The sequence below is a fragment of the Schistocerca nitens genome, chromosome 8, assembly GCF_023898315.1.
Source record: "Schistocerca nitens isolate TAMUIC-IGC-003100 chromosome 8, iqSchNite1.1, whole genome shotgun sequence".
Lineage (NCBI taxonomy): Eukaryota > Metazoa > Arthropoda > Insecta > Orthoptera > Acrididae > Schistocerca > Schistocerca nitens.
The window spans coordinates 620,727,303-621,015,660 of NC_064621.1; the positions used below are offsets into that span (position 1 = coordinate 620,727,303).

The following is a 288,358-nucleotide window of genomic DNA, read 5'->3' on the forward strand; positions in this document are numbered from 1 at the left end:
TACGCAAACATCGCAGTACCCACATCCTGCGACACCTCACTTTAGTGAATAGTAACCCTTATGCAGATATGGCAGTAGAACTATTGAGTAAAAAAAAAAAAAAAAAAAAAAAAGGGCGCAGTTGTTAAATCGCTTCGTGCTGCTGCAATGGCAGGTTATCAAGATTTAAGTTTCAATGTGGTGTTATGGTCAGCGTACGAACGGTAGGGCACAGTACCTCCGAGGCAGCGATGGTGAATTTCCTGTACGACCATTTCACGAGTGTACCGTGGATATCAGGAATCCGGTAAAACACATAATCTCCGACATCGCTGCTGCTAGAAAAAAATCCTCCAAGAACGAGGCCAGCGACATCTGAAAATAATCGTTCAACGTGACAGATGAGCAACCGTTCCTGAAATTGCTGCAGATTTCAGTGCTGGGCCACCAACAAGTGTCAGCGTGCGAACCATTCAACGAAACGTCATCGATATGGGCTTTAGGAGCCAAAGGCGCACTTGTGTACCCTTAATGACTAAACGACACAAAGCATTACGCCTAGTGTGGACCAGCCAACACCGAGAATGGACTGTTGACGACTGGAAACAAGTTGCCAGATCGGACGAGTCTCGTTTCAGATTGTATCGAGCGGATGGGCATGTACGGGTATGGAGACAGCTTAATGAATCTACGGACCTGCAAGTTAGCAGGGGACTGTTCAAGCTGATGGAGGCTCTGTAAAGCTGTGGGACATGTGCACTTGGGGTGATATATATATCCCCTGATACGTCTAGATAAGAATGTGACTGGTGAAACTTCCATAAGCATCCTGTCTGATCACCTGCATCCATTCATACCCATTGTGCATTCCGACGGACTTTGGCAATTCCAGCAGGACAATGCAACACCAGACATGTCTGAGTTCAAACACTTCCGCTGGCCACCATACATCCCAGACATGCACATTATTGAGCATATTTGGGAAGTCTTGCAACGTGTTGTTGAGAAGAGATCTCCACCTCCTTACGGATTTATGGACAGTGCTGCAGGATTTATAGTGTCAATTCCTCCATCACTACTTGGGACATTAGTCGAGTCCATGCCAAGTCGTGCTGCGGCACTTATGCATGCTCGCGGTAGCCCTACACGATATTAGGCATTTGCACCATTTTCTTTGGCTATTCAGTGTAGGAAAGTTGGCAGCCCTGAATTTCTTTCATACCTCTGGTATGATATAAAATAAGACTTGTCGGATATGGCTGTAATTCATGAAATGGTTCTAGACTCTGCGAAACAATACCAATTGGTCTAAGAGCACTACAGGATTAAGATTGGAACATTGCAATTGATAAAATTACGAAACATATGAAAGAGGCACTGTTTTTGGACTGTAGAATGTCTATTAACCCCCTAGTGATCGAGTTACTTTTTGTTATTTTTGTTTGCATTTGTTACTTTTCGTTGCAACAAAAGAAAATTAGATGTTCAAACTGAAAAAAGTAAGATTTACCTTGCTAGTTTTAATATCCACACATCAAAAAAAGTTTTGCATCCCCCCAGTTCCCATAACTCCTGAAGTTCGACGTTGACTGTGGATATTGTATCACAGACACAGTTCCTTCGACTGTTCAGAGATGTCATTAAACCCGCCCAAAGATATAAAAAACCATGCATGAGCAGCGCCTGTTAGACGGACAGGATCTGACAGCCGATCACTTCCAGCCATTCCACCACGAAGAAGGTACACGGCTCGTGTTATCTGTAGTTCAACCATGCCCGGACGGTGAATACCGTGGTTCGATAGTGCCCGCATTGATACTTGCCAGCAAGGGCTCTCAACAAGCGAAGTATCCAGGCGTCTAGGAATAAACCAAAGCAATGTTGTTTGTACATGGAGGAGATACAAAGAGACAGGAACTGTCGATGATATGCCTCGCTCAGGCCGCCCAAGGGTGGATGATCGCTTCCTACGGATTATGGCTCGGAGGAACCCTGACAGCAACGCCACCATGTTGACTAATGCTTTTCGTGCAGATACGAGCCGTCGTATTACGACTCAAACTGTGCGCAGTCGGCTGCATGATGTGCAACTTCACTCCAGATGTCCATGGCGATGTCCATCTTTGCAACCACGACACCATGCAGCGCGGGACAGATTGATCCAACAACATGCCGAATGGCATCATGTTCTCTTCACCGATGAGTGTCGCATATGGCTTCAACCAGACAATTGGAGGCCACTCTGTCAGGCTGAACGCCTTAGAGGCACTGTCCAGCGAGTGCAGCAAGGTGGAGGTTCCCTGTTGCTTTGGGGTGGCATTATGTGGGGCCGACGTACGCTGGTGGTCATGGAAGGCGCCGTAACGGCTGTACGATATGTGAATGCCATCCTCCGACCGACAGTGCAACCATATTGGCAGCATACTGGCGAGGCATTCGTCTTCATGGACGACAATTCGTGCCTCCATCGTGCATATCTTGTGAATGACTTCCTCCAGGATAACGACATCGCCAGACTAGAGTGGCCAGCATGTTCTCCAGACAATGAACCCTATCGAACATACCTGGGATAGAATGAAAAGATCTGTTTATGAACGACGTGTCCCACCAACCACTCTGAGGGATCTACGCCGAATCGCCGTTGAGGAGTGGGACAATCTGGAGCAACAGTGCCTTGATGAACTTGTGGATAGTACGCCACGACGAACACAGGCATGCATCAAAGCAAGAGGACGTGCTGCTGGGAATTAGAGGTACAAGTGTGGACAGCAATCAGGACCACTACCTCTGAAGATCTCGCTGTATGGTGGGAGAACATTCAATGTGTGGTTCTCTTGAGCAATAAATGATGTTTATGTTGATCTCTATTTAAATTTTCTGTACAGGTTGCGGAACTCTCGGGACCGAGGTGACGCAAAACTTTTTTTGATGTGTGTATTTCTTTCCCTTTATAGCTCATATGACCTTTCTCTATTACAGATCATAAAGCGCTGATTGTACTTCCGTCTTGGTACAAATATCAGAATCTTAAATTTTATTTGTAAAAAATGGTTCAAATGGCTCTGAGCACTATGGGACTCAACATCTATGGTCATAAGTCCCCTAGAACTTAGAACTACTTAAACCTAACTAACCTAAGGACAGCACGCAACACCCAGTCATCACGAGGCAGAGAAAATCCCCGACCCTGCCGGGAATCGAACCCGGGAACCCGGGCGCGGGAAGCGAGAAGGCTACCGCACGACCACGAGCTGCGGACTTTTATTTGTAACGAAGGAGGTTTATTCATAGAGGTTTTAAGGTACATAGCCGCTGTGAATGAGTGCCCGTGAACCCGACCTACGAACCAAATGTGTCCTACTACAAAGACAACTGTTGCCACCGCTACTTTTAGTCTACCAGTTAAATATGTGAACAAAAATCTTCCACTTCAGGCATTGGCGATTAACTAACTCTTTATGCCCAGAACGTGTTACAGTATATGTTGGACACTAGCAGTTGTTTTCCTTTAAGTGTGTAGTAGCACTGAAAGATGTACAAATTAATATTTGGTTTTGACAAATAAATAACCTGCAATTCGGATAAACGGTCTTGTCACGTTAAGGCAAACAACGCTCTATCACAAATCTCAAATTCCGGAATTCTGGTACCACAATATCCCGCAGTTAAGTTGTATCCACCAGCTCAATATAGTTCAACACCAGTTCCACAGAAAGTCGGCTACAACTCTTCTCCACGTGATGACTGTCAACTGGCGCAGTAGTACAATAAATCAGAACAAAATAGAAGTCTAAGTCTGGATTCCGTAGAAATATTGGAACGCGTGAGGCAATACTGACCCTACGACTTATCTTAGAAGCTAGATTAAGGGAAGGCAAACCTACGCTTCTAGCATTTGTAGACAGAGAAAGCTCGTGACAATGTTGACTACAGACTTAGAGAAAGCTCTTGATAATGTTGACCGGAATACTCTATTTCAAATTCTAAAAGTGGCGGGGGTAAAATACAGGGAGCGAAAGGCTATTTACAATTTGTACAGAAACCAGATGGCAGTTATACGAGTAGAGGGGCATGAAAGGGAAGCAGTGGTTGGGAAGGGAGTGAGACAGGGTTGTAGCCTCTCCCTGATGTTGTTCAATCTGTATATTGAGCAAGCAGTGAAGGAAACAAATGAAAAATTCGGAGTAGATATTAAAATCCGTGGAGAAGAAATAAAAACTTTGAGGTTCGCCGATGACATTGTAATTCTGTCAGAGACAGCAAAAGACTTGGAAGAGCAGTTGAATGGAATGGATAGGGTCTTGAAAGGAGGATATAAGATGAATATCAACAAAAGCAAAACGAGGATAATGTCATGCAGTCGAATTAAGTCGGGTGATGATGAGGGTATTAGATTAGGAAATGAGACACTTAAAGTAGTAAATGAGTTTTGCTATTTGGTGAGCAAAATAACTGATGATGGTCGAAGTAGAGAGGATATAAAATGTAGACTGGCAATGGGAAGGAAACCGTTTCTGAAGATGAGAAATTTGTTAACATCGAGTATTGATTTAAGTGTCAGGAAGTCGTTTCTGAAAGTATTTGTATGAAGTGTAGCCATGTATGGAAGTGAAACATGGACGATAAATAGTTTAGACAAGAAGAGAATAGAAGCTTTCGAGATGTGGTGCTACAGAAGAATGCTGAAGATTAGATGGGTAGATCACATAACTAATGAGGAGGTGTTGAATAGGATTGGGAAGAAGAGAAGTTTGTGGCACAACTTGACTAGAAGAAGGGATCGGTTGGTAGGACATGTTCTGAGGCATCAAGGGATCACCAATTTAGTATTGGAGGGCAGTGTGGAGGGGAAAAATCGTAAAGGGACACCAAGAGATGAATACACCATGCAGAATCAGAAGGATGTAGGTTGCAGTAGGTACTGGGAGATGAAGAAGCTTGCATAGGGTAGAGTAGCATGAAGAACTGCATCAAACCAGTCTCAGGACTGAAGACCACAACAACAACAACAACAAGTCTGTTCTAAATAATTGTGAAACTAAAGTGTTATACAATCAAAAGTGGTTTGTTTACACACAGCCATCAGCTTATATCTCTCAACTATTTAAGCCAAAGAATTAGTGATGCAGACCTCGAATCGTAGGGGAAAAGAATCTCAAATAAGCGTAGGAAGCCGTATGAATCTCTTGATTAGTCCAAACCATCCTTTGAAGCACAATATTCAAGGTACCACAACTCCCGTGACTTAAACGACCCCGTAACGTCAAACCGACTGTGCCAAATCGACACACCCCTGCAGACTCACATCTTTCTTACGCTCTGACAGAGGCCATACTACATATCAGCAACATGATAAAATTTTTGTGAGCCATCAAAATGAACAAACGATCAACGCTACTACCAGTTATAATTTTAATTTTGATTTTGCTCTTTGGCCGTCGTTATTCACTCAGCAGCCAGCTGTGACATGGTGGATTCTCTTTCTCACTCATGTGGCTTGGCTTCTTTTCTTTGGATTCTGCTTCTAACTACAACATGAAACAATTTATAAAACAAAACCACAAGTACAAAACATATCAGGGACATATCCTAATGAACAGATATCACTCATGACGATTGCAGGTGATGTCGGAATTTCTCTTTTGGCACGTATAAGGGATAGGGGATCCATGTGTTAGAATCAGAATTTAAAAGAGCCTTGGATGAATTAAGATCAAATAAGGCTGAAGGGATAGATAACACTCCATCTAAACTAACTCCGTCTACAGGCCGCAAGCGACCCATCGGGACCATCCGACCGCCGTATCATCCTCAGGTGAGGATGCGGATAGGAGGGGCATGGGGTCAGCACACCGCTCTCCCGGTCGTTATGACGGTTTTCGTTGACCGGAGCCGCTACTATTCGGTCGAGTAGCTCCTCAATTGGCATCACGAGGCTGAGTGCACCCCGAAAAATGGCAACAGCACGTGGCGGCGGGATGGTGACCCATCCAAGCGCCGGCCACGCCCGACAGCGCTTAACTTCGGTGATCTCACGGGAACCGGTGTATCCACTGTGGCAAGGCCGTTGCCCAACACTCCATCACAATCTCTAAATTAATCGATCAAGATGGAAACAAAACGACTGTTCACTTTGACGTGTAGAAAGTATGAGACCGGCGATACACCATCTGACTTCCGGAAAAATATCATCCACACAATTCCAAAGATTGCAAGAGCTGACAAGGGCGAGAAATATAGCACAACCAGCTTAACGTATCATGCATCCGAGTTGCTAACAAGAATAATACACATAAGAACGTAAAAGAACGTTATGGATGTGTTAGATGACGATCAGTTTGGCTTTAGGAAATAATAAAGTCATCAGAGGACAATTCTGACGTTTCAATTTATAACGGAAGCGAGACTAAAGAAAAATCAAGACACGTTCGTAAGATTTGTCGATCTCGAAAAATCTTTCTACGATGTAAACAGGAACTAGATGTCCAACATTCTGAGGAAAATATGGGTAAGCTGTAGGGAGAGACGGGTAATATACAATATGTACAAATTCTAAAATGGAACAATAAGAGTGTAAGCCCAAGAACGAAGTGCTCGTATTAAAAAGGATGTAAGACTAGGATGTAGTATTTCACCCTTCTGTTGAATCAGTACATCGAAGCAATGACGGAAATAACTGGAAGGTTCAAGATTCCAATTACCATTCAAGATGAAATCATATCAATGATGAGATTCGCTGATGACATTGCTATCCTCAGTGAAAGCGCAGAAGAATGTACAGTCTAATGAGTACCGAATATGGAGTGTAAATCGAAGAAAGGCGAAAGTAATGAAAGATAGCAGAAATGAGAATAAAAAGATACTTAAGATCACGAAGTAGACGAAGTTAAGGAATTCTGCTACTTAGGCAGTAAAATAACCCATAACGAATGGAGCAAGGAGGACATAAAAAGCAGATTAGCAGTGGCAAATAGAACCTCCTGGCCAAGTGAAGTCTACTAGTATCAAACATAGGACATAATTTGAGAAAGAAATTTCTTACAATGTAAGTTTGGAGCACAGCCTTGTATGGTAGCGAAACATGGATTATTTGAAATCCGGAACAGAAAAGTATCGATGCATTTGAGATTTGGTGCTACAGAAGAATGCTGAAAATTAGGTGGAATGATAGCGTAAGGAATTAGGAGATTCCCCGAAGAATAGGCGAGGAAAGGAATACATGGAAAACGTTGATAAGAAGAAAGGACACGGTGGTGCGACATCTGTTAAGACGTCACGGGCTAAGTTCCATGGTATCAGAGGGAGACTGTAGTGGAAAAGAATGTAGAGGAAGACAGAGAAATAATTGAGAATGTAGGCTGTAAATGCTACTCTGTATGTGGAATGAAGTTGGCACGGGAGATGATTTCATGGCGAGCCGCACCAGACCAGACAAAGGATTAAATAAATAAAATAAAAACTGAAATCTGTGGAAACCAGGTGGGACATTCTACAAGGCTTCCATCTTTCCATTTCCCATCTCTCTAATTCCTCTTCTTTCCCCAAACTGGCGTGAAATGCTACAGCTGCTCTCCTCTTTATACTAATATACTAATTCATACGATATTGACACTTCGAGAAATGTATTGTGGCATAAAACATATCCTTCCAGATGAAATAATTAAATGATACTTGCTTATTATTTCGAATACCAAACATTAATCGGCCAGCTGTAGATCATAACAGTAAACTTCCTCAACAGCTAGTCACCTCAGTAAATTCCCTCCCATGTCTTCTCTCTCTCCATTAAATGTTTCGTTTCATTTAGTCCGATATCGAAAGGGATACTGATGTGAATCAATGCTGATATTGCAAATATGTGCGGGAAACCTGCTCCGAGAGTCTCTTTATGTCCGTCTTTTCAGAGATGCTTGTGAAACCTCAGCTGTTCAGTACAGATTGTCAAATCAAACACCTTTCAGTCGTCTAAATTTGCAGACTTATCTTATTGGAGTACGACTTCCATTGTTATATTTCACCATCTTCGGGCCCAACTTCAGCTCAGCATTTAAAGACTGGTGTCTGTAATCAGTTATAAATATACAGATAACAGTCTTCGAATGCTGGCCTCTATTTTGACCAGAATCGAGGTTGGAGTCTTCCTACACATTGGTCAGGGGGCAGAAGATAGCGTATTATAATGCCGAAAGTACTAGCCCAATAAAATAACAGTTTCGAAATTTAGATGGCTGGAAGGTATAGCTGCCTCCTAAAGAAGTGACGCTCTCAGAAGGCGAGGGGGAAACAAAATGAAACTTCACTGGTTGAGAGTGAGATGTTATTTCAGTGAATCAATCCACATTTACAAATAACTTGTCACTTTCTTTTGGGTCATCAGTTTTCTGACTGGTCTGATGCGGCCTGACACGATTTCCTCTCCTGTGCTAACTTGTTCCTCTCAGAGTAGCACTTTGAACCTACGTCCTCTATGCTGGATGTATTCCAATCTCTGTATTCATCTACAGTTCTTGCCTTCTACAGCTCCCTCTAGTACCATGGAAGCCATTCCCTCATCTCTTAACAGATGTGCTATCACGCTGACCCTTCTCTTTATCAGTGTTTTCCACATATTCCTTTCCTCTCCGATTCGGCACAGAACCTCCTCATTCCTTACCTTTTCAGACCACCTAGTTTTCAACATTCGTCCGTAGCATCATATCTCAAATGCTTCGATTCTCTTCTGTTCCGGTTTTCCCACAGTCCACGTTTCACTACCATACAATTCTCTATACTCAAGATGTCCATTCTCAGAAGTTTCTTCCTCAAAATAAGGCCGATGTTTGATATTAGTAGACTTCTCTTGGCCAGGAATGCCCTTTTTCCCATTGTTAGTCTGCTTTTGATGTCCTCCTAGCTCCGTCCGTCACTCGTTATTTTACTGCCTAATAGCAGAATTACTTAACTTCATCTTCTTCGTGACCATCGATCTTGATATTAAGTTTTTCGCTGTTCCCATTTCTACTACTTTTCATTACCTTCGTCTTTCTTCGATTTACTCTCACTCCATACTCTGCACTCATTACACTGTTCATTCCGTTCAGCAGATCGTGTAATTCTTCTTCACTTTCACTCAGGATAGCGATGCCATCATTCGAGTCTCTGCCAGGGACACGGTTTTAATCTACCAGGAAGGTTCTGTCAGGTGTTGATAATGTAGTCCCGCACGAAGGCATGGTATCTCCGTGTGCTTCACAGTGATCACTCAACGTCTGACGCTGTTCACGCCGCTTGTACATCCTACCAGGCCTGGTAACAATACCTGACACGCACAGTACTAATCCACTCTGGTGGACGTGCTACTTGTTGTAGAGAAAGACAGCTCTTATAATTCACACACCCACCTATGGTGTGTATAGGTAGGAAGTTACACTGACATACAACCATGTCTGCTGGGTGCTCCATTTTTTTGGCAAGCAGTGCGTAAAGCCACAAGTGTCTCATTGTCGGCGTCTCAGTTGCCCAGTCGCTCTCCGTCTGTCTCGATCGTTGTCGCTGACGAAATTCGGGAACAGCATCCCCAGCATGTTGGCAGCTCCTGCACGCGGGGTGAGCACCGCACCTCATTGTTTTCCCAGCTCTGTACTCCATCCTCTCAACTCTTGCTAGGCCCTTGATAGATTACTCTTTGGGGTGAGTACCCATCAAAAATCGATGTTACGTCTCTGTCTATTATTTAACATGTATGCATGTGAGCTCGAATTATTTTACTTCAATTAGTAGGTACCTCTCCGACAGATAAGTCCTATATCTAACATAGGAAATACGATTCTCGAAGTCCACTTTACTCGTCTCCTGGCTTCCACAAACGCTAATAAATTCCTTTACTTTTTTTCTCCAACACATATGAATCTTTATTAAGTTGAGTACCTGTACAAGGTAGAAGATACAGTATGTCTTTTACATCACGGTAAATAACAAGTAATTATAAGAAAGTAATTATAAAAATAGTACGGGACCCGAGCCTCTGTTGCAAGTGGGCTTGTGCAGGCGACAAATAACATTCACCTTTACTTAGATTTCTTAATACAGTGTGGTCATAAAGACTCGATCTAACAAATAATGACTGCATTTAGATAATATGTAATTATAACTCATTTCTGTGATAACGAGGGCCTATTGCTTTTATCCAGGATAATCAAGACGGATGCTTACGATAGAGGAACGTGTCACTGTTGTTAACGCGTGGTTTATCTTATCTGGATGGCCTACAGGAGTTCTCTTGGAGATTTCAAAAGCCAGCTGCAATAAAAGCAAACATGTGGTTGTTTGTCAGAAAGTTCGAAAGAACTGGAAAATCCGACGATGAATCACGCTCATGGAGACATTCTGTACCACAAGGAAATGTTCGACGGATCAGAGAAGCAGTCGATTCAAGTCCGAATGAGTCAACTCGTCGTTTAAGCAACGAAGCAGACGCGCCACAATCAATAATTTAGAAAGTCTGACACTGTACGTTAAAGAGAAGAGCGTATCTGATTATGGCACTTCACAAATTGGGTCACGGACAGCTCGTGGAGCTCCTCCTTACGATCTGACAGACAAGCAGCAACCTTATGCATTACATTTTATTTCCTGGTGAGACGGCTTTCCACAACTGCCGCACTGGGTAACTGGTTACCTCAGACTACGACGGAATTGCAGAGACACATAAAGAAAGTATGTGCGACTCGGATTCACAAAGACAGTTTATGGACCCTTCGTGTTTCCAGAAGAGACGATTGGGGAAACTTTTAACTTGATATGCTGCAGCGTGTAAATACATTGCTTTCCCCGAAGGTCGATAATATTTTTTTTTTCTTTTGTGCATTACCTTGTGATAGTACGTATGTTTCATTTGTTTCAACTATTCTTTATTTGTTAATACGTCACAGTGTTTCTTCATTCATTTTGCTACTGTTTTATATTTTATATTGTATTAATATGAATGTTCTGGTTTTATATGGTTTGTAAATCTTTGGTTAGGCTAGGAGAAGTACTGTGTCGGAGAGAGAGCGAACGACTATCGATAGAGAGCGTGCGAGTTGTTGCGGTATGGTGGCCGGTTCGCGGGTGGAGAAACGTTACAAAGTTCGGCTTAAAAGTCGGTGATTCGCGGAGGAACAATTAATTACAGCACGTCCGCTGTGTTAATAGGAGATCGTGCATTGTTAAGTGAACAGTAAAACCTGAAAAGTATATCGTGTGTTCGCGGTGGCGATTGTACATACTGTGTGAACTTGTGACAATTAGCCGTGAACCATACACCATTGTCGTGTGGAGACACTAACTGTTAGAATTGCGTGAAAGTGGAACAAACCAAAATGTTAAGTAAAAGAACAGTGCTGTGATTTGATCAAGAAACATTTATTATATCATCCAAACTGTCTTAAAGATGACGACGTAAATTGAACTGACGTTTAACTGACTGTTATAGTGATAAAACACATGTGACTGTTTTCCTGTGGCAACACGGACAAAAGAACTGTGCGAAGTATTGGCATTAACCGGCTATATATCGTAAAATACTAAAGACACTGTATAATTCCGAACTACCCGCACAGCGTGTTTGATAAAGTTTTATTAATAAAACGTGGCGCGCGTAACGACAACGCACACACTGGAACTATTATTATCGCGCCAGTGCTGCCAGCTGATTCGACTACAACGAAGACGTGGACCACCGCCGCAACTGGAATATTAATGAAACAGGAGGACCGGAATATTAATGAAACAGGAGGATCCATCATTATCTTCACGCCACGAACCAGGATTAACTTCACACATCGTCCGCGCGGACCACCGCTGACGTCATCGCACTGCCTGCAGTAACAGTTAAGACATTAAAAGAAAATTATTACGCTCTCTCTCATTTCAAAATTAAAGACAATTGCAGTTATCTATTTTAAAAGTACTGTCACGATATCAAGGTTCAATTTTGTTTAGTTCCAATAAATATTCTTTCCATTATTTCGTCTTGTTGACAATGTTGAAAACCCGCCAAATTAAAGTTCAGTTAATAATTTTCTTTCAAAATTCTTCTAAGACATTTTGCTGCTCATCATAATTTTATTTTAATGTTTATGTGTAACATCTTTTGGAGGGAGTACACATTTTATTTTTTTGTGAAGTAAAATTAGCTATCATAAAATTACGTATATTACCAGCTGATGTTGTCCGCCATTACTGCTTGAAAACTAACCAATAGTATTTTTGCACCTATTTTCTCGTTTGCTGTCAGCTTCAAAACAAAATTACGTATTTCCTGGGCATCTAGCAGATGCGCGATCTCTATGTAGGCCCCTACATTTTATTTTATTTTTGCTGTTTCAGGTTTACTGGGATTATATTGACTTTAATTGTTCATTTGGCATCTACAGGGTGTTTCAAAAATGAACGGTATATTTGAAACGGCAATACAAACTAAACGAGCAGCGATAGAAATATACCGTTTGTTGCAATATGCTTGGGACAACAATACATTTTCAGGCAGACAAACTTTCGAAATTACAGTAGTTACAATTTTCAACAACAGATGGCGCTGCGGTCTGGGAAACTCTATAGTACGATATTTTCCACATATCCACCATGCGTAGCAATAATATGGCGTAGTCTCTGAATGAAATTACCCGAAACCTTTGACAACGTGTCTGGCAGAATGGCTTCACATGCAGATGAGATGTACTGCTTCAGCTGTTCAATTGTTTCTGGATTCTGGCGGTTCATGTCTGGCGAATAGGGAGGCCAATCCACGCCGCCTCCTGTATGTTTCGGATAGCCCAAAGCAATCACACGATCATCGAAATATTCATTCAGGAAATTAAAGACGTCGGCCGTGCGATGTGGCCGGGCACCATCTTGCATAAACCACGAAGTGTTCGCAGTGTCGTCTAAGGCAGTTTGTAACGCCACAAATTCACGAAGAATGTCCAGATAGCGTTTCGGATCTGAAAAATGGGCCAATGAATCCTTTGGAAGACATGGCGGCCCAGACCAGTACTTTTTGAGGATGCAGGGACGATGGGACTGCAACATGGGGCTTTTCGGTTCCCCATATGTGCCAGTTCTGTTTATTGACGAAGCCATCCAGGTAAAAATAAGCTTCGTCAGTAAACCAAATGCTGCCCACATGCATATCGCCGTCATCAATCCTGTGCACTATATCGTTAGCGAATGTCTCTCGTGCAGCAATGGTAGCGGCGCTGAGGGGTTGCCGCCTTTGAATTTTGTATGGATAGAGGTGTATACTCTGGCGCATGAGACGATACGTGGACGTTGGCGTCATTTGGACCGCAGCTGCAACACGGCGAACGGAAACCCGAGGCCGCTGTTGGATCACCTGCTGCACTAGCTGCGCGTTGCCCTCTGTGGTTGCCGTACGCGGTCGCCCTACCTTTCCAGCACGTTCATCCGTCACGTTCCCAGTCCTTTGAAATTTTTCAAACAGATCCTTTATTGTATCGCTTTTCGGTCCTTTGGTTACATTAAACCTCCGTTGAAAACTTCGTCTTGTTGCAACAACACTGTGTTCTAGGCGGTGGAATTCCAACACCAGAAAAATCATCTGTTCTAAGGAATAAACCAAGTTGTCTACAGCACACTTGCACGTTGTGAACAGCACACGCTTACAGCAGAAAGACGACGTACAGAATGGCGCACCCACAGACTGCGTTGTCTTCTATATCTTTCACATCACTTGCAGCGCCATCTGTTGTTGAAAATTGTAACTACTGTAATTTCGAAAGTTTGTCCGCCTGAAAATGTACTGTTGTCCCAAGCATATTGCAACAAACGGTGTATTTCTATCGCTGCTCGTTTAGTTTTTATTTCCGTTTCAAATATACCGGTCATTTTTTAAACACCCTGTATGTAATAATTGTACTGAATTACCTAATTTATTTTTTTATCACATAAACATTGACATACCATATTTAGATTAAAATTGACGTCTTATTGGCCCCACATAAGATTCTGCACGTTCTGACAAAGACTATGCCAAATTTTTTTTTTCCGTCCATGACTAACAGGGGTAGTCAGATTCCTTGTATAGGTCATGATTTATTATTTAAAAGGTTTTTTTTTCAGAAGTAGAGAACCAGTTTCTTTACAAGCGGTTCCTGCAACCACAGTTTCAGTAGTCGGTATTGCGGCAATGCTGACGGTGTAGTGTTCCGTTGTATTCCAACAGGGTGGAGCACCCCTTCATTTTGCTGTCACAGTGCGGAGTACGTAAATCGAAGATTCACCACCAGATAGATAAGCGGAGGTCCAGCTGGACTGTGGCCTTCGATTTCTTCGTCTTCGGGGTACATAAAGTCAAAGGTGGACATAACGAAATCTCCAGGAACTAAGATGTTAAATCTGGGTCACAGCGTCGGCTATTTCACCACGTATGCCTCAGAGTGTATTCAGGTTTCCCTTCAACGTTCGGGCAATGCTTTTAAATGGACGGAGGCAATGATGTAGTGCGATGAAACTGAATACGTAAACTAGCAGTAAATATACATACGCTTTATATAAATTTATCTATTATTTCTTAATAACAGATTATTACCACCTTCCATATTTCTTTACTTATGTCTTGATCACATCAAAACATTCAGTGTGAACACCGGGAAGCCTTATGCCTCAGTAGGGCGATAAGTTGACACCCCGCTAAGGCATAGGTTTTATTGCTACTCATACCGAATTTTGTTTCATAAAATCTAAGTTTTGTCGCGATGATGCCAGTAGCCGAAACGACTTTCTGAGTAAATAAATATACCAAGTGATCTAGACGGCTTTATTCATAATTTAAAAAAAATGGTTCAAATGGCTCTGAGCACTATGGGACTCAACACCTGAGGTCATCAGTCCCCTAGAACTTAGAACTACTTAAACCTAACTAACCTAGGGTCATCACACACATCCATGCCCGAGGCAGGATTCGAACCTGCGACCGTAGCAGTCACGCGATTCCGGACTGAAGCGCTTAGAACCGCATGGCCACCGCGGCCGGCTATTCATAATCATAGCCAACTCATTTAGGACATTTATTTCCCTCATTAATACGTTCATTCTCATTACTTATGAATTAATTTCGCCAGCACAGCTTCTTCTAGAAACTTAGTTCAAAAGCATTACCATGGCCTGTGTAAACAGATAACAGTGACAGTATGATTCTAATTTGGCGTTGGTCAAAAGGTTGGGTTATTTGAAAAGCTACGACTCTTCATCCATTATTGTGCTTTTAATCTAATGGCACTGTATTTAATGAAGCCAAAAAGCACATGGGAAAGCCCTATTATGAAAGTAACTTCAGTACCAGGTATTTCGTGTTTAGTCCACTAATAAGTTACATACAGTATTGAATTAAGACGTTGGAATGTAAATTATCCGTGGGAAAATAGGTCCCATGCGAGTTGATGTGCACAGCGATTAATAAGTTAGAAGTAGAGTGATAGACGCATAGAATTAGGCCTCCTTCTGAAAAACACCTCCCTGTTGCTATGCGCGACTCTGCAAAAAGCGCAGATGGACAATGTTTGTGTAAATGTTAAATCTGTTGTGAATCGGTTGCCGCTTTTCCATACGAACAAAGCTGCTGAGGACTTTTGGATTTAAACGGTCTGAATGATTCACATTACTTGAACAGGACACTGTGTTCCAAATGGTTCAAATGGCTCTGAGCACTATGGGACTCAACTGCTGAGGTCATTAGTCCCCTAGAACTTAGAACTAGTTAAACCTAACTAACCTAAGGACATCACAAACATCCATGCCCGAGGCAGGATTCGAACCTGCGACCGTAGCGGTCTTGCGGTTCCAGACTGCAGCGCCTTTAACCGCACACTGTGTTCCGTGAATGATGACTAACACTGATTCACACATTTCAAAAAGAGCTCAGTAATAACCCAAGTGGCGTTCTCACTGTTTAATCTCATTTCACAATTATCAGTGCCAATAAGACAGATAGTAGGACCTGTAACGCTGAATAACTCTATACGTCCGAGGCTGTACAGCAATATCCCCCGCACACACAAGAATCAAAAATCTTGACAACATAACATCTTTGGAATACACTAATGATTCCAGTTCCACCATAGTACACCAAGAATACGTACAAAAAATATGAAAGGAACTGCTTTGTCTTTTTCCGGTTTCTGCAAACTTGATGAAATATGCCGTGCAGCGTTATTCACAATCACACTTCACTGAACAGGAACTACATAATTATCAGTATCGCAGTTCTTTGCACATAGCACGTTTGTGAGATGGATTACTATTGATAGAGTGATGTCATCTGTGGTATTAATTGCGTGCGCAATTGCAAGAGAAGGACAGCAGCGATTCCTGCTCCCCCTCCCCCCCTTTTATCCACAGAGAAAATATTATGAGGCAGATGGAGACTGGAGACTACCCCAAACACCATCACTTTTCTCTGAAATAAAGTTTATATTTTCCGTTGTTTACGATCACGAATCGAATGTCATCTTTAGTATTTCCTACGTTAAATTTACTAGCTTACAACTGTATTTCTGTTGTTCAGTTCATTACAGAATTGCATGGGATAGCATTTTTGTATCTTGAAATTTCCTGGCAGATTAAAACTGTGTGACGGACCGAGACTCGAACTCGGACCTTTGCCTCCGCGGGCAAGTGCTCTACCATCCTTTTTTTTTTTTTTAATCTCATTTTGTTCGAGATTGTTCGTTGCATTTTTTCGTGGTGGACGTCAATTCATCAAGTTCATCGATGATTTACCCACTCAACTTTTTATTGCAGAGAGCTACTAACCCTCTGACCGAACACGCTGAGCTATCTTTGCCACTACCTCGTCTCCTACCTTCCAGACTTCACAGAAATTCTCGTGCGGACCTTGCAGAACTATCACTCCTCAAAGAAAGGGTATTACGGAGACATAGCTTAGCCACAGCTTTTCGCTCTGCAGCGGAGTGAAAATTTCATTCATATTCGTATCTTCAAAATATATTCCATGCAGTCTTCGAAAACGGTGCTAATTATCAAAAAAATGGACAACGTTCTCAAAAACTACTGCAGATACACGTCTGAGACATGTTTTATTAGAATCACCAGACCAATAAAAAAAATCGATATCGTGTTTTACTTCGCACAGTTTTTCGATGGCTTCATATTAGTGAAATTGCTAAATTTCAGGCGAAATCTTTTATTAGCCGTAACTCCGTAACTAAACATTTCAAGAAACTTATTTCTTTGGTTTTACTTGTAGAATAACATATTAAAATATTTTCATATCTTCGTGAACCATCCTGTATATGACATTGTAATAGGCGACCCTTACGTTAAGCTCCCAGCAGTAATACCTACGTACATTCCACTGTTCATTGCAATCCTTACATCGTGTTTGTTGCAGTCGCTTTTACCTGTGTGTCTGTTTATATGTTTATACGTAGTTCAGCATTACCCCTAAGGTCCATATGTGTTTGTCAACTGCCATTCTGACGTTGGCTTTAAGTTTTCTGCCAGCATGGGCATCATGTTACGTCGGTTCTCATCATAATTACGCTACGTTTCCAGCAGTCAAATGCCTGTGGGTCACTGCTCATGAGATCCGACTATTTACTATCGTCCGTCACTTACGCGTCGTTCTTCACGTCACATGCTTCAGATTTCCTGCAGTGAAACATATGCAGCGTGAACTTCAAATTCACTAATAAAATGTTCAGGGATATTTTCTGAGCATTAGATGTAAGTATCCTGAGGTCTCCGATCGATCGTTACAGCCTCATAATGTAATTATGATTATTCGGTAAGTTACTGCTATTACTTTTATTTCTTTGAAAATTTACAACATTAAAAAAGTCTGGAACAAGTAATCACTAAAACGTGCAACACAAAAAACACAGAACATTGCAATAACACTCAGATAAAACAGAATGGTTACGTCGTCGCCGTCGCCGTCGCCGTGGGAACAGTGACTTGATTTCGGTGAGCCCACACACACAACGCGTATCGGTCAAGTACACCCACTGATACTGCTGTGAGTCATGCTAACGTAGAAGTAACACGGCCGGAAAAATAAAACCGAGGAAGTACTGAGCGGTATTGAGAGCAAGCTTGAGGATGAAGGATAAAGTGGTCATAAATGTTGTCAACTGTATGTATAGTAAGTGAATGGAATATTCGGTATCCAAATAAGGCGCACAGCGCAAACCGTCGATATGTTGTGCAGATAGTTTCAGTGCAGTACGATGCAATCGTATAATGAGGCATGATATCAAATGCCGTTACTTTGGAATGAGGCACCGGAAACCACGAACCCCTGTACCAAAACGGGAAATATGGCTGAGCATACTCCGGATCTTTGACAGTGGAGCTTTGTTATCCCTGTGTTTATGTGTCAGTGCACCTTACGATGGTTCCTCCAAGTTTCCAGCAGTCACGCGCAACGATGTATCAGTGTTCTAGCCGATGTTTATTTCCTGTCTTTTGCGTTCATACAAGTATGTAAGCGGCAATTGCTGTGATTCTGACACATCTATTTATCTACGAGTCTTAAAGATGATATGCTGTGTTTCGTAAGGCACTCTTAATCATGTGACTGTGTTAGTGACGATGCGCACGCAAAAAAACAGGACAATGAAATGAAATGTCGCGTAGCTAGGGCCTCCCGTCGGGTAGACCAGTTGCCTGGTGCAAGTCTTTTTAAGTGACGCCACTGTGGCGATTTGCGTATCGATGGGGATGACATGATGATGAAGGCAACACAATACCCGGTTCCTGAGCGGAGAAACCCTCCAACCTAGGCGGGAATCAAACCCGAGCGCCATTGCATGGCTTTCTGCCGCGCTGACAACTCAGCTACCGAGGCGGACAATCTGACAATCAAGCATATGTGGTTGGTTTGCTAAATGTGGTAAATTTCCATGGAAGAATGGAACATCTTTGTTGCCCTTTCATAGTGGGTAAGCTTTATTATTCCAAGGATCGTATAAAGAATTTTTACAATGTACAGCGTGACGTTTACTGATGAGAACCGTCTGAATCGGTTAGTGTGTCGACTGCGATTCAAAACGGAGAAAATCGAGCTTCGTGCTGCCATTAAACATAATTAGATGAAGTTCACGCGGACTCTGCACAATAATTGGAGCCCATTTACTTTTCGATTAACGACTTTAAACGTGGTCAGGTAAGGACCAAAGAAGAAGCGCGCTCCTGCCGTCCAGTATTTTTTTTTTTTTTTTTCGGTGACAATCCGCCTCAGGCAGGGTGGAGACAAGGTAGGCAGAGGTCGAATCCCGAGGCCTTGCCGCGGTGGCTGTTATTGTGTTGGTCACTACATCTACTGACGTGCTTTTTTAAATATTTTTTGAACCCTTAGAACTTGCTACTCCAAAAAAGAATGAAACAAAGTCCGAGTGAAACCAAGATGGCTACCACCACTAAAAAGAAGAAGGAAGTTTCATTTCCAGTCGTAGCCTGCAACAACTGTTCGTTAATTTTTTTTATTAATGGGAAGGAAGGACAAAAAAACAGGCCACAACAGTGAAATGAACTGCGTAACAGTACACCTGAAAAGGGGCTACGACAAGAATACAGACGACAGACGAGGGCCTGTTTAATTCATGCGATATCTCAACGACGAAATACAAGCTTCAACATATTGGCAAATAATTCGCAACACTGTGGTGGACGCAAACAGTTCCATTTGCAATGCCCATGTATTGGTGGAAGGTGCGTGGGTCCATCCCGCCTCTTCATTTGCAATGTAGTGAACATAGTGGCCTAACAAGGCTAAAAACCATGCGATGGTATTTGACTTTGCCCTGCGAAAATACACTCCTGGAAATTGAAATAAGAACACCGTGAATTCATTGTCCCAGGAAGGGGAAACTTTATTGACACATTCCTGGGGTCAGATACATCACATGATCACACTGACAGAACCACAGGCACATAGACACAGGCAACAGAGCATGCACAATGTCGGCACTAGTACAGTGTATATCCACCTTTCGCAGCAATGCAGGCTGCTATTCTCCCATGGAGACGATCGTAGAGATGCTGGATGTAGTCCTGTGGAACGGCTTGCCATGCCATTTCCACCTGGCGCCTCAGTTGGACCAGCGTTCGTGCTGGACGTGCAGACCGCGTGAGACGACGCTTCATCCAGTCCCAAACATGCTCAATGGGGGACAGATCCGGAGATCTTGCTGGCCAGGGTAGTTGACTTACACCTTCTAGAGCACGTTGGGTGGCACGGGATACATGCGGACGTGCATTGTCCTGTTGGAACAGCAAGTTCCCTTGCCGGTCTAGGAATGGTAGAACGATGGGTTCGATGACGGTTTGGATGTACCGTGCACTATTCAGTGTCCCCTCGACGATCACCAGTGGTGTACGGCCAGTGTAGGAGATCGCTCCCCACACCATGATGCCGGGTGTTGGCCCTGTGTGCCTCGGTCGTATGCAGTCCTGATTGTGGCGCTCACCTGCACGGCGCCAAACACGCATACGACCATCATTGGCACCAAGGCAGAAGCGACTCTCATCGATGAAGACGACACGTCTCCATTCGTCCCTCCATTCACGCCTGTCGCGACACCACTGGAGGCGGGCTGCACGATGTTGGGGCGTGAGCGTAAGACGGCCTAACGGTGTGCGGGACCGTAGCCCAGCTTCATGGAGACGGTTGCGAATGGTCCTCGCCGATACCCCAGGAGCAACAGTGTCCCTAATTTGCTGGGAAGTGGCGGTGCGGTCCCCTACGGCACTGCGTAGGATCCTACGGTCTTGGCGTGCATCCGTGCGTCGCTGCGGTCCGGTCCCAGGTCGACGGGCACGTGCACCTTCCGCCGACCACTGGCGACAACATCGATGTACTGTGGAGACCATTCGCCCCACGTGTTGAGCAATTCGGCGGTACGTCCACCCGGCCTCCCGCATGCCCACTATACGCCCTCGCTCAAAGTCCGTCAACTGCACATACGGTTCACGTCCACGCTGTCACGGCATGCTACCAGTGTTAAAGACTGCGATGGAGCTCCGTATGCCACGGCAAACTGGCTGACACTGACGGCGGCGGTGCACAAATGCTGCGCAGCTAGCGCCATTCGACGGCCAACACCGCAGTTCCTGGTGTGTCCGCTGTGCCGTGCGTGTGATCATTGCTTGTACAGCCCTCTCGCAGTGTCCGGAGCAAGTATGGTGGGTCTGACACACCGGTGTCAATGTGTTCTTTTTTCCATTTCCAGGAGTGTACAAGGAGTGTTGACGCTACGATATCAGCCTGAAAGGCAGTTAGAAAAGCTAGTAGTTGTCGTTTCCATCGTTCGTAAGCTTGATTACTAGATCACAACATCAACAATGTACAGCGGAAAGTTCATTCATGACAGCCGTCTGAATTGGTAAGTGTGTCAACTGCGACTGAAAATGGAGAATACAGAGTTTCATGCTGTAATTACACATTTTGAAGTGAGGGGCTGGACTACCGCACAAATGAAAACAGAATTCGATGAAATTCATGCCGACTCCGTACCATAATTGGAGCCCATTTACTTTTTGATTAATGAATTTAAATTTGTTCGGACGAGCACAGAAGACGAAGCGGGCTGCGGCCTTGTGATTGGCGTTGCTGCAGAGGACACTCTTGACAAAGTACACGATATGGTAATGCAAGACCGCCAAGTAGAAATTGGTGATGTTTCTGAGACCGTAGACACCTCAGCTGAGCGAGTGCACGATCTCCTGCAGGGAAAACTGGCTACGAAGAAGCTGTGAACGAAGTGGGTGCCGCCATTGCTCACAGCCGACGAAAACCGCACACGACACCACATTTCGACGCACTGTCTGGCGATATTTAATCGCAATCTGCAAGACTTTTGGCGCCTCTTTGCGAATGTTGGCGAAACCTGGATACATTATTACACACCAGGAATAACACGGCAGGCAAAACAATGTGCAAAGCCTGGCTAAAGTGCACCAAAGAAAGCAAAGACCATTTTCTCAACTGGTAGGATGATAGCCACTGTATTTTGGGATTTTCGAGGAATAATGCTGATAGATGAAAAAAGGCAGAACCATAACTGGACCCTATTATCCTTCATTTTTTGACTATTTGAAACATGCGTTGGCTGAAAAATAAAACCAAGTTTGGAACGCAAAAACGTGCTCTTTCACCAGGGTAATGCACCATTCCACATATCAGCGATAACAATAGCGGCAGTGCATGAATTGGGCTTTAATTGCTTCCTCAATCATTCTATTCAGCAGACGTAGCCCCAATGGAGTTTTCATTGTTTCCTGCCTTAAAACTTCGGCTTGTTGGGAAGAAAGTTTCGTCAAAAGAGGAAGTGATAGTTGCAGTCAACGAGTATTTCACAGACTCTGGCAGAACCTATATTTCAGATGGGACGAAAAAGCAGGCGGATCGGAGGGTCACGTGTATACCCCTTAAAGAAAACTGTATCTAGAAGTAAGATGAACTGTTTAAGAAGTAAGCATTTTTTCTTGCTGTTTTACCTGGCTTATCAAACCACCATATGTTGTTAGAATGCGCAAAAATACTTACGTCAGCCACGCGGGATTAGCCGAGCGGTCTCAGGCGCTGCAGTCATGGACTGTGCGGTTGGTCCCGGCGGAGGTTCCAGTCCTCCCTCGGGTTTGGGTGTGTGTGTTTGTCCTTAGGATAATTTAGATTAAGAAGTGTGTAAGCTTAGGGACTGATGACCTTAGCAGTTAAGTCCAATAAGATTTCACACACTTTTTTTTTTTTTAACTTACGTTAGGGATCCTACAGTAACGGGTATTCATACTATATGATCAAATTATTCGGACGTCCCTATGTAACAAGGAATCGACCAATAGGTGCCACGAGATGAGGGAACGTTTTGTTGTCAGTGTGAAGTAGTAACAATGGAATGTGTCCGTCAGGAGAACTGACAAGGGAACCTCCCCATCGCACCCCCCTCAGATTTAGTTATAAGTTGGCAGAGTGGACAGGCCTTGAAAAACTGAACACAGATCAATCGAGAAAACAGGAAGAAGTTGTGTGGAACGATGAAAAGATAAGCAAAATATACAAACTGAGTAGTCCATATGCAATATATACAACATCAACGACAGCTTGCGCTCAGGAGCGCCGTGGTCCTGTGGTTAGCGTGAACAACTGCGGAACGAGAGGTCCTTGGTTCAAGTCTTTCCTCAGGTGAAAATTTTACTTACTTTATTTTCGCAAAGTTATGATCTGTCAGTTCGTTCATTGACGTCTCTGTTCACTGTAATAAGTTTAGTGTCTGTGTTCTGCGACCGCACCGCAAAACCGTGCGATTAGTAGACGAAAGTACGTTCCTCTCCAATGGGAACCGAAAACATTTGATCGCAAGGTCATAGGTCAACCGATTCCTCCACAGGAAAACACGTCTGATATATTCTATACGACACTGGTGACGGCATGTGCGTCACATGACAGGAATATGTTGTCGACCCACCTAACTTGTACACTTGGCGAATGGGTAAAAAGATTCTTCTACCTTGCCCGATTTAGGTTTTCTTGTGGATGTGATAATAACTCCCAAAAAAGTGATGAAAACATAAGAGTTTGTCACATAAACTGCAACAAATGAATGCAACAGTTTCACAGTCACACAGTTTTCCCTGTGCTCTGTCAAAACATATGTTTTTAACGTTTTCCAATTTTTTCCGTGTAGACCGTCAAATCCTGCATATGTCCAAGCAAATCTGAACATGTCCTGGAATTTTCGAGAGCGAAGTTGATTGTGTGAGTGCCTGAACTTTGATAATTGACACACGTCAATTGCTAGAAAGTAAAAAAGTTACAATTTTTACTGTAGGGAAGACTTGAACCGAGGTCCTCTCGTACCGCATTCGCTTACGCTAACCACGAGACCACGGCTCTCGTCATATAACATGGTCCTTGATGTGACTTATGTTACACATCGACTATTCAATTTGTATATTTTGCTTATTTTTTTCACAGTTCGACAAAACTTCTTCCTGTTTTCTCGATTGATCTGTGTTCAGTTTTTCAAGGCCTATCCACTGTGCCAACTTATAACTAAATCTGAGGGGGGTGCGATGGGGAGGTTCCCTTGTGAGTAACTCCGAGTGTGAACTAGTCTTTGGATGTCATCTGAGAATCAAATCCATAAAGAACACTTCAACACTTCGGAAGCTGTCCGTGTCACCTGATTGTGAAGTGTAAACGCGAATATATATGGTTATTCTAAAAGATAGTCCCATTTTTAAAAACTTGTATTTATTCAAATACAGATACTAAATGAAGAAGTTTTATACCAATGAAAAGAGGAAGTTTCGAAGTTTTTGTTCATAATGCTTGATATCAATGTAATAAATTAAATAATTCGTAATTAATTATTTTTAATAATTATTTGATGATGATGATGAAGTCCCATGCTTCTTTACAGAGCGTAGGGGAACGACGCGGGAGACCCGCGCCGCCTTACTGGGCAAGGTCCTATTGAAGGTGGTTTGCCATTGCCTTCCTCCGACCGTAATGGGGATGAATGATGATGTTGAAGAAGACGACACAACAACACCCAGTCATCTCGAGGCAGGAAAAATCCCTGACCCCGCCGGGAATCGAACCCGGGAACCCGTGCTCGGGAAGCGAGAACGCTACCGCGAGACCACGAGCTGCGGACAATAATTATTTAGTAATCAGAAATGTGATAAATGTTATAAATGTTCAATGTGGCCACCGTTGGCTGCACGGCAAACATCGACGCAGTAGCCAAAATCGTCCCACACCCGCGAAAGCGTATCTGCTGTTACTTACTGCATCGCAGCAGTGATCCATTTTCGCAGATCGTTTAAGAGTGATTGGTAGTGGTGGGACGTAATCGGCTTCCTTCACGTAACCCCATAAGAGAGAGTCGCAGGGTGTGAGGTCAGGCTGGCCAGAAGCGCAGAGCCACCAGGTCCTCAGGTCCCCCGAGACCGATGCACTGCTGGGGAACCGAGTCATTTAAAAGCCTCATACATCATGGCGCCAAAGGGACGGACCTCCATTCTGTTGGAAAATGAATACATGGGAATCTTCCATAACGTGAGGGAACAGCCATTGTTCCGACATATCCAGGTACGTGAGTCGCGTTACAGTTCCTGCCGCAATTAAAAATGGTCCATAAAAACCTTTGTACCGGATACGGCACAGAACACGTTGTTCTTCGGCGAGTCTCTTTCTTGTTGCAATGGTGAATGTGGATTTTCCAAACCCCATACTCGAACATTCTGTCTGTTGAGTTTTCGACCAGGGTGGAACGTCGCTTCATGGCTAAAAATGACACGCTGCAGAAATGTGTCACCCTCCATCTATGCTAGCACAAAACTACTAAATATCTTATTGGGGTTGAGAGCCTGCACAAGTTGTAATCGGTAGGGTTTGTACAACAAATGCCGACTCAGAACTTTCCATACAGTTGGTTGGGGTATTCCAAGTTCCCGACTGGCTCTATTGGTAGACTTACTGGGACTGCGCAAAAAACTTTCTTGAAACCGTCAGACACCATCCTCTGACTTGCGCGGTCGGCCTGTGCTTTTCCCTATGCGCAGTCTCCCAGTCTGTTTAAATTACTTAAACCAACGGCTAATGCTTTTACGAGTTAGTGATTGAATACCGAATTTGGTACGAAATGCCGGCTGCATTACAATTTGCAACTCACTTTTCGCGAACTCAAGAACGCTGAAAACCTTGTGCTCCACAGTGGACATCTGACTCACAACTGACAGTGAAACGGAATAACGGCCCTATCGCCGTGCAAACTCTACCGGCCGCTTCTGAAACCATCACTGCCCCCGCCCGCCGCAGGTATAAAGCTTGTTCCTTTTTAATTTGTACTTGAATACATACGAATTTTTGAAAATGGATCCATCGTTTAGAATAACCCGGTTCAGCAACCACGACCAGACCGACTTCATGTACTGATGGACGGGGACCACCGAGCATTGCAGAGGGTGATTGAACGGTTCAAGTGGCTCTGAGCACTACAGGACTCAACATCTGAGGTCATCAGTGCGCTATAACTTAGAACTACTTAAACCTAACTAACCTAAGGTTCAAATAGTTCAAATGGCTCTGAGCACTATGGGACTCAACTGCTGTGGTCATAAGTCTCCTAGAACTTAGAACTACTTAAACCTAACTAACCTAAGGACAGCACACAACACCCAGCCATCACGAGGCAGAGAAAATCCCTGACCCCGCCGGGAAACGAACCCGGGAACCCGGGCGTGGGAAGCGAGAACGCTACCGCACGACCACGAGATGCGGGCCTAACTAACCTAAGGACATGACACAGATCCACGCCCGAGGCAGGATTCTAACCTACGACCGTAGCTGTCTACATCTGCATCATATCCATACTCCGCAACCCACCTGACGGTATGTGGCGGAGGCTACTCTGAGTACCTTTATCGGTTCTCCCTTCTATTCCCGTCTCGTATTCATCGTGTGGGCTCTAATCTCTCTGATTTTATCCTCATTGTCTCTTCGCAAGAAATACGTAGGAGGGTGCAATATACTGCTTGACTCCTCGGTGAAGGTATGTTTTCGAAACTTCAACAAAAGCCCGTACCGACCTACTGTGCGTCTCTCCTGCAGAGTCTTCCACTGGAGTTTACCTATCATCTCCGTAACGCTTTCGCGATTACTAAATGATCCTGTAACGAAGCGCGCTGCTCTTCATTGGATATTCTCTATCTCTTCTATCAACCCTATCTGGTACGGATCCCACACTGCTGAGCAGTATTCAAGCAGTGTGCGTAAAAGCGTACTGTAACATACTACCTTTGTTTTCGGATTGCATTTCCTTAGGATTCTTCCAATGAATCTCAGTCTGACAACTGCTTTACCGACGATCAGCTTTATATGATCATTCCATTTTAAATCACTCCTAATGCCTACTCCGAGATAATTTATGGAATTAACTACTTCCAGTTGCTAACCTGCTATATTGTAGCTAAATTATAAGGGATCTTTTTTTCTATGTATTCGCAGCACATTACACTTGTCTACATTGAGATTCAATTGCCATTCTCTGCACCATGCGTCCGTTCGTAGCAGATCCTCCTGCATTTCAGTACAATTTTCCATTGTTACAACCTCACCATATACTACAGCATCATCCACAAAAAGCCTCAGTAAACTTCCGATGTTATCCACAAGGTCATTTATGTATATTGTGAATAGCAACGGTCCTATGACACTCCCCTGCAGCACACCTGAAATCACTCTTACTTCGGAAGACTTCTCTCCATTGAGAATGACATGCTGCGTTCTGTTATCTAGGAACTCTTCAATCCTTATGCTCTTACTTTGTTCATTAAACGACTGTGGGGAACTGTATCCAGCGCCTTGTGGAAGTCAAGAAACATGGCATCTACCTGGGAACCCGTGTCTATGGCCCTCTGCGTCTCGTGGACGAATAGCGCGAGCTGGGTTTCACACGATCGTCTTTTTCGAAACCCATGCTGATTCCTACAGAGTGGATTTCTAGTTTCCAGGAAAGTCATTATATTCGAATGTAATACGTGTTCCAAAATTCTACAACTGATCGACGTTAGAGATATAGGTCTATAGTTCTGCACATCTGTTCGACGTCCCTTCTTGAAAACTGGGATGACCTGTGCCCTTTTCCAGTAGTTTGGAACGCTACGCTTTTCTAGAGACCTACGGTACACCGCTGCAAGAAGAGGGGCAAGTTGCTTCACCTATTCTGTGTAAAATCGAACTGGTATCAGCATAACTGTCGCGCGGTTCCGGACTGTAGCGCCTAGAACCGCTCTGCCACACGGCCGGCTGGGTGACTGAAGTCGGCGGAAGGAATCATTAGTGATCCCAAAGTGCTACTAGGGGTCTGGCTTGCAACATTACTTGTGCGTAAAGAGTTAAAAAGATTGCGTACGGTGGTGGAGCCACTCTCCATAAGCCACTCACTTCAATAGTCAGTGCTGAGCGACGCTTTTAGGTGGATGTAAAAAGCGACGACCATGGGTAGCGCTTGACTGCAAACGAGTGATTTGGAGTGATGAATCACACTATACGCTGTGACCATCAGATAAAAAATCTGGCGTTGGGGAATGCTTGGAGAACATTACTTGTCATCATGTGTAGTGCCAACCGTAAAGTTCAGAGCAAGTGATGTTACGGTTTGTGGATGTTTTTCATGGTGAGGGAGTGCTTTCAATTAAACCTCATAAAACGTTAAATGTGAAGGATATGAGCACATTTTACAATATCATGTGCAGTGTACAGTAGAGAAACCTTTCAGAGATGATGATTGTATCAGTATAACTGTGCACCCAGTCATCAAGCAGCATTTGAGGCAGACATTTGTGGACAGTAACATTCCTGAAGTGGGCTAGCCTGACCAGAGCTCCGACCTGAACCCAATGGACCATCTTTATGACCAGTCAGAACGTCGACCTCGCTCCAGACTGTAATATTACTAATTTTCGCCTCACAAACATTAATATACGCTCAGTAGTAAACGCCTGATGGCCTAAAGTTATCGAACTGTAAAGCAAAAGAAATGAACCATCGCATAGCAGCGACAGAATCTATTATTCTTTATCTTTGCCGTTCTTGCGCGGTGCCTGTAAATCTCTATGTACATGTATCGATTAATGATATAAAAAAGAATTCTGTTGTTTCAAGACAAATGAGGCATTTGGCGCCTCACCTTTTACTGTTTGTATTCCATGAAAGAAGGACGCGGACTTGCTGCGTTCCGCAACGGTATTTTATATATTATGTGAAAATATTGAGTGAATGTGCTAATTATTATTTTTCCAATCAGAAAACATGTGGTTTCTTGTAATTGATTACGAACAGACAACATCAAGAGGACATTTTGACTGCTATGTATAAAGTATTTAACCACAATGGTCATCTATTGTAATTTAATTATGAAAAGGTACGTAGCATGAAAAAAACGTGTGTTGAAGGTAAGTGTGCTTATTTTGGTAAATTAACCTCGAAGATTTCCATCTCCTTATTTACATGAATGATAATTATTTTGTGTTAGTTCATCACCAGAAATTACGATCATGCTGATGGGCCGAACGCAGCATGAGGCAGAAGGAACATTATCGTTTTCCTGTTATTTCTGAATCAACTCTTTTTTAATTGTGTAGTGTTGCATTTCTTTCAAAGTCTATAAATCTTCTGGTCTCTTAGTATTGTTCCGGGTATGACTAAATCGCGACTATAAAAATGCACAGATATGGTAATGTTTTTTCTTCCGAACGATCTCAAATATATCAATATGCTGCTCTTATTCAGGTATTTAATGCTCAACGTTTGTTATTATAATAGTGTAATCAATCCCTGATTCTGTTGCCAAGTGGCCCACCAAAATATTCATTTTTTCGAAATTTTTTCAAGAAAAAACATAAAATAACAACTCTTTTTCTTTTCGCGCCCCAAGAGCAACGCTACACTTGGCGCCCGAACAGGGACTCGATGAAAAATCATTTCATGAATGTGTTATAATTTTTCAGTGCTTGTTCTAGTAACTGTTTCATTTTTTCATGCGGATGCAATTAAACAGAAAAGGAGAAGTGGGACAAACATTTAATTAATTCAGAAGACCGATTGCTGAAAATACCAAAAAACGCGAGTATCCAGCCGTATCACCATCAAGACAGCCATAGTAAGTGAAATGTTCATACGCAGTAGCCATGCTTTTGTAGTGACGCAGCATCTTTCGAGTTGGTTAGAACATGAACCTGTCTTCCCTTGCCTTGAAACAGCTTTATTTCAATTTGTCCATAGTCCACTGTTCTGTAGTTAAGTTCACTGAAAGGTGTACCATTGTTGTCAGTGCATAAAAAATGACAATATGGCGGATAATTGCGCTCAAAACTGGTAAAACGTGTGATATTTCATTTGTTTGTAATTAGTAGGAACCATCTTGTCTTCTTGGCGTACGTGAACGTCAGTTGTTACCCAGAGTTAAAATTTCGTCTTAGGTCCCAGTAAGCCATAGCACCACTTCACAGACAAACGACTGACGGCAGTGACAAACAGTATCTGTAGCATTTTGACGTTTGACAAATAATTCATGAACATGGTTGATGGTAAACAGCGGACACAAACAAAAGCAGACGACAGCGGTGATGCGAATGGACCTCACTATCCATTACGTTCACGCACGATAGGTACACGAGCGGAGGCAGAAACAGCGCCGACCGAAGTTTTAGAAGCCGGCCCTAGTGTGCAAACTATTCCCGCATTTGAAATAAATTACTTAGCAGCAAGGATTGAAACAATAGTGGAACGTAAGTTCGAAAGCCAAAAACAGGAAAGATTAGATGAAAAGGCCCGCGAAGAAGAATAGAAGGCCGAAAGACGCTGTAATTACGACCAGATCCTTGCAAATCTTAATGAAAACTTAAGTTTAGTAAAAACAGACACAAATTCAGTAAAAGCAGACATAAATTCAGTAAAAAAATATCTGCAAACGGAGATAAATGACCGAAATACACGGTTAAATTCTGTAAAGGCCGAACTAAAGGCAGACAAGCAGCTGATTGAAATACCCTGTTGGGCAATGTCCAAAACGAAATCAGTACTCAGATCACGACCATGAGGTTAGAAATTGACACACAAGTAGAGTAAAAAATAGAGGATATCTCAAAACGGTTAGATGAAAAAATCGAAGCATCCAAGAGAGAGATAAATTCAAAAGTGATGGAATATCATCAACAAGCTGCGACCTTAGAAGAAGATTATAATGCAACCTCTGATGAGGACAAGGGAGTTAAAACCGCAGTAGACATGATTGAGAATGTTGTTGATGATCTTTCCAAACAGATTGAGACTCTTAATGTAGAGGATCAAATAAAGAATACTGTTAAGGCACATGCCACTACCAAGAGTGGATTAAAAACAAAGACGGATTAATAGAAAACAAGGTCAAGAACGAACTCAGGGAAACTGTCAAAAATGTAACCTTTGAAATATTGGCAGCGCCTGGAAAAACAGGAGACACGGTCATGTCAGAATTAGGCCAGATAAGACGAACGTTAGCTCTAGATTTACCTGAATGCCGTCAACAGATAGTTGATGAAGTTCGTACACTAAAATGTCAAGTTGAAAATTCCCCACATCCCGTGTCAGGAGAGTGGAATAATTCAACACGATGTAATGAACAACAGCAGGTACATTACCGTTCACCGCTTGATAACGCTCAAACTCATAGTTCTATAGAAGCATAATTTAATCGGAACACCAGCCCACCCACTTTTGTCATTTGGTGCAGGAGGAAAGCGTGATCAAACATCGTGTTTTTCCGACCTTTCACCAACAGAAAAGAGAAATTCATCCTATAGCATTCCTCCGAAACTTTTCAGGAATTTTTCCAAATAGTAGACACTTAAAGTAGTAAAGGAGTTCTGCTATTTGGCGAGCAAAATAACTGATGATGGTCGAAGTAGAGAGGATATAAAATGTAGACTGGCAACGGCAAGGAAAGCGTTTCTGAAGAAGAGCAATTTGTTAACATCGAGTATTGATTTAAGTGTCAGGAAGTCGTTTCTGAAAGTATTTGTATGGAGTGAAGCCATGTATGGAAGTGAAACATGGACGGCAAATAGTTTAGACAGGAAGAGAATAGAAGCTTTTGAAATGTGGTGCTACAGAAGAATGCTGAAGATTAGATGGATAGATCCCATAATTAATGAGGAGGTATTGAATAGAATTGGGGAGAAGAGGAGTTTGTGGCACAACTTGACTAGAAGAAGGGATCGGTTGGTAGGACATGTTCTGAGGCATCAAGGAATCACCAATTTAGTACTGGAGGGCAGGGTGGAGGGTAAAAATCGTAGAGGGAGGCCAAGAGATGAATACACTAACAAGGGGAGGCCGCCAATTGTGAAATTCAGATTCGATTCATACTGCGCATAATAAAAGCTCATGGCCAGAGGTGTAATGTGGCAAAGCACCAAGATGCACTTCTCAGCCGTTGTCGAGAAAATCGACAGTTAAAAGAAACCGTTGCGGTGAAATACTCTCTACGATTATTAATTTTCTACAGCGTTGTGGCGCAGCGTAAGCACTCGGGTTCGTAATCCGAAAGTTGCCGGATCGAATCTCGCGCCATGCAACATTTTTTTTAGTATTTGTTTTTTGTAATTCAAATATATATATATATATATATATATATATATATATATATATATATATATATAATTCCCGCAATATATATAATTCCCGGCAATCAGTTGCAACAATTATGCATATAATAAGTTGTTGAAAGTCGTTTGTCGTGGAAAAACTGGCGACTTCGAACATCATTATGTTTTCCGCAAACAAAGTTGTATTTCACAAATGTTATTAATTGTCTTCATAATGTTAACCACGTATAGTTAACGGAAGACGTAGAAACGGTATTCCGAAACGAATATGTATAGCGTCAGTCAAACGTTCGAATTACAATAGAGACCCCACGAACACAAATTTGCTGCGGCAGGTATGAAATATAAACTCCGTTACTCGCTCGTTACACTTGAAGGACAGATGTTGAATGGGCCGAAACGAGCCGCCGCATAATAGCGTAGTTGCCTGCTAACTTCGAAAGAAGGTAGATGCGGTCCCTAGCGCAACTTATAACATCGTCGAAAATCCGTGCGGACGGAAGAGCTTTGGTACACCCTGTTGAAAAAACGGAAAAATGGAGGCGGTACAATTGGAGAGCGATCCGCCTTCACCAACATGCATAAGCAATTCATTAATAGTATATATATATATATATATATATATATATATATGAATTACAAAAAACTAATAATAAAAAAAATTGCATGACGCGGGATTCGATCCGGTGACCTTCGCATTACGGACCCGAGCGCTTAGCACTGCGCCACGACGCTGTGGAAAATCAATAATCGTAGAGAGTATTTCACCGCAACGGTTTCTTTTAACTGTCGATTTTCTCGACAACGGCTGAGAAGTGCATCTTGGTGCTTTGCCACATTACACCTCTGGTCATGAGCTTTTATTATGCGCAGTATGAATCGAATCTGAATTTCACAATTGGCGGCCTCCCCTTGTAAGCAGATTCAGAAGGATGTAGGCTGCAGAAGGTACTGGCAGATGAAGAAGCTTGCACGGGAGAGAGTAGCATGGAGAGCTGCATCAAACCAGTCTCAGGACTGAAGACAACAACAACAGTTGGAGTGACCGCCAGCGACTTCATTTCGTTACTGGATTTATCGTTGGCGATGCTGCCTTATGGGGAACCGAAATGGTCGACTCTTGTAAAAGTTACAAAGAGTTTGAACAGATGTTTTTAGCCAAATTCTGGAGTTCTGGTGTGCAGCAGCGCCTGAGAAAAGAGGTTTACAACGCTGAAATTTTTAACAGTTATCGCGGTGGTCTGAGGTGATATTTCGAAAAGTATTTAGCGAAAATCAAGTTCTAGAATTCATCGATCACCGCCGAAGACGTTATTATGATTCTAAAAACCAAGTTACCGATTGCGATCAGAGAAAAGTTAGTAAACGTGTCTGAGGACGATACGGACACCTTCGTATCTGTGATTCATTAGATCTGACTTACGAGGACGCTAGAGTTGATGTTGCCAACGCCCACTTCAGTGCAGGCGACCAGCACAATACGGAATACGCGGGCAACAATGGTGGCCGAGCGAAAGGGCGTCACAGCGGCGGCCAGTACCAACCCCACAACGGTTTCAAAAATAAACACACTACGTACTCGAACAGTAAATACAAAAATAAGTACAATAGCGGCTAGAGATACAATCCAGTACATAATTTGTCACATCAGTACGGTAATGCACATTATAATACACAGGCCCAGCAATATGGAAACACGCAACCGATCAACGGTAATTATCAAAACGATCAGTCTTACGACTCAAATCGTCAGTGGAAAGGAAATAAATGGCATAATCAAGGTGGAGACCAACGTACACCTTTCAATAACGGTTACAATCAACACAAGGCACAGCAAAATACTTTTCAGCCACAAAATATACACTTCACGCAACAAGCAAACGGACCTTCGGGAAGGCTGAAGCCTAAACGCCCGCATAATACGCAGATTTATTATGCGCAAGCGAATACGCCAGGACAACAAGATCCATTTCCATCCGAGTTCGTACCACAAAACCAACACCAGTTCGATACGGAAGAAACTTTAAGAAATATAAATCAGCAGGAAAGTAAGCGTCGAGCGGAAAATTAAAAGCAGCACCTTTGATCCTCCTAGAGGATGCTGCAGGTTTGAATGGGGGCACCCTGTCCCTTAGTCCACACGAAATTAAAGGAATTAGGCATGACAAAGAGACAAACTTACGGGATGATCTAGTAGCAGACACTGAGACGAAAGACAATGATGACGCATGGGACGAACAAGTTCAAACTTCCATAAGAGTATCAATTGCCAACATACCAGTAACAGCGATTGTAGATACAGGAGCAAGTATAAATGTCTTATCTTCATGTTTATTTAAGCAAATATCCTCTGTATGCAAAGTTTTATCACTTCCCATTCAAGGTTGCACCGTTTCGGGAGCAATTGGTCCACTAACACAACCTGTAAATCTTCAGACTCAGTTTCAAATCCAGATAGAGTCTATTTCAATAACATGCTTTTTTCTTATTGTTAAAAACCTATCAGTGCCATGTATCCTGAGTATGGAATTTTTGAGACAGACGAAAGCTAAAATTGACATCTAGTGTGGAATCTGTACTCTAGTAGCGAATCAGCAACAAGTAACAGTAAATTTGTCAAGAAGTAAGGTGAAGACAAACTTTGGTGTGCTTCAAATAGCGGTACGGTCATGGACTAAAAGACAACAGTACAGTCAGACAGAAGACATGACAGATCTTGAGAGTGTTAATCACGAAGAGTATAAAGACCTAATTCCCGGTCAGAATGAATTATACGGTAAAGCTAGTGAGTCCACTGAATTATCCAAACAACAGAAGAATGAGCTTTACAATTTGTTAACAGATTACGTTCAAATATTTTCTAAGAAACCTGGACTAATAAAAGGATTTGAATATCGAATGGATGTCCTGCCCCATTCAACCTACTGTAGAACAAGCTATTCCATTCCATATGCGAGACGCGAAGCTGAAAACTGCGAGATCAGGAAAATGTTACGCTGGAATGTGGTAGAAGTATCTCATTCACCTTATTCGAGTCCTTTATTGTCTGTACTAAAATCAGATGGCAGCGTAAGGCTAGTCTTAGATGCAAGATTAAACAATAAAATTATAGTACCCATAAGAACGAGACCTGAGGCTCTTGAAGAGCATCTGCAGAAGTTTCATGGAGTTAAGTATTTGAGCACCCTCGATTTGAAAAGCAGTTACTGGCAAGTAAAACTTGCGCAGGAGTCTAGGAAGTACACTGCGTTTATATTTGCAGGTATATCTTACCATTTCAAAGTTGTACCGTTGGGACTAAAGGAATTTTTATTTCAGCCCTTTACTATTTACTAGGTCCTGAACTTTTAGATGAGGTAACAGTCTATGTGGATGACATTCTTGTAGCATCGAAAAATTGGGAAGATCATGTGGTCCTTCTGCAAAAGGTATTCCAACGATTCAGAGAGTACGGTGTTACAGCAAATCTTAAGAAATCCAAGTTTGGAAAAAGTGAATTTTTAGGACACTTCATCACCCCTGAAGGAATTAATCCTGACCCGGAAAAATTGCCTGCTACAAAAAACTTTCCAACCCCTGTTACAAAAAGGCAACTGAGAGGATTTATCAGTCTTACGTCATTCTTCAGACGTTTTGTTCCCAATCCAGTATTGAACAATCCCGCTCTTCACAACCTTTTGAAAAGGAATTCACATTGGAATTGGGCGCCGGAATGGCAAGACGGATTTCAGAAAATTAAAGACAGTTTGGTTAACAGTAACATTCTCCATCATCCTCAGATGGACAAGGAATTTTGCATTACTTCAGATGCTTCCTTTGTGGGTATCGGCGCTTGTCTGTTCCAGATTCAATTAGTAGATGGACACGAGCAAATCCAAGTGATTAGATTTACGAGTCGAGTGTTGTCTGAGTGTGAAAAGTCTTATTCGGTTATGGTGTTGGAGGCACTCGCCATTGTATAGCCTTTTGGGCGCTTTAACTATTATATCTATGGAAGAAAAATTAAAGTCTATTCAGACCATCAAGCCTCATCATTTCTCCTTACATGCAAGTTGCAACATTCCCGTCTTACTCGATGGTGCTTATTCCTGTAGGAATATGACTTTGACATTGTATATATAATAGGTAAAGACAATGTTATAACAGACGCACTTTCTCGCTCACCTGAAGGCTTACCAGAAATCAGTGAACTGGTGGAACAAATGTCTGATTATAAAATTTTGTTAATGAAAGATCCAATTCACAGAGAGTATATTCTTCAGTTATGTAGGCAGATTCAGATTCTTCAAAATACAGATCCAAAATGGAAAAAAGGTTAGACAAATTCTTCACGAAAATCCAGCTCACAAGTTGTCAAAGTTTTATAAAGACCCAAGCGTCCAACATCTGTACCTTCTCTGGTTTAGGCTGGTCTGGGTTCGTATTCATCCACAGACATTCAGACAGTCCATTAAAGGTTTCCTCAGTAGAGTTCAAGCAGTCACCAAGCCGTAGGCTGCAGGTAGTTCTTATTAATGTCGAATAGAACATGTCCGGCACTTTTGATCTGATAGTGTATGTTGCAGTCAAGATGGCAATCCATGACAGGATTACAGCAATTGAGCGTGGCTTTTTGGCAGCTTTGGTCGCTTGTCTATGCGTCAGGTTCCATTTACGCTAAGTTTCACGAAGGAAGACATTTCCAAGTGTTAGTGATGATGATGATGATGATGATACTTACGGCTGTTCCGTGTAGAAACGTTCGTAAACATACCTGCATCAGGCAGGTTTCCTGCAGTCAAGAATATGCCTGCACCTAAGGGACCGTGGCGATACTTACATGTCGTTATTCAAATGTCACGAAACAGTATGTTGATTGTTACTACCATATTCAGAAGTGCATATGGTGGAAATATAAACCTCTCCAGATATTTCAGTTAACCAATGTCTGCCTATTCCTCCACTGGTTGTGGAAATGAAAACTTTGTTTAGGGTCAATCGTCAGAGTGTGGAGACCAGTATGGTAGAAATGCAAATTTTGGTGGTAAATGGGTTGCGTCGACGTAGCGTAGTCGGAAGTAAAATGTTATGACTATTTGAGTATCTATGTACAAAACTCACACAAACTTAAATTCTAGCTCCTCACAAATTTTGTAACTTTGTTTCCTTGTTCCGTTATGTCATCAACTTGTTTGGATAGGAGGAAATTTACGTGTTAAGTGCCGGAATCCAGTGACGGGTCCACAATATTCTGTACGACTTATTGAGAATCGCTGATGAACTTAGCGCTGCAATTTAACGTTTGACGACTTTTGACAGCAACATGTGTGTGACTGCCTCAACGGATGCGATTGACAACTTCGACAGAAAGTATTGCAATCGTAGATTAGGTCGGCGAGGGCGTACTGTGTTACAGCTTCAGCACGCTAACCACTTGCAATGGGAATCACTTCTCCGTTAGCGTCAATGACCCATGTTACGAAGGCTTAATACGGTCTTATTTTTACTGTGTTTCTTGTAGGTATCATTTAGCAATGTACAGTCTGTTGATTTGCGGATAGCCAAATATACACTCTGAGTCCTTTTTCTAAAAAAAATTGTATACATAGTGTAGTCGTTCACAATATTTAACTTAACAATCGTCTCCACGAGTTTTCTTCCAAATTGTTCTCGTATCGTACGACGTATACTCGCGGATATAGATACTGATGTTATTCCTGATTAGATCATTACAGCTTCAGATATTTAAGCCTTTTATGTCGAAACATCACGAAGCGATATTCGTTGAAAAACACTAAACTGAGGTGACAAAAGTCATTGTATAGCGACTGCGCAAACATCGATGGCGGTGGTATTGCCTACACAAAGTACAGGGTGTTTCAAAAATGACCAGTACATTTGAAACGGCAATAAAAACTAAACGAGCAGCGATAGAAATACACCGTTTGTTGCAATATGCTTGGGACAACAGTACATTTTCAGGCAGACAAACTTTCGAAATTACAGTAGTTACAATTTTCAACAACAGATGGCGCTGCAAGTGATGTGAAAGATATAGAAGACAACACATTCTGTGGGTGCGCCATTCTGTACGTCGTCTTTCAGCTGTAAGCGTGTGCTGTTCACAACGTGCACGTGTGCTGTAGACAACATGGTTTATTCCTTAAAACAGAGGATTTTTCTGGTGTTGGAATTCCAATGCCTAGAACACAGTGTTGTTGCAACAAGACGAAGTTTTCAACGGAGGTTTAATGTAACCAAAGGACCGAAAAGCGATACAATAAAGGGTCTGTTTGAAAAATTTCAATGGACTGGGAACGTGACGGATGAACGTGCTGCAAAGGTAGGGCGACCGCATACGGCAACCACAGAGGGCAACGCGCAGCTAGTGCAGCAGGTGATCCAACAGCGGCCTCGGGTTTCCGTTCGCCGTGTTGCAGCTGCGGTCCAAATGACGCCAACGTCCACGTATCGTCTCATGCGCCAGAGTTTACACCTCTATCCATACAAAATTCAAACGCGGCAACCCCTCAGCGCTGCTACCATTACTGCACGAGAGACATTCGCTAACGATATAGTGCACAGGATTGATGACGGCGATATGCATGTGGGCAGCATTTGGTTTACTGACGAAGCTTATTTTTACCTGGACGGCTTCGTCAATAAACAGAACTGGCGCATATGGGGAACCGAAAAGCACTATGTTGCAGTCCCATCGTCCCTGCATCCTCAAAAAGTACTGGTCTGAGCCGCCATTTCTTCCAAAGGAATCATTGGCCCATTTTTCAGATCCGAAACGATTACTGCATCACGCTATCTGGACATTCTTCGTGAATTTGTGGCGGTACAAACTGCCTTAGACGACACTGCGAACACCTCGTGGTTTATGCAAGATGGTGCCCGGCCACATCGCACGGCCGACGTCTTTAATTTCCTGAATGAATATTTCGATGATCGTGTGATTGCTTTGGGCTATCCGAAACATACAGGAGGCGGCGTGGATTGGCCTCCCTATTCGCCAAACATGAACCCCTGTGACTTCTTTCTGTGGGGACACTTGAAAGACCAGGTGTACCGCCAGAATCCAGAAACAATTGAACAGCTGAAGCAGTACATCTCATCTGCATGTGAAGCCATTCCGCCAGACACGTTGTCAAAGGTTTCGGGTAATTTCATTCAGAGACTACTCCATATTATTGCTACGCATGGTGGATATGTGGAAAATATCGTACTATAGAGTTTCCCAGACCGCAGCGCCATCTGTTGTTGAAAATTGTAACTACTGTAATTTCGAAAGTTTGTCTGCCTGAAAATGTACTGTTGTCCCAAGCATATTGCAACAAACGGTGTATTTCTATCGCTGCTCGTTTAGTTTTTATTGCCGTTTCAAATATACCGGTCATTTTTGAAACACCCTGTATGAAAGGGCAGTGCATTGGCGGAGCTGTTATTTGTACTCAGGCGATTGATGTGTGAAGGTGTCCGATGTGACTATGGCCGGACGACGGAAATTAGCAGAAATGGAGTAGAATTAGACACATGGGGCATTCCATTTCCGAAATTATTACGGAATTCAGTATTATGAGATTGACAGCGTCAATAGTTTGTCGGGAATACCAAATCCCGGGTACTGACGACACAATGACAGGCGGCCTTCACTTAAACGTCCGAGAGCACCGGCTTGTGAGTAGAGTTGTCAATGCTAACAGACAAGCAACGCTGCGTAAAATAACCGCCGAAATCAATGTAGAGAGTACGACGAACTTATCCGCTAGGACATAAATATTGACATTTTTATCGGTTGTAAACCGTAGTTAACGTATTTTATGAATATAATTAGTGTAAAAGATACAGTTAATGTTCTTGAAACAACTTATATGCAGCGATAATTTAAGAGTAGCATCTTTATTTAATGTCTATGAAAATAAAAAGGGATCGAAAGAGACGCGATTGTATCGCCGAGGAGGAAGGACGTACTTTAGGGTACACACACTGTTTCGCGATACGGAAGGCAGCCATTGAGCGGCTACACATATTTTATGTAAATTATTCGTATTTCTGCTAAAATAAACTTGTTATTGTTATCAAAAAATGAATTTTCTTGTAATAGTTGTCACCTCAAATGCTCGCAGTGGCTGATTATTTTTAATAAGCATTTTTTCAGTAATTTGCGCTGCGGGAAGATCATCTTCTGATGCAGTCTCTGGTCGGCCATTACGCGCCGAAGGATTAATTTATTTTTCAAAGCGTTAACAGTAACTGAAAATGCGAGAGATTTCGTTGTAAGAACCTTTTTAAATTGCAACAGATAATTAATTTACGTCGAAGTAAATTTTCTAAATTATACAGATTCCGTGAGTTCAGTAGGTTTTATCTTGGCCGCTCCACGGCAACAATCGAAATTCTCTCGAGCCTTGCTTTGCAATCAATAGATAGAAAGTAACCAAACTACATTCGTTTCAGTTAACGCCAACTACACTTTAGTCATCACGTTGAAAAACTAAAGTTGGTACATGAATAACAGCGGCCCTTCAAGAACCCGTCTCATATTTACTTATGCTCGTAAGTAAAAATGATAAGAAAAGACAATATCCCTGAGAAAAAGAATCATGCACTGACAAAAGAAAATTTCATGCTGCTAAATTAAAAATAAAAATATATAAAATATATGTGTAATTTTTTTGTATATAACGTAACAAATGGCACCGACGTAACAGACGGTGCAGCGAAATTTGGCGTTAATGGGCTATGGCAGAAGACGAAGGATGTAATTGATTTTGCTAATAGCACGACATCGCTTGCAGAGCCTCTGCTGGGCTGGTGACCATACCGGTTGGCGTCTAGACGATTTGAAAACCGTGGTCTCGGCTGATGAGTTCCGATTTCAGTTGGTAAGAGCTGATGGTGTGTTTCGAGTATGGCGCAGGTCTCACAAAGCCATTGACTCAGATTGTCAGCAAGGCACTGTGGAAGCTGGTGGTGATTCCATAATGGTGTAACCTGTATTTACATCGAATGGGCTGTGTCCTCTGGTCCAAATGAACCGACCATTACTGTAAATGGTTATGTTAAGCTATTGGGAGATAATTTTCAGCCATTCATGGATGGAATTGTTATGGACGAGAATTCACCATGTCAACGTGTAACGCCGGAAATGCATATCCTCCTATTTCCATCTACTGTACTATAATTTTTTTCCTTATTTTTGTTACCTGAATATATGACATTTCTGTGTCTTTACATATTGTAATTGTTTTACTATCTATCTATCTATATATATATATATATATATGTCGATGTATAATTGGTTTGTTTCGTAAATTTTATTTGTATTTTTACGCTGGGTCTTGCCTAGGGAAAACTGCTATCGAACGATTACATCGATAGATCGTGTGAAGAATCAAAGTGTGTAGGATCTTTGGTAGTGTTAACTCTGCCGCGTGGAGCGCGGGCAGAGCAAGAGAGAGTCTGGCTGGAGTAGCGAGTGGAGCAGGTGTGTGGTGTGAAGCTCCCGCGAGTTGCCGCGCTTTCGGGGTTTTGCAGCATGTAATTGCGCTCGACTTGCGATGATAGTTTCTGACATGGTGTCGCGGACGGGAAGCATTAGCTGGCGCACATCAAGAGCCCGTTTCGTCTGGTGACCGTGTCGAGAAGAAGGCGCGCCAACATGCAGCTTCTGCAACAGCGACGGCCGACAATGAGTGACTGTCGCCACATCCTCGATCGACGGCTTCAAACCTTCAATCAACCAACAAGGAAGACTGGAAGCACGTAAAGTTTTAGAACTGTATGGCAGACCTCAGCTTTTCAAACTTTTAAAATTGTTGCATCACAAAATTACAGCTACTTAGCATGAACCTTTGTTGCTCATTGTCCCAATTGCATTACCATCAGGGTCCCTTCCTTTTCCGAAATGAACCCGAGTGTCGTTGAAATTCAAACGCCAGCATAATTCCATTTCACTGCTTTAATTTCAAAGTTCAGTTAAAGTATTCCTAGCTGGCTACAATACTTAGATTACACAAGCACAAATTAAGAGTGCTAGTTTTGTTACCATATTTTAGCTTACCTGTGACTGCGGCTCAGCTTGGTACGTACTAAATTTTACTATTGTTAATTGTTCAGAATCATTTAATTGAAGTTCAAAGTTAAATCTCTTATTTCTAAATTGCGTAGATTCAAGTAGCTTTTGAAATGATTGTTGAGGTAGCCCAAGACTAACCGTATTTTACTGAATTTCGATGTGCTTCAGAAAGAAAGCTCACTATTAACTTCAATCACTAAATTAACTTTCGATTTTCCGGTTTTATTAATTCTTTTGCTAAATTAAGTGTAGCGAAATTTATTACTTCTGACAAACTTTCAGTTTTCACACTACACTTGTCAACCTTCAGTTGCCACGCTTCTAGTGCTAATTATATGTGTAATAATCTTTCTTTTTCAGTTACTATAGTAATTGTCCTTAGGACTGGCGACCGTAATTTCCCCCAAATCTCAAATATCTAATTACCGCTAGTTGATTGTTAACGTAACGACTGCACATTTACTTTCTTTATTAACTTTACCCCTATTTCAAAATTAATTTCCACCAGTTTCATTAGCATTTTTCCTTTCATTTAGGTGTAACCCTTTCCTCCCTCTTTACCGACAAATTAACCTCGGTGACGACTGCTTTTCCCAAATTTCCATTAGGTACACGCGGTTTAATTTTTCACTGTCATTAAGGTCGATAAGTGAGGGGGAGGTTACAAACGGTCCACAATCATTCGTGATTGGTCTGAAGAACGTTCTGGAAAGTTCCAGTGAACGACCCAGATCGCCCAACATGAATCACATCGAACATTTTATGGGAAAAAATCGAGAGGCCTGTTAGTAAACAAAATTCTGCACCGGCAACACTTTTGCAGTTATGGATGGCTAAAGAGGCAGCATCGTTCAGTACTTCTGCAGGGGTCTTTCAACGGCTTGTGGAGTCCATACAACGTCGAGTATCTGCACAATGCCGGGCAAATGGAGAGCCGACACGATATTAGGAGGTATCCCATGGCTTTTGTCATCTCAGTGTACGAGGTGTGGCTAGAAAAAAACCGGACTAGTACTGGTGAAACAATAAAACGAATGCAATAAGGCTGAAAGTCGCGTGGCCTGTCACGTGACTTTCGCTCCGCCTACTGCTCGAGTTTCATCTGCCTCCTGCACTCAGTCTGCCCGTGGCGTCTGTTTTAAGTAGTTGACGTTTTGTCTGTGCGTCGGAAAATGTTGAGTGTACAGAAAGAACAGCGTGTTAACATAAAATTTTGTTTCAAACTAGGAAAATCTGCAAGTGAAACGTTTGTAAAGTTACAACAAGTGTACGGGGATGATTGTTTATCGCGAAAACAAGTGTTTGAGTGGTTTAAACGATTTAAAGATGGCCGCGAAGACACCAGTGATGACACTCGCACTGGCAGGCCATTGTCAGCAAAAACTGATGCAAACATTGAAAAAATCGGTAAACTTGTTCGACACTTTCCTTGTCAACTCCTGTTAACTCAGACACTGCTCTGATTGTTAAACGGCGATCTTGTCGAACAAGTTTACCGATTTTTTCAATGTTTGCATCAGTTTTTGCTGACAATGGTCTGCCAGTGCGAGTGTCATCACTGGTGTCTTCGCGGCCATCTTTAAATCGTTTAAACCACTCAAACACTTGTGTTCGCGATAAACAATCATCGCCGTACACTTGTTGTAACATTACAAACGTTTCACTTGAAGATTTTCCTAGTTTGAAACAAAATTTGATGTTAACACGCTGTTCTTTCTGTACACTCAACATTTTCCGACGCACAGACAAAACGTCAACTACTTAAAACAGACGCCACGGGCAGACTGAGTGCAGGAGGCAGATGAAACTCGAGCAGTAGGCGGAGCGAGAGTCACGTGACAGGCCACGCGACTTTCAGCCTTATTGCATTCGTTTTATTGTTTCACCAGTACTAGTCTGGCTTTTTTCTAGCCACACCTCGTATATACTATTTATGCTACAAGTAAATTTGTTAACGGTAAGTTATGTAATTGTAATAGATTTCTGGACACACATCATTTCCACAATACTAAAAGCAACGAAATATAGTTGGACCTCTGAATAACTGCACATGTTGAGTACAAGCAGCGCTAAACTGAGTCGAGTTGGTATGTATGTAAATTAGATTAAAGCCCATAAGAAATTCATAAGTTATTATGAATGATTTTACTGTGTTTATGATACAATGTAGTATTGGAAAAATTCTGATAACTTGTGTCCTAATTGAGCACTCATCCCAACTTCTCATAATTACCAAACACATATCTCAGTAGATCTTGCTGCTTTACATGTACCACCTTTATTTTTCACATAAGGTCTACCCAATGACAGAGTGAAAATAATAAATATTCTGCTCGGAGCACCTTAATATGCCAGAGAATATAATGTGAAGTGCAGCTGTAGAGCATTTTATAGCACAGATGACAACAGCAAAAATAGCATTGCTACATGAGTTCATGTCTTTTGCAGTGATCACAACACATCTTGATTCTGAATCACTTTGAATTTCTGAAGAAGATGAGATACCAGCTGAAACAGGTGGGGTTCAGGACCTGCTAGTCTAAGGGCAGTCAGTTCCTGTTGAGTATCTTCAGTCGCATCTCATGCAGCTTCAGAAGGCGTTGTCTCTGCGGGTGCTGGGTAGTCGCTCCTGATTTGAGTATCGAGATCCACCAAGCGGGATACAAGTGGGAACGCCAGGTCCACTCCTGCATTGCTTAGCTTTCAGGCTGCCATTGTCTGCTGGAGAGCTTAATCCAGAGCTCGCCTGCTAGTTGCAGCATCAGCAGGTGTGGGTCTATGGGCTGGGAATCGGTATATTCACTGCTAGGAAGTGCATGTAATTGCCTATCCTTGCTAGTCACAAGGCAGCCAGTGACTATTGGAGATCCTGACCAATCCCTCACCTCTGAGGTGTACCATCGGCAGATACAGGTCTGTGGATGCCAGGTAGTCATCTCTGGGATTAGGCAACAAGGTCTACCAAGGAAACTCCAGGCAGGACTCCATCTCAGTTTCAGGGCAGCCAATGCCCAGTGGAGATGACCCACAGCCCACCTCTGGGATGCAGCACAAGAATATATGGGTTAAGGCCCACTGGGTAGTTGGGGCTGGAGAATGAGACAATCGTGAGGGATACCAGCGGCAGCTGTGTGTATATTTACACACACCTGCTTTTCACAAGGGAACCAGTGTTTGTAGGTCTTAGCCCATAACCTACTTCTGGGGTACAGCATCAGCAGACATGGGTTTATCGGCATCATAGGTCATTGTTAGGTTTCGGAAACAAAATCAACCAGGAGGTGCACGAGGAAACCAGATAGGTTCCTACATCGCTTACTCCCATGGCAGATCTGCAGATGTCACAGGAGATCGTGACCCATTTCCCATTGCTGTGTTGGAAGGTCAGCAAGTCTCAGCATGTCCGTTGGAGATCTTGACCCACAGTCCACCTCTGGGATGCAGCACAAAAATATATGGGTCAAGGCCCACTGGGTGGTTGGTGCTGCAGAATGAGATCAGCCATGAGGGATACCAGTGGCAGCTGTGTGTACATTTACAACCACCTGCTTTTCACATGGGAACCAGCGCTTGTAGGAGGTCTTAGCCCATAACCTACTTCTGGGGTACAGCATCAGCAGACATGGGTTTATCGGCATCATAGGTCATTGTTAGGTTTCGGAAACAAAATCAACCAGGAGGTGCACGAGGAAACCAGATAGGTTCCTACATCGCTTACTCCCATGGCAGATCTGCAGATGTCACAGGAGATCGTGACCCATTTCCCATTGCTGTGTTGGAAGGTCAGCAAGTCTCAGCATGTCCGTTGGAGATCTTGACCCACAGTCCACCTCTGGGATGCAGCACAAAAATATATGGGTCAAGGCCCACTGGGTGGTTGGTGCTGCAGAATGAGATCAGCCATGAGGGATACCAGTGGCAGCTGTGTGTACATTTACAACCACCTACTTTTCACATGGGAACCAGTGCTTGTAGGAGGTGTTAGCCCATAACCTACTTCTGGGGTACAGCATCAGCAGACATGGGTTTATCGGTATCAGAGGTCAATGTTAGGTTTGGGAAACAAAATCAACCAGGAGGTGTATGAGGAAACCAGATAGGCTCCTACATCGCTTACTCCCATGGCAGATCTGCAGATGTCGCTGGAGATCGTGACCCATAGCCCATTGGTGTGTTGGAGAGTCAGCAAGTATGGTTCTGAGAGCAATGAGTAGTCGGTAGCAGTGCTGTGTAAGGGGATCCAGTAGAAGAGTTACGAGTGGGAACACCAGGTAAGCTTCTGGCCCACTTAGTCTCAGGTCAGCCAGTTGGAGGTTCTGATCTGCAGGCCACCTCTGTGGTGCAGCACAGCAGACATCAGTCTGAGGGCGCTGAGTAGTTGGTCCTGCAGCTGGGACATCAGCTCCACGATGAGGGGTACAAGCAGGAGCTTCATGTTGGTTCCCACACCTGCTAGGCATATGGCAACTAGTGCCTGTCGGATTCCTTGACTCACAGCCCACCTCTGGGAAGCGGTGTCAGCAGACATGGATCTATGGTCACAGATGAATCGCTCTTCGAATTGGGAAACGAAATCCACCATGAGGAGTATAAGTCAGAGAACCAGACAGGTTCCTCTCGCTTAGTCGCATGGTAGCCAGTGCCTGTTGGAGATCTTGACCCAGAGTCCACCTTTGGGGTGCAGCAACAGCAGACGCGGGTCTATGGGCGCAGGGTACTCTGTTCTCGGGCTTTGGAACAGCTCGTAGCGGGATAGCAGCCGCGCTAAGGTCGTCTTCATCAGCAGGAGGGCCAGCCGCTCTCCTGCAACAATAAATATACACAGAATTGCTTACAGCCACGTGTAATGTAAACACGAGTATTCTGGTAGTGTGAATAACGTATTCGATGTATCAGATAAGTTTAGATATATATTCACTGACAGAAATTCAGAGCATGAAACTTAGAATACTTCAAATAAACGCAACCAAACCTAGACTCCTGCATTTAAATGCTTGTGGGATGGATTGATTAAAACTGCATACCGTGTGAGCTTATTTTTGGTACAAGAGGAAAGCTATTATTACATATGAAGAACAGTGTGATTACTTGATAACTTTTGGGTGTCTAGCGTTTGAAAGTTTTCAAGCATAGATCGCAACTGGACGGGCAACACATGCAGATTTTGAAAAGTACAAATGATTGGTACAGGTAGACAGAAGAACCATATCAACACATCACACTTGCTGCAACACGAGTGGTGACAAGACGACTGAGGACAACAATGCGGTAAGGAAAGTATACATAGGTCCTCGTAGATGGACAACACTAGAAGAAGATCGTAGAAATATTCGACTGTCTCGTAGAGAGATAGGCACAGCTTAAGGAAAGGTTAGGGTTGAAGGCATGGAGCCATTACAAATGACTGGCAGCAGGTTACTGGAAGCTGGGTTCAAGTAATGAGTTCCATGCATCCTTAACCGCTGATACCATACCACAGAAAGCAGAAGTTTTCATGCAGTAGAACCAGAGTAAAGTGGAATATTAAGAGTCATTCTGTGGTGTTCAGAGATGAGACTCGCTTCTGAGTGTGGAGGTCAGGTTAACTTCAAGGTTTCCATAGACGACCTACTGTAAGGTCACAAGACGCAGCAGTCATCGAGACCCATACATCTCCAGCTTCTGGAATCATGGCATGGGGGTCTCTGGGATACGAGGAGTGATTCTAAAGGCTGAATGCTCGCCATTTATGTCAAGAATAGTAAACTCTGTTGTCCTACCGTTCATGGCTGGGATACCATATGGCACATTCCAACAGCATTATGCAACACTCCATGCAGTTTCTCACTTCGTAACTGTACAGATACTCGAACGCCCTGAGTGATCTCCCAATATGTCTCACGTAAAGCTTGTCTGTGACGCAGTGGGAAGCTATATACTGCCATACAAGTCCGATAAACAGATGAAACGTGTGTTTCAGGCAGGGCAACAAATTTTTGAATATGACGTTTGGAAGCTGTTTATTTCCATATCACAACCAGTGCTAAGGTGTAATATTGTCTGCGGGGTGATACATCTTATTGTTGTTGACTATGAACATAAATTTTCAATGGAATAAAATACTAATTAACAATTTAATAGTCATAAGTCACAAATATCTCTATAAAATGAGACGAATATCGAAGTAGTGCTTCATGGTGTGACACTTTTCGTACCAGACACTGAATATTCATTTTTATTATAACAGGATTTCATTGACAACTTCTACCACACACGGTATAATTTGTTCCATACTACAGACTTTTAAACAAAAATTTCAATACATTTGTATTATATTTTTATGAGTTATTATAACGGGTTCTGACCAATTCCAGTCATCTAATCTGTTTCTGGAAAACATTTGAATCATTATCACACTAACATTTACTAACGAAACTATGATCATGTAGGGTCGTTTGTGGATTTCTGGGTATAGAAGACACCGGCCATTACCTCGGATGGCAAGTCGTCGACAGGTGCAGAAGTAACAACTTGCTTTAAATATCAAGAAATGAGAACTTAGAGAAAAGCAAAATCATGTAGCTGTAACATCAATGAGTCACCACGAATCAGTCAACTGATACATTGGTGCAACTTGTTCGATGTAGTATACACTCACGGACGGTAGTTGGCAGCACTGGCAATTTAGTCTTTCAATGGAAGTGTAACGACAGTTCGTCTCATACCGTATTTCTGTCAGTTACCTTCGGTACTATATTGTAGCAGTTCTTTCTATGTACAGTCAAAGTATCGTGGAGCTACACTGATAAGCCAAAATATTACGACCACCACTTAAAAGCGTACTGCTCCATCTCTGGATCGCAGTTCAACATTGTATTTGTATGCCTTGGATTCGACATGTACTTCGTATGCTTCCAGAGGTTCGTGGCCCCAGACGCCGACGTACAGGTTATACACATCCAGTAACTTGCGGGCGGTTGGTTCGTGGGCACAGAGCTGGAGTCCAAAAGCGTCCCAATTGGGTTTCATCGGATTAAGTCAAATTTGACGGCCAAGACATCAACCTGAGTTCACTATCATGCTCCTCAAAACATGACAGCACGATACTGGCCTTGTGGCACGCTCCGTTATCCTTTTGGAAGATGCCATCGCTGTTAAGAAATATATCAAGCGTAAGGGGTTACAGGTGGTCCCTAATAATGTTCACGCAGGCCACAGCTGTCATAGTGCCTTCTATTACTACCGCAGGTCCCGTGGAAACCCAGATGAATGTGCACCAGCACATAATACAGCTCCGACCAGCCTGCGTACAAAGAGTGCTCTATGTTTCGAGAAACGTTTCGCCTGGACGGCAGAGTATCTGGACACGACCATCGACCTGATATAACAATAAACAGGATTCATCCGACCAGGCGACAGGATTCCATTGATCACTGGTCCAGTCTCGATGACCCCGTGCCGACTGTAATCATTATTAACGATGATGTTGAGTGAAGACGAGAAAGCGTAGATGCCCTCTGCTGCGGAACACCACGTTCAACACCGTTCTCTGAACAGTGTGCACCAAAACACTTGAGCCTGCGCGAGCACTGTACTCCGTCGCCAGATCTGCCACATATCGCTTCTTTAGAGTGTGGGCAAGCCTCTCATCCATTTGTTCCGTGGTGAGGTATAGTCGCCCAACTTCTTGTCGCCTGCTCGTGGTTACAGCATTCTTCAATAACTTTCCTCTGATACTAACGATAGTAAAACTAGCTTCGCAGTTTCCGAAGTGTTCGCTCTCAGACGCTGGACCACAACAACTTCTCCAATATCAAGGTCGCTTAAGCCGGCGGATTTCCGCATTTTCGCCTGCTGTCATCGCTGAAATGATTTCCCACTCGCCTCTGCTCCACTCACACTACAGACCATTACAATTGCTACACCACGAAGATGACGTGCTACAGACGCGAAATTTAACCGACAGGAAGAAGATGCTCTGATATGCAAATGATTAGCGTTTCAGAGCATTAACACAAGGTTGGCGCCGGTGGCGACACCTACAACGTGCTGACATGAGGAAAGTTTCCAACCGATTTCTCATACACCAACTGCAGTTGACCGGCGCTGCGTGGTGAAAAGTTGTTGTGATGCCTCGTGTAAGGAGGAGAAATGCATACCACCACGTTTCCGACTTTGACAATGGTCGGATTGTAGCCTATCGCGAATGCGGTTTATCGTATTGCGACATTAATCCTGCCTCGGGCATGGATGTTTGTGATGTCCTTAGGTTAGTTAGGTTTAACTAGTTCTAAGTTCTAGGGGACTAATGACCTCAGCAGTTGAGTCCCATAGTGCTCAGAGCCATTTCGTATTGCGACATTGCTGCTCACGTTGGTCGAGATCCAATGCCTGAATTGGTGGGTTCAGCAGGGTAATACGGAACGCCGTGCTGGATCCCAACGGCCTCGTATCACTAGCAGTCGAGATGACAGGCATCTTATCCGCATGGCTGTAACGGATCGTGCAGCCACGTCTCGATCCATGAGTCAACAGATGGGGACGTTTGCAAAACAACAACCACCTGCACGAACAGTTCGACGACGTTTGCAGAAGCATGGACTACCAGCTCGGAGACCATGGCTGCGATTACCCTTGACGCTGCATCACAGACAGGAGCGCCTGCGATGGTGTACCCAACGACGAACCTGGGTGCACGAATGGCAAAAGTCATTTTTTCGGATGAATCCAGGTTCTGTTTACAGCATCATGATGGTCGCATCCGTGTTTGGCGACATCGCGGTGAACGTACATTGGAAGCGTGTATTCGTCATCGCCATACTGGCGTATCATCCGGCGTGATGGTATGGGGTGCCATTGCTTACAAGTCTCGGTCACCTCTTATTCGCATTGACGGCACTCTGAACAGTGGACGTTACATTTCAGATGTGTTGCGACCTGTGGCTCTACCCTTCATTCGATCCCTGCGAAACCGTGCATTTCAGCAATATAATGCACGACCACATGTTGCAGATCCCGTACGGGCCTCTCTGGATACAGAAAATGTTGGAGTGCTGCCCTGGTCAGCACATTCTCCAGATCTTTCAGCAACTGAAAACGTCTGGTCAATGGTTGCCGACCAACTTTCTCGTCACAATACGGCAGTCATTACTCTTGATGAACTATGGTATCGTGTTGAAGCTGCATGGGCAGCTGTAACTGTACACGCCATCCAAATTCTCTTTGACTCAATGGCCAGGCGTATCAACGCCGTTATTACGGCCAGAGGTGGTTGTTCTGGGTACTGGATCTATGCACCTAAATTGCGTGGAAATATAATCACATGTCAGTTCCAGTATAATATATTTGTCCAATGAATACCCGTTTATCATCTGCATTTTTTCTTGTTGCAGCAATTTTAATGGCCAGTAGTGTGTATCTGTGTTACCGCGTCACGTTCTCTCAACGCCAGCAGGCAACGTACAACGTCGCGAAAGGCAGTGATCATAATGTTTTCGCTTGAATGAAACATCCACCTGGCAGTGGCTAAGCCACGTCTGCGCAATATCCTTTCTTCCAAGAGTGCTAATTCTGCAAGGTGTACCAGAGAGTTTCTGTGAAGTTTGGAAGGTAGGAGACGAGGTATTGCCGGAATTACAGATGTGGTGACAGGTCATGAGTCCTGCTTGGGTATCTCAGATGGTAGAGCACTTGTCCCCAAAAGGCAAAGGTCCCGAGTTTGTCCGGTACACAGTTTTAATCCACGAGGAAGTTTCATGTTTTGGCTTGTCAGTGTGTGTAACTTGGCAGTGGCGGGTAATGCGAAAGTTAGCTTGGTTTTTAAGCTTTGCAGGCAGCGTAGTTAACTGTAGTCTGCACGATCACTTGACCGTACAGTTGCGATGACGTCGTCTGTGAGTTGTCGAGTGCGCGCGACTTACCGAGGCATGAGCGCTGCCCCGCGCCGAACGGCAGGTAGGAGTAGGGCGTCTGGCGCGCCAGCTGGTCCGGGCCGAAGCGCTCGGGGTCGAAGCGCTCGGGCTGCGGGAAGTAGCCGGGGTCGCGGTGGAGGGCGCAGATGGGGATGTGCAGCGGCGCCTCGCCCGGCCGCAGGTGCAGCGCGCCGTCCCCCAGCCGCGTCGTGCCGGGGAAGGTGTAGGGCGCAGTGCAGCTGCGCGACAGGTTGGACATGGGCGGGTGCAGCCGCAGCGTCTCTGCAAACCGCGCACACACACCGCCGTACCTCACCGTGTGACGTCATCTCAGAGACTCCCTAAGACCGATAGCGTAGATGCCTGAGCCGTCACTAGCGAAACTCTTCGAATTCGCTCTCACGTCAGCCTGTTTCTTGCAGTATAAAACATTCTCCGACTGAGATTTTCACTCTGCAGCGGAGTGTGCGCTGATATGAAACTTGCTGGCAGATTAAAACTGTGTGCCGGACCGAGACTCGAACTCGGGACCTTTGCCTTCCGCGGGCAAGTGCTCTACCGACTGAGCTACCCAAGCACGACTCACGCCCCGTCCTCACACCCTTACTTCTGCCAGTACCTCGTCTCCTACCTTCCAAACTTTACAGAAGCTCTCCTGGCCACCACAACAGTAGTTTTGGGTCTGTTGTTCGTGTCGTACGCACGAGGAGGAGAGCTTCTGTAAAGTTTGGAAGGTAGGAGACGAGGTACAGGCCGAAGTAAAGCTGTGAGGACGGGGCGTGAATCGTGCTTGGGTTGCGCAGTTGGTAGAGCACTTGCCCGCGAAAGGCAAAGGTCCCGAGTTCGAGTCTCGGTCCGGCACACAGTTTTAATCTGCCAGAAAGTTTCATTCTTTGACTTCTTGCCATGTCAACTCGTTGTAAAACCTCGCGCTCTCGTCTATGACCTCCAATGTGTACGACACGAACAACAGACCCAAAACTACTGCTGGGGTGGCCATATATACTGAAGAAACTGGTATAGGCACGCGTATTCAGATACAGAGATATGTAAACTGGCAGAATACGACGCTGCTGTCGGCAACGCATATATGAGATAATAAGCGTCTGGTGCTGCTGTTAGACTGTTGTTAGATCAGTTACAGCTGGCCCAACGGCAGGTCATCAAGATATAAGTGAATTTGGACGTGGCGTTATAATCGACGCACGAGCGATGGGACACAGCATCTCAGAGGTAGCGATGAAGAGGGGATGCTCCCGTTCGACCATTTCACGGGTGTACCGTAAATATCAGGAATACGGCGAAACATCAAATGTCCGACGCTGCTGCGGCTCGAAAAAGATCCTACAACATCCGGACCAACGACGATGAAGAGAATCGTTCAGCGTGACAAAAGTTCAGCCTTCCGGAAATTGCCTCAGATTTCAATGCTGTGCCATCAACAAGTGTCAGCGTGCGAACCATTCAACGAAACATCATCGATATGGGCTTTCGGGGCCGAAGGTCCACTCGTGGTGTACCCTTGTTGACTGCACGACACAAAGCTTTGCGCCTCACCTGGGCCTGTCAAAACCGACCTTGGACTTTTGATGACTGGAAACATGTTGCCTGTTCGGATGAGTATCATTTCAAATTGTTCAAAAATGTTCAAATGTGTGTGAAATCTTATGGGATTTAACTGCTAAGGTCATCAGGCCCTACGGACAAACACACACACCCTTGCCCGAGGGAGGACTCGAACCTCCACCGGGACCAGCCGCACAGTCCATGACTGCAGAGCCCTAGACCGCTCCGCTAATCCCGCGCGGCATTTCAAATTGTATCGAGCGCTTGGACGTGCACGGGTATGAAGTCAGCCTCATGAATGCATGGACCCTGCATGTCAGGAGAGGACTTTTCAAGCTGGTGGAGGCTCTGTAACGGTGTGGGACGTGTGCAGTTGGAGTGATATGGTACCCCTGATACGTCTAGATACGACTCTGACAGGTGACATGTACGTGAGCATCCTCTATGTTCACCTGGGCCCGTTCATGTCCACTGCGCATTCCGAAGGACTTGTGCAATTCCAGCAGGACACTGCGCGACGCCACACGTCCAGAATTGCTACAGAGTGGCTCCAGAAACACTCTTCTGTGTTTAAACACTTCCGCTAGCCACCGAACTCTCCAGAGATGGAACTTTATTGAGCACATCTGGGATGCTTTGCAAAGTGCTCTTCGGAAGAGATCTCTACTACCCCTTCGTACTCTTACGGATTTTTGGAGAGCCCTGAAGGATTATTGGCGTCAATTCCCTCGAGCACTGCTTCAGTCATTACTCGAGTCCATGCCACGTCGTGCTGCGCGGGGACCCTACACGGTATTACGCAGGTGGACCAATCTCTTTCGCTCTTCAGTGTATAGCCCATAGACGGCTGGTGATTGTCCGACTATCACGTAGTGCCGTCGCGGATGGTCAAGTGGTATAATGAGGCCTTTCGGACCAAAACGGTACGTAAAAAGCAACTGTATTTATATGGCGATACGAATATTGGCAAGTCTACTCTTGTGGAGAAACTCTTGTCTCGAAAGCAACACGTCTACCTTCCATTTTGTTCCGAATTCGGATTTGGTGGGTACAATCCGCGTGTGCATAACGTGATTGTCTTTGAGGAATTTGAGTGGTTGCGTTGGCGTCCATTCGCCTCTATATTGAAGAGGATCGTGGAAGGGCGTCCAGTTACTGTAAACGTAAAGAATAAACCAGGAATGACAATTACGCACAGAGGGCTTGTCATATTTGTTTCTAATGAATACTGTATTGGCGATGAAGCATTGATATCCCGTTTGAATGTGGTGCATGCCGATTGTCATATCGTTCATTGTTGTAATGTGAAGGACGAGATGGCGTCGGACACGTCGGACGTGGAGGACGAACAAGAGATTATCGACATTTCGTCGGATGAGGATGATGAAACGGTGGCGCCGTGCTCGCCCGAGGCGGTGGACCCGCCGTCGGATGCTGACGACTAGGCCCGTATTTGGTCGCATGTGCAAGTGGCGGACGGAGTATACCCAGTCCGACTCGTTACGTTTTGAATATGGCAAAATGGGAACTGTTGAGAAATACGACGAAAATGCCCATAATTTTAGTAAACTTAGTCAGTATAATTTGACAGACGAATTTAATTTTTTTGCCAATAAATATAGTGCAGTTCTAATTAACAAGATTGTGACATATGTATATAGAGTGAATGTACGTGTTGAGAGACTTACTCTGGACGATCGAGCAAACAAAAAAATATTTGAAGACCAAGGTAGTTTAGAAAAACTTAGAGTAGCATGTTCTAATAAGCTGGGACCATTTAGTTTAAGGCCCGACAAATCATCGGGCGTACTTTGGAGGAAGTATAGTAGACGTAATCATTTTAAGTTTGTAACGTATTGTAAACCTGAAACAAGTGCAGACATAACAAAAGTAAGAAATTGGGGTGAACTGGAAAATCAATGTAAATGTAAAAATAAATTATTTCAAGGAATTAACCCGTTTTATATTGGATTACCAGCGCTGGTGGCACAACCACTCCCGTAATAACGTAAACATTGCAACGAACATCCCTGCCTCTTCTCCGTATCGAGAGTTCGCTGTGTGCACCGCTTAGATTATATCCACTGTCGCGGTTGACGTTCTTCTCACACGTTTTTATTTCTGCAGCATCTTTAATTACAGAATTACAGTATGCAGGGGCCTGGGACAAAATTTTTGTTTCGCCAAACAAAATTTTGTATCTGTTTGCATGGCTGTATTCAGAAACCATTGCCACTGATGTTGTATACAGTGGTATGAAACGACGGACTGACCCATGTAATTGCTTCCGCACTGACAAAAAATGTCAGAAATCCCAAGGATCCTGAGGCAGAGACAATCCTTAACATGACATAGCATCCCGTTCATCTTCTTAGGAGGTCGGAAAATAGGTCTTACACCTCGTCTTCCGAGAGGGGGAGGACAGAGCGAGGTGGCGCAGTGGTTAGCACAGCGGACTCGCATTCGGGAGGACGACGGTTCAAACCCGCGTCCGGCCATCCTGATTTAGGTTTTCCGTGATTTCCCTAAATCGCTTCACGTAAATGCCGGGATGGTTCCCGTGAAAGGGCACGGCCCACTTCCTTCCCCATCCTTCCCTGATCCGATAGGACCGATGACCTCGCAGTTTGGTCCTCTCCCCAGAATCAACGAAGCAACCAACCAGAAGGGAAGAAACGCCCTTCATGTGAATTTTCAACACTTTCACGTTCCCTGTTCTTGGAGAACGCTGATTACATAACACATGACTCATAGCCACCATTTGGCAACACGTACTTCAGATGATTAATTTCGAAATCCAAGTGCTCTTGATCAGAAACAGTTTTTGCTCTGTGTACCATTGTACTTAAAGTTGCTCTCTCCTGTACTGGATGGTGAAACATCTGGGAGCGCAGATATAAATCAATGTGCGTCAGGTTACAGTACACTGAGTGGCCGACGCGTCCAACCGACTTTCTTTGTACCAAAACAGCTGAAAATGGCAGCCCTCCTTCTTTCTCTGTCTCTTTTTGAAGGAGATTACAACAAACGTATCGAATCCTGCAGCAACGCGTTGATTCATATTCACAGGGTGTGTAGGGCACGTCTAACACTTTAACATATATAAAAACAATTACATGTGAGTCCTTATGTACAGTACGTCTGCAGCTCGTGGTCTTGCGGTAGCGTTCTCGCTTCCCGAGCACAGAGTCCCGGGTTAAATTCCCGGCGGGGTCAGAGATATTAACTTGCCCCGAGATGATTGGGTGTTGCTGTGTCGTTTGCATCATCATCATTCATCCCCTTTACTGTCGGAGGAAGGCGGTCCGGGTCTCCGGCATCATTCCCATACGCTCTGTCAAGAAACATGGGACTTCATTTTCATGTACAGTATGGTCGATAGTATGCGAGTAAGTAGCCGCTTATTTACATAAGTGCGAGGTCTTAGCATCTAATCTCGCTCCTCGCCTTATTTTTCCTCCGTTACCACCTAATTGTAACCATAGATTTTCTACGACTGTGCAAGTTCTCAATATATAAGCAATCATTTACACTGACGGAAAAAAGATCGCATCATCAAAAAATAATTAATGTATAGAAATGAAATTTCGGGAACGCATTTGTATATGACCTCAGTTGTTAAGTCCCATAGTGCTCAGAGCCATTTTAACCATTTTTTTTTGAAGTCACGCTGACTCGTGTCCACATAGGACACCGATCGTAACTCGCGGTTTCTTACTGCGGCGAGAAGAACATCCACCTTGTGCTGATTGTGTTGTACGACTCACCGTGTGCCATGTTTTAGTGGAGTGCATTTTATATTCAGACCAGAGCGTATGGGACCTACCCATTGTTTAAGCTAATGATGAGACGAGTGTGGCAAAGCTTTCAGAGTTTTGTGCACTGTCTAGGCTCCAGCATAAGACCTTCGGTTGTCGCAGAGTGGTTGGCGAATTTCTTAGTGTAGTGACCAGTGAGTAACAAATACCTGGTGTTGTTATTATATTAAATTTCAGCCTCGAGTTGCATAAGCAAATAAACTTTACCTAGGTTTCGGCTATAATAATGTAGCCTTATTCAGAAATGTCACAATATAAAATTAAAATTATAGTATGCCAGACATTAAGTTTGACAAGGCCAGTATCTGGCATGTTTTAATTTTAATTTTATATTGTGACATTTCTGAATAAGGTTACTTTATTATAGCCGAAACCTAGGTAAAGTTTATTTACTCATGCAACAGTAGGGTGAAATTTAATATAATTACTGAAGTAATTTCTCAAGAACTGACATAAAAGAATTTTTACACTGTGTGTGTGTGTGTGTGTGTGTGTGTGAGTGAGAGAGAGAGAGAGAGAGAGAGAGTGTCTGTGTTTGCGTACTTGTGTGTAAATATGCATGAATGGACGATCTAGAAGTAAATTTTTTTATTTTAGCTGTTTTTAACTTTTAGCCATTTTAATCATGCTTTTCACATTGACGTTGGCCGTCCAGGGAATCCTATCATCATCGTGGTTATCAGTGCTGAAAAACATGTTTAGGAGGCAGATAAGGAGCCCTAGAGTCAGGTATCGGCAAGCCCTCCACTTTCTTCACACATGTACTGTAGGTGATGAGGCTGTAATTCGACAGCGCGAACCACAGCACGTAAAATTTTTGCAACATCTGAACTCTCTGCACTAAAACATCAGTTTCACGAAGGTGACAATAAAATAAAACTACTTTACAAATCTATTCGTTTTATTCAAGCAAAGCTTCGATAGCTCGCCAGGGTTTACCGTAAATCACCGTTGTTGTTGTGGTCTTCTGTCCTGAGACTGGTTTGATGCAGCTCTCCATGCTACTCTATCCTGTGCAAGCTTCTTCATCTCCCAGTACTTACTGCAACCTACATTCTTCTGTATCTGTTTATTGTATTCATCTCTTGGTCTCCCTCTACGATTTTTACCCTCCACGCTGCCGTCCAATACTAAATTTGTGATTCCTTGATGCCTCAGAAGATGTCCTACCAACCGATCCCTTCTTCTAGTCTATTTGTGCCACAAACTTTTCTTCTCTCCAATTCTATTCAATACCTCCTCATTAGTTATGTGATCTACGCATCTAATCTTCAGCATTCTTCTGTAGCACCACATTTCGAAAGCTTCTATTCTCTTCTTGTCCAAACTATTTATCGTCCACGTTTCACTTCCATACATAGCTACACTCCATACACTCCTGACACTTAAATCTATACTCGATGTTAACAAATTTTTCTTCTTCAGAAACGCTTTCCTTGCCATTGCCAGTCTACATTTTATATCCTCTGTAAATCACCGTATGTAGACAGATTTACTCTCACATGCCACCAGCTGCCAAGCCAATCGTAACCAGAGGCCGTCCTCGCCACACTGCCGTATACACTTGCCGACAAAGACAGTTTACCAGATGAATTGCAGCACCTACATAGCTTTCCTCTAAGATTTCTTACAGTAACAGCGAGGTCCAGCGTGCAATAAAGACAAAGACGGCTGCACAATGGCGTTTATCTCTAACGTCGGCAACACATCAGTGAAAATCGGAAAATACACTCCGGAAGTATAACGTTAACTGCGTATTTCTCCCCGTACCCAAGACGAAAGCCTTGTTGGACGTCTCTCAAGGACGAGTTATGACTCCGGAAACCAGAAGCCTACCACATCCGCTGCCACTGTTGCGAAATGTAAGCCAGATTATATGGACCGTACGGTAAAGAAGAGCGGTGCATAACCGTCACACGGGTGAAGAACAACCAACAAACTCTGCTGTTGCACAGTACTGCATCTCTGAAAGGTACACCATGAATTATTACAGCATCATGTCGTTACAGCAAGCAAACTCATTCCTTCATAGTGTCTTAAAAGAACTTATAAATAAAGACTGTGCTTTTCAATGAAGTAAGGATTCAGAACCAACACTGAGCGTGCTCAAAACACGACGAAAGTCGGTGGGAGTATCTGTTCACGCAACCCAGATTCAAGAGCTGAGAGAAGGCCAAGCAGAAGGGGCCTCTGCTGCATCACTAGCGATCCGAACCAGGGGCAGAGGCATACACACTGAGGGCCGCTGTTCGTGTCCCGACCGCGAACTTCCCCGTCCACCTCGCCAGCGAAGCAACGTCCGACCACTGCACACGTCCGTGGCCAACAGCAGGTGGCAGGAGATGTAAAGGTGCCACCCATCACGAGACAATCAATGAATGAAATTATTTTAATTTTATCCATTATACACATTCTTATAATTTTTCAGATTTTGTGCAAAATTTCAAGGTTGTCTTGGAGTTTGAAAGATAGCCTATGTGTTTGAAGTGTGTTGCTACTGACGATTTCTTACAGTTCTTGGCTCTGTAACAGTCATTATGTTCTTTAAAACGAGTTCTGAAACTTCTGCCTGTTTGGCCCACATAATAACTGTTGCATTGGCCGTACGTAAGTTTTTAAGTGTCATATACGTCTAGTTCTGTATCTGACTGTTAGATATTGTGAATAAATCTGCTACTTAAGTTACTGTTGCAGCTGAAGCCGATTTTTACATCTGTGTGGTTGAGTAGTCTAGATGATTTATCAGAAATTATACCATAATATGACAGAAACAGCAAAGGAATTGGAAGAGCAGTTGAACGGAATGGACAGTGTCATGAAAGGAGGGTATAAGATGAACATCAACAAAAGCAAAACAAGGATAATGGAATGTAGTCGAATTAACTCGGGTGATGCTGAGGGAATTAGATTAGGAAATGAGACACTTAAAATAGTAAAGGAGTTTTGCTATTTGGGGAGCAAAATAACTGATGATGGTCGAGGTAGAGAGGATATAAAATGTAGACTGGCAATGGTAAGGAAAGCGTTTCTCAAGAAGAGAAATTTGTTAACATCGAGTATAGATTTAAATGTCAGGAAGTCGTTTCTGAAAGTATTTGTACGGAGCGTAGCCATGTATGGAAGTGAAACATGGAGGATAAATAGTTTGGATAAGAAGAGAATAGAAGCTTTAGAAACGTGGTGCTACAGAAGAATGCTGAAGATTAGATGTGTAGATCACATAACTAATGAGGAGGTATTGAATAGGATTGGGGAGAAGTTTGTGGCACAACTTGACTAGAAGAAGGGATCGGTTGGTAGGACATGTTCTGAGGCATCAGGGGATCACAATTTAGTATTGGACGGCAGCGTGGAGAGTAAAACTCGTAGAGGGAGACCAAGAGATGAATACACTAAACAGATTCAGAAGGATGTAGGTTGCAGTAGGTACTGGGAGATGAAGAAGCTTGCACAGGATAGAGTGGCATGGAGAGCTGCATCAAACCAGTCTCAGGACTGAAGACCACAACAACAACAACATGACATTTTTACATATTTAACTGCTGGGCTGCTGTCAGTTGTTGAGTGTAGTATCCTCTTGTTTCTACAGTTTATTTTTTTTTTCTACTGTGACATTACGTTAATGAATGAAGGATCGTAATCACCGTTTATTGTGGTATATTCTATGGTTTCTGTTTCTTGTTGAAGTTCTGCATGTTGAAGTGGAAGTTTGTTGGTTCTTTGTAGCACTGATCTACTCGCAGCTTATTTGTGGGAGGGCGGTATGTGTAGAAGAGTTCGATACAGTGATCTATGACAGTACGATTTCTACCACCAACATTAAGAGACACCTACTACATCTGTTTTGATATTTTCATGTCAAGAAAATATATAGTGGTGTTGTCTTTGAACTTGAGGTGAGTTTTTTTTTATGCAGGTTATTGAAAAGGCAAACCAACGTTTCTAGCATTTGTAGACTTCGAGAAAGCTTTCGGCAATGTTGACTGGAATACTCTCTTTCAAATTAAGAAGATGGCAGGGGTAAAATACAGGGAGCGAAAGGCTATTTACAATTTGTACACAAACCAGATGGCAGTTATAAGAGTCGAAGGATGTGAAAGAGAAGCAGTGGTTGGGAAGGGAGTGAAACAGGGGTGTAGCCTCTCCCCGATGTTATTCAATCTGTATATTGAACAAAAAGTAAAGGAAACAAAAGAAAAATTCGGAGTAGGTATTAACCTCCACGGAGAAGAAATGAAAACTTTGAGGTTCGCCGATGACATTGTAATTCTGTCAGAGAGAAAAAATGGCTCTGAGCACTATGGGACTCAACTACTGAGGTCATTAGTCCCCTAGAACTAGTTAAACCTAACTAACCTAAGGACATCACAAACATCCATGCCCGAGGCAGGATTCGAACCTGCGACCGTAGCGGTCTGGCGGTTCCAGACTGCAGCGCCTTTAACCGCACGGCCACTTCGGCCGGCTCTGTCAGAGAGAGCAAAGGACTTGGAAGAGCAGTTGAACGGAATGGACAGTGTCTTGAAAGGAGGATATAAGATGAACATCAACAAAAGCAAAACGAGGATAATGGAATGTAGTCGAATTAACTCGGGTGATGCTGAGGGAATTAGATTAGGAAATGAGACACTTAAAGTAGTAAAGGAGTTTTGCTATTTGGGTATCAAGATAACTGATGATGGTCGAAGTAGAGAGGATATAAAATGTAGACTGGCAATGGCAAGGAAAGCGTTTCTGAAGAAGAGAAATTTGTTAACATCGAGTATAGATTTAAGTGTCAGGAACTCGTTTCTGAAAGTATTTGTATGGAGTGTAGCTATGTATGGAAGTGAAACATGGAGGATAAATAGTTTGGACAAGAAGAGAATAGAAGCTTTCAAAATGTGGTTGTACAGAAGAATGGTGAAGATTGGATAGGTAGATCACATAACTAATGAGGAGGTACTGAACAGAATTGGGGAGGAGTTTGTGGCACAACTTGACTAGAAGAATGGATCGGTTCTGAGGCATCAAGGGATCACCAATTTAATTATGGAGGGCATTGTGGAGGGTAAAAATCGTAGAGGGTGGCCAAAAGATGAATACACTAAGCAGTTTCAGAAGGATGTAGGCTGCAGTACGTACTGGGAGATGAAGCAGCTTGCAGAGGATAGAGTAGCATGAAGAGCTGCATCTAACCAGTCTCAGGACTGAAAACCACAACAACAACAACATTGAATTTATTTGCGTGATTTTATTATTTCATCATGATTTCCATCAAATAGAATGAAGGTGTCATCTATATAGCTCTTACAGAATTTAAGTTGCTGATATTAGCTTTTATTGATACCATTCCATTCTCTATACTGTTGATAAATATCTGTGCTAATAGGCCACTAAGATGCAACTCACTCCTAGGCCCAGGTCCTTCTTGTGAATTTTGTTGTTGAAAGAGGAGTAATTATGTGAGAGTAATAAATTAAGTACAACTGTGTTATTTCAGGTCTTTTCGCTGTCTTGTTTTTCAATAGCTTCTTCCTTAATATCTCAACTGTTTCATTTAGAGGTACAGTGTGTGTGTGTGTGTGTGTGTGTGTGTGTGTGTGTGTGTGTGTGTGAGTGTGAGTGTGTGTGTGTGTGTCTGTGAACTTGTAAACAGAACAATATACGTTGCTAACCAGTTGGTCAGTGTATTCGTAAATAATAGTCATGCCTTGAGTAGTGTATGTAGTGACCATGTCGTGAATCCTTTGCTATACTTTCAAAATTGGGTACTGGCCCTCCTTTCTACGGTCCTGTAGTCTATTAGTACTCGACATCATACATCGGACGCGATTTTTCTGTTAAATGGGCTGTGGTGAAGACTGAGGAGTGGCGTGAGCGAGCATACACAGACGGAGACTTCGGGGATGGCGTCACAGGAGCCGCTGGCGAGTTTAAGGGGCTCAAAATCATGAAAAGTTCAATTTCTACTTTTTTGCGTTTTCTGAATCTGCAGACTATTACCTTTTAATAGATATATAATTTATTCAATTCCGAAGACTACAACTATTTTTAAAAAATTTTTGAAATATGTACTACATGGGCGTGACCCACTGTGGCGCTGTTAAACTGCTGTCAAATGGTGTTATTATTAACGTCCGTGTTCATCAGGTACATTTTAGTGATGTGAGATAAAGTATGTGTTGTGGCTAACCTGTGATGGTTCAATATATGTCGCTGGTGTGATTGTCGATTGTTTCATGTTTATTTACTCTGTCGTTATCTCGAAAATATTCGTAATTAATTCTGTTTCTTGAGTCTCTGTTTTGTTGAAGTATAATAATGAGTAAAAGTAAAGTTATTAGAAATCCTCTGAAGGCTTTTAAGAAAAGGAGAAATGTTGGAAAGCCAAAGGTATGTGTTATTACTGTAAACAATAAAGACGATAACCAAGTGAGTGAACCTAACCTCCCAAGTACACCTGCCCATAGCAGTCAAAGTGGGAAAGAAAATACTTCACAGAAGAAGCTTGGTTCAATGAGTGAAAACTATGAATGTTTTATGGGCGAATCGGATGTGAATGAAATATTTGATATGTTGGTTCTCAAAAAGTGTATTCACAGAAAAACTAAAAACCCCAATGAAAGTGTAAATAGTGTTATATGGTCGAGAATACCCAAGACTGTATTTGTTGGAATAGAAACACTTCACTTTGGTGTGTATGATGCTGTTGCGACTTTCAATGATGGCAACATTGTAAGGTGCAAGGTATTTAGAAATATGGGAATGAAGATAGGTTCTAACATGGTACGAGCGATGCTTGCTTTGGACAAGGAACGCCTTCTGGCTGCAGACAGGGCTGTAAAGAGTCTAGAAATACAAGCAAGAGTAAACAGGAGGAGGAACAAGAGGAAGCTGGAGGAGGAGTTTGCAGAGGATGAAGATAATCCATCCTATGGACCTGGAATGCACTAAAAAGTTAATCCAATCTTTGTCGCTCGATTCCCAAAACTTTTATTTTCTCATACTAATTACATGTTTTCTAAGGATCTTCCAAACATATTTGTTTCAAACTTTGAGTAAATGTTACACAGTACCTTCTGCATAATTTAACACAGCCTTTTTCCAAAAAACTGTATATTTTTGAATATATAAATAAAAAATCGCAAAAAAAATGTTGTGAATTTTCATTACAATTGAAAAAAAATCATCTTTAATGATTGAACTAAAATTTTGCCCATATTCCAATAAATAATCTGTAAAAAGTTCAACTTCCTACCTCAAATACTTTGTGAGGAAAGATGTACTTTATAAGCGTTATTTTAACATTGCAAGTATAGGGCGTTCCGGAGCCCCTTAAAGAGAGTGCACAGGCCTCACTGCTGACCTCTAACGTGCCGACACCCTTGAAAGGTATGTGCTAAGGTCTGATCAGGGTAGCTCCAGAAAATAATTGGTACTTGCCAACCGCATGGTGGAACGAGTATAATATCTTTGAGTACGCGGTTCTTTCATGGTTAAGAGAGTTGGGCACGCGCAGTAAAAAACAGAAGGGTCGCAGGTAGGTGCCCAGAGAAAGCACACGTCTGCTTCCTCTGGGCACCAAGCTGCGACTCCTCGGTCTTTTACTGCGCACGCCCAGCTCTCTTAACCGTCAAAGACCCTCGTACTCAAAGATATTATACTCGTTCCACCTCGCGGTTGGCAACTACCGACTATTTTCTGGAGCTGCCCTGATCAGACCTTAGCACATGCCTTTCACCCTTCCTGCGACACTCCTCACCTGAGAGCACCATGTCGAGGTAGGGCATGTCTGCGAGCGCCTCCAGGCTCAGCTCCTTGCCGTGCCTGCGCAGCGCGGTGTCCACCTGGAGCCGGGCCCGCGTCTGCACCTCGTGGTGGACGGCCAGCTGGTGCAGGCAGAAGGCGAGCGTGGTGGCCACCTTGTGGCGGCCCAGCATCAACAGCATCATCACCTGCGACGCCAGCATGTCGCCGCCGAAGTCTGTGGCGGAGTGAGTGAGTGAGTCAGCGTGTGTCACCGGCCCGGGCGCCAACAGATGGCGAGGCGCAGGCGAGCGACGGTTTGCAAAACAACAGCTTTTAAGCTGCACACAAATTACTTTTTATCTGACCGGTGTTCGTGACTAGGAATGGTACACTGGCACCGAATGCAGTCAAGGTAGCATGAAGTACAACTGTGTAGCAGCTAATGATTACATTGGTTGGACGAAAATTTAAAAATACAAACACCAAAGGACAGCAGCCAATTGTTAAAATGCGTAATTTATTGTATGTCTAGATTTCGACTCTAACACTGTCATCATTGGTGCATCCGTCAAGGTATTTTACTTTATTTTTATTCATTGCCAAATTACATACCTCTTACCTGATGTTCAAAACAGGTTGTACATCTTACAATATTCGTTTTTCATCTTTTTACAGTTTTCTTTTCTTTTGTTTTGCCTACAACATTTACAAAGAATGATACTTTTCAAAATAACAATAATTTAAGGTTGAAATATAAATAAAATTTTGTTGTTTTTTAAGAAGAACATAAAAAGAAGATAGGATAGTGGAGAGATTTGTTAGTACCATCACCGAATGTGACTGACGGTGAACACCTCGGAATGGTCTCTTCGAGCAGTTGACCGCCAGTCACACACACACGCAGACACACACACACACACACACACACAAATGGTTATTAGTAGAGAAATAATGTTGCATGTCCAATTTATTACTAATCCTATATATTAACTACTTTAGGTGCCCATCCATGTACACAGCATTTGGTGTTTTCTTGGCTACATCGCCAGCACCTTATGCTTATTTACTGTCACATCTGAGCTTCCTCCTCCTGTTCCTCGTCATTGTCACTATTTTCGCTGTCACTGTGGGTATCGCTGTCCATCCTCTGTAGATTGTTGTTACGCTGTTACGCTGCACATAGGCATGTCTGTAATGTCGTGTCCGCATGTACTCTTCATGTGTTGTTTTTGAAATACTGTTTGTCAGTGCCTTTAATTGTGCCCATTGTTCTTCGTCTCTTGCTGCTGTGTATACATCTATGTCTGTATCTGTGTAGCCAAAGTGTAGTGTATGTCTATTGTTCGTGTATTGCCCGCAGAAAAAGACAGTGTGTTCTGGGGAACCTTCTTCCCAGCATGTGCATGTAGGTGTCTGCCTCAGACTCACGCGGTTTAAGTGCGTGGGATAAGATCCGTGTCCGGTTAAGAAATGTACCATACCGCGGCTGGGATCGATATGTCTCATCGTCAGCCGGTCGCTTATGTCAGGGAGGAAGTCGTGCAGTCTACTTCCCTTATCACTTACATCCCATTCACCTTGCCATGTATCCAAACGCCAACTTTTATTTATTTATTTATTTATTTATTGTTCCGTGGGACCAAATTAAGGAGAAGTCTCCATGGTCAAGGAATGAGTCAATACATGAAATTATAACACGATATTAGAAACAGATAAAATGAAATATAAAAAAAAACATATTAAGGTGACAAGTCGTAAGTTTAAATAAAGAAAATCAACAATTTAACACCGGAATTTACTTAATTTTTTAGCTCTTCCAGGAGCTGCTCGACCGAAGAGAAGGAGTGAGCCAAGAGGAAACTCTTCAGTTTAGACTTAAAAGAGTTTGGGCTACTGCTAAGATTTTTGAGTTCTTGTGGTAGCTTATTGAAAATGGATGCAGCAGAATACTGCACTCCTTTCTGCACAAGAGTCAAGGAACTGCATTCCACATGCAGATTGGATTTCTGCCTAGTATTAACTGAGTGAAAGCTGCTAACTCTTGGGAATAGGCTAATACTGCTAACAACGAACGACATTAAAGAAAATATATACTGTGAGGGCAATGTCAGAATTCCCAGACTATTGAATAGGGGTCGACAAGAGGTTCTCGAACGTACACCACATATAGCTCGAACAGCCCGTTTTTGACCCAAAAATACCCTTTTTTGAATCAGAAGAATTACCCCAAAAAATAAAACCATACGATAAGCGTATGAAAATATTCGAAGTAGACTACTTTTCGTGTTGAAGTGTCACTTATTTCAGATACTGTTCTAATGGTAAATAAAGCAGCATTTAGTTTCTGAACAAGATCCTGCACATGGGCTTTCCACAACAGCTTACTATCTATCCGAACGCCTAGGAACTTGAACTGTTCCGTCTCGCTTATAATATGCCCAGTCTGTCTGATCAAAATATGGGTTCTTGTTGAATTGTGAGTTAGAAACTGTAAAAACTGAGTCTTACTGTGATTTAGCATCAAATTATTTTCCACAAGCCACAAACTTATTTCATGAACTACACTATTTGTTACTGTCTCAATATTACACACACGATCCTTCACTATCAAGCTGGTGTCATCAGCAAACAGAAATATTTTTGAATCACCTGTAATACTAGAAGGCATATCATTTATGTAAATAAGAAACAGCAGTGGCCCCAGCATCGACCCTTGGGGAACACTCCACTTAACAGTGCCCCATTGGGACTGAACATCACTAACACTCTCAATATTGCGGAGAATTACCTTCTGCTTTCTGTTCTTAAAGTAAGAGGCGAACCAATTGTAAGCTACTCCCTTTACTCCATAATGGTCCAACTTCTGCAGTAATATTTTGTGGTCAACACAGTCAAAAGCCTTCGTTAAATCAAAGAAAACACCTAGCGTTCACAACCTTTTATTTAATCCGTCCAAAACCTCACAGAGAAAAGAGACTATAGCATTTTCAGTTGTTAAACCATTTCCAAAACCAAACTGAACATTTGACAGCAAATTATGTGAATTTAAATGCTCCAGTAACCTTGTACATACAACCTTCTCGATAACTTTAGCAAACACCGATGGCATAGAAATAGGTCTAAAATTGTCAACATTATCAATGTCTCCCTTTTTATAAAGTGGCTTCACTACCGAGTACTTTAATCGGTCAGGAAACCGACCACTCCTAAAGGAAAAGTTACAGATATGGCTAAGTACTGGGCTAACATACATAGAAAAATACTTCAGTATTCTGATATCCATGAGAGTTCTTGGTCTTTAGTGATTTAATTATTAACTCAATCTCCCTCTTGTCAGTATCATGGAGGAGCATTTCAGGTAACAGTCTCAGAACACTTTTTTCTACAAGAGCTATATGATTCCCAGTTGGGACTAGGTTTCTATTTAGTTCATCTGCTACATTCAGAAAGTGATTATTAAATACGGTACATATATGCGACTTAGTAACACGGACATTCCCACTACGCACTGATTTTATATCCTCGACCTGTCTCTGCAGACCAGCCACTTCCTTTACTACTGGCCGTATGGTTTTAATTATATTCTGAGACTTAGCTATTCTATCTGCATACTACATACTTTTTGCCTTCCTAGTAACTTTTTTAAGCACCTTACAATACTGTTTGTAATGGGCTGCTGCATTTAGATTTTGACTGTTTCTAACGTTTTGGTATAATTGCCACTTTGTTCTACAAGATATTCTTATCCCTCTAGTCAGCCACCCAGGCTGCCTGTTTGTGCTAGTACCCTGTTTCGAACGTTCTAATGGAAAGCAACTTTCAAAGAGCATGAGAAAAGTCTTGAGAAAAGCATTATATTTATTGTCTACTGTATCAGCGCTATAAACATCTTGCCACTCTTGTTCCTTGATAAGGTTTACAAAGGTCTCTACAGCAACTCGATCAGCTTTGCTAAACAGCTGATGACCATATTTAACACGTGTTGCAGCACAAAAATCTTTTAGAGTTAAAATTTGTGCATCATGATCTGAAAGGCCATTCACCTTTTTGCTAACAGAATGCCCTTCTAGTAATGAGGAATGAACAAAAATGTTGTCTATGGTTGTTCTACTGTTCCCTTGTACACTAGTTGGAAAGAATACGGTTTGCATAAGATTATATGAATTAAGGAGGTCTACCAGCATCCTCTTCCTTGCACAATCACTTATACAATTAATATTGAAGTCACCATATATAACTAACTTTTTGTATTTCCTATAAAGTGAACCAAGAACCTCCTCTAGCTTTAGCAAAAATGTTGTGAAATCGGAGTCTGGGGATCTATAAATAACAACAGTTAGAAGTTTAGCTCTGTTAAATTTAACCACACCTGCACAACATTCAAACACCTTTTCAGTGCAGTACTTTGAAACATCAATTGACTCAAGTGGAATGCCGTTTTTCACATACATGGCTACTCCCCCACACCGCAAAGAGCTCCTCGAAAAGCTGCCAGCCACCTGTCTCCTGGTAAAGGAAGCCTCTGAATTATCTCCTTATTTAAGAAGTGTTCAGATATACCAATAATTTCAGAGTCAACATCTATAAGCAGTTCACTAACTTTATCCCTAATACCTTGTATATTTTGATGAAATATACTAATTCCCTCATTACTCGGATACCTAAGCTTTGTCGAAAGTGGTTTCTTTGTTAGAGAGACTTCCCTTAAGCAGGAATACCTATCAGCTGACTTCAGTCTAAAAAAGGTGCAGCTCTAACACCCACTACTGCAGGAATTTTCCCATGAGTGATCCCGCCAACCCCACCTATACTGTCACCTATTAACTTTGCCATTCTCCCCTTCCCATACCTGTTGAGGTGCAGGTCATGTCTAGTGACGCATCGTCTCTATGGGCACACCGGTTATTGTGTGTACCTTCTCTAGTCTCCCCATCTTTAACCAGTACCTTGCAGCTCTGTATTTGATCGTGATATCTATGGGGCATATTTCGAGCACCACACACAGTGCACCCGCTGAGATGGTACCGAAGGCTCCAGATAGCCTAAGTAGGACACTTCTCTGCCTTCGTCTGACGGATGCTTCCTTGGTGACCACGTTCAGTCTATGTGCCCACGTGCTAGCTGCGAAGCTGAGTACTGATTCGAAGAGCGCACAGTGGTATGTACGTATGACTGGTAGAGGTAGTCTGTACTGTTTTGAATTTCGCCTCACCAGTTTGTGTATTATTTTTTCTGCTTTGTCTGTTGTTAGCCTTATGTGTTCGCGGAAATTCAGTTTTTCATCTATCCTTCAGGGTAGCCGAGAGCGATAATGCGCTGCTTCCTGAACTCGAGTAGGCGCGCTGGCCCCGGATCGAATACTCCCGGCGGATTAACGGCGAGGGCCGGTATACCGGCCAGCCTGGATGTGGATTTTAGGCGGTTTTCCACATCTCGCTAGGTGATTAACAGGCTGGTACCCACTTTACGTCTCAGTGACACGACTCACAGACATTTGGAACACGTTCGCACTCTCCCATGGCTTACACTAGACACAGATAGTGGGGGTCCATTCATTCCGTCCAAGAGGGTTCGGTGTGGTGGCTGGAAGGGCATCCGGCCACCCTCTGCAATTAACACTGCCAAAACAATTGTGACAAGGCCGAACCCGCATTGCAGCGGGAATAAGGCCTCAACCAAAAGCAAAAGCATTGTCATCATTGGTGCATTCACCAAACAGTCCTAACATGTCAGAGCATAACACGACAAAATTACAGTAGCCATTACATGGGAGACACAAGTTATAATCTAAATTTTGGCACTTTATTTTGTAGGTCCGTCTTGATCACAATTTTTTTTACTATGACCGGTTTCGACCACTACCATCTTCAGATCATAAAATATTCTGATGTAGTATCAATTGAAACTAAATATGTATGTACCTACATGTTTAGTTAGGCGTTGATTCTAATGTATTGTATTGTATGTAAATATGTATATACATACATGTTTAGTTTGACGTTTATTCTATTGTATTGTATTGTATGTTAACTGGGGACCTAGGAATGACGGAGAGGCTCCGTCCCCGCCGCAGTCGCAGTGGTCCACAACCCCACGACGACTATCGCAGTCCACTTCACCCCTCCACCGCCCCACACTGTACCCAGGGTTATTGTGCGTTTCGGCCTCCGGTGGACCCCACACCCCCAACCCAGGGAACGTCTGACACCGGACTAGTGTAACTCATATGTTTGCGAGTTAGAGTAATGATGGTGTACGCTAACGTAGAGAACTTCTTTGAGCAGCAATTGCCGACATGGTGTAGCTGAGGCGGAATAAGGGAAAGCAGCCTGCATTCGCTGAGGCAGATGGAAAACCGCCTGAAAACCATCCACAGACTCGTTGGCTCACCGGACTTCGACACAAGTCCGCCAGGGACCAAGCGCTCCTTCCCACTCCGGAAAGCCGTGCGTTAGGACGCTCGGCTAACTGGGAGGGCTTGACGTTGATATTACATCAGAACATTTCATGATCTGAAGATGGCAGTGGCCGAAACCGGTCACTGTCGAAAAAAAAAAAAATTAAAAATGTGATCAAGATGGACTTGTAAAATAAAGTTCCAAAAACATCACCACGGACTCATTTTCAAACTTTATGTCTTCAGTCGATATAGCCTAACTCTAGATCTAAAATAAATTACATATTTTGCGACTGACTGCTGCAATTTCTTCTGTTTGAATATTCAACAATCGCTGCGGACACAGGTATACAATGGATTCCAACTTCATGAAAACACGAAGAAGGAACGCAGCTGCTGTGTGGTACACATAATGCTACTGGATTCATTGATGCTAGGATAAGATTCTCGATGATGGGGTGGTCTCGAACATCAGTCAAACAATAAACAAGTTATAAGCGAATTAAAGGTGTTGTTTTGGAAACTGTCATATATGAAGCACATGGGAGTTGCGGAGCCCCGTACATTCCAAATGTTTATGCTTACTCAGAACGCATTTCGGATGATGGATTTCTACCCAGTAGCATTTTACACGATTTTCTTTAAGTAACCAAAATATGTACGAAACCAACGGACAACAGTAAGAACAGAGGACCGAGAGAAAAGTACTCAGACCAGGAATAGGCTTCAGTTAAGACTGCAGTCTTTGTCGCGTTCTATTCAACCTGCATGTGATAAAGAAACTCATGGAAATAAAAAGAAGGTTGAGAAGTGTAATTAGAATTCAAGGTAAGCAGGTATCACATGTTACAGTTCACCGACGACATAGCCATTCCCAGTGAAAGATATTCATAATTGCAGTTTTTCAATACAATGAACAACCCGTTGGGCTGGTAAGAGGACCGCACCTATTCGTCACCATTGATTTCGTACAAATTTATGGTATACGCAGGGCTTGGCCAGAAATGAAAGTGACGAAGTGGGAGCTCGAGATGGCCAAGCGTTTAGAGGAAATGGCACTTTTGGCGTTGATCGGGCGAAATAAGAGGCATTTATGTCAGACTAGTTGCCAGACAGTGGATGGAGCAGCAGGAAGAGTATGAAATGGTGATGGGAGGATAGTGGGAGTAAAGCATTGATAGAAACGTCTTTCATTTTCCATTTTTACGTTACTTACACTGCCAATAATTTCTCAGTTTGCATTTGATGTGATGAAACCCTATCTGCAGCAGAAGTTTCTTCGGTTAATTGCATCGTGCATTACTGAAGTGGTTTCTCCCATATGTGCACCACAAATACAACCCAGCGATGTCTGTTTGCATCGTTATCTAATGAATTGGATAAAAAAAAGTATCAAAACTGCCCTTATCTCGTCGAGACAGAAGAATAAACCACATCCCGGCAAGACTGCATCACAATGCATTTCACTGTACGTCATCAGCTATTCTCACCAATATTTGCCGAAATGATGCACTGCACGTGGTTTGCTCTCAAACTGTGCGATTAGACAGAATCTTTTATGAATGTAAATGGAACTTGTTTCTGTATAGAAATTTTAAGGCAACCATATAGTTCTAAGATTGCGGCGTTTGTAATGTGCACATGGTGCCAAGAAAATTACCACTTCCCCTGTTTTTACGATGAATATTACAATAGCACGTGCAAATTACCAACTGTAAGGTAATAAAGGTATGCTAAGTCCCCATGTACGCTTTATAATACGTGTCTTGAAAGTTAATCAACAATCTCACAGTTTACTTTGTCTTTTAGTACCTGTTTTGAAAATACAGATGAAAACAATATATTGATCAGTATTTCGGTCAATTTGCAGTGTAAGTAACGTAAATACTGAAAATAAAACGAAAAGTATCCACAGAGGAACTCCTCGGATCACCATTCTGTACTCTTTTCGCCAACCGCCGCCAGGAAACTGCGCTAAAATCAGTGGCTCTAGTCTCGGCCGACCAGCGCCATAAAAAACAGTCGGCCATTCGATGCTCTCACTTTTGTCGCTTTCATTTTGAAAAGGAACTAAAAATATTGTAATTTAATCTCAAAGATACAAGGAGAAAATTTGTTCGACTGTCATACCAGAGGAATACTCTAAAAAACTTTTTTATCATTGACCGACAAAGGACTAATTTCGCGGTTCTTTTATTACTTCTAGTATTAACTACCTTTTTTGTTCTGATGTGCTAGCGTAAAGACGTACTGTATAGTTTCATGCCTATGTGTGTGTTAAATGAAGGTGTTAAATGATGAAAAAATGTGTTTTATAATTTCTGTCAAGATCAAGCCTAAATCCCATACCAATGGAGTACAAATTATTCTGTTAATTCGAGAAGGCGAATTTTAGATGGAGGCGACGATCCTTACGACGGCGCTGCTCAACAATAGAGGTACGTGATTGTGCTCACTACTTTCCTTTGGTGGCCGCTAAGATTAATTTCGATGTGTTTTAGCCGAGACATTCAGAACCTGCAATCTTCCTTTTCGTATAAAAATAGGAGTCCGATTGAAAAAGAAATATTCTTAAATTTAAATAGTCTGTTACGACGTAATTATTTTACACAAAAAAATTTAAGATAGTTGAACGGAATGGACAGTGTCTTGAAAGGACGATATAAGATGAACATCAACAAAAGCAAAACGAGGATAATGGAATGTAGTCAAATTAAATCGGGTGATGCTGAGGGAATTAGATTAGGAAATGAGACACTTAAAGTAGTAAAGGAGTTTTGCTATTTAGGGAGTAAAATAACTGATGATGGTCGAAGTAGAGAGGATATAAAATGTAGACTAGCAATGGCAAGGAAATCGTTTCTGAAGAAGAGAAATTTGTTAACATCAAATATAGATTTAAGTGTCAGGAAGTCGTTTCTGAAAGTATTTGTATGGAGTGTAGCCATGTACGGAAGTGAAACATGGACGATAACCAGTTTGGACAAGAAGAGAATAGAAGCTTTCGAAATGTGGTGCTACAGAAGAATGCTGAAGATAAGGTGGGTAGATCACGTAACTAATGAGGAGGTGTTGAATAGGATTGGGGAGAAGAGAAGTTTGTGGCACAACTTGACTAGAAGAAGGGATCGGTTGGTAGGACATGTTTTGAGGCATCAAGGGATCACAAATTTAGCATTGGAGGGCAGCGTGGAGGGTAAAAATCGTAGAGGGAGACCAAGAGATGAATACACTAAGCAGATTCAGAAGGATGTAGGTTGCAGTAGGTACTGGGAGATGAAGAAGCTTGCACAGGATAGAGTAGCATGGAGAGCTGCATCAAACCAGTCTCAGGACTGAAGACCACAACAACAACTTTCTCATCAGATCGCAACCACTCGTACGCGAATGTGCGTACCCTTTGAATGTGTCTAGTCAGTCGTGCGCATTGTTCTAAGGCTTTTCTGTTAATATTTTGTGAATTGCATCTCCGCAATTAATTTTTGTTTATGCCGCAAATCGCACTTCACGCGAAGTATTTATTACGCAAGTTTCAGGCTCCATTTAATGTCAAAAAATTCCGAAGTACGGCTGACTAACCAAACCGCTAAAATAATTTCATATCTCTACAACTACAATAACAAAAAACAAAAAACAATAACAGAGAGATGGTACGTTACAATTTCTGGCCAAGCCCTGCATATATCATAAATTCGGACGAAATCGATGATGACGAGTAGGCGCCGTCTACTTGTGAGAGTAAACTAAGAAAGGAAAAATGGTTGTGGAGCACCGGATCACGTAGTATAAGGACAACATCGCACGACTGATGAAGCGACGTGGACAGAAGACTCAGACGAGCACACGTGAAGAGAGCTTTGATAGCCATGCGCAGGTACCATCAAATATAAGCGCCTCTATCTGGAAACTTTAGAGTTTTTGCGTATGATGTCACAGGAAGACCCTGGCAAGGCGATGTGAAATGAAACGAGATTGTAAGGTTGGTAGTAGGGAAGGCGAATGACAGAATTCAGTTCATTGGTAGATCTTCATGGAAATGTATCTGACCTATAAAGGAGACTGCATACAGAACGCTGGTACAACCCGTTCTTCAGTACTGCTAGAATGTTTGGGATCCCTGCTAGGTCGGATCGAAGCTGCTCAGAGGTGTGTTGCCAGATATTTTAACGGGTATTACAGAAAAGCTTCGTGAACTCAAATAGGAATCTCTGGAGGGAAGACACATTGTTTTCGAAAAATGCTTTTGAAATTTAGATATTCGGTATTTGCGTCTGACTGCAGAACGATTCTTCTATTGCCTACGTGCATTTAGTTGCCTATAGACAGGCTTTTCTCCCTCGCTCCAATTGCTAGTGGAAACGGGAAGACAATGACTAGCAGTGGACTAGGTATCTTGCGCCATGTACCGTGTGGTGTCATACGGAATACGTATCCAGATGCAGTTGTAGAACAGTTAGTTTAGGTTCTGTACAGAATAGACAAGGATATAAATAACTGAAGAAAACTAGAGGAGCGGAGATGACGGTAGGATATGTGCTACGGAAGGACGGAATAGCCTCCTTGCTACGAAAGGGAATCGCAGAAAGAAAATTGTGAGGAAAGAAAATGATTAGATTATATACAGTGAATTACCTAAAACGTACACGGCAAATATTGCTGAAGTGCAAAGTGCTATTGATGTGCGGTTTTCACAGAATGGATTGGCAGTCGGGTACTCGTATTGTTGGCCAATAAACAGATTGTAATAATACTTAGGAAGTGTAATTTGCGCTCAAACATTGACTTTTTAAATGGGACAGTGCCTATTTAAATTAACAAACTGAAAGTAGAGTAAGTTAGACTGTCAGTGGTGTCTCTTTCAGGATTCTAGCGCGAGTCGTTTACGAGACTCTGTATTTTGAAAAGTTTCCACACAGACACTTGTTTGTGCGATTCACCCTGCGTAGTTGCTAGGTACTATGTTGTTATTTTTGCTTACAGTGTACTTGGGTGCTCCTTGAGTGAACTGCAACTTGCTAGTCAACGTGTGACTGTCCAAGCAGCAGTTTGTGAGTGAATGATGGGATTTACCAATGCAGGAAATGACGACACGCTTGTGGCGTATGGAGAGTGTAGGATGAATGCAGTTCGTTGTTGTTCGGCAAGATATCCCAACAGACGTCAACCATTTTGGAAATCATTTATCAACATCTTCAGTCAGTTGCGTGAAAATAGTAGTGTAATATATAAACCAACAGAAGGAAACAAGTGACGGCAGCAGAGGGGGATATTAATGTTCTTGTTGCTGTTGCAGTTGATCCGCACGGTAGCTCCCACGCAATCGCACGAGGAAGTGGCATGCGTCAGACAAGTGTCCTCTTTCTAGTTACCTACCCTATCACACCTTTCTCCATCAAGAGGTGCATGCAAACGATTATGAGTATAGTGTTTACTTCTGTCGATGGACCACAAATGTATCATGTATGTGGTTTAGTGATGAAGCTACACTTACTAATCATGGCCAGGTTCAAATGGCTGTGAGCACTATGGGACTTAACATCTGAGGTCATCAATCCCATAGAACTTAGAACTACTTAAACCTAACTAACCTAAGGACATCACACACGTCCACGCCCGAGGCAGGATTCGAACCTGCGGTCGTAGCGGTCGCGCGGTTCCGGATTGAAGCACCTAGAACCGCTCAGCCACCGCTATGGCCAGGTAAACTGCCGAAATATGCACTATCGATCTGTCGACAATCCTCATTGCCATTGTCGGGTGGAACGCCAGCGTCCACGGAGTGTAAACATGTGGTGTGGGATAGTGAATCATCAGCTCAAAGGCCCGTTTTTCATAGACAGAACACTGAACGCGCACAAGTATCGCATCTACCTAACAGATCATGTTTCAAGGATGCTAGAAAGAACCTATGGTACCAATATGCACGAAGTACTACAGCATGTCTTCACGAATTATTTCCAGATCGTTAGATTGGACACTCTGGACATGTACCATGGCCGGCCCATTCCCCGGATTCGACACCTGTAGACGCTTTTCTGTGGGAAAAGCTGAAAGATGTTGTCTAATAGGGAACGCCAACTACACGCGATAATATGGAACGACGTCTTACTGCTGCCTGCTCGGACATCTCCGCTCAAGTGCGACCACGTGTGCAGCAGTCGTTCCGTACCAGACTGGAAGCGTGTGCTACTGCTGACGGTGATCGTTTTGAATACAACCTGGGATGGTCAGTTGCCTCGTCACTGGTCAGAATCACATAATCAGTGCACCCACTTGCGTTCTTCTTTAGTGTGTGCTATCACGGGTATAGTACAAGTGTCAGTGTGGAAACATTTCGAAATACGATTTCTCGTAAACGATTCGCATTACAATCCTGCAACGAACACCACTGATATTCTAATTTGCTCTACTTTTAGCATTGTTCCATTTAAAACAATGAAAGGCTCCACAAAAATCCGCTTTTTAAATATTACTACATTTGTTGACTGGCTGACAATACGAGCCCCTGGCTACCAACCCATCCTGTGAAAACTGCATATGAATAACACTTCCGATGTCCGCAATATTTGTGGTAAAAGTTTCAGGCGATTCATCCTGAATGTTACGAACAGTTGAGAATGTTGGGCGTATGTCCTACACTGAGATGAAGATACTCACACGAGATGAAATAGTGGATCATTGCAGCAGACCGATCGGAAGGCTGATGACAAGAAACATATGAGAAACAAGGCACGCGACTGCATTTTATGCTAAGGAAAGCGTAGATACTATAACATGTGATGTATGTACATGTGACCCTATGTATGTATGTAGGTTCCACATCTCCTCCTAAACAACAGAACAATTTAAAAGAAACTTGGTACACACGTCGCTTACTGTCTGGAAATAATCACTGTGGGAGTACGAACGAGCTAAAGGGATGGGGATAGGGGTGAAAAAGAAGTTAGACTATAACGGGCGTAATTCCAAGCCATATTAACCCAGTATTTGGTAATGAAAGCAGTCAGTGACTTGCAAATAACTTAATACATGAACTCAAACAATTACGAAAGCTTTTGTCGCTGGCCTTCTCCGCAAGATGTTGACAGGAGAACAGTTTATAGCTTACTACATTTTCGCTGTTCACGTAGTAAAACTGTCACATCAGGCAGTTATTATTTCTTTACAACTAATAATATTGGCAACACATCTTGCATACAGTACTCACATATAGCAGTGAATATATCTACAGAATTATGATTCCACGAAATATCATTGCATTGCAGGAAATATTACGTGATAACGTTTGAGCTGCGTGAAAATGAAACTACAGGGCGAAATTCGCTAGAGATAGTACGTGTACAAATGTGTGAGAAATATGTTAAGCATGTGTAAAATGCACTACTGGCCACTAAAATTGCTACACCAAGAAGAAATGCAGATGATAAACGGGTATTCATTGGACAAATATATTATACTAGAACTGACATTTTCACGCAATTTGGGTGCATAGATCCTGAGAAATCAGTACCTAGAACAACTACCTCTGGCCGTAATAACGGCTTTGACACGCCTGGGCAAACGGAGCTGGGATGGCTTGATACCCCTCGGCATTGAGTCAAACAGAGCTTGGAAAGTACAGGTACAGCTGCCCATACAGCTTCAACACGATACCACAGTTCATCAAGCGTAGTGACTGGCGTATTGTGACGAGCTAGTTGCTGGGCCACCATTGACCAGACGTTTTCAATTGGTGAGAGATCTGGAGAATGTGCTGGCCAGGGCAGCGGTCGAACATTTTCCGTACCCAGAAAGGCCCGTACAGGAGCTGAAAGATGCGGTCGTGCATTATCCTGCTGAAATGTAGGGTTTCGTAGGGTTCAAATGAAGGGTAGAGCCACGGGTCGTAACACATCTGAAATGTAACGTCCACTGTTCAAAGTGCCGTCAATGTGAACAAGAAGTGACCGAAACGTGTAACCAATGGCACCCCATACCATCATGCCGGGTGATACGCCAGTATGGCAATGACGAATACACGCTTCCAATGTGCGTTCACCGCGATTTCGCCAAACACAGATGCGACTATCATGATGCTGTAAACAGAACCTGGGTTCATCCGAAAAAATGACGTCTTGCCATTCGTGCACCCAGGTTCGTCGTTGAGTACACCATCGCAGGCGCTCCTGTCTGTGATGCTGCGTCAAGGGTAACCGTAGCTATGATCTCCGAGCTGATAATCCATGCTGCTGCAAACGTCATCAGACTGTTCGTACAGACGGTTGTTGTCTTGCAAACGTCCCCATCTGTTGACTCAGGGATCGAGACGTGGCTGCACGATCCCTTACTGCCATGCGGATAAGATGCCTGTCATCTCGATTGCTAGTGGTACGAGGCCGTTGGGATCCAGCACGGCGTTCCGTATTACCCTCCTGAACCCACCGGTTCCATATTCTGATAACAGTCATTGGATCTCGTCCAACGCGAGCAGCTATGTCGCCATACGATAAACCGCAACCGCGATCGGCTACAATCCGACCTTTATCAAAGTCGTAAACGTGATGGTACGCATTTCTCCTTCTTACACGAGGCATCACAACAACGTTTTCACAGGCAACGCCGGCCAACTGCTCTTTGTGTATGAGAAATCGGTTGGAAACTTTCCTCCCCTGTAAGCACGTTGTAGGTGTCGCCACCGGCGCCAATCTTGTGTGAGTGCTCTGAAAAGCTAATCATTTGCATATCAAAGCATCTTCTTCCTGTCGGCTAAATTTCGCGTCTGTGGCACGTGATCTTCGTGGTGTAGCAATTTTAATGGCCAGTAGTGTATGTGTGTTATGAGGTAGAATATATGGGACATGTGCATATGAGGACAAATCAGCTGATAAAAGACGCCTAAGAAGACCATCGATCGATTTCAACCGAGCTATCTGCAACGATATACTGCTAGGGTAGATATCAGAAACCTCTTAGTGAATTGGGAAGGGGGGTGGGGTGGATGTAAATGAGATCGATGGGGGGAAGATATAGAGAGGAGAACATGTACGGAGAGAGGAGATGGGCACAAAAAGGAAAGGAGCCGATGGACGGAGCGGAGGGATGAGGACATGCCCCGAGAGAGGGGAAGGATGAAATGGATAGAGAAACGTGCAGGAGAGGTCCGAGGAAGTGGTGGACAGGTAGGGGATGAGGAGATGGATTAGATTAGATTAGATTAGTTTTTCGTTCCATAGATCCTCGTGGATGTGGAACATGTCAATATTTTCTTTTTAAGCTGAAATAGCAATACTAATAGTATGAATATATACATCATTTGTTTCTATTAAAAAATTGGTCAATGGAGTATAAGGAGTTGGCCACTAGTAAGTCTTTCAGGCTCCTCTTAAACTGATCTTTATTTGTAACTACATTTTTTATGTTTGCTGGCAAATTATTGAAGATGAGTGTTCCTGAGTAGTGGACCCCTTTTTGAACTAAAATAAGTGCTTTTAAGTCCTTGTGCAGATCATTTTTGTCCCTGGTATTGTATGTATGAACTGAGCTGTTTGTTGGAAAAAGAGATATTATTTAGGACAAATTTTATTAAGGAGCAAATATACTGAGAGGAAGTAGTTAGTATACCCAGGTCTTTAGAGGACGTACGTGAGTTTACTCCACAAATAATACGTATTACACGCTTTTGGACGCTGAAAACTTTTGTTTGACTTGAAGAGTTACCCCAAAATATTATACCATATGACATTATGGAATGAAAGTAGGCAAAGTATGCAAGCTTTTTCATTTTTACGTCGCCTATGTCAGCTAACACTCGAATTGCAAATACAGATTTGTTAAGGCGTCTCTGCAGTTCTGTGGCGTGCTCCTCCCAACTGAATTTATTATCAGGTTGTAATCCCAGGAATTTAAGACTGTCAACCTCTTCTATCTGCTCTTCTTCATACTTTATGGATATGCTTGGTGGAAACCTCTTACAGGTTCTGAATTGCATATAGTGAGTCTTTTCGAAGTTTAATGTCACTGAGTTGGCTTTAAACCATTTATTAATGTCCGTGAAAATATCACTAGCAGATCTTTCTAGAACTACACTCGACATACTATTTCTTGCAATACTTGTGTCATCTTCCAACAAAACCAACTCTGCTTCTGGCAGTGTAACTGATGTTGTTGCTGTTGTGGTCTTCAGTCCTGAGACTGGTTTGATGCAGCTCTCCATGCTATTCTATCCTGTACAAGCTTCTTCATCTCCCAGTACTTACTGCAACCTACATCCTTCTGAATCTGCTTAGTGTATTCATCTCTTGGTCTCCCTCTACGATTTTTACCCTCCACGCTGCCCTCCAATGCTAAATTTGTGATCCCTTGATACCTCAGAACATGCCCTACCAACCGATCTCTTCTTCTAGTCAAGTTGTGCCACAAAGTCCTCTTCTCCCCAATCCTATTCAATACCTCCTCATTAGTTACGTGATCTACCCATCTAATCTTCAGCATTCTTCTGTAGCACCACATTTCGAAAGCTTCTGTTCTCTTCTTGTCGAAACTATTTATCGTCCATGTTTCACTTCCATACATGGCTACACTCCATACAAATACTTTCAGAAATGACTTCCTGACACTTAAATCAATACTCGATTTTAACAAATTTCTCTTCTTCAGAAACCCTTTCCTTGCTATTGCCAGTCTACATTTTATATCCTCTCTACTTCGACCATCATCAGTTAATTTGCTCACCAAATAGCTAAACTCCTTTACTACTTTTAGTGTCTCATTTCCTAATCTAATTCCCTCAGCATCACACGACTTAATTCGACTACATTCCATTACCCTCGTTTTGCTTTTGTTGATGTTCGTTTTATACCCTCCTTTCAAGACAATGTCCATTCCGTTCAACTGCTCTTCCAAGTCCTTTGCTGTCTCTGACAGAATTACAATGTCATCGGCGAACCTCAAAGTTTTTATTTCTTCTCCATGGATTTTAATACCTACTCCGAATTATTCTTTTGTTTCCCTTACTGCTTGCTCAATACACAGACTGAGTAACATCGGGGAGAGGCTACAACCCTGTCTCACTCCCTTCCCCACCACTGCTTCCCTTTCATGCCCCTCGACTCTTATAACTGACATCTGGTTTCTGTGCAAATTGTAAATAGCCTTTCGCTGCCTGTATTTTATCCCTGCCACCTGACTGATGAGAGATCATTAATGTAATGGAACTAAGATGGATCCTTGTGGGACACCAGATGTAATTTCTTCCCACTCTGATGACGACTGATGACTTAATTCACTAGTTGATGACTTAATTCACTAGACTGTAAAGAGAGAGGAGGGAGGAGCAGATGAATGGAGGGAGTGGGGAAAGAGAAGATGGACTACTAGAAGCGGAATAAACACGTACCTCTGTAACGCCAGGTACTCAGCTAGTTCTTTATGAAATTGTGTCCCGTACGCATACTTCCCATCCCAGAGCGATTACCTACGCCGGCTGTGACTCTGGGCGTTAGCAGTGTACAGAGGCAGGCCGCTGCTACTGACCGGACTGTGGGGAGTCCCCGGCGTCCTCCTTGGCGGCGAGCGCCATCAGCAGCTGCATGAGGTCGTTGCGCCGCACGTTGTGGCGGCGGCGGTGCGCCACGATCTCTGCCGTCAGCCAGCGGAAGACGTCGGCGTCGCCGGAGCGCAGGAAGCTGACGCCCATCGCCCTGGCCGCGTCGGGCACCGCCAGAACCAGGGTCCTGCGACAGGCGTCAGACGCTTTAAAGCTGGACCTGCCCTCAGCTGAAGGCGCCCAAACACTTGTTAGCTGCAATGAAGAGCCAAAGAAGCTGGTAAACCCGTCCAGTGTCGCGTAGGGCCGCAGAGAACGCGCAGAAGTGCCGCAACACGACGTGACATCAACTCGACTAATCTCTGAAGCAGTACTGGAGCTAACTCACACCACGAATCCTGCAGTACCAGGAGGTGGAGATCGCTTATTAACAGCACCTTGCAAGCCATCCCAGGTATGTTCAATAATGTTCAAGTCGTGGCTAGCGGAAGCAATTCAGGACGTGTGAGGTGTCGCAATGTCCTACTGGGATTGCCCCAGTCCATCAGAATGCACAATGAAGGCAGACGACCAGACAGGATGCTTAAGTAAGTGTCACCTGTCAGAGTCGTATTTAGAGGTACCAGGGGCTCTCATCTCTCCAACTGCACACGCCTGACACCATTACGGAGCTTCCACCAGTTTGAAACATGCAGGGCCCATGGATTCCTGAGGTTGTCTTCATACCCGTAAACGCCCAAAGCGCTCGATACAATTTGAAACGAGACACGTCCGAACAGGCAGCATCTTTCCAGTTCAAAAGTCCACTGTCGGTTTTGACGGGCCCAGGCGAGGCGCAAAGCTTTGTGTCGTGCAGTCATCAAGGGTACACGAGTAGGCCTTCGGCTCCGAAATCCCATATCGATGATGTTTCGTTGAATGGTTCGCACGCTGACACTTGTTGATGGCTCAGCACTGAAATCCGAGGCAATTTGCGGAAGGCTGCACTTCTGTCTCGTTGAAGGATTCTCTTCAGTCGTCGTTGGTCCCGTTCCTACAGAATCTTTTTCGGGCCGCAGCAACGTCGGAGATTTGATGTTTCGCCGGATTCCTGATATTTACGGTACACTCGTGAAATGGTCGCACGGGAAAACCCCCAGTTCATCGCTACCTCGCAGATGCTGTGTCCCATCCCTTGTATGCCGACTACAACACCACTCAATCTCCCTTAAATCTTGACAACCTGCTATTGTAACAGCAGTAAACGATCTCACAACTGTGTCAGAGACCTGTTGTGTTATATAGGCGTTGCTGACCGCAGCGCCGTTTTCTGCCTGTTCACGTTATCTCCGTGAATACCCATACCCATACCAGCTTCTTTGGCGCTTCAGCGTATATGTTCACTGATGTCCCATCGACAGGTGAGATAAGACTGACGCAGAGAGTGTTCCGGGTCGTGAGGAGAGGACGAGGGTAGCGATGCAACTACCAGTGAGGAGTCGTAATCAGTCTGTCGGAATTCCAAGTGCTGTGTGGCAGCCGCGAGGCCGACCATACACTCGGGGTTAGGTGAAAGGCATTACGCCTCGTATGTATGAGCCGTGGCAAATATTGCTGTTTTGAAGAGCGCGCCGCAGCGCGTAGTGTGAAGCAGTCGCCCTCCGTTTCTGGCGGTGGCTCCGCTGCGGCAGTCGCAGCTTTGGTGTCTCTCTCTGGTGGGAAAGCGGAAAGGTTGCCTGTTCACGTGCATTTAAGGGGCGCTATAAGCTCGCCAGTCGGTGGTCAGTTGGTCAGTCGGAGTGAGTCTGGGTCAGTCACTCGTCGCCAGTTGCTCGGCTGTCCCTCGTCCGCATTTGTTAGGCAGTTAGTGTTTGTCTGTCAAAAATGGTTCAAATGGCTCTGAGCACTATGGGACTTAACATCCTTGGTCATCAGTCCGCTAGAGCTTAGAACTACTTAAACCTAACTAACCTAAGGACATCACACACATCCATGCCCGAGGCAGGATTCGAACCTGCGACCGTAGCGGTCTTGCGGTTCCAGACTGTAGCGCCTAGAACCGCACGGCCACACCGGCCGGCGTTTGTCTGTCGTTCGGAGCTGCCTCTGTCATGTTTATCGGATTTGCTGTGTTAACGAATTTATTGCTTGTAGTGTAACGGCCTAAAACCTGAAATATGTTTTGATCTTGCCTATCATCTTGAGAGGTGGTATGTGTGTACTGTAGCGCATCTCAATTTATTTCGGCAACTTTGTATAATTTTATATAAGATTGCATTTTATAGGCTTTTATTAAAATGATCATTTTAGTATATAAAGTTGCCACCCTTTCACCGTAAGACTTTTCTTAGAAGTTAAAATCAAGTTGCACCTTCTGTGGCAAGTTAATCTTTTGATTTTAGCGTTTTGTACCATTTCCATCCCTCCTACGGGGCGCGTAGTTTGTGTGCTTGTGTGAATTATTAAAACTATTTGTTTAAGGTAATCTGGTGTGTTACAGATTTGCACCAGTGTAGTCTTTCAGAAGTTGTTGTGAGCGGTCGTGACTACTGCCGTGTCAAAAGGGAGCGGCAAGGTTCTCAGCCCGAAACCTCATACACTCAAAAACTTGTTTCTTTCTAGCTCTGAGTAAATTGTAACTTGATATTTAGAGGGTGCTTTCTGCTTATAATTTTAAATCTGTTTTTTAAAAAATGGCTTTTAGGAATAAAATTCCCATTTGTTAAAAGCAATTTCATTTTGATTTCATCAGTTACTCCCTGGCAACTACTTCCACGCACACATAATGTGATTAAATGTGATAATGTTCTTGATGAATCGCTAGTAAGTAAAGTAAATTCTGAAGTATATTCTTTGAAAATAAATCACGGTTGAGTGTCGTGAGGCAAATATGAGTGAATTTTCTGACCGAGAGCCTTGGTTTGCGAAGCATGTAACGGAACATATTAAAGGCTTTACTTTCCCGAAGTATGCGATACCCTCCAAATTCAACCAGTTTAATGAGTATTTATGATTATAGAAAAGTTATTGTGTATGTGAACAATGATTGCATAACATGTTTCCATAAATAGTCAACCCATTAAATTATACTGAATAACTGGCCCACACAAAAGTTTATATCACTTGATCACTGATACAGCAAATGTCATCATGAAAAACACTAAGTTTATCTTAAATAATTAATATGAAGTACGAAAAATAGTGGCCAACTTAGGTATTTTGGATCTCCTTAAATAAAAATCACCCAGTGAAACCTATTTGTTCACTAGGAGCGTTTTCACTCAGTATTCACGTAATCAATCCTATTTTAGACGAAAACCAATGTAATTCTTCATAATTCATGTTACTTACTTATTTATGGAAATTAGAGAAGTCAATTGACAAACTTCTAAAAAACGGCCTTTTTGTAACAGAGAATTATTCTGTCAAGTCAACAAATCTGTCTGTCATTTTCATAACATGTTAAATTATGTCACTCGATGCAAATTAATAACTTTTCTGCACAAATTATGATAACAGATGTACATGTGACTCATAAACTATATCTCTTTTTAGTAGTTCTTTGACAATGTTATAAATACAAGCAGCGAGAAGGGTCGAAAGAGCAGTCGGAGGCAGTGGGGCAGTCGGAATGTCACTTTGGTGAAGTGTGTTTCTGTGTTATTGTTTGGCAAAACAATGCAAAGAACATGTAAAGGAAGTACTACTTTGTGTTGTGTTATGGTCTTTGGTGGACAGTGGAATTAATATGGCCACTAAAGTAATAAATATTTGATGTTTACATATGTGTTGGTTTCGCTCGTTCTTTATCATCAAAAGCACATGAAAAACACGGGACCTCATGTTTTTAACCCTAGACAACCAGATTTAGAGCCAGCATCAGCATCGAGACACAGCAGCGATCCAGCAAGCAGCAGTGATTACTACAATGCATTGTAATGGCGCCAACCTAACATCAAGTGCTAACAAGCTCCGTAAATGGGAGTGAAATAGTGCGATTACAGCAATTAGCAATATCTACGACCAGGCGGACCATTACAAAAGTGGGGGCTCAGCCGGGATCTTTAAGTGCATCGATGATAATAGTGCAGCGATAAATTTCGTAAGTGCTTAGCATTCCGAAAAAGTTTATTTGTGCAGTGTGGCAACAGTGAAAATATGTCAAAGTGAAAAGAAAGAAAAAACGTGTGTATGTGCGACTACGAAAAACTATCATCACACCACTCGGAAGATTAACGTCTGGATTATGTCAATGGAATTCATCAATCAAGACTTCAGCTTCGATAAAACCGAACAGACGTGAAGAAAGCCAACAAGAACACCGATCACGACATCATAGCATAGCTACCTACATAAAGCAAGGTATTTTGTTGTTGTTGTCATTTACAAAATTAATAGTGAACATGTCTCTACCTGAGAGTGATGAGATCGTAGGAAATGTAAAAATTGAACCAGGGGATGGTGAACAATTAAACTTAACAGAGTAGCTAACAGAGTTTGCAATTCAAATAAGCTCGCAACTTAAACAATCAAGTGAACAAGTAAGTTTGAAACTTAAAGAAAACACAGATAGACTGGATAAGTTAAGTTTGGATTCTAAACAATCAAGTGAACAAGTACGTTTGGATTTTAAACAATCAAATGAACAAGTAAGTTTGAAGCTTAAAGAAAACACAGATAGACTGGATAAGTTAAGTTTGGATTTTGATCTATTAAGTACTCATCTCAATGAGAAGTGTGAGGAAATTAAAACTACCCTCAGTAAGAACACTAGCGAACAGTTGATACACTTCAGAAAAGAATTTCAAGTTAAAGTTGAAAGTTCAAATGAAAACATACAAGTGAACACAGACAGCATTGCTGTCATCTACAACAGAGTAGATACTGAAGCTAAAAGATTAGATCAGAGAATAGACAAAACATCAGAAAACCTTAAACAAGAATACAACCTGTATACCACTAATGTAGATACAAAAGTAGAAAATATACACACTAAATATACACAATTGGAGGATGCATTGATGTCCAAACAAACGATTTACAATCAAAATACAATGTATGGGCACATCCAAGTGAAATGCTTTCCTGGTGAAAATCTGCACCCTATTGACTTTATTCACCAATGTAAGGATATGTTTGTTGTAGGAATGTCAGATAACATAAAAATTAAGTTAGTAAAACGGTTTCTAGAAGGAGAGGCCCTATCCTGGGCAAATGAGAATAATGATTCTTGGAATACTTTTGAAGAGTTTGAAGCTAAATTTATTTGCAAATTTTGGTCACAATCCATACAAGCCAGATTAAAGTCAGAATTTCTAAATGGACCAGTGTATAGAGGGAAAGTAGGGGGAATGCAAAAATTTTGCAGAGATCAACTGAAAAAACTTGCTCATTTAAATAACTATTTTGATATTATGACACAAATTGATGTTTTAAAAAGAGGATTACCAGAGAGACTGCAGTGGAAATTGGTCCATGGACCAGACGATTCAATGGAAGAGTTCCTGAAATTTGTAGATAGATTAGATAGGGCCTTGGAAAGAGAAAGTAACCAACGTTTTGGCTCTGGCAACAACCAGTATGGGGGGTGGAACAGGAATGTAAATAGAGATTATTATGGGAGGAGAGACTTTGAAAATTCTGGAAATAATGCTCCAAATAGGGGAGATAGGAGATATGAAAATGATTTCAGAAACAATACACAGGAGGGAGGATGGAGGAGAGATAACAGGAATGATAGAAATAGGTATTGGGGAAGAGAACAAGAGAGAAGGGGTTTTGTTGAAAGTAGTGAACAAAACGACAACTACAAACGGACAGACCGAGGGAACCAGCCGGGAAACGGTGGACAGTCCCACTAGATGTCCGTAGTTTTGGGGCTAGACAATATTATGACAGGACAACACATAACCGAAACTGGAAAAGGAGAGGATACAATGTAAAGAGTAAATACCATGAAAATACTGATGTTGTTAGAATGAATAAATTAGAATTTAATAAAAGGTTTTGGGATACTATGAGTAAAAGTGATACAGTTAATAAAAACAGTGTTCAAGCACAGGTGGTTAGTGAAAGTGCAGAAGTTGAAGGTATTGCAGAGTTCCATAGTTGGGCTGAAAAAGATACTGGTGTTAATAACAAGTCAGACACACCACAAGTAGAATCTATTTTGGGGGGTTTATTTGATAAGAAGGGGGATGACGAAGTGTGTAATGGAGCCAAAGACTCAATTGCTGAGATTCAGATACATAGGGGGGAAATTGAAGATGGGGTTGTTGTTGAGGAGGAGGAAGAAATAATAGAGGGACATTTAAATAATGATCCTAAATCAAGTGATGTTATTGATGAGAGTGTGGAGGAAGAAATAAAAGTATTTGTAGAATTGAAAAGTGATGATGTGGTAAAGGTAAGTGATGTGACAAACATGGGTAATAATGAGGTTAATTTAAGTGAAATGCAGACTAGGGAATGTGTATCTGAGGACAAGCTATTGCCTATTGGGAACTATGAAACGTTAAGCTATGAGAATGGTACTAATAATAACAATATTAAAGAAAATATAAAGGGATGGAATGTAAATGTGTGTTTTCAAGAAAAAGGGGAAAAGTTTTTAGAAGTTTTGTGGAACAACTATGGAAACTGTATAAACAAAGATGCCTTTTGGAAAGAATTAGCAAAGGTAAGTGCAACCTTGTATCCTATATGGTGGATAAGAATCCGTAGTGGACTTTATAAAAAATGGGGTGAAAACAATAATTTGTTGAGTGGCAACACAGTGTTAAGAGGAACAGATAAAAACAAAGGTTTATATTTAAATGTCAATGCTTTGCAAACAGAGAGGGATGTGGCTAAATGTAGGAAAGAGACATTAGACTTAGGAACTAAAGAAATTGAAAATGATGTATTGTTTGAAAATACTAAAATAGACAAAGATGTTGAGCTAGGTTGTCCATATGTTAAAGTAAACAATGACATTGGTCCATTTGAAATAAAAGAAAGCCCACATCCTAATGCGTATAGACTTATCTTTCCCAGATCAAGAAGGTTATTTGGATTAAGAAACATCACTGAATTGAAACCATATAAACATGATTAAGCACATTTCCCTGTTTGAATACAATTACTTCCCCAGTTTCCATAAAGCATGTTATCAGCAAAGTTTTTACTGGGTGTGTCAAATAGCAACTACCACTCATGCTACAGACCCTGGAAAAGTTCCAGATCTCTGAGAGAATGTTTTTATATTTTTATTGTCACTATTGAATATTAAATTTTGAGACATCTTCTTTACTTGCAATGGGCAAGAAGGTGACAAACATTTATTACTTTCTTTTTGTATTGTTGAATATGGGACATACTTGCACCAAATAAAAGACAATGTAAAAAAAAATTGTTGTGCAAGACTCATCATTTTGTTACTATTGTTTTCTTAGGCATAAGATTAGTGTACAATTTTCTACAGCTAATCAGATGTTCACCAAGTTTGATGTTCGTGTTATGTTGTGACAAAATTAAGTGTGCAATTTTGGTATTAATATGTTCTTGTACTATCTTGACTATGTGTCTCAATGGGAGACAAGTTTTTTAAATATTTCCTTTTTTTTCAAATGCATTCATGCATGTGACTTCTCTAGTGTTTGTGTTTATATATCATGTCCATACTTATAATTATGTTCTTTGTTTTCATTTCCTTTATGTGGCTTAAAACGAGCAGACAGTTGCAATATTTTGCTATGGACATCTGACCTGTCCATCTATGTAATATATTTATGTTCCTTCTATTATCTTGATTAATCTGTGACTCAATGAGAACTGACTTTGAAATAATTTACATATATTTTTTATATATCTTAAAATCACATGTGATATATTTGTGTCTGTTTTTGATCATTTTCCATGTGGCTCACTGGGAGCAAAGATAAACATTTTTTATTACTTTCACATATTACTAAATATTCTTATGATGCTGTCATACTGAGAGCCATAACACAAAGTGCATTTGAAACAACACAACTAAAATATTTGCAGGAAAAAGTCATTTTGAAACGGTGTAACGGTCGTTGTATACATACACATTATGCATAGTAATTGACGCATTTGTCCTAGTCGGCTAATATCATTAACATTCTGTAAATGATATTATCCGAGGGGGGTATTGTAACGGAACATATTAAAGGCTTTACTTTCCCGAAGTATGCGATACCCTCCAAATTCAACCAGTTTAATGAGTATTTATGATTATAGAAAAGTTATTGTGTATGTGAACAATGATTGCATAACATGTTTCCATAAATAGTCAACCCATTAAATTATACTGAATAACTGACCCTCACAAAAGTTTATATCACTTGATCACTGATACAGCAAATGTCATCATGAAAAACACTAAGTTTATCTTAAATAATTAATATGAAGTACGAAAAATAGTGGCCAACCTAGGTATTTTGGATCTCCTTAAACAAAAATCACCCAGTGAAACCTATTTGTTCACTAGGAGCGTTTTCACTCAGTATTCACGTAATCAATCCTATTTTAGACGAAAACCAATGTAATTCTTCATAATTCATGTTACTTACTTATTTATGGAAATTAGAGAAGTCAATTGACAAACTTCTAAAAAACGGCCTTTTTGTAACAGAGAATTATTCTGTCAAGTCAACAAATCTGTCTGTCATTTTCATAACATGTTAAATTATGTCACTCGATGCAAATTAACAACTTTTCTGCACAAATTATGATAACAGATGTACATGTGACTCATAAACTATATCTCTTTTTAGTAGTTCTTTGACAATGTTATAAATACAAGCAGCGAGAAGGGTCGAAAGAGCAGTCGGAGGCAGTGGGGCAGTCGGAATGTCACTTTGGTGAAGTGTGTTTCTGTGTTATTGTTTGGCAAAACAATGCAAAGAACATGTAAAGGAAGTACTACTTTGTGTTGTGTTATGGTCTTTGGTGGACAGTGGAATTAATATGGCCACTAAAGTAATAAATATTTGATGTTTACATATGTGTTGGTTTCGCTCGTTCTTTATCATCAAAAGCACATGAAAAAACACGGGACCTCATGTTTTTAACCCTAGACAACCAGATTTAGAGCCAGCATCAGCATCGAGACACAGCAGCGATCCAGCAAGCAGCAGCGATTACTACAATGCATTTTAATGGCGCCAACCTAACATCAAGTGCTAACAAGCTCCGTAAATGGGAGTGAAATAGTGCGATTACAGCAATTAGCAATATCTACGACCAGGCGGACCATTACAAGCATTACAATTTGGTGTCGGTTTGGAGACGAAGCTCCGCGTCCGGCACAGTGTCCACTGAATAGCAGACTCCCGACGGTGCGTGGTACGCTCTACGCTGCTCCGGCTTGATAGGGATATTCGAGGTGAATCGCTCGCTGCGTTCGGCGTTCGCCCCTGCAAACAGCAGGAGACATAGTGTGACATACGTATGGCGCGTTAACGTCCAGTTTGCCCTTCACGATTTCTGTCAGTCCAGCGAATTAGTCACATTGCGTGATCCGCATTTCAAGTATGATCCGTGGTGTAGGATGCAACCATTCTTATCTCTGCCAATAGCACTGCAGAAATTTACATTTTTTTTCTAATTATATGTAATTATTTTGGCTCATCGTATTTCATTCTTCGTTCCTTATGATAATAAAAGGCTGTAATCACAATCAACATTTTCAATTTTGTAGGAATCAGAAACATATTTATGTGTGAGAGAATTGAAGTTTCATTACAGCACTATGGCCAAAAATAGTTAAACTCAGGTCACCGTCGCACGTAGTTTTACATTGGTATTACTGTAGGGTGACTCTATCACGTGGAGTAGCACGTGACAGATTGGAATAGCGAGTGTTACCACACTTCACCATACTCAGCGTTCATCCCCCGTAAATGACAGCTCGAGAATGAATAAAATGCTCAAAGGAAGACACCATTGCTTTTCTCGTGTAATCTTCTACATGTTCTACATGTCAGATGACTCTCATCTTATCTAATAATAAAGGTTTGCCCCGAGATGGCGGCTTTCAAAATGGCCACCATGTTGGTAACATATCCTCAAGGCTTCTCCTCTCCTCCCCAAATCTCACACTATTTCACTTTAAATTTCTGCTTATCCTAATTTTCCTTTGGTTTGGAAAGGTGGTTCTCCCCTTTCGACCACCCTGCAGATTTTAAAGGCACCCACTATTTTCTTGGCTACCTCTGGGCTCCCTCTTCTGGTCGAGTCCATTCTTCTAGGAATGATCTTCCCAGGTATTATTATGCAGTGCCTTCATCTGGACAGAAACACCCCTCCAAGTTCTTATAGTACAACGTCAGCCCAAACGACTCGACATAGCACAACTGGAGGTCAGAAATTGTGGCGTCACATGCTTGCAGTACTCGTAACGATTAAGTCAATGAACCAGTATAAAGACCAGATCGAATGCAATCATTCCTCTGCCGTGGTCACTGAATGGGTGTTAACTGCAAACCCTTACAGAGTTGTTGCTTGTACTCAAAAACCGTGTTTAAAGTACTGCTGTGAATATAAAACCATTAACATAAATTTCATACTACATTATTTATATACTTCTGCTGTACCGTTACCAACCGAAAACGACGTTCCGGCAATAGACCTGTGTGAGTCTTCTTACGGCTGGATTAGCTGAAGTTTGTCTACACAATGAGTTCAGTAATAGTCATTCACCAATACTAAGGACATCTGTATAATGGATCATACCACCAAACTCTTCCAAAGATTGGACGTGCTGAAAACTAATGTCTCCGTATTCTTTTACGTGGATGCTCTTATACCTTTTTAAATAAAACAAACGTTATTAACATTCTCCATCATTATTCTTCATGACTACATATTATTTATTTCTCAATATAGGCACCCTAGCGACGAATACATTTCTTCCAACGAGAATCCAGTTTGTTGGTGCCATGACTACAGAATGTTCGACTTTGTTGATGGAGCCATGAATTCCCAATTGAATACCACTGTCTTCCTTGTATCTCTATCCCATCTGTCTGGTGGTCTTCCTCTAGGTCTTCTTTGTTAAATTGGGCTGCAGTCTAGGGCAGTTTAATAACGTTTGTTTAATCAAATACACTCCTGGAAATTGAAATAAGAACACCGTGAATTCATTGTCCCAGGAAGGGGAAACTTTATTGACACATTCCTGGGGTCAGATACATCACATGATCACACTGACAGAATCACAGGCACATAGACACAGGCAACAGAGCATGCACAATGTCGGCACTAGTACAGTGTATATCCACCTTTCGCAGCAATGCAGGCTGCTATTCTCCCATGGAGACGATCGTAGAGATGCTGGATGTAGTCCTGTGGAACGGCTTGCCATGCCATTTCCACCTGGCGCCTCAGTTGGACCAGCGTTCGTGCTGGACGTGCAGACCGCGTGAGACGACGCTTCATCCAGTCCCAAACATGCTCAATGGGGGACAGATCCGGAGATCTTGCTGGCCAGGGTAGTTGACTTACACCTTCTAGAGCACGTTGGGTGGCACGGGATACATGCGGACGTGCATTGTCCTCTTGGAACAGCAAGTTCCCTTGCCGGTCTAGGAATGGTAGAACGATGAGTTCGATGACGGTTTGGATGTACCGTGCACTATTCAGTGTCCCCTCGACGATCACCAGTGGTGTACGGCCAGTGTAGGAGATCGCTCCCCACACCATGATGCCGGGTGTTGGCCCTGTGTGCCTCGGTCGTATGCAGTCCTGATTGTGGCGCTCACCTGCACGGCGCCAAACACGCATACGACCATCATAGGCACCAAGGCAGAAGCGACTCTCATCGCTGAAGACACGTCTCCATTCGTCCCTCCATTCACGCCTGTCGCGACACCACTGGAGGCGGGCTGCACGATGTTGGGGCGTGAGCGGAAGACGGCCTAACGGTGTGCGGGACCGTAGCCCAGCTTCATGGAGACGGTTGCGAATGGTCCTCGCCGATACCCCAGGAGCAACAGTGTCCCTAATTTGCTGGGAAGTGGCGGTGCGGTCCCCTACGGCACTGCGTAGGATCCTACGGTCTTGGCGTGCATCCGTGCGTCGCTGCGGTCCGGTCCCAGGTCGACGGGCACGTGCACCTTCCGCCGACCACTGGCGACAACATCGATGTACTGTGGAGACCTCACGCCCCACGTGTTGAGCAATTCGGCGGTACGTTCACCGGGCCTCCCGCATGCCCACTAGACGCCCACGCTCAAAGTCCGTCAACTGCACATACGGTTCACGTCCACGCTGTCGCGGCATGCTACCAGTGTTAAAGACTGCGATGGAGCTCCGTATGCCACGGCATACTAGCTGACACTGACGGCGGCGGTGCACAAATGCTGCGCAGCTAGCGCCATTCGACGGCCAACACCGCAGGTCCTGGTGTGTCCGCTGTGCCGTGCGTGTGATCATTGCTTGTACAGCCCTCTCGCAGTGTCCGGAGCAAGTATGGTGGGTCTGACACACCGGTGTCAATGTGTTCTTTTTTCCATTTCCAGGAGTGCAGTTTAAGAGTTTTCACATTAAAATTCGGGGGCATTACTTTTCAGCACGCCCCCCCCCCCCCCCCACATGTTAAATCTCTGTGAGAAGATGTTAAGATAAAGATTTATATTGGTAAATGTAGGTATTATCACATGGGTCTCTGTATAGGTTATATAACTATCCAGTGTCACCTACCTGTGATTATCAGTTATAAAAAAAGAACTAAAGGAGGAAACTCGGGAAATATCGTTCTGAAACACAACTAGTAATTTATTCATGCGAGGTAATGAGTGCTGTCGGCATGCGATCTCAAATTGATTCCATATATTCAGATTTCCAAGCGGAGTTTCACACCGTTTCTCACAAGCGACTGCTAATCGTACTGTGTACCTGCGGAGTATAGCCTAGTTTTGCTACAGGATTCGTGATTTCTGCCAGAAATGTCACAGTTCGTAAGCTGTTCCTAATCCACATAAACGATTTAGGAGAAAATCTGAGAGCTCTCTTGGATTTTTTCCAGGTGAAAGTCATCGGAACATCAAAACCAGCTGGAATATGATTTAGCAGGATGCCGGTATCGAGTGAAAAGAGGAAACTAATCCTAAATAACGAAAAGTGTGAGTTTACCCACATGAGTACTAAATAAATTCGTTAAATTTCGGTTACAGGACAATATCACACAACTTTAAACCGAGTGATTTCAATTACATAAATAATTAGAGATTACGAATAACTGAATTGGAACGTTCACACAGATAATGTCTTGGGGAAAGGTAACCAAAGACTGCGATTGACTGACAGAACACTTAGAAGATGCAACAGGTCTACTAAAGAGACTGCTTACATTACGCCGGCCGGGGTGGCCTAACGGTTCTAGGCGCTACAGTCTGGAACCGCGCGACCGCTACGGTCGCAGGTTCGAATCCTGCCTCGGGCATGGATGTGTGTGATGTCCTTAGGTTAGTTAGGTTTAAGTAGTTCTAAGTTCTAGGGGACTGATGACCTCAGAAGTTAAGTCCCATAGTGCTCAGAGCCATTTGAACCATTTGCTTACATTACGCTTGTCCGTCCTCTTCTGGAGTATTGCTGCAAGATGTGAGATTCACATCGGATAGGATTGACGGAGAACATCGAAATAGTCCAAACAAGGAGAGCACATTTTTTACTGTCACGATATAAGGGAGAGAGTGTCACGTACATGATATGCAAGCTTGGGTGGCAGCCGTTAAAACAAAGGCATTTTTCGTTGCGGCGGGGTCATTTCACGAAATTTCAATCAACATTTAGTTGGTGTCTACCTGCACAGGGAGAAATGATCACCTCTACAAAATGACAGAAATCAAAGCCCGCACGGAAAGATTTAACAGCTCGTTTCTCTCACGCGCTTTTCGAGAGTGGAACGAAAGAGAAAGAGCTTAATGATGATTCGATGAATCATATGCCAGGCACTATATTAACTGGAGATTACCTGTGTAGATATAGAAGTAGAAACGTGTACCACGTTTGAATACGTAAAGTCTGTTACGTAACGTACGATACAAGGTACAGCTGCAGCATAAACGATAATAAGGACATATCACACAGTACAGTCTACATCAGACGACAAACCCGTAAGTTATTTCTTGACATAATGACAGATACCAAATTAAATTCAGTAGACTATATTTAAGTACACGACATACTGCTTACAGACGCGATCGTTCAGTTTTTCTTGGCGAAACTGATTAACAGTGCGCTTCAGGTTGTTTTGTGGTGTTGTTATTGTTGTTGCTTCCTTTTTCTGCATAAAATGGAAACAATAACTCGACAGAATACCCGAAAACACATTATCAATTGCTGACAAACATCTTCCTTTAATCCATCCTGATGGGAATCGCAGAATCACGAAAAGGTCACAAAATAGTTCTGTACGTGCTGTCATTCGTAAGCACACAGAACTCTCCCAATAAGCCGTAGTCAACCACTGGACTTCCCAAAAACTGAGATTACGTTCCTCTTTCATTGCACGTTACACGTTGGTATTTAATCGACACAATCGCAGCAAACGATTAGTGCTGTAGCTGAACATTGCAGAAATGTTCCTCTTTCGAATAATCATTAGTTTAAATTTAATTACTATATATTTATAGCTATCTGGTGTTCATGCTGCCTAACAGAAATTATGCGCAACTCATCCTAAAAGCTCTCGTGTCGGCTTTGGCCTTTTACAGCGTTATTTGAATGCCCAGAAGCTAGTGCACTGTCGGCACCTTCTTTTTTGGCGCAGTGGAACTTCCTGATAAGCCTGGATCTCGCCGTGTGATCCTGTACGTTGCCAGCAGCTCTCCTGTTAATCCTGAGGGACTAGGACTCCTGAGAGCAGAGATGTGGCGGAGAGAGGAACTCAGTGTCTCCTCTCGGTAGTCAGGTTGCGACTCTCACAAGGGGAGGCCGCCAATTGTGAAATTCAGATTCGGTTCATACTGCGCATAATAAAAGCTCATGGCCAGAGGTGTAATGTGGCAAAGCACCAAGATGCACTTCTCAGCCGTTGTAGAGAAAATCGACAGTTCAAATAAACCGTTGCGGTGAAATACTCTCTACAATTAATAATTTCCTACTGCGTCGTGGCGCATATATATATATATATATATATATATATATATATATATATAATTCCCGGCAATCAGTTGCAACAATTATGCATATAATAAGTTGTTGAAAGTTGTTTGTCATGGAAAAACTGGCGACTTCGAACATCATTATGTTTTCCGCAAACAAAGTTATATTTCACAAATGTTATTAATTGTCTTCATAATGTTAACCACGTATAGTTAACGGAAGACGTAGAAACGATATTCCGAAACGAATACGTAGAGCGTAAGTCAGACGTTCGAATTAGAATAGAAACCCCACGAAGACAAAGTTGCTGTGGCAGGTATGAAACAAACTCCGTTACTCGCTCGTTACACTTGAAGGACAGATGTTGAATGGGCCGAAACGAGCCGCCGCATAACAGCGTAGTTGCCTGCTAACTTCGAAAGAAGGTAGATGCGGTCCCTAGTGCAACTTATAACATCGTCGAAAATCAGTGCGGACGTGAGAGCTTTGGTACACCCTGTTAAACAAACGGAAAAATGGAGGCGGTACAATTGGAGAGCGATCCGCCTTCATCAACATGCATAAGCAATTCATTAATACCATGTAGGCTTTCACGGCCGGCGTCTTCATCAATAAACACTTCCGGGCTAAGTTGCCGTGGTCGATCTGTAAAACTTCTTCTCCCTAACGTTTCGTTCTCAACTACGGAGAACATCTTCGGAGGTAAGTCAACGACTGGCTGCTAGGAGCTGGGGCCGCCGCTTATATGGATATCGTAGAGGGCGCCACCGCACGTCACGTGGCGTCGATGTGCAGCTATCTCTGGCTATCGTCTGTTCTCTCGATTGCGGGCAATCGATTGTCACGTGATTGATGCAACGTCGACCGCCATATCTTATCCAATTTTAATCCTTCTTCTTTACGATTAAAATTGTATTGATGTTTGTGGATTTCAATTGCCTCTCTACACATACGTGTATAATAATGCGACGTCCTCGCTAGCACGCTGGTTTCACCAAATTTTATTTCGTGATTTCCATCCTTAAAAACATGTCCCGCTACTGCCGATTTGTCGATATGTCCCAAGCGACAGTTTCTTTTGTGCTCCGTCAACCGTGTATTGATGCTTCTTTTTGTAGTTCCTATGTAAACCCTGCCACAACTGCACGGAATTTTATATACCCCTGGGGTGGCTAGGGGGTGACGAGCATCTTTGTTGATCTTAGGCATTCACTAATTTTCTTAGTAGGTCTGAAAATGGTCTCTACGTGAAACTTGGCTAGTACTTTCCCAATGCGATCCGTGATATTATGGATGAACGGAAGAAATACTTTTCCAGCTGATGGTTGTTGCTCTCTCCTATTTTTAGGCATTTTTCTATTTGGGTGAAGTGCTCGGTTAATCTCGTTTTTCGTATAATCATTTTTTGCAAAGGCTATTCGTAAATGATTTAGTTCTTCTTGTAAGTAGCCTGGTTCACAAATATTATTGGCCCTATCCACTAATGTTTTTATGACCCCCCTCTTTTGCCTAGGGTGGTGGTTTGAGTTCTTATGGAGGTAGCGATCAGTATGTGTACCTTTCCTGTAGACCTTATGGCCTAAGGTCCCATCCGCCCGTTTGATAACTGATACATCCAAGAAGTTAAGTTGTCCGTTCTTCTCCTTCTCCATAGTAAATTTAATCTTTGGGTTGATGCTATTTAAGTGTACCAGGAAATCATTCAAGTCTTCTTCCTCATGATTCCATATTACAAAGGTATCATCCACATACCGATACCACTTCGAGGGGCGTTTTTTGGCCGACTGCAGTGCTTCATGTTCAAAATATTCCATGAATAAATTCGCAATTGCGGGACTTAGGGGGCTTCCCATGGCTACCCCATCGATCTGTTCATAAAATTCGCCATTGTACTGAAAATAGGTCGAGGATAGACAGTGTTGGAACAAGGCTACTACATCAGTAGGGAACATGTCGGCTATATGGGAGAGAGCTTCATCAACTGGAACCATCCAAGATTCCTATGGAAGACATTATTGCTAATATAGAGGCAGGAATTCGTCAGTTACCATCATATTCTGCTGACGAAATTATAATGGAAACCTCCAGGATATTATGCAAAGCTAAGCCACCCAGTAGCAATCTGTCTCAAGGGGAAAGGAAGGCATTGCGAGAGATCAATGCAGACAAGAATGTTATTATAGTTGCCGCTGACAAGGGAAATGTTACTGTTTTAATGAATACTGAGGATTATCACAAGAAGATCAGTGATCTCCTGGAACCCAGCACATACAAGAAGTTGAAAAAGGATCCCACAACGAATGTGCTGAATGCCACCAATCGTCTGATAAAACAGTCTTCCATTCCTACAGAAGTTAAAAAGTATCTTTGTAAAACGGAGGCTTATCCTCCGAGATTATATGGATTACCAAAGATACATAAGCCTGATGTTCCTTTGAGACCAATAGTCAGCGCAATTGGAGCTCCTACCCAAGAACTAGCCAGACACCTTGCCTCTTTGTTACAACCTTACATAGGCAAAACTTAAAGTCATATTAAAAACTCTCTACATTTCATTGAGAAATTAAGGGAAATTACTGTCGGTCCTAATTACATCCTTGTCAGTTTTGATATAGTGTCTTTGTTCACGATGGTTCCAGTTGATGAAGCTCTCTCCCATATAGCCGACATGTTCCCTACTGATGTAGTAGCCTTGTTCCAACACTGTCTATCCTCGACCTATTTTCAGTACAATGGCGAATTTTATGAACAGATCGATGGGGTAGCCATGGGAAGCCCCCTAAGTCCCGCAATTGCGAATTTATTCATGGAATATTTTGAACATGAAGCACTGCAGTCGGCCAAAAAACGCCCCTCGAAGTGGTATCGGTATGTGGATGATACCTTTGTAATATGGAATCATGAGGAAGAAGACTTGAATGATTTCCTGGTACACTTAAATAGCATCAACCCAAAGATTAAATTTACTATGGAGAAGGAGAAGAACGGACAACTTAACTTCTTGGATGTATCAGTTATCAAACGGGCGGATGGGACCTTAGGCCATAAGGTCTACAGGAAAGGTACACATACTGATCGCTACCTCCATAAGAACTCAAACCACCACCCTAGGCAAAAGAGGGGGGTCATAAAAACATTAGTGGATAGGGCCAATAATATTTGTGAACCAGGCTACTTACAAGAAGAACTAAATCATTTACGAATAGCCTTTGCAAAAAATGGTTATACGAAAAACGAGATTAACCGAGCACTTCACCCAAATAGAAAAATGCCTAAAAATAGGAGAGAGCAACAACCATCAGCTGGAAAAGTATTTCTTCCGTTCATCCATAATATCACGGATCGCATTGGGAAAGTACTAGCCAAGTTTCACGTAGAGACCATTTTCAGACCTACTAAGAAAATTAGTGAATGCCTAAGATCAACAAAAGTTGCTCGTCACCCCCTTGCCACCCCAGGGGTATATAAAATTCCGTGCAGTTGTGGCAGGGTTTACATAGGAACTACAAAAAGAAGCATCAATACACGGTTGACGGAGCACAAAAGAAACTGTCGCTTGGGACATATCGACAAATCGGCAGTAGCGGAACATGTTTTTAAGGATGGAGATCACGAAATAAAATTTGGTGAAACCAGCGTGCTAGCGAGGACGTCGCATTATTATACACGTATGTGTAGAGAGGCAATTGAAATCCACAAACATCAATACAATTTTAATCGTAAAGAAGAAGGATTAAAATTGGATAAGATATGGAGGTCGACGTTGCATCAATCACGTGACAATCGATTGCCCGCAATCGAGAGAACAGACGATAGGCAGAGATAGCTGCACATCGACGCCACGTGACGTGCGGTGGCGCCCTCTACGATATCCATATAAGCGGCGGCCCCAGCTCCTAGCAGCCAGTCGTTGACTCACCTCCGAAGATGTTCTCCGTAGTTGAGAACGAAACGTTAGGGAGAAGAAGTTTTACAGATCGACCACGGCAACTTAGCCCGGAAGTGTTTATTGATGATGAATTCATAAATAGTTTGTATATATATATATATATATATATATATATATATATATATATATATATATATATATATGAATTACAAAAAACTAATAATAAAAAATATTGCATAACGCGAGATTCGATCCGGCGACCTACGGATTACGAACCCAAGCGCTTACCGCTGCGCCACGACGCTGTAGAACATTATTAATTGTAGAGAGTATTTCACCGCAACGGTTTCTTCTAACTGTCGATTTTCTCGACATCGGCTGAGAAGTGCATCTTGGTGCTTTGCCACATTATACCTCCGGGCATGACCTTTTATTATGCGCAGTATGTATCGAATCTGAATTTCACAATTGGCGGCCTCCCCTTGTCAGCGAAGAGAAAGAAACGGTAGTTGGCCACTCTCCGAAGCCAAACCCACACTTATTTTTGAGGTCACGGTTTTGATTCAATTCTGACTTCTATTTTTACCTGTTGTTGTTGTTGTGGTCTTCAGTCCTGAGACTGGTTTGATGCAGCTCTCCATGCTACTGTATCCTGTGCAAGCTTCTCCATCTCACAGTACCTATCCTGCGTTAATCTTTTATTATCTACAAAAGTACTATACTCACCAGCAATGTATTAAAAACGATATTGACTGTAATAAAATATTAATTTGCAAAGGTAAACGGTCCCGGTCAGAATGTGACCATCTTCTGAACTTAGTACCATGATGGTAGGCGACGGAGGTGAAAGAAGCAGGCGGCGACTGGAACACCACGTTCAAACTCACTTACATCTTGATAACTTGCCATTGTAGCAACAGAAACTGACCTAACAAGTGCACCAGACACTTGTTGTCTTATATAGGCGTCGCCGTATTCTGCCTGTTTACATATCTCTATATTTGAATACGCATGCCTATACCAGTTTCTTTGGCGCATCAGTGTAGGACGGTCGGCGGCAGCCGCTCGATGCATTCGCACTTGGAGCCTCTTTCTCGTAAAATTATGATAGCTGGACTCTGTTTCCTGCCGAAATATTTGTAATGAATCTTCTTTAAGTAAATCTTCTGTTTGTTGTGTTAACTAGTTCCCTAAACATTTCTGCTCCTCTCCAATATGTCTACAAAGACTGTTGCCACACCACTCTGTAGGGCAGCTCTCCAGACCATTATGTACGCAACACAAACACATTAAGCTGTGTTACGTGGCAGTGAAGCATCATTAGAAAGTTACTTTGTCCGTAAGTTTTGTACAACAGTGTATTAGATCTGTAGTACACTCCTGGAAATGGAAAAAAGAACACATTGACACCGGTGTGTCAGACCCACCATACTTGCTCCGGACACTGCGAGAGGGCTGTACAAGCAATGATCACACGCACGGCACAGCGGACACACCAGGAACCGCGGTGTTGGCCGTCGAATGGCGCTAGCTGCGCAGCATTTGTGCACCGCCGCCGTCAGTGTCAGCCAGTTTGCCGTGGCATACGGAGCTCCATCGCAGTCTTTAACACTGGTAGCATGCCGCGACAGCGTGGACGTGAACCGTATGTGCAGTTGACGGACTTTGAGCGAGGGCGTATAGTGGGCATGCGGGACGCCGGGTGGACGTACCGCCGAATTGCTCAACACGTGGGGCGTGAGGTCTCCACAGTACATCGATGTTGTCGCCAGTGGTCGGCGGAAGGTGCACGTGCCCGTCGACCTGGGACCGGACCGCAGCGACGCACGGATGCACGCCAAGACCGTAGGATCCTACGCAGTGCCGTAGGGGACCGCACCGCCATTTCCCAGCAAATTAGGGACACTGTTGCTCCTGGGGTATCGGCGAGGACCATTCGCAACCGTCTCCATGAAACTGGGCTACGGTCCCGCACACCGTTAGGCCGTCTTCCGCTCACGCCCCAACATCGTGCAGCCCGCCTCCAGTGGTGTCGCGACAGGCGTGAATGGAGGGACGAATGGAGACGTGTCTTCAGCGATGAGAGTCGCTTCTGCCTTGGTGCCAATGATGGTCGTATGCGTGTTTGGCGCCGTGCAGGTGAGCGCCACAATCAGGACTGCATACGACCGAGGCACACAGGGCCAACACCCGGCATCATGGTGTGGGGAGCGATCTCCTACACTGGCCGTACACCACTGGTGATCGTCGAGGGGACACTGAATAGTGCACGGTACATCCAAGCCGTCATCGAACCCATCGTTCTACCATTCCTAGACCGGCAAGGGAACTTGCTGTTCCAAACAGGACAATGCACGTCCGCATGTATCCCGTGCCACCCAACGTGCTCTAGAAGGTGTAAGTCAACTACCCTGGCCAGCAAGATCTCCGGATCTGTCCCCCATTGAGCATGTTTGGGACTGGATGAAGCGTCGTCTCACGCGGTCTGCACGTCCAGCACGAACGCTGGTCCAACTGAGGCGCCAGGTGGAAATGGCATGGCAAGCCGTTCCACAGGACTACATCCAGCATCTCTACGATCGTCTCCACGGGAGAATAGCAGCCTGCATTGCTGCGAAAGGTGGATATACACTGTACTAGTGCCGACATTGTGCATGCTCTGTTGCCTGTGTCTATGTGCCTGTGGTTCTGTCAGTGTGATCATGTGATGTATCTGACCCCAGGAATGTGTCAATAAAGTTTCCCCTTCCCGGGACAATGAATTCACGGTGTTCTTATTTCAATTTCCAGGAGTGTATTTGCCAGTTCTGCGAGAGTCTCGAAATCTCTTATGTTTCTGGAATACTAAGCGTTGGTGAAAACAACAGCTTCTTCCGTATCTGACCTTAATTCTGTTCTGGCTATACAATGGAGTCAGTAATAAATATGCTTTCATTACTAAGGGTTATGCTTAACTGACGACGCTGCATTCAGATTTGTACTTGATTGTGGTTCCAAAATGACAATATTATCGTAGTAAAATAGCAAAGGAGGAATGATTTTCATGAGGTGCTACGTAAGACGCTGAAGGCTGTAGTGTTGAGTGCACAGTACCGTACTTTCTGATCCTTCTGAGGAGCGAGCCGCTGGTCATGCGCCTCGTCTTCTTCACGACGAAGCAGTCGTAGTTCAGCATGGACTCGAACTCCACGCCGAAAGCGCACGTCCCCACCGTGTCGATGACGAAACGGTGCATCTGGTCGTAGACGTCCAGCTCCAGGAGCCGCTCTGCTGGAGCCTCCAGCACCTTCAAAAGACGTTGTGCCATCTCGTCCAGCAGGAAGAACACGTGCCTGCAAAATCATCGCCTTTGCAGTTCCTCTCCTGTATATCTCACTGAAAGATCAATGCTAAACATAACTGACACAAATTTGAAGTCACAATGATCAATATCAATGATTCTGTGTGGATAACTTAAGTATTCTCTTTGCAATGTTACTAGAGCTCATTCTGAGGGATTCCCCACCACCGCCATTGGGCATCAAATCTGTATCTCAACATACTGTATGTTGTAAGAGGTGTGTGGCGGCGCGGTGCGGTGTTGCAGCGAATAAAGTTCAAATTTGGGGAAAACTGGAGGATGATCTGTTAAATTATTAAAAACCTTTTTAAGACAGTCAGTTTCAACAGACTATGTTGTCATCTTCAGGTCTTAAAATCTCTTGTTGCAAAAGACGTTCTTTTTACGTTGAGCTCATGCACAGGATGTCATGTGGACAGCATGCTATTTTTATCCACCTAACACCTTGTGGTGACGTCAGCGTAAAAAGAACGTCTTTTGCAACAAGAGATTTTAAGACCTGAAGATGACAGCATAGTGTGTCTCAAAAAAAAAAAAAAAAAAAAAAAAAAAGAGAGAGAGAGATTTTATGCGATCTTGGCCGTCGACGGGAGGTAAATAATAATTAAATGAAAGTATTTACGCGCGTGAAATTTCACTCTACTACGGCAAGCTTGCCATACAGAAGTTACTTCCAAGCCTTGCTCCAGGCTGTACAAAGACTGAAAAGTCCATACGCACCCATCATTCATAACAGTTGTCAGTTTATGGTAATTATTAGTTATCCTTCTCCGAAAGCTTAAAAACCGATTGTTTCTTTTAGAATAGGTCTCTGAAATATTGCTATAATCTCTCTCACGTAACAAAATGTTCACATTCGCGAGTAAGCAACACGCCACGCGAAATTTAGTCACTTAAAATGTCACCAAAACCTCCGAATTACAGACTGCGCAATAAATCGAACTCTCTTCCATACTTTACGGCACTTCCCAAATATTTCGGCACGGGAAATATCACAGTATTAATACTTTTCATCGGAGCACTTATCGATAGCTCTTCTGTCGATGAGATCCAAGCCCCGACTCTACTCATCTCTCTACACCAAATAAGTTTATAGTTCCCAAAATACGCGTGAATATGCTAATTTCTCATTGGCAGAGAAAGATCACAGCTAATGGGAAAACAGGATGAAACCGACTCAAACCGGTGCATGTATACAGAACGAATCAAAATTTGTCACTGAATCAGAACAGCAAATTTAAATAAATAAATTTCGAAAAACCACAAATATAAAATTTTAACTTTCTGTTAAGATAGCTACTTTACCGAAATCATAATGTCATTTCGCCAGTACCATAAACTGACGGAATAGTTTATAACAAATTCCGCGGTGCGATTGACTAACACACACGTCATTCTCGAACATTCCTCACGAGACCAGTTACTACAAAGTGTAGAATAAAAGCTTTATAGAAAACATTATTTCACATTCACACCTTCATTCCCTCTCACAACTGAGCACAATTATGGCAGTAATTAACACACAATTAGATAAACAAACAGAGCTGCAAATAAAAATGACAGTATTTCGACTGCAGTTCAGTGTCCGTTAGCTAGTGACATCCAGGAGATCGCATAGAAAGTACATATACCAGGGCATCTGATGCCACTTGTCCTGCTCGTGACTAGTACTCCACGCCTGTTCACCACTGTTATGCGGATCTCAGTAGGCGCGATGTAAGGCGCTACGTCTCAGTCGGTGTCCCACACTTCGTTGATATTTCAAAAATGTCATGATTACTGCCTCAAGCTGCTGATAAAAGTCTTTATTTTAAAACCAGTTTCGTCCGACAGACCATCATCAGGCATTCAAAGCATTTCAGCATCATATCAGACGAATAAAAATCATTCACAAGTTTGTTCGCGGGGCCATCCTCCGCAGAACTCGCAGAAGTACTTGCTCTGTAAATAAAATCGCCTTTTCTTGCTGCAACATAAATTATTCTTCCCAAACGTGTTTCGCCTTTTTCTTGCTCTAAGTCATCTTCAGTGGGATCTATAAGGAAAGAGTTTTGTTATTTTTAGATAATCTAAAAATCCCACTGATGATGCCTTAGGATAAGAAAAAGGCGGAACACGTCTGGGAAGAATAATTTAAGCTGCAGCAAGAAAAGGTGGTTTTATTTACATAGCAAGTACAAATCATTGACGCCAAATAATGGAACCACTACATCGTCACTGTTCTCGCGTCGTTGAAAACAGTTAAAAATTTAGGTCTTTATTATTTGATGTCGATGACTTTACATTCGCCTAATATGTCGCTGTAAATGCTTTCAAGAAAATGCTGAATGTTTGTCGACCGATAGTGGTTGTGAAATACAGAATTTTCTAAGCAGCTCCATGAGGTAGTCGTGACACTTTCAAGAAGCTTTATCTCTCATTACCATGGAATCATCCCACCCCTTTTCACGTAACTACTTAATTAAATGCAGGCACTCTGTAGGTACAGATACAATACCGGGAGAAATACTAAAATGCTTGAACCACAATGGAATAAGATAAATATTGAGGTTATGTAATAAAATATATGACAGTGGTGAATGGCCTGAGGACTTTTTGACAACAGTAATGATTCCATTACCGAAAAAACAAGGAACCAAGAAATGCAGCGAGCACAGGACAATCAGCCTCATTTCACATGCAGCCAAAGTGATGTTAAGAATAATTAATAAAAGACTTGAAAAAGTAATGGAGGAGAATCTTGGCGAGGAGCAGTTTGGCTTTAGGCGGAATACGGGCACCAGAGATGCAATAGGGCTCCTACGAATCTTGGGAGAAAGGTTTATTGAAAAAGAAAGAGACCTATATATGTGCTTCATCGATTTAGAAAAGGCATTTGACAATGTGGTTTGGGACAAGCTGGCGACTATTGTGAGGGAAAAGAGAGTGGACTGGAAAACCAGAAGACTTATAAACTCATTATACCTTAATCAAAAAGTTTCAGTTAAAGTGAGAGGAGAAAGTACAAACTGGATCAGACTAGGGAAAGGAGTAAGACAAGGATGCTGTTTATCACCTACTCTTTTCAACCTGTACTTGGAAAATATGATTGACCAATGCTCATTAGATGACAAAGGAGTAGAAATTGGAGGAAGAAGAGTAGGGTGCTTGAGATTTGCTGATGACATGGTCCTTCTAGCCACAGGGGAAAAAGAATTACAGGATTTGTGAACACCATTGCAACTAACGGAAAAAAATATGGAATGAAAATTAAGACAAACAAAAGTATTGGAAATAGGAGGAAATAAGGAAATAAAAATTGTGCTGAATGGAGAAACACTAGAACAGGTGCAAATTTTAAGAATCTTGGAAGCAGGATAGACACCGACTGGAAGTGCACCACAGAAATTAAAACAAGGATAGCAATGGCAAAAGAAGCGTTTTATAAGAAAAGGAGAATCTTCTGCAGCGGTCTGGACAGAGAACTCAGAAAGAGATTCATAAAATGTCTTGTATGGAGTGTTCTTCTATATGGCGCTGAAACATGGACTATGAGGAAAAAAGACAGAGAAAGGCTGGAGGCTTTTGAGATCTGGACATGGCGGAAGATGGAAAGAATAAATTGGATGGACAGAATAAAAAATGAAGAGGTACTGAGAAGAGTGGGAGAGAAAAGACAGTTACTATATGTAATAAAGAGAAGAAAAAGAAATTGGATTGGGCATATATTAAGAAAGAATGACGGACTGATAAAAACAGTTTTAGAAGGTTATGTAGAAGGGAAAAGGAAGCGAGGAAGGAAGAGATTCCAGATACTGGATGACATGATGGACGGTACAACATAGAGCAGCCTTAAGAAGGAAGCAATGGAGCGCAGAAAATGGAGAGGCAAAGGACCTGCTAATAGAGCAGATAACTAATGATGATGATGACTCTGTAACACAAGTATCGATATTAACTATAAAGATCTTATGCAATTTCTTTGTCTGTTATTACTTAATGTGACTTCTATATAACTATAGTCTTTGATGTAAAGTGTTTAATTCTTTGTTTATGACAATTTATGTCATTGTACTTAATCTGTGGACGTAATGTGAGAAGTAATGCGCTGTAAAAGAATGTAAAAAGCTTAATATTTAATTGTAATATTGGTTCATGCATAAGGAAAGTAGGTTTGTAGTCATGTAAAACTTGGATGGAGGTCCCTCCGCAACGGAACTGATTGGGCAGGAAAGGAAAAGGTGGATCTGGTGGTCGAACTGCGAGGCTCCTGTGTTAGCATGAGTCAGTCGGTGGCTAGCAGGGAAAGGATGCGCACCTTGTGAACCGACAGAGGCGAGAACTACTGCAGCATCATGTGATATAACATCGGATGTGGACGTAGTGCGGCTTATTATTCATGGCATATATTGGCTAGCTCTGTGCTATGAAAATCAGACGCTAAGAGGAGAATTTTCAGAGCTCGTCACACAGGAAGAGCCATGGATACTTTTTGCTGCACTTTTTTGAATAGCTCAGAAGATCGACGCTGCCACCATCTTCATCTCACATTATCAGTTGAGTAACTGCATGGGCCAGATACATGATTCCATTTTCAATAAAAATTTTGTGTTGTGTACACTTGTGTTGAGCCACCGTATTTCATCCTTAGTCACTGACATAGACAGGGTCCTGTCCTAAGTGCTACGATGAATCCGAGTATTCTGCATTACTGAACCGAAGAGCAATTATTTTCCTCAACAAAAGTTAATAGATTTTGTGGAGTTCTAAAATACATAATTATTTAGTGAGCGTAAATTTTCAAATAATCCGCGTAGTTTCCACGAATGGAGAGTTAATGTGCTCAGTTCAAAGATAGTTTTCATTGAGATAATAGTGTATACAATTTTCTGTGTACATCTACATCTACATGGATACTCTGCACATCACATTTAAGTGCCTGGCAGAGGGTTCATCGAACCACCTTCACAATTCTCTCTTATTCCAATGTAGTATAGCGTGCGGGAAGTACGAATACCTTTCTCCTACCGTACGAACTCTGATTTCCCTTATTTTATGACGGTGATCGTTTCTTCCTCTATAGGCCGGCGTCAACAAAATATTTTCGCAGTCGGAACAAAAAGTTGGTGACTAGAATTTCCTGAGAAGATTCCTCAGCACGAAACACGCCTTTGTTTTCATGAAGTCCATCCCAAATTCTTTATCACTTCAATGACACTCTCTCTTCTTGGAACTTTCTCGATGGACTCCTTCACTCCTATCTGGTAAGGATCCCACAACCCGCAGCAGTATTCTAGAAGAAGACGGACAAGCGTAGTGTTGGCAGTCTCCTCAGTAGATCTGTTACATTTTCTAAGTGTCCTGCCAATAAAATTCAGTCTTCCCCACAACATTTTCTATGTTTTCCTTCCAATTTAGGTTGTTCGTAATTGTAATTCCTGGGTATTTAGTCGAATTTTCGGTCTTTTCATTTGACAGATTTATCGTGTAACCGAAGTTTAACGGATTCCTTTTAGCACTCATGTGGATGACCTCACACTTTTCGTTATTTAGGGCCATTTGCCAATTTTCGCACCGTACAGATATCTTTACTAAATCGTTTTGCATTTTGTTTTGATCTTCTGATGACGTTACTAGTCGATAAACGACAGGGTTATCTAAAAACAACCTACGACGGCTGTTCAGATTGCACCCAAATCGTTTATATAGATAAGGAACAGCAAAGGACCTATAATACTACCTTGAGGAACACCAGAAATCATTTCAGTTTTATTCGATAACTTTCCGTCAATTACTACGAACTGTGACCTCTCTGACGGGTAATCACGATTCCAGTCATATAACTGAGACGTTATTCCATCAGTACAGAATTTCACTACAGGCCGCTTGAATGGTACAGTATCAAAAGCATTCCGGAAATCAAGAAATACGGAATCAATTTGAGATCCTTTGTCAATAGCACTCAACACTTCATCCGAGTAAAGAGCCAGTTGTGTTTCACAAGAACAATGTTTTCGAAATCCATGTTGACTTTGTGTCAATAGACCGTTTTCTTCGAGGTAATTCATAAGCTTCGAACACAATATATGCTCCACAAGCCCTCTGCATATCGACGTTAGTGATATGGGTACGTAATTTAGTGGATTACACCTACCAACTTTCTTGGATATTAGTCTGATGTAGTTAACAGTGTTTCCCATTTTGTGTTGTGACTTAAGTGTTGAGCCACGATCTGAATCTACCGATAAATTAGGGTCTGGTTCCCCATGCTGGCTGTTAAGCCACATTTAAATGTCATATTACAATAACAGCAATCAAAACTAAGCAACTCGCTACAGTTATTCAAACTACATTAGATTGAGGTGCCGCATATTCCATTTGAGCTAAATAACCTAAGATAGTGAATATTCCTTGAGAAATCAAATAATAATCAGTATAAAAGACATTATTAATTCACAACTATTTCAGTAGTAGTAATTTCCTATAATTAAACTGACAAAAGAACCTCTCGTCCATGTGAATGGTGCTCCACCATCAGCAACCGTTTACCTATAATTATCATCCTCTTCCTACCATTGTATACAGATAGTGTTACTGAGAGCCAATTGTTGCCTAAACACATTATTACTTCTCCAGTGCAGCTACATCAGTTCACTGGAACGTTACTTGCTAAATTGTGCTACTGTCCTGTATCTTATCAGCAAAACAAAAGTTTGGTATCAAATAAAGTCAACCTACATAGATAAGTTTCTTTATGAATCATGCTAGCGCTGAGTACAACTTTGCCTAATTAGGCTGACGACCGTTTCTTTTTATGTAACTAGAGTCTGCTTGATTACTAATAGAACCTTGGTTCGATTCCCGTTTATTTTACTATCGTTTCCTCACAAGAACAGTCCTCCCAGAATCGAAAGATAGTCCCACACGTTTCCATTAGACACAGTCGCCATTACAAAATTCCTTCACAGGAATAACATTATCTGGATACTGCAAATTTAATAGGAGCCGGTAGTGTTAAAACTTCTATCGAAATTTAAAAATTAGTGGTACTTTGTTCAGGAATACAACAAATGAGTTATGCTCAGCACAGAGTTAAATTTCATCTAGCATTAATATTCTTTTAGATCAAACAATAACAGTGTCTGTAACATACAAGAAGAGCTGCTGTTACTTAAACTATCATAGTATGTATATTCCTTATTCAGTAAAACCCGATTACAAGCCTTTGCTTATTTCCTTTAGTAGGACCAACACCGACCCAGTTCAGGAGAAACTGAACCATTTTTTCACAAACGATTTTTACAAGTCACCATGTTGTAACCACCACAAATAGATGTGCTCAGGTGACTCACCTGTTGGTCATTCTCTCCTAATACAGTGTAATATATATATATATATATATATATATATATATATATATATATATATATATATATAGAGAGAGAGAGAGAGAGAGAGAGAGAGAGAGAGAGAACGAAACTCGTCTAGCTTGAAGGGGAAAACCAGATGTCGCTATGTTTGGCCCGCTAGATGACACTGCAATAGCTCTAACGGATATCAACTGCGTTTTTTTTTTGTTTTTTTTAATAGGAACCCCAATTTTTATTACATATTCGTGTAGTACCTAAAGAAATATGACTGTTTTAGTTGTGAGAGATGGCACTGTAATAGTAACAAACGTATATGTACGTGGTATCACGTAACATTACGCCAGTGCGGACGGTATTTGCTTCGTGTTACATTACCCGTGTTAAAATGGACCGTTTACCAATTGCGGGAAAGGTCGATATCGTGTTGATGTATGGCTATTGTGGTCAAAATGCCCAACGGGCGTGTGCTATGTATGCTGCTCGGTATCCTGGACGACATCATCCAAGTATCCGGACCGTTCGCCGGATAGTTGCGTTATTTAAGAAAACAGGATGTGTTCAGCCACATGTCAAACGTCAACCACGACCTGCAACAAATGATGATGCCCAAGTAGGTGTTTTAGCTGCTGTCGCGGCTAATTCGCACATCAGTAGCAGACAAATTGCGTGAGGATCGGGAATCTCAAAAACGTCGGTGTTGAGAATGCTACATCAACATCGATTGCACCCCTATCATATTTCTATGCACCAGGAATTGCATGGCGACGACTCTGAATGTCGTGTACAGTTCTACTACTGGGCACAAGAGAAATTACGGGACAATGACAGATTTTTTGCACGCGTTCTATTTAGCGACGAAGCGTCATTCACCAACAGCGGTAACGTAAACCGGCATAATATGCACTAATGGGCAACGGAAAATACACGACGGCTGCGACATGTGGAACATCAGCGAACTTGGCGGGTTAATGTATGGTGCCACATTATGAGAGGAAGAAGAATTGGCCCCATTTTATCGATGGCAATCTAAATGGCGCAATGTATGCTGATTTCCTACGTAATATTTTACCGATGTTACTACAAGATGTTTTACTGCATGACAGAATGGCGATGAACTTCCAACATGATGGATGTCCGGCACATAGCTCGCGTGCGGTTGAAGCGGTATTGAATAGCATATTTCATGACAGGTAGATTTTTCGTCGAAGCACCATACCGAGAACAGCACGTTCACCGGGTCTGACGTCCCCGGATTTCTTTCTGTTGGAAAAGTTGAAGGATATTTGCTATCGTCATCCACCGACAACGCCTGACAACATGCGTCAGCGCATTGTCAATGCGTGAGCGAATATTACGGAAGGCGAACTACTCGCTGTTGAGAGGAATGTGGTTACACGTATTGCCCCATGCATTGAGGTTGACGGACATCATTTTGAGCATTTATTCCATTATGTGGTATTTACAGGTAATCACGCTGTAACAGCATGCGTTCTCAAAAATGATAAGTTCACAAAGGTACATGAATTACATTGGAACAACCGAAATAAAATGTTCAAACGTACCTACGTTCTGTATTTTAATTTAAAAAACCTACCTGTTACCAACTGTTCGTCTAAAATTGTGAACCATATGTTAGTGACTATTACAGCGCCATCTACCACAAAGCGAAGAAAGTGGTCCTACTAAAACATTCATATTTCTTTACCTACTACAGAAATATGTAAAAAAGAAATATCTGGGTTCCTATTTAAAAGAAAACGCAGTTGATATCCGTTTGACCTATGGCAGTGACATCTAGCGGGCCAACCATAGCGCCATCTGGTTTCCCCCTTCAAGCTAGACAAGTTTCATTCCTTGTAGTTCCTTCGTTTGAAGCTTATTTCGTGAGATATTTGGCCCGGTCACGATCAATGGACCACCCTGTATATATATATATGGGGTGTAATGGATATCAGACCACAAGTGGACACATTTTAAAAATTTTAAAATTTGGTACACAGCAGTGTATCTGTTGTTCTTTCCCTGAGTCGAGCAGCCTTCCCATGAACATGTCCCAAAATTTATGACCTGATGTTTTCAGTATGGCTGTAGCACTCTACTTAGTGGCCTAGTGGACTACGCCTGTCAGGCTGGCCGCAAGATGAGACGCAGGTCCGGGAGGTGACGCAGGGTGACTCACGGTGAGTTTTTGCGAACCACACAGCTGAATGGTCCCGCGCACGTTAAAGCGCAGCGTGACATGACGCAGTTCCTGCGCTTGGTGACCCTGCGGACCGCAGTCTCCTGTACGCAGTTTACTGCGAGGCCCACGGTGGTTCTGGCTGTTGGTAGTTGGAAATGGAGGAAAAGCTAATTGAAGCCGTACATGTTCGCAAAGTTCTGTATGGTACAAGCCATGAAGATTATTTGAAAACGAAGCTGAAAGCTGAGAAGTGTGAGGAAGTGGCCAAGGAAACGGACATACGAAACGGTAAGTTGCATTGTAATTCGTTGTAAACATTCTATATTGACATTGTTAAAACTCTGTAGCAAATTTTCGTGATGTGCTCTGTCCAGGTTAAATGTTTATCAAAAAAGATGTCTAGGTTCCTTACAATATCATTCCTTACTAGCGTGTAACCCACCATATGTAACAGCTTAAATTGATTTGTAGCTGGATAGTCCTGATGACTAATAGGATTCTGTTTCTGCTAATGTCTGTATGCGAAAATACGGTTTCTGTTAATTGATAATACTGAAATTTGCCCACTTCTCGCTACATATACAGTAGCCCTGGCGACAGCAAGGGCTTTTCTCACCAGCCACTCTGCCCCTTCTGACTCACGCCGTATGGTCGTCGTCGTGCCTTCTTCGGTGTGAGAACCTGTAGCCAGCCAGCTAGCCAGCCACTCTTACCTAGCTTTGATAAACATGTAAAAAGCAAAATTTAATAAAAATCTCTCCCACATTGGGGCTTACAACCACGTCAGTCAACAATAAAAGCTCCGGTATCCTTCAAACCATGGTCTCAACAAAGAAAACGATAACAATCCAGATCAGGTGAAAACAATTGCACTGAAATCTTAAACGACACCGCTGTTATGTTTAAAAAATAGCAATCGGCTTCTTTGTATCTCGGATTATTCTTTATTATTGCTCAATATTTAAAAACAACTGTTGACGAATGGAATCAGGCGTCTTGTAGCGTATCACTTATCAGGAAATGAAAGCAAACCGAAAATAAGGGATTCCATGCTATGCGCAAACCCTTCTGGAAAAAAAAGACATTGTTTAGAGGTCAGAAAGTTTAACTTCTATCTCAGTGTTACAATAGTTCTCTACTTTTTATAAAGGCAAGTGAGAAATATTCATTTTATTTTTATCAAACTAAAAATTTTGTGGGCGCGACATATTTGTGGGCTGGTACATGCACGTGGTCGGCGCACATGCTGTACAGTCGTTATACAGTCGGTACGGTAGGTACTGTGTGTTTACGTGGCCCACTTGTAGCAGGCCTAGCGATATGAAAGGGATGGCCATGGGTCAGGTTTGGAAATTGGTGGTGTTAGTGTGAGGTGGTTGAATTTGCAGACTGTACAGGATGGTTTATAATAACATTTTTCCAGTAAATCTATTAAAATTTTTAATTAATATTGACCCAACAGAAAGACTTCTATTGCAATTAACATGTACCAATGTATTGTTTCACAAAATAGAAACATGACATAAATGTTATGAATTAATTTGTGTATTTGAAAAATTATGTTGTAGCTGTATGGATATTCTTAGTTTCTCAGTACTTTCCTTTCGAAACACTTTCCCTTTGCCAAGGAACCATTCCTGTAGTGTTAAAGTATGTAGTGAAGTTTTGTCGAATTGTGAAAGCTTTCTGTGAACTTCGTGTTGCATTTGATTGTAAGAATGGGTGCATTTGATCCTCTGGCATATCCTCCATAGTGTCGTCTCCACCTATTTCAGCTTTAGAAGTAATTAAATAGTTGTGCAACACACAAGCTGCCTTCACAACACTGATAACACTATCTACTTTAATTTCAAATGGTGCTCGAAAAACTCGAAAACGAGAAGCAAGTATACCAAAACCTCACTCTGCCGTTTGGCGTGCTCTTGACAGTCTATAGTTGAACACTTTGTTTTCATAATTGTCAGTGACGCTTCGTTTTGGATAAGGTCGCATCAAATTGTCTCGCCTACACATACGAAAGGCATTGCCTCCTGTATTGGAGGCAGTGCTGCAGGTGACGGAAGCTGTAAAGTGCGTTTCATCATTCTTTTCGCCAAAACGCTTGTATTGAAAATGCTTCCATCACTGAACCTCCCTTGTGACCCAACATCAATAGTAATGAATTTATACTCGTAGTCTACGGTAGCCATTAGCACGATGGAGAAAGTTAGTTTGTAATTGAAATAGGAGGATCCAGTTTTACCAGGTTTTCTTATTACTACATGTTTCCCATCAATGGCACCTATGCAGTGTGGGAATTGCCATCTTCGTTGGAAACCAGCTGCGATTGATTCCCACTGTTCTTTTGTGGGTTCTGGCATAAATATTGGTTGCATTACTTTCCATACAGATTGAGATACATCCGATACGATGTTAGAGACCGTTCGTTCTCCCATTCTGTAGCTGTATGCAGTAGTTCTGTATGTGTTTCCTGTCGCCAAATATCTAGAACATAAAAGAAAAAAATTAAAAAAGGAGTGATTGATTTGTAGCTGTATTTGTTTATTTTTTAATTAAAAAGTGAATAATTGACATAGCGAAGTTCTCTGACATCGTTGTTGCAGGTGTTGAAGCGAAAGCGTTGTGGGAGAAATTGAGACATTCGCTGAGAGATGCTCTCAGAAGACAGCAAAAATCCATGAAAAGTGGGGCACCGGCTGAATCGGTTACAGAATGGAAATTTCAAATTTCAAAAGCAGATAGGATTTCTACAACCATATATGGCCAATAAAACACGAGAAGGGAACCTAAACGAATACACTGATGATAATGAAACCACATCACAAAATTGTGCCACTGATAGTCCAAATGATGTAGTCGACGAGGGTGAGGAACCACTCAACGTGCAGCAGGTAATCAGAAGTGCTCGGGACGAACTTCAGTCACGGCCACTTCCTGAAATATCACCTCCGCCACAAGAACCGACATCTGCAAAAAAAAAAAAAAAAAAAAAATGAGGAAAGACACTATTGCTGGATTACTCAAACGAAGCATTGAACAACATGAAGAACGAAGAAGATCGAGATCAGAAGAAAGAAGAAATCTGTTGGCACAAATGAGTGCTCCAAGTGATCCTCTGTACCACTTCTTCATGTCAATGTACCAGATGACCAGATGCATGCCACTGTCATCTCAGTATGTCGTCAGAAATGACATTTTCCGTGTGGTTACAGAAATGGAGGCCTCGTTGCTGAACATTCCTGTGAGAACTCCACAGTCCAACACAGTTCAGCGGCCATCATATCACGAGCTGTCCCCATACAGTAATCAATCCCCCAGTCCATCCTACTCTAGTTCATGAACTCCATCCCATTCTTTACATTACAATAGTCCATCGCTTACTAAACAAGATGATTGTGAGTTTCAACAAAGCACTTCAACTACAGCCTTAAATCGGCATGATTTGCTCACACTTATTAACGATTTCTCTGAAAACTGAATGTTAGTAAAAATTTTGCTATTTACATTTGCTGTACAGACGGTATTTGTGTGTTATTACAGAATATTTTGGCCATTTGAATATTATTGTGCTTATTCAATAAAGAGTTTTCTATGAACGCTAAACTGTTATCCTCTGCCATTGGTGATGGCACTATTATATTGCATACAGAAGTATAGGCAACTAGCGGACCCGGCTATACTTCCGCCGTTACTAAATATGGATGGGAAATGTGTATACTCCCTACACTATCGTCAATGGTTTCCACTGGGCGTTATGAGTCAATGACTCAGTCAATCAGGACAGTGCCTTTTATGTCATATAAAGACCTCACACGTTCTCAAATCTATGAAAACAATTAATCCAAGGAACAGTTACTTAAGAAAGTTCGAGGAATCAAGAAATATGCTTTTATATTTATATGTTAAAAAATTAAGCCATTGTGTTCACATAAAGACTGTAATACCCTCGGTTACTTCATTTGGATGTCTGGTAACCCTAGTTCCAATGCTTTGAAATTTGGATATATATATTGCTGTAATATATGAATTTATACAAATTTTATAACTGGGAAACATTGTTACGAAATATATATATATAATATATATACATATATAATATATTAAGGAAATAGGTACCTAAAAACCATCCTGTATTAGAATGCAAAGGTTGTGTCAAAATTACAAAGCAATCGGTCAAGAGCTTTCGGAGGTTAGTGGCTATACACAAACCAACAGAACATTTTTATATATAGAGATATATGTTAATCATAATAGCTTACCTTAAAAACACAGCTAGTTTCTCCTTGGTTCCAATAGGCCTTGTAGCGTTGCATCCCTGTCTGTCAATTTCATTCTTGATGAGACCATGCACTTCTTCGAATTGATCACGGTTTAATCTAAAATAGTTCGTGAATTTTTCATCATCAAATTCCTTAGTTAAAGCGAATTCCCCATGACTTAGTCTTCTTTTCATGTACGCACTTTTTCCTGCTTTTTGTTTCATCAAAGCGATGTAACACATTGTTTCGAACTCAAAACTCAGAATCGGAATCCGATTCTGAACTTATATCCATTAACATAGCAGAAGTAGTCGCCATCTCTGCCAGAGCCAAAGTTCCTCAGCAAACTGCGTATTGAAACTGCGATGCAACTTGCTATGATTGTCGCCGTGACTCACGTGCCGTGAGGGGTTTGGCGTGAGCACACCCCCCCCCCCCCCCCCTGCGTCACCACGCGGGCCTGCGTCTCATCTTGCGGCTCGGCTCAGTGGTGTAGACGAACCGTTGCGCGTCCTCGCGTCCGCGATTCGACACGTGACCTACTGCCCAGGGGAAAATAGGCATAATGGCTTGCTCTTTCCACATGTACTTGGACGTACTAACCAACCAAAAAACATAAACTTGTAGTAACCACAACTATTAGTCTACAGCCGGCCGGGGTGGCCAAGCGGTTAAAGGCGCTACAGTCTGGAACCGCGCGACCGCTACGGTCGCAGTTTCGAATCCTGCCTCGGGCATGGATGTGTGTGATGTCCTTAGGTTAGTTATAGTTAAATAGTTCTAAGTTCTAGGGGACTGATGACCATAGATGTTAAGTCCCATAGTGCTCAGAGCCATTTGAACCATTTGAAATTATTAGTCTACAAATGATATAAATACTGTTGTAATGTTGGTCAGTACACCGTCCTCAGTCACCAATAGAAATATCTCCACCTATAGAGTCGAGTAGCTCGAAAATGTTCATTACTCACAGCGCCACATGAAGCCTCACGTCTTCAGTCAATCGGCGAATTTTAGGCAGCAGTTTGTTGATTTCCCGAAGGTATGATTCAATCCAAGTGGAATGCCTTCCTTGCCGAGGACCATCATCAAATGACTGGCGACCACTTTTAAACCGTGAAAAGCATTTGTTACATTACATATGTCACTGGGCATCTGTCAGCATCTTCCAAAAGCTGAAACGTTTCTATAAAAGGTTCCCTCAGTTTCACGCAAAATTGTACCTTGCACCAGAAAGTAGCACGTTTTAAAAATTGACGATTTGAAGACGCTGGACTAAAATAATAATTTCACAAAACTTCAACCAGATGCCAACACTCTAAAAAAGAACATGGTTACAAAGGAGGTAACGCACAAGGCAGTGATGCCAAAGCCATATCACCAAATATCTTCGTTGACCTGTACTTTAAGATGTTCCGTTATTTTCTGAATAGATCTCGTATGGCAGGTCGAACATGGTTACTTGCAGTTTTAGGGACGCTTCAAGGTACAACTCGGCACCTCCTGTTCAGGTTCGAACGAACAAGAAGCAGAATGTTTATTTTAACATTGTCAGTGATCAAATATAGCCGTTTTTTCTACATCCTCATCATAGATATGCTGTGTACATTCCTATTTTCCTGGATGACCACGGCCAGGCTCCCAGGTCTACATGCATACGTCCCTTTTTTAGACAATCACTCAGGCACCATGCCGTACTCGTAACTGCCCCGCTGAATCACAAGACTTTAATCCCATAGAAAATGTCTGGGAACAGCGAGCGAAACGTAGCAACCAACATTCCTGAAATTTGGTAGGTGTGTGGGATCTCATCATCAGATTCAACTGGACACATCCCACCAGAAGAAACTTATACATTCGTCGCCGTCCGCAGCTCGTGGTCGTGCGGTAGCGTTCTCGCTTCCCACGCCCGGGTTCCCGGATTCGATTCCCGGCGGGGTCACGGATTTTCTCTGCCTCGTGATGACTGGGTGTTGTGTGATGTCCTTAGGTTAGTTAGGCTTAAGTAGTTCTAAGTTCTAGGGGACTGATGACCATAGATGTTAAGTCCCATAGAGCTCAGGGCAATTTGAACCATTTGAACCATTCGTCGCCGAATTAAGGGTGTTATCAGGGACAGAGGCGAAGTTACATGGCATTTAGCTGATTACTCCTAGGGATGCCTCCTTTTTGTTTGGCGCGCTTATGTGCCTCTCACCCCATGTACTTTTCTGTTCTTCTGACACTTCTTTATTTCAAAAGAACTAAATTAATGTCCAAAGGTAACATAAGACAGTCGATTCTACTGTTCAACGGCTCGCCAGAAAGACGTCGGTAAGGTCCACAGATAAAATGTGCGTGAAGGTAAATGACCGCTGCAGTCCTGGGACCGACTTTAAGAGCTAATAATACAGTTATAAATCCTAATCATCGCCATCATCATCATCAACAACAACAACATCATTTTATAGTTTAAGTTTGCCGAGGACTGTTAATGAGCATCTTCTACTTTCTTCTGTCCACGTACAATCTGTCACGTACAACATTATCCATTGTCTTTCACTTGACAGCGATTTCTTCCTTGACCATGTCCAACGAATGGGTTCTGGGCCTTCCTCCTGGTTGTTTTCCTTTTTTCCAAATGTATTCATTACTTTCTCGCGCCACTCTAGACTGGATAAGTCGTTTCTCCATAAAAGGGATGTCTTGAATCTGGCTTTCTTCGTTACCTTATCGTTCCTTAACTTATCTATTTTACTCTTCTGGAAGGTGCATCTAACGAATTTCATTTGTGATACCTGGAGCCTTGATAATCCTCCCTTCGTGTCGATACATGCTTTGATAGCGTAGGTCATTATAGGCACTAAGTAGCTGTTGAACATCACTAATTTTGCTTTTTCTGGTGGAATATTGTCGTGCAATAAATGGGTCCTCACTTGTTGACAGAATTCAACACCCTTTTACACTCTCCTGGTAATCTCCTGTCAGAGTGCAAGAGGTTGCTTAATTCTGTCAACACATATGGGACGACAAGATTCTAGAAAATCCAAAATTAGTGATGTTCAACAGCTACTTCGTACCTATATTGACCAACGCTATCAGAGTATGAGTGCTCACAAAGAGTTGGTCACCAGTGCTCCAGGCATCAGAAATGAAACTCATTTTCTCTCCACCATCCAGATGATTGAGAGGGATGAGTGAAAGAATTAGAAGATGATGAGGGCAGGTGGAATTAAGACTTCCATTTTGGACAGAATGAGAACACCCAGCTATCCATAAGTGATCTAAGCTAGTGAAACAATGCAAAATCCTCGATGGAATAATGACAATATTATAAGATATTAATAACCGGTGTAACCGCCACAATGTTTATTGCAAGCACTCAAACTTGTATGGATTGTGTTGTACAGGTGCCGTATATCTGTTTGTGGGCTAGAGTTCCATGCCTGTTACTCTTGGTCGCTCGGTACAGGGACGGTTAATGCTGTTTCTGTATGACACTGGAGTTGTCGTCCGATGATGTCCCATATCTTCTCGACTGGAGACAGATATGCTGATAGAGCAGGCCAAGGCAAGGTTTCGGCACTCCGCAGAGCATGTCCGGTTACAACAGCGGCATATGGTCGAGAATTATCCTCTTGGAAAATACCCCTGAATGCAGTTCATGAATGGCAACTCAACAAGTAAAATCACTAGACTGACGCGCAGTTTTGCAGTCAAGGGGTGTGAGATAGCCACGAGATTACTCCTCCTGTCACACCCCAGACCATAACGCAAAGTGTAGGTTCAGGGCGTCTAGCACGCAGACAGGTTGGTTGCGGGACTTTAACTAGCCTCCTTTTACTCAACATACGTCCATCACTGACGCAGAGGCAGACATAGATTTCATCAGAAAAAGCAACAGACATCCACTCTGCCCTCGAATAAGCTCTCGATTGACACCACCGGAATTACAAATGGCAGTGGTATGGAGTCAGTGGAAAGCACTACAGGGGGAAGTAACCGATTTGTATCTATTTGTTGTATCACTGTGGTGCCAATTGATGTGAAATTGCAGCCGCCGATGCAGTACGATGCGCCAGATCCATCCGCTGAACACGATGGTCTTTCCTGTCGGTAGTTCCACGTGGCCGTCCGGAGACTGTCTTATTGCGACCCTACATTCTTGCGACCACCGCCGCTTGCATTCGTGTGCAGTGACTATATTGCTGAAAATTCTTTCTGCAGCACCGAAGACGGAACATCCAGCTTCTCGTAGCCGTATTAGACGACCTATTTGAAGCTCAGTGAGATTCTGACAATGACGTCTTTTAATAAAACATTCCCGGGTTTCAAGCCACGTCAAGTGGTTTACTGCCCATGAGCTTTCGGCAGAGATCTCGTCTGCCATTGTCAAGTGGATGACTGCCGTGTTGTTGTCACTGCCGTGCTTGTCTAGCCGCGCCGTCGCTCGTGTCGTCACTGGTGCTCGGTCCCGCAGCACATATAATGTTTTGGCCGCGCGACTGCCGGGTTGCTTCAACTCCCTCAACACCGGATCCCACGCTGTACTCAGCTGCAATCCACCGTCTCTATTGAACGTGTTGTCAGAAATTCTAAGCTCTATGGCCTCGTTCATCACGCTATCCCAGAAGCCATTTGTCCGTTTAATAGTAGACGTCTCATCGAATGCAATTCGGTGTCCGTTTTTCAGAGCATGTTGTGGTACAGCTGACTTTTCGGGATAGCGCGGACTGTAACACCTTTCATGTTCTATGCGGCACTGTTCAGTAGTGCGAACAGTCTGGCCGATATAGAACTGCCCACATCCACACGGTATCTCGTAAACTCCTGGTGTTCTGAGGCCTACATCGTCTTTCACAGATTACATTAGTTGCCGGATCTTTGTCGGAGGCCTGAAGATTGTGTCTATTTTATGCCTTTTCAGGAGCCGACAAATCTTCCCTGTTGTCGAACCACAAAATCGTTAAAATGCAACCTGCTTGGTGTCTTCCTCACAGGTCTCTTCCTTTGAGGCTTGGATGACACTGCTTGTGAGATCTTTTTGTTGTTGTAACCGTTTTCCTTAAAAACTTCGCGTAAGTGGCTCAATTCTCTCGGCAAGTTTTCAGCGTCTGAGACGGTTGCAGCTCGATGTAATTTAGTCGTAAAAACTGACTGTTTCTGTTCTGGGTGATGGAAGCTAGCGGCGTGCAGATATCGATCCGTGAGGGTGGGCTCGCGGTAAACGCTATGACCTAGAGACCCATTGGGTTTACAGCGGACAAGCACGTCCAAGAACGGCAGGGAACCCTCCTTCCCTACTGCCATTGTGAAGTTGATGTGGTCGTGGATGCTGGTGAGGTGCTCCAGGAACTCTTCTAACTTTTCTTGTCCATGTGAGCAAATGACGAAGGTATTGTCGACATAGCGACAAAAACAGCTCGGCTTTGTAGGAGCCGTGTCCAAGGCGATGTCTTCGACATGATGTAAGAAATATGATGACGTCAGTGAGTGCTTAACGAGGCCATAGAGATTAGAATTTCTGACAACACCTTTAATGGAGGCGGTGGATTGCCGCTGAGTACAGCGTGGGATCCGGTGTTGAGGGAGTTGAAGCGGGCCCGGCAGTCGCGCAGCCAAAACATTACCATATATGGTGCGGGACCGAGCACCAGTGACGTCACGAGCGACTTCACGAGCGAAGGCGCGGCTATATGAGCACGGCAATGACAACCACACGGCATTCATCCACTTCAAAATGGCAGAGGAGATCTCTGCCGAAAGCTCGTGGGCAGTAAACCACTTGACGCGGCTTGAAACCCGAGAATGTTTTTACTAACGGATATTGCCGCGGAACCATGCATTCGTACAAAATGACGTCTTTGTCGCCTTTAAAGACGTTCTATACTAATATCGACTCACCACGTCCAGTCCCAAAGGTAACTAATCCTCACTACCGGCGCAGTGTGTATCTAAAGCAGACCTGATTTGCATCCTCATAGAGGCGCCACCAACACCACTCTTATGCGACTGCCACGAAACCTGAGTAGATATTATCTTTCAGATGAAGCAACACGCCTACCAACTTTCGTTTATCCGTCAGTGAATATCAACAGAAGCTAAGGCCTCTCACAAACTAATTAAGTTAATTATTGAGGGGACAGTCTTAAGATCATAGTTTTGAATTTTATTTCCCACACTAATAATGTGACTAATTCTTCTGTGAGAACATTACATAAACTTCGAAGTCTGATAACTATGGTATCATGAATTTGCGGAGTGGATAATTGGTGTAGTGGATGTATTTCATAGTCGGCCAGGTTTCAGCATAGGCGATACTGATAAAATTGTAGTATATAACAATCTTAATTTTTAGACCACGCAATTTTGTTCACTCAATTTCTTTAAACATACGTGGATAGTAAGGAGTATACTCGCGTGTGCGAGGAGCTCTCTCAGTGGAGGCTGGATAGTAGCTGTCGTCATTAGCACCCCGTCTTTTTAATCAACAAGTGGCCCATCGGGGCCATCCGACCGCCGTGTCATCCTCACTGAGGATGTGGATAGGAGGGGCGTGTCGTCAGCACACCGCTCTCCCGGTCGTTATGATGGTTTTCTTTGACCGGAGCCGCTACTATTCGGTCGAGTAGCTCCTCAATTGGCATCATGAGGCTGAGTGCACCCCGAATAATGGCAATCGCGCATGGCGGCCCGGATGGTCACCCATCCAAGTGCCGGCCACGCCTGACGGCGCTTAACTTTGGTGATATGACGGGAACCGGTGTATCCACTGCGGCAAGGTCGTTCCCTAGCTGTCGTCATACTCCATTAAAAATGAAAATCCCGTCAAAGGAAACGTTCCTCAAACAGGGCTATTATGTGATTGCAGTTTCTGTCCACGCATCCGTCCTACGCAGATTTTTACGAGCAGGAAACATCCTACTTTACAGGGTGTTAGAGACATAGGCACAGGTTTTGTGATCACTGGCAAGTTAATATGTACCCATATGTACCCACCTCCATGTGTTAGTTGCTTTTTCTCTGCGGCTAACACTCGTCCGCCAAACACGCCACGTACACTACTGACCACTAAAATTGCTACACCAAGAATAAATGCAGATGATAAACGGGTATTCATTGCACAAATATATTATACTAGAACTGACCTGTGATTACATTTTCACGCAATTTGGATCCATAGATCCTGCGAAATCAGTACCCAAAACAACCACCTCTGGCCGTAATAACGGCCTTGATACGCTTGGGCATTGAGTCAAACAGAGCATGGATAGCGTAAACAGGTTCAGCTGCCTATGCAGCTTCAACACGATACCACTGTTCTTCAAGAGTAGTGACTGGCGTATTATGACGAGCCACTTGCTCGGCCACCATTCACCAGACGTTTTCAGTTGGTGAGAGATCGGGAGAATGTGCTGGCCAGGGCAGCAGTCGAACATTTTCTGTATAGAGAAAGGCCCGTAGAGGACCTGCAACATGCGGTCGTGCATTATCCTGCTGAAATGTAGGGTTTCGCAGGGATCGAATGAAGGGTAGAGTCTCGGGTCGTAACCCATCCGAAATGTAACGTCCACTGTTCAAAGTGCCGTCAATGCGAACAAGAGGTGACCGAGACGTGTAACCAATGGCACCCCATACCATCACGCCGCGTGATACGCCAGTATGGGGCCGACAAATACACGCTTCCAATGTGCGTTCACCACGATGTCGCCAAACACGGATGCGACCATCATGATGCTGTAAACAGAACCTGGTGTCATCCGAAAAAATGACGTTTTGCCATTCGTGCACCCAGGTTCGTCGTTGAGTACATCATGGCAGGCGTTGCTGACTGTGATGCAGCGTCAAGGGTAACTGCACCCATGGTCTGCGAGCTGATCGTCCATGCTGCTGCAAACGTCGTCGAACTGTTCGTGCAGATGGTGGTTGTCTTGCAAACGTTCCCATTTGTTGACTCATGGCTCGAGACGTGGCTGCACGATCAGTTACAGCCATGCGGATAAGATGCCTGTCATCTCGACTGCTAGTGATACGAGGCCGTTGGGATCCAGCACGGCGTTCCGTATTACCCTCCTGAACCCGCCGATTCCATATTCTGCTAACAGTCATTAGATCTTGACCAACGCGAGCAGCAATGTAGCGATACGATAAACCGCAATCGCGATAGGCTACAATCCGACCTTCATCAAAGTCGGAAACGTGATGGTACGCATTTCTCCTCCTTACACGAGGCATCACAACAACGTTTCACCAGGCAACGCTGGTCAACTGCTGTTTGTGTACGAGGAATCTGTTGGAAACTTTCTTCATGTTAGCACGTTGTAGGTGTCGGCAGAGGCACCAACCTTGTGCGAATGCTCTGAACAGCTAATCATTTGCATATCACAGCATCTCCTTCCTGTCGGTTAAATTTCGCGTCTGTAGCACGTCACCTTCGTGGTGTAGCAATTTTAATGGCCAGTAGTGTAGTAATGAATGTATAGGTATTTTACTTCGGTGTACTGAAAATACTTTTGGCAGCACATTGCTGGAAAGCACCCCCTGGAATGCTGTTCGTGAATGACATCACAACATATCGGACCACCAGACTGACGTACGATTTTGCATCCAGGGTGCATGAGATAACCAAGAGAGTGCTCTTACTATCTTTTCAGAAACCAGATTTATTACACATGGATGTTTATAGTTTGAAGGCTTCTTTCATTTATCTTGTAACACAAGTTGTCATTTTTCAACATTAATGAATGGTGATGGGGTATTCTGCAAAATTTCAAGTTGTCACAAAACTCGATTATTCAATTTTCAAGAACGTTAATTACGTATCAACTCTGATATGAGAAACATATTTTGTGTATCATTGTTTCGAAGATATTCCTTCCAAACCTAATATGCAAAATTGTCTTTCGTAGTGTGCATAATCCCGTAAAACTGTAACTGGGCACAATATAAAAAATACGTACTGCCTTATTTTGCCCTTTCTACACACCTGCCAAGTTTAATAAAGATCGTTTATTGACACTTTGGAATGTTCCCTTGTTAATGGACTACGCCTATCGGTATAGACTGACTGGTTTGCGTCCACGCATACACACTTTTGACACCTGACCTGCTGTCCATGGGAAAATAAGGATTAATGGCTTGCTCTTGCGATGTGTACTTGGAGCTACTGACCAACCTAAAAACATACCACTCCTAATAGCTATAGTTATTAGTCTGCAGATGAAATAATTACTGGTATAATGTTATTCAGTACACTCTCCTCAGTCAGCAACAAAAATATCTGCAATTATACCCCTAAACTCCGTATATAATGGAACTTTTGTTCCTAAATATATTAATTGGAATACAAAGCTGGAACTTAATTGAATATGTGTTTCAGACTAGTAGCACATAAGGACTTGAATTGCATAATCAGTTACAATTGTGTAATTGCGTCGTACAACAATTACTAGCTTAGACAAAGAATTACAGGTTGACTCTCCTGAAACTCGTCTGGAACAACAATTGTCTACATCATTACTTCCTTGCATAAATCTCATCACACCGAGTAAAGTTGTTTGATCATTCCAAAGACCGCCTCATTCTGTTAGTCACGGAGTGTAACGGTTAAACACACTCGTTGCACGCTACAGCGTAAGAATTCCAGAACTGTCCCAAATATGTAAATAGAATGGATTATAAATAAGAGGGATACCACAGTGGCAACTGAATGAAGTGACCTCAGACAAGCTGACAAATGTATGGGACGAGTTTCACAATCGCCTGGATGTTTGTCTTGCGTCAGATGGAGACACTGAACATTTGTGAAAGTTAAATGAAATCTTTGATCCTAAACTTAATTGTAAAAAGTAACACAAAGTTACTGTGGACAAACGTAAAAGTTACACCTTTGCCTCTTTTGAAAGTAAGAAGTTTCTATTCCTATACGTAAGCTGCAATTTACTCAGAGGTTATCTCTTATTCATGTAGAAGATGTAATCCTGTGAAATCGTAGGTGTGTCTCTGAAAGGCCTTATCGTTTTCGAAGTGAGAATCTCAAGATGGCCGGTATTTATTATGGAGAAATACTAGGGATGAGAAATCGCTGGCGAGACAACTGGGAAAAGATCGGCGACGTATAAATAACATTGATCTGTGAAAAGTGAAATACACAAGTACCACAAAAGCGTATGCTCCAGTCTTGACTTTCAGATGCGAACACGAGGATGTACACAATTTCCAATGCGCAAAACATTTGTTTACACAGAATGTCCATCAGTGAAATGTTTAGATAAACCTGATACACAAATGTGTACACGGGCAGTGTAATTAACGCAGCGAAAGTTCTTCGTGCAACAAAATATCGATTGTAGGTACTGATACACAGACTGTCTAATTCACTACAGAGGGACGGATTTCAGAGAAACGGTCTGCTGCAGTCGGATGTAATGGAGAACTTCTCTCTCACCCCTTGGACTTCATCGCTTGATGTCTGGGCAGTCTGTTCTGGGAATTCGCGATGGAGAAACTTGGAGGCTGTTATGGAGCCGTGTCACCACTGCCACTGCCTCGTCTGTCCCCTCTGTTCTGCGAATAGTTGCCTGTGTAGACGGCAGTGAAACAGCCGGCCTCGGTCTGGAAATACATCCCAGAGCCACGGCAAAGTAATATTCGGTTGGTACATAAGTTCTTAGCATTTTTCCCTTAAGTTTAAAGAACACAACAGATAAGCATAACAGAGACTTTAGTCGTCAATAACATATTCTCCTTCACTGTGTAGAACAGCTGCCAACGCTGGGTAACTTTTCGAGTCTGCGACTGTATCACAGGATTTTGAGGCTAAGAACTCGTTGAACCATCGTTGTAGCGCATTTTCATCCGGAAAGGAAGTTCCTTGAAGGTTGTTCGACATAGAGTTGAAAAGGTGAAAACCTGAGAGCGCAAGATCAGGTGTATAATGTGGGTGTGGAGTGACTTCCCAACCAATTCCAGTATAGTGTTCTTCGTCAGTCCAACAGAAAGCGAGCTGGCGTTATCGTGGAGTAGCATCACTTCACGCAGTCATCCTGGTGGTTGTCCTTCTACTGCGTCTGCAAGGCGTCTCAGTGGTTGACCATAAATGTCAGGAGTCATGGTTACACATTGCAGAAGCAATTTTTGGTACACCACACCGTCGCTGTTCCACCAGATGCATGACATTAAATTTTGTGGACGCTCGCATGTCTTTCTATGGGAAATTGCTGCCTTTTTAAGTCTCATCCATTACTTTATTTTCCTTATCTTTGCATAAAGCCACCATTTCCCGTCTTCAGTAACTATACCAAAATGCAAAACGAAAACGTTGCGAACTTATGCTGCGACCTAACATATCTAAGAAAAAGACCCATAAAAAATGAAACTAATGTCATTGATGTAATTAACCGTTATCTGTTGTAAGAGATTCTTTACGTAGGCTATCCTTTAACGGAGAAATTTTTTTTTCCCCAAGCTCTGTCTATTGGCATTATACAGGCGCAAATATTTCTGGCTGTGTCCATTGCTGCCACCCCTCTATTGAACTCAGACAGTAGAATATGTCGGAACTGTTCCAATTTCTCGACTTGGCACCCCATTTCATAGCATCCACAACTTCTCCTACTGTCTCCAGATGACAAAATGACAGTATGTACACTCAGATAGCAACAGTGAAGTACAAATAAAAAATGACAAACGACAGATAAACCCGTAACAATCGGAATACCAAAATGCAAAACAAAAACGTTGCGAACTTATGCTGCGACCTAACATATCTAAGAAAAAGACCCATAAAAAATGAAACTAATGTCATTGATGTAATTAACCGTTACCTGTTGTAAGACACTCTTTACGCAGGCTTCGCGTTTCCAGACTAGCTGGTGACAACAGCCGCGCGTGCACAAAATGTTCGAGACATTTGTGTCAAGATGGAAGGGATAATTAAACAATGGAATGGAACTAAATGTCAGAAAAAGGAAAACCTCAATTGCAAACAAAAGTGAAGAAAAGCATAATTTCACACCTGAACGTGAGCCATTACAGCTGCTTTTTAATTTATGTACCTGAGCTCTACCATCAGTGTAAACGCGTACGTGAAAGCAGGAACCAGGGAAGATCTTCAGCAGCAGGGCCACCCGTTTAATGTAGTGGGGCAGAGATTTGACATAGTTGGCAGTATATAGATCTATCTAAATAGTCCTATGCCTTTGAGCCTCGGATGGTGAGTAAGCGTGCAAATAGTCTGATCCAGGCGGCTGAAATGTGACACCTACGGAAAATAGAAAACAACACCAGGAGGGTCACGATCCGAAATTCGACTATTCCGAGAAATTTAAATATGGAGTTTCTGGAGATGGTTCTGTGAGAGTAAGTGCTTAAATGATTTGGTCAGGTCCCGGGATGTCGAAAAATTGTCTGTCAAGAACAATGAAGAAGGTAAGGGTTGAAGGGGAAAGGGGGGACAAACAAAGACTTGGGAAAATAAAACAGAAGAGGCACTGAATGAGTGGTCACAGTGAGAAGGCCGGTAACTGCGACTGCAGTCGATTAACATACAGATCCAGCAAACCATTTACATAGAACTGATTGAAAAAAATTAGTATACACAAGCTAATTCGTTTTAAGTGTTTAATTTTTCATAGAGTGCTTTTAGATGTTGAGGGCTCTTAAATTTACTACATTTCTGTACAAGTACACTCCTGGAAATTGAAATAAGAACACCGTGAATTCATTGTCCCAGGAAGGGGAAACTTTATTGACACATTCCTGGGGTCAGATACATCACATGATCACACTGACAGAACCACAGGCACATAGACACAGGCAACAGAGCATGCACAATGTCGGCACTAGTACAGTGTATATCCACCTTTCGCAGCAATGCAGGCTGCTATTCTCCCATGGAGACGATCGTAGAGATGCTGGATGTAGTCCTGTGGAACGGCTTGCCATGCCATTTCCACCTGGCGCCTCAGTTGGACCAGCGTTCGTGCTGGACGTGCAGACCGCGTGAGACGACGCTTCATCCAGTCCCAAACATGCTCAATGGGGGACAGATCCTGAGATCTTGCTGGCCAGGGTAGTTGACTTACACCTTCTAGAGCACGTTGGGTGGCACGGGATACATGCGGACGTGCATTGTCCTGTTGGAACAGCAAGTTCCCTTGCCGGTCTAGGAATGGTAGAACGATGGGTTCGATGACGGTTTGGATGTACCGTGCACTATTCAGTGTCCCCTCGACGATCACCAGTGGTGTACGGCCAGTGTAGGAGATCGCACCCCACACCATGATGCCGGGTGTTGGCCCTGTGTGCCTCGGTCGTATGCAGTCCTGATTGTGGCGCTCACCTGCACGGCGCCAAACACGCATACGACCATCATTGGCACCAAGGCAGAAGCGACTCTCATCGCTGAAGACGACACGTCTCTATTCGTCCCTCCATTCACGCCTGTCGCGACACCACTGGAGGCGGGCTGCACGATGTTGGGGCGTGAGCGGAAGACGGCCTAACGGTGTGCGGGACCGTAGCCCAGCTTCATGGAGACGGTTGCGAATGGTCCTCGCCGATACCCCAGGAGCAACAGTGTCCCTAATTTGCTGGGAAGTGGCGGTGCGGTCCCCTACGGCACTGCGTAGGATCCTACGGTCTTGGCGTGCATCCGTGCGTCGCTGCGGTCCGGTCCCACGTCGACGGGCACGTGCACCTTCCGCCAACCACTGGCGACAACATCGATGTACTGTGGAGACCTCACGCCCCACGTGTTGAGCAATTCGGCGGTACGTCCACCCGGCCTCCCGCATGCCCACTATACGCCCTCGCTCAAAGTCCGTCAACTGCACATACGGTTCACGTCCACGCTGTCGCGGCATGCTACCAGTGTTAAAGACAGCGATGGAGCTCCGTATGCCGCGGCAAACTGGCTGACAGTGACGGCGGCGGTGCACAAATGCTGCGCAGCTAGCGCCATTCGACGGCCAACACCGCGGTTCCTGGTGTGTCCGCTGTGCCGTGCCTGTGATCATTGCTTGTACAGCCCTCTCGCAGTGTCCGGAGCAAGTATGGTGGGTCTGACACACCGGTGTCAATGTGTTCTTTTTTCCATTTCCAGGAGTGTATTTTGTAATACCTTGTAACAGAAATAAATATATCAAATCTGTTAGTCGTTTCCAAAACGACTTACTTTTTACTTACTTTTTGTGATATACAGGGTGGTTGACTGATCGCGACCGGGCCAAATAACTCACGAAATAAGCGTCAAACGAAAAAACTACAAAGAACGAAACTTGTCTTGCTTGAAGGGGGAAATCACATGGCGAAATGGTTGGCCCGTTAGATGGCGCTGCCATAGGTCAAACGGATATCAAATGCGTTTTTTTAAATAGCAACCCAATTTTTTAATTACATATTCGTGTAGTACGTAAAGAAATATGAATGTTTTAGTTGGACCACTTTTTTCGCTTTGTGATACATGGTCGCTGTAATAGTCACAAACATATGCGTCACAATTTTAGACGAACAGTTGGTAACAAATAGGTTTTTTAAATTAAAATACAGAACGTAGGTGCGTTTGAACATTTTATTTCGGTTGTTCCAATGTCATACATGTACCTTTGTGAACGTATCATTTCTGAGAACGCATACTGTTACAGCGTGATTACCTGGAAATACCACATTAATGCAATAAATGCAGAAAAAGATGTCCGTCAACCTCAATGTATTTGAAAGTACGTGTAACGATATACCTCTCAACAGCGAGTAGTTCGCCTTCCGTAATGTGCGAACATGTCTTGATAATGCACTGCCGCATGTTGTCAGGCGTTGTCGGTGGATCACGACAGCAAATATCCTTCAACTTTCCCCACAGAAAGAAATCCGGGTACGTCAGATCCGGTGAAAGTGCGGACCATGGTATGGTGCTTCGACCAATCCACCTGTCATGAAATATGCTATTCATTACCGCTTCAACCGCACGCGAGCTGTGTGGCGGACATCCATCATGTTGGAAGTACATCGCCATTCTGTCATGCAGTGAAACATCATGTAGTAACATCGGTAGAACATTACGTAGGAAATCAGCATACATTGCACCATTTAGATTGCCATCGATAAAATGGGGGCCAATTATCCTTCCTCCCATAATGCAGCACCCTACATTAACCCGCCAGTGTCACTGATGTTCCACTTGTCACAGCCATCGTGGATTTTCCGTTCGCCAATAGTGCATATTATGCCGGTTTACGTTACCGCTGTTGCTGAATGACTCTTCGTCGCTGAATAGAACGCGTGCAAAAAATCTGTCCCCAGTGGCAGAACTGTACACGACGATGAAAATAGTCGCCATGCAATTCCTGGTGCATAGAAAGATGGTACGGGTGCAATCTATGTTGATGTAGCAGTCTCAACACCGACGTTTAGGAGATTCCCGATTCTCCCGCAATTTGTCTGCTACTAATGTGCGGATTAGCCGTGACAGCAGCTCGAACACCTACTTGAGCATCATGATTTGTTGCAGGTCGTGGTTGACGTTTCACACGTGGCTGAACACTTCTTGTTTCCTTAAATAACGTAACTATCCGGTGAACGGTCCGGACATTTGGATGATGTCGTCCAGGATACCGAGCAGCATACATAGCACACGCCCGTTGGGCATTTTGAACACAATAGCCATACATCAACACGATATCGACCTTTTCCGCAATTGTTGCCGGCCGAGATGGCCGAGCGGTTCTAGGCGCTGCAGTCTGGAACCGCGCGACCGCTACGGTCGCAGGTTCGGATCCTGCCTCGGGCGTGGATGTGTTTGATGTCCTTAGGTTAGTTAGGTTTAAGTAGTTCTAAGTTCTAGGGGACTGATGACCTCATACGTTAAGTCCCGTAGTGCTCAGAGCCATTTGAACCATTTTTTTTTTTTCTGCGTACAACGACAACAAATCTTCCCGGAATACAGTACAGATCTGCATCGCATCAACGTAAAGACAAATGTTCAAAGTGGCCTCTATCAGGTGACAGGCAAAGTAGCGGTTATCATGCAGGGTACACATAATCGTACCTTGCCTTACGCCATGTTTGGCGGGCCACTTCCCTGGATATCTTGTAGATCCTCATCCTCCATACCTGGCGTACGCACAGTCTGCCGCCTCCCTGCACGTTCGTCTGTCTGAAAGGACACATGTTCGCACACGCGCCCAAAAAGGGCTTTAAATGTTGTGTGATGTGGTAGGTGTCTGCGTGGGTGCTTGTTTTGGTGTCTCCTTGCTGACTCTCGACCGTTTCCATCTTCTTAGCCGCCCGCATCTCGTGGTCGTGCGGTAGCGTTCTCGCTTCCCACGCCCGGGTTCCCGGGTTCGATTCCCGGCGGGGTCAGGGATTTTCTCTGCCTCGTGATGGCTGGGTGTTGTGTCCTGTCCTTAGGTTAGTTAGGTTTAAGTAGTTCTAAGTTCTAGGGGACTTATGACCACAGCAGTTGAGTCCCATAGTGCTCAGAGCCATTTTTTTCTTCTTAGCCGTACACAAACACCATCTCAACTTGATCCCTACATGAACACCGGACCATTCTGCTGCTAGCAGTACGATGCATCAATCTCACAAGGAACACACGGCATGTGGTCAGAGGAACGGCCACTCTCACCGCCAGCTACCGTGGCAACGACGCATTTCCGGACACATGTTTACTCCATTTCCAGTCAGAAATCGGTTTTGTTAGTGTTCACCCTCTTTAAGGGGCAATAAAAATATTTGCGTTTGAGGCCGTTGGTGCAGCGTATACGCAACGTTGCACCACTGTGCTACGGGCATACAAGCACCGACGTGTAGGCAACAGGTTACTGTGGCATTCGCGTCTTTCCGAAGTGCGCGTGGCAAACCAGGAATCATGGTGGTGGTGGTTAGTGTTTAACGTCCCGTCGACAACGAGGTCATTAGAGAGGGAGCGCAAGCACGGGTTAGGGAAGGATTGGGAAGGAAATCGGCCGCGCCCTTTCAAAGGAACCATCCCGGCATTTGCCTGAAACGATTTAGGGAAATCACGGAAAACCTAAATCAGGATGGCTGGAGACGGGATTGAACCGTCGTCCTCCCGAATGCGAGTCCAGTGTGCTAACCACTGCGCCACCTCGCTCGGTCAGGAATCATGGTCTATAGCGACATTATAACCAAACGCGTCCAAACAGCACCTAGTACTGTTACTCTTTTCTTGGCCGCCGAAAGACAAACATCGGTAGACATCCACCGGAGAATGAAAAATGTGTATGAGGCAGCACGGCTCTCGAAAACCATTGTTGTGGAATGGTGCACGACAAAGGTTACAGATGCTTCGAAGTACTGCACGTCTCCATATCGCAAATGTACACTACTGGCCATTAAAATTGCTACACCACGAAGATGTCGTGCTACAGACGCGAAATTTAACCGACAGGAAGAAGATGCTGTGATATGCAAATGATTAGCTTTTCAGAGCATTCACACAAGGTTGGCACCGGTGGCGATGCCTAAAACGTGCTGACATGAGGAAATTTTCCAACCGATTTCTCACACACAAACAGCAGTTGACCGGCGTTGCCTGGTGAAACGTTATTGTCATGCCTCGTGTAAGGAGGAGAAATGCGTACCATAACGTTTCCGACTTTGATAAAGGTCGGATTGTAGCCTATCGCGATTGCGGTTTATCGTATCGCGACATTGCTGCTCGCATTGGTCGAGATCCAACGGCTGTTAGCAGAATATGGAATCGGTGCGTTCAGGAGGGTAATATGGAACGCCGTGCTGGATCCCAACGGCCTCGTATCACTAGCAGTCGAGATGACAGGCATCTTATCCGCACGGCTGTAACGGATCGTGCAGCCACGTCTCGATCCCTGAGTCAACAGATGGGGACGTTTGCAAGACAACAAGCATCTGCGAGAACAGTTGGACGACGTTTGCAGCAGCATGGACTATCAGCTCGGAGACCATGGATGCAGTTACCCTTGACGCTGCATCACAGACAGGAGCGCCTGCGATGGTGTACTCAACGGCGAACCAGGGTGCACGAATGGCAAAACGTAAATTTTTCGGATGACACCAGGTTCTGTTTACAGCATCATTATGGTCGCATCCGTGTTTGGCGATATCGCGGTGAACGCACATTGGAAGCGTGTATTCTTGATAGCCATACTGGCGTGTCACCCGGCGTAATGGTATAGGGTGCCATTGGTTACACATCTCGGTCACCTCTTGTTCGCATTGACGGCACTTTGAACAGTGGACGCTACATTTCAGATGTGTTACGACCCATGGCTCTACCATTCATTCGATCCCTGCGAAACCCTACATTTGAGCAGGATAATGCACGACCGCATGTTGCAGGTCCTGTACGGGCCTTTCTGGATACAGAAAATGTTCGACCGCTGCCCTGGCCAGCACATTCTCCAGATCTCTCACCAATTGAAAACGTCTGGTCAATGGTGGCCGACCAACTGGCTCGTCACAATACGCCAGTCACTACTCTTGATGAACAGTGGTATCGTGTTGAAGCTGCATGGGCAGCTGTACTTTTACACACCATCCAAGCTCTGTTTGACTCAATGCCCAAGCGTATCAAGGCCGTTATTACGGCCAGAGGTGGTTGTTCTGGGTACTGATTTCTCAGGATCTATGCACCCAAATTGCGTGAAAATGTAATCACATGTCAGTTCTAGTATAATATATTTGTCCAATAAATACCCGTTTATCATCTGCATGTATTCTTGGTGTAGCAATTTTAGTGGGCAGTAGTGTAATTCCGATCCCTCGCCATGCGATTATCACGCCTTCAGTCCCTTACAAAAGCCTTGAGGTTCGAGGATTCGTGTCGGACAAGGACGTGCAGCAGGCAGTTACGTTCACGCAGCAGGATGCGGTGCTTTGCCACACGGGTATCTTCAGCCTCATGCGTCGGTGGGATTTTAGGCCGATTTTTGCTTGTTGCTTAGGACTGGGATTTGTTTTACACTTTATGATTTCATAGAGTTCCGAGATATGAGATTGTGTCTATGTACAAAAAAAATGCGAACTTGCTTCCAAATATATCTCATGAAATCATTGGTGGTTGAAAAATGTACGTTCCGGTGGGTCCACAGTGAAACCATCCTCTTAATTGTTGCCAATTTTTTCTTCTATTCGTTGCTAAATATGATCATAAATAGGAATGCTGTGAAATATTTTACAATTATATCATTGGACTCAATGAGTTAAGGAAGTGGTACAGGAAAGAGCGAATGATTTCTTTATGACTACAAAAAGACTCAAGTCACTACTGTTTTCAAAGAGTTTCAAAAATGGAAGTACAGAAGTATACAACAATACGGCTTACATCTCTCTCGTTGCAGGATCGAAAAGCATAGCTGCGCTCTTATATAATGACTTCCTTGGAACAAAAGAGACTGTTCCAAAAAATTTAAACAAAAACAAATGAGGAAAATATTTTCGTGAAAAAGAGCATGTTTTATTCATTTACGATATCTTGCAAATTTTAGGTGCACGTGACCAGTGTCTCCACAGAAATGTGCTCGATGAACACTGTGTGAATGTCCTACATAAGCGAAAGCAACATCGGGTATGGTCTATGGAGGTGTAATAGGACCTCTGATGTTCTCATTACATGTAAACGATATCAGATAGGATCAGAGGCATTCCATACGGTCGTACTTTTTGTGGACTGGTTTGTGGTGCACAGGATCTTTTTCCACAATCTCTTCCTGCAGTGCCTAATGTTTAGGCAACATTTCACACACGCTAAATGACAGGCTGCGAGATTCTTTGGTTTTGATGTGCCTCCCTTTTTGCCTATCTCCCCAGCCCCATCCTTCCCACACAATGCAGAGTGTAATTCCTCACTCCACCAGAGTACAGCTGCTTTCGTAACTGGCCTGATGACATTTGGATCGACAGTTGTGGTACAACGATCCACCCACATCTGAACGCAATACGGCGTCCCCTTTGCCTTAATGAACATACGACGTGGAGACTTCTTTCCATTCACTGTTCTTTCTAGCAGCCGAATTGTTGTGTACATAGTTCCGCCTAGTCAGTGCGTACACAACTTTCCCACTAGAGCGCGCTCCGCTAAGCACAACAGCGCAGGCGCAGCGCTCGTCCGTCTCCGCACTACGAGATGGCGCTGTCATAGAGACGGACCAAATTCTACCTCTTTTTTTCTTTCCTTTATTGTAATTGTTATCACCTTACACAAGGCGGGCTGTCAGCAGCTGAGTACGCCGCTCTTCAGCCTTGAGATTGACAATAAGTAAGAAATAGAGGGGACACAGAGAATACAATCAAAAATGGCGGGCAAAACAATGTAGACACCAAAAAACAAAAAACATGGAGCCGTTCACGCCTGATGAGAAAACATCACTGACACTAGTGGACACGGCGCACAAAACAGGGATGATGGCGATGGTACACGTGAACAGTGGCGGCGTTTCGGCGAACAAACACTAAACACAAACGAAGACACACACACGAGACACTAATGGCGATGACCTCCGGCGCGCGAATGTTCACTATGCGTGCGCGAGTCCGGGGACCTGCCAAGAGAGGAGGAGGAGGAAGGGGAGTGGGAGAGCGAGAGGGGAGAGCAGAGATGCCACGGGCAGGGGAGAAAGGGGGGAGGGAGGAAGGGGGAGGGGAAGCCCAGGGGAGAGGGTAGGAGGGTGGGGGGAAAGGAAAGAGAAGGGAAGGGAAAGGGGGGAGGGAGGGTGCCTAAAGGAAAGGACACAGGAGGTGGGGGGGAGGATCAAAGTTGATAGGAGGGGTAGATGCAGGGGAGGAGGACATCATCAGGGAGGGGGATCTGGCGGAAGCCACCTTGGGAGAGGGTAATGAGGGTTGAGAGATGGAGACCGGGTGGGACATGGGAATACAGGCGCGGCAGCAGGCGGGGGTGGGTGAGGATCGGGGAGACGAGCGGGTGAGGAGGGTCGAGTTTACGGGAGGTGTACAGGATCCGTATCCTTTCAAGGAAAAGGAGGAGGTGGGGGAAGGGGATGAGATCATACAGGATCCGCGTGGGGGAGGGGAGACGGATGCGATAGGCGAGGCGGAGAGCATGGCGTTCAAGGATTTGGAGGGATTTATAAAAGGGAGGGGGGGCGGAGCAAATTCTACCTCTGCCGATCCGCGTATTAATATGTTACACAGCCAATGAGATTGCTGCTAACGTAGAACCTTTTCTCCTCGCAGATCACACTCGCTTAGTGATATCTGAATGCGCAAGGTATTATAACGAGTGTACAGACCTCTGATTAGTCAGTCTGCATTTGTCTGCACCAGTCTGTACCAGTCAGCATTAGTCTGTACCAGTCTATAGTCAGGTTTCAGTCTGCACCTAAGAAGATTATCATATTCCTGTACATAGCCATGAAGAGAAATGAATAGACACTTTGTCAAGTACCAGAGATATGTGGGAATAAGATTAACACACCAAGACCAAAGGAACTTCAGATTATGAATTGTAAATAACATCCAGACTCAAGTTACTTAATGTTTATGCTTGTTATTATTTTAATAAATGTGTGTGAAAATTAATCAAGTTCTGTTTAATGTTGGTCACCGTCAATCTGCTACTCTAAGCGTGCAAGTGGCATTTCTATCGTCTGACGTAACGGCAGAAGATAAACACACCACGATAAGACCACGAGACATATTGCTGACACTCGCCTACTTCGTTTAGAGCGACAAGTCAAATAGTCTGATGGTGTGTGTACCGAAGGTCTTACAGTACGCACACCACACGAAACCAAACAGAAAGTGATCAACTCCGGCCGGCTTCACTCTGGTGAGCAAGATGTATGAGACAGGCGAAATTCCCTCAGACTTCAAGAAGAATATAATAATTCCAATCGCAAAGAACGCAGGTGTTGACAGATGTGAAAAATACCGAACAATTTCTTTAATAAGCCACAGCTGCAAAATACTAACGCGAATTCTTTACAGACGAATGGAAAAACTAGTAGAAGCCGACCTCGGGGAGGATCAGTTTGGATTCCGTAGAAATATTGGAACAAGTGAGGCAATACTAACCCTACGACTTATCATAGAAGCTAGATTAAGGAAAGGCAAACCAACGTTTCTAGCATTTGTAGACTTAGAGAAAGCTTTTGACAATGTTGACTGGAATACTCTCTTTCAAATTCTGAAGGTGGCAGGGGTAAAATACAGGGAGCGAAAGGCTATTTACAATTTGTACAGAAACCAGAAGGCAGTTATAAGAGTCGAGGGGTATGAAAGGGAAGCAGTGGTTGGGAAGGGAGTGAGACAGGGTTGTAGCCTATCCCTGATGTTATTCAATCTGTATATTGAGCAAGCAGTAAAGGAAAGAAAAGAAAAATTCGGAGTAGGTATTAAAATCCATGGAGAAGAAATAAAAACTTTGAGGTTCGCCGATGACATTGTAATTCTGTCAGAGAGAGCAAAGGACTTGGAAGAGCGGTTGAACGGTATGGACAGGGTCTTGAAAGATGAACATCAACAAAAGCAAAACGAGGATAATGGAATGTAGTCGAATTAAGTCGGGTGATGCTGAGGGAATTAGATTAGGAAAGTAGTAAAGGAGTTTTGCTATTTGGGGAGCAAAATAACTGATGATGGTCGAAGTAGATGGGATATAAAATGAAGACTGGCAATGGCAAGGAAAGCGTTTCTGAACAAGAGAAATTTGTTAGCATCGAGTATTGATTTAAGTGTCAGGAAGTCGTTTCTGGATGTATTTGTATGGATTGTAGCCATGTATGGATGTGAAAAATGGACGATAAATAGTTTACAAAAGAAGAGAATAGAAGCTTTCGAAATGTGGTGCTACAGAAGAATGCTGAAGATTAGATTGGTAGATCACATAACTAATGAGGAGGTATTGAAGAGAATTGTGGAGAAGAGAAGTTTGTGGCACAACTTGACTACAAGAAGGTATCGGTTGGTAGTAAATGTTCTGAGGCATGAAGGCATCACTCATTTAGTATTGGAGGGCAGCGTGGAGGGTAAAAATCGTAGAGGGAGACCAAGAGATGAATACGCCAAGCAGATTCAGAAGGATGTAGGTTGCAGTAGGTACTGGGAGATGAAGAAGCTTGCACAGGATAGAGTAGCATGGAGAGCTGCATCAAACCAGTCTCAGGACTGAAGACAACAACAACAGCAAGATGACACATTTACTTTAGAACTCCTGTTGCAGTTCCTTGGCATCGTTATCAATGATATCCGAGCAGGTTACAATGTCCTTACAGCAATTTAAAGCCGTGTGCAGCTCACCATTTGTAACCTACTCTCCAAGTGATGTGACATTTAATAGACTGCTCAGTTAGAAAGTGACGTGAAGGAAACAAGGTGTGACCTTCAGTTACCTGGCGCCTTTCGGTCCGAACCCGGGCTCGAGGCTGTCCCTGAGGGTCCGCCAGCGGCGGTCGCCCCTGAGGAAGAACAGGTCCTGCAGCATGGGGTCGGAGGCGCGGTGGCCGCGGTCCCGGAAGCACTGGAAGTCTCTGACGAGCACGCGGCCCGCGATGGCGGGGTCCCGCACCAGCAGCGCGGGCTGCCACAGCAGGAAGATGCCGGCCAGCGGGTGGCCGCGCAGGCGCGCGTACAGCTCGCCGAACACCTGGCCGCAAGTCTGCCGGTTGAGCGCGAAGCCGGCCGCGTTGCCGAGCAGCAGGTGCGGCCGCAGGTAGGGCAGCCCGCGCCGCGCCCAGTGGGACGCGCTGCGGCGCAGGAACCAGCACGCCGCGCCCGCCGCCGCGGTCGCTGCCGCCAGCAGCAGAGCCGTCCACATGCTGACGCCGCTTCACGCTGCACTGCAGAGGGGCAAGCGATTGAAAACTTCTACCAGTCCATGTGTGGCATAACAGCAAACCAGTGCTGAACAGATTGGTTAAAAACAGTTTTGGTTGCAATTTTAGTATTCTTTTTTTTTATTTTTCAACGACGCGTTTCGCCTTATTTAGGCATCTTCAGGTTATCTTTTCTAGATGGACGCGAGAGGCACCAAGATCGAAAGGGTGCAAAAAGGGGCAGCTCGTTTTATATTATCACGTAATACGGGAGAGAGTGTGGCAGATATGATACGCGAGGTGGGATGGAAGTCATTAAAGCAAAGTCGTTTTTCGTCGCGGCGAGATTTATTTACGAAATTTCAGTCACCAACTTTCTCTTCCGAATGCGAAAATATTTTGTTGATCCCAACCTACATAGGTAGGAATGATCATCAAAATAAAATAAGAGAAATCAGAGCTCGAACAGAAAGGTTTAGGTGTTCGTTTTTCCCGCGCGCTGTTTGGGAGTGGAATGGTAGAGAGATAGTATGTTTGTGGTTCGATCAACCCTCTGCCAAGCACTTAAATGTGAATTGCAGAATAATCATGTAGATGTAGATGTAGATGACGGAAATCTTGGTGCCTCTCGCGCCCATCTAGAAAAGATAACCTGAAGATCCCTAAATAAGGCGAAACGCGTCGTTGATATATATATACACTCCTGGAAATGGAAAAAAGAACACATTGACACCGGTGTGTCAGACCCACCATACTTGCTCCGGACACTGTGAGAGGGCTGTACAAGCAATGATCACACGCACGGCACAGCGGACACACCAGGAACCGCGGTGTTGGCCGTCGAATGGCGCTAGCTGCGCAGCATTTGTGCACCGCCGCCGTCAGTGTCAGCCAGTTTGCCGTGGCATACGGAGCTCCATCGCAGTCTTTAACACTGGTAGCATGCCGCGACAGCGTGGACGTGAACCGTATGTGCAGTTGACGGACTTTGAGCGAGGGCGTATAGTGGGCATGCGGGAGGCCGGGTGGACGTACCGCCGAATTGCTCAACACGTGGGGCGTGAGGTCTCCACAGTACATCGATGTTGTCGCCAGTGGTTGGCGGAAGGTGCACGTGCCCGTCGACCTGGGACCGGACCGCAGCGACGCACGGATGCACGCCAAGACCGTAGGATCCTACGCAGTGCCGTAGGGGACCGCACCGCCACTTCCCAGCAAATTAGGGACACTGTTGCTCCTGGGGTATCGGCGAGGACCATTCGCAACCGTCTCCATGAAGCTGGGCTACGGTCCCGCACACCGTTAGGCCGTCTTCCGCTCACGCCCCAACATCGTGCAGCCCGCCTCCAGTGGTGTCGCGACAGGCGTGAATGGAGGGACGAATGGAGACGTGTCGTCTTCAGCGATGAGAGTCGCTTCTGCCTTGGTGCCAATGATGGTCGTATGCGTGTTTGGCGCCGTGCAGGTGAGCGCCACAATCAGGACTGCATACGACCGAGGCACACAGGGCCAACACCCGGCATCATGGTGTGGGGAGCGATCTCCTACACTGGCCGTACACCACTGGTGATCGTCGAGGGGACACTGAATAGTGCACGGTACATCCAAACCGTCATCGAACCCATCGTTCTACCATTCCTAGACCGGCAAGGGAACTTGCTGTTCCAACAGGACAATGCACGTCCGCATGTATCCCGTGCCACCCAACGTGCTCTAGAAGGTGTAAGTCAACAACCCTGGCCAGCAAGATCTCCGGATCTGTCCCCCATTGAGCATGTTTGGGACTGGATGAAGCGTCGTCTCACGCGGTCTGCACGTCCGGCACGAACGCTGGTCCAACTGAGGCGCCAGGTGGAAATGGCATGGCAAGCCGTTCCACAGGACTACATCCAGCATCTCTACGATCGTCTCCATGGGAGAATAGCAGCCTGCATTGCTGCGAAAGGTGGATATACACTGTACTAGTGCCGACATTGTGCATGCTCTGTTGCCTGTGTCTATGTGCCTGTGGTTCTGTCAGTGTGATCATGTGATGTATCTGACCCCAGGAATGTGTCAATAAAGTTTCCCCTTCCTGGGACAATGAATTCACGGTGTTCTTATTTCAATTTCCAGGAGTGTATATATATACCGGAAGAAACCAATACCAAAAAAAATTGTGACACTCTGGCAAAGTACTTTGAAAAACTGCTCAACACGGACCCCCCCTATGGAATGGTGACAGGAACGAGCACATACAATCCAGATAGTGAACCTCCATCTCTAGAAGAAGTTAAAGAAATAATCAAGTCACTCAAGGATCGTAGAGCACCAGGAGAAGATGGCATCATCGCGCAAATCTGGAAGTTACAAGACCCAGAACTCACCAAAGACATCCACAGGATCTTGGAAGACATCTGGAAGACCATGAAAATTCCTGACGACTGGAAAACTGCCCTGATACACCCACTACACAAAAAAGGTGACAAGACTGACCCGAACAACTACAGAGGAATATCCCTACTACCGGTCACATACAAGATCCTCTCTAAAGCTTTACTGAATGGACTAGAATGCCAGACCGACCACTTGATTGGGGAATACCAAGCAGGCTTCCGTAAAGGGCGGCCTTGTGCGGAACAAATTAGGAACCTGAAAATGATTTTACAACACAAACAGAACCTGATCATTACCTTTGTTCACTTCAAAAAGGCGTACGACTCTATCGACCGGAAAACTCTCTTCAAAATTCTAGCAGAATACAAAGTAGAAAACAAAACACGGGCTATCATAGAGCAAACTTTAACCAACACGACCTCCAAAGTAAAGTTCTGTGGGGAACTATCAGAGCCCTTTGAAATTCGCACAGGTGTCCGACAAGGCGATGGCCTCTCACCTCTCCTTTTCAATCTGGTGTTAGATAAGGTCATAAAAGAATGGGAAACATCACAACAGGGGATAACCTTAGGAAACCTACAGATTAAATGCCTGGCTTTTGCAGACGATTTGGCGATTGTCACGAAAGGTACAAAGGAAACAAAAGACGCTATTGAAAATCTGCACGAAATCGCTTCCAAAACTGGACTACAGATCTCTTACGAAAAGACACAGTTTATGAGCACAAAGAAACTCTCTTCTCTGAACACATAGTATGGCACGATTTACAAAACGGCGAACTTCAAATACCTCGGTGAAACACTACAAATGAGTGGACATAACAGAGACTCAAACGAAGAACGAAAGACTAAACTGGACAAGGCATACAAAGTAGTGTGGAATCATTACAACAAGAAGTCTATCTCACAAAAAGCCTAATTACGCCATTACGACACGGTGGTGCTCCCCGAGGCACTATATGCAGCAGAGACCACACTAATCCTAGGGAATACACGTATCAGACAATTAGAAAATGGACCGAAGAACGCAAGCAAGATCACAACCAGAAGATGAAAGAAATATGGGCAACCAAAAAGGCAATCAAGATGAAGACGAAGACACAAAGCCGACAAGAAGCATGGACAGAGGACCGGAAACAGAAACACAGCGAGCGAATGAGGGAAGTTTGGGCAGCAAGGAAGGCAGCAAAAGTAACTGGCCATGTAGTTTAGTCCAAATGCGCTCTTCAAGGGCAAAACACCAATAATATATATATATATATATATATATATATATATATATATATATATATATATATATATATATATATATAGTAACTGTTCTCGAATGAACAGATACTGTTGATGACCGTGCAGCTTTTCCCTGGATCAAATCTTGACTACCTGAAAAAATGACTCTGAGCACTATGGGACTTAACTGCTGTGGTCATCAGTCCCCTAGACTTAGAACTACTTAAACCTAACTAACCTAAGGACATCACACACATCCGTGCCCGAGGCAGGATTCGAACCTGCGACCGTAGCGGTCACGCGGTTCCAGACTGAAGCGCCTAGAACCACACGGCCACACCGGCCGGCTGACTACCTGAAACCCTCAGCTGCCGACAGGTGTTGTTGTTCAGCAGTCCACATCGAGGTATATCAACAACACCTGTCGGCAACTGAGGGTTTCAGTTAGTCATCATTTATTCCAGGGGAAAGCTTCGCGGTCATCAACAGTATCTGTTATTTCGAGAACAGTTACAGTCTTCATATATACAGGGTGTTACAAAAATGTGCGGCCAAACTTTCAGGAAACATTCCTCACACGCAAATAAAGAAAATATGTTATGTGGACATGTGTCCGGAAACGCTTAATTTCCACGTTAGAGCTCATTTTAGTCTCGTCAGTATGTAGTGTACTTCCTCGATTCACCGCCAGTTGGCCCAATTGAACGAAGGTACTGTTGACTTCGGTGCTTGTGTTGACATGCGACTCATTGCTCTACAGTACTAGCATCAAGCACATCAGTACGTAGCATCAACAGGTTAGTGTTCATCACGAACGTGGTTTTGCAATCAGTGCAATGTTTACAAAAGCGGAGTTGGCAGATGCCCATTTGATGTATGGATTAGCACGGGGAAATAGCCCTGGCGCGGTACGTTTGTATTGAGACAGATTTCCAGAACGAAGGTGTCCCGACAGGAAGACGTTCGAAGGAATTGATCGGCGTCTTAGTGAGCACGGAACATTGCAGCCTATGACTCGCGACTGGGGAAGACCTAGAACGACGAGGACACCTCCAATGGACGAGGCAATTCTTCGTGCAGTTGACGATAACCAGAGAAGCTGCTGCTGTACAAGGTAACGTTGACCACGTCACTGTATGGAGAGTGCTACGGGAGAACCAGTTGTTTCTGTACCATGTACAGCGAGTGCAGGCACTATCAGCAGCTGATTGGCCTCCACGGGTACACTTCTGCGAATGATTCATCCAACAATGTGACAATCCACACTTCAGTGCAAATGTTCTCTTTACGGATGAGGCTTCATTCCAACGTGATCAAATTGTAAATTTTCACAATCAATTATGCAATCACGTCATCAACACAGATTTTCTGGTGATGTCTTGATTGGGCCCCATGTTCTTCCACCTACGCTCAATGGAGCACGTTATCATGATTTCATACGGGATACTCTACCTGTACTGCTAAACATGTGCCTTTACAAATACGACACAACATGTGGTTCATGCACGATGGCCTCCACGCTCTCCTGATCTCAACCCTCTTGACTTTCATTTATGGGGGCATTTGGAAGCTCTTGTCTACGCATCCCCGGTACCAAATGTAGAGACTCTTCGTGCTCGTATTGTGGACGGCTGTGATACAATACGGCATTCTCCAGGGCTGCATCAACGCATCAGGGATTCCATGCGACGGAGGGTGGATGCATGTATCCTGGCTAACGGAGGACATTTTGAACATTTCCTGTAACAAAGTGTTTGAAGTCACGCTGGTACGCTCTGTTGCTGTGTGTTTCCATTCCACGATTAATGTGATTTGAAGAGAAGTAATAAAATGAGCTCTAACATGGAAAGTAAGCGTTTCCGGACACATGTCCACATAACATATTTTCTTTCTTTGTGTGTGCGGAATGTTTCCTGAAAGTTTGGCCGTACCTTTTTGTAGGATCCTGTATATGAAGGCAGTAACTGTTCTCGAAAGAACAGATACTGCTGATGACCGTGCAGCTTTTCCCTGGAATAAATGATGACAAACTGAAACCCTCAGCTGCTGAAGGTGTTGTTGTTCAGCAGTCCACATCGAGGTATATCAACAACACCTGTCGGCAGCTGAGGGTTTCGGTTAGTCATCATTTATTCCAGGGAAAAGCTTCGCGGTCATCATCAGTATCTGTTATTTCGAGAACAGTTACTGTCTTCATATATATAGTTACGGCTACGTAGGCGGCGACCCTCGTCTGTGCGAATGCGCACGGGTTGCCCAAACTCTTACGGTAATCGCCAAAGCGTGCGCGAGTAATGGGTGGATGGGCAATTGTCTATAACGTACATTACATATGTAGAATTGTGGACAGTTGGGAATGTGAGTCTCACGGGAAGCGTGCAAGGGATAAGTTCCTGCAGTCGCGCTATTCATCTGTGTCCTCGGTGGCTCAGATGGATAGAGCGTCTGCCATGTAAGCAGGAGATCCCGGGTCCGAGTCCCGGTCGGGGGACACATTTTCAGCTGTTCAAATGGCTCTGAGCACTATGGGACTTAACATCTGCGGTCATCAGTCCCCTAGAACTTAGAACTACTTAAACCGAACCAACCTAAGGACATCACACACATCCATGCCCGAGGCAGGATTCGAACCTGCGACCGTAGCAGTCACGCGGTTCCGGACTGCGCGCCTAGAACCGCGAGACCACCGCGGCCGGCTTTTCAGCTGTCCATATGGAGGTATATCAACAACACCTGTCGGCAGCTGAATGTTTCAGTTAGTCATAAAATAAAAAAATAAAACTAAAATTGCAAGCAAGACTGTTTTTAACCAGTATTGATGGAAAAGTTATTATCTGAGGGCGCTGCTGTTGTAGTGGTGCACGCAACTGGTGCCTTTTGTGCAGTGAGGGGCAGAGCACACTAAGCGGTGTAGCCAGTGCGCCCTCTGTGCTCCAGCTGCTGCCTACTGTATCAACCGGCAGTGTTCTCGTGACTGCTTCTGCTTCTGACCTCCACAGAAAATATTATACACTATCTGATCAAAATTATACAGTCACCTGTTACTTGACATCAATATGAGGACTTGAGAGGGAATAGTTTGTTCCATCTCATTACAATTAGTTCTTTGTTGCATTATATTGAATATACTTTCAACACTTTTTTTAGTTTAAATAGTGTGATATCTCGAGTGAAGAAGTGGACTACCTGTTTATTTAATTCAATTCATAATCACATAAATGCATTTCCTTTCCCTAATCCCACTACGTTGCCTTGGGTTGATTAAGTTTGGGGTTTGTATTAAGAGTTCGTCTGCTTTTAGTGCCAAGGCAGAGCATGTTGTCACCCTGTAGGTCGGTTAGTGCCAACCTAAGCCTGGAGTCAAGACAGAGATGATGCAACTGTTGACCATGGGGTAGGGGTTGGTAACAGTTCCTCCTCCCCTCCATGTAAGGGAACGACCGTTGAGAGCCGCCATGGTAGTCACTCTTGTGGTAGCGGCTGAACTGGACGGACGGAATTGAGGCCGATCTTCGTGTTTGCCACCAATTTCACAGTGAGATGAGGTATTATGTTTTACACTGTTAGTAATACGCTCTTCTTCAGGATTGAAATAGCGTGTCGTTACGGCCATTCATTCATTCATTTTTTTTAGTCATTTTGCCTTTACAATTAAAGTTTTCAGTTAGGGTTTCTTTTTGAGAGGCGAGCATGGGGCCACGCGTTATCCATTTATAGTGCTGCAATCACTTGGTGCCTTCAGCACAGGAGAGCGGCAACAGCTCTAAAAAGAATCGTTTAGTTTCACTTTCAGAAGCTTCGTTTTTTGAAATGTTAAAGTAACCTGGGGCCTCACCCCGCCTAGTTAACACGTGGTTGTAACGGCTGATGAGTAATTTGGACGACGATTCCGTGTGAAACCTGGTAGGAGATGCGTGTGTGACATACTCAAGGTTCTAAGCGTGTGATGTAAAATTTTTCTAGCCCATCTCATAGATTTTGTTCACGGTTCCTTTTTAACCCCCATTTGCAGGCAGCACGTCCTAACTACTTTGATAAAGAATAGGTTGAGCGTGTCAATAGTATGGAAACCAAGAACGAACAGAGGGGTGAGTACAAAGAAATTAGCTGTTGGTATCGGTCACCCACGTGGTGCCGAATTGCACTACCAGCGACCTACGAGTTCGTTCTTGGACATTAGTTAAGGTTACGATGCATACATGTGCTGTTAATTGATTATTTGCGTGTGTCGTATTTCACAGGATGTTTTATTTTTTTAAGAATCTGCATTCTTTTGTGAATATGGGAGATGTTTGTGTCTGCTTTGTTCTCCCGTTTTTCGACCGCGGTAGCGCGGTTCCAGACTGTAGAGCCTAGAACCGCTCGGCCACCTCGGCCGGCTATCGAAGTCGAGCCTCAGTGTTATTCTGTAAGCATTTCGGAATGCGATGCCATTCGGTAGTAGCGAACCGAGGCGCTGTTGCTGTTTCTCTTCACGCCAGCGAATCAAAAGCAAATGGCCACAGATCTGCGCACTTGCACTGTGATGCGCACAACACCAGGAACCTGTAGCGGCTAGCACCTGACACAGGCATGTTATTCTTAAGTGCCATGTTATGTAATTTTATTCTCATTCTCATCGACATCTTGTTTGGGAGTTTACTTTTCCAAAAATGATTTAGGAATGGTGTGTAGTACCACATTGGACGAATACATCTATAAAAACGCACGAAAAATTGTTTCAGAGAGTGTCAAAGAATAAAAAGGTGCATGGCATGTTGTTCTACCTCGCTCCTAGAGGTCCAAAAGAAGTAGCCTACTGCCCTACATGATACAGCAACGACTTGGGACTTAAAAGTAAAATTTATTAAACACCTTTTTAGAGTGTGTGGTGAATGCAGCTGCTGAAGTTCGTCGAAGTTTATAACATGCACCTGATGAATGAAATGGTGATACAGTGTAAAAAAATTATATCAGGTATCTTCAATCTCTGTCTTCTGTTGTTAAGGATTCGATTACAGATAAATACCTGTGACAAGCAAGAGTATAAAGATGATTGCTGCCAGTTTCATTCTTAGTAATTTAAGTTGTGCTCTTCGATTCCTGTCTAACCACACAGTTCAGAAATCGCTACATATTCGGAAAAAAATGTTGAATTATTTGTGCCAAGAAAAACTATAAACGTCACTGTCAGTTTGTAATCTCCCCACGGAAAATTACCCTCTACCACGCAATAATTAATAATGGTCAACCAAATCATCCATAATTATTCACTTTTGAAAAGTATCTGATCGGATTTTCTAGTAATATATGCGCCGACAGCTCGTCGACGCCAAGGTATTTTTCTAGTACGTTTATTCTTTGGAATAAGAGAGATACAGATATGTATGCTCCATGGTTATTATAGAGGGATAAGGGAACAGCTTCGGAAGTATCGGTTGGAAGATTGTCGGGTTGCTAAAAGAGACATATTTACTCTTCTCCTCGCTAAAACGAGCTATTAACGTTTGTGCCACTAGCGTGATAGGTAAAGAGAAAGACAAAACTGTAAAAGCAAATTACATAAAACTTGGAATCAACAGAAAACGGAACATGTAATGGAGATGGACTGAATATACAATTTTCCTCAGAAATAAGGTTTGTGACCATTTTATTCTAGAGTGAATGACGAATGAGTTCTCTGTCTGAATCATTGATGATTGTCTTGGCCCTGTAATTAGTGGGGAAGTTTCAGCTGTGACGAAGAGAGCCTGCAATCTCCGAGTTTTTACAAATCGTCCAAAAAGGCTTCGTCCACATCTGAAATTCTAAATCTGTCGTAAACTGAACGAATTGTTCAGACGATCGATTTTCCCAACTGAATGCAGCGCTTAATAATAATAACAAATGTAAAGATATTTTCCAGCAAGCCAGCCGCTGAATATTAAGACGAAGGGCTCCACCAGAGATTCTACTAGGCTGATTTCACGTAAATAATATATTTAAACTGTACACAGATAAAGGACAGAGAGAGAGAGAGAGCGAATGAAATTCGAGAAAATACTCAGAATCCTCCATTAGCATAATTGTTTGTCTGTCTTATCACGGATCAGCCTAATTAAAAAACAGGAAGCCCTAACTTTATTGTACCGATCTATGTGTGAGAGTGAAGGAGTAATAAAGGCGACAGATACACCTCTGTACAGACAAAACATTACACCAAGTTAGCGGCAAGCTGCATTCACATACTTTCATCATTTACAGTAGAGAATTCATTATAAGTTGTTTTACGCACAGCAGTTTCATCTGTAGCAATTTCATCTTTCGTTTTTTAAACATTTAGAAGTCACGAAATCGAAGATACTCATTACCGAGAAAGCGCTCTCTTGCATGTAAATAACAAAGAATATTGCTGAAAACTAGTTAACTTCCATACGTAACAAAGTCTCGGAATGTGTTACAAACACGAAAACGAAAACAGTTTTACTCCTAGCGGGACGCAAACCTACGACCTTTAGCATCACAGTCTCCTGCCTTAACTGTTACACAGAGAGTATTTCTGCTGAACTGTAGGAAGAGGGACGCAGCGTGAGTTCGTTGCTGAACGATGTGGGCGTAAGCCATAAATCCATGACGTTTTGGAAGGTTTCCACTGTCAGGCTTCACAAAATTCATTTCCATTGTTACTTAAAAGTTGTAAACGCCTTTCGATGGTTAAGAACTAAACCATTTGCAGGAAAAAGTACGAAAAGTCATTTGAAATTTCAGCTAACACTCACGTAACATAGGTAAGCACAGCTGACATCTTGAAATTAAATGATTTTTCAAATCTTAATAACATAAAAATAACAGGCATTTTGTGAGAATATTCACCGAAAATGTTTTTTACGTTACAATTTTTTACAGTAACGATAGTACAAGCAAAATTTATAACAACGGAGGAATAGTCCGCAATGAACTCACTTTGTGCTCGGATGCATCCTAGTGATTCTTCAGTAAGACTTAATCAGTAAATCTGACACTAAAACCAATCAGTATTTCTAAAATAACAAATTATACCTATAGCAAATCACGCTGAACCAAACGAGTGGCCATAGCGAATCTTAACCAGTTTTCAGTAGAGTTGTCGAAAAATCGGCGGGTGGACCAATCGGCAACAGGGCTTAGAAGCTTACAGAATAGCAGTTTCGGCTAACGAACCGAAAATGACAACAGAGGCTAGCCTACTCAAATGGCTCTGAGCACTATGGGACTTAACATCTGATGTCATCAGTCCCCTAGAACTTAGAACTACTTAAACCTAACTAACCTAAGGACAACACACAAATCCATGCCTGAGGCAGGATTCGAACCTGCAGCTGTAGCAGTCGCGCGGTTCCGGACTGAAGCGCCTAGAACCGCTCGGCCATCGTGGCCGCTAAGCCTACTGCAACGATCGGTATGAACGATACAAATAGGGTCCTGGGTCATGCCTGAACCTGTCTCGGCTTTGTTCCCTCCTTTCCAGAAGTAGTCACTGCAGGGCAACATTTCAGTTTCTGCTGTGGTGCTGCATCTTTCGTGCGGCACAACTCTCTTCAGTTCTATAGAACCTGTGTCAGCACTTCTGCGCTGTTAACTCTTCACTGAATATGTCGTGGTATGTAGAATCTCCATGGGCTGTTTGCACAAAACGAGGGAGTCTAGCGGTCTTTAAAACAAGGCTTTAAAAATGAACAGGGATGACATAACAAAGAGAGAATTCTCAATATATATAATTCAGTCGTATAACTGACGGGTACTGCAGATTTGCTAAGAAACGACATAACAATACATTGCAAAAAGAATTTAAAGGATTCGTTGACAATGAAAGGGCTAAAAATTACAATGATCAAAAGAGGAAATTCATTCTTCCCTACATGAAAAAACACTTTGTACTAAATTTTCAGGCATACAGCACGTGCAGACACGTTCGGTACAAGTAGTAAACTTCCTGAAGTCGCAAACATTACCCCATTGTCCGTTGCAACAGTCTTCTGTGTAAATGAACGAAGAGAAAACGTATTACTGCAAAAGTACATTGGTTAAGTAAAGGGCATGCCTGGAACGAGCTTTCGGTTTAAAACTAGCTACTGTTGAATTCATGAAGGGAAAATGAGTATAGAAAGAAAAATTAGATCATCTGGAGTTGATTACAGACCTCGCATTTAAAGTGGACTTGAACGCACAGTGTTGACATTAAGGCGTTGCAATCCGAGAAACAACTTTTTTGTTATCTGGTGGGGATGCACTTGAAAAGAAAATCTTGTTACACAACGGACAAATTCTGACAAAAACAGTCCAGTTCCTAATCTCACTGGCGTTAACGAAAACATGAGGTTAGAAGAATTCAGTGTGGCCTTGAAAGAAATACAAAGATAACTTCCTAAACACTTTGAGGACACTTCCAATCTTACATCTGTTTTTAGGCTCCTTTACCGTTTGAGTTGAAAGCGCCCCTCGTGAAATCTAGTAACGAATTTCGTATTATCTAGGGTCTCCTTATACTTTTGATCGCATCATGTAGAACTTATACATGGGCCGTAATCAGTTCACCTACATCTACATCTACCTTCAGGTGCGTGGCGGAAGAACCCCTATCACTCCTACTCATTTCCTTTCCTGTTCCACTAGCAGATAGAACGAGGGAGAGCCGGCTGTCTATATGCCTCCATATGTACTCTTAATTTCTCGTACCTTACCTTTTTGCTCCTTGTATGTCGGAGTCAACAGAACAGTTCTGCAGTCAGCTTCAAATGCCGGTTCTCTAAATTTCCCTCTAGGGATTCTCATTTGAGTTCCCGAAGCATCCACGTCACAATTGTGTGTTGTTAGAACCTACCAGAACAGATCTAGCAGCCCACCTCTGAATTGTTTCGATGTCTTCCTTTAATTCGACCTGGTACGCGTCCAAAAACACTTGAGCATTATTCAAGAATAGGTTGCACTAGCGACCCATATGCGGTTCAAAAATGGTTCAAATGGCTCTGAGCACTATGGGACTTAACAGCTATGGCCATCAGTCCCCTAGAACTTAGAACTACTTAAACCTACCTAACCTAAGGACACCACACAACACCAAGTCATCACGAGGCAGGGAAAATCCCTGACCCCGCCGGGAATCGAACCCGGGAACCCGGGCGCGGGAAGCGAGAACGCTACCGCACGACCACGAGCTGCGGACACCCATATGCGGTCTCCTTTCCTAGAATTCTCCCAATAAACCGAAGTCAACCATTCATCTTCCCTGCCACAAACTGCACATGCCCGTTCTATTTCATATCGCTTTGCAACGTTACCCCCAGATATTTAAACGATGTGACTGTGTCAAGCAGGATACTACTAACGCCTGATCCGAACATTACAAGTCTGTTTTTCCTACTCATCCGTATTAACGTGCGTTTTTCTACATTTAGTTCTAGCTGCCATTCATCACACCAACTAGAAATTTTGTCACAGTCACCTTGTTCCTCCTACAATCACTCAACATCGCAGCATCATCAGAAAACAACCGCAGACTGCAGCCCACCCTGCCTGACAAATCGTTTATGTATATAGGAAATAACAGCGGTCCTATCACACCTCCCTAGAGCACTCCTGACTTTATCCTTGTCTCTGATGAACTCTCGCCACCGAGGACAACATGACTATCTAGGAAGCTACTCCGTATGCTCGTACCTTCATTCAAAAAATGTTCAAATATGTGTGAAATCTTATGGGACTTAAGGGCTAAGGTCATCAGTCCCTAAGCTTACACACTACTTAACCAAAATCATCCTAAGGACAAACACACACAGACCCATGCCCGAGGGAGGACTCGAACCTCCGCCGAGAGCAGCCGCACAGTCCATGACTGCGTACCTTCGTTAACAGCCTGGAATCGGAGCTGTGTCAAATGCTCTTATGAAATCTAGAAATATGGAATCTGCCTGTTGTCATTCGTATAACAGTTCGCAGTACATCATGTGAGAAAAGGACAAGGCCGGCCGGTGTGGCCGTGCGGTTCTAGGCGCTTCAGTCTGGAACCGCGCTACTGCTACGGTCGCAGATTCGAATCCTGCCTCGGGCATGGATGTGTGTGATGTCCTTAGGTTAGTTAGGTTTAAGTAGTTCTAAGTTCTAGGCGACTGACGACCTCAGAAGTTAAGTCGCATAGTGCTCAGAGCCATTTGAACCATTTTGGTACGATTGTACCATTCTCCTGCGTGGACAATTTCTTGAAAGTGATATTTAAAGCTCCAGCTTTTGTTTTGCTATTTTCAGGTGTCTCACCAGACTGGTCAACAAGTGACGGAATGGAAACCTTAGACCCACTTAGCTATTTTACACAGTTCAGACAAGAAAAGTATGTAAGCTTTCCCAATTTGGTACTACGGAGGAACTCAATCGGTTAGATGGATACGTTAGATAGCCAATTTGGCGACACTTATTCGGACTGGGGAGGAAAGAGCTTAATGGTAGACGTTTACTTTAAAAGTGGACATACTGATAGGACAACCACTGAGACTTCAAACGGTAGACATGGAGAGCCTTCCACATTATAGACTGCCATGGCCTGCTGCATCTTACCGGTCTTCGAAGATTATGACAACATCCGTGCTAAAGTGCCAAAATTCTACCGCAAACAACGACAGCAACAATATCACAGGATATGTGATATTCTAAATTTGGCAGTTAGTTCAAAAATGATTCAGTGTGAAAAGAACTGTTAGAAATGGGATGACGCTCATTAACTGCAAGAGATGGAAATGGGTGTAGTATCTGGATAAATTTTTTACTGCCATTTCGATAATTATTTGATGGCTGTGACTCAATACATTATTAAGTTTCTATTACGACCATCATCTTGCTATTTCTTAACTTATACAACCACGCACAATACACGCCTCAACATAAGACTCTACTGGAAAAATTCAACGCTTGGTGAAATTCCTTTTATTACTTAACTAAGGTTGGCTTGTTGAGGTACGTGACGACAGCTGTGGGAGATACAATCAGCACATGGCCTAGTAATTTACGCGAGTGTACTTTTGTACATCGAATGGCGGCAACGGTGGTTTTTCTCCATTTATAGAGCATCAGAAGCTATTTGTGAGTATACTGACCGTCGAAAGTGCTCATATTAGATTTATGGCTGACGTGTTGCAATCGTTAACACGTTGTACCCGAGGCGATCAATGTCCGGTTCTCAGCTTTGTGCTGTAGGCGTTCCCTGGGTTTGTATCAGTGTAGATTTATTCCTGCTAATAGAAATATTCGTTGCACCAAGCTAATTCCACTACCAACTACAAAACTGAGATTTTTTTTAGTGTTTTCCTGCAATCTTCCTTTAATGCCGATACATCACGTAATTGAAACGTTCGCAAACAGGAAACATGCAAGCCAGTAACAAACAGAACAATAAAAATACTTTTAGCGAAGAAAATACGAAGCAGAAAATTACAATATTGTGGAATTGATTGTAGCACCTGTTGACCTCACAAGCTCTGTTGTTGACACAATATTAAATAAAGAAAAAAAGTCTGCAAATAACACAGCCGAAAAAAAAGACAGAAAAGTGTATGTGTAACAAACATAGCATACATTGGTAATCTATCTCAAAATATTGGAAAAGATTTGAAGAACACGTCAGATGAAAATGAAGTTTCCTGTATCCAACAAATATCAGTGGCAGTTCGTACACTGTATAAACAGTTTTGCGTGTGATAAAGCATTCCACTGGTAATGAAAGGTCACGACAGAAACAAATGGAGATCCACTGACGTCGAAAAACATGTGAAGGCAAATTACTAAATGAAAAAAAAAAATGATTAAAAGCGACTCAGTGACTTTCTTCAAATGTGTTAACGTTCTTAATTAAAGAAAAACTTTCAGAATAATGTGTATAAAAGTACCTATCTCATTGCTATACAAGCAAATAACACATCTTACGTTGCCTAACTGTTGCCTTTACTCAGAAAGTTCAGATATAAGCCTGCTGACGATCTGTAACATCATAGTCTTACATTTGTGTCTAATTATTTCTGCTTCAGGTGTTTAATAGGTCTGGTCGTACGTAAAATCGCTAAGCGGATCTAAAGCTTCCATTCAGTCACTTGATGATCAGTCTGGTGTGGCAGTTGAAGATAGCAAAACGAAAGCAAAAGTTTTAAATTTCACGTTCAAAAAATCGTTCACTCAGGAGAACCGTACAAACATACCGTCATTTGACCATCGGACAGACTCCCGTATGGACGATATAGAAATAAGCATACCTGGCGTAGAGAAGTAACTTAAATTTTTGAAAACAAATCAATCACCAGGTCCGGATGGAATCCCAGTTCTATTTTACAAAGAATACTCTACGTACGACATTGGCCCTTACCTAGATTGCATTTATAGTGAATCTCTCGCCCAGCACAAAGTCCCAAGCGACTGAAAAAAGCGCAGGTCACTCCAGTATACAGGGTGAGTCACCTAACATTACCGCTGGATATATTTCGTAAACCACATCAAATACTGACGAATCGATTCCACAGACCGAACGTGAGGAGAGGGGCTAGTGTAATTGGCTAATACAAACCATAAAAAAATGCACGTAAGTGTGTTTTTTAACACAAACCTACGTTTTTTAAATGGTACCCCGTTTGTTTTGTTAGCACATCTGAACATATAAACAAATACGTAATCAGTGCCGTTTGTTGCATTGTAAAATGTTAATTACATCCGGAGATATTGTAACCTAAAGTTGACGCTTGAGTACCACTCCTCCACTGTTCGATCGTATGTATCGGAGAGCACCGAATTACGTAGGGATCCAAACGGAACGGTGATGGAGCTTAGGTACAGAAGAGACTGGAACAACACATTACGTCCACATGCTAACACCTTTTTACTGGTCTTTTTCACTGACGCACATGTGCATTACCATGAGGGGTGAGGTACACGTACACACGTGCTTTCCGTTTTCAATTACGGAGTGGAATAGAGTGTGTCCCGACATGTCAGGCCAATAGACGTTCAATGTGCTGGCCATCATTTGCTGCACACAATTGCAATCTCTGGCGTAATGAATGTCGTACACGCCGCAGTACATCTGGTGTAATGTCACCGCAGACTGCCACAATACGTTGTTTCATATCCTCTGGGGTTGTAGGCACATCACGGTACACATTCTCCTTTAACGTACCCCACAGAAAGAAGTCCAGAGGTGTGAGATCAGGAGAACGGGCTGGCCAATTTATGCGTCCTCCATGTCCTATGAAACGCCCGTCGAATGTGTACCTCACCCCTCATGGTAATGTACATGTGCGTCAGTGAAAAAGACCAATAAAAAGGTGTTAGCATGTGGACGTAATGTGCTGTTCCAGTCTCTTCTGTACCTAAGGTCCATCACCGTTCCCTTTGGATCCCTACGTAATTCGGTGCTCGCCGATACACACGATCGAACAGCGGAGGAGTGGTACTCAAGCGTCAACTTTAGGTTACAATATCTCCGGATGTAATTAACATTTTACAATGAAACAAACGGCACTGATTAAGTATTTGTTTATATGTTCAGATGTGCTAACAAAACTAACTATTTAAAAAAACGTAGATTTGTGTTAAAAAACATACTTCCGTGCATTTTTTTATGGTTTGTATTAACCAATTACACTAGCCCCTCTCCTTACGTTCGGTCTGTGGAATCGATTCGTCAGTATTTGATGTGGTTTACGAAATATATCCAGCGGTAACGTTAGGTGACTCACCCTGTATAAGAAAGGTAAAAGAACGGACCCGCAAAATTACACACCAATATCCGTAACTTCCGTTTCCTGCAGAATCCTTGAAATTTTCTCAGTTACAATACAATAAACTTTCTTGAGCTAAGCAGCTTATGTCCACAAATCAGCATGATTTTAGAAAGCATCACTCGTAAAAAACTCAGCTTACCCTTTTCTCACATGATATACTGAAAACTATGGATGAAGGGCAACAGGCAGATGCCATATTTCTAGATTTCCGGAAAGCATTTAACAAGGTGCCCCATTGGAGGCTGTTAACGAAGGTACGAGCATATAGAATAGGTCCACAGATATGTGAGTTGCTCGAAGACTTCTTAAATAATGGAACCTAGTATCGTCAGGAGTACCCCAGCGAAGTGTGATAGGACCGCTGTAGTTCTCTCTCTCTATCTCTCTCTCTCTCTAGCTGACATTCATCAAACCAACTGGAAATTTTGTCTAAGCCGTATTGTACCCTCGTACAGTTACGGACAGGGTGGGTAGCAAGCTGCGGTTGTTTGCTGATAATGCCGTGGTGTACGGTAAGGTGTCGAAGTTGAGTAACTGTAGGAGGGTACAAGACGGCTTAGACAATATTTCCAGTTGGTTTGACGAATGTCATCTAGCTCTAAATGTGGAGAAATGTAAGTTAACGCGGATGAGTAGGAAAAACATACCTGAAATATTGGGATACGGCATTACTAGTGGCCAGCTTCACACAGTCAAGTTGTTTAAATATCTGGGCATAAAGATGCAAAGCGATATGAAATGGGACGAGCATGTGAGAACTGTGATAGGGAAACTGAATGGTCGACTTACTAGGAGATTTGTAGGAAAGAGAGGTTCACCGCATATAGAATGCCGGTGCGACATATTCTTAAGTACTGCTCTAGTGTTGGGGATCCGTACCAGGTCCGATTGCAGGAAGACATCGTAGCAATTCAGAGGAGTTCTGCTAGATTTTTTTCCGGTAGATTCGAACAAAACATGTTACGTAGATGCTTCAGGAACTCAAATGGATATCCCTGGAGGGAAGGTGGCGTTCTTTTGGGGAAAAACTATTTTTAAAAAATTAGAGAACCGGCTTTTGAAGCTGACTGCCGAACGATTCTCCTGTCTCGCAACATACATCGCGGGTAAGGACCACAAAGATAAGATACGAGAGATTAGAGCTCATACGGAGGCGTACAGACGGCCGTTTCTCCCTTGCTCTATTTGCGAGTCGAAGTGGAGGGAAAATGACAAGTAATAGTTCAGAGTACCCTCCACTACGCACCTTACGGTGATTTTCGGAGTACCTGTGTATACGTAGATGTAAATACAGATGTAGATGTAAATAATATCTCAGTGGCTTGTTTGTTAATCTTTCGGTTTTGGTTGTGCGCTAGCGTGCTGTATAATTGACGATTAACATCTGTGAGTTGCGGTACCGCTGGCACACAAAGTCCATAAACATAATTGCTTTCAAATCTCTCAGTACACACATGACGTCAAACGACAAAACAAATAAATTTCCACCCGTGTGCATTAGGGCGAAATTTCCTAAACACTGAAGCTGTTCACACACAGAAAGTAGTCGTTAAACATACTAACGTAATAAAACGGGAAATCGAGAGAGGTGGCGCAGTGGTCAGCACACCGGACTCGCATTAGCGAGGGCGACGGTTCAAACCCCCGTCCGGCCATCCTAATTTAGGTTTTCCACGATTTCCCTAAATCACTCCAGGCAAATGCCCGTTGTTCCTTTGAAACAGTGTTGCCGATTTCCTCTCATCTGAGCTTGCGCTCAGTCTATAATGACCCTCACACCGACTGGACATTACATACTAATCTTCCTCTCTTCTTTGGAATGTCGATCAACTCACGCCGCATTTGCACCTCCTTCCGTCTTGTTGAACCGACAGGAACCCATTCGGCATTTTGTAGTTTTCTGGGAGGGTTGTATTGACAATACAAAGTTTCGTCACTGGTGACGATTTTTGACAAAAAAAGATTTCCACATTTTTTTTTATTTCAGTCAAGTCGCGGCAGGCATCCACGCTTTGTTGCCTTTGTTCGAGAGTAAACGTGTGCGAGACAGAGTTTGCACAGACTCCTCTTCAAAACATTCTGGAGAATATCTTGAACACTTTATTTAGAGGCGTCCAGTTAGTTGTTTCATTGCGATTTATAACACAACAGTGCGGTCGCAAGTCCACTACTTAACACAGTCCGGTCACAACTGACAGATCGAATGCATATACACACATCAAAAAAAGGCTTACATCACCTCGGTTCCGAGAGTTCCGCAACCTATACAGAAAACTGGAATAGAGATCAACATAAGCGTCATTTCCGCCCTTTATATTACTCATGAAAACCACACATTGCATGTTGTATCACCATACAGCGAAACCTTCAGAATTTTTTTTTTCATAATGTGGGGCCACAGTCATAATATATTTCTTTAAAGTCAGTACCGCCATTAGACTGTTTTTTATTTGCAGTGTTACATTTACATGATCATTATTTCGACTTAAAAGTGCCATTATCAAATGTTTTAATGGTATACAGTGCCTAAGATGGCATACTGTCGTATTTAATAGTGTATTTTAAATACCACGGTATGCCATCTTAGGCACTGTATAACATTAAAACACTTGATAATGGCATTTTAAGCCGAAATCATGATAGTGTAAATGTAACACTGCAAATAAAAACAGTCTAATAGCGGTACTGACTTTAAAGAAAGCTTCAGAGGTGGTGGTCCAGATTGTTGTAAACACCGGTACCTCGAATACCTCTTGCACTGTTGGTCCAGATTGTCACACTCCTCAACGGCGATGTGGCGTAGATCCCTCAGAGTGGTTGGTGGGTCACGTCGTCAGTGAACAACCCTATTCAATCTATCCCACGCATTGCCGATAGGGTTCATGTCTGGAGAACATGCTGACCACTTTAGTAGAGCGATGTTGCTATCCTGAAGGAAGTCAACCACACGATCTGCACGATGGGTGCGCGAATTGTCGTCCATGAATACTAACGCCTCGCCAATATGCTGAAGATATGGTTGCACTATCGGTCGGTGGATGGTATTCACGTATCGGACAGCCGTTACGGCGCCTTCCATGACCGCAAGCGGCATACGTTGGCCCCACATAATGCCACCCCAAAACAACAGGATACCTCCAGCTTGCTGCACTCTCTGGAGAGTCTGTCTAAGGTGTTCACCCTGACCGAGTTGACACCAAATACGTCTCTGACGATTGTCTGGTTGAAGGCTTATGCGACAACCATCGGTGAAGGGAACATGATGCCAATCCTGAGCGGTCCATTCGGCATGTTGTTTGGCCCATCTGTACCGCGCTGCAGGGTGTCGTGGTTGCAAAGATGGAGCTCGCCATGGCCTTCGGGTGTGAAGTTGCACATAGTACAGCCTATTGCGCAAACTTTGAGTCGTAACACGACGTCCTGTGGATGTACGAAAAGCTTTATTCAACACGCTGGCGTTGCTGTCATGGTTCCTCCGAGTCATAATCCGTAGGTAGCGGTCATCCACTGCAGCTGTAGCCCTTGGGCGGCCTGAGCGAGGCATGTCATCGACAGTTGCTGTCTCTCTGTATCTCTTCCATGTCCGAACAACATACCTCCACCCTCGTGAAATGACTGGAACTGATTGGCTGTCGGACCCCCTCCATCTAATAGGCGCAGCTCATGCATGGTTGTTTACATCTTTCGGCAGGTTTCGTGACGTCTGTAGACAGTCAAAGGGACTGTGTCTGTGATACAATATCCACAGCCAACGTCTATTGTGGTGTCACCGCCAGACACCACACTTGCTAGGTGGTAGCCTTTAAATCGGCCGCGGTCCGTTAGTATACGTCGGACCCGCGTGTCGCCACTGTCAGTGATTGCAGACCGAGCGCCACCACACGGCAGGTCTAGAGAGACTTACTAGCAATCGCCCCAGTTGTACAGCCGACTTTGCTAGGAAAGGTTCACTGACAATTACGCTCTCATTTGCCGAGACGATAGCATAGCCTTCAGCTACGTCATTTGCTACGACCTAGCAAGGCGCCATAGCATTTAATATTGTGAAGCTTGTACAGTAACGAGAGATGTTCACCAATTGTGGATTAAAGTTAAGTATTATATGAACTACGTACTTTATTTGCTACTATTAATTCCCTTAACTGTTCCAGACCTCGCGCCAGTCAGCGTGTAATTAAACGCGTGCATTTCGGCCTCCTCTAGCAACACAGTGTTGGCTCTTCTGCCAACACTTCATCTATCTTCAGGAGTTCTGGGAACCGGGGTGATGCAAAACTTTTTTTTAATGTATGCATGTTGTTTAGCGTTCCTAGTTCAAGAGGCCACAATAGTTACTTCACTGACGTTGCTTCTACGCCAGGAATAAAATCAGACTCGCGACAAACAGGACAGACGATGAGTATTTCTCTGGAACTCAAACTAAGCTGCCCTGAGGTCTGCTTCTACCAGTCTTCCCATTCTTTTGTAAGTAATTCTATCAACATTTTGCAGTCAAGACTCATTAAACTGATGATTCGGTTAATTGGTACCTTTCGCTGCCTTCATTTCTTTGAATTGGAATAATTACATTTTCTTTCAGTCTGAGAACATTAACCTTGCCTAATAGACGGAATAGTTTTGCCATCGTAGGTTTTCTCAAGAATCTCAACAGTTCTAACGGTAAGTCAGCTACTTCAGGTGCCTTCTTTTGATATGAGTAAATCAGTGCTCTGTCAAATACGCTATCTACTTCCTCTTTCCTTTCCGCAATACTGGCTGCAAGTTCGTTTCCTTTGTATTGACCTTCTCTATACAGGGTTATTATAATGAAACTTCAACTGTTTCAGACAGTGTGGACGGAAATATCTTTACAGTAGGGTATCCAACTTCATCGGGACGATGTCCAGGCTGCGTGCTCCACGATTTGGGTTGTGAGTAGTGTTAGTGTCACGACTTGCCGTTAGGCGCCAGCACCGGTATGGCCAAGTAGGGTTGAAACACAATAATCAGTGTGCAGTACAGATGCAGACAGTCAACATGGGTGAGGACAAGGTGACCAAATTGTACTTGTAAAACTGTTTCACCCAAACAACAGGAATAGTGCTGCTACTTTTCGCAAGTATCGACGCGGTATTCGGAGAAGTCATCTTTTCGTACCGCATCTCAAGAACATGATTCAGGTGTTCGGATTAACTGGCGATTTCCAAAATTACTCGTGGGAGAGGTCGACGCCCAGTTGCGCCGCAAATTGTTGAAGAAGTTACTGTTGCCATGACTGGGAATGCGGTACGCAATGTGCATCTTCAAGCACTGCGCGAGCTGTGTGACGACAGCTGAACGTTCCATGGTCCAACTCTCGAGAAGTGCTACGAACAATTGTGAAATGGTATCTATAGTGCAGTTCCAAGGTGTCTAGGATGCAGACGGTCGTCGCTCTGAGGAGCGTCTGTAACCTGGAACGCAAACATGGTTCGCAATTATCATATGTTATCGCCTCAGGTGCAAATTAAAATGTGTTTCTTTCGATGGTAAATTCGTTATCTCTCTTCCGCGTGTCCCTACAAACATTTCCACAAAGAATCTTTGTACTACGCTCATTCGTTTCCCATGGGAGCCCTTCAAGTAGAGGAAGTTCTGTAATAGCCAACCTGTATATGCCCACATATTTATTACTGTAAGGCGAAATATATCCATATGTAAGTCCGATATGAAGTGATGTACACTTCCAAACGATTCCGAGGCTGATCTCATTTCTAGCATGTAAGTGACGCGAGCACAGTATCTATTGCGGCAGCTTGGACTAACAACTGTAAACAACAGATGTGCATTCGAGCAGCCGTGAGCAGGCAGTGTTAAGTAGAGGACGTGGGGATGTAGCACGTCAGCGTTAAAAATCGCGATGAAGCGACGAACTGGATGCCTAAAAATCAGGTGTTCAAGACATCCTCAAAAAAGTTTTAAAGAAGAGAAAAGTGTCTGCAAAGTTTGTCCCTCACACCCTGACTACCTAACAAAGAAATCGACACGTGGATGCCTGTCGCGTTTTGATTGAAGAGCAGAACGTGGAGAATTTTTTTTTTTCTGTAAAGCGTCACTGGTGACGAGACTGGTGTTATCAATAGGAACGTGAGATGCTAGAGAGATAAATTACGTGTGAACACGAACATGTTACTCAATAAAACTTGAAAATAAAAAAAAGAGAAATAAATTCGTCAAATGTCTTGTGAAATGATTTGATGAAAAGAAACAATATAGAGTGAAGAAACGTTTGACGTGCCTTTGAATGATGCTCGAAATAACAAAGATCGATTGAGGTGGATCAAATGTTTCTAAAATCTATTTTATTCCTTATTTTCAGCCGAACCATTTCATAAAACAGTTCACCTCTTTTTCCAGAAAATTGCTTTATTTATGCATACTATTTATATTTGGCATTAACATTGACAGTTGATGAATTATGTTCCCAACAACCAAATATCAGTAAAATTTCACAGTTATTCAATGACATTTATGAGGAATTTAATGTGTACATATAGATGAAATACTTCGGCATACGTTAAAAATGTTCTATGAGATGCAGTGTAAAGACAACAGATAAAACTTACAACACCACTTCAGAAATAAGAAGAATCTGGGTTCAAACCCGTATCCCACGACGATTCTGATTACCGGGCAACGGTGCTACCAAAACGCTAAGAACTTCTTGTGGAGGCAGTCACACATTTTATCGTACTTCCGGTAGTCAGTGATTCTTTCGCCCTTGTTAGCAGTTGAAAGTTCTTGGTCATATAAGAAACATCTTTAATTCATTTATGAAACAGTCGAACATACCTGCTCATCGGTTTGTATTCGATGGATTTGTCTCGTGATCTTCGTAGTTGATTATGAAATTATGAATCTTTCCATGAAGATTCCTTCCTTTGTAAATTTCATGCACAGCGCTTCTTTGTCCCCTTCTTTTCCTAAGCTGAGCTAATTTTGTCGAGTTGCAACATTCTCCAGTTTATGGACGCCGTTCTATAGGGACAGCTGGTCGGCTCTAGTAGCCATCTTGTAGAGAGAGCTGATCACTTGCAAGTAGGACACCCGATCGGATCGCCCGAAGGTGCTGCTTCTGGATGGAGTGTCTCCTAGCCACATGTAGTGCGCTGCCTGTCGCTTCTGAAGCTTGAGGAGGACTCGGCCTTACGCCACTCATCGCGTTTAATAATGTTAATGTTAATGTTAATGTGTGTGAAATCTTATGGGACTTAACTGCTAAGGTCATCAGTCCCTAAGGTTACACAATACTTAAGCTAAATTATCCTAAAGACAAACACATACACCCATGTCCGAGGGAGGACTCGAATCTCTGCCGGGACCAGCCGTACTGTCCGGTACTGCAGCGCCTTAGACCGCTAGGCTAATCCTGCGCGGCTTGCGTTTAATAACCATCCGTAAGTGTCAAATACTCTCACTTGCGTCCCAAGTGGGCTACTAACTAAAACATGCAGTATGTGTGTTCTTCTCGTAAGGTAGTCGTGTGCCGACGCAGGTTATTGGTCATGTGGTCCACTTACATACAGCAAAACTTCTTGAGACGAAATACAAATGTGGAAAACGAATTATCTCTGACGAGTTTACAACTTACGGCCTACACCGATTTTCCTAACCCAGTCTACGGTACTTTTCCAATCGGCGGTTGTTTTGTACGCAAGGCCTGTGGAAATAATCTGTTCGGTTACCGATTCAGTCAGAACGACTGCTTTTCTTCACTTAAATATGGGACATGGATAACTTCTTGGTCAGTCTAATCCTTCCTCATTCCTTCTGCTGAACAAAACGTCACCTCGTCCAGCTTATTCGAAATAGGAAGCTGACCAACAAATCACGCTTCTAATCCATTGAGCGAATATTTGATCATTTACTTTCTTCTTTATTTATTCTGGCAGGATTAGGGCCATCAGAACCGGCCTTACCTCTAGCCAGGCAATCTTTATAGCTGCATTATGTTCACAACGACGAACAGCAATTGTAACTTCGTTTCTTCATGCACTATTAGCATTAATTTCCGAATACAAGAGCATGTACTCCCATAGTTCGTTAGTAATGATCATCATTTAAAGACATGTAATGCATGATTATAACGAAATATTCAAGAACAGTATTGTAAAATTCTGTAGCAGAAACGCTGGCCAAGTCGGGGATTTTGCATTGTGTAAAATCCAAAGAGTTTATTGAGAGTATGCCTTCAGAAGGTAATTTACAAGAATGAATGGCTATAGAACGCAAGTCTGATATATATCGTTAGGTGCCCGAGCGTACAATAGGCAATCATTCTTGAAAATTACCCCTTAGAATCTGTGTGGCTCGAGCCCACATACGGAGAAATAGCAGAGAGTTGAAAGCGAACAGTGGTCAGGCGTGGACAGTGTGTGACTGTGCTAGTGTGTGTCATGAACATCATTGTGCGTGCAAGGTTTCTAAAATGTGGCAAGATATTAGAAATTTTCAATGAGCGAGCATGTATTTCGTCACAGCACATTATGTAATCATGAGGAATTTGCAGATGGAATAACGCAAGAAGAGTATTGTGTGGCCAGAGCTAATACAATTCGCTCGTTACTGAAGGAAGAGTCTGTTGGCAATTATTGCTACCACAATATGCATTACGCCGAACCATTTGCGACTCATCACAAAGTAAGCCTGTGCTATTTTGTAGTGTAGTTTTGTATAAGACTTGCCAGTGTCGTGGATCTAGCTACAGAGAACATTATAGTAATTTGGTTAACCTTTAGTTTGCTTCAGTGTTACTGATTTACCCAAACCATCAGCAACAATAGGATCCTTTCTTATCACCATCATTACAATGGAGTGTCACGTTATTAAAAGAAATATTGTCTGGTTTTAAACAAAAAATTGCACTTACCACTGAAAACTTAAAATTAACTGATTCAGAGGATAGACGCAACGATAATTAAATGCAATTCATGTTGTATTGAGGCAGCTTAACTGTATCCTATGCTGATCAAAAAATTAAGTGCATAATAAGAAATTAATTTCAAACTTACTTACACTTAATAAAAGTGATTATATTTTCTGTGTATAATATGTGTATTATGTAACCTTGGCTCTACTGATTTCTTCATTGTTTATTGTGTTTACTGCTCTTTGTCGAATGAATTACTGTTGGTTTCCACTGATTCTAAAATGTCTTTTACAGTAACAGTTAACTTTAATTTCCATATTTTTGTACATGGTATTTTCAGTTGAGCTTCCATGTGTGCAGTTAGTATTGCCATCTAAAGCTATTTCAGTATTGGTTACATAACATCAGTTACAAACAGGCATAGATAATTTCACAACTTTCGCTCAAACGTAAACCTGCGACGTATTTATTGTTCAGTAATCAGTTTTCCAGTCAATCTGTTACGTAACTGATTTTGAACTTAGCTACCTAGAGAAAAATAATTAGTCACGATACTAAGATCTGTTACCGATCGTTGTCGTTCAGTTTAAGTATTTATTGAACAATGATCAAGTTATCATCTGCGGCCATTCGTTCGGTTAGCATTTATTCTTAGAAAGTGATGCCCTTTCTGTCCTTAACGAAACAGTAGGTTATGTGGGTTACTACTGTACCGAAGGGTGTGGGTAGGTTATAAGTTGTTACAAAAAGACTTATATTGGTATGTGACACAACCCTACCGTCAGAAAATGTTTCCTTTTTTTCGGTTTTCATTGATGTAGCTGCGACTTATGAAAATGTGAAAATCACAGCACTGGAAGAATCTTCTTTCCGTCGCATTACCTCTGAAACTAATCTGTGGAATTGATTATTTGCATTCAGAAAGAAGAATCTGTGTTAAGTACAATGGAAATGCCATCGGGCCTCCGGTAGTCGAGAATGGTCTCCCTCAGGGAGACACACTGATACCTCTCCGGTACAGAGTGTATACGCGAGACCTTGAAAAGTGTTTCGCGTCAAGAGTATCCAGCTGACAGATCGTTCATGATGCTTGCCTGTATTAAGGCGCTTATTTCGCAGAAAAAAAAATATGGACCATGCTGTATCAGATCTTAGAATTTGGTTGAAAGAGAATAAACCGGAGGTAACCACAGAAAAATCATCGATATTTTCACACGAAGATGAGTTCCACGTTGCCCGGATAGTATTAGAGTTGGTGGAATAAACATCCCACTCAGGAGTCCAGCTAAGTTTCCAAGCAAGAGAATTGATTCGAGAGTAACGTGGAGACCTCACATAAATGATATTCCTTCTAAGATAGAACTTACTCTAAAAATAAACAAAGCTCCACCCAAATAGGCCATGAAGGCCCAACGGTACCGACCGGCCGCCGTGTCATCCTCAGCCCACAGGCGACACTGGATGCGGATATGGAGGGGCATGTGGCCAGCACACCGCTCTCCCAGCCGTATGTCAGTTTACGAGACCGAGGCCACTACTTCTCAGTCATGTAGCTCCTCAGTTTGTCTCACGAGGGCTGAGTCCACCGCGCTTGTCAACGGCGCTCGGCAGACTAGATGGTCACCCATCCAACTGCTAGCCCAGCCCGACAGCGCTTAACTTTGGTCATCTGACGGGAACCGGTGTTACCACTGCGGGAAGGCCGTTGACTCTAAGACAGAGACAAGAATGAATATACCTCATATAAATGATATTTCTTCTGAGATAGAAACAAGGATGAATGTATTGAGAGCAGTCTTCGATTATGGGTGTAAATGTTACCATGGGGGCAGGAATTTCGATATCGAAGCTGAACAAACTTCATCATCGCTGTATTCAAATATGCTTTGAGCCATGCTATCCACTGCTACAAATGCTCTCTTTGTTAAGGTAGTGGAAGCCCGACAGAGTATCAGAAGGGAAAAACTCGTGAATGATTTCATTTCAAATCGAAGCCCGCAGACAGGACAATAAACGGCATAACGAAATATCTGTCAGACACCGAAAAATTTTAAATATTTCTCTGGAAATAGAAGAAGCCAGTGATTATGAAATCTCTTGAAAGGTGGACCTTGTATGAAAACAAAACACAGAAATACGATATCTTACCGGAATTCCTAGTCCCATTCATCTTCCGAGAAGGAAAGGTATTAATCTTTCATAATTTCATACAATATAAACATTCTCTAAATGTGAAGACTGAAATCAACGTTTTGCTCAGTACTATCTTCCTGAATTCACCGAAGATTTATACGGAGAGATTGAAAACCATCGACGGCGACAAAGTAGCGTGTGCAGTATGCAAGTCCGCAGAAAATTATCAAGCCCTATAGTTTCCATCTAACACAGCAAAAATCTATTACAAGGAACCATAAAATACGGTAGATCTTGCATACGAAGCTGTATGGTGATAATAACCAGTTCTCCAAGTGTAGAAAAAAGAGCCTTAAAAACAAAAGGGACAAAAAGTGTGTCGTCTATAATTACAGCTATTACTAAAGAAGTCTTTCCAAACAAGCAGGAATGAAGTGGTAGACAGCTTAGCAAAGCGAGGAAAGAACATAGGTCAAATCCTAAATGATAGATTGCCTTCTGAAGAAACGCTGAGCTTAATGGATGAAAAGTCGAGAAATGACTGGCAGACGGAATGAGATTTGACCGAGATAACAAAACGAGTACATGTCCAGCTGCTGGCTAAAATAGCGTTATCCATTTGGTTTACTGACTGGAACAGGAACAGACGATTAATAACAACTAATACCACGCATGCGCTTAAATCAAGGCAAATTCCTAACTCAACTGTTCTGAAAAGTATTCTAGGAACGTCCATTACGTGATTTATGCAGTGAAGAAGGAGATGTGATTCATCTACCGTTTTGTCTACCAGATGCGAGTCACAAAAAAATCTTTTATCAGAGTACCGGTTAACGCAAGGTTACTCTTGCAGTTTTTTTGTCAACCCAAAACAGTGCAGTAGCATCAAATCTGATGTTCATCCACTAAAATATGTGCAACCTAACTACCTAAAGATACAGTGCACATGATATGTGAATTTCTGTTCTTATTATTATCGTATAATCACATCATGAGCAGTTTACAGTGGCGATATATACCAAGTCACAGCTGCAAAATACTAACGCGAATTCTTTACAGACGAATGGAAATACTGATAGAAGCCGACCTCGGGGAAGATCAGTTTGGATTCCGTAGAAATGTTGGAACACGTGAGGCAATACTGACCCTAAGAGTTATCTTAGAAGAAAGATTAAGGAAGGCAAACCTACGTTTCTAGCATTTGAAGACTTAAAGAAAGCTTTTGACAATGTTGTCTGGAATACTCTCTTTCAAATTATGAAGGTGGCAGGGGTAAAATACAGGGAGCGAAAGGCTATTTACAATTTGTACAGAAACCAGATAGCAGTTATAAGAGTCGAGGGGCATGAAAGGGAAGCAGTGGTTGGGAAGGGAGTGAGACAGGGTTGTAGCCTATCCCTGATGTTATTCATCTGTATATTGAGCAAGCAATAAAGGAAACAAAAGAAAAGTTCGGAGTAGGTATTAAAATCAATGGACAAGAAATAAAAGCTTTCAGGTTTGCCGATGACATTGTAATTCTGTCAGAGACAGCAAAGGACTTGGAAGAGCAGTTGAACGGAATGGACAGTGTCTTGAAAGGAGGGTATAAGATGATCATCAACAAAAGCAAAACGAGGATAATGGAATGTAGTCGAATTAAGTCGGGTGAAGCTGAGGGTATTAGACTAGGAAATGAGAGTTTCTGAAGAAGAGAAATTTGTTAACATCGAGTATAGATTTAAATGTCAGGAAGTCGTTTCTGAAAGTATTTGTATCGTGTGCAGCCATGTATGGAAGTGAAACATGCACGATAAATAATTTAGATAAGAAGAGAATAGAAGCTTTCGAAATGTGGTGCTACAGAAGAATGCTGAAGATTGGATGGGTAGATCACGTAACTAATGAGGAGGTATTGAATAGAATTGGAGAGAAGAGGAGCTTGTGGCACAACTTGACTAGAAGAAGGGATCGGTTGGTAGGACATGCTCTGGGACATCGAGGGATCACCAGCTTAGTATTGGAGGGCAGCGTGGAGGGTAAAAAGCGTAGAGGGAGACCAAGAGGTGAATATACTAAGCAGATTCAGAAGGATGTAGGCTGCAGTAGGTACTGGGAGATGAAGAAGTTGCACAGGATAGAGTAGCATGGAGAGCTGCATCAAACCAGCCTCAAGACTGAAGACCACAACAACAACAACATATACCAATCATTTATTCATACCCTCATGCTTCAGATTCAGAACGCTGTAGGTTGCGGGTAGTTACTCGGAGATGAAGATGCTTGCACAGAATAGAGTGGCGAGGAGAGCTGCATCAAAGGATCAGTCTTCGGACTGAAGACCACAACAACAAGAATTTTTTTTGTAAATAATGATTCACGATGTGTATAGTAAAATATGTTGTTGTGGTCTTCAGTCCTGAGACTGGTTTGATGCAGCTCTCCATGCTACTCTATCCTGTGCAAGCTTCTTCATCTCCCAGTACCTACTGCAACCTACATCCTTCTGAATCTGCTTAGTGTATGCATCTCTTGGTCTCCCCCTACGATTTTTACCCTCCACGCTGCCCTCCAATACTAAATTGGTGATCCCTTGATGCCTCAGAACATGTCCTACCAACCGATCCCTTCTTCTGGTCAAGTTGTGCCACAAACTCCTCTTCTCCCCAATCCTATTCAGTACCTCCTCATTAGTTATGTGATCTACCCATCTAATCTTCAGCATTCTTCTGTAGCACCACATTTCGAAAGCTTCTATTCTCTTCTTGTCCAAACTATTTATCGTCCATGTTTCACTTCCATACATGGCTACACTCCATACAAATACTTTCAGAAAAGACTTCCTGACACTTAAATCTATACTCGATGTTAACAAATTTCTCTTCTTCAGAAACGCTTTCCTTGCCATTGCCAGTCTACATTTTATATCCTCTCTACTTCGACCATCATCAGTTATTTTGCTCCCCAAATAGCAAAACTCCTTTACTACTTTAAGTGTCTCATTTCCTAATCTAATACCTTCAACATCACCCGACTTAATTCGACTACATTCCATTATCCTCGTTTTGCTTTTGTTGATGTTCATCTTATACCCTCCTTTCAAGACACTGTCCATTCCGTTCAACTGCTCTTCCAAGTCCTTTGCTGTCTCTGACAGAATTACAATGTCATCGGCGAACCTCAAAGTTTTTATTTCTTCTCCATGGATTTTAATACCTACTCCGAATTTTTCTTTTGTTTCCTTTACTGCTTGCTCAATATACAGATTGAATAACATCGGGGAGAGGCTACAACCCTGTCTTACTCCCTTCCCAACCACTGCTTCCCTTTCATGCCCCTCGACTCTTATAACTGCCATCTGGTTTCTGTACAAATTGTAAATAGCCTTTCGCTCCCTGTATTTTACCCCTGCCACCTTTAGAATTTGAAAGAGAGTATTCCAGTCAACATTGTCAAAAGCTTTCTCTAAGTCTACAAATGCTAGAAACGTAGGTTTGCCTTTTCTTAATCTTTCTTCTAAGATAAGTCGTAAGGTCAGTATTGCCTCACGTGTTCCAATATTTCTACGGAATCCAAACTGATCTTCCCCGAGGTCGGCTTCTACTAGTTTTTCCATTCGTCTGTAAAGAATTCGTGTTAGTATTTTGCAGCTGTGGCTTATTAAACTGATTGTCCGGTAATTCTCACATCTGTCAACACCTGCTTTCTTTGGAATTGGAATTATTATATTCTTCTTGAAGTCTGAGGGTATTTCGCCTGTTTCATACATCTTGCTTACCAGATGGTAGAGTTTCGTCAGGGCTGGCTCTCCCAAAGCCGTCAGTAGTTCCAATGGAATGTTGTCTACTCCGGGGGCCTTGTTTCGACTCAGGTCTTTCAGTGCTCTGTCAAATTCTTCACGCAGTATCGTATCTCCCATTTCATCTTCATCTACATCCTCTTCCATTTCCATAATATTGTCCTCAAGTACATCGCCCTTGTATAGACCCTCTATATACTCCTTCCACCTTTCTGCTTTCCCTTCTTTGCTTAGAACTGGGTTGCCATCTGAGCTCTTGATGTTCATACAAGTGGTTCTCTTATCTCCAAAGGTCTCTTTAATTTTCCTGTAGGCAGTATCTATCTTACCCCTAGTGAGATGAGCCTCTACATCCTTACATTTGTCCTCTAGCCATCCCTGCTTAGCCATTTTGCACTTTCTGTCGATCTCATTTTTGAGACGTTTGTATTCCTTTTTGCCTGCTTCATTTACTGCATTTTTATATTTTCTCCTTTCATCAATTAAATTCAATATTTCTTCTGTTACCCAAGGATTTCTACTAGCCCTCGTCTTTTTACCTACTTGATCCTCTGCTGCCTTCACTACTTCATCCCTCAAAGCTACCCATTCTTCTTCTACTGTATTTCTTTCCCCCATTCCCGTCAATTGTTCCCTTATGCTCTCCCTGAAACTCTGTACAACCTCTGGTTCTTTCAGTTTATCCAGGTCCCATCTCCTTAAATTCCCACCTTTTTGCAGTTTCTTCAGTTTTAATCTACAGGTCATAACCAATAGATTGTGGTCAGAGTCCACATCTGCCCCTGGAAATGTCTTACAATTTAAAACCTGGTTCCTAAATCTCTGTCTTACCATTATATAATCTATCTGATACCTTTTAGTATCTCCAGGGTTCTTCCATGTATACAACCTTCTATCATGATTCTTAAACCAAGTATTAGCTATGATTAAGTTGTACTCTGTGCAAAATTCTACCAGGCGGCTTCCTCTTTCATTTCTTAGCCCCAATCCATATTCACCTACTACGTTTCCTTCTCTCCCTTTCCCTACACTCGAATTCCAGTCACCCATGACTATTAAATTTTCGTCTCCCTTCACTATCTGAATAATTTCTTTTATTTCATCATACATTTCTTCAATTTCTTCGTCATCTGCAGAGCTAGTTGGCATATAAACTTGTACTACTGTAGTAGGTGTGGGCTTCGTATCTATCTTTGCCACAATAATGCGTTCACTAAGCTGTTTGTAGTAGCTTACCCGCGTTCCTATTTTCCTATTCATTATTAAACCTACTCCTGCATTACCCCTATTTGACTTTGTGTTTATAACCCTGTAGTCACCTGACCAGAAGTCTTGTTCCTCCTGCCACCGAACTTCACTAATTCCCACTATATCTAACTGTAACCTATCCATTTCCCTTTTCAAATTTTCTAACCTACCTGCCCGATTAAGGGACCTGACATTCCACGCTCCGATCCGTAGAACGCCAGTTTTCTTTCTCCTGATAATGACATCCTCTTGAGTAGTCCCCGCCCGGAGATCCGAATGGGGGACTATTTTACCTCCGGAATATTTTACCCAAGAGGACGCCATCATCATTTAATCATACAGTAAAGCTGCATGCCCTCGGGAAAAATTACGGCCGTAGTTTCCCCTTGCTTTCAGCCGTTCGCAGTACCAGCACAGCAAGGCCGTTTTGGTTATTGTTACAAGGCCAGATCAGTCAATCATCCAGACTGTTGCCCTTGCAACTACTGAAAAGGCTGCTGCCCCTCTTCAGGAACCACACGTTTGTCTGGCCTCTCAACAGATACCCCTCCGTTGTGGTTGTACCTACGGTGCGGCTATCTGTATCGCTGAGGCACGCAAGTAAAATATCGATTAAGCAATATCTTAAAAAAGAAAAGAAAAAAATAACCGGAGTTTAAGTTAGTTCATGAAACCTAAAACAACAAATATTACAATCAGATAGATTTAAGCCGAGGGCGGTTGGGGAGAAAGAGAGAGAGGAACATCACGACAATACAAATAATGAAGAGAGGGGGAAAAAGGATGCATGATGAGCTCAGATACGAACAGAGAAGGAGGTGTGCTTGTGTGAGGCTGTTGGCCTCTGTTTTACTGGCAGAGAAAACTGAGTACGTGTGATAATTTTTAGGGAGAAGTTACGACGGTGACAAAAGGAACAGTGTTTCAGCTTTATAATGAATGGAAAGCGGCGCGGCGCTGAAGTGTGCTCAGAGTCCGGGTCAGCGGCATCAGGGAATGAGTTTGCGACCGTTTCTGTTTCGTGGACGAGCACGCAACTACGACATCGACAGGTAGAACGGTATTTCAAAATCGATTCTGGCGTGTTTACGTGGACCAACCAGAAGCGGTATTGAGAAACTTGTTTGTGGGGAACGTACACGGAAGCGCCACGCGAATACCGAGACAGATGGACAACGGCTCATCGCGTATTTTGAAATCTGCACCGACCTGTTAGCCTGATGAGGCGGTGGCGATGACGCAGCTGACTTCTCGGCTGATTACCTGTGACGTCACATTACGGTGTCCTCCGCGGTGTGCTATTCGGCGGGCGGGCGGGCGCACTTGCTGCGACGTGGCGCGCTATTCGCGGCCGACTGCTGACTGCGGCTATTCGCGGCCGCCTGCTCCTCGAAACGCAGGTGGGAATTCCCTGCCTCCGACCCGTCGTCCTTGACAGCGGAAGCCCCCTCCGGCCCACGGGTTCCAGCTGGCGGCCTCTGTCCACTGCAGTTTGCCGGCGCCGAGGCGAGTGTTGGCGCAGTGCTGCGGTGGCGTGTTAAACTTCCCACCGCCGGAACTTTCCTCCGTAACCAGTTTACCCGGTGATCCCTGGCCCACCTGGATTAAGAGCTTTGGCCTCCTTCCACTGAACCTCAACTCCAGCGTGACTGTCGGTCGCTTTCTTTTGCTTCGTTCTCCATACTGCAATCAGGTAAAAAGTTTCGATTCATCTGTGCGTAACAAATGATCGCTTACAAGGGAAGGCCACGATGTTGGGATGACAAATTTACTTCAAACTTTCTCCATCTTTGCTGATATTCTTCACGGGTTTGCACCCGGATCATGTCGTCGTCCAGACGGACCAGTTGGCCGCCATCTTCAGGTGTGTTAATGCTCGTGCACTGCCTCGCCGGAAACTGAATTCCGGCCATTTTTTTTCCCTTTGTGTATTTCGATTCGCCCCCCCCCCCCGAAGGGGGTGGGATGGCAGCAGCGTATTACGCTGCTCTGCAGCCTACAGACTTTTTAAAACGTAAGAAAGAAGATAAGAAACAATAAAATCAGGCGATAAAACGGTGACTGAAATTGTAAAACGACGGAAAATTGTGGAAAGTTAAAACATAAAGCAAAGGTTTGGCAAAACTAATAAAATACACAGGAAGCAGACAGGGAACATAGTAGACAGACAATTAAAAAACATGGCGACAGTCTGGTTTCTGTTCGCAAGAGATATAAATATCACCCAGCGACAGTACGATGTCTGTTCGCAACACTTCAGAGAAGACACACAACACTGAACACTCACTGTAAACACTGTACTAAAATGTCGGCACTAAGATAACACACCATAGCCGAGGACAGATGGGGGGGGGGGGGGGGAACCTAGGCAGATGGGGCGGGGGGGGGGACAAGGAGTGAGGAGAGGAAAAACGAAAGTGGGGGAACCAAAGGAGGGCGAGGACTCATAAAGGGGGGAGGGGCAGGGCAGACGCGAGAGGGAATGGGAAAAGACAGAGGAGGGATATGCAAATGACTCGGGAGAGAGAAGGGGGGCAGAGAGAAGGTAGGTGGGGGAAAAAAAAGAGGATAGAAGGGAGGGTGAGAGGGAGCCCAGCAAAAAGATGGAGGAAAGGAGGGGGGGTGAGGATCAGAGTTGATACGAGGGATAAATGGAGGGAGAGAGGGCATCATCTGGGAGGGGGATGGAAGCCACTTTGGGAAAGGAGATGAAGGGTGGAAGATTCCGGCCACAACGACGGAAACCTATATACACCACGTACAGAGCACCGTGCGTGCGCGCCGGCCGAAGTGGCCGTGCGGTTAAAGGCGCTGCAGTCTGGAACCGCAAGACCGCTATGGTCGCAGGTTCGAATCCTGCCTCGGGCATGGATGTTTGTGATGTCCTTAGGTTAGTTAGGTTTAACTAGTTCTAAGTTCTAGGGGACTAATGACCTCAGCAGTTGAGTCCCATAGTGCTCAGGGCCATTTGAACCATTTTTTTTGTGCGTGCGCGAGATGATGGACAGCGCCTCCTGGCGGCAAGTAGACACGCAGCGTGCCGGTGGGAGAAGACGGCAGAAACGATAAATCGCCACATCACTAGTTGGAAGGATCCAATGATCGAAAAGAAGACCGTGGATGTTTAATGTCGGACAAAATGGGATTCCATATTTTACTTAGAGCAAAACCTTTATCAGTGTTAATAATATTACTTGATAATCTAATTTCAATGGATTCTTTAAGAAAACATACCCAATAGAGAGAAGCAGGAGCGATCAATTGTGTCTTGTCATACATCATCCTGTGTCCTCTTTTAAGGCAATGTTCCGCCACTGCCGACGTCTCAGGCTGGAACAACGGAGTGTGCCGATGATGTTCCACACACCGCTCCTGAATAGTTCAATACTTTGACCAATATACTTCTTTCCACAGTGACCCCGGGCTACCTCAAGCAAAAATTATCTTTAACTGAGCCAAGAAGGGCTCTAGTCTTGGCCACCGTCCCAAAAACACTTTCAATATCTACACTACTATTCATTAAAATCGCTACACCAAGAAGAAAAGCAGATGATAACCGGGTATTCATTGGACAAATATATTATACTAGAACTGACATGTGATTACATTTTCACGCAATTTGGCTGCATAGATCCTGAAAAGTCAGTACCCAGGACAACCACCTCTGGTCGTAATAACGGCCTTGACACGCCTGGGCATTGAGTGAAACAGAGCTCGGATGGCGTGTACAGGTACAGCTACCCATGCAGCTTCGACACGATACCACAGCTCATCAAGATTAGTGACTGGCGTATTGTGACGAGCCAGTTGCTCGGCCACCATCGACCAGACTTTTTCAATTGGTGAGATATCTGGAGACTGTGCTGGCCAAGGCAGCAGTCGAACATTTTCTGTATCCAGAAAGGCCCGTACAGGACCTGCAACATGCGGTCGTGCATTATCCTGCTGAAATGTAGGGTTTCGCAGGGATCGAATCAAGGGTAGAGCCACGTGGTCGTAACACATCTGAAATGTAACGTCCTTTGTTCACTGTGCTCTCAATGCGAACAAGAGGTGACCGAGACGTGTAACCAATGGCACCCCATACCATCACGCCGGGTGATACGCCAGTATGGCGATGACGAATACACGTTTCTAATGTGCGTTCACCGCAATGTCGCCAAACACGGATGCGACCATCATGATGCTGTAAACAGAACATGGATTCATCCGAAAAAATGACGTTTTGCTATTCGTGCACCCCGTTTCGTCGTTGAGTACACCATCTCAGGCGCTCCTGTCTCTTATGCAGCGTCAAGGGTAATCGCAGCCATGGTCTCCGAGCTGATGGTCCATGCTGCTGCTTACGACGTCGAACTTTTCGTGCACATGGTTGTTGTCTTGCAAACGTCCCCATCTGTTGACTCAGGGATCGAGACGTGGCTGCACGATCCGTTACAGCCTCGCGGATAAGATGCCTGTCATCTCGACTGATAGTAGTACGAGGCCGTTGGGATCCAGCACGGCGTTTCGTATTACCCTCCTGAACCCACCGATTCCATATTCTGCTAACAGTCATTGTATCTCGACCAACGCGAGCAGCAATGTCGCGATACGATAAACCGTAATCGCGATATGCTACAATCCGACCTTTATCAAAGTCGAAAACGTGATGGTACGCATTTCTGCTCCTTACACCAGGCATCACAGCAACGCTTCACCAGGCAACGCCGGTCAACTGCTGTTTGTGTATGAGAAATAGATTGGAAACTTTCCTCATGTCAGCACGTTGTAGGTGTCGCCACCGGCACCAACCTTGTGTGAATGCTCTGCAAAGCTACTCATTTGCATATCACAGCATCTTCTTCCTGTCGGTTAAATTTCGCGACTGTAGCACTTAACCTTCGTGGTGTAGCAATTTTAATGGCCAGTAGTGTAATATTTTCTTAAAATTCTTGAAATTTTGGATGATATACTTCCCGCAAAGTGTAAATAAGCAACAGCTTCAAAAGAATCCTCTATTGGCTGGCGTGACGGACAAATCTGAAGAGCAGGGCATATTTGTTGTTCCGTATATCCATTCTGTTTAAAAACAATCTTCAAATGATCAAGTTCTTCTTTCAAATGTTCCTCGCCAGAAATGGCATAAGTTCTTTTCACCAGAGTCCGCAAATTTCCCCTACGTTGGTGTGGTGAATGATAGCTGGTCGCATGAAGATAGCGTTCAGTATGAGTAGGTTTCCGATAAACACAGTTTCCAAAAGTCCCATCGTCCTTTCATAACTGAAACATCAAGAAATGGAAGTTTAGTATCAGTTTCTATTTCCATAGTAAATTGAATACCCGGATTTAGACAGTTAAAATGATCTAAAAAGCGATTCAAAGCATCAATTCCATGCGGCCAAACCATAAAAATCTCATCAACGTATCTTAAAAAACATCTTTACTAGGCCATTAAATCAATATAATGTGCAAGTCATAAGGTACACTATGGCAATTCCGAGAACATCGCAGGAGAAGTTTCACGCGTCTATTATGGAAGTGATGTCACTGTACGAACATTCCATCCATAAGACGCCTCCCTAGTCACGTGCTTAGCATTCGCCCTTAGGTAGAAGATCGCAGAAGAGCCGACGGTTCGAATCCCGTCAAGACTAATTTTTTGATCGATATTTTTTTCATCACTGGTCACATTGTTTAATTTATTTGGGAGGTAATATAGACAAAGAAGGCCACTTGCATTCTCATGAAGTTTTAGTTAATTTCATATGTTAGTTGGGCATTTAGTATTTTTAATTAAATTTTCAAGGATGAGGGACAGGCTTGGAAAACCCAAGTGAAAACTTGACAAATAACGATCCAAATGTTATTCAGTAATATAGCAAGCCACAATGTGCCAGACACAAGAGTAATGTACAGGGCTATTACAAATGATTGAAACGATTTCATAAATTAACTGTAGCTCCATTCGTTGACATATGGTCACGACACACTACAGATACGTAGAAAAACTCATAAAGTTTTGTTCGGCTGAAGCCGCACTTCAGGTTTCTGCTGCCAGAGCGCTCGAGAGTGCAGTGAGACAAAATGGCGACAGGAGCCGAGAAAGCGTATGTCGTGCTTGAAATGCACTCACATCGGTCAGTCATAACAGTGCAACGACACTTCAGGACGAAGTTCAACAAAGATCCACCAACTGCTAACTCCATTCGGCGATGGTATGTGCAGTTTAAAGCTTCTGGATGCCTCTGTAAGGGGAAATCAACGGGTCGGCCTGCAGTGAGCGAAGAAACGGTTGAACGCGTGCGGGCAAGTTTCACGCGTAGCCCGCAGAAGTCGACGAATAAAGCAAGCAGGGAGCTAAACGTACCACAGCCGACGGTTTGGAAAATCTTAGGGAAAAGGCTAAAGCAGAAGCCTTACCGTTTACAATTGCTACAAGCCGTGACACCCGATGACAAAGTCAAACGCTTTGAATTTTCGGCGCGGTTGCAACAGCTCATGGAAGAGGATGCGTTCAGTGCGAAACTTGTTTCCAGTGATGAAGCAACATTTTTCTTAATGGTGAAGTGTTTAAACCTCCTCTACCAAGAAACGTGCCAGAACTGCGAGCTCGCATCAACGATGCTTTCGAACTCATTGATGGGGACATGCTGCGCCGAGTGTGGGAGGAACTTGATTATCGGCTTGATGTCTGCCGAATCACTAAAGGGGCACATATCGAACATTTGTGAATGCCTAAAAAACCTTTTTGAGTTTTTGTATGTGTGTGCAAAGCATTGTGAAAATATCTCAAATAATAAAGTTATTGTAGAGCTGTGAAATCGCTTCAATCATTTGTAATAACCCTGTACAGTTACTCGTCAGATGCGCTCCCTATATCGCACGTTGAATACGATACGTTATAGCAATTCCTATGTTATTCTGATTACAATGCAAAGTTCCTTTCGACATGCATGCAAGTCCAAAGGAACTTTGCATCGTAATCAGAACAACACAGGCATCGCAATATCGTATTTATCTGACGGTACCGGGAAAGCGACTTTCAACTACAGTGTCTGGCCTGTACGGGAATATACGTAATGGATGTACGAGTACAGTTCGTAGACGCATTGCTGACGACGTGTGGAAGTTCGGGTCTGGCAGTGAATCGTACACGGACAGCCAAATGGTCAGTTCCGCTTCGACCGCCGAGCGGGAAGGTGCTTGTTTATTTCACTCGCCGCAGCGCCGCTTGTGTGAAGTTTTCCTCGTTAGTGTTGTCCTGCCTTACTGTCTGTTTATCTACTTGCAGCGGCGTCGGCCGCTCCGCTATGGCTACCATGGTTTCACGTGTATTCCACGAAAAGGTACTGTGATCTTCACTTTCGATAAAACAACGCGACATGTGCACCCCAGGATCTCTGGAAATCCACGATTGGCTTGTCGATACCATTCATGTGAACTCTTATCATGTGCACACCGCCTATTTTGACGCAGACGAGTACGTGTTTTACGTGAAGTTTATGGATCCCATTCACGTTGAAAGATTATTGTAGTGACATGGTTCTCAAGTCCTTTTCGAGCATCGCGGTAATTCTGTTAGTATAGTGTCACTTACAGATGCTGAAATTGACAATATCAAATGTTCGAGCGTTCAACCTGCCGCCGGAGGTTGATGACAACTTTCTAAAGGACATATTGACTCCTAATGGTAACGTGAAAAACGTCCGTCGTGAACGTTGCTCTACTCAACACAGATTACGGTGTTAGACTGGAATTCGTTCCGGGAAAATGCATGTTAAACGAAATATTCCATCATATTTACTAGTGGGTGGTTATCTCGTTCGTGTCATTTATGCTGGTCAAGAGGGAACCTGCTTCCTATGTAATGCCCGCGGAGGGTTTTTGTATTAAATTCGTCATTAATGCAGCGTTGCAAATTGACGATTGCTGATCTTGTTCCTTCCACTCCCTACGTCGGACCTGCTTCTGATTGAGATCATAATGAACTAAATGTCAGCTCTGATAATCGTGTAACTGAATTTCCGCCTTTGCCTCCGCGTCAGGTTCAGAATCCTACTGCCCCCAGGACAGAGCCCGCAACAGTGACAAACAAGCGACGTCACACTCAAGATGGTGAGGGTGAGAATTTGGCTGTGCCTTCCGCCCCAACAACCTCCGCATCGATTGTGTCCCTTGCTCCTCTCGATGCTACGATACCTCCCATCCGTGGTAAGATGAGTGGCGATGAAGTTATCTCCAACAACCCTCCTCTTTCTCTAAGTGGCTCCTCCTGAGCTGCCTGTATGTGGAGAGGGAGCGGAGACCCGCCCTTCTTCTTTGTGTCCTCCGTTACAGTCTGACAACTCCTGAGGAGAACAAAATTAGCGACCAAGTAGCACCTGTTGCATTGGCAGTTCCACAGAATGCTTCCGCCTAGGTGACTGGACCTGCAGTACATCACCCTTGTCCTGAGGGGCAGGAAGCTATGCCCATAATCCCTCCCACATCCCCATCTGCAGAGGCCGCCATGCCACGTAGACGGCAGAAACAGCGTGTACAACCTGACAGTGCGATGGCACGTAGGAAATCTAAGAAAAAAGGTTGTGATGATGGTGGTTTTGGTCCCCCGATGTCTGATTCATCTGTGTACTCTGCAATGGACCTTGACTCTCAATTGTCTACCTAATTCTTCTCAATACCTTCCGTACATACCTGTACAGCTGTGACCAAAGACCCACGCCTACACGTTCCTTTCCTTAAATGTTAATCGCGTGGAATCAGAATTGCGATTGGCTTCGCTACGTCAGTTCATTTATGATTCATGTGCGGACAAAGCCTTCTTACAGGAGGTGTTATTTTGTAATTTCTCCTTACATGATTAATGTTATTCTTTCGTGAAGGCATTCCTATTGCTGAGGTGGGAATGTTTTGGACTCTGGCAGGGGCATAGATTGTCAACTTTTTAATCTTACCTTGGTTCTTATATATGCCCCTTCTGGCACTGGTCGCGCAGTGGATCGTTCGCGTTTTTATAAAGAGGATATTGTTTATCTGTCCTCCGGGTATTCTGTTGGGTGATGATTTTAACTGGATATTGCGTCCTGCTGATCAGCCTCCAAATTTTAATTTATCTCGTGAATTATATGAATTGGTCCAATCCTCACACCTAAGAGACGTCTGGATATGTAAATTCCCGACGTTAGTTAAATTTACCCACTTTACTGCGACTTCTAGTAGCAGATCAGATAGTTTTTACTTATCAGACAGCCTTAGCGATAGTATTCTTGCTGCTGAAGTCATCCCAGCTTCCTTTACGGATCACTGTGCTTTGACCACAACTCTCAGTCTTGAACGGCAACCTGTCAAATTGTTTCGCCCTCCGTGGATGTTAAACGTCGCTCACCTAGCTGATCCCTCTCTCGATGACGCGATGCGAGTCGTGTGGGAACGTACTCTACAGTCCACTGGGAATTACTCTTCCATCCTTCACTGGTGGACACAGCTAGCAAAACCGAGGCTAACTTTGGTACTTTTCTGTGCTGCCAAAGCACGAGACTTTCAGAGAACTTACGAATATTGGTACTCCATCCTGCGTGAACTCTATGCTGCTTCGGATCACGCCCCTCTGCGAATTGCGGATGTTAGGCATGTAAAGGCAAAATTGTTTACTTTGAAGAGAATACAAATGGAAGGTTTGAAAATCCAATCGAAACCGCGTTCATTGGTGACGGAAGAACTGACTTCCTTATATCAGTTGCTTCGGCATCATAACCGTCGCCGACACGCTTGTATTCATTCTCTCACTACAAATGATGGACGTATCGTAATGGCGCAAGCTGATATAGTGCGTATCTTACACCAGTACTGTGTAGACATCCATAACATCGATGAGTCCATTGAAATGTTTTGCGACCCACTTGTAAGAATCTTGGATACGACAATTACACCTGAACATAATGCAACGCTCTTAGTTGCCTCTCAGCCTGAGGATGTTTACATAGTTATTGTGGGATCGCCGTCTCAAAAGTTCCCGGATCTAGATGGCCTTCCCAAGGAATTTTACGTGCGCTTTTGGCCGTTGTTGGGTGCTACCTTTACCTCCCTTTTGAATGAAGTGTTACAGGTTAGAGTAGTGCTCACCTCTTTCAAAGTGGGAGAAATTTGTTTAATCCCGAAACACACTGGACTGGCTGCCCCTGATAGCTTTCGCCCACATACTTTGTTAAACTTTGATAATAAGACTGTGCCGAGGTCAGTTAACAGTAGGATGTCGGTTCTGATGGAGACGATTGTTGCAAAACATCAGAGCTACGTACCTGATCGTACCCCTCTAGTCGAGTGTCGTGACGCGGTTTCTGTTGCTGCTTTAAAGCCCGTCCCTTCTGCCCTTGCTTATCTAGACTTCGATAAGGCATTTGACCGTGTTAATCACGACTTTCTGCTTCGAATTCTAGAGGCAGTTGGTTTCACTGTTGACACACGGCGAGTGCTCTCAAATCTGTTTACGGGTATTCGGTGGTTGTTAATGGCCAACTGACGCCCCCAATAAATATCGATAGGGAAGGGCCTCAAGGAAGTCCGCTGTCAGTGACTTTGTGTTGTCTCTGGAGCCCCTACTTAGCATTCCAGCTGACAGGTTGGACGCTTTCCCGCGGGACTATAGCTGTTAGTGCATACGCGGATCACGTGATGGTTCTACTTCGCAGTCCTGCTGAGATACCTCTACTGAAGGCTATAATCGATGATTTTTGTCGGAGTTCAGGTGCAAAACTTAATGAAGTTAAATGAAAGCTTCTTCCCTTACGTGGTTTTGATGACGCGCTTGTTCTATGGGCTACTGTGGTGGATCGGCATGCGTCTCTCGGTATCAACATCGATCGTTGTCCACTCAAAATGGCGGCGCTCAACTGGAAGCCTGTTACGGACAGTCTGCGTGTGATCGCCTTAGGTTAGTTAGGTTTAAGTAGTTCTAAGTTTTGGGGGACTGATGACCTCAGAAGTTAAGTCCCATAGTGATCAAAGCCGTTTGAACTATTTCTTCTGCTCAACGTCAGATGAATTCAGATTCCATTATCCACATTTTTAGGGCCAGAGTATTTGAGTCACTCCACTAGTCAAACTGTCTGTGCCTCCCAGGATCTTTGTCCTGAGTAGTGTTACACCACCTGTTAGCTGTTTAAGATATTCAGTCAATAAATTTTTTAGCATAATTTATGTCTGCTTTTTTTAAAAAAAAGTGTTGTTAGAACACTAAAATTATGCCAACACAATCAGTCGTTTAAACATTCCCCACGAGAGTTACCTTTGAACAAATTGCATGTTGTACCACCACCCAGCGAGACCTTCAGAGGTGGTGGTCCAGACTGCTGTACACGCCGGTACCTCTAATACCCAGATGCAAGTCCTCTTGCATTGATGCATGCCTGTATTTGTCGTGGCATACTATCCACATGTTCATCAAAGCACTGTTGGTCCAGATTGTCCCACTCCTCAACGGCACTTCGGCGTAGACCCCTCAGAGACGTTGGTGGGTCACGACATTGCTGTGTACCAGGCTGTACTGTAAATTACAGGGCGAGCCAGCGAAAGAATTTCAGTATTTTCATTGCCAAGAGACTCAAACATTTGGACTAAGTGCTTCTGAGCAATTTAAAGCGCAGGTCTTTTTCATGTTCCACGATTCTTCAGATACCTCTGCGCCTACTGTAATTAATCTAATCTTATCCTCACAATCCCCATGGGAGTGATAAGTAGCGGATTTTACTATATTCCTTGTCAATTAGACCCGGCTCTTGGGACTTTGTCAGAATATATTCCATCAATCATTGCAAGAAATCTGACAAAGATTTGGACAAAAATTTGTCTTTGTGTAGCGAATGGCAGCTTTTTTTAAACGTTGATAACTGCACGATAAACCAAACAGTGGAGAGAAAGAATCTTGATAGTATCTGATTACAAAATTAATGGTGAATCTCTTCAACACATCACAACTGTTAAGCACTTACGGGCAATGTAAGAACCGGTATGAATCATGTGAGCTATCGTTTTAGCCCACGCAAAAGTTTAATAAAAATCCTTGGGAATATTAACGTGTAAGTCATGGAAGAAAGCAGACATAGTTTTCGTGAAACTGTATGTGGAGATGACTGTGCAACCATTGTGTCGTCACTGCGATACAGGGATGAATTCTGTTGCTTTTGCCGAGAAGCACGCAGCTACTGAAGATAAAGTGAAGCGAGAAGGTGGTTGTGTGCTAATCCTGCAGAGCTTGAATATCATGCATATGAGGCTGGACACCCATACAGTAAATACACTGAAGCACCAAAGACTATATAAGGGAACAAGTGTCTGGCGCAATTGTCGGATCGGTTACTGCTGTTACAATGGCACATTATCAAGATTTAAATGAGGATCTTCCAGTACGACCATTTCACGAGTCTACAGTGAATATCTGGAATCCGGTAAAACATCAAATCTCCGACATTTCTGTGGTCGGAAAAAGATCCTGCAACAACGGGACCAACGACGTCTAATCGTTCAGCGTGACAGAAGAGACACTCTTCAGCAGATTGCTGCAGATTTAAATGCTGGGCCATCAACAAGCGTCAGCGGGCGAACCATTCAATGAAACATCATCAATATGGGATTTAGAAGATGAAGGTCCACTCGTGTACCCTTGATAACTGCACGAAACAAGACTGTACTCCTTCACTGAGGCCGTCAACATCGACATGGGACTGTTGATGACTGGAAACATGTTGCCTGGTAGGACGAATCTCGTTTCAAATTGTATCGTGGACGTGTACGGGTATGGAGACAACCTCATGAATCATGGACCCTGCATGTTAGCACGGGACTGATCAAGCTGGTAGAGACTGGTGTGAAGTTGGAATGATATGGGTCCCCTGATACATCGAGATACGACTCTGACAGGTGGCACGTACATAAGCGTCCTGTCTGATCAGCCGCATCCATTCATGTCCATTGTGCATTCCGACGGACTCGGCCAATTACAGCAGGACAATGCGACACCCCAAATGTCCAGAATGTGTACAGAGTGGCTTCAGGTACACTCTTCTGAGTTTAAACACTTCCGCTGGCCACCAAACTTCCCAAACATGAACATTATTGAGCATATCTGGGATGCCTTGCAATGAGCTGTTAAGAAGAGATCTCCACGCCCTCGTGCTCCTACGGATTTATGGATAGACCTGCAGGCTTCATGGTGTCATTTCCCTCCAGCTCTACTTCAGACATTAGTCGAGTCCATCCCAAGACGTGTTGCGACACTTCTGCGCGCTCGCGGCGGCCCTACACTATATTAGGCAGGTGTACCAGTTTCTTCGGCTCCTCAGCGTAGTTGCCCTTCTACACAGGCTCAAGTGGCGGGAGGTTGATTGTGACCACCGATCGCATGTTAATGTCAGTTCTCATACACTGCCCTGCAGCACTCAGACCGTGACGTCACTCGAGGTATTCAGAGGGCTCCCTTCAGGTAGACCTCGCTGCCGCACCACGTTTTCCTCCTACGGGCATTTGCATCACTGATGTGCGGTTTGGGGATTCCAGGTCGCCTGGCAATTCGCTGCTTACGTAGTTCGGTTTGCGTCGTTTCAGTGCTGGCGGGGTTTGCGAGTGCGACATTCAGTTCTGCAGTCGCATTTGCACCTGTCGTCCCCCTATCACTTGCCACAATCCTGTTCAATGACTATCTTTCGCGGTCATTCACCAACAAATATATATGTTACTGACATGAAGTCAGTCACTTGAAAATGGCATAAAAGGCAGAAACCTGGGTTTTAATTAAATAAACAATAATACAGTCAAATGGTGGTTTGTTCATTTTTTAAAAAAATCAACGCCGACTTCCGTCTGTGTTGTGATTTAGCGGGTGATATTTTTCGCTTTCCTCGTATATGGTACAAATCTACGATGCGCTAACTCTTGATGCACCAGACACTTCATCTCCAAATGTGCAAATGTGTGTCAAATCGTATGGGACCTAACTGCTAAGGTCATCAGTCTCTAAGCTTACACACTACTTAACCTAAATTATCCTAAGGACAAACACACATACATGCACATCCATGCCCGAGGGAGCACTCGAACCTCCACCTGGACCAACCGCACAGTCCATGACTGCAGCGCCTTGCCGGCCGGAGTGGCCGTGCGGTTCTAGGCGCTACAGTCTGGAGCCGAGCGACCGCTACGGTTGCAGGTTCGAATCCTGCCTCGGGCATGGATGTGCGTGATGTCCTTAGGTTAGTTAGGTTTAATTAGTTCTAAGTTCTAGGCGATTGATGACCTGAGAAGTTAACTCGCATAGTGCTCAGAGCCATTTGAACCATTTTGCAGCGCCTTAGACCGCTCGGCTAATCCCGCGCCACACTTCATATCCCTTGGTTATGGAGGCACCTACCATACGAGTGCCAACAATCTGTCTGTGTTCCAATTCACTCAGAACTACACGACGACTCTTCTCACCATGACTGACACATATTCAGGACAATGGGCAGTTCCTGTCGGTGGTCAAATACAACGGCCTAACCTACAGCCTCGGCTAGCATCTACATTTATGTTGGAACATTCATTTTTACATTTACACTTTACATTTACATTTACATTTATACTCCGCAAGCCACCCAACGGTGTGTGGCGGAGGGCACTTTACGTGCCACTGTCATTACCTCCCTTTCCTGTTCCAGTCGCGTATGGTTCGAGGGGAGAACGACTGCCGGAAAGCCTCTGTGCGCGCTCGAATCTCTCTAATTTTACATTCGTGATCTCCTCGGGAGGTATAAGTAGGGGAAAGCAATATACACTCCTGGAAATGGAAAAAAGAACACATTGACACCGGTGTGTCAGACCTACCATACTTGCTCCGGACACTGTGAGAGGGCTGTACAAGCAATGATCACACGCACGGCACAGCGGACACACCAGGAACCGCGGTGTTGGCCGTCGAATGGCGCTAGCTGCGCAGCATTTGTGCACCGCCGCCGTCAGTGTCAGCCAGTTTGCCGTGGCATACGGAGCTCCATCGCAGTCTTTAACACTGGTAGCATGCCGCGACAGCGTGGACGTGAACCGTATGTGCAGTTGACGGACTTTGAGCGAGGGCGTATAGTGGGCATGCGGGAGGCCGGGTGGACGTACCGCCGAATTGCTCAACACGTGGGGCGTGAGGTCTCCACAGTACATCGATGTCGTCGCCAGTGGTCGGCGGAAGGGGCACGTGCCCGTCGACCTGGGACCGGACCGCAGCGACGCACGGATGCACGCCAAGACCGTAGGATCCTACGCAGTGCCGTAGGGGACCGCACCGCCACTTCCCAGCAAATTAGGGACACTGTTGCTCCTGGGGTATCGGCGAGGACCATTCGCAACCGTCTCCATGAAGCTGGGCTACGGTCCCGCACACCGTTAGGCCGTCTTCCGCTCACGCCCCAACATCGTGCAGCCCGCCTCCAGTGGTGTCGCGACACGCGTGAATGGAGGGACGAATGGAGACGTGTCGTCTTCAGCGATGAGAGTCGCTTCTGCCTTGGTGCCAATGATGGTCGTATGCGTGTTTGGCGCCGTGCAGGTGAGCGCCACAATCCGGACTGCATACGACCGAGGCACACAGGGCCAACACCCGGCATAATGGTGTGGGGAGCGATCTCCTACACTGGCCGTACACCACTGGTGATCGTCGAGGGGACACTGAATAGTGCACGGTACATCCAAACCGTCATCGAACCCATCGTTCTACCATTCCTAGACCGGCAAGGGAACTTGCTGTTCCAACAGGACAATGCACGTCCGCATGTATCCCGTGCCACCCAACGTGCTCTAGAAGGTGTAAGTCAACTACCCTGGCCAGCAAGATCTCCGGATCTGTCCTCCATTGAGCATGTTTGGGACTGGATGAAGCGTCGTCTCACGCGGTCTGCACTTCCAGCACGAACGCTGGTCCAACTGAGGCGCCAGGTGGAAATGGCATGGCAAGCCGTTCCACAGGACTACATCCAGCATCTCTACGATCGTCTCCATGGGAGAATAGCAGCCTGCATTGCTGCGAAAGGTGGATATACACTGTACTAGTGCCGACATTGTGCATGCTCTGTTGCCTGTGTCTATGTGCCTGTGGTTCTGTCAGTGTGATCATGTGATGTATCTGACCCCAGGAATGTGTCAATAAAGTTTCCCCTTCCTGGGACAATGAATTCACGGTGTTCTTATTTCAATTTCCAGGAGTGTATTCGATACCTCATACAGAAACGCACTCTCTCGAAATCTGGACAGCAAGCTACACCGCGATGCAGGGAGCCTCTCTTGCGGAGTCCGCCACTTGCTAAACATCTCCGTAACGAAAAATGGTTCAAATGGCTCTGAGCACTATGGGACTTAACATCTGTGGTCATGAGTCCCCTAGAACTTCTAACTAACCTAAGGTTATCACACACATCCATGCCCGAGGCAGGATTCGAACCTGCGGCCGTAGCAGTCGCGCGGTTACGGACTGATCGCCTAGAACCGCTAGACCACCGCGGCCGGCCATCTCCGTAATGCTGTCACACTTACCAAATAACCCTGTGACTAAACGCGCCGCTCTTCTTTGGATCTTCTCTATCTCCTCCGTCAACCCGATCTGGTACGGATCCCACACTGATGGGCAATACTCAAGTATAGGTCGAACGAGGGTTTTGTAAGCCACCTCCTTTGTTGATGCGCTATATTTTCTAAGGATCTCCCAATGAACCTCAGCGTGGCACCCGCGTTACCAACAATTAATTTTATATGATCATTCCACTTCAAATCGTTCCGCACGCATACTCCCAGATATTTTACAGAAGTAACTGCTACCAGTGTTTGTTCCGCTATCATATAACCATACAATAAAGGACCCTTCTTTCTATGTATTCGCAATACGTTACATTTGTGTACGTTAAGGGTCAGTTGCCACTCCCTGCACCAAGTGTCTATCCGCTGCAGATCTTCCTGCATTTCGCTGCAATTTTCTAATGCTGCAACTTCTCTGTATACTACAGCAATTTTCATATTTTTGTCCAAACCCTGTGTGACAGTGATAGCAGAATGGTCACACAGTCATCTCGAAATACAGTTTTCTTAAACTGAGCGTTCGCGACAACTATGACGTATTTCTTCCATGAATTCCACGCCAAGTTTCCCAAGGATTTCTGTCAATCTTTCGCATGGGCTACAACTGCCAGTTACATGTTTAATTAGCGGTCCCTATATTGCCACTAAGCACTTATCGGTTATTGAAGAGATTCCCGACTACATTTGTAATCAGAGTGTATCAGATTCTCTCTCTCCATTATATGGTTTGTCTTACGTTCGTCAACATCCCAAGAGATCGGCCATTCATATCCCAAAGCGGAAATTTTGCTCAAATTATTGTCAGATTGCTTGTAATGGTAGATGCTGTTCCGGCGTAAAATCAGGCGCCGACACGCCGGTCAGAACGTTAAAGCAGAGAGTGCTGTGAAGAAGACGTCAGCAAACTGCACGCGGACCGACCCCTCTCCAGGACGACAACGCGACCGCAGTACCCTCTACGCGAAGAGAACATAAGCCCTGCACCCGACTGGCCGCGGACCATTTCTACGAATTCTACGGCAGCGAGTTCAAGAATAGCATCGAGGCAAGTCATTTCACTTCTACTATACAGCATTGTCTATACTGAAAAGATTTCTTATTTTGCCTGTCGCCCTTCGCCTACGACACGTCTGTATTTCTCAAAGTTAAGTATTGTCATTTACACTAGTGGCCATTAAAATTGCTGTACCACGAAGACGACGTGCTACAGATGAGAAATTTAACGGACAAGAAGAAGATGCTGTGATATGCAAATGATTAGCATTTCAGAGCATTCACACAAGGTTGGCGCCGGTGCCGAAAACTACAACGTGCTGACATGAGGAAAGTTTCCAACCAATTTCTCATACACAAACAGCAGTTGACCGGCGTTGCCTGGTGAAACGTTGTTGTGATGCCTCGTGCAAGGAGGAGAAATGTGTTCCACCACGTTTCCGACTTTGATCAAGATCGGACTGTAGCCTATCGCGACTGCGGTTTATCGTATCGCGACATTGATACTCGAGTTGATCGAGATCCAATGACTGTTAGCAGAATATGGAATCGGTGGGTTCAGGAGGGTAATACGGAACGTCGTACTGGATCCCAACAGCCTCATATCACTAGCAGTCGAGATGACAGGCATTTTATCCGCATGGATCGTGCAGCCACGTCTCGATCCCCGAGTCAAAAGATGGGGACGTTTGCAAGACAACAACCATCTGCACGAACAGTTCGACGACGTTTGCAGCAGCATGGACTATGAGCTCGGAGACCGTGGCTGCGGTTACCCTTGACGCTGCATCACAGACAGGAGCGCTTGCGATGGTTTACCCAACGACGAACCTTGGTGCACGAATGGCAAAACGTCCTTTTTTCGGATGAATCCAGGTTCTGTTTACAGCATCATGATGGTCACATCCGTGTTTGGCGACATCGCGGTGAACGCAACTTGGAAGCGTGTATTCGTCATCACCATACTGGCGTACCACCCGGCGTGGTGGTATGGGGTGCCATTGGTTACGTGTCTCGGTCACCTCTTGTTCGCATTGACGGCACTTTGAACAGTGGACGTTACAGTTCAGATGTGTTACGACCCGCTGCTCCACCCTTCATTTGATCCCTGCGAAGCCCTACGTTTCAGTAGGAAAATGCGCGACTGCATGTTGCAGGTCCTGTACGGGATGCAGAAAATGTTCTACTGCTGCCCTGGCCAGTACATTCACCAATTGAAACGTCTGGTCAACGGTGGCCGAGCAACTGGCTCGTCACAGTACGCCAGTCACTACTCTTGATGAACTGTGGTATCGTTTTGAAGCTTCATGGGCAGCTGTACCTGTACACGCCATCCAAGCTCTGTTTGACTCAATGGTCAGGCGTAGCAAGGCCGTTATTACGGCCAGACGTGGTTGTTCTGGGTACCGATTTCTCAGGATCTATGCACCCAAATTGCGTGAAAATACAATCACATGTCAGTTCTAGTATAATATATTTGTCCAATGAATACCCGTTTATCATCTGCAATTCTTCTTGGTGTAGCTATTTTAATGGCCAATAATGTATTTCTGTAATAAAAGCTCATTAATATAATATGCTTGAGTTTGTATAGCGATTCGAGAAAGCAAATTTCCTAGGCACCCCATATTCAACGAGTAGGCAAGATACAACAGATGGAAACTATCACGACAAAATTTCGGGAACCGGCATTAAACAACAACTCCCATAGGGATTGTGGGGATAAGATTACATTAATTAAAGTACGTAGAGAAGCATTCAAACAATGATGTAACAGGAGAAAGCAATTAAGTGGTACAGCGGGACGTATCACCTGCATTTGTGACACTATTGTTTTCCCATAAACAGTCACATAACGTATGCAGATTCATAATGAAAGACCAACTGACCAGGAAGAGGAGGAGATAGTTCAAATGGTTCAAATGGCTCTGAGCACTATGGGACTTAACATCTATGGTCATCAGTCCCCTAGAACTCAGAACTACTTAAACCTAACTAACCTAAGGACAGCACACAACACCCAGCCATCACGAGGCAGAGAAAATCCCTGACCCCGCCGGGAATCGAACCCGGGAACCCGGGCGAGGGAAGCGAACGCTACCGCACGACCACGAGATGCGGGCGAGGAGATAGTGTTTAATATCCAGTCGAAAGCGAGATCATTAGAGGCGGACAAGTATTTTGGAAGGACAGAGAAGGAAATCGCTCGGGCCCCCTTCAAAGAAACAATCCTGACCTTTGCCTTAAGCGATTTAGGGAAATCACGGGAAATCTAAATCTGGATGGTTCAAAAATGGTTCAAATGGCTCTGAGCACTATGGGGCTTAACTTCTGAGGTCATCAGTCCCCTAGAACTTAGAACTACTTAAACCTAACTAACCTAAGGACATCACACACATCCATGCCCGAGGCAGGATTCGAACCTGCGACCGTAGCGGTCTGCAACCGTAGCGGTCTGCGACCGTAGCAGTCTGTAGCGACTAGAACCGCTCGGCCACCCCGGCCGGTAAATATGGATGGCTGGACGCTGGTTTGAGCTGTCGTCCTCCGGAATGGGAGTCGGATGTGCTAACCACTGTGCTACTTCACTCGGTCCCAGTTGACCAGAATATTTAATTCATGCCGAGGAATATGATAAACAGTAGTACTTGTAATTGTCAGTAACTGACTAAAACCATTCAAATTAAAAAGTTCTCATTCAACAAAAACTCTATAATCAATTATTAAATAATAAATACCTGAAATAAAAATTGTAGTTCTATAAAAAAAAGAAAAAAAATCGAAGAACAAATAGAAAATAAATTCACGGCCTCAGATGAAAAACTTCATATCATTGATTCCACAAAACAATATTTTAATTTAAAATACTTAAGCAATTTACACAAAGAAAAACTCACCCATTAAACAAAGAATATTTAAAGGCAATCAATGCAAAAGTAAAAGATGATATTCACGAATTATTCTTGATTCGGTTTTGGATGCCTTGTAGAAGAGAAAGAGCATTGAAAGCATTCTGGACCGTGCAGGAATACACTCCTGGAAATGGAAAAAAGAACACATTGACACCGGTGTGTCAGACCCACCATACTTGCTCCGGACACTGCGAGAGGGCTGTACAAGCAATGATCACACGCACGGCACAGCGGACACACCAGGAACCGCGGTGTTGGCCGTCGATTGGCGCTAGCTGCGCAGCATTTGTGCACCGCCGCCGTCAGTGTCAGCCAGTTTGCCGTGGCATACGGAGCTCCATCGCAGTCTTTAACACTGGTAGCATGCCGCGACAGCGTGGACGTGAACCGTATGTGCAGTTGACGGACTTTGAGCGAGGGCATATAGTGGGCATGCGGGAGGCCGGGTGGACGTACCGCCGAATTGCTCAACACGTGGGGCGTGAGGTCTCCACAGTACATCGATGTTGTCGCCAGTGGTCGGCGGAAGGTGCACGTGCCCGTCGACCTGGGATTTATGACACAACTTGATTAAAATTGTGATTTTATTGCTGCAGGGAATTGGGAAAGTGCATTTGCGTGTGAGGAGGGTGGGGGTGGGAGGGAGAGAGGGGGAGGAGGGGTGTTGCCAAGGCAATAACTTCATAGGGAGATCAAAGTTTGAAAACAATGAGCACGTTCAAATGGTTGTAGGTTGTAGTTATGCAGAGATGAAGATGTTTGAACAGAATAGCTGGAATAGAATAGAAAGTTGCATCAAATCAGTCTTCCGACTGAAGGCTACAATATCAATTTCGATTCCGAAGTGCTCAGTGGTACATTATCAGGCATACGTGGTGTCCATCGACACATTGTACAGCCAAAAATGTATCTAATAATTATGGATCGTTATTGTATGGCTCCGCCTTAAGATGGAATCTCGCATAGATTTCTGTTTTGTACTTCAGTTCATACCTTATGCGTGCACTTAGTGAAAATGGGTAGATGGAATAACACAGCCTTTCAGGTCGTTCCACCCATCTGTTCTATGAACTTCAGTTTGTCCACGTTTCAATTTCTTTAGTGATGCGCTCCAGACGCTCATTTCCAGGAAGTTGTACCCCATTTCCTTATCAATATCTCATACCTGTCGGGAACTTCAACTCTAGAAGGCTTTCTGCGAGTGACAAAAGCACTCCAGATACCTTCCTTACTTTCGAAAGTCACATATAATGTTATTCCAGGAACAGCTGGATTCTTTCACTAGTTATTACACCCTGTCATCCCCAATTTCGATCTTGAGAAGTTATTTTTCTTCTCGTTCGTGCGTGTCACAGCTAGCTTCGCCTTGCTGTGCGTGTCCTCCCTCAGCGTACTGGGCGGTTATAATTAATGTGCAGCTACCCACAGAGCCGCGTATGGACTGTAACTATCGTATGGCAGCGAAACGTGATATACACCCTAAAGTGTTACCGTGGAACTGCCTTACACTGGAAAAAAAATAGTTACACTTTTGGCTACCTGGTGCAAATCCGGACCTGTCAATTCAAGAGAGACGCATAGAAATGAAACTTCCTGACAGACTAAAACTGTGTGCCGGATCGGGACTCGAACTCAGGACCTTTGCCTTTCGCCGGGCAAGTGCTTTACAATCTGAGCTACCCAAGCCCGACTCCGGCCCCGTCCTCACAGCTTTACTTCTGCCAGTACCTCGTCTCCTACCTTCCAAACTTTACAGAAGCTCTCCTGCGAACCTTGCAGAACTAGCACTCCTGAAAGAAAGGATATTGCGGAGACATGGCTTAGCCACAGCCTGGGGGATGTTTCCAGAATGGGATTTTCAGTTCGCAGCGGCGTAAAGCTGTGAGGACGGAGAAGGTGTCGTGCTTGAGTAGCTCAGTTGGTAGAGCACTTGCCCGCGAAAGGCAAAGGTCCCGCGTTCGAGTCTCGGTCCGGCACACAGTTTTAATCTGCCAGGAAGTTTCATAACAGCACGCACTCCGTTGCGGAGTGAAAATCTCATTCACATATAGAAATGTTTTCTCATGTGATATATTAGGGTTGCAATGTGGGCAGAATAGGTGAAACATCTGAGAAGGACATAACGTTGACTTTATAATTTACTGCCGCTTACACAGTTTGTTCGATATGAACTTCGGAGAGGTCCACGAGGTGCTGCATTCGTGATCAATAGCTGCTCGTAGCTGTTCTGGTGGACAGTGAGCAGCGTGTTCCTGTATATTGGTATTCAGATCAGGTTGAGACAAAACGCGTCCCTGGTAAACAGGTTCTTTTAGACATCCCCAGAGCTCAAAGTCTCATGGATTCAGAACAGGTGATCTTGCATGCCTTGCCTCTGGAAAACCTCTGGAGATAAGACATCCGTGGAAGGTTGCTTCAACCAGATCTTTCACTGGGCGAGCGACATGAAGGGTTGCCCCATCATGCATGAAAACAGTGGTTTCTGCACAGTAGCGCTCTTACAAAGCAGAAATCACATGTTGTACAGGGAGGTCTCGATAATGTGCTGATGTCACGGTACACCTGACAGGCGCTCAATGTGTATTCCCTTCAATGAAAATCCAACCGAAAATAAAGGTGCTTGTGAATCCACAATGTACAGTCGCATACGGCAGTTGCAATGGCTCTTCCTACACAACACGTGGTTTGGCAGTTCTGTGTATTCAATGCACACTGTAGTGTAAAATGTGCCTTGTATCTCCATGCCAGAAACCGAAGAGCAAATTCAGAACGTTGCTGCGTATCATGAGTTTTCAGTTTCTGCTTCATCTTTCATGGGTACTCCTGTAAAACAGACCTCTAAACTTTCCGCTCTATTGACCGAGGGATCGACAATTCTCGTGACACTGTAGACGCTGCATAGTCAGTTACAGCGGCAGCAAAGGCGTTAATACGAGGGCTATCCACAAAGTACATTACGTTTTGGAATTAAAAATAAATAAAGTATTGGAAATTCTTTTTATTATATACAGATGAAAGCCACACTTAAATACTACTTTTCTACATAGTTGCCATTTAAATTAAGGCACTTATCGTAGCGGTGGACGAGCTTGGAAATTCCTTCGTCGTAAAATTCTGCCCCCTGTGCCTTCAACCACGTGGTTACCTCTTCTTGAAGCTGTGCGTCGTCATCAAAACGCTGCATAGCCAACCACTTCTTCATTGCTGGGAAGAAGTGGAAGTCGCTCGGCGCCAGGTCGGGACTGTACGGCGGATGAGGAAACAACTCCCACTTAAAAGATTCGAGAACTTCACGAGTGGCATTTGCCGTGTGGGCCCGGGTGTTGTCGTGAATCAGCAAGATCTTTGAGCCCAACTTTCCCCTGCGCTTGTTTTGTATTGCTCTTCTGAGGTTGTGCAGTTTGGCAATACCTTTGAGAGTTTATTGTAGTGCCTCTTTCCAGGAAATCCACAAAAATCACACCTTTTCTGTCCCAAAAGAGGTAACCACGTGGTTGAAGGCGCAGGCGGCCGAATTTTACGACGAAGGAATTTCCAAGCTCGTCCATCGCTACGATAAGTGCCTTAATTTAAATGGCAACTGTGTAGAAAAGTAGTATTTAAGTGTGGCTTTCATCTGTATATAATAAAAAAAATTTCCAATACTTTATTTATTTTTAATTCCAAAACGTAATGTACTTTGTGGATAGCCCTCGTAACTTCCACCGGCTTAGGAAGCCTTATTGTTCTCTGGCGCAGTGGTTAGCACACTGGACTCGCATTCGGGAGGATGACGTCCGGCCATTCTGATTTAGGTTTTCCGTGATTTCCCTAAATAGCTTCAGGCAAATGCCGGGATGGTTCCTTTGAAAGTGCACGGCCGACTTCCTTCCCCATCCTTCCCTAATCTGATGAGACCGATGACCTCGCAGTTTGATCTCTTCCCCCGAAATCAACCTAACCAATCTTCCTGTTCTGGATGCCACCGACAACTTCCCTGTTTTCGAATTTCATTATCATCTTCTTTACACCATTTAATGACAATGGGCCCCTCCTCAGACCTTTGAGCCGGTCACACTCTCTCAATGCAGCACTGTAATTGCTGCCGTTCCCATAAAACTGCTTCACTATCAGCGCACAGTCTCTTCTCTGTAGCCATACAGTTCACTCACGTTATGGCTTGTCAAATGAGAGCATGAATGTCATACCGTCATACAGTCTGCAGCGCCAGATTTTCACGTGGTGGCCACAACTGGAACTAATTTGTTTACCAACGTAAATCGTTTCGCATTAACGCATTAGCATATCTGCCAAGTTTCACCGTCATACGATAATTACACTACTGGCCAGTAAAATTGCTACACCACGAAGATGAAGTGCTACAGACACGAAATTAAACCGACAGGAAGAAGATGATGTGATATGCAAATGATAAGCTTTTCAGAGCATTCACACAACGTTGGCGCCAGTTGCGACACCTACAACGTGCTGACATGAGGAAAGTTTCCAACCGATTTCTCATACACATTGAGCAGTTGACTGGCGTTGCCTGGTGAAACGTTGTTGTGATGCCTCGTGTAAGAAGGAGATTTGCGTACCATCGCGTTTCCGACATTGATAAAGGTTGGATTGTAGCGTATCGCGATTGCGGTTTATCGTATCGCGACATTGCTGCTCGCGTTGGTCGAGATCCAAAGACTGTTAGCAGAATATGGAACGACGTGCTGGATCCCAAAGGCTTCGTATCACTAGCAGTCGAGATGACAGGCATCTTATCTTCATGGCTGTAACGTATCGGGTAGCGACGTCTCGATCCCTGAGTCAACAGATGGGAACGTTTGCAAGACAACCACCATCTGCACAACAGTTCGACGACGTTTGCAGCAGCATAGACGATCAGCTCGCAGACCATGGCTGCGGTTACCCTTGACGCTGCATCACAGTCAGCAACGCCTGCAATGGTGTACTCAACGACGAACCTGGGTGCACGAATGGCAAAATGTCATTTTTTCGGATGAATCCAGGTGCTGTTTGGAGCCTCATGATGGTCGCATCAGTGTTTGGCGACATCGCGGTGAACGCATATTGAAAGCGTGTATTCGTCATCGCCATACTGGCGCATCACACGACGTGATGGTATGGGGTGCCATTGGTTACAAGTCTCGGTCACCTCTTGTTCGCATTGACGGAACTTTGAACAGTGGACGTTACATTTCAGATGTGTTGCGACCCGTGGCTCTACCCTTCATTCGATCCCTGTGAAACCCTACATTTCAGCAGGATAATGCACTACCGCATGTTGCAGGTCCTGTACGGGCCTTTCTGGATACAGAAAATGTTCGACTGCTGCCCTGGGCAGCACATTCTCCAGATCTCTCACCAACTGAAAACGTCTGGTCAATGGTGGCCGAGCAACTGCCTCGTCACAATACGCCAGTCACTACTCTTGATGAACTGTGGTATCTTGTTGAAGTTTCATGGGTAGCTGTACCCTTACACGACATACAAGCTCTATTTGACTCAATGCCCAGGCGTATCAAGACCGTTATTACGGAAAGAGGAGGTTGTTCTGGCTACTGATTTCGCAGGATCTATGCACCCAAATTGCGTGAAAATGTAATCACATGTCAGTTCTAGTATAATATACTCGTTTAATGAATACCCATTTATCATCTGCTTTTCTTCTTGGTGTAGCAATTTCAATGGCCAGTAGTGTACATCCCACAATGGACCTCCGGGTGCAGATATTAATTATAACCACCCGCTATATTGTGTTAAGTATGCTATCCATAGCTTTAATTAAGTCTTCTTTGTCTTCCTAATACCACGTAACCCCTTCATCACTGTGCACTGTACGGTTTATGTTTATTCAAAACACTGATGAATCTAAACCTCATCTCTGGGACACACGCAAAATTACATTCTACTCTGCTTAACATTCAAGTAAGGATCCACTGTGTACTCAGCGACTTTGCAGGTAGGTGCCTGGCAATCTGGTAGAGAGGCGGACGGAGTCTCATTTGGTAGTATTCTCCATCTAGATCCGCCTCTAAAACCACACTGCACAAACCAACGTGGAGGGAGTTTTCCAGTTCTACCATCTGTCTGACAACCAGTGGAAACCTCCTGTAAACTATTCTCAAAAGAGGAGGAAGGGAATGATCTTTATTTCCATTGTGCGACAAAAAATATCAAATCCTAGTGAATGGGAAGAAGTGTACCTTGTTAGTCGAACTCTTGTTGAACATGTTCGGCGCGCCGTTGTAGTACATGGAGAGCGCACAATGCAGTCACCCGAAAGGATGATAAAGAAGAGGGGAAAAAAGGAAATTTGAGCTACGAGTGTTGTTACGTAAGGGCGATAATGCCACCTCGCAGTCTGTCATTAGTCCTCTTCCTGTGGCCTTGGTTGTTATACAGCGCTCGCTTGGGACTGTGGAGTGAGATACGGAACTGCACAGCAATGTCATGAGCGCCTGCGGTAACAAACGCATGCGGAAGGGGCTACGCCGGGAATTTGTTTGCATTCTCTCCCTGTCCATTACAGTGGGTCTGTAACGTGGTTATTGGTAGCTGTCACCGTAACGACATGGAAGCAGTGCTTCATTTAGCAAATGCTCTAGCAGATAGTGAAGATACTTCTCTATATGAAAAAGTTGCTGCCAGCTAGATCGACCGTGTAGATCACGACACTCGTCTGATAAAACGTTATAGCGCTCCTATAGTAAAAGAAGTTTCGCTCAAGGATTCAGTCCAGATTCAGTAAGAAACAACTAGTTTCAGTTTTCCACATTATCTTGCATGTGGCGGATTCTGCTGAACATGCTGATTTCATCTTCGTTGATTTCAGAAAGGAAAGGCGTTCGATAGTGTATCACATCGTCCGCCAATAATTCATCGTCACACATATACAACTGGATCGATAAATATTTTGCTAACAATACTCAGTGAGTTATAATGGACGCGAATGTTCAAGGGAAACAAAAGTAGTATTGGCCGTAGTACAAGGAAGCGTAGCAGGACGTGTACTGGCGTGACTCAAGGAAGTGTAACAGGACCCCTAATTTTTGTCAGTGCACTTAAAACGTTTGGTAAGTAACCTCGTCAGACATCAGAATAAGAACGTGAAATCAAACACCTTTCATCCGTCTAATTTACAAACTGTTATTTTACTGGGCTACCAGTTTCGGCGATATATTACGCGATCTTCAGGTCCCTGTGTACAGACAACAACAGAGGCAGTATGAAATAGACAACAAAAGGGGTGGTGCAAGTCTTATACACAGTGGTAATATGCAATAAAATAACAACACCAAACTGTACAGGAAGTTACATCAAAGCTACAGATAAATTAAAGAAAGAAATAAGAGAACAATTGCACAGTGTATTAACATAAACCAGGGAGCAAAATATGTACTAGTATGCCATATAATCGCAAAACAGGAACCTACAAAACAGTAGTCAATATTGCATATTATGCACAGGTAATCACCGTGTAATGCTAACGCAATGCCTGTGAAACAACTGGAGTAAAACAATATAATCATGTATTGATGACTACAGAGTAAAGGTTAAACGTCTGATTACATACTGTCATATACTAGAAAAAAATAAACCACTTACTGAATGTCAACCACATAACTATGTGTTTCATCATGTTCCATTTACTATAGTATAAAGTTACATCAATCCAACATATCAACCCCAGACTCGTAAGATACTACTTATTTAATAAAACATTTTTAATAAACCAATCTGTAAACCTAATGTAATATACCGTAACGAATTCCCACTAAGCAGTAAGTAATGAAATATATGGGAAAGGGCTTAATGAAAGTTATCATGATAAGCAGGTGTGCAGTTGGGTGATATACCAAACCATAAGCTATGACGTAGGCCTAAAGAAGAGCCCTGCGACACATACGAAGTATATTAGAAAGACACTCATTTCAGTCAGAACAACTAAAGACACGTACGTCTATTTGTCAACTAGCAAGGGAAGACAAAGGATAGTATGACCTACGACAGACCACCAGAAAACATGTGGCAGGGTATGCCATACAATGTGTAATATGCCAGTTGGTAGATTTATGAGTAGATGGTTACCTGAGAATGTGGGTGTCAAGGAATTACCAGAACACCGTGTCGAATATTATCAAGGCATTAGAGGTTTAGGTGAGCAATCTGAATAAACACCCATGTCAACAAATTGAAGTAGTAGTCGCGTGAAAACGAACACTCGGCATGTACCACCGAAACAATGTAAAGAGGGAAGAACTCATAACACTAACACCATAATGCCAACAAATTTAGTGTAGCAACGACTGCGGTCACTGTCGAAGAACGAAGGTAAGCAAGTAAGTAGGTTAAGGCGCTAACTTACGTCATACAGGACTTGTGAAAAAGATTACGAATGTACAAAAAACTAACAATATCTATTCCGGAATGGCCACAAGCGCTGGCACAAGATGAAGATCGCGAGAGCAGAGAAGGCTGTGAGACGACGTCAGCCAATAGTTTGCTGACTAGGATTGCATTACGACAGGAGCGGCCTCTACAAGAAGAGAATATAAGCGCCGTTTCCGCCGGCCTCGGCTGCACGGGAGTAGACAGGCGCTAGCAGACCAGGACAGTTAGAAGGTAGGCACCAGCAGGGCTGCACTTCTGATCCACATCCATTACTTGCTGTCATCCGAATGCTAAAATATTTTGTTGAGCCCAACCTACATAGGTAGGAATGATCATCAAAATAAAATAAGAGAAATCAGAGCTCGAACAGAAAGGTTTAGGTGTTCGTTTTTCCCGCGCGCTGTTCGGGAGTGGAATGGTAGAGAGATAGTATGATTGTGGTTCGATGAATCCCCTGCCAAGCACTTAAATGTGAATTGCAGAATAATCATGTAGATGTAGATGTAGATGTAGACATTGATTATTTGCATGCCGCCGATAGCTTGCAACACGTTCTTGTAAACCAAAGTTGAGCATTGTCAGTCTACTTTACTGTAACAGAAACCATTAATGTGATTTGCTTGAATTGTTGTATAGCTATCCGAGAAAGCAGCATCCATTAGGTACGCTGTATGAGACGAGTGGGGAGGACCCCACAACATCTGCACTATTTCAACAATAGTAACTGCACTATTGTAGTAGTAGTAGTAGTAGTAGTAGTAGTTGTTGTTGTTGTTGTTGTTGTTGTTGTTGTAGTCTTCAGTCCAGAGACTGGTTTGATGCAGTTCTCCATGCTACTCTATCCTGTGCAAGCTTCTTCATCTCCCAGTACCTACTGCAGCCTACATCCTTCTGAATCTGCTTAGTGTATTCATCTCTTAGTTTCCCTCTACGCTTTTTTCCATACACGCCGCCCTCCAATACTAAATTGGTGATCCATTGATGGCTCAAAATGTGCCCTACCAACCGATCAATTCTTCAAGTTGTGCCACAAATTTCTACTCTCCAATTCTACTCAATACCTCCTCATTAGTCATGTGATCTACCCACCTTATCTTCAACATTCTTCTGTAGCACCACATTTCGAAAGCTTCTATTCTCTTCTTGTCTAAACTATTTATCGTCCACGTTTCACTTCCATACATAGCTACGCTCCATACAAATACTTTCAGAAACAACTTCGTGACACATAAATCTATACTCAATGTTAATTTTATCTACTTCGGCTACCATCAGTTATTTTTCTCCCCAAATAGCAATACTCATTTACTACTTTCTACATCTATATCTACATCCATACTCCGCAAGCCACACGACGGTGTGTGGCGGAGGGTACCTTCAGTACCTCTATCGGTTCTCCCTTCTATTCCAGTCTCGTATTGTTCGTGGAAAGAAGGATTGTCAGTTCGACTCTGTGTGGGCTCTAATCTCTCATATTTTATCCTCATGGTCTCCTCGCGATATATACGTAGGAGGGAGCAATATACTGCTTGACTCTTCGGTGAAGGTATGTTCTCGAAACTTTAACAAAAGCCCGTACCGAGCTACTGAGAGTCTCTCCTGCAGAGTCTTCCACTGGAGTCATCTCCGTAACGCTTTCGCGATCACTAAATGATCCTGTAACGAAGCGCGCTGCTCTCCGTTGGATCTTCTCTATCTCTTCTATCAACCCTATCTGGTACGGATCCCACACTGCAGAGCAGTATTCAAGCAGTGGGCGAACAAGCGTACTGTAACCTACTTCCTTTTTTTCGGATTGCATTTCCTTAGGATTCTTCCAATGAATCTCAGTCTGGCATCTGCTTTACCGACGAGCAACTTTATATGATCATTCCATTTTAAATCACTCGTAATGCGTACTCCCAGATAATTTATGGAATTAATTGCTTCCAGCTGCTGACCTGCTATTTTGTAGCTAAATGATAAGGGATCTATCTTTCTATGTATTCGCAGCACATTACACTAGTCTACATTGAGATTCGATTGCCATTCGCTGCACCATGCGTCAATTCGCTGCAGATCCTCCTGCATTTCAGTACAATTTTCCATTGTTATAACCTCTCGATACACCACAGCATCAGCTGCAAAAATCCTCAGTGAACTTCCGATGTCATCCACAAGGTCATTTATGTGTATTGTGAATAACAACGGTCCTATGACACTCCCCTGCGGCACACCTGAAATGACTCTTACTTCGGAAGACTTCTCTCCATTGAGAATGACATGCTGTGTTCTGTCATCTAGGGACTCTTCAATCCAATCACACAATTGGTCTGATAGTCCATATGCTCTTACTTTGTTCATTAAACGACTGTGGGGAACCGTATCGAACGCCTTGCGGAAGTCAAGAAACACGGCATCTACCTGTGAACCCAGTGTCTCATTTTCTAATCTAATTCCCTCAGCATCACCCGACTTAATTCAACTACATTCCATTATCCTCGTTTTGCTTTTGTTGATGATCATCTTATATCCATTCCGTTCAGCTGCTCTTCCTGGTCCTTAGCTGTCACTGACAGAATTACAATGTCATCAGCGAACCTCAAAGTTTTTATTTCTTCTCCATGGATTTTAATTCCTACTCAAAATTTTTCTTTTGTTTCCTTTACCGCTTGCTCAATATACAGATTAAATAACATCGGGGAGAGGCTACAACCCTGTCTCACCCCCTTCCCAACCACTGCTTCCCTTTCATGCCCCTCGGCTCTTATAACTGCCATCTGCTTTCTTTACAAATTGTAAATAACCTTGCGCTCCCTGTATTTTACCCCTGCCACCTTCAGAATTTGAAAGAGAGTATTCCAGTCAACATTGTCAAAAGCTTCCTCTAAGTCTACAAATGCTAGAAACGTAGGTTTGCCTTTCCTTAATCTATTTTCTAAGAAAATTCGTAGGGTCAGTATTGCCTCACGTGTTCCAACATTTCTACGGGATCCCAACCGATCGTCCCCGAGGTCGGCTTCTACCAGTTTTTCCATTCGTCTGTAAAGAATTCGTGTTAGTATTTTGCAGCTGTGGCTTATTAAATTGATAGTTTGGTAATTTCCACGTTTGTCAATACCTGTTTTCTTTGGGATTGGAATTATTATATTCTTCTTCAGGTCTGAGGGTACTTCGCCTGTCTCATACATCTTTCTCACTAGATGGTAGAGTTTTGTCAGAACTGGTTCTCCCAAGGCCGTCAGTAGTTCTAACGGAATGTTGTCTACTCCCGGGGTCTTGTTTCGACTCAGGTCTTTCAGTGCTCTGTCAAACTCTTCACGCAGTATCATATCTCCTATTTCATCTTCATCTACAATCTCTTCCATTTCTATAATATTGTACTCAAGAATATCGCCCTTCTATAGACCATCTACATACTCCTTCCACCTTTCTGCTTTCCCTTCTTTGCTTAGAACTAGGTTTCCATCTGAGTTCTTGATATTCATGCAAGCGGTTCTCTTTTCTCCAAATTTTCCTCTAGGCTGTATCTATCTTACCCCTACCTAGTGATATGCGCCTTTACATCCGACATTTGTCCTCTATCCATCCCTGCTTAGCCATTCTGCACTTCCTGTCGATCGCATTTTTGAGACGTTTGTATTCTTTTTTGCCTGCTTCATTTACAGCATTTTTATATTTTCTCCTTTCATAAATTAAATTCAATATCACTTGTGTTACCCAAGGATTTCTATTAGCCCTCGTCTTTTTACCTACTTGATCCTCTGCTACCTTCACGATTTCGTCTCTCAAAGATACCCATTCTTCTTCTACTGTACTTCTTTCCCTCATTCTTGTCAATCGTTTCCTAATGCTTTCCCTGAAGCTCTCTACAACCTCAGTTCACCCAGGTCCCATCTCCTCAAATTCCCACCTTTCCACAGTTTCTTCAGTTTTAATCTACAGTTCATAACCAATAGATTGTGGTCAGAGTCAACACCTTCCCCTGGAAATGTCTTACTATTTAAAACCTGGTTCCTGAATCTCTGTTTTACCATTATGTAATCTATCTGAGACATTCCAGTATCTCCAGGCTTTTTCCATGTATACAACCTTCTATGATTCTTGAACCAAGTGTTAGCTATGGCTAAGTTATGTTATGTGCAAAATTCTACCGGGTGGCTTCCTCTTTCACCCCTTACTCCCATTCCATATTCAACTACTACGTTTCCTTCTCTTCCTTTTCCTACTATCGAGTTCCAGTCACCTATGAATATTAAATTTTCGTCTTTCTTCACTATCTGAATAATTTCTTTTTTCTCATCATACATTTCATCAGTCTCTTCATCATCTGTGGAGCTAGTCGGCAAGTAAACTTGTACTACTGTGGTAGGCGTGGGCTTCGTATCTATCTTGGCCACAATAATGCGTTCACTATGCTGTTTGTAGTAGCTTACCTGCATTCCTATTTCGCTATTCATTATTAAACCTACCCCTGCATTACCTCTATTTGATTTTGTATTTATAACCCTGTATTCACCTAACCAGAAGTATTGTTCCTCCTGCCACCGAACTTCACTAATTCCCACTATATCTAACTTTAACCTATCCATTTCCATTTTTAAATTTTCTAACCTACCGGCCTGATTAAGGGATCTGACATTCCACGCCCCGATCCTAAATCACGTTTCCTTTCTCCTGGTAGCAACGTCCTCCTGAGTAGTCTCCACCCGGAGATCCGATTGCTGACTATTTTACCTCCGGTTTATTTTACCCAAGAGGACGCCATCATCAGTTAACCATACAGTAAAGCTGCATGCCCTCGGGAAAAATTACGGCCCCTTGCTTTCAGCGGTTCGCAGTACCAGCACAGCAAGGCCGTTTTGGTTAATGTTACAAGGCCAGATCAGTCAACCATCCAGACTGTTGCCCCTGCAACTACTGAAAAGGCTGCTGCCCCTCTTCAGGAACCACGCGTTTGTCTGGCCTCTCAACAGATACCCCTTCGTTGTGGTCGCACCTACGGTACGGCTATCTGTATCGCTGAGGCGCGCAAGCCTCCCCATCCACGACACTGTCGGTGGTTCATGTGGTGACTAGTGTAGTACAACCAAGAAAAATGACGTTACAAACCAAGGAAGGAATAGGTGTAAAGAAATATTGCTGTACATGTTGAAGACAAGTAAAACAATATCGTGTGTCGTTACACGTTTATTGTACGAAATTGTTAGCGAGAAGTACAGCAATCACAAACTACAATTAGGTACTCCTCGTAGAGTGATGTTTCATACACACAGTATACCTGAAAGCGTTGCACTCAGTACAGATCCATAACCCGGAAAGTAATTTAATGTGTTCTAATATAAAGGCAAACACAAATGTAAGAACCACATTTTAATTACCAATGAACAAAATGATCAGAGGTTTACAGTTTCCGAACCGTTGTACGTTAGTCTACAACCACATTGAGACATCAGACTGTCTACTGACAGTGCTGTAGACTACGAGAAAGCACAGCTGTACGATGATCATATGGAAATGGAGAAAGAGATGGACGAAATATGAACTCGGTGTAATCAATGGCAGCTTACCTTACATGTAGGTAATGTAAGACAGTGACCATCATAAAGGGAAAGAAAACGATCGCATTCTATTACAAAAGAAAGTTGAAAGACTAGAGTACGCAATATCGTTTAAATATGGAAACTTTCCCGTTAGAAACGTTCTCTTACCCCTCCCCCCCTCCCCCGTATACAGCACAGCAGCACTCCGTCTTCAGGCCACAAGTGGCCCATCGGGACCATCCGACCGCCGTGTCATCCTCAGTTGAGGATGGGGTTGGGAGGGGCATGTGGTCAGCACACCTCTCTCCCGGTCGTTATGATGGTTTTCTTTGACCGGAGCCGCTACTATTCGGTCGAGTAGCTCCTCATTTGGCGTCACGAGGCTGATTGCGGCCCGAAAAATGACAACAGCGCATGGCGGCTGGATGGTCACCCATCCAAGTGCCGGCCACGCCCGACAACGCTTAGCTTCGGTGACCTCACGGGAACCGTTGAATCCACTGCGGCAAGGCCGTTGCCTTACCTCCGGTATAGTAGTACATTAATATGCTAAAGGAAATTAGTAAATATTTAACAGCTGACGGGATAAGGGCAATAAGTGGAAAAAATTATTTTCTTAACATGTGTGTGAAAATATTGCAAGTTGCAGCTGGTAAAAAGTATCCGAGCCGACATCCAGCTTATGTTCAAGGCGATGGAGCACCCGGAAGGGCGGTGACGGGAACCATGGTCTAAGAACCAGCTGCGCTACCGTCACAAACAGCCGTTCTCTTCCCAAGAATTAAGAAAAGTGTGGCACTGTAATGCTCTCTGTCGTTGTATTGTATCTATTCTGGACTGACGTTCAGAAGGTTGCGATAGGGCAAAGCTGCTGCCGTTATATTATTATCAAATCCGTAAGAAAGTTTTGATTTATGAGGCACAGTTACTGAAATGTTATTAAAAGAACTTATAAGTTCTCAAATCAGAGATCTAAGCTCTATTTTACAGAGTGAAAACCCGCTCGTTACTCCCTTTTTCAAGAAGGGTCGCCGAACAGAAGCAGAAAACTATAGGCATTTATTTCGGTCTGTTGTACAGTTCTGGAAATGTTTTGTACTCTGGTATTAGGCCATTTCTGGAAACCGAAAAATCCCATCTGCACGATTTAACACGTGTTCCGGAGACAACAAATGCTTGAGAAAGACTTTTCGCTCTTTGTCCGCGAGGAGCAGATGGTGGCGCCCAGGTAGATGCCGTGTTCTTTGGCTTCCAGAAGGAGTCCGATACAGTTTCGGACTGCCACCTAACGAACAAAATTCTTGCATACGAAATATCGGACCAGCTGTGATTGGACAGAATAATTTCTGAATGAAGAGAAATGTACAGACGTAAAACTAACGTCTCGTGTACCCCAGAGCAGGGTTATGAGTCCATTATTTCTCACAATGTATACAAATGTTTTGGTTGGCAACGTTGGAAGTCCTATGAGGCTAGGCGGCCGCTGCGGCCGAGCGGTTCTAGGCGCTTCAGTCCGGAACCACGCTGCTGCTACGATCGCAGGTTCGAATCCTGCCTCTGGCATGGCTGTGTGTGATGTCCTTAGCTTACTTAGGTTTAAGTAGTTCTAAGTCTAGGGGACTGATGATTCAAAGAACGTGCTGCACGAGGCACATAATGCGCATTCGGATTTCGTTCCTCAATGGGTGCCTGCAGACCAGTGTACGTTCCTGACACATTGCTTGTGTTGTCGTATGACTGGCCTCTATAGTCAGTAATATCAATGGAATTTGTAGACATGACTTTTAATGCGGCCTCAGCTAAGTTTTCAGACTTGTGTCCCAGATTTGGTAAAAACAGAAGGAAACATTCAACGGGTTCTCCATTCTCGTTCACATATTTTAATAGATCAATGTGTGAAATGTCCGCAGTAAAAACTATTATTATAGAGAAATATTTGGCCTGTTTTATTCCAATTATGATAATTCTTTTTATTCGTTCAGAAATAAGCTCTATTATTTCAACACATATTTCCAGAATGAGATTTTCACTCTGCAGCGGATTGTGCGCTGACATGAAACTTCCTGGCAGACTAAAACTGTGTGCCCGACCGAGACTCGAACTCGGGGCCTTTGCCTTTCGCGGGCAAGTGCTCTACCATCTGAGCTACCGATGCTCGACTCAGTTTTAATCTGCCAGGAAGTTTCATATCAGCGCACACTCCGCTGCAGAGTGAAAATCTCATTCTGGAAACATCCCCTAGGCTGTGGCTAAGCTATGTCTCCGCTATATCCTTTCTTTCAGGAGTGCTAGTTCTGCAACGTTCGCAGGAGAGCTTCTGTAAAGTTTGGAAGGTAGGAGACGAGATACTGGCAGAAGTAAAGCTGTGAGTACCGGGCGTGAGTCGAGCTTCGGTAGCTCAGATGGTAGAGCACTTGCCTGCGAAAGGCAAAGGTCCCGAGTTCGAGTCTCGGTCGGGCACACAGTTTTAATCTGCCAGGAAGTTTCAACACATATTGTTGAAAAAAGATAATTTGTATGTCCCCGACCTGGATTTCCATGTCGATCAATGTGCTCTACGAGAAAAGGATCAAACTCGGCTATATGTTCAAGAGACATCGTAAATTGGCCATTTTGTAATGAATGGAATCTTTCAACGTGTCCATGGAGGGGAAGTCCACGACTTGTTAGCTTCTTCACCACTGCAAACACTCTCTTCGACACGCTGCGCCAGTAAGTTTTTTCTGTCTCATCATATGACTCGAAATGGTTATCTATTCTTCAAAGTGACTTTTTTTCTTGTTAAGAGTGATAACTCAGAATTTTTGTGTTGAAGTGAACTCTCATGAAGAAATAAAATATTAGAAATATTTTTCAAAACTGCAATACCATTAGTAGCAATCGCGGCCTTACCTCCGATCAATTTACACGGTGCACAAGAAACACCACCAGTGCTACAGGAGTATGCTAGAAAGTCACGAAAAGTTGATTCACTATTTAAAAGTTTACGGTAAAATACATTTTTGTTCAAATATCTGGTTTTATCGCCTATTAATCTTCTTGAATTAGAAAAACCACCGTTACAATTTTGATTAATGCCACGTTGTAAGTGAATGTCGATTGTTGATTCATTGACACACCATTCTGCAGGATCATCGCTAACGAGGTTATTTCTTTTTGTAATGTCTGACTCGACACTTAGTTTTTCGTGAAACTGAAAATCAGGAACAATTTGCTTTCCTTCATTTTTAACTTTTGTTTCGTCTGTACTTACTTCTTTTACAACAGCTGCAGCGCCAGAAATATCATCGGCACTGCTTGAACTCGAAGTCGAACCAACAACATTTTTGCGAAAAGTGTATCTGCCACGCGTTTTTAGAACAGTAGCTTCTCATTCTCGCCTTTCCTTCGATAACTTCCGAAATGCGCCCCACTTAATTTTGTACGTTTGCTTTTTTCACTGTTATTCATGTTAATGCACTTACAAAATTGTCAACAACAGTCAAAACAAAAGAAAAAAAATTTGTAAAAGAAAAGAAACAAAGAAAGAAAGACTGTATCCGTTCCAATCGTACTACACGGCACACGAGCACACAGGTTTTTCCTTTTATCACGGAGCGATGAACTGACCGACTCGGATTACTCGACGTAACTGTACTATGAAAGAACGACAGTGCAGAATAATTTAATTTCATTGTCGCCTGTTTCTCTCTTGTCAGCGAACACTAGAAACACACCTGCCAGCTGGAATTCGTCTCGTAAAGAAAACGGTACAGCCCCTTTTTTTTGCTTCTGTTTCGCTCGTCGCCTGAATTATAGCTGGGACGCAAATATCTTCTGAATATTCTTGAAACTGTCTTTCTACTTTAAAAAGCAAATAATATTTTGCAATTTCTTGCAGTGAGGTGTGCTGGATCGACTCTTATCCCACTTATTCTTATAACATTTTGCGGTGTCTGTGGGCAGAGAAGACAGACTACAAAGTTAAAGTAATCTGTTTGGCAGTTGATGTGGTGTGTTACGTCTACACGCAACTGCACCTTTTGTTCCAACATAAAATATAAATAACCTTTCCTCAAACAAAAAAAGCTTAGTTAAGAAGTTTAATATAAAACTTGCAATGCCACGTACTATTCGCTTGTACAGAGGTGGAACTTTGATATCGTGCAGGCTGCAGCACAATAAATGAGACAAACGAAAGTTGGTTTCTTCTTCTTTTACCGCCAAAGAAAGTAACTAAGTAAATAACTAAATAATATTCTTAAACTGTTGAGAAATGTATTTCACACATTATTAGATATTCTGCTTCTATTCAGATAACTAAATAATATTCTTAAACTGTTGTGAAATGTATTTCACACATTATTAGATATTCTGCTTATATTCTTTTCGTACAAACATCTGTTTAAAACATTCCCAGTATCAACATGTTTTGTTAAACGGTTGTCATTAAATCAAAGCTCAGATATTGAAGACTAAAGAGCTTTCACATTAATTGTAGTAATGGAGGGTTGACTTCATACTTCCCCGTAATTGCTTCAAGAAATTTTAATAGAGTCGGGTTTTCCATACTGAGGCCCACACACATTACAGTATTTAAGAAACTGCTGGTTAGTTTATCACAGCTTTTCAGGCGTCCCGGTATTTTCATTGGGAAAATTTGGTAGGGGTAAGTATAGGCCGACAACATTCTCGGAATAATAACGTTTCAAACATTTCATTGTAGATTGCCATCCTGACAGCTTGCTTCAAAATGTTTTGAACAATCATGAAGATGATACCAGACAGAAATCCAATGTTAAATTTCCATTCAGTCATCAAGTAAACTACGTATGTTTCTAAGCTTGTATTGTAGAATTTCGTTCTTAAGGCTAATTTATCCTGGCAAGTTGTTTAACAGTATTAAAAATTTTTGTGGTTTGTAAGCGCAGTTATTTTAAAACACATAAGGTTAAAATGAGTATAGAGCAAAAAAATTCCGCCCCCTTTAAGGTACCGCCCCTAGGGCCATGCCTAGAGGACCTATATGTAAATCCGCCACTGGAAGTGAACCTAAGCTTAGGTCAAACTGTACTGCTCAGAATTTGAGGTTAAGTAATTAAAAAATAAATTCTCCTTATTATTTACAAGGAGTCCTTACAGTCGTAGATATAAAGTTCAGCATGAGACTTCGCAGTTTAATAGCGTACTTCAGGGTTGTCCACCCCTAAAAGTTGTACAGTTTCCTAGCCAGAATATTCTGAGAAAAGGGGCCCTAAAATTTAACGAGGGGCTCTTATACTAGTCAATTTATATGCTATGGCAGCACAGTGAAATGCCTTCGCCTGTAGCGGACTTGCGGCTGATCCACGCTCAATCCTGTTTTTTAAATTATTTTCAAAATTATAACAACTATCAAACAACGCAGAATATTATTAATTAAAACACAAAGAACTTTATTTTATTTATGACATGACTGTTGCAGCTAATTAACATAAAATGTGAATTACGTTCAATATTTTCTTTTTAAAAAGTTGAATAATTTGAAATTAATTTGTGATGGAGATAAATTTAAGATTTAATTACTGTTGCAATTAAAATGTTATTACAAATTAGACGATATTATAAGCTGTGGAAATGTTAAGGATATTTGTTGTACATTTGGGGAACTGGTTTCTACATGGAAGAGTAAAGTGTAGCTCTTGCCCTGTTGCACATACAAATATGCAGAAGGTCAGGAAGTGTCAAGAGCCTCACGGAACTAATCGACCAGTGCTCCTTTCCTGCTACAGCATTATACATACAATTGTATCCACCCTTATTCCTATACAAGCTCGCACTAATGTTCCAGTTCATTCTTGACTTTCACAGAGGTTGGATCGTTCTGTACTATAAAATAGCATCGCAATTTTTAAAATGTTGTGAATTAAAAAGGTAGGTTAATGAAAACATCATGAATTTATTAGGAGCTGTAGATGAAGTCAGTCAATATTCATTATACAATGATATGTCGTAGGTAAGGTTGAAAGATGAGGTCATTTATTACGAAAATGTGTTTGCTGAAAATAATTTGATTACACAGGAACCTTCAGCATAAATTTCTTGTGAAGCAGTGCTCTTGGGTGAAGAATTGGCGAATGTCTTATGGACGTGTGGACTGAAAAAGCACTTGTAACTGTTGATGAACTTGCTCACGAAAATGAAAACCGTGAAGAGCAGCCCTTTGATAAAGCCGTAGACCATAGGCCATCAGATGAATATGAACAAGAAGAAGGAAAAAGAAGAGAAGTAGAACATATTTCTTTGGATTACAAAATTACAACTGTTAATACCGCAAAGGACGACTCCACATAGAAACTACAAACATTACAACAAAAGGATGCAGAAGGTTAAAAATGAAGGAATATTTATCCGAATGGGAAGATGAAATAAAAAAGGAAGAAATATCTATGATAAATAAGCAACAATCAATTCCTCGACATATGAGAGTTTTGTTGAAGCCCAAGAGAATTATCAACAACTGACTACTCGCATTTTACTGAAGTAGGTTTCAGTAGCAACACAACAATTTACAGATTATGAATTTAAAGCTTCTGACAGCTGGATTCAGATACTCTAAAATAAGCATGGAATTCGCCAACGACAAGTGGAAAAATATGTTTAGAAAACAAGAAAAAAAGACACTCGAAGAAATCTTGGCTGCTATACACCCTTTTCGAACCCAGAGTTTCTAACTGACACCGAAATTCAATAGAGATTTTGTTATCAAGACTGGATAGACAGGCAGATTATTGCAGAGTACTTACAGATTCATTTTGCTTTCCGTTTTTACAACTCTCTGCCAAAATAATTCAGTTTCTGTTGGCTTCTTTTTCCAGGATGTCAATGACAGTCGGTATACAATTGGACTCCACTGTTCAATATGTACTCACACTGGCTGGAAAAATTCTACCTCAAATATTTATTTCCTTATCAGAACCGATAACTTTGATCTTCAGGATCAAAAAAAGTAAATATACGAAAAAGTGTAAAGAACCATGTAACAGCGTACTCGAAACTTGGGAAGCTAACGACAGAATTGTGTATTAACTTACTCAACCGTTGTTTAAAGTCTTCCCTTGGAAAAGAATAGTTTGTATTAATTACTAACTCTTGGGGTTTACCTACATTAAAAATGTATTTGAAGTTGCTCCCGTTTTTAAACGAAAATATTGAATGTAATTCGCATTTTATGTTAATTAGCTGTAATTGTCAAGTCATTAATAAAATAAAGTTCTTTATCGTTTCATTGATAGTATTTTAAGCCATTAACTTCAGTTAAAATTTGTTATGTTTTTAAAACCCAAAGTAAAAAGTTACTCGAATTTAGGATCAAAACCGGATCACCCGCGAGTCCACTACAAGCACAGCCATTTCGCTGTGCTGCCGGAGCCTATAAACAGACCGGTATTTGAGCTGCAAGTAAAACCTTAGCGCCCTTCTTCTCGTAATTTTCTGACTCGTGCACTTGATAACTTTTATGAGGAATACTACTAACCTTCGAAGTCTCCCATCCCGAACCAAATTTCCGAGACTGTAAGATCCCCTTGTTAGAAGGGAAATACAACATTGTTGGCTTTTCCAGTCTAGAACTTGTATTAAGGTGGTTCATATGGTTCAAATGGCTCTGAGCACTATGGAGGTAACATTTGAGGTCATCAGTCCCCCTAGAACTTAGAAGTACTAAAACCTAACTAACCTAAGGACATCACACACATCCATGCCCGAGGCAGGATTCGAACCTGCGAGCGTAGCGGTCTACATCTACATCTACATCCATACTCCGCAAGCCACCTGACGGTGTGTGGCGGATTGTAACTTGAGTACCTCTATCGGTTCTCCCTACTATTCCAGTCTCGTATTGTTCGTGGAAAGAAGGATGTCGGTATGCCTCTGCGTGGGCTCTAATCTCTCTGATTTTATCGTCACGGTCTCTTCGCGAGATATACGTAGGAGGGAGCAATATACTGCTTCACTCCTCCGTGAAGGTATGTTCTCCAAACTTCAACAAAAGCCCATACCGAGCTACTGAGCGTCTCTCCTGCAGAGTCTTCCACTGGAGTTTATCTATCATATCCGTAATGCTTACGCGATTACTAAATGATCCTGTAACGAAGCACCGTGCTCTCCATTGGATCTTCTCTATCAGCCCGATCTGGTACGGATCCCTCACTGCTGAGTAGTATTCAAGCAGTGGGCGAACAAGCGTACTGTAACCTACTTCCTTTGTTTTCGGATTGCATTTCCTTAGGATTCTTCCAGTGAATCTCGGTCTGGCATCTGCTTTACCGACGATCAACTTTATATGATCATTCCATTTTAAATCACTCCTAATCCGTACTGCCAGATAATCCAGATAATTTATGGAATTAACTGCTTGCAGTTGCTGACCTGCTATATTGTAGCTAAATGATAATGGATCTTTCTTTCTATGTATTCCAGCACATTACAATTGTCTACATTGAAATTCAGTTACCATTCCCTGCACCATGCGTCAATTCGCTGCAGATCCTCCTGCATTTCAGTACAATTTTCCATTGTTACAACCTCTCTATACACCACAGATTCATCTGCAAAAAGCCTCAGTGAACTTCCGATGTCATCCACAAGGTCATTTATTTATAATGTGAATAGCAACGGTCCTACGAAGCTCCCATGCGGCACACGTGAAATCACTCTTACTTCGGAAGACTTCTCTCTATTGAGAATGACATGCTGCGTTCTGTTATCTAGAAACTCTTCAATCCAATCACACAATTGGTCTGATAGTCCATATGCTCTTACTTTGTTCATTAAACGACTGTGGGGAACTCTATCAAACGCCTTGCGGAAGTCAAGAAACATGGCATCTACCTGGGAACCCGTGTCTATGGCCCTATGAGTCTCGTGGACGAATAGCGCGAGCTGGGATTCACACGATCGTCTTTTTCGAAACTCATGCTGATTCCTACAGAGTAGATTTCTAGTCTCCAGAAAAGTCATTATACTCGAACATAATACGTGTTCCAAAATTCTACAACTGATCGACGTTAGAGATATAGGTCTATAGTTCTGCACATCTGTTCGACGTACCCTCTTGAAAACGGGGATGACCTGTGCCCTTTTCCAATCCTTTGGAACGCTACGCTCTTCTAGTGACGTAGGGTACACCGCTGCAAGAAGGGGGGCAAGTTCCTTCGCGTACTCTGTGTAAAATCGAACTGGTATCCCATCAGGTCCAGCGGCCTTTCCTCTTTTGAGCGATTTTAATTGTTTCTCTATCCCTCTGTCGTCTATTTCGCTATCTACCATTTTGTCATCTGTGCGACAATCTAGAGAAGGAACTACAGAGCAGTCTTCCTCTGTGAAACAGCTTTGGAAATAGACATTTAGTATTTCGGCCTTCAGTCTGTCATCCTCTGTTTCAGTACCATTTTGGTCACAGAGTGTCTGGACATTTTGTTTTGATCCACCTACCGCTTTGACATAAGACCAAAATTTCTTAGGATTTTCTGCCAAGTCAGTACATAGAACTTTAGTTTCGAATTCATTTCACACTACATTTCGCTTCGCGTAATTTTTGTTTGTCTGCAATGATTTGGCTATGTTTATGTTTGCTGTGAAGGTCCCTTTGCTTCCGCAGCAGTTTTCTAACTCGGTTGTTGTACCGCGGTGGCTCTTTTCCATCTCTTACGATCTTGCTTGGCACATACTCATCTAACGTATATTGTACTTTGGTTTTGAACTTTGTCTACTGATCCTCAACACTATCTGTATTTGAGACAAAACTTTTGTGTTGAGCTATCAGGTACTCTGCAATCCGCTTTTTGTCACTTTCGCTAAACAGAAAAACCTTCCTACTTTTTTTTAACATTTCTATTTACGGCTGAAATCATCGATGCACTAATCGCTTTATGATCACTGATTCCCTGTTCTGCGTTAACTGTTTCATATAGTTCGGGTCTGTTTGTCACCAGAAGGTCTAATATGTTATCGCCACGAGTCGGTTCTCTGTTTAACTGCTCAAGGTAGTTTTCAGATAAAGCACTTAAAAAAATTTGACTGGATTCTTTGTCCCTGCCACCCGTTATAAACATTTGAGTCTCCCAGTCTATATCCGGCAAATTAAAATCTCCACCCATAACTATAACATGGTGGGGAAATCTACTCTCAATAGTTTCCAAATTATCCTTTAGGTGCACAGTCACAACAGGTGCTGAGGCAGGGGGCCTATAGAGACATTGAATTACCATGTCTGAGCCTGTTTAACCGAGACCATCACCCAGATTATTTCACAATTCGGATCTCCGTCACGTGGTTCCAGACCGCTCGGCCACAACGGCCGGCTGTTAAGGTGGAAACTCTGATCTCGGAAAAGAGGGTTTCTGTTAGAGAACGTCCTGGACTGAGTCAGCGCTGCGAGTACAAGGTGCACGATAGGCGCGTGAAGGTTCGCCATCTCTCACTCACTCCTTCTAATGCGCCGCTTGGCGATTCTGGAAAATCGCGAGACGCTGGCTGCGCAGACGGAGGTCCGGTGATCGATTACGGTTACTGCTTGGCAGGCTCTGGTGGCACATCAGTCAGAGGTTCCGATGTAGCTGTGGACAAACGGGTCTGTTGCCAATGACACGGCGTGACGAGAATTTTCGTGTTGTTACGATTGCTTACCACTGTCTGATGAACCTCTGAACGACTTTTATGCGGCTTGTTGTTGTCTCTTACGATCATCTGACCGAATCGCTGAGAGTTCGTTGCAGTCGCCAGCAGACTGTGCTCTTATTCACACGCGAGACCATGCGACGGCTCGGCGGCTTCACTGTCATGTCCAACGCTCATCCACGGGGCAGCTGCAACCACGCTAGTCTAGTAGAATATAATCACTTAAGGTGAGAAGTATCCGTTAAGAAAGCAAGTACATTTCCTGTCTGAGTTCGTGATCACTGTTAATATTTTGTGAATTAAACCGTCGAGAATGCTAAATATACTGGCGTCCAAAATTAAAGTAACAAACTGCTATTTCCACGTCCTGTGTCAAATTCACGATATAATCATACAAACTGTCAACAGATGTCGTTACAATCGTGTTCTGCTCGGAAGACGGCGTTCCAAACAACGGACAAACACCCCAGCAATGACGTCAGGGCACCTACAAAGCGGGATAGTGTTTGCAGGGTAGTCCATCCACAACCGCTGTGTAGGTCACAACCGTACAGTATGGCACAGAGAAGTCGCATATCAGGCTCTATAGGTCGGAGGGCTTTAGGAAGAATGGAAGCAGGAGAGTCGCAAACTGATGTGGCACGGTGGCTTAATGTAAATCGTTCTGTCGTTTCTCGGATGAGGCGACATTTTATAGAGACCTAAGCTGTATCTCAGCGACCAGGACTGGAACCACCATGTGTGGCAAAGAGTGGACCGTTATTTGGCTGTAAGGGCACGACGCATCACCTTCGTACTGCACTGCAACTGGCATCGGACATCTCAGCATCCCCTCGACGTGTTGTACCGAGACAAACGGTGTACAGAAGGCTTCAGCAAAGTTTCAGTTTATCTCTGGCGTATCTTCGCAGAAGGGGATGTCTAGATTGAGACTGGGCCGTCAGCAAGACATGTGGACGGTCGAACGGTCGAAGAATGTTCTTTACACAGATGAGTCCCGATTTGGTCTGAAGCGTGATTCTCAACAGATTTGCATCCGGAGGGCACGTGGACCACAATTTTGGGACCCAAGCACTGTGGAAAGGGACCCATAGAGAAGGATCGCTAATTATGTGGAAAGGGATTATGTTGATCAGTCAAACACCTCTTCATGAAATTGTACTGGTGAATCAATAAGATTTAACTGTTGTCAGGTAGCGTGAGGAAATCTTGGGGTCTTAGGCGCGGTTGTAGCGAGGTGCTGTGGGTCCACACTTCGTATTAATGGACCATAATGCTCGACCTCACAGAGCACGAGTGTTTTTTTTTTTTTTTTTTTTTTTTTTTTTTTTTTTTTTTTTTTGTAAACGGAAGATACTGCACGCATGGCGTGGCTTGCTCGCCGATTTGAATCCTATACAGTATGTCTATGAAGCACTAGAGAGACGGGTTCCATCATGTCATCATCCACCAACCAATTTTTCAAGACCTGTGAGCAGCTTTGTAGGAAGGATGGGAGTTATTGCCTCAACATGAGGTTGATGACATCATTCAGGCCCTTATTGGTGCCAGAGGTGGTCACACGCCATACTGAGCACATTACCCAGTTGCCAGAATCTGAGTGCGAATCTGTTAAGATGGAAAAAACGAAAAACATATTTATCTATTGTTATGCATGTTTCAGTTGATTACGTTCTGTATTCTTTGCATTAATTCTATTTCACTATCACCTGTTTATAATGTTTTGTGGTAAAATAAACGTAACCTTGCTGAATTTCCGTTTGTTGATTTAATTTTGGATACCAGTGTATATTGCTTTATGTATCATGCCGTTTACGCTGTTGCCGACATCAGACATGTTACGATTAAAGGAACATAGAGAGTGACACGCGTTTCATATACAATGCACAAAGAATTGAAAAGCAGAAAAATACTTTTTAAAAGGTTGAGTCATCAAATCCTTCGACTCTGTCAAAATTGTGAGTTCTTTGGATATCAGTTGAATCAGGTATTGTAAGAATACCTACCGGTGACACATGACAATTTGTGCCGGAATGAGAGAGAAAACCGGATTTCCCTCTTATGGTGAGTGGTCTCCTTAACCATCCGGGCTGGCCGTGCGTGTTTCCAGAACTGATCCAAACCTCGGCACGCTACAGTGTCTGCGCACCATAATGATCGCAACATCACCTGTATTTCCGCAGCAGGGTTAATGAGACGAAAGTCTGAAGGAATAGACATTGTAAAAATAAATATTAGAGTCTAGATGGGCAAAAAAGACAATACTATTTACACCGAATATGGTCTGTAGATTAAAACTGAAGAAACAGCAAAAAGGTGGGAATTTAAGGAGATGGGACCTGTATAAACTGAAAGAACCAGAGGTTGTACAGAGTTTCAGGGAGAGCATAAGGGAACAATTGACAGGAATGGGGGAAAGAAATACAGTAGAAGAAGAATGGATAGCTTTGAGGGATGAAGTAGTGAAGGCAGCAGAGGATCAAGTAGGTAAAAAGATGAGGGCTAATAGAAATCCTTGGGTGACAGAAGAAATATTGAATTTAATTGATGAAAGGAGAAAATATAAAAATGCAGTAAATGAAGCAGACAAAAAGGAATACAAACGTCTCAAAAATGAGATCGACAGGAAGTGCAAAATGGCTAAGGAGGGATGGCTAGAGGACAAATGTAAGGATGTAGAGGCTTATCTCACTAGGGGTAAGATAGATACTGCCTATAGGAAAATTAAAGAGACCTTTGGAGATAAGAGAACCACTTGTATGAACATCAAGAGCTCAGATGGAAACCCAGTTCTAAGCAAAGAAGGGAAAACAGAAGGGTGGAAGGAGTATATAGAGTGTCTATACAAGGGCGATGTACTTGAGGACAATATTATGGAAATGGAAGAGGATGTAGATGAAGATGAAATGGGAGATACGATACTGCGTGAAGAGTTTGGCAGAGCACTGAAAGACCTGAGTCGAAACAAGGCCCCTGAAGTAGACAACATTCCATTGGAACTACTGACGGCCTTGGGAGAGCCAGTCCTGACAAAACTGTACCATCTGGTGAGCAAGATGTATGAAACAGGCGAAATACCCTCAGACTTCAAGAAGAATATAATAATTCCAATCCCAAAGAAAGCAGGTGTTTGCCAGATGTGAGAATTACCGAACAATCAGTTTAATAAGCCACAGCTGCAAAATACTAACACGAATTCTTTACAGACGAATGGAAAAACTAGTAGAAGCCGACCTCGGGGAAGATCAGTTTGGATTCCGTAGAAATACTGGAACACGTGAGGCAATACTGACCTTACGACTCATCTTAGAAGGAAGATTAAGGAAAGGCAAACCTACGTTTGTAGCATTTGTAGACTTAGAGAAAGCTTTTGACAATGTTGACTGGAATACTCTCTTTCAAATTCTAAAGGTGGCAGGGGTAAAATACAGGGATCGAAAGGCTATTTACAATTTGTACAGAAACCAGATGGCAGTTATAAGAGTCGAGGGACATGAAAGGGAAGCGGTGGTTGGGAAGGGAGTAAGACAGGGTTGTAGCCTCTCCCCGATGTTATTCAATCTGTATATTGAGCAAGCAGTAAAGGAAACAAAAGAAAAATTCGGAGTAGGTATTAAAATCCATGGAGAAGAAATAAAAACTTTGAGGTTCGCCGATGACATTGTAATTCTGTCAGAGAGAGCAAAGGACTTGGAAGAGCAGTTGAACGGAATGGATGGTGTCTTGAAGGGAGGATATAAGATGAACTTGGGGAGCAAAATAACTGATGATTGTCGAAGTAGAGAGGATATAAAATGTAGACTGGCAATGGCAAGGAAATCGTTTCTGAAGAAGATAAATTTGTTAACATGGAGTATAGATTTAAGTGTCAGGAAGTCATTTCTGAAAGTATTTGTATGGAGTGTAGCCATGTATGGAAGTGAAACATGGACGATAACCAGTTTGGACAAGAAGAGAATAGAAGCTTTCGAAATGTGGTGCTACAGAAGAATGCTGAAGATTAGATGGGTAGATCACATAACTAATGAGGAGGTACTGAATAGAATTGGGGAGAAGAGGAGTTTGTGGCACAACTTGACCAGAAGAAGGGATCGGTTGGTAGGACATGTTCTGAGGCATCAAGGGATCACCAATTTAGTATTGGAGGGCAGCGTGGAGGGTAAAAATCGTAGGGGGAGACCAAGAGATGAATACACTAAGCAGATTCAGAATGATGTAGGTTGCAGTAGGTACTGGGAGATGAAGAAGCTTGCACAGGATAGAGTAGCATGGAGAGCTGCATCAAACCAGTCTCAGGACTGAAGACCACAACAACAACAACATGGTCTTTTCATTGACCCTGGATTTGCAATTGAAAGAGGGTCTCTCATTTACAAGAGAATATAGTGGAATGGAAAAAAAAGAAAATAAAATAACACGAAAGTTTGAAGAAATCTATAGCACAGCCACTTGTCAGCTGGAACTTCACATCTTCGTATAAATTTTAAACCAGACGTTAGTTGACGCCCAGGCTAGGCACAGCTTTTAATATTATCACTGAACTTCGTTTTGCAAGTTCGGAGCTTTCTGGTAGTTGAACCATTAAAAAATACTTTTTAATTTTTTTATTTTTTGTACCTTCATGTTGTACAGGAAAGTCCTGTCACTCTTAGTGTTGCTTTAACCTTAATTGCAGATGTCTGATGCTGGCAGTAGCCGTAACCGCGTAATACATAAAATAATATATTTACCAATCTGGATGGTTTAATTCACAAAATATTCGATGACTGCAGATACATGGTGATGACAGGAGCCGTTAAGCCATAGTAAATAAACTTACTTTACGATATAGACGATTTAGTTGAGAAATATTTGTTCACTTAAAACCAATGCCCAAACTATAAGCTTTTGGTAACACAAAGAAGTGGGGGTCATATGTAAAGATTTGAAGTTATCCCCTACTTTAAGAGGGGAGCCGCTACAGTATGGAGTAGTAAATATTAAGAAGCAATATAAAATTTAATGAATAAGTAAATTTAGTAATAGGGAAAGGGAATTTAAGAAAGACTTCTTGTGGTGTCACAGCCAGACACCACACGTGCTAGGTGGTAGCTTAAATCGGCCGCGGTCCTGTAGTACATGTCGGACCCGCGTGTCGCCACTGTGTGATCGCAAACCTAGCGCCACCACAAGGCAGGTCTCGAGAGACTGAATCGAACTCAGCCCAGTTGTACGGACGACAGAGCTAGCGACTAGACGTACGAAGCCTTTCTCTCTCATTAGCCGAGAGACAGAATAGCCTTCAGCTAAGTTAATGGCTACGAACTAGCAAGGCGCCATTAGCCTTACAGTGATTGTAATTAAAGTCTCCTTTGTGCGATGTACCACAATGAGTGATTAAAGATAAGTACTATACCAGCTACGTACTTTTCTTCATAGCATTAATTACGTATCCTGTTCCAGTACTTCACGCCCGTCTGCGTTAGTCTCGCGTGCCTTTTAAGCCACCTCTATCTACAAGGTGTTGGCCCAGCTGCCGACACATCACTTCTCATGATGTTGTCAATTGTTTTGAAGGCAGAATTCTGTTTGTGGTTCAGTAGCTGATATATATAGAGAATCATTCGTTTGAAAGTCTGGAAATTTGTGGTAAGATCTTATGGGACCAAACTGCTGAGGTCATCGGTTCCTAATCTTACACACTACTTAATCTAATTTAAAAACACTTACGCTAAGGACAACACACACACATACACACACATACATACACACACACACACACACACACACACACACACGCACACACACACACAGCCATGTATCACGATAATGCCAGATTCCAGCACGATTCAGTACACATAATGAGCTCTCGAGAGTGGGTTTGCCACCCCGAAGCCAGTCATAAGAAAATAAAATAAACAGAACACTAATATAAAAGTGTAGCAGTGGAATTTATACTTACATGATAAACATTTACATTGGTAGAAACCTTCTGAAGAAGTGCTGCGCATTTGTATAAAACGAAAAAGAGTCGGAGATGCGAAAATTGTAGAGAACTGCTATAGCGTTTGGAGTCTTTATCAAGTAAGTATGACAATTAGAACGTTTTATCAGACGTACTACTAGGGCAGTAACTGGTCATTATGACTGGTACGTAATCCTGACAAAAATGCTAAGACAATTTAAGTGGAAAACCCTGCAGGAGACCAGACATTTTTGTCTCAAAAACCCAACTAGACGAATTTACAGAACCTATAGTCAAGATAACTGTCTAACCATGATGTTGACCATCGTATATTTCGTATAACGAGCTTAAGGTAATAGAGAGTAGGAAGCCTTTCAGAGTCAGGGTAAGTGGGTCTGTTGAACGCACTCAGAGATAATTTAATGACATTTTTCATTTTGTTATAAAAGGATAGGTTGAGCACACTAGCCACTTACTTACTAACATTTTTTTTATAAACGGATCACTTGAGTGTGCAAACCAACACAAAATAAAAAAGACACTTCAAATATTTTCAACCAAAATTCTACACTGTGCATCATATGTCAAATTCTGCAGCCCACAAAATGAAAAAGAGCCCCAAAAAGCTACACAACGAACTCCAGATTATGAAATTCGTTCTCATTATTTTCAGTCTTTTTTATTCCTTTATATTTCAGTTTAATGTAACCGTCTTCAAAAAACTTGAAGTCCCAGTAATTATTACTTTATATAACATTTCCGGCAATATAATTTTAGATTTATTCTCGAGCTCTAGAGAAATTTTCTCTCCATATCTACTTTTTAAACATTCTCAATCAGTAATGTAATACCACTCATTTACCTCAAGCTCACTAATCTTTCGAAGCAAATTAGAATTGCTTGCATTATTTAGCCTCTTCAGTAGAGCATCCATTTATGTGGAACAAAATTTTAATAAGCTTTTAAATTTTTAATCTTTATAGATATGACTGATGTGTGGGATAAATTTAAATTTGACATCTTTCTCGAGAGAAGTAGTAATCCAAGAGAGATACAAGTTGAGTGTAGTACTAGCAAAGTATATTGTAAACCATCATTAATTATAGAACACTTGAGAAGTCAGAATCATACTGAACGTGTTAGTGTATTAAAGAGAATTTATGGAAAAGAACACGAAAAGAACTTTGACAGCTATGGGGAAACTGATATAGAAATATGGGAGGAAATAGAAAACTCCAATTCTTTCTTTTTTTATGACCATAAAGCAAATAGTGGATTCTAAATTTCCAATTAATAATCTCCCTACAAAATTACAAAAATATTTGAAAGATTATTCATTATTTTTAAAAGTTTCTCATTCTATCACCAAAAAGTTAGATAGCACATAATACAACAAAATGCAACTAACTACTTTATCCTATTTGTATAAAGAATGTGGTATGAATTTTATTTTTTCATTAGAAGAGATTCAGTAGACATAAGGCACTGTATCAAAATTTTGTAGAACCACTCTTTTATCATACTGAAGTGAAAATTCTTTCTTAACCAGTTTTTGACCTGATTTTTCGTATCATCATCTCTAGTTATCTAATTGTACTCTAACTGTATCTTTTCTTTCACTTCACTCCCAATTAGCCTTATCATCGATACGCCATTCAACTTTTAAATCTTCTTGTAATTCAGAGTGGAGCACATTACCTTCATTTCTGTCTTTTTATCATTTTTCTCATAATAGTAACTCGACCAACGCGAACAGCAATGTCGCGATACGATAAACCGCAATTGCGATAGGCTACAATCCGACCTTTATCAAAGTCGGAAACGTGATGGTACGCATTTCTCCTCCTTATACGAGGCATTACAACAACGCTTCACCAGGCAACACCGGTCAAATGCTGTTTGTGTATGAGAAATCGGTTGGAAACTTTCCTCATGTCAGCACGTTGTAGGTGTTGCCACCGGCGCCAACCTTGTATGAATGCTCTGAAAAGCTACTCATTTGCATATCACAGCATCTTCTTTCTGTCGGTTAAATTTCGCATCTGTAGCACGTTATCTTCGTTTCGTAGCAATTTTAATGGCCAGTAGTGTATAAATACGACGTGCGCAATTGCGGATTTAGTACTTCGAGCAACAGCCAAATCAGAGAGTGAAATATCCGTAATACAGACATGTTTATCAGTGACTCATCCCGGTTCTTACCCAATCTGCGAAAAGTGTTGAAAAGCAACAACATGTCTATAATTTATTTTACTGCTCTGAATCTGCATAAGCACCAAGTATATCATCTACACTGCTTAACTATCTGAGCATGTTTTTTTGTTTTCCTTTCTGCTCTCGTGAAACAGGTTTTTAGTGTTGATATCATTTTACAGTTCATTTAACTAATAGTTTCCTCGTTTGACGGCTGCAGAAAGGATGTCATTACGTATATTCTCTAAGCAGAGATTCTTTGGCTTTTGCCTGGTACAGTTGCTGCAGCTAACCAGGTTGTTGTTACGGAGAACAGAACAGTTTTTGTTTTGCTACTGAATAGAAAGAAAAACTCTTTGGAAAGTCCTAGCTGCTCTCCTGAACTGGTATCGACAGGAGAGGCAGTGAGGGGCGGCTGGTAGGGAAAATATGTTGCTGTTATATAAATATTTGTAGAATGTAGAAACACTTCCCGGCCGATTAACCATATGTGCGGCGGCGGGTGAAATTATTGTTCTAAAAAAATGTTCCTGTTATTTTTGCTGTTTTTGCCGTTCTCAACACTGGCTCTCTAACTACAATATTGGCCATCAGATAGTGATTAGCAAAACGTGAAGCCTGTAATTAGAATTCCTAGTGCCCACTTCATCTGAGAATACACTTATAGTTACAGCTTATAGCTCTGAGGAATTAGGAGATTGTCCGGGATTTATAATCAAAAACGATTTTCTAAAATAGTTGAGTATATTCTGAAAGTCACAGATGAAAAACAAAAGAATCCACACAACCTAACTAACAGAGCAGTTCAGAGTCTAATGCACTGATGCAACTATAATTGTCCAAATTGAATATTTAAATGAATGCTCGCCATAATTTGATGATTAGGTTCATCAAACGCCACGCTAAATAATGGTAGAATGTTTGTCCCGCGACGGCACGTGAAAATACGACAATACGCAAACTGAAGCTAGATAATGAAAATCATCCGAGAATTAACACTTCACTTGAAAATGATTTCATGGTTACGTGTATCTCGAGTAACTTAATACGGCATCCGAGGCTGTTTGTAGCAATGATACCGACGCGACGTGACCCCCGACATAGATGGCGTGCTGTTCAGCGTCTGGAGAGAACTGGGGCCTTCCTTCCTCGTGCAGCGTTCTTATATATAAAGCCGCAGTGCGGACGGCTAAGGGAACGCCTGATCAAATCGGCTCTCCAGACTAGCCGCTGGGCTAGTAATGCACCACATTAAGTTACCGAATAAATCATAGCTTCTCTTACTGATGGTCGATGAAGCTCTTAATTTAAATGTGCATTCAGCACGCAGGTAAGTATTGATAATAAAATTGTGACGTGGCTAAGTTAAATATTTTGGGCGAGAGAATTAATTTAATTACACTGCACGCAGTAGACGAGCTCTGAACTGGCCCTTTGGAGATACGCTATTGCTATAGTTTTATAGGTATTCCAATGAAACTTTTCACATCTTCATAGTTATACCGGATCTCCAACCTACTTAAATATAAACATCCTAGCCTTATTTATTAGCCTACTTAATCTATCTTGCTTCCTTAAGTTTTAAGACGAAAACCAGAAAACCATGAATTTCCACTAAAATTTTAATTTGTGAAATCCAAAGTACTGTTTTTATTAAATAATTATGAAAAATGAATCTAATTATAAATTTTGAATTCTCTAGCTCTTTTCTGTTGCGCCAATGATTTTTACAGAAAACGTCCAAATTTCGAAAATGGCTAAAGTTATCGAACTGATATTTAACACACATTAATTTAGTATTACTCCTGACATGCTAGAAATGTTTTAGGTTATTTGCTTGATTTTTAAAGTATTGCGCAACATTTATGACGTCAGAGCTAGTTACAGCGGACTGGCTGGCACACAATGGAAAGACTGATGTGAATTTACTACGGCATGAGTAGGCTGCTTCCCTACATCACCCACTACTTAAATTTTTTTGTTTATGAATGTTAATGAGCGAAAAAAAAATTTAATTACAAAAAGGGAAGCAAGAGTATAGCGTAACTTCCTATGAAAATTTAAAATTGAAATGTAAACATGTAGAAACATTAAAAGATAACTGATTACCTACATTAATTATTTAAATTGCGGGCATGTTCACTGCCTCTTAAGCAACATTATTACTCAAAATTTAAGCAAACTCAATGAAACACTTTGGCATACATATTGGCTTAGACAACAAACACATAAAAATATGTAAAATTATGAAAATCTTAAATCCATTAAATACATTTTCACATACACAAATTCAAAAAAAATTTAACAGTTGTTCAAGATACATAAACAGATGATTATATCTTAGCAGTCTTTTCTAAACCTGAAAGAAAATTTCACAAATAATTTTTACACACGTGGTTGTAGCTGCTTTGGCTGGCGTTCTACACTCCCATTCACAAGGGTAGAGGAGGGGAAGTTGCTATGGTGTGCGTCCTTCACGTTCACTCTAAATTACATGCGGAAAGGGGAGGGGTCACTGTGAGTTGTGTCCAAGTCACTCCACGCTTTCACGCAGCTACCAGGCTGCCATTATCTGGTTTGTCTTGTAGAACAAACAAAAAGAGTGCCTCAGACTCTGTTCACTTAATATCTAAGGGTGGGTCACAATGAAATGGGGATATATACATTTTATCCTTTAATATTTTTCTGGAACAAAGTTAACAGAACTTTTTCAATTTTACTCTCGTGGTTACTTAACTGTCATAAAATCGGTAAACAAATGGCTCAAAACGCCGTTAGGCACGTACTAGAGTAAATTTATGCTCAAGGCATACAATCATAAATCCTATTTAATCTGAATTTATTACTTCTTGGCCGGAACACTGAACCAATGCTCTGCACATTCCTGAAAAATTATATTTTATTCACTTAGCTGACTCATCTTCGATTACCTTATTCTTAGAGATAGTATGAGTATATTTGATTAGTAGTTGTTTTCTCAGCCTCTATGTACATGTGAGTAACTTCTGTAATAGTACAGTTCTGAGTGTTCAAAACACACTACGTTTAGTTCACTACAAAATCCACTTATTGGTCCTCTGCTGCTGTGTCAGTTCCACATCTGCAATTATGTACTTACTTATTTTGAAGTGTATTTATGCTGAGCTATCAATAATGTTTCACGTCTGCCATTAGGTTACTCAATTATGTTGCTAGTGTATGTACTTATTTTACACTCACTCTATTAACATTTAAAGCATAGGATAGCACATTTATAGTATACCTATAGTGTATTGCAGCTGATCAGTTTGCTCACGTGGCAATCCATTTCCACTCGATCGGACGCTGAAATCTCAGGTAGTCTCTCTCGACCTACCACTAAAGAGCATTAAGTAATTATGGACGAGCGTAATGCTAAATTCCTTAAACCTATAGGACACCATGAGCTGCTCTGTCTCATCTAACATAAGGGTACCTATGGTCGCATTCACGCCTCCAACTCATAACCTCAATACATGTAGGTGTGTCCTGTCACACACTACACCAAATAATGGCCAGCTCCAACCTTATAAATACTTCAAAGACGTGTCCTTCACGTCTCAACCACAAACACTGTTCAATTCTATTACACTGCCATTCCTTGCTACACAAGGTGAGTTTATTCTTACAAATTATCTGCATATTTTTCATAACACTAAGCAATCTCTTTTACTATTAATTAGTTAGCTCTACAGCATACAATAGGTTTCACTGCCCCTTCAGATCCTGCTTGAACACGAATTTGTACATCTTTTTAAAATATTATTGTGGGACCATTTCCAATAAAGCAACACTTTGTACTTACAATATTACCAGGGTTCTATACATAATTGTTACTCAAATACATTTATATCTTAATTACGTCATACTTCTCTGTTGTTTGTCACTATTAGGTTTGTCACATTAGGTATTTTTCTTCACTAATCGCTGGATAGAATGGTTACAGACCTCATGGCTGCATAGCCATGACGGAAAATTTTCATATTGGAGAGAAGGGGTCGAAATTTTTGTAGGTAGGAAAGATGAAGAATGAGTGAGACCTGAAAAGGAAAGAAGATCTCACACAGCTGGGACTGCACAGCTGCCACACTGTGTAGAGGTTACAGAACAACCTCCTCCCTACAGCATTCATTATCTTAATGCTGGCTTGATAGTCATACCGGAAAATTTAATTTGTTGGAAAGAAGAGGTCGAAAGTTTAGGTGGATAGAAAAGATGAAGAGTGAGTGAGACCTGAAATGGAAAGAAGATCTCACACAGCTGGGACTGCACAGCTGCCACACTGTGTAGAGGTTACAGAACAACCTCCTCCCTACAGCATTCATTCATAACCTATGACCACGCCACGTCGATCTGAAAATAGCTTATGATGCCTTTTTAGAACCTGTCTCAGTTCTTCCTTCTGATTAGCTGAAATTTTATCGATTTCCTGCAATTTAGCTTTTATTTTGTCCAAAATAATTGCTTCTTCTTCTTCTTCTGTGTTTAGCTTACTTGTATTAAGATTAACACCTTCGTCCTAATACCTCCTATTTTTCAGAACTCGTATAGGCAGCTCCCAATTGTCATCATTAGTTACTACATGTTTATCACTAAAAGGTACTGTAATTACTCCGGTTATTGGCAAGACCATTTTTAACTGGCTTCTTTCAAAGTCAACAACACTCTGATATTTTTGACAGGAAATCTATGTCAATTAAAACCTCAATACTGAGATTGTTTACAATTAAACATGGATGATCAATTAAATTACCATTAATGTTAAAGGGCAGCAAAGCTTCTTGCTTTGCCGTTTTTGAAACCTTGCCAGTAGCACCAATTATTCTTAGTCCTGATACCCTCATTACTGTAAGCTTGTCTTTACCAGGTAATGCATCAAAGGAGGACTGAGATATCGCACTCACCTCACTTCCACTGTCTAAGAGACAACATACATTGATACCCAACATATTCACTATTATTATAGGATGGCTTATTCTAGGTTGTACAGGTGGTTCCTCAAACTCATCCAATAGTTCCTTTTGAATTTGTCTCCAACTAAAGTGATCGACATCTGTCTTCATTACATTTAGGTCACAGTGTGTAGGGGTTTCCTGAATTACATTTTCAGCGGCCTTTTCCTGTCGGTCTATTAATTTCAAATCGAAACACCGCACGACTTCATTACATTTAGTTTGCTGAACATAACCCAAATTACTGTAGTCTGAGCGATTCTGCGCCTCCAGAACGGGCATAACACTAGTTACAGCTAAACCACTTTCACCATTATCGTCGGGTTCCTTCTCAAGTGACAACTGGTCACAGCTACTGGGTTCATCGACCCCCAACAGGCTACCCTCTACATTCTAACTTATCTCCTGTCCTAAATCTATTAGTACAGTATCAACATCCTGCACAGGCACTTTAGATAAGAGCACATCATTCTCATCGTAAATATAAGCATGAATTTCTTCTGCTTCTTCACCTGACAATTCAATATTTTGTAGCTCTTCCCTAGCGTTACACAGCTGCGCCTTCTCTTTCTCTTCCCACTTAGAAAGCGTCTCTAACACGGTATCAATCAAATACTGTGAGTGATCTAATATTTCTGTTGTATTCTTAGATGCTACCGACTCTTCATCCACATGTTCAGTCTGAGTATTCTGATCTGTCTTACCAATTCCCGTAACTACTGGCTTAGGAAAAGTAACCGCCTGGTGAGCGCCAGTATCCTCATAGACGGGAACTAGTTTTCCTGCCTCGGCCTACTACTGTTTCCTTTATTTTTTTTATAGTTAACTGGCACAGCATTGCTTTCTGCACTGTTGTTTACCTGCATAATTTTGTTTGGAACAAAATTATTATCATTTGGATGGCATTGTTGGTTCTGATAATTATTTCTCCAATTCCTACCTCTCTTAGGATGGCGAACACCTACTGTTCTGATGTTTACATCGCCATTTTGCTCGTTCCTAAAATTACTACTAGTGTTATTTAGATTTCTGTTGTTACGTGCTTGCTCCTCATTGGCAGCAACACGTTCTACACCTTCCAAATATTCAATGAAACGATCCAGATTGTCTCTAGGGGCAGATATAATTCTAGTTTGCCAATACCATGGCAGTTTGGCTTCAAGACCTAGTATAATTATTTCCGGTTTTAGCTTTTCGCCCAAATGTGACAAACGTGAGATCCATGACCTAGCAAACTCTTTAATAGATTCCTTGCCTGCATTGAAGCGTTTTCCACTCCAAAATTCTCTCAACACTTCATTTTGCTTATTGCTAGACCAATACTCATTAATGAAAGCTGTTTTAAACTCCGCTAATGTTTTCCACTTCAACATAACATCAGCTGACCAACGCATGGCGTCACCTGCTAAATGGCTTCTAATAAATGAGATTTTCTCTCGTTCAGACCAAGCTGGTGGAGTCATCTCTTCGAAATCGTTCCAGAAATCTAGCGGGTGGATATTTGTATCTGGATCGAACCGCAAGAACTGCCGACACCCGATAAAAGCGGCGTTTGCAGCTACAACTTGTTGTATACTACCATTACCAGAAGTTACTGAAGCTACTTTACTCTCAATGTTAGCAATGTTAGTACTGATATTTTCTACTCTCATTTCCACATTATCTACTCTTTGCACAATATGAGTAGTATCAGTTTTGATTGCATCTACGTCTGCTTGACATATATTTACTTTTATATTAACATCTTTAAATCTATCTGAGCACAGTTCAGATTCCGCCTCGATCTTTTCTGTTAACTTGTGCTCCAGCTTCTCATCTTCCATTTGGAAGTCCTTGCGAACCTCAGCAACTTCGGATTTTCTGTTTTATACATTTCAGAAAATTGTTGAGCAACCTTTTTCTTAATATCCTCATGGTTGTAATCAATTTTATAATTCAAACTGTCCAGAGCCTCTTTCAACTTATTGCAACTAGCCTTGAAAGTATTTTCTAATTCAGCTTTATTGGATTCTAATTTATTGTCCATTGCCTCAAACCGTTTATTAAAATTTGTTTGGCTGGCCACAATCTCATACTTTAATTCAGCATTACTGCTTTTGACCTCAGTTATTTCAGACTTTAATTCAGCTGTCATTTTTGCATTACTGGCAGATATTGCTTGTAATATAACATTTAAATCAGTAGCCCCAGCATCTTTGGGTTGCTCACTAGCTGGCTTTTTATCACACTCAGGTGACGAAAAACTAGCTCCAACACCAGAATCTTCAAAACTAAATGAAACTTCTGATTGATCAGTTAGATCTAACTTATCCTTTTTAAACTCTACCACCTCTGATGGCTGTTTTGTTTTTAATTCATCAGATAAACTATCATCCAACAAATTAACAATTTCTGATTTCTGCTTTACTACAGGGGTCTCTATTATTGAATCATTTCCCCTTTTCACACTACTGTCAGGAGACAATACTTCATACTTCACTTTAATATTACTACTGTCATGCATATTTACACTTGAACCGTTGTCTGGACTTACAGTCCCCTCAACAGACATAGGTTCTGACTTAAGTTTAACCTCAGTGTCTTTTGGCGGTTCCATCGCCGACAGTCTTTTAGCGCAGGTTAGTAAAATTTTTAACAGCTTTTCACTTAACTTAGTTCCTTCTGCACGACGTATGGCGTTGCCGGCGTGGTGTACCAGAATTACTGATGCAATGCAGCTCGCTGAATTGCAGACGGCACTCCGACGGCTGTTGTGTGTTTGCGTGACCCGCAACTGCAGGCGCGTCTCCGGCTGCTCTGGCGAATGACTGCGGTGAGGCGAAACTGGCTTCTCTCGATGCCGGCAGCGCCGCTAGACTCGGTGCCAGCTCCGTCAATCCAGATGCGTTGTTAATCCAATTGCGTCGTCCACATACGCACGTAACACATTCACTGTTCTATGCTCAGTTGCGTGTCGCGTTTCACTCGCGAATCCGAATAGTTAAAAATCACTTTCACTTTTACTCAGTTTATTTCCCGGCCGATGCACCATTTGTGGGGCGGCTGGTAGAGAAAATATGTTGCTGTTATATAAATATTTGTAGACTATAGAAACACTTCATTCCTGGCCGATGCACCGTATGTGGGGCGGCTGGTAGGAAAATATGTTTAAAATGTTTGTAGAATGTAGAAACATTTCATTTCCCGGCCGATGCACCATATGTGGGGCGGCTGGTAGGAAAATATTGTTGCTGTTATATAAATATTTGTAGAATGTAGAAATACTTCCCGGCCGATTAACCATATGTGCGGCGGCGGGTGAAATTATTGTTCTAAAAAAATGTTCCTGTTATTTTTGCTGTTGTTTTCCGTTCTCAACACTGGCTCTCTAACTACAATATTGGCCATCAGATAGTGATTATCAAAACGTGAAGCCTGTAATTAGAATTCCTAGTGCCCACTTCATCTGAGAATACACTTATAGTTACAGCTTATAGCTCTGAGGAATTAGGAGATTGTCCGGGATTTATAATCAAAAACGATTTTCTAAAATAGTTGAGTATATTCTGAAAGTCACAGATGAAAAACAAAAGAATCCACACAACCTAACTAACAGAGCAGTTCAGAGTCTAATGCACTGATGCAACTATAATTGTCCAAATTGAATATTTAAATGAATGCTCGCCATAATTTGATGATTAGGTTCATCAAACGCCACGCTAAATAATGGTAGAATGTTTGTCCCGCGACGGCACGTGAAAATACGACAATACGCAAACTGAAGCTAGATAATGAAAATCATCCGAGAATTAACACTTCACTTGAAAATGATTTCATGGTTACGCGTATCTCGAGTGACTTAATACGGCATCCGAGGCTGTTTGTAGCAATGATACCGACGCGACGCGACTTCCGACATAGATGGCGTGCTGTTCAGCGTCTGGAGAGAACTGGGGCCTTCCTTCCTCGCGCAGCGTTCTTGTATATAAAGCCGCAGTGCGGACGGCTAAGGGAACGCCTGATCAAATCGGCTCTCCAGACTAGCCGCTGGGCTAGTAATGCACCACATTAAGTTACCGAATAAATCATAGCTTCTCTTACTGATGGTCGATGAAGCTCTTAATTTAAATGTGCATTCAGCACGCAGGTAAGTATTGATAATAAAATTGTGACGTGGCTAAGTTAAATATTTTGGGCGAGAGAATTAATTTAATTACACTGCACGCAGTAGACGAGCTCTGAACTGGCCCTTTGGAGATACGCTATTGCTATAGTTTTATAGGTATTCCAATGAAACTTTTCACATCTTCATAGTTATACCGGATCTCCAACCTACTTAAATATAAACATCCTAGCCTTATTTATTAGCCTACTTAATCTATCTTGCTTCCTTAAGTTTTAAGACGAAAACCAGAAAACCATGAATTTCCACTAAAATTTTAATTTGTGAAATCCAAAGTACTGTTTTTATTAAATAATTATGAAAAATGAATCTAATTATAAATTTTGAATTCTCTAGCTCTTTTCTGTTGCGCCAATGATTTTTACAGAAAACGTCCAAATTTCGAAAATGGCTAAAGTTATCGAACTGATATTTAACACACATTAATTTAGTATTACTCCTGACATGCTAGAAATGTTTTAGGTTATTTGCTAGATTTTTAAAGTATTGCGCAACATTTATGGCGTCAGAGCTAGTTACAGCGGACTGGCTGGCACACAATGGAAAGACTGATGTGAATTTACTACGGCATGAGTAGGCTCCTTCCCTACAGCTGGAAGAGGAGGGGCGGTGTTAGGATTCCACTCTCTACTAAACTTTTCCATTTTTGCATCGCTCTGCAAGCATTGCCATGGTCACAATGCGTCAGATGGGTTTGTGTTTGCTGTTACAGTAGATCAGATTATCTGTGTGCTGTGGAAATGTGTTTACAGAGTTAGTAAATGTTTCACTCTGGACAACGAGACAGGTAACAATTATGAAATTGTTGGGGGAGTACTTTGATAATGCAGAAGATGTACCTACAGGAGAAGAAAGAGTTACATATGAACAAATAAAGCAACAGTTGACGAAAGAGGATGCTGTAATACCAAAGGTTACAACACTTTTAATAGATGATGAGGGATCAGATGAAAGGCCATCACATGAAGAGGCATCAGATGATGAAAATGATAGTGCCATCTCAGATGAATGAATGTCACCAGTGGCTTTTTTTTTCTGGGAAGCAGCGATTCATCGTATCATCAATCACCTCCAAGAAGACAAACGAAATTTGCGGAATGACATCTGGATGATGTTTACAAGACATGAACAAAAGAATCAAGAGAAAAAGGTATAAATTTTGATACTGCCCGTCTGTGTCGTCCTTGATTAGCAGCTAATACGACACCGCGCTTGAAAATTACAACAGATTTGGCACAGAAAAGTAAAATAAGGATCAAGACTGCGTTACAAAACATTTAAACCAGGCCGAAACAACGTCATTCGTCAAATGCAAAAATTCTGCAGAATCCGATAAATCGTGAATTACGTGGTCATTTTAGACCAAAGAGACAGGGAAATGCAATAATACATGACCACGCATTGAGAGTTCGGTCATTGAAAATAAAGAAGAGCATTCAACCTCTCAATTCACAGCAGTACAAAGCTTCCAACACGTAGGTAAGGAAATTGAAATGTGAGAATAAGATTGTCGTCGTAAAATAACCCACAATTTAGTTCGCTGTTGGTTGAAGGGGATGAAGTTATTCATCAAAAAAGTTATTTATTCGTGAGAGAAAACAAGTTTCTCATTGAGGAAAAACGTCTGTCACCAGATCAAGTAATTAATGCCGACTAATCAAGATTTGATAAAGAGTTCCAATATGGGCGGACTCTCGCAAAGAGAGGAAACAAGCATTTCTTTGGTGTGGTTCCACACACAGCGGCAACCACACACGCTTATATGATAATACATGGGGTTGTGATGGATGGTACACTGACACCCCCATTTTTACGTCCTTGTATCGGAGCCCATCTGCCATTTTCATGCAAATACGAAAATAAATTTACCAAATATCAAAGCGTTTGCTAATAGTGCAAGTAGAGAGAGTTTCCTATTTTTCCTAAATTATTCTTCTGGCTATCGTGTTGCTCAAAGCCGTCACTTTAACAGTGAGTCTGTAAGATAAGTGACGGTTGAAATACGGCGAAGAGGAATTCAAAAGTTTTTCCAGAGTAAGTAATGAGGCTAGATTTACAAGACAAAATAAAAGCCCTTCTCTTGGTTGAAATCCGGAGAGCAAACGGAAATGACGGACTACACAGCTCTGCAACTCCCGAAGATGGTGAATTCATCAAAAAGCTGATTCCAGCAAAGTGCACAGCTTAATCAAACTTGCGAACAGAATTATAATTGACAGGGTCTGCGGATAGGTGGCGCTCGATGGGAGTGTGGATCGTACGAGAGGCTTACCGAGACAGCCGGTGCACCTGCGATAACGCTGTGTACCGGGAGCCGCAGTGGTTACCGCACCTGCGTAGTAAGGAGGACATCCCGGTTTCGAATGCCGGCCCGGTACACATTTTCGCTCGTCGCCACTGACTCCGCTTAATGTCCCGCTGCAGCTGATAGTAGTGATTGTTGTGTCTAGACAAGACAGCCTAGACACAATGAGAGGAAGCCGAAAGGCACGCGCTTAAACTCACGCAGGCTGGCGTGAGGTCTGAAACAGGATACGTAATGAATGCTATAAGGAAAAGTACGTAGCTTCTGGAATACTTAACTTTAATCCACATTTGTAGAACATCGCTCTTGGTGATAAATTAATAGAATCTCAATATCAATTGAATACGGCGCCTTGCTAGGTCGTAGCAAATGTAGCTGAAGGCTATGCTAACTATCGTCTCGGCAAATGAGAGCGTAGTTGTCAGTGAACCATTGCTATGAACGTCGGCTGTACAACTGGGGCGAGTGCTAGTACGTCTCTCTAGACCTGCCGTGTGGTGGCGCTCGGTCTGCTATCACTGACAGTGGCGACACGCGGGTCCGACGTATACTACCGGACCGCGGCCGATTTAAAAGCTACCACCTAGCAAGTGTGGTGTCTGGCGGTGACACCACAGTGATTCCTCTCCAGTTTACATACAATGTTTCACAGCTGCGGGATCTGCGTTATGTCTATTCTTTCGAAGGAACCGACACTTTGCATGCAAGTAAATAAGCAAATTTGATTTTTTTGCAGTGCGGTTACACCAAAGAACTTCCTGGTATATTTCAAACACCCTTTGAGTACTGATTCGCAAGAAGAATAATGGAAGAGTTGAAAGGTGGCTACACTGAGTCACAGCGCCAGAGATTGCGCCAAAGATTATTATTCCGCCGCCTCCACTGGTGCAGTAGTAGTTCAGAGGATTTCGAGTGCAGTTGTTGTTCTGTTGGGCGAGAGAGTATATGCTGTTCGGTTGGTGTAATGTTTAGATGGAAGGTGTTCCAACTATCACAGTGTGTTTAAGAAAGGAGTTGGGCTTTGATTTAGGACGCTGGTGTAATGGAAAATCTTCGTCAATATATAATGAGGTAAAAATGTATTACAGATTTTTTAAATGACAATGCCTCTTGGTCCCAGGTACAGTCAACAAAGCATTTGGCTCGTGTTCATGTATTCGACTTGTAATTCTGGTTTCTATGCGCAATTATAGTATTTCTGGTTTTTCAATTAGTTCATTGTAAATGGTGTTTGAAATATTTTGTCGTATTGAGAAAAAACCGAGCCAGATACATGAACGTTGAGTCACACTACCATGCACAGAACAGTTACACTTGTGCTTTGTTGTTTCGTAGCTTTTATAGTTGCAGGGGACTTAATTAAACAATCGTGTTAATGGTAATTCCTTGTCATTCTTTATTTTTATTTTATGCAGTCAGATTGCGTGCTAATACTAGTCAGGGCCAACCGGTTACGAGACTTCGTAACCGGTCACACAGCTACTAAAATTATTGCATCTTATTCTCTTAAGCTCCCATGCAGAGTGTTTCCATTGAACCAGTGTTCAACCTGCTTTCATCAAATGTGCACACTGCAAGAACTGCCGATGAGGTGCCCATACTGTTACTGCTGACTCCGACAGTGTAGTCAAGCAAGAAAACTCTGTTATAGAATGCTTCATGTCACATTACTGGCAACTTGTCTCAAATAATCAATTTGTGTAATAAATCATTCATAGTTACAGCATTCTCATCGTATCCTTGACGATTGATGTCTCCTGTTCTTATAGCCCGTAGCAGCTGCTATTTTGATGGTATACCTGTATTTTGTTGCTCTATTAACTGCGATATGTATGAGTATAATTTGCACGACAGCCAACCGTGACCTTCCTTTGTGAGATACTTTGATCTGCACAAAATTGCCTCTTCCTCTAACCCCTGTCGCTTCACTTCATCACCCTACATGCCACGTCATCACTGTTGCTGTGACGAAAGGTGTTCCGGCGGAACAGAAGCCTTCAGCGAGCGCGTTCTGCTGACTGGTTGTCTAATTCTTAATTGCCGTTAAGCAGTTGCAGCTGTGTTGAACTGCGATTCGGTAATTTTGTAAACGGAATACGTCTCTTGGGTGGAGAGATCCTTGTGTAACGGATGTAATAGTTCTACTAAATATTCACATGGGGTGTATTTTTCAAACGTAACACAGTAACACTGAAAGGTATAAAGACTGGCTCTTTCAAGTTTTTCTCGCAGCACACAAGGAAAGAGTGAGGCGATTATCACTAATATTATACAGGAGGCTTGTCAATGATGAAAATCTTGAGCGGCAAATTCAGTCTGATACCTTTCGTATATTACGTAAGTACTTATGCTATTAGATTTATCAGCAAACCAGACTGATCCCCACGGCTTCACACACGTGTGTGTTCGACACACATGTTGAACAAACCTCCTCTTCCCTTTCTCTGTGTCCACGTTTTCCTCCTTCTGCCTGTCCACCTCATCCTCTCACCTCTATCTGTCTCTAGCTCTCCACTCTTTCTGTCTCTTCATCTTTGCTCGCCATATTTTTATCCATTTTTTCGACCCCCTCTCTATGACCATATCTTCCTTCCCCATCCGTCTGATATATCCTTTCCCCTTCTCTCTTCCCATCTCTGCCTCCCCCTTATCCTTCTTCACCTGCTAATTACTCTTCTAAACATTCCACTTGAATCATGCAACTCTGGGTCCTCCCTCTCTCTCTGTTCGCTTCCATCTCCCTATCGCTCTCTCATCCCTTTCCCAACCAAGCTCATAGGAATGTGTAGCCCCTGTGGTACAGTTCATTAAAGCAGGCAAATACTACTCCCATTGCATACCTGTCAAGCAGGACACACTACAAATCAGGGGCTTGAAAACCACTTATTTGCTCCTGATGTACAGGCCGCCACGCATAGCAGGTCAATGAGACAGGCCAGTATTACCCCAGTCTAAAATTCTTGTCAAGTAGTGCAGCCTACATGTCGCAGCCCTGAAAAGTACCTCTTCCTCTTGACAGGCTGCCCTTGTGAAAGTCGATTTGGCAATCCAAATGTGTTCCAACATGCCTGCGGTTCAAGGCAGTCTATACACCAGGGCCTGGAACAAAAGTTTTTACCCATATCCCTATTGGAGGCACAAGGTTATAAACCCCACAGTGCTGACGTTTGTGAGGCCTGATATTTCTGTGCCAATGTTTTTGGAAATCGATGCCTTCGGAAGAGATCCGAGACATATACACATATATACTTCCTGCTTTATACGAGGGCAGTTCAATAAGTAATGCAACACATTTTTTTCTGAAACAGGGGTTGTTTTATTCAGCATTGAAATACACCAGGTTATTCCCCAATCTTTTACCTACACAACACTATTTTTCAACGTAATCTCCATTCAATGCTACGGCCTTACGCCACCTTGAAATGAGGGCCTGTATGCCTGCACGGTACCATTCCACTGGTCGATGTCGGAGCCAACGTCGTACTGCATCAATAACTTCTTCATCATCCGCGTAGTGCCTCCCACGGATTGCGTCCTTCATTGGGCCAAACATATGGAAATCCGACGGTGCGAGATCGGGGCTGTAGGGTGCATGAGGAAGAACAGTCCACTGAAGTTTTGTGAGCTCCTCTTGGGTGCGAAGACTTGTGTGAGGTCTTGCGTTGTCATGAAGAAGGAGAAGTTCGTCCAGATTTTTGTGCCTACGAACACGCTGAAGTCGTTTCTTCAATTTCTGAAGAGTAGCACAATACACTTCAGAGTTGATCGTTTGACCATGGGGAAGGACATCGAACAGAATAACCCCTTCAGCGTCCCAGAAGACTGTAACCATGACTTTACCGGCTGAGGGTATGGCTTTAAACTTTTTCTTGGTAGGGGAGTGGGTGTGGCGCCACTCCATTGATTGCCGTTTTGTTTCAGGTTCGAAGTGATGAACCCATGTTTCATCGCCTGTAACAATCTTTGACAAGAAATTGTCACCCTCAGCCACATGACGAGCAAGCAATTCCGCACAGATGGTTCTCCTTTGCTCTTTATGGTGTTCGGTTAGACAACGAGGGACCCAGCGGGAACAAACCTTTGAATATCCCAACTGGTGAACAATTGTGACAGCACTACCAACAGAGATGTCAAGTTGAGCACTCAGTTGTTTGATGGTGATCCGTCGATCATCTCGAACGAGTGTGTTCGCACGCTCCGCCATTGCAGGAGCCACAGCTGTGCACGGCCGGCCAGCACGCGGGAGATCAGACAGTCTTGCTTGACCTTGCGGCGATGATGACACACGCTTTGCCCAACGACTCACCGTGCTTTTGTCCACTGCCAGATCACCGTAGACATTCTCCAAGCGCCTACGAATATCTGAGATGCCCTGGTTTTCCGCCAAAAGAAACTCGATCACTGCCCATTGTTTGCAACGCACATCCGTTACAGACGCCATTTTAACAGCTCCGTACAGCGCTGCCACCTGTCGGAAGTCAATGAAACTATACGAGACGAAGCGGGAATGTTTGAAAATATTCCACAAGAAGTTTCCGGTTTTTTCAACCAAAATTGGCCGAGAAAAAAAATGTGTTGCATTACTTATTGAACTGCCCTCGTAGATATAACAGACAAGATTTTGATGATTTATTTAAAATGAAGGCAATAGGTACTAAAGCCTTGTGCTATTTTGAAACTCGCAAGGCCTTGAAATATTAACAAAGTAGAGTACAGAGCTGCCTAAAAGAACATTTCTTGGAAGGGAACATGAGGGGGGGGGGGGGGTCAGAGTGGAGGAAGAGACACTGGAGTGGGCGTCCGTGACATAAGCGGTTTCCTGAGAAAGGAAGCTCGCCTCTGTGTGTGGGCGCGATACGAGACGGAAACAGCAGCCAGTAGGTGGTCACTGCGGCAGTCGTCTGACGAAGGAGGGAAGCTTAGTCCGGAGCCAGTTTATGGTATCGCTGCAGATGGAGCAGTCAGCGACCACCGTGGAGACTTCATTCGGAATTATGGGATAATTCAGTTCGTAATACGTATGTTACGAGGATGAAATGGCTACTAGTCTCGGAAGTAGAAACGGGTGCTATTTGCTGTGCCGCATGATGGAAGGGATGGTGACATCCAGTTTCAGAGGCTTGCTGGAAAGGCGTCTCTACTAACATTTCTTAAGGCTGCAGTGGTGGCCCAGAATTTCATTTCCGCAAGCTACCTTGTCTGCTAAAACTTCACCATTGACAAATAAACTTCGAACCTGTGAATTATTATAGTCCTAAGTCACTATATATTACTAGATATGCACCCATCACAAACTTTCTTCTGGAAAATTTAGCGGGGAACGGTATCAGAGAAAATAGGAAGCTGGATGGCATCGTCTCATCGAAATAAGTGCTCTGAAGGCATCGCAAGTAAGTGAAATTTCCGGCTGCTGTGATCAGCGTAATTTCAGACAATAGAGTTAACTGCCTCAATTACTTTTCACTTACAAGGGGAGGCCGCCAATTGTGAAATTCAGATTCGATTCATACTGTGCATCATAAAAGCTCATGGCCAGAGGTGTAATGTGGCAAAGCACCAAGATGCACTTCTCAGCCGTTGTCGAGAAAATCGACAGTTAAAAGAAACCGTTGCGGTGAAATATATATATATATATATATATATATATATATATATATATATATATATATATATATATATATATATATACTGAAGTAAATCCAATCCATCGTCCACCACCAATTGTCTTCTCCGATTTTTGCCGGTATGATACGATATGCGTTGTATGCATCAAACCTGACGAACGATAGAACAATTTTTGAGAATGTCAATCAGGTGTGTTTCCCAACAGATAATTTAAAAAACAATTGTTCTTGTAAAAACGCATCGTTTATCAGATGTGCTCGATGTCGTGCTGTTTTCTGCTTTCCATGTTTCTATGATGACTATCACTCTGGTTCGTGCGATACTCCAGCTACTTCTGGTCACTAATTGTTAATTATGTGCGAGTGTATACCGAACTTATCAATAAATTGTATCCACTTGAATATTATTTGTGATATTGTGCTTTATTTCAAGTTTTATTTTTCCACGACAAACGACTTCCAACAACTTACGAGTATTAAATGCATAATTGTTGCAACTGATTGCCGGGAATTATGTGTGTATATATATATTTGTATTACAAAAAAAACAAATAATAAAAAAAAGTTGCATGGCGCGAGATTCGATCCGGCGACCTTCGGATTACGAACCCGAGCCCTTACCGCTGCGCCACGCCGCTGTAGAAAACTAATAATCGTAGAGAGTATTTCACCGTAACGGTTTCTTTTAACTGTCGATTTTCTCGACAACGGCTGAGAAGTGCATCTTGGTGCTTTGCCACATTACACCTATGGTCATGAGCTTTTATTATGCGCAGTATGAATCGAATCTGAATTTCACAATTGGCGGCCTCCCCTTGTTAGTTAACTCTGTCGCTGCTGTAACTTGTTGTTCGAACACACATAGTTAATTATTATTTTTTGTCATTAACGTTCCAGCAACAAAATTAGTAACGGGTAAGCACGCGACAGCATGCGCTACGTATTATGTTCCAAAATGGAGGCCATACAAACGAGATTTTTCCGGGGCTCATACCTCGACTTCTATTGGTGATAGGAAAATAGAGCCTAGTGTTTTTGATAGCTCTTGCCCTACCGATCATTTGTGTTCCCAATAGGAGGATCGTCTTACTGTAGCTACCCTACACTACAGGGTCAAAATTTGAATATTACACGCTTCCTCCAATTTTAGGCTAATGAAGCCAATCTGTCTGATCCTTTTGTATTATATGTGGCCTAAGGTGCGCCTTGAGAGGCTTGTGGAGGCACCATTTAGTTAAGGGGCGTTTCCTGAGATAACCAAAAACTAGCCACGGTTCCCAAGACAGTGATGCACACGAAATGGATTAAACTGTTGTGATATATTCCTAAGATTCTCGATCTGTAACCATCTTGAAAATTCAGTGGATATCTTTATCTGTTTATGAGATATCGAGGTTCAAATTTACCCTTCTTGTATACGTAAAACACGAATGTAAAATCCGGCGTGCGGCAAAAATGTAGTTCATAAAGTGACATAGCACGGACAAATACTCTGTAAAGTTTCTTCGTTATCTTCACAAGGTTCCTGGGAATCCCATATTGTTTTAGTACTGAAACCCATGCAAATTTTTTGTAAATAAATCTAGTCTGAGGCGCAAAATTATATACTTTACCTTATTTTTATTTCACTTATGTAAACCACCAAAATTTCACTGAACCCTAAAGTTCTTTTCATATGAGTGGCTGTAGCAGGGAAAAGAATGGAACCAGTTAAAAATCCTCCTATCGGAGCACAAAGCACGGTGAATAATAACCTTATTCTACCTAGCTAACCAAATTTAAAAATTTTCCCAAAAATATTGGCATGCGAAAATATTCGTGCTTTCTTATGCAAAGAGGAAGAAAACAGTGGCAGTGGGAAAGGGGTGGTAAAGTCCTAAATACTGGAAGATAGTAGACGGTGGCTGTGGTATAGCAATGGTAAGGAAGGCAACGGCAGTGTGAGAGAAAGAGAGGGACATTGCGGCAGTGGAACACGTTGGCAGTGACAGAACAGTGCTAGGAAAAGAGTGAAGGGGACAATGCAAATGGGACAGAAATAATGAGATGGAGGAAGTGAAAGTGGGTGAGAGACAGTGATATCGAGAGACAGAGTTTATGACAACGACATCGGGGAAGAGACAGACAGTCACATAAGAACAGATACAGCAGTGAGGGGGAATTATTTAGATAGTAGCAGTAAAAAAAGATTAAGAGGGAGGCAGCGACAGGGGGAGGAGACAGTTCGACAAAACGAAAGAGACCGCAGGTGTGAGACAAGAGACAGTGAAAGTTGTAGAGTTAGAAAGGGATAAAGAGTTGGACTCAATGAGTGAGTGAAATGGGCAAGTGAGAGTGGACGAGTATGAGCGACCCACAGCGATGGACTAGACCGTGAGATTGGGGAGTGAGAGGTGGATTACAAATTAAAAACAGTGCGAATATGTTCGATGCCAAAATTTTACTGACCTTTCTTAAAGGTGCTAAGGAAGGTAGAATGTGGCAGTTGGTGCCCCGTTTTCCAGTCAGTCTTTTAATAAAGGGGAGCATATTTACTTTTTTGTACTCCAATAGGGGGTTCTTCCATGAAGCTAAAAGTCGCATTTCAGCGCTGTTGGTGTAAGCATTCTGTTCAGAAATTAATTTAATGTGGTGGAGTGAACGGAATAATTAATTATTATGTTGCTTTGTGATGTTACCTTGCTAAGCGCCACAGCTCCAACCACGGGCGTGGCGTGTAGAAAGCAAAAGTGGTTGTGGAGGCACTGTTACCAGCCAAGAGAAGTTGCGCAGTAAATTTTACAACGTAGGAAGTCTCCAGAATATTCGAGAGGAATGAACAGCTAACGGAAAATACAGTGGGAATGTTCCTTGTGTGTGTAACATTAACCTTGAGACTGAATTGGACCTGATTCGCTACTATGAACAACGAAATATGACAGCCGAAATACACTCCTGGAAATTGAAATAAGAACACCGTGAATTCATTGTCCCAGGAAGGGGAAACTTTATTGACACATTCCTGGGGTCAGATACATCACATGATCACACTGACAGAACCACAGGCACATAGATACAGGCAACAGAGCATGCACAATGTCGGCACTAGTACAGTGTATATCCACCTTTCGCAGCAATGCAGGCTGCTATTCTCCCATGGAGACGATCGTAGAGATGCTGGATGTAGTCCTGTGGAACGGCTTGCCATGCCATTTCCACCTGGCGCCTCAGTTGGACCAGCGTTCGTGCTGGACGTGCAGACCGCGTGAGACGACGCTTCATCCAGTCCCAAACATGCTCAATGGGGGACAGATCCGGAGATCTTGCTGGCCAGGGTAGTTGACTTACACCTTCTAGAGCACGTTGGGTGGCACGGGATACATGCGGACGTCCATTGTCCTGTTGGAACAGCAAGTTCCCTTGCCGGTCTAGGAATGGTAGAACGATGGGTTCGATGACGGTTTGGATGTACCGTGCACTATTCAGTGTCCCCTCGACGATCACCAGTGGTGTACGGCCAGTGTAGGAGATCGCTCCCCACACCATGATGCCGGGTGTTGGCCCTGTGTGCCTCGGTCGTATGCAGTCCTGATTGTGGCGCTCACCTGCACGGCGCCAAACACGCATACGACCATCATTGGCACCAAGGCAGAAGCGACTCTCATCGCTGAAGACGACACGTCTCCATTCGTCCCTCCATTCACGCCTGTCGCGACACCACTGGAGGCGGGCTGCACGATGTTGGGGCGTGAGCGGAAGACGGCGTAATGGTGTGCGGGACCGTAGCCCAGCTTCATGGAGACGGTTGCGAATGGTCCTCGCCGATACCCCAGGAGCAACAGTGTCCCTAATTTGCTGGGAAGTGGCGGTGCGGTCCCCTACGGCACTGCGTAGGATCCTACGGTCTTGGCGTGCATCCGTGCGTCGCTGCGGTCCGGTCCCAGGTCGACGGGCACGTGCACCTTCCGCCGACCACTGGCGACAACATCGATGTACTGTGGAGACCTCACGCCCCACGTGTTGAGCAATTCGGCGGTACGTCCACCCGGCCTCCCGCATGCCCACTATACGCCCTCGCTCAAAGTCCGTCAACTGCACATACGGTTCACGTCCACGCTGTCGCGGCATGCTACCAGTGTTAAAGACTGCGATGGAGCTCCGTATGCCACGGCAAATTGGCTGACACTGATGGCGGCGGTGCACAAATGCTGCGCAGCTAGCGCCATTCGACGGCCAACACCGCGGTTCCTGGTGTGTCCGCTGTGCCGTGCGTGTGATCATTGCTTGTACAGCCCTCTCGCAGTGTCCGGAGCAAGTATGGTGGGTCTGACACACCGGTGTCAATGTGTTCTTTTTTCCATTTCCAGGAGTGTATTTTCGCAACCTGAATAAAAAGTGTTTTTGTGACATCTAGCACACAGTACAATATACAAGTTGTTTTTTTCAGCTGGAGACAAAGAAATATCTTGAAAACGACTCACAGTACGAAATAATGCTCTAGGTGAAATGGTAATATTAGTAGAGGGGGCATATGTCTGTGGTACAAATGGCCATCTCTCAACCACCTTTCATTCGTCGGCGGGGTCAACTTTCTATTTTCAAATGGGAACCCCCACCCCTTTTTTATTGTATAGTCGGATTCTATGCCAAAAATTAGGAACAGTTCGCTCAAATCATTGCTTCCTTTCCTTGACAGATGGCGCTGTAGTCAACAAATATTACGTGTGCCTATTTTTGCAGTTGAGAAAAGACACATTTGATTCTAAATTTCATATGGAATGTAAACGTAGACCATTGTGTTCTAATGGTTGAATGTATGGTCAAATGTTACTAGAGTGTTGCAAATATCATTCTACAGTACAAATAAAATAGCTGCTTGTATGGTGACATAGTTTTCTGTTCAAACAAATTTCGGGCTTGCAGCCGGTCGTTGTTGAATATTTCGCACGATATTTCAACTGGGCACCTGCCAGTCATTTCAGGTGAGCCGTCGCAGACTGGCGAAAACGTCCTCCGTTCCGCAACATAACTATTCTGCGCATGCGTCGATCACTTTATACACTCCTGGAAATGGAAAAAAGAACACATTGACACCGGTGTGTCAGACCCAACATACTTGCTCCGGACAGTGCGAGAGGGCTGTACAAGCAATGATCACACGCACGGCACAGCGGACACACCAGGAACCGCGGTGTTGGCCGTCGAATGACGCTAGCTGCGCAGCATTTGTGCACCGCCGCCGTCAGTGTCAGCCAGTTTGCCGTGGCATACGGAGCTCCATCGCAGTCTTTAACACTGGTAGCATGCCGCGACAGCGTGGACGTGAACCGTATGTGCAGTTGGCGGACTTTGAGCGAGGGCGTATAGTGGGCATGCGGGAGGCCGGGTGGGCGTACCGCCGAATTGCTCAACACGTGGGGCGTGAGGTCTCCACAGTACATCGATGTTGTCGCCAGTGGTCGGCGGAAGGTGCACGTGCCCGTCGACCTGGGACCGGACCGCAGCGACGCACGGATGCACGCCAAGACCGTAGGATCCTACGCAGTGCCGTAGGGGACCGCACCGCCACTTCCCAGCAAATTAGGGACACTGTTGCTCCTGGGGTATCGGCGAGGACCATTCGCAACCGTCTCCATGAAGCTGGGCTACGGTCCCGCACACCGTTAGGCCGTCTTCCGCTCACGCCCCAACATCGTGCAGCCCGCCTCCAGTGGTGTCGCGACAGGCGTGAATGGAGGGACGAATGGAGACGTGTCGTCTTCAGCGATGAGAGTCGCTTCTGCCTTGGTGCCAATGATGGTCGTATGCGTGTTTGGCGCCGTGCAGGTGAGCGCCACAATCAGGACTGCATACGACCGAGGCACACAGGGCCAACACCCGGCATCATGGTGTGGGGAGCGATCTCCTACACTGGCCGTACACCACTGGTGATCGTCGAGGGGACACTGAATAGTGCACGGTACATCCAAACCGTCATCGAACCCATCGTTCTACCATTCCTAGACCGGCAAGGGAACTTGCTGTTCCAACAGGACAATGCACGTCCGCATGTATCCCGTGCCACCCAACGTGCTCTAGAAGGTGTAAGTCAACTACCCTGGCCAGCAAGATCTCCGGATCTGTCCCCCATTGAGCATGTTTGGGACTGGATGAAGCGTCGTCTCACGCGGTCTGCACGTCCAGCACGAACGCTGGTCCAACTGAGGCGCCAGGTGGAAATGGCATGGCAAGCCGTTCCACAGGACTACATCCAGCATCTCTACGATCGTCTCCATGGGAGAATAGCAGCCTGCATTGCTGCGAAAGGTGGATATACAGTGTACTAGTGCCGACATTGTGCATGCTCTGTTGCCTGTGTCTATGTGCCTGTGGTTCTGTCAGTGTGATCATGTGATGTATCTGACCCCAGGAATGTGTCAATAAAGTTTCCTCTTCCTGGGACAATGAATTCACGGTGTTCTTATTTCAATTTCCAGGAGTGTAGTTGAACCACACTGCCCGCCGGTAACGCCGTCGCTGGTGGAATAGCGGAACTACAATCGCCCTCTGCGTTGCTGTTTGCCGCGGCCGTCGACGTACTCTGTCGTCTTAGATTTGAGCAAATCGTTGAGATGATGGGATTCCATGCACTGACTGCGACGGCTCACCTGAAGATGACTGGCAGGTGCCCAGTTGAAATACGGACGTATTGAACGACGACCGGCTGCAAGCCCGAAATTTGTTTGAACAGTCAGTTCGCCGGGAAAATTTTAAAATTCACAACATAGTTTTCTGTTCCCCTGGGGTTGACTGTGGTGAATCCCGATCCATCGTAATGTTTCATTTCGCTGTCCGCCCTCGAACCCAGCGTGAGGGTGACTGTATTCTGGGTACGTTTCCATCCACGACACTGCCTGACGGTGTCTGTTGCTAAGTACACTCATGCTCATAAATTAAGGATAATGCTGATACATGGTGAAACAACGCTCTGGTGGGCGGGTTGCGGGTTTAAATCACCTCGGGGTATGACCATGCGGTGCATTTGACCTGCGTTCGTCGCACGGTGGAGCAGGCAGCAGTCCACATACGCAGAGGTGTGTTGGTGCATGTCAGAGTACGGTGCAGCGAGTAAGTGTGCAGACTTTTTCAGACGGCTAATGGTGACTTTGTGTTTAAAATGGCTCAAAGAACACATATTGATGACGTTATGAGGGGTAGAATACTAAGGCGACTGGAGGCTGGTCAAACACAGCAAGTTGTACCACGGGCCCTCTGTGTGCCACAAAGTGTGATCTCAAGATTATGACAACGATTCCAGCAGACGGGGAACGTGTCCAGGCACTACAGTACGCGCCTTCCACAGTGTACAACACCACAAGAAGACCGATATCTCACCATCAGTGCCCGCAGACGACCACGGAGTACTGCAGGTAGCCTTGCTCGGACCTTACCGCAGCCACTGGAACAGTTGTCTCCAGACACACAGTCTGCAGACGACTGAACAGACATGGGTTATTCGCCAGGAGACCTGCAAGGTGCATTCCACTGACCCCTTGTCACAGGAGAGCCCGTAAAGCCTGGTGTCAAGAATACAGTACATGGTCATTGGAACAGTGGTCCCAGGTTATGTTCACGGACGAGTCCAGGTATAGTGTGATTCTCGCCGGGCTTTCATATGGCGTGAACCAGGAACCAGATAGCAACCCCTTAATGTTCTTGAAAGTTACCTGTATGGAGGTCATGATTTGATGGTTCTGGGTGGGATTATGTTTGGTGCACGTACAACCCTGAATGTCTTTGATAGAGGAACTGTAAAAGGTCAGGTGTATCGGCACGTCATTTTGCACCAGTATGTCCGACTTTTCGGGGATGCAGTTGGTCCCACCTTCCCTCCTGATGGATGACAACGCACGGCCCCACCGAGCTGCCGTCGTGGAGGAGTACCTTGAAACAGAAGATATCAGGCGAATGAAGTGGCCTGCCTGTTCTCCAGACCTAAACTCCATCGAGCACGTCTGGTATGCTCTCACTCGACGTATCGCTAAACGTCTTCAAACCCCTACGACACTTCAGGGGCTCCGACAGCCACAGGTGCAAGAATGGGAGGCTATACCCCAACAGCTGCTCGACCACCTGATCCAGAGTATGCCAACCCGTTGTGCGGCCTGTGTGCTTGTGCATGGTGATCATGTCTCACATTGATGTAGGTGTACATGCGCAGGAAACAGTGGCGTTTTGTAGCACATGTGTTTCGCGACGGTTTTCTCAACTTATCACCTATACCGTCGACTTACATATCTGTGTCGTGTGTGTTCCCTATGTGCCTATGATGTTAGCGCCAGTTTTGTGTAGTACAGCGTTGTGTGGCACCACATTCTGCAATTATCCTTAATTTATGAGTATGGGTGCAGTTGATTTGTGAATAGCAGTTCATACGAGCAAACCAGATGTGACTTCATCTGATCTTGTTCACACCATAGGTAGCTGGGCTATGCATGGTTCTGTTTAAGAAAGAATAGCTCGATGTAGTCGTAGGGTCAAGCTGTTCTACAGACATGATATGACACAATATGGCAACTTCCGACACTAAACTAATATACTGAAACAATATTTAACTAAATGAAAAGTTATAAACATTTACTCACACTCAATCAATTACGATAAATGTAAGTAATAATTTGTTTATAAATAAACAAGCCAGCCTTGTCGCACCAGTGCACTCACTTTAAATGACAACAGATTGTCGCTAAATGTTGTTTGAACAACTATTCAGGGTTTATTGATGGGAGCATCTTTTCATTCTCTTTACAATAATGGTGTCAGTTAACACATGAGTTTGACCACTTCTTAAATTACTGTGACTTTGTATTAGCAACCGTAATTAATATTTAACTAATTTTACTAGCAAAAATAATAAAATATTCATTAATTAAATACGCAGTATAACAAGATATGAGTTACTAATGCCGTATCTGCTGCTGTGTTATTGGGGAGAATACGATGTTCTGACAAACAATTGCATAGTGAAAACATATAAAAAACGCAATAAAACAAGAAATAAAATTGATACAGGTATGTAGCGTGCAGGTGTGATAGCTATTGTGCAATTCTATCATCTGAGATATTGTTTGCTGAAACCACATGAAGCGTCTACAGATTTTTAATTCAGAGGACCATTGAGAAATGTTTTAAAAATACAGAATGTATTGTTGTGTCACCGGATGTCCCTCGTTTGTCTGAGATCGCAGATGTATTCACATTTGCTTTATTATTTGACTGTGAATTATCGTCGAATTTCGAAGAGCGGTAAGAAGCCATCCTTCAACTTGTCTGACACTCCACCACTGGTGGAGCATAGCCGGTGCTCTTAAGCTATCGACGCCATCCAAAGTCACAGCTAGGGGGTTTACCCGTTTCTTACCCTTTGCTGACGCCCTTGCGCCTAGCCCGCCCTCGTTCCTCAGGCTGCACATTTTCACAAACACATTCACCTCAAACCACACTACCTCCACGCGCCCGACTAGCTCGCCCACTTAGCGTAGCATTACACATCCAACTGCCGAAACTCTCATGCTGGTTGCCACGTGGCTGCTAGAGGAATACAAACCACGACAATGTAATACGGTAAAATGTCCATGAACTACTGCTGACAGGTGTACGTGCCATGGACACTCTTGGGGAGAGGCAAGTGTGCTCAACGAAATCATGCACGACAGCGATGAGAGGCAAGGCGACTCACTGATATCGAGCATACCAATGGGAACAGGAAACTATTACATGCACATTATTGCTCGTGGATCACGCTAAATGCATTTCCTAACCAGACATTGAAATGGCTAACCAAATTGTACCGTACTATCTAATTCTCAACAGTAAAGTAAATTCCGAACATAAATATCAACCGTTAGAACTCAGTGGTTTAGATTTACATAGTAAATGAAAATTGGAATCAAATGTGTCGGTTCTGGATTGCTAAAACAGGCAAACTTGGTATTTGTCGATTACAGCCCCATCTACCACGAATGGAAAACAATTGTTTGAATAAAACGTACGTGTTTTTTGGCGTAGAATCAGAATGTCGAATAAAGATGGTGGTTCCCTTTTGAAAATACAAAGCTGATCCCAACCACTCAGGAGAGGTGGTTAGGAGGTGGCCAGTTGCACCGCAGACACATGTCCTCTTTAATAATATTAACTTTTCATACAGAACATTTTATTCAGAACATTTTATTAGTACGATGCGTCGTTTTCGAGATATTCAGTTGTCTCAAATTAAACCAAACACCCTGGAGAATAACTGGTTAAATATATCAGTCGTTTGCGAACAACGGAATGTGACCGGTGCATTCGACTAGCTTGGTAGGTGACTTTTACATGGGAGCTTGCTGCTCGACTCCGAGGCTTTGTAGCGTTGAAGGCGTCTGGTCTTGCGCGGATAATCTTTCATGCCAAATATTAGTTTGCACTATGATAGTCAATTGTTACCTTCAAAGAGATTGTACTGCACCACCCTGCAGACACAGGTTCGTAGAAACAACAGAATGATTAGACATTACACAGACGCAATGACACATAAGGGGAGAGCAAGATCGCACAGCAAAAAGCAACACCTTAGGTCCGCTCAGTTGTCCTCACGAAGCACAACACTAGAATCTGATATGTTAGCTCAACTGTGGAACTACGTTACTCGAATCCACAAGTAAGACTATGCCAAAGATAACAAGAGGCCGTAAACGTCTTTATTGGAATTGTTGGATGTGAGGTCCGCCAGTTACGCAAAACACCGTTTTTCTCAGTACCCAAACATGTTTCGGCACCACTGTGCCATCGTCAGTGGGTTTTCGTTTGCGTACTGATAAAAACGGTGTTTTGCGTAACTGGCGGACCTCACATCCAACAATTTTAACTGCAGACATGGCCAATACAAGGAGCTGTAAAAATGATGAATATTTCTTTATTGGAAGTGACGTCTGTCCAGATCACAATGTAAACATTTTTACTTGGATGTTGAAATTCTCTCGATACAGTCCACAATACGTACAAATGCGAAGATATTTTGCACCACAGAACTGCCGCAGATAATATTTGTGATTTTGACGGGCTAGTCGTAGCTACCAGAATATGGAAACAACAATATTAATAACGCATCTGACTATCAAAAATCTGCAAGACTCGTAGGAATAACTACCACCAAGGACGACATCAGTTTCAATGGATAATGCTATGCGCTACAGTATACGTCGGACAGAAAATGAGATCTCGACCTCACCAGCCACAAATTAAATCTTCCAGTGTGTACCTCTACTACACGAGAACGCGCGTCGCTAGGCAACGGCTCAACAGAAATGTTCAACTCTTTTCTACAAATATATATATATATATATATATATATATATATATATATATATATATATATACTAAATGCTGTGCTCGATAACACCGTACAAATATCTTCCCAGCTCAAACCCACAACCAAATCGAGTAGAACCAGCTAATTGCAGTGTGCTTGACTACATTTTTAAACAATATCCATTTTGTGGGGCACTTTCAGAGGTACCACTTGACGATATTGAGCAGAGATAGCTCCTGTATGTAGTAGCTGCGCTACAATATCTTGGGATAACTTTAATACAAACGTATTAAATCGTTTTAAAATTCTCACCCTCTCTGCAGGAAGTAAATCATCTTCCTTTCAATAATTAACCATATTTCCCTTTAAATAAAATACGGGGCATAATTTCCCTCCTTTTTAACTTAAGAAATATGAAGTAGTTTCTGTCTTTGGAAATTAAAAAATCTGAAGTAATATCCAAATTTCTTTGGGACTTTATATCTTTGTCTTTTATAACGTTGCAGACTTTTCTTTATCTAATCTTTGATTTCCTTCTACCACTTTACGATATTTGCAAACTATTTGTTTGGTATGAAATTGAACTTTACTTTTAAAATACGCTTGGATATTTCATTTGGAGCGAATGAGAAACCGGACAATGTTTTTCCTTTTTTAAACCAGAAACTGTTCTGTCTTTATTGTTTGTTTTCTTTCATGTACATGTACAAGTCAGCTTTGATTCTACGAGTGCTGGTCAGTCAAACAAACCCCTATAAATGGAAAAGTAAAAAAAAAAGAGCAAAAACCTGGGTCTTACCGCTAGTTTTAAACTGTTTGGACTTTAAAATAGACACAGAACTAATCCCACTTAAGGCACTGACTTTCTGCGGACCCACTAATATTGAAATTATTTAAAAAAACAACACTCGCACGATCGGAGAGACAATTAGCTTGTCCGCAGTAACAATCGTTCTTGCTTTGTCGTTTAGGGTTTTATACGGAAGGCTACTAAATTCGAGACCGCGCGTGCAAACCTCCTACTAGCTTATACTGGTTCTCAATACATAACATACAACCGCAGGACGTCTGGTCCCATAATCACAAATTTAACACAGTCCATGCATCCATGTAGAGATTTCCAAACGTTAACTAAAAAAAATCGACGCTCACGCTGTAGTCGCAAAGTAAGTCCTAACACAATTACGCAAAGTCACTATTTCCGAACTGCTTGCTTACAAATCCAGGAATACAGAAACGCAGAGACACTATTTCCTTAGTTCGTGCTTTCTCCACCATCAAAGAGACTTCAAGGCATAACGCCATTTATCTCCTGCAAAAAAAATGGAAAATCTTCAATCTGCCTGTGATACGGATCACCTATAAAAGAGTGTCTTTCAAGCTACACTATGTCCAGTAGCTATTTTGGCATAAAATCACCAACCACGAGGGACCAGTGTTAAGCTACAATATAATCGCAGCCACTACTGCTACCTCACACCAAGTTCCTACACAAATAAATCACCTGAAGCTTTTCGCCCCACAAGTGAAATCAAAATTATCACAGATCGGCGTAATGTCTTTCAAACAAGCCGATAAAAGTCTCACGGAATTCACCTAAACGACTGTAGCGTTTGACTGAAACGCTCCCGAGACTAGCACCGATTCGGGCTGGTTTTAGTCCGGTTACAAACCAACAACTAACTGAATTTCTCGTGGGACTCACCAAGAACCATTTAGGATGAATTCTCTCTTTTAACAATAGTTGGTTTACCTTTACGGCCGGCAGCTGTGGCCGAGCGGTTCTAGTCGCTTCAGTCCGGAACCCCGCTGCTGCTACGGTCGCAGGCTCGAATCCTGCTTCGCGCATGGATGTGTCTGATGTCCTTAGGTTAGTTAGGTTTACGTAGTTCTAAGTCTAGGCGACTGATGACCTGAGATGTTAAGTCCCATAGTGCTTAGAGCCATTTGAACCTTTTTCTTTCTTTTCTTTTTCTGGCTGCCGGAATATTGCGACGACCAGCTGCGGCGTAAAAGTTCTCTTTGCCGCAATCCGCAATTTTGGAATCGTCCGTGCGTAGTAAAGTCACTGTCTTTGACCGGATTCTGCTGTTCAGATATTTTCAGGCGAAAATCTCTCCAACATTTTACTAAAATACACGTAAGAACACTTTCAAAACAGCTAATTACACCATTCTTTTCAGAACAACAAATTTTTATAACAAGATGACGCGGCACCTACTAGTAATGCCGATTTAACGCGACGCAAATTTTGGAGCGTTGTGAGACGTAGTCTGTTGCGTATTGTAGCAAGTCTAGTTCAGGAGATCGACCGGATACTCCAATTTACAGACAAAATATTAGTAATTGATTGAAAGTTGAACATGGTAAATATTTACCTTTGGGTATATGTAGTGTTCACACAAACGACATGAAATTGATGCTGTCGCAGAAATTTATGACATTTAGTTCAAAAATGGCTCTGAGCACTATGGGACTTAACTTCTGAGGTCATCAGTCCCCTAGAACTTAGAACTACTTGAACCCAACTAACCTAAGAACATCACACACATCCATGCCCGAGCCAGGATTCGAGCCTGCGACCGTAGCGGTAGCGCGGTTCCAGACCGTAGCGCCTAGAACCGCTCGGCCATTTCGGCCGGATGACATTTAGTACTTCATCGCAGAATAAAGGCTCACATCTGACTACAATAGTAGTTAACTTATAAGTTCAGAATAACTCTCCTGCTTGTACGTAGCCGGACCTGTGTTACGACTGTACTTTCGTCGTAAGCGATGATTACAGTTGATGGTTGATTACATTGAGATTGGGCATAGCGGTTCTGCGCTCGGACATACATAACTTTTCGGCTGCGGCCACGTAAGGAAAAACTTGGGGGCGTGTCTGCACCGATTTCTCTGATTTGTTACCGCGTTTGCAGCGACTGTCTCTTCTTGTGGTGTTGCCTTGATGTAGCAACTTTTACATGAGACTACGTTCTGCGCACTACACCACATATCACATACCCGTCTGCCAGAAGAGTACATCTCTACGTGTAAATTGCAAGGAATGTTTTCACAGTCCGTGCGCACACTGACCAGAGCCGGCAGAATTCGTTTTGCCAGCCTTCGTGGCCCGAAAAGAGCAGGATTCCTGCTCCCCGGCTGACGTGCCGATTTTCCTCGTCGAATAGACGCTTTGCCTTGCTTTGCTGAAGTGGACGTTTACAGATTATGGTGACACTGTTGCTAGCTTTGCACGTTTGTGCTATATTTACATGATATTTCCAATGCGCAATCTGTATGTGGTTCTGCAAAAGTTAAAGGACGAGACAGAAAAGTAACGTAACTTGTTAACAACTTGAAGGGAACTAATAAAGTGTTGGAGCATGTTGCCAGAGGTCTCTCAGTCTTGCACAGAAAGTTGGACACGGCGTGACACGATGACAGCGTGACTACACTGGTGTACAAAACTAAAGCAACAAACCGCTACATCCCTGTCCTTTGTCTAATTTGCAATATCGTCGTAGACTCTGTCAACAGATGTCAGTGCGATCGTTTTCTGCACGGAAGATGGCATTCCGGTCAACGGGCAACCATGCCAATAATGACGTCAGGGCACCTCTCAAACGGGATAGTGCTTCCGTGTAGTCCCACATCCACAGTCGATGTGTGCAGTCACAGACGGTGCAGTATGGCACAAAGAAGAAACCTACCAGACTGCGGTAGAGAGACATAGGAAGACTGGAAGCAGGGCAGTCGCAAACTGATGTGTCCCCATAGCTTCTACATCTACATCTACGTCCATACTCCGCAAGCCACCTGACGGTGTGTGGTGGAGGGTACCTTGAGTACCTCTATCGGTTCTCCCTTCTATTCCAGTCTCGTATTGCTCGTGGAAAGAAGTATAGTCGGTATGCCTCTGTGTGGGCTCTAATCTCTCTGATTTTACCCTCATGGTCTCTTCGCGAGATATACGTAGGAGGGAGCAATATACTGCTTGACTCCTCGGTGAAGGTATGTTATCGAAACTTCAACAAAAGCCCGTACCGAGCTACTGAGCGTCTCCCCTGCAGAGTCTTCCACTGGAGTTTATCTATCATCTCCGTAACCCTTTCGCGATTACTAAATGATCCTGTAACGAAGAGAGCTGCTCTCCGTTGGATCTTCTCTTTCTATCAACCCTATCTGGTACGGATCCCACACTGCTGAGCAGTATTGAAGCAGTGGGCGAACAAGCGTACCGTAACCTACTTTTTTGTTTTCGGATTGCATTTCCTTAGGATTCTTCCAATGAATCTCAGTCTGGCACCTGCTTTACCGACGATCAACTTTATATGATTATTCCATTTTAAATCACTAATATTGTGTACTCCCAGATAATTTCTGCAATTAACTGCTTGCAGTTGCTGACCCTGCCATATTGTAGCTAAATGATAAGGGCTCTTGCTTTCTATGTATTCGCAGCACATCACACTTGCCTACATTGAGATTCAATTGCCATTCCCTGCACCATGCGTCAATTCGCTGCAGATCCTCCTGCATTTCAGTACAACTTTCCATTGTTACAACCTCTCGATATACCACAGCATCATCCGCAAAAAGCCTCAGTGAACTTCCGATGTCATCCACAAGGTCATTATGTATATTGTGAATAGCATCGGTCCTACGACACTCCCCTGTGGCACACCTGAAATCACTCTTACTTCGGAAGACTTCTCTCCATTGAGAATGACATGCTGCGTTCTGTTATCTAGGAACTCTTCAATCTAATCACACAATTGGTCTGATAATCCATATGCTCTTACTTTATTCATTAAATCGTTGTGTTGTTTCTCAGATGGGGCGGCAGTTTGTAGAGACCGAAACCGTTTCCAGACGAACAGTTCAGGGCCAACCACGTGTCACACCAAAAAGGGAGGACCGTTATTGGCCTGAGAGGGGATGACGGTACCACCTTAATACTGCATGGAGTCTCCCATCTGACCTCACAGCATACCCTGGACGTGTTGTAACGAGGCAAACGGAGTGCAGAAGGATTCGGCATTGTCATACACTTGCTGTAGGTGTACAGGTAACGCGTCTTCACAGAAGGGAGCGTCTAGAGTGGAGTCGTTAACATGCCGCCTGGACGGTCCAAGAGTGGGCCAATGTTCTTTTCACAGATGGGACCGGATATGCTCTGTAGACTGATTGTTGACGGATTTGAATCTTAAGGGAACGTGGAACTCGATTTCGGGGATCCAACATCGTGGAAAGAGACCGATATCGAGGACGATCCCAAATGGTGTGAGTACGGATTATGTTGACCACTCGAATAGCACTTCATGAAATTGTACAGGTGTATCGGCAGGGTTTAACTGCTGTCAGGTATGTTGACGAGACCTTGGAGCCTCGTGTTCAGTTGTTACGAGGTTCTGTGGACCCAGACTCCTTACAGGTGGACGATAAATGCCCGACCTCATAGGGCACCGGTGCCTGACGTCTTCTTGGAAGCAGAAGATACTGAGTCCCATAGAGCATGTCTGGGATGCACTTTGGCGACGGGTTGCATGACGTCAGCATCCACCAGCCCCTCTACAAGATTTGCGAGCAGCTCTGCAAGAAGAATGGGCGTTATTGCCTCGACATGAGATTGTTGACATCATTCACAGCATGTCCCGTCGTTGTCAAGCCTGTACTGCTGACAGAGTTGGTCGCCTCCCTATGGAGCTCATTAAGGGGCTCCGGAACGCCCTATACTTGCAATGTTAAAATAACGCTTATAAATTACATCTTTCCTCACAAAGTATTTGAGGTAGGAAGTTGAACTTTTTACAGATTATTTATTGGAATATGGGCTACAACTTAACACAGGGATTTTACAAAATTTTAGTTCAGTTATTAAAGATGATTTTTTTTCAATTGTAATGAAAATTCACAACATTTTTTTGCAATTTTTTATTTATATATTCAAAAATATACAGTTTTTTGGAAAAAAGGCTGTGTTAAGTTATGCAGAAGGTACTGTGTAACATTTTCTGAAAGTTTGAAACAAATATGTTTGGAAGATCCTTAGAAAACATGTAATTAGTATGAGAAAATAAAAGTTTTGGGAATCGAGCGACAAAGATTGGATTAACTTTTTAGTGCATTCCAGGTCCATAGGATGGATTATCTTCATCCTCTGCAAACTCCTCCTCCAGCTTCCTCTTGTTCCTCCTCCTGTTTACTCTTGCTTGTATTTCTAGACTCTTTACAGCCCTGTCTGCAGCCCGAAGGCGTTCCTTGTCTAAAGCAAGCATCGCTCGTACTATGTTAGAACTTATCTTCATTCCCATATTTCTAAATACCTTGCACCTTACAATATTGCCAACATTTCTCCTTTTCTTAAAAGCCTTCGGAGGATTTCTAATAACTTTACTTTTACTCATTATTATACTTCAACAAAACAGAGACTCAAGAAACAGAATTAATTACGAATATTTTCGAGATAACGACAGAGTAAATAAACATGAAACAATCGACAATCACACCAGCGATATATATTGAACCATCACAGGTTAGCCACAACACATACTTTATCTCACATCACTAAAATGTACCTGATGAACACGGACGTTAATAATAACACCATTTGACAGCAGTTTAACAGCGCCACAGTGGGTCACGCCCATGTAGAACACATTTCAAAAAAAATTTAAAAATAGTTGTAGTCTTCGGAATTGAATAAATTATATATCTATTAAAAGGTAATAGTCTGCAGATTCAGAAAACGCAAAAAAGTAAAAATTGAACTTTTCATGATTTTGAGCCTTTCCGGAGCCCCTTAACCAATTGTCGAAATGTGTGTGCAAATCCGTCAAGTTGGATAAAAACGAAGAACATTTTCGCCTGCCCTTATGCTTGTTTCAGCTGTTTGCGTTTTTTATTTTTTACATTGTTTCTAATTTACTATCACCTATCTATACTCTTTTGTGGCAAAATAAAAGCAACCTTGCAAAATTTCTGTTTGCTGTTTCAATTTTGAACTCCAGTGTATAAGGCCAAAAGGGACTGGCCCTGCAACACGAAGCAGTTGTGTCCATCACGGTGCATTTTGGTGGTATTCTTCATCACAAAATTTCCTGCTGATAACATTTGGATGACTTCACACGGTTTAGAATCATTGGGAAACTGGAAGAAAGACGAAACGTGGAGAGTGTAGCCTAGGAGTTTGGTATCGCTCCCAGCATCATTTCACGTGCAGGGGGATCATTTCGAGGCACGGCCGCTGCTGCCCAGAGGAGAGGAGGAGGTCGACCACGCCACACTCAACTACAAACGTCAGATTTTTTTTTTTAATTTAGTCGTATGGCTAGCCACCCCCGCACCTTCCCCTCCCCCGTCTGGCAGGCCGTTCGCCGGGTGCCGGTCTTTCAATTTGACGCCACTTCGGTGACCTGCAGTCGATGAGGATGATAGGATGATGATAAGGACAGCACAACACCCAGTCCGTGGGCGGAGAAAACTCCCCTACCCAGCCGGGAATTGAACCCGGCCTCAGAGGATTGACAATCCGTCACGCTGACCATTCAAATACCGGGGCTGGACACAACATCAGATGACGGCTGCTTTACATAACAGGCAGTTGCAACCACATTTAACAGGACCACAATGCTCGCAATCTCATACTCCACAGAGGCACGGCGGCTAAATGCGTGTGGCCCGACCAACAGTGGTACCATTTGCGGTGGAACCAACAATACAGGGATTTGACCAACGACGAGCCGGCGGCGTGCTTTCCTCAAACGGGAGGAGATTCAGTCTATTCTGAGAGTACCCTCATATGGCGAGTGCTGGATACGCGTATGCACCCATGAATACTGTCGAGCATTATCGTTTTGGAGGTCCAGAAGTTATGCCGTGTGCACGCGTACTGTTGCATGGGCGTACCGACATCCAGTTCTTTGAACGCGGTACACTGACCAGTCAAATCAATTGTGACACTGTACTCCTTCTCCGTGTGAGTCTTTTCAGGTGTACTTTCGGCCCTGACTTTATTTTTATATATGTGAATGTGCGTTCGCGCTATACAGAACAGGTGGAGGAGCTCTTGGAACGAGATGATATTCAACGAATGGACTTGCTTGCCGGTTCCCCCGGCTTAATCCTCATCGAGCACGTGTGGGCTGCGGTGGGGAGACGTGTTACAGCACATCCAGCTCCACCAACAGCGCTGTACGGCAAATGGAACGGCCTGCGATAAGAACGCCACACCGTGCCGCCATCACGAAATCTCGTTTCAGGGCAAGCCATGCCCTCCGTGGATATCACACACCATACGAATAAGCATCCCCATCTTTTGTAATGTCCAGGGGGCCGTCATTAACCGCAGTCACTTAGTATAATTACCGACTTTGAATAAAAGTGTCATTTCTTTTGTCCCACGACGTGCATCTTTCAATTACCTTCAGTATTACGCTGTAGCAGTTCTTTCTATGTGTAGTCCATGTTTTATCGAGCTAAGTTACTTGGCAGTGAAACATCGTACGAAAATTACTTTAAGTTTTGCACGCTAGCATAGTTAATAGGCGTATGACGCCTACAGTGAGCATTCTGATTTAGATTTGTCTCGGTTACGCACTCTTTTTATTTATTCAGTTGCGTTTTGCGAAATTCCTTGCCAATCTTTAACTCAACATTGTGTCTACTTACATATGTTTCAGAGTTCACAGAAAGGCGTCACATTTCAGGGCATAAACCTAGTGCCATAGTCTCTGACACACTCCTAACAACAGTCCTATAATCACGTAGTTAATTAATGAGCCAAAAAAATATTTTATGACATTTCTGTCTGAAATAACAGACGTAGAAACGTATGTTATTCAGTCGGGTAACAAAGATTGCAGATAGGCATTGCCTACATCGTTTGTTGCAATTAACAAAAGTCAAAAAGCTATACTCCTCTTTCATTGTTGTTGTTGTACATAATTGGCTTCAAAATGGTTCAAATGGCTCTGAGCACTATGGGACTTAACATCTATGGTCATCAGTCCCCTAGAACTGAGAACTACTTAAACTAACCTAAGGACAGAACACAACACCCAGCCATCACGAGGCAGAGAAAATCCCTGACCCCGCCGGGAATCGAACCCGGGAAACCGGGTGTGGGAAGCGAGAACGCTACCGCACGACCACGAGATGCGGTGTAAATAATTGTTCAGTTCGAAACTTCCTGGCAGATTAAAATTGTGTGTCGGACCGAGACTCGAACTTGGGATCTTTGTCTTTCTCGGGTGAGTGCTCTCCTGCGAAGCAGAGCTTCTGTAAAGTTTGAGAGGGCGGAGACGAGGTACTGGGAGAAGTAAAGCTGTGAGGACGCGGCGTGAGTCGTGCTTGGGTAGATCAGTTGGTCGCCGGCACGGTAACTCAGCGTGTTAGGTCAGAGGGGTAGCTGCCATCTGTAATAAAAATACTGAGTTAACGGATCAACAACGAACTGAAATGGGTGTCTTTCGACGTCCGCCCCGAGCAGATACTAAGAACAAAAACGAACAAAATGAGATTAAAAAAAAAGTTGGTAGAGCACTTGCCCGCGAAAGACAAAGGTCCCGAGTTCGAGTCTCGGTCCGACACACAGGTTTAATCTGCCAGGAAGTTTCATATCAGCGCACACTCCGGTGCACAGTGAAAATCTCCTTCTGGGATTGTTCAGTTCGTTGTCCCATTAAAAATATGAGTATGTTCTCTACGAAGGCCACGGATTTTGTGAGTTTGAGAACAAAATATGTTCCCTGATTGCGATGATTCTTTGTAACGCATTTATGAAACAATTATGTCAGTAATAAGGTTCTGTTCACATGGAAAACAATCAGACTCGATATACTATCAATATCCTTAAATGAAATACGTTTTAAACTTCACGCGTCATATAGTGCACTTTCATCCAAATCGGAACAATTCGTCAATATAACAATTTGATATATCGTCGAATTTGCAATTAATACATTATAATGGAGACAAATCTCTGACTTGACTCCCCACGTCCGTTGGCCACAAACAATTCACACGAAGTCTCTCCCAGCTAACTTTCCAGAAATTACAAAGTTAGCTGAGATGTTACACTTCGATTACACAATGAGTTTCATAGATGTCAATGCAGTCAGACTGAGATAATGTTTATGTAGAAAATATTATTCGAATGACAACATACATTTTGTAAACCATCAACGATTGTGGTAATTTCAAATAAAATATCTGTGACGGACGTTTAATAATTCGTGTATGCCCAAAAATAAGTTTATCTGCAGGAAACTGGTAAACGAAACAAAACTGATTTAATAGGATATTAAAATTTCCAAAAAGAGAGCAAAAACATAATGCAACAGATTGTCAAAATATAATGGAAAAATACTGTACGTTAAGCGAAATCCGATTGATAGTCGCCAAATACCATAACATGAAAATGGCATCTGTTCTTTCCGTCTGTATGATGCCGTTAGTGACCGTGCACCTCTCTAGAATGAAATTACAATTAAATCAATACCCTTAGCTGCTACCGAGCGTTGATATACATCAACTAGGACAGATAAAAATGTGGGCCCCGACCGTGACTCAAACCTAGGATATCTTGCTTACATGGCAGAAGCTATATCCATTTGAGCCACCGAGGGCACAGAGGATAGAGCGACTGCAGGGATTTATCGCCGGCACGCTCCCCGTGAGACCCACATTCTCAACTTGTAGTCCACACACTACACTCGTAGTGCTCCTGCCATTATACCCATTACTCGCGGCAGACAATCCACCGAGTCCCGTAAGAGCTCAGGCAAATCGTGTGCATGCGCACTGAAGAAGGACCGAAAGAACTGATACTACACGGTTATTACAAATGATTGAAGCGATTTCACAGCTCTACAATAACTTTATTACTTGAGATATTTTCACTATGCTTGGCACACACATACAAAAACTCAAAAAGTTTTTTTAGGCATTCGCAAATGTTCGATATGTGCCCCTTTAGTGATTCGGCAGACATCAAGCCGATAATCAAGTTCCTCCCACACTCGGCGCAGCATGTCCCCATCAATGAGTTCGAAAGCATCGTTGATGCGAGCTCGCAGTTCTGGCACGTTTCTTGGTAGAGGAGGTTTAAACACTGAATCTTTCACATAACCCCACAGAAAGAAATCGCATGGGGTTAAGTCGGGAGAGCGTGGAGGCCATGACATGAATTGCTGATCATGATCTCCACCACGACCGATCCATCGGTTTTCCAATCTCCTGTTTAACAAATGCCGAACATCATGATGGAAGTGCGGTGGAGCACCATCCTGTTGAAAGATGAAGTCGGCGCTGTCGGTCTCCAGTTGTGGCATGAGCCAATTTTCCAGCATGTCCAGATACACGTGTCCTGTAACGTTTTTTTCGCAGAAGAAAAAGGGGCCGTAAACCTTAAACCGTGAGATTGCACAAAACACGTTAACTTTTGGTGAATTGCGAATTTGCTGCACGAATGCGCGAGGATTCTCTACCGCCCAGATTCGCACATTGTGTCTGTTCACTTCACCATTAAGAAAAAATGTTGCTTCATCACTGAAAACAAGTTTCGCACTGAACCGCGCCGAAAATTCAAAGCGTTTGACTTTGTCATCGGGTGTCAGGGCTTGTAGCAATTGTAAACGGTAAGGCTTCTGCTTTAGCCTTTTCCGTAAGATTTTCCAAACCGTCGGCTGTGGTACGTTTAGCTCCCTGCTTGCTTTATTCGTCGACTTCCGCGGGCTACGCGTGAAACTTGCCCGCACGCGTTCAACCGTTTCTTCGCTCACTGCAGGCCGACCCGTTGATTTCCCCTTACAGAGGAATCCAGAAGCTTTAAACTGCGCATACCATCGCCGAATGGAGTTAGCAGTTGGTGGATCTTTGTTGAACTTCGTCCTGAAGTGTCGTTGCACTGTTATGACTGACTGATGTGAGTGCATTTCAAGCACGACATACGCCTTCTCGGCTCCTGTCGCCATTTTGTCTCACTGCGCTTTCGAACGCTCTGGCGGCAAAAAACCTGAAGTGCGGCTTCAGCCGAAAAAAACTTTATGAGTTTTTCTACGTATCTGTAGTGTGTCGTGACCATATGTCAATGAATGGAGCTACAGTGAATTTATTAAATCGCTTCAATCATTTGTAATAGCCCTGTATATGTTGGGAATGTGGGTCTCACGGGGAGCGTGCCAGCGATAAATCCTTGCAGTCGCACTATTCTCTGTGCCCTTGGTGGCTCAGATGGATAGAGTGCACCACATTTTCCTCCTATGAGTGATGGACCGTATGGGATTCCCCCCAGGCCTCATCGACACACTACGGCGTCTTTGGACCGCAGCCAGCTCACACGTCCACGTCAATGGAAGGACGGTAGGACCAGTACCCATTAAGAGGTCTCTTCGACAGGGTTGTCCCCTTTCTACCTACCTTTATGCCATCGCACTCGAGCCACTCTTAGGGGGCCTTCAGCACCGCCTATCTGGCATCACGCTGCGGGACGTCACCTTTCGCTGTTGAACATTCGCTGACGACCTGCTACTGCTGGTTCGTTCCAATGACGAAGTTCAAAGCGCACTAACCTGGATCGAGCGATACGGACAGGCCGCAGGCAGTCTTCTGAACATCAACAAGTCGGCGGCGTTGGATATTGGGCGTGGTCTCGGACCGGAAGCCCTCGCTCCCCTCCCACCAGTTTCTGATCTGCGATATTTACGAATCACGTTCACGAAGGATGTACGTAAAACAGCTGCAGCAAACTACCGACGGTTATTACAGATCATACGCGAAATGGTACGACAGAACTTGCTTCGGGACTTGAATCAGCTACAACGTGTTGAATACCTGAACCTCTACGTGGCATCAAAACTCAACCATGTGGCACAAGTCCACCCATTACCGCTGCTGATAGGTCGCCTTCAGTTACTACGTTTCCGCAGGTCATATATTTAAAGTACGATACGACACTCTTACCCTCCCAGGGCACAAAGGGGGCTGGGATTGGTCAACGTCAGGGCGAGAGCAGCTGCCCTTTACATGAACAACATGAGGAAACGATGGAAAAGTCAACATACCTCTCTCACAGGTCGTTTACTACAGGTTCTGATGCCAGTCTCTCACGTCCCGCCGGTGTCGGTTGCGCACGTCTCGCACCACAGCCCTCCCATGTGTGGCCTTCATTCTTGATTACAGCTATGCCAGCTCGAACCTCCCCGCCACACGTCCACCAAAGGCGAAAGATTTTTATACCAACCTTCTGCGGGCTGTTCCCCATAACGTGGCGGAAAACAGGTACCCTACGGTTCACTGGCCAAGAGTGTGGAAAACGATTCACCAAACTTTCTGTCATCCACGGTGCGTTCGAAGTGGTATCAGATCGCCAACAAAAAATATGCCACATGACAGCGACGTTACGCTATTGGATTAGCAGACTCACCTTATTGCCCAGATTGTCACCTCTTGGATACCGATGAACATCGTTTTAGATGCGCATCATCATCCGGAGTTTGGCGACTAACACAGAAGATATTGGCTTATTACCTGATATGATTGACCCTCAGGTCCTACTCTGACCAGATGAATCTTACTTTCCCGCCGCAGAATATGAGCTTACATGGTTCAAACGGATTACCGTCGCCTATATCTTTAGCAACGGAGAGAAAGAGCAGCTTGATTACTGGTGGTTTCTACTAAATGCTCACAATCCTCTTGAACGCACACCGAGATATCGTACACTCTTCGCAAATTATTTACGCAGCGTTTTCGTTAACCGCCCACTCAGCTAGGGAGCGCCAAGCTGCGATTAATGTTCTGTGCCGGCTGAACGTCCTGGCTCGTCAGCCGTGAGAGAAGGTAGAGACAGGGTACAGTAAGGATGCTGTTTTCCTTGAGGCACTAGCGAAGCAGGATGCCTCCGTTGCAGATACCCTTCAAAGGATCTGTTGGAGATATCAGATAACGACGGCGAAGCACCAAGTGGAACCAGTTACGTTTATTGAAGAACCTTTTACCTGGAATTACATCAGTGATTTACATTCTTATTTCTTTGTTTACTCTTCGATTGCCACCTTTGTTATTGTAACACTCAGTTACTAGAATTCTCATTTGTACACGTTTCCTAAATGTAATCATGTAAAAAAGTACATAACAAAGATGGATAGAGCTTCTGCCATGTAAGCAGGAGATCCCGGGTTCGAGTCCCGGTCGGGACGCACATTTTCAACTGTCCTCGGTGATGTATATCAACGCCCGTCAGCAGCTAATGGTATTGATTTAATTGTAATTTCAAATACCATAATGAAAATACGTTTCGCAATAACCAAGAAAGGTCGTTAGGATGTGAATGGTATTGAAAGGTTCATTTGAAGCATTTGTGTCTTCATCTGCTACTGAACAGTTATCACAAAGGTACAGACAGATTCCCTACTCACAGGTTAGGGAAATTAAAGAAGGGCAGGCATTGTCCAGAATCCACCGTTCAAGAACTTAAATTTGCGACAGGTACAAGACAAAAAGTTTGCCTGCCCCGGTAACCTGCGTTTTGTCGCCACCGCTCTGTCCTCGCCTTTGAAAGGTGGGGCCTCTGTCTCACACGCCAGTACAATTACGAGCTGATTAGTTACAGCTGTTTCTTGAGCCGGTAGTAACGTTTTGTGCTGTGATACTGTGAGATACAGACGCCAGGTGGCTCCATTCGCCAGCGTCGTGTTGTGTCTCGCGGCGTCCCTTGCCAGCTCGCAAGGTCGCGGCTGCGTGTGCGGAATATTAATGGGCGCGGAGGGCCACACGGCGGCCGGCATCAGATATCGATCTGAGCAGCGGACACGGGCGACAGGTGTGGGCGACAGCGACCAACACACCCGGCTGATCGCCGCGCATGACTGGGACTCCTCATCAGCAATGCGTCGGCTGCCTGTCTGTAGGTCTCGAGTGTCCACCCATCACACGCTAGAGCACCACACGGTAATTGAGTTCAGGGAACGTACACGAAGTTCCTCAAATAAACAGTCTGACAAAAAAGGAGAAGCACCCAGAAGACGTGGTCGGATGTCAATAGACAGAAATGAAGATCTGCAGCACTCTGTGACAGGTAGAAGGGTCGCCAGACTACATTAGTGACTGTAACACCATAGCTTAGACACTACATACCTTTTGCTGATTCATTTTGCTTTCTGTTTTGTTCAACATTCCATCGTTGAGCTTCCATAATTATTCTATGATTAATTCGGTACTGTATCAAAATGTTTACTTTTTTCTCTGTAAATACTTTGATGTCCTGGTAAAAACATATGCAATGTATTGCCTTTATTACTTAAACACTTTGCCTCACTTGGAGGGAAACAATAATTATTATATATAACTAAAATTGTTTAAATAATTTTATGTTCATCTGTCAGTATGTGCAAATGATATGTTTTGTTCAAAATGTCTTGTTACTCTGTATTTGCTGATCCTCACTTAGGGTTATTAGTTCTTTACATTTATAAAAGGTGTTGTGCAGCGCGCGCAGAATGTGGTTGGCATGGACAGAAAGGTGGAATCAACAGTTAGTCGGGGACGTGCTACCAAACTGCCAACAGTTTATGTAAAAGCCGTGTTTTGTGCTTGTGCCGAGAGAGGCTTTTTGTGCCGTTTTCCAATGTGCCAAAGCCTCGGATGGATAGATTTGTAACCTAGCTCTGTTTTGGAAATGGTATCTATCATCGCCACCAACAAATGACAGAGCTTTATCATTACCAAATGTAAATCCACCTGCCAATACGTACTCGCCACAACATTGCGCAGTCACTGTAACAGAACAGAAGAATTATAGTAATGTACAGTGAAGGCCCAGCACACTGGATGTTTTAGTGTGCTCAAATACAAGGTAACTTGTAACTGAATTTAGGTACCTACCTTGATTTTTTCCTTGTCACTACGCCTCTCAGGTTCCTCTCCGTTTGAACTATGATTACCGAGTGTCCTTGTTGTGGAAAAAAAGAAAGCCTCAAAGCCATACAGTTAATTAAGTAATGTTGTTTGATATTTGGTAAAAAGGGAGTATTCAGATTTACTGTGGATTTGGTAAAATTGTGGCAGGTAGTAAACGTAGCTTTGCGAAAGCCTCCCAGTAGTTGAAACAGTCCAATATAAAGTTTTGTGGACTTTCAAAGTTACCTATTTAATCATTGATTTGAAAATAGAAGACATTGGTAATAAAGACAGGCAATAAACCATCTTGAGGTTAGTTCCAAAAGTAAATATTACTGAAGTTTGGCTTGAAATGCTCTTCTCAGTACACAATTTGCTGTTACTTTTAAAAATTAAAAGTTCTTAAAATTGAGGATTATAAAGATTTGCTTAGTTAATTATCATAGTGCTGTCTATTGAAATAGTGTAAAAACGTGAGTCATTGTTTTATAACTGTCAGTTTGTGCCTCATTGTAGTAAATGTTAAAAACTGTCATTGTTGAAAGTTCTATACCTATACTTGCTAAATTCTTGATCCTCATATGTGTTGAAAGTGCTTATTACCAGTGCAACAGGATCCATAGTTTGTATGTTGTGCTCACTGATAGAAAATTATTGACAGAAAGACCATTTTCTATGAAAATAGTAATTTGTTTTATACAGAGGACTGTGAGGAATTGTTTGCTACTGAAATCCTTATTAATTTCATGTCACGTAGAAAAGTATTTGGTAAGGAGGGACTAAATTCATGCCCAATTTTATAATTCTACAGTTATCTTCAGTAGTAATGTTACTGATATTGCCGGCCGGGGTGGCCGTGCGGTTCTAGGCACTTCAGTCCGGAACCGCGAGACTGCTACGGTCTCAGGTTCGAATCCTGCCTCGGGCATGGATGTGTGTGATGTCCTTAGGTTAGTTAGGTTTATGTAGTTCTAAGTTCTAGAGGACTGATGACCTCAACTGTTAAGTCCCATAGTGCTCAGGGCCATTTTTATTGAAATTATTCGGTTAGACTAAGCCCTGAATGCAAAAGTGTGTGTTATTATTTGTTGTTTTTATGCAAATAGCTTTGTTCTTCTTTAACTCTTAGTATTCTCTCTAACGTCAATATCTGCTAGTGACAGAGTTCATTGCACTCTCGAATGATAAAGTACAGGCCGTGTCTGTCCATTACAGTTACTCATATCTGTTTTAGTGAACAACAATGTTAATCATTCTCATGCGTAATTACGCTGTCGACCGTTTTCTTTATTCTTTCAACAGTGTGGATAGGTAAAATATTGTTTGTTACTGTTTAAATATTTACGTAATTCTGACTCTCACTTCCGATAAGCCACCTCCGTTAGATACATCACGGTCAACACAACAAAATTCCTTTCACAGGGTAACACTGCACTGCTTCTTTATACTGTAATTGCTTTAATAAAAATAATTTCATTACACGAACTGCCCCCATCTTTCAGGTTATAGTATAACAGTAGTGGGCGGTAGTGTTATATGGTGTTTCTGGAGGACGTTCGCCTTGAGCAAAACACACTTTTATCTTTTCCTCTATTTCCTAGACACGTTTCGCTGAAGTTCAGGATCATCATTATTCTTATATATTTATTATATTACACAGGAATAAATGCTCTTTACTACTTGTAAACATATAAATTTGAGTTTTTAAGACAGTAGTAACAAATTCAAATAGAGGACGAAATTTTGTACACAAGGTGTTTCCATAAGAGCGTGCAAAAATGTAACGGGACAGAGAGAATGCTCCACTGAACAATTTGAGGTAGGGAACCTGGGGTCGGAGAAGTCAGCTTAAGGAGATATGGGAGTAAACTTGTCTGCCGCTTTGCTGATTTCCAGCTTATTTACAATTAACATGCGTACCACTTTACTGGTACTCTGCTGGTTGTTTAGATGTACATTCTTTATTTTCTGCAAGGAAACAAGAAGGACGAGCCTGGTTACTAGGAAGTCATCATGCACTTTTTGTTTGCTCGTCCATAAGGTGGCTATGTTGTTCGTATTTACATTATCCCATGAGACAACGTGCTATGAGTCAATGAAAGACCCATTCATTACTCACTGCTATTCAGAAACGTGCAGTGCAATACGATGGCGTAGTACCAGTACAGTATTTCCTGGCCGCTGGATTGGAAGGGGGGGTCCTGTTTCATGGATTTGCGAGGTCACTTGACCTGAAGCCCCTTGATTATTTCCTATGAGGGCATCTTAACTCACTTGTGTATAAGACCCAGTGGATACGAAGATGGAATTAGTTGCCAGAACTGTAGCTGCCTGTGGATGTGATTCGACACACACCAGGGATATTCGTCAGGGTGCGTCAGAATCTAGTTCGCCGATCTCATGCTTGCATTGAGATTGATGACCGTCAGTTACACCACATTTTTTAAGATACAGTGCAAATGGTACGTTCATTCTGCCAGTGTGGTGTTTGCAGTTAACTGTAACTTATTCAAATAAAAAAGTACACAGTAATGTGATTTTATTCCTATTATCTCCTTAAGCTGGCTTCTCTGACACCAGGTTCAGAAAAATGGCTCTGATCACCATTCGACTTAACTTCTGATGTCATCAGTCGCCTAGAACTTAGAACTACTTAAACCTAACTAACCTAAGGACATCACACACATCCATACCCGAGGCAGGATTCGACCCTGCGACCGTAGCGGTCGCTCGGTTCCAGACTATAGCGCCTAGAACCACACGGCCACCCCGGCCAGCTCTGACACCAGGTTCCCTAGCTCAAATTGTTCAGTGGAACATTAAGTCGTATTAAATTTTTGCACGCTTTTACGGAAACACCTTGTATATACACTACTGGTCATTAGAATTGCTACACCACGAAGACGCAAAATTTAACCGACAAGAAGAAGATGCTGCCATATGCAGATGATTAGCTTTTCAGAGCATTCACACAAGGTTGGCGCCGATGGTGACACCTACAACTTGCTGACATCAGGAAAGTTTCCAACCGATTTCTCATACACAAAACAGCAGTTGACCGGCGTTGCCTGGTGAAACGTTGTTGTGATGCCTCGTGTAAGGAGGAGAAATGCGTACCATCACGTTTCCGACTTTGATAAAGGTCGGATTGCAGCTCGCGATGGTCTAGATTCAACGAATGTTAGCAGAATATGGAATCGGTGGGTTCAGGAGGGTAATACGGAACGCCGTGCTGGATCCCAACGGCCTCGCATCACTAGCAGTCGAGATGACAGGCACCTTATCCGCATGGCTGTAACGGATCGTGCAGCCACATCTCGATCCCTGAGTCAACAGATAGGGACTTTTGCAAGACAACCACCATCTGCACGAATAGTTAGACAACGTTTGCAGCAGCATGGACTATCAGCTCGGAGACCATGGCTGCGGTTACCCTTGACGCTGCATCACAGACAGGAGCGCCTGCGATGGTGTACTCAACGACGAACCTGGGTGCACGAATGGCAAAACGTCATTTTTTCGGATGAATCCAGTTTCTGTTTACAGCATCATGATGGTAGCATCCGTGTTTGGCGACATCGCGGTGAACGCACATTGGAAGTGTGTATTCATCGCCATACTGGCGTATCACCTGGCGTGATGGTATGGGATGCCATTGGTTACTCGTCTCCGACACCTCTTGTTCGCATTGACGGCACTTTGAACAGTGGACGTTACATTTCAGATGTGTTACGACCCGTGGCTCTACGCCGGCCGAAGTGGCCGTGCGGTTAAAGGCGCTGCAGTCTGGAACCGCAAGACCGCTACGGTCGCAGGTTCGAATCCTGCCTCGGGCATGGATGTTTGTGATGTCCTTAGGTTAGTTAGGTTTAACTAGTTCTAAGTTCTAGGGGACTAATGACCTCAGCAGTTGAGTCCCATAGTGCTCAGAGCCATTTGAACCATTTGAACCGTGGCTCTACACTTCATTTGATCCCTGCGAAACCCTACATTTCAGCAGGATAATGCACGACCGCATGTTGCAGGTCCTGTATGGGCCTTTCTGGATACAGAAAATGTTCGACTGCTGCCCTGGCCAGCACATTCTCCAGATCTCTCACCAATTGAAAACGTCTGGTCAATTGTGGCCGAGCAGCTGGCTCGTCACAATACGCCAGTCACTACTCTTGATGAACTGTGGTATCGTGTTGAAGCTGCATGGAGAGCTGTACCTGTACACGCCATCCAATCTCTGTTTGACTCAATGGCCAGGCATATCAAGGCCGTTATTATGGGCAGAGGTGGTTGTTCTGGGTACTGATTTCTCACGATCTATGTACCCAAATTGCGTCAAAAAGTAATGACATGTCAGTTCCAGTATAATATATTTGTCCAATGAATACCCATTAATCGTCTGCATTTCTTCTTGGTGTAGCAACTTTAACGGCCAGTAGTGTATATGGGGCGCGCGCGCTATGTGTTTGTGTTCTGTGTGTCTGCCTTTGTAAGTTGGTAATGAGCTGTTTCTTTAGTGTGCTAGATGTCCCCTTTAGCGATTCCGTTTCTCCGTAATTTTTGTGTATTGTAAACCTTCTAGTTTTTTCTCCATTGGATGATTGGAATATTTGTGTATGGCTATGCTGATGGGGGTGACTTTCCTAGATATGTAGAACTAATGTTGGTTGTTGTGTCTGTGCAACGCGAAACCAAGGAAGTATAACATTTTTTCATTTTCTGATTTTATGGTGAGCTTCACTTTTGGACAGGTAAACATGCCATAAGAGCTTCAACCTGAAGGTGATTACATCAGTGTCGTTCGTGTCTAGTGTTGCTACCAGGCCTCATATGTACTTAAGGAGAGCTTCATGAATACGTGAACTTTTTTTTCATAATTTGGGCTCCTGATTTTCCCTTGGTAATATCTTTAGAGATGTGGTGGGGTCACTCCCAACTTTTTGCTTTTATAAAGTTTATTAAACAGTGTTTTTAACACGCAATTAAAAACACTTTATTTGAAACGTACCAACCCTAAGTAATGTTCGGACAGGCAGACAGACACACAAAGATAAATGAACAAAATTGTTCTGTGTTTCTAAAAGTAATTCCACGTATCAATCCCTCAGTAGGAGAATATTATACTGTTCCCCTAAAAAAATGGTTCAAATGGCTCTAAGCACTATGGGACTCAACTGCCGTGGTCATCAGTCCCCTAGAACTTAGAACTACTTAAACCTAACTAACCTAAGGACATCACACACATCCATGCCCGAGGCAGGATTCGAACCTGCGACCGTAGCAGTCGCACGGTTCCGGACTGCGCGCCTAGAACCGCGAGACCACCGCGTACTGTTCCCCTACTATGAGGTTATGCGAAACTGAGATGAGCGACGTGCAACCTCTATTGATAGGAACTCAGTTACACTTACAGTACAGAGTGTTACAATTCATTTATTTTACATGAAGTTCGAATTTGCAGTAGGCTGAGTATTCGTGCCGGGGAACCCCAGCTTTGCTGTGCGGCCACCGTGGACTCTTATACTCTCTAAGTTAAGTCAGAAGCGCGACTCTGGCTGGGCGACCCCAGCGAACATCGGACACCGTGCGCTTCGCCAGTTTACTGCAAGCAAACATCGAAGCCAGGAGACTGCTCTTGAGAGGGTAGACTGCCCCCATTCAAGGGACTTTCCCACTCGAAATGCAAGCTTCTCATGGTGAGACCGAACCAGCAGTAATCAGGGTGGGGAATTTTACTGGACGAGCAATGCTCAATACGCTTCACTTATTCCAGTTCACATTACAGATTCAGACATCCATTTGCTGTTGTTGATGTTGTGGTTTGATGCAGTTCTCCACACTACTCTGTCCTGTAAAAGCCACTTCGTCTCCCAATAACTACTGCAGCTCCTCCTGAATCTGCTCACTGTATTCATATCTTGGTTTCTCTCTACGATTTTTACCTAACCCCCTCACTACGCTTCCCACCGATACTAAACTGGTAATCCCTTGATGTCTCACAATGAATCCTATCAACAGATCCCTTTTTGTAGTTGGGTTGTGCCACAAATTTCTTTTCTTCCCAATTCTATTCAGTACTTTCTCATTAGTTATCCGATCCATCCATTTAATCTTCGCTGGTCGGAGTGGCCGGGCGGTTCTAGGCGCTACAGTCTGGAACCGCGCGACCACTACGGTGGCAGGTTCGAATCGGGCATGGGTGTGTGTGATGTCCTTGGGTTAGTTAGGTTTATGTAGTTCTAAGTTCTAGGCGACTGACGACATCAAAAGTTAAGTCCCGTAGTGCTCAGAGCCAGAGCCATGTAATCTTCAACATTCTTCTACAGCACCACATTTCAAAAGCTACTATTCTCCGCTTATCTAAACTGTTTATCGTCCGTATGTGACTCGCATAAATGGCTAGAGTCCATACAAGTACTTTCAGAAAAGAGTTTCAAACATTTCAGTCTATATTCGATGGCAACAAACTTCTCTTCTTCAGAAACGCTTTCCTTACCATTGCCAGTCTACATTTTATATTCTCTCTACTTCGACCATCATCCGTTACTTTATTGCTCAAATAAGAAACTACTTCAAGTGTCTAGTTTCCTAATCTAATTCCCTCAGTTTCAATTGATTTAATTAGACTAAATTCGATTGCTTTTGTTGATGTTCACCTTATATCCACATTTCAAGACACTTTGTATGTATTGTATTGTATTGTCTGAAACTGACTGCTTGTAAGCGGTTGTCCCTGTCATACATTTTTATCTCACACTGTTAGTGGTGTCGTCTAGAAATCACACTGCCACACCAAAGTCAGCACCACGTACCAGTACAAAAGAAGTTAGCGAGGTCTCGCTGCTACGACTTATGGGAGGCACTCCTGAAGACCACATTTCCTTTCTCAGCACAGCCACGCCCTCACACCAGAGGTCAATATAGAAACAAGCATGAAAGTACTCTGCCCTATTTCGTGACCTCATCTGAAGGAGTCAACAACATACTGTAGAACCAAGAAGTTGTTAAAGTTCCTAATAAACTCCTTTTGCAAATGTTGAAATTGTACCTCAAGAGAATATTTGTTAATTAGTGCATCAAATGATGCTTTGCCAGTCAGTGAAAGCTGTGCATTATCCAGTACTCCTGTGGCAAAGAAGTGTATCAAAGTTAATTAAATCTTTTCATTATTTATGTGTTAATAAAAGGCACTCCGTCTTCAGGCCACAAGTGGCCCATCGGGACCATCCGACCGCCGTGCCATCCTTAGCTGAGGATGCTGATAGGTGTGTGTGGTCAACACACCACCCTCTCGGTCGTTATGATGGTTTCTTTGACCGGAGCCGCTACTATTCAGTCGATTAGGTCCTCAAATGGCATCACGAGGCTGAGTGCACTCCGAGAAATGGCAACAGCGCATGGCGGCTTGGATGGTCACCCATCCAGGTGCCGGCCACACCCGACAGCGCTTAACTTTGGTGATCTGACGGGAACCGGTGTATCGACAATGGCAAGGCCGTTGCTCTGTGTGTTAATAGCCAACTACTATTTTATGTGTTCTACTTTGTTGAGCCTTCTCCCAGAGCAATCAACGAACTGACAGTCAAGAACAGATGATTGTTGTTTCGTCTGGTCACAACACTATTAACACCCTGAACCTAGAAGTATGGGCGTGCACTCATCAGGACTATCACCAATCGCTGACGACCCGGACGTTCTTTGGGGAAGACCCAAATATCAGTCATTTTCGATTCCTTTCGAACCATCACACTTACCTGACTGGGTCATTCGTACGTTCACTGCTGACAACTCAGTATCATAATTTTCCCATTTACCATACGTGTTCTTTTCCTTTTTAAGATAATATTGCCTTGTCACCATTTTTTTTAACTATAATCGTTTTCTGCACTCCTATCTTCGACTCGGTGTAAGTTGATCCCCGACAACTAACAGCACTAGTTGCAAGCTTTCAACAGCTAAGAGGAAACGGCTGGAGGCAAACATTATAGCCGTCTATATAGCTGTGGCAACGCTGAGGAATTGCCATAGACATGTTAACAATATCGCGTTACGTGACCTGCCTGCTGCAACCAGCGCACTGCACCTTTCATGGATAAGCTTGACGCCGATATAACTACAGCTGTTAATATTACGATTTTTTTTTACCACTTTTACCCACGATTCGTTTTTGTAGTCTCGTGTAATCCTAGGGCTAGCTAATCTTTTAGTGTTCGATATAAAACCTGTTGTGGCGTAACAAGCTAGCTACGCCACACTGAGAAGGAAGCCGAAAGGCACGCGTACACACACGCCGACGGGCGTCAAGTCTGGAACAGGATACGTTATGACTGCTATAAAGAAAATACGTAGCTTTGGAATACACTTAACTTTTAATCACTCCTTGTGATACATCTCTCTTGACTATACAAAGGAGACTCGTAAGATACATGCACTGTTACAATTGGCGCCTTGCTAGGTCGTAGCCATGGACTTAGCTGAAGGCTATTCTGTCTCTCGGCAAATGAGAGAAAGGCTTCGCCAGTGTAGTCGCTAGCAACGTCGTCGTACAACTGGGGCGAGTGCTAGTCCGTCTCTCGAGACCTGCCTTGTGGTGGCGCTCGGTTTGCGATCCTGACAGTGGCGACACGCGGGTCCGACATGTACTAATGGACCGCGGCCGATTTAAGCTACCACCTAGCAAGAGTGGTGTCTGGCGGTGACACCACAAAACCCTGTCCTCGTTAAGCTGCACGAAGTATTTCTTCTGTGGTCACTTCATGATTAATTCTTACTACGCTACTGTGATGAGTGATGTATGAGTCGACTGCTTATGTTTTCCCATTTGAGACATCGAACTGCAGTTATGGTCATCCAGGTTGTTCAGCAACTAACGAAATGTTACGAGAAAACAATTGAGTAAAATAAGTTAATTAAACTTTTTTAAACACCTGTTGCCGCGTCTGTGGAGTAATTTCAGGAACGTGTTAGCATTTTGACAACAGGGTCAGAGGAATAGAGACCGAGGGGAGCACTATCTTCTGGTAATCATTTATTCATGATGCACTGATGCAAGTCAGCTGTATGGGCTGTAGGAGGTAGCAGAATTATTGCACAATTTGCACTGCCCACTATTCCACGAGGGAGCCTTAATAAGTGACATTGCACAGCAAACATTCTATGTTTTGTGCATGTAGATAAGATTTCCATCATTTACATGTATTTCCTGTAGGTAATGTGCTTGGATACTGTGCATTCACATATTCAGCAAGATGTAACAATGCCTCGTCAAACCTCAAAATCAGTTTCATTCGCATCAGACGTTACGGATGACATTAACCAGTGACTGAAAGCTAGAAGTGTTCCACTGTCGTGAGGTAACAATTCATCAGCAACACGAGCTCCAAAAAAAAAAAAAAAAAAAAGGTTCAATTGGCTCTGAGCACTATGGGACTTAACATCTGTGGTCATCAGTCCCCTAGAACTTAGAACTACTTAAACCTAACTAACCTAAGGACATCACACACAGCCATTCCCGAGACAGGATTCGAACCTGCGACCGTAGCGATCGCGCGGTTCCAGACTGAAGCGCCTAGAACCGCTCGGCCTCTGCGGCCGGCACACGAGCTCCACCCAGATGAATCTAGACACACTTGGTCAAAATCGTGTGGACGGTACCAAAGGAGAGGCGATAGTGGCTACCTACACCTATGACAGACTTGATGGGGCTCAAAGACTATGTCGCTTATTCATCGATCGATCGGTCTTCGACCGACAACTTTAGACTACACCTGCCACATTGCTTGTTTATTGGAAGTTATCGTGTTGTCCTCTTCCCTTAAGGCATTCTGTGTCACAGTATAACTTCCACATCTGTCGGTATGTGTAACCTATTCCATCATCCCTAAGGAGGACCACACCTGTAACATAACAGAAGCATACGTGCAAAACGTTGTATCATTTTTTGAACACGTTGTAATAGTGCATGGAACACATGCTACAAAACTCCGTCACCGACTCACTCTTACAAAGAATGAACCGTAATTCGAGCGACAAAATTTCATACGTCATTCAAGGATACTTTCTTCGTTTATTGATACAAGGAATCTGTGGTCTTTGTTAGCTCGTGACAGAGTAATAGCAACTGCTTTATTTCTTACACCCATTTTGTTTCGTACCTGTCCTGCAAATACAACGTTTGCACACAGTACAGATGTCGACGATTTACACAGTGTGCCTTGTTTGGAAACTATCTTGTCAATTTCCCTCACTGCACTTGCTGTTGACTGCAGTAATGTGTAGTTTACTGTTAAAATTCAAGCTTTCCTTCAGTGCTGCTTGGTTGTCCCTCTGGATTATTTTTCCTGCACATTTTGACGTTGATATACACAGCAGAATGCACGGGTTTACTGTCTGTCGATTTGTACCTAGTGTACGGATTCACTAAAACCAATATATTAAGAATAAGAAAACAAGAAGCTATGATACAATCAGTCATTGAAACTATACTGACCATAAAAAATATAAACACCCGTGGTGGAACGAAGATTGCAATGAAGCATTTGAAAGGCGAAGACAGGCTTGGATAAAATGGAATAGCAAGGAAACCTCCGAAAATCACGAAAGGTTAAGAAAGATACATCAAAAGTATTGAGAACAACTAAGAGGCTCTTCAACAAAAACCAAATCAATGAAATAGAAGCAAATTTTAGAAGACATCACACTCGGGAATTTTATAAAACCTTTAAATCACACCTATCGAAGTTTAAACCTCCTACGTTACATATAAGAGGACTCGATGGAGAACTAAATTTGAATGACAAATCATGTGCTGCAGCCCGCATCTCGTGGTCGTGCGGTAGAGTTCTCGCTTCCCACGCCCGGGTTCCCGAGTTCGATTCCCGGCGGGGTCAGGGATTTTCTCTGCCTCGTGTTGGCTGGGTGTTGTGTGCTGTCCTTAGGTTACTTCGGTTTAAGTAGTTCTAAGTTCTAGGGGACTGATGACCATAGATGTTAAGTCCCATAGTGCTCAGAGCCATTTTTTCATGTGCTGCAGCTTTTGGAAATTACTTTTCATCCCTACTGAATGCTGAAAATCCAAATGAAAAGCTTGATTTCTATCCTACTGTTCCTCCTGCAGATAGTCCCCCTCCCACATTAGATGAAATCATAAATACTATACAAGGCTTGAAAAATAACAAATCTGGAGGTGAGGATCGCATCTTAGCTGAAATGTGGAAATACGCAGATCATGATTCCATAAAACATCTCCATGATACCATAGTGAAGTTTTGGGAAACAGAAACTCTACCTCCAGATTTGACCGTAGCAATCATTCACCCACTTCATAAGAAAGGCAATAATAGTGATCTGAATAATTAGCGAGTAATCTTTTGCTACCAACGACGTACAAGATCTTTTCCAGACTCTTGTTAAGCAGAGCTGAATCAGTCTTAGATCAACAATTGGGCAAATATCAAACTCGTTTCAGGACATCAAGATCCTGCGCAGAGCAGATCCATAATCTGAAATCTGTTATACCACACGCGAAATCAAGATCAAAAACGTTAGTTGTGACCTTTGTCGACTTTCAAAAAGCGTATGACTCAATTGATGGAGAAACAATAAAGAACACCCTTGCCGAATTTGGTCTACATAGGAAAACAATCAATCTGATAAGCGCCACAGTGTCAAAGGTCAAGTTCAGAGGCGAACAATTTGAAATCTGTACAGGGGTGAGACAAGGAGACCTGCTCTCTCCATTGCTTTTCAACTGTGTCCTGGAAAAGATAGTCAGAGAGTGGAAAACAACCGTACCGCCAGGTTATGGGATTCAAACTGGACACACAAGAAATGGCCTCAGTGGAAACTGTTTGGTTTTTGCTCATGAACTGGCACTCATTGTAAATAATACTGACGAAGCTAAGGTCCAAGCGTCCAGCCTGCGATCAACTGCTGCTAAGACTGGCCTAAAAATAGCATTTAACAAAACTGAATTCATCACAAACGTCAAACACGCTCCTCCTCATATTGAAATACAACAAGAGAAAATCAAGCAGTCGAAGAAATTTAAATATCTTGGAGAAATAATTACACTTGACGGTTCAGAAATTGCAGCTCTAGAAAGTAGGTGTTGTAAACTAGAAAGTGCTTTTCATCTGTGCAAAGACTTATAAAGCCTGTCTTTGAACGTAAAACTTTGTCTTTATAACACTGTAATTAGACCGTCAGCTTTGTATGCATCAGAATGTTTAAACATGACGATGAAAGAACCACTACGAAAACTTGAAGTAAAAGACCGGAAAATTTTGAGGAAAACCCTTGGCCCTATCAAAGAAAACGGAGATTTCCGCCGAAGACACAACTGTGAGTTATACGAACATACAGAAGACATTATTACCAGCATGAGGAAGCGGAGAATGATGTTTTCTTGGTCATCTAGAAAGAATGAACCAGCAAAGCCTTACTCATCGCATACTTTCATCAATTTCAAAAACAAAATCGTACTCAAAATGGGCAAGCCAAGTTAAAAAGGATTTACAGGAAGCTCATATTTCATTTGATGACATTCAGGATAGAGAAGTTTTCGGAGAAAAAGTCAAAATTACTAAAACCCTTATTTCGCTTACTACGCCAGTTCCACGTCCTGCCTGCAAATGGTCAAAACAGAGAAAAGAAGCAGTCAGCCAAAATGGAAATTTACTGGCAAAAGAGGAAAACATAATCAGGGAAGAGATAAAAATCTTCGTGGTCCATAGCAGGCTGATACGATAGCAAAAAAAAAAATCCATAGAAAAGCAGCACAACTATGTTGAAATGTTCCTGCAGCGACGTCAACCACAACACAGTGCTTTGTATCTGTGTAAGGGTTGTTGAGTCCTTGCATTACTCTGTGTTTTTGTGGCACGTCTTGCTAATGGTTTATCATAGCTTGTTTCACTGTTTTTGAATTAATTTTCATAGAAACGAACTAAATAAGTCATAATGAGCCATCAGAAACGACAAGTTCCTTATAAGAAAATACTTGGAGGGTTCAATAAGTAATACGGCACATTTCCTTTTGTCCGCTAGCTTCGGTTGAAAAAATGCAGAATTTGTCGTCGGACATCATGGAATATTCCCACTTCAGCCCTAGTTTCACGAAGTTCCGATAGGTGGTGGCGCTATACATAGTCTTCAAAATGGTGTCTGAAACTGAGGTGTGTACGAAGCAGAGAGCTGTCATTGAGAATCACAGATGTTCATAGGCGCTTGCGGAATGTGTACGGAGACCTGACAGTGAACAAATCTACGAGGAGTTGTTAGCTGAGGCGTGGATACTCTGATTCAGGGTGATCGACGGATCACAGTCAAACACGCCACTGTTCAACTGGAGGTCTCTGTTGGTATTGCTGACACATAAGCCCACCAGCTGGGGTGGTGCCCGTTGGGTTCCTCGACACCTAACAGAAGACAATAAAGAGTAACGAAGAATCATCTGTGCGGAATTGCTTGAGCGTTACGAGGCTGACCGTGACAACTTTTCGTCGAACATCGCCACAGACGATGAAACACGGGTTCATCACTTCGCATTAGAAACAAAACGGCTATCTATGGAGTGGCACCACACCACTTCACCTCTAAACAAAAAGTTCAAAGCCGCACCATTGAAGTCATGGCGGTGGCATTCTGGGACTCTGAAGGCGCTGTTTGGGGGCCTCCCTCATGGTGCACCGATCAACTCTGAACGGTATTTTGCTACCATCAGGAAACTGAAGAAACGATTTCAGCATGTTCGTCGCCACACAGATGGGAACGTACTTCTCCTTCTCCATGACAATACGAGTCTGCACACTCGAAAGAAGCTCACAGATCCTCATTGGACTGTTCTCCCTCATCCATCCTACAGCCTAGAACTTGCACCTTCTGACTTTCATTCGTTTGGCCCAACTAAGGATCCAGTCAATGGGAAGCAGTATGTGGGTGACGGAGAGGTTACTGAAGCAGCAAGATGTTGGCTCTGACATCGACTTCGTACTGTGCAGGCATACAGGACCTCCCACTAAGGTGGCATAAGGCTGTCGCATTGAACGGGCATTCTACATCTACATTCATACTCCGCAAGCCACCCAACGGTGTGTGGCGGAGGACACTTTACGTGCCACTGTCAAAATGATTCAAATGGCTCTGAACACTATGGAACTTAACATCTATGGTCATCAGTCCCCTAGAACTTAGAACTACTTAAACCTAACTAACCTAAGGACATCACACAACACCCAGTCATCACGAGGCAGAGAAAATCCCTGACCCCGCCGGGAATCGAACTCGGGAACCCGGGCGCGGGAAGCGAGAACACTACCGCACGACCACGAGCTGCGGACCGTGCCACTGTCATTACCTCCCTTTTCTGTTCCAGTCGCGTATGGTTCGCGGGTAGAACAACTGTCGGAAAGCCTCCGTGCACGCTCGAAACTCTCTAATTTTACATTCGAGATCTCCTCGGGAGGTATAAGTAGGGGGAAGCAATATATTCGATACCTCATTCAGAAACGCACCCTCTCGAAACGTGGACAGCAAGCTACACCGCGATGCAGAGCGCCTCTC

The 288,358-nt window shown here is 43.3% G+C and overlaps 1 protein-coding gene and 1 pseudogene across 3 annotated transcripts; both read right to left on the bottom strand.

The window, feature by feature from the left end:
- Positions 1-44,348: 44,348 nt before the first annotated feature.
- Positions 44,349-177,745, bottom strand: LOC126198782 (probable cytochrome P450 6a13). Of its 3 annotated transcripts, XR_007540099.1 has the most exons (8): positions 177,653-177,738; positions 142,565-143,011; positions 105,203-105,436; positions 83,110-83,309; positions 65,215-65,436; positions 52,096-52,368; positions 46,190-46,999; positions 44,349-45,790 (listed from the first exon to the last, which is right to left on the bottom strand). XR_007540099.1 is itself a non-coding variant. In XM_049935346.1 (7 exons), the coding sequence occupies exons 2-7, from the start codon at positions 142,987-142,989 to the stop codon at positions 46,818-46,820; spliced, it is 1,536 nt and encodes a 511-aa protein (XP_049791303.1). In that variant the 5' UTR covers positions 142,990-143,011; positions 177,653-177,738; the 3' UTR covers positions 44,349-46,817. The 3 variants fall into 3 exon arrangements, 2 of the variants coding, with proteins under 2 accessions (XP_049791303.1, XP_049791304.1); XM_049935346.1 differs by having other exon boundaries at positions 44,349-46,999; XM_049935347.1 differs by lacking the exon at positions 65,215-65,436 and having other exon boundaries at positions 44,349-46,999; positions 177,653-177,745.
- LOC126199827 (5S ribosomal RNA) lies at positions 170,823-170,940 on the bottom strand (annotated as a pseudogene).
- Positions 177,746-288,358: the final 110,613 nt, after the last annotated feature.

What these genes read in the sequence shown, in the direction of transcription:
- LOC126198782 (XM_049935346.1), bottom strand. Translation starts at nt 142,989, where the DNA reads ATGTGGACGGCTCTGCTGCTGGCGGCAGCGACCGCGGCGGCGGGCGCG. An exon ending in CTCCTCAGAAGGATCAGAAA is followed by an intron (nt 83,310 to 105,202) that starts GTACGGTACTGT and finishes CGCCTGTCGCAG; the next exon opens with GACCCTGGTTCTGGCGGTGC. An exon ending in CCTCGACATGGTGCTCTCAG is followed by an intron (nt 52,369 to 65,214) that starts GTGAGGAGTGTC and finishes CGCGGTTTGCAG; the next exon opens with AGACGCTGCGGCTGCACCCG.